The sequence below is a fragment of the Tursiops truncatus genome, chromosome 1, assembly GCF_011762595.2.
Source record: "Tursiops truncatus isolate mTurTru1 chromosome 1, mTurTru1.mat.Y, whole genome shotgun sequence".
Lineage (NCBI taxonomy): Eukaryota > Metazoa > Chordata > Mammalia > Artiodactyla > Delphinidae > Tursiops > Tursiops truncatus.
Genome location: NC_047034.1, coordinates 71038107 through 71253198, shown reverse-complemented (window position 1 = coordinate 71253198; position 215092 = coordinate 71038107). Strand labels below are relative to the sequence as shown.

Here is a 215092-nt window from a genome sequence, read left to right as displayed (position 1 = left end):
TGGAAGTTTGGGACTCCTATTGGGAGATGCAGGGTCTGAGCGAGGCTGGGCCTCCTTCTTCGCCGTGCAGAAATGAGAATATCTCTTGAACTTGTTCGCAGCACCAAAGTTCCAGGTAGGGGAGGCTGGGGATCCCAGCTGGCATTAGTCTGGGCAACACCTGCAGATTTGACCTAGCTCTGGAGGCCCTCGCTAGAGCTTTCTCTCCCTTCCCCCACCCCGTGCGCCTTGAACCGCGAACCCTGCACCCCCAACCCGGGTTCCATCTCCGGGTGTCTGGAGAGCCGGGGTCACAGGGAGAAAAATCATTCTCCAAGCAAGGTTTCAGGTTGCGGGCTTTCCCGACCCCGTTCCCCATGTGGCCGGGAGAATCAGAAGCGAATAATGCCGTGTCCCAACTCCCGGTGGCACACGTTGGTCCGCAGGCGGGATCCGGATTCTCCAAGGCTGGCGGAGCCCTCTGAGATCGAGCTGCGGACCCCCATTTGAGCCGCTGTGACTGACAGGGAGCAGTCCTATTTCCTGGTGCCGAGTTACCCCATCCCTCCACCCACTCTCCTCTGGGCCCCTTTTCTAAAAAATCCTATGACTTGGACATCGGGAGCCGGTCCCTCTGCCTAATATGGGTTGGGTCCTATCACCAGGGATCCTACAGCAACAGGGGTGCACTGGGTTTGGCCCAGTGTTTGGCCATCAGACGCAGCCAGGTGGTTTTATCTGCCCCAGGGTCCTGCCTCTGCATAGTCTAAGACAAAGCCCAGCCTGAATGCTATTTGCCTTGGTTAGATGCAAGCCCTGCCAGTGGGTTTCATCTGGTGCTCCCCTCAAAAACTGGAAAATGTATGAATAATTGCTGCATGGTTGTGAGGTGGGGGACACTTTGAAATAGGATAAAGCCCAGGGCCCTGCGTTTCCCCACCACAGTGACAGGAGGGAGCTGAAGCAGATGCCCTGATTTCCCCAGGTCTCAGGGCAGTGCTTGGCACACCTTTTACGCCTCTGTCAGCCTCCATAGGGTCTCAAGGCCTCTACCCAAGGGAAAGGCTCTCTAGAAACTTCCACAGTGTCAATTCTTCACCCTCCCAGAACTGACAGCACACCAACCAGTGGTGGGGTATAGCTGCAGAAAAGCAGAGCCCTCCCCACTCTCACAGGTAGACATACCCTACTGGTGTGCTGCTAGATGCATTCCCTACATACATCCCCCATGCCAGGCCCCAGAGAAACTATACGCCTCTTCATGCCTACAGACCTCCTCAAATATTTCTCAGTGTACCACCTCACACCCCTTTATAGGATACCCCATATCCTCTAGACATTCCAGCAATCCTAAATAGGGCCTACACTTCTCCGAACATACCACCAACTTCCCCTACAAGTATCTCTCCATTTGCCCTTCCACGACATCCCTTAAAAGCACCCTAAACAAACCTTTCTGCTCCTCCATCCTACCCTCACCCAGCTCCTGGAGGCTGGGGCCAGCATGTGGGAAAGAGGCTGTCTTGCTAGCTAGCACACTCCCCTTTCTCCTCTGTAATAATTTCCAACCAAGTTCCCTGCCCTCTGTGGGGCCCAAGCTTATCTCCACAATTCCTTGCCCTGGCCTGGGCCATCCAGACAGCTTAGCAAGAAGCAGGAACCACCCTTCCCCTTCAGCCACTGCTGTATTTTTGTTGGGGAGGAAGGAGGACAGAAACAGTTTTTTGTCCAACAGAAACCCCTCAACCACACCTTTATTGCCCAAATTCAGACTCAACTGGAATTCCTGAAAAACCAAGGTCAGGACAGAAGTGGGTACATATCTAAATTTCCCCAAATAGTTAGACAAAGAACTAGATCCCCTTGCGCCTTACTATGGCTTTGGCTCCTACAGAGGTACCTCAGTCTAAACAGAGTGTCCAAATATAAGGGGGGGGGGGCCCACAAAAGAAAATGGAGATTATTCTAAGTTGTCCTGGTACTATCTACTTGGAATCCCCCTCTCTGCCTAGATTCCTGATGAAGTAATTTTTTGTTTAGTTTTGTCTGGGTGGAGTTGACAACCTGATCTCCCACAGCTCCTGCTCAGGGATGACGATGAGTGGGGCACCGTCTTTATTCTAATGGAGATGGAACTGCAAGCCATGAAAGAAGCAGAAAACTCCCCACCATCATATTAACTGGAATTGGTTTGTATACCAAGCCATGTTGCTCCAGTTTCAAAAAAGAAACTAATTCAAGGGTAGCAAATGAGACAGCCCCTCAAGGGCAGAGGCGATTTCATACATTTTTGACTCTATGGTATCTAACACCACGCTTAAAACAAAGTGGGTACCCAGTAACTGATGAATTAATTTATTTTAATTTTTATTTTATATTGGAGTATAGTTGATTAACAATGTTGTATTAGTTTCAGGTGTACAGCAAAGTGATTCAGTTATACATATTCATGTATTTATTCTTTTTCAAATTCTTTTCCCATTTAGGTTATTACAGAATACTGAGCAGAGTCCCCTGTGCTATACAGTAGGTCCTTCAGTAACTGATGAATTAATAAAAGAATGTGTGTCTCTGTGAGTGTGTCTGCAAGTCTGAGTTTGTCTTCATGTGGATTGAGCCCATTGTGGATGCAGAGGGTGGGCATTGACAAAAGGTGTGTCCTGTGGGATCTGCGTATGGGGATGAGAGAGGAGTGTGGGGAGTTGTATGTTAGTGACTATTCCGCAGTTCCTTTGACCGGAAGGGACCCTTCTACTGCGGAGAATTGGATACAGCAGACCTGAGAGAAGCTAACAGCTGGAGTAAAGTGGGTGCATTCGATCCCCCTTGCGCTTGGCTAACCAGCCTCAGTCTCTCTAGGAAGGCCTCAGTGGGAGCAGAGCCCTCTGCTTCCAGCACACAGCAGATTCCGCTGCAGTGTTCTTAGAGCGATGGTCTGCAGACCCCACCCAAGTCCTTCAAGGGAAATTCTGGCAGACTGTGGAGAGAGCACACCAAATCCCTGGTGCTGATCTCAGTCTGTAAGTGTCTCAGATAGCCAAGGAGCATACATTCTTTGCCAGTGCCTGTCCCCACCCCCATCCCTACAGCCCTGATGCCCACCCATTGTCTGTGTCCCTGAAGAGGTCCATGTATAAAAAAACATGGCCTGAATTACGCTCTCTGGACGCAGCTTCTGGATGGATCTTTATAATTTGGGTCCCAAAATGTATTTTGGCATCAAGCAACTCTCTTGAAATATTTAGGTAATTAAATAAAAGGCGTATTTGTTCTTTGTTTCAATTATCAGGTTAATTTGCCTTGAAGATACAGATGAAAGCTGCATTTGGAAGAGGGTGGGTTCAGATATTTATTTCTGTCTTATAAGTGCATCATTATTGTGAACATTATCATACATTATTCTTTTGCTGTAGAATATTTGCATTTTCTATGGGATAGCGACAAATAAAGCAAGAATTTGCAGTAAAAAAAAACATGGGGAAGCTGTGAAAAAAAAAATCTCTATATGGGCAGATAGTTTAAAGGGCGTGGAGACGTAATCTGGAAGATTTCATCCCTGGGGACACCACCCTTCGCTCCCCACAAAGTGTTTTTCTCCCCTTGAGAGGCCGGCCTGAAAATTCCTCGGGTCTATCTAAGCACTGCCTCCCTGCCTGCTCCCAATTCTGTCCTTGAACTCACACACCGCTCACTTGCTTGAGAGCCCTGTGGAGTTGGAAAGGTGAGAACAAGGTGACAGAGGTGGTAGAGGGTTAGCCATCGGCAAATGGTCTCTTTGAGAGGCAAAAGCATGAGTGTGTAAGGGTGCTGTGTACGCACACATGCACGCGCACACACACAAACCTATCAACTAAGACAAATGCAATGACATATCTACAGATATTCCCAGCAGTGCCACCTCCCAATGCTTACACACCCTGGCACACACACCCACTCACAGCTGTTTAAGCTCTGCAGGTCCCCCTTCACCACAACCCACACTCCTTTCCTTTCTCACCTCTATCACCCATGTGCAGATATCTCTGCTCCTCTGCAACCCACCACCGCCCCCTGTGTCAACTGGCCTCCATCTCTGCCCTCAGCAGCCTATGAGAGAGGGGGAAAAGAGTCTCCCGGAATCCTCAGTGCCTCTCTTCTCCCTCACGGAACTGGGTGCAGGGTGGCCTTCATTCCTAAGTCTCCATGTTCCATTCCCATTATCAATGACTATACAAGTCTTACAACAATCAGAATAGACCGAAATCGGGGGCTGAAAGCTAGAAGAGACAGGGCATGGGGTAGAGAGGTGTAGGGAACAGGAGAAAACCCAGATGATTGCAGAGCCAGCTTCTTTCTCCATCCTCACCCCCAACACCACCATCAAAAGCAAACAAATAAGAAAATAAATACCCCCAAAGCCAAAGGGGGACACCTACGATGACACCAGAAACAAAGGAGGCTGCTTCTTCTCGGATGCCCAGTTCCTGTCAAGGAGGAGAATACAAAGGTTAAAGTCTTTTGAGTGGCTCCAGTCTTCTCTCACTAACACCTCTGTCTCCCTGACACTCTCTCACCAACTCCTTTTCTCCTAGCCTTATGTTTTTAAGACCTAGACAGCCTAGGTTCTCCTCTTCTGCCAGAGCTCTGGGCTGCACAGGGAGATAGCTAAAAGAGAAAAGCCTAGACATGCAGGGAAGGCAGGGCCCCTGGCCTGAGCTTCTCCGGCTCCATCTTGCCTGGACGACTCTAACCCAGGCCCATCTTCACAACCTCCTTCCACCTCCCTCCAAAACCTTACCGGCCCAGGGGTTTGAACTGAGCCTGTGGAGATGTTGTGGCCCTTCTGACTTAAAACTAGAGGAGTAATTCCCTGCCCAATGGCTACCATCCCCTCACAGATTCCTGTTGCTCATGGTGTACGAGAAAGCATGCTCAAGATAGAATGAAGGATCTGGGGTCAGACATACATTTTTGTCTCTCTAGCTGTAACTACATTGTAAACTGTAAAGTGCTACGCACTTGAGATACTGTCAATCATATTGTGTCTCTAGCTTTCTTCCCCCTTCTCATCATTACCTATCTACCTATCATCTACCCATGCATATCACTAAGGATCCATAAAGACATCTCCTGTAGCTATCAATTTCTCCCTCTCTCCTTCTCCTTCTCTTTCTCACATACAAAAAAGGTGTGAATACAAAGCAGTTTTTTAAAACAATTTTAATGTTGGGTATGAAACCCAGTCTCAATATTTTATAGTCTTACTTTCCCAGTATTTGCTTCAGGCTAAATTATGATTTTGAGGAATGACATGTGTACCACAGGTAACCCAGCTCCTAAAATACTAAGAGAAGTGTATTTGTGTGTGTGTGTGTGTTGGGGTAATTTGGTGATTCCTTCTACATCAAACTCAATTCCGCAACGAATTCTTCCTCTTCTTTTTTTTTTTTTTTTTAAGTCAGGAAGATAACCTACCTAAATGCAGAGGAAATCAGGAAAAAAAAGGAAGGCTGGGGAGCAGAGATAAGCCTTAAATCCAAGGCTGATTTCTAGGAGGGGTGTTTTGAATGCCCCCCTCCCCACTTCTAACACCCATGAATACCCACTTAACTCCCAGCCTCAGCTCTGCCAGCCCATCCATTTCATAAAGGGGTGTCTCAGTCTGGAATTATCTTCAGACCAAAGAGGGGGCCAACTCCAATCCCCAACTTGATAGAAAATAAGCACAGGGACAGTTGGGGAGCCTAAGGCTCCTTCTCCCACCCTAATCAAAAAGCGTCATGGGGTCCCTGGAGCAGCTGTACCTCTCTTTGCTGACCTCTGCCCTGCACCCCACCCTACACCCCCACCCCCACACACAATGTCCAGGGGGACGTGGTGACAAGGACCACACCCCAGGAGGCATGGAACAGGTGTGTGCTTGTTTGGTGGCGGCAGCCTCAGCCTCTCCCACAAACCTGGCCCCTGGGGTACCAGAAATAGCCTGCCGGCCTCTAGCCTCTACTACCCCACAATGGTCCCAGCCTCTCTCCCAGAAAGCACCATGTGGGTGGGGACTGGGGATAAGAATAGTGTTTTCTTTCTGTCTCCTCTGGCCCTTCTTAAAAAACAAGAAATTAAAAAAACCACCATCAGATGGGTCGCATAAGGGCTGGAGCAGGGTTCTCTCCCCTTTTGAACCTAGGCATCTGCCCCCAATACCTCGCTTGCCTTTAAGCTTTCCCACCTCCCAGCTCACGAGAAAAGCAAAGAAAAAGGGGAATAAAATTAATCTAAATGCTATCGCTGTTTTTTCCTAATTCTGGTCTCCACCTTTTTGGAGATGTGGCTCCTTCCCCAACCCCCAATCACCCCAGTCCCTCAGACTTTGTCCGCCCCTAAAACCTGAAGTCTTTGGGGCAGAGGGGAATAAGAGTCAGAGCGAGGGAAGAAGGTCAGGAGTCCAAATACAGAACCATTTTTCCTCTTCCCTCCCATCTCCACTACAATCTGCCTTCCTGCCTCTCCTCTGGTGCAAGCATTAAGATGTTGGCCCTGTCTGGTGGAGAGAAGGGAGGGGCGGATTAATAGGATCAGTAGCACCGTGACCCTAAAGCCCCCCTGAATCCCATTGACAAACTTAGTAAGCTGTCTCCCGGTTGGCCTGGGCTGGGGGAAGGAGGGGGACCAAGAGGCGCTCTGGGACGGCTGGGCAGGGGCCTGCCTCAGCCCACCTCGCTAGATAGATGGGGGAAGCAAGAGGTGAAATCCCACTCTGCCAACTACTGCTCACACACACGCCTCACCCCTTTTGGTCACCCCTAAATCTTTTATCAGCCTTTCTTTTCTGTGATTATTGCACCCGCCTCCATTAGCCAGTGGGCAAAGTAGGAAGGTAGGGCGCCCCGACTGATTTGAGGGGATCCCTTCCCACCCCCAGCTCAGATGTCTGAGGCGCTAGGACCCTCCCGAAAGAATGGCCACTTACCCGGCTGCTGTGAGGAGGACATCCTGCTCGGGTGGCCCCTGCCGCTGGACTGCCTCTTTCTCCCGGCTCCTAGCCTCTTGTGGAGTGGAGGATGCAGCTCCGATGACGTAGCGTGTGTCTATCCATTCAGGAATTTCGCTTGCCTCTCTCTTTCTTTCTCTTGCTGCGCTCCCTGGAAAGGCAGCAAAAAGGGGGTGCTGCCCCTGTCTGGAGACACCATCACCACCAGAATAACAACCCACTCTGATGAAGCCCCTCCTTCTCCCATCTAATGCCTGTCTGGGAAGGGGTCTTTGTCATCTTCACTCTTTCCCACCTCCTCCTACTGCCTTTTCTAACCTGAGGCAGGAAGAAGGGGCTAAGGAAAGCTATTGTTCCTCCAGGCCACCCTTATCCCCAAAGGAAGCAAGAGAAAGTGTGTGACAGAAATACCCTGTCCCCAGTCTCCTTCCCCTTCTAATTCACCTTCGAACTTGAGAGCGTGATTCAATGACGTGTGTCTAGGGTGGGGAGTGGAGTTGATACGGAGTGATAGAAAGAGGACACAGTTTGCCATTTGGAGGTTCAAAGTATTCCGGTCTCCCCTTCCCAAACCTCCCCCAGCTCTCTGTCCCTGTCAGCTCAACTAATCACAAATCCAGATCTTAGCTGTAAAAGAGAAAGTGACAGTCAGAAGATGAAGGCTGAGAGCTGGAGGGGTGACCAAGATGGGGGGGCAGTGAAGGCCAGCACTTAGAAGCCTAGACAAGAGAAGAGGAGGGGTGCGACCACAGATCCAAAGTGGGAGATAAATTATCTTGTTCTTAGAGGAGGGAGAGTGAGTTGGGGGTTGGTTTCCAGGGCTGGGGTCCCGATATCTGGTGGAAGCTGGGGCCCAGAATGGTACAATGGTCGGGTCTCTTTTCTCTCCCTCACCCCCACCCTCAGCCCCTCCCTCTTCTCCCTCCCTCTCTTCCTGGCCTGCATGGGAACTCAGTCTGAGCTCGACGTGACAGACAGCAGGCCTGCATGCTAATGAAGTTTGTCTCAAGTTCATTGTCAAAGCCCCCCCTTCCCCAAGGCCCCCTCCCCTCTTCTCTCATACACAAATCTCCCTCCAACTTTTGTCCCACAGACCTGGAGGCCACTTGAGTCTCTGCTGGCTCCCCTCTCTCACCCTCCCCCACTGCTTTCAGTCTCCCCTCTCCTCACCACCTCCCTCAGCTGGGGTGGGGGGCTCTCTTCTCCCTGGTGCCTTCCCAGCCACCTTCTGGCCTGGCCATCCCTAAGCTCTGAAAGGGGGATTCTGAGGGCAAAGGTCAGAGTCTATAGACCGGGTCCTTCTTTGCCTACCCCAAAGTAGGCAGACTTTGGGGAGGTAGGAGAAGGTAACAGACTGCCCCCAATCAAGGCTACCTGCCCCCCAATTCTCAGCCCTGTTCTGGCCCAGTCCCCCCATTCCAGCCTCAGCTTCCCCCTCCCCTCATTCCTCCCATTATGATTATTTTGCTCTCCCCTTGATTACATCTGCTTCACTAGCTCAGAAATAAAGATCCTTTGAGACTAATTTTGCACCCCCCGCCCCCAGCTCCCCACCCCTTCCCTCCTCCTTCCCTCTGGACCAGGGCTCCCTTTAGCTCCTTTCTCACCGGCTGAAGACATTGAGTTCCTTGTCTAGGGAGCTGGGGGGTTGATGGGAGGGGGTGCCAGTGGAATGGAGGGGGGGTCTCTCCAACTCTGGGACGTGTCCAGCAATCCAAACCTGTCCTTCCTTTGTTCCTACAAATCTCTTCATACTGTCACCACCCTCTGGAGTCTGCCTTTCTCCCAGTAACCAAGGGATTGGGGAGGAAGGGGAGGAGGACCCTGAACTCACTCCACCCCTCAATTCCAGAGAAAGGAGGGAGGGGGAGAAAGGCAGAAAAAAATTTAATCCCCCCCTCATTAGCCAGAAAGGAAGCTAAAGGGGATAATTATAATTAAAAGCAGACAGCTGTGGATTGCGTCTTTTATGTTCCTCCAGGCTTCCTCCCCACTTCTGCCACTATCACCCAAAAATCTGCACAACTCCATGAGCATCTTCCCCTTGGTTTCCTGAGAGTGGGAGTGTGCTAAGAGAGTGAGGCATGGGGGCAGATTCGGGGAAGAGGACTGCACTTCCTCTCCCACAGACAGCACTTTCTTAAACATCTCAAAAGGCCTAGGACATGGAGATATCTCTTCCTATCCCCCAACCTGTACCCCAAAGCATGGGCCTGTAGGAGGGGGGCATTCAGGAGATTAATTCAATAATTTGGGGAAATCTTTGATTTTCCTAATAAAATAGTAATAACTTATTCATAATGATACTAATTCTAAGAATTTAAATATAACCTAGAATGTTTTCTCATTCAGGCTTCTCTTTCCTCCTCCCTTGGAGTGGCCTTAAAACATAGGAGGGGTAACTAAAAGCCGGAAGAGCTAGGATCTGTAAGGGAGTGTGTTATATCAAAGAAAGGCTCATAGATCTAGAGTACACAGAAATGCGCACAGATACATACGTATGCTCGATAATTTTCAGGGTGGTGTGGCTAGGCCTAGCTCTGCTATCCTATGTATTTATAGAACTTGATCATAGGCCAGAACAGCAGGGTAATTATAACAATATTAGCATATATGCAAATCAGGTAACCTATATACACTGAATGGAAGCAGATTATTATTTATTTCTCTCCCCCCCCACCCCCCGCTCCTTCCCTGGTATCAGCTCTGGCTTCTCAGAGCTGCACACCAGCAATTATCTGACATTATAAGAGGGGGTTGTAGCCCTGGAGGAGGGGGTTGAGGGGAGTAGGACAAGAAAAAAAAAACCTACAGGCGGGTTTTATCTCATTTTACTCAATGTTATTCTGGGAAGCCTAGGGAGGGGCTCAGTGAGAACCCTTTGAATTAACAAAGGGAGGGGGTACGGAGAGACAGAGACCTGAGAACAGAGACAGATGAAGTCAGAAAAGCTGCGAAGCAGTGACAGAAATGGAGAGAGACAGATCCGCAGTTCAAGGGAGTAAAGAAGCCAGAAACAGAGTCGAGAGGCACGAAGAATCCAGATCTGGAGAGAAAACAAGGATCTGGAGGCGGGAGGGATGAGCTTTCCAGGTTCACTCGGGATGGCCTTGGGGCAGCCCGAGGACCGAGGCCTTCCCCAGTCCTCTGCTGGCTCCAGAGCCCAACCCACATTACCAAGCCCTTTGCCCTCTTTCCACCACCTGGTAAATGGTCAAGGGACCCCCGCCGAGGCTCTTGGCGCGTCATTTATTCTAACAACCACAGGATAAGCATAAATCGCTTGAAGCAAGTCCGACTCTCCAACTTCCTTTCTCCCACCAGGGCTGGGCCGGGACCCCCTCCTCTCCTCTCAGGGGCTGTCTCACTCTCTGGTTCCCCAGCTAGATCTCCACGGGGTGCATCGGTCTCTAAGGAGTCAGCCATACCACTCCCTCCCTTTTCCTGTTCTATCCTCCTTTTACTCAGACACTATTTGTACCAGATCCAAGATTGGGAAGTGGGACCTTGACAGTTTTCATTGCTTTTCCATCATATTGTGCCCAGCGCTTGCCCTCATAAGTTGGGTACCTCTTCCTCTGCCTTGCGGGGTGGGATTCTGCTGGCCCATGGCAGCCATGGACCAGTGACTGGGATTTCAGAGCCTCGCCTATATCCTTCCCTCCACTCCACTCAGAAGAAGCCTCCAGCCCCAGGTGAATTAAGGAAGTATCTCTGTTTGGCCCCAAAACCCTTTTTATGTCCCTAGATATTCTTGTATCTCCATCATGTTTCAAATGTCTTTCTCCAGGTACCACTTGCAATATGGCAATCTAACTGTCTGTTTCAAAAAAAAAAAACCTTTGCCCACCTGAAGCAAACTTCGAAGAAGGCGATATAGGGAAGGGGGGATTACCAAAACTGTGGCAGGGTCCAAGGGCCAAAATGCCTGCTCTTAAGTGATATAATGAAGAAGAGGAAGGGTCCCTGAGAGAAACGAGACAGAGACAGACACCCAAAGAGAGCGCAGCCAAAAGACTGAAAGGAAACAAAATTTCAAGGTTCTACTTAGATTTTTACACAAAAATGAAAATGTGTTGTCACAGAAATCTATACAGACCAGCAAGACGAATAGGCTTTATCACCAATGACCTCTGCGTCTACGACATGAATTTGTTTTTGTATGTGCTCTTGGACCTGGCTGTGTTTCTCTGTGGCCATGTAATACAGAATAGTAAAAGAATTGAAGAGGCAGTGAGAGAAACACAGACAAACGGAGCAGAGAGAGAAACTGAGAGAGGCAGAGACCGACCCAGAGACAGCGACCTGCAAGAGTGAAAGAAAAAGGTACTAAGAGGCACCAGAAAGCCAGTTAAGGATCAGGGCAGATCCAGAGACTGACAGCCAGCCAGCCCCAAGGGCCACGCTTTCCATTCTCTAACCCACGTTAGAGACATGGGACGTGGCCCTCAATTCTGCGTGTTTCTCCCCCAGGCTCAGCCCAGAAATTGGTGAGTAGATTTGCAGCTTCATCAGGCACATCCCTCTGCGTGCATCTGGAGTCGTTTGGACAATGGATCTAATCCCTCCCGGGGCTGCCCCTTAGACACCCATCTCCATGCAGCCTGGCGTTCTACGATGGGGACTCACCTGCCTGTGTTTCTCTTTTGCGCTAGGCACTTTCCTGCTGCTGTGGCTCTCCTGTTACAATAACTGAGCTCCAAAACTATAGAGCTCCCTGTGTGCACCTAAATATCTCTTATCTTCTCTCCTACAAAATTAATTTCTCTGGCAATCCAATTGGACATCTGTAACCGCACATTGCCTGGTGTGGTTCTCAGAGCTGTCCGTGTGTAGAGAGGGTTTGTGTATGGCATGAACAGGTTTATGTTTTTATCCAGCACAGTCTATGTGTACCGGCACCTACCTGCAGTCAGGCTCCACCATCGGCCAGGCATGTCTGGCCATCCCTGATGCTGCTACAGCCCAGGGCACCTTTCAAACCCGGGACTTCTGGGGTGCAATTCAGACAGTTTTTTACCCCAAAGTTGCCCCCTAAAGCTGCCAAAATCTCCCCTTCTGCTGGGTTGATAATATGTCAGATACATCTGATTCTCCCACAAACCAGTCTTTCACCAAAGAGCTCCCATGGCACCAAATAATCACGGCCGCCCTGGAAAGGAGACAGACCTTGCCACAGAGGCTTGGTCTAGCATGCCAGCTTGATAATGATACCAGTGAGCTAGAGAGAGATTTTCTACTTGACATCTCCCTAGTTGTGTATTGGTACCTATATTTGTGTACATATGTTACTTTTATTCTTGGAACCATATACATCTCTTCTGCTTGTTTTCACAAAAATAATGGTCTCCATGTGGGCACCTGGCCAAACACCGGCACTGTGTGGGATACATGTGGCACGGAATACATACTGGCACACATATCGCATGCCTGCTTTATACGCTAACACAGTGCTATTTTCTTGGTGCAGTGCCTGCTTCTGTCAGCTTCACAGAGGGTTCTTTAGGTCCGATGCTCATTTCTGGGGCTCAGGCTCTGGGGTCTGGGCTGGATCCCTCAGCTAAAAATGCAGCCAGTATTCCCCACCTTCGGAGCCCCTACAGCCTTAGTGCAAGCAGAGCTACTGAACTCTGGGTGGCTGTGTATATGGCTACGGCTGTGCCTGCTGGTGAGACCAGGCAGGTTCCCTCCCCGCTGCCGGGAGCTCTCCCCAGGGTCACCACTGTGATGGGTTGAGTAGTCAGCACTGAAACCCCCCTGAGCAGCAGTGTGTGCGCAAGTAGGTTTGTGTGTCTCTGCCTCATGTCTATATGCAGTGCGCAGTCATGTGTGTGCTGGTTGGTGTATGTGTACTATGATCACATATATGTCCATATGACCATATGACACTCTGTGACTGGTGTGTGTGTGTAGTTTGGGGCTATATGTGTGACATTTGTTGATCTCGGTGTTTGTGTTTGTCGCCGTGCGCTGTGCTTGCGCAGCGCACGCCCTTCAGTTGGCTGTGAGCCTCGGTGTCTTTGTGGCTCGTGGACCATGGTCTGCGGGGCCCTGAATCCCAGTGTGTGTGGACCTGTGGCTTCTATGTGTGAACTGCGGGTGCCCGGGCGCGGCCAAAGCCAGGGAGGAGCACGCCCGTGCGGCCCCAGCCGGCGCCCCTGCCTCTTCTCCGCGCTTTCGCGGGCAGCAGCGGTTCCGGCTCCCGCTTGCGACAAAGTCCAAGCTCCGCAGCGGCACGGGACGCGGACCCGCCGGGCGGCGCCGAGGGGGCTCCGGGTGCGAAGGGCGAGGCGTGGGGGACACTCGCTTCTTCCCCAGGGCGGGACGACCGCGGACGCCTCCGACGCGAGAGCCGCAGGGCTGCGGGCGCCCAGGAGAGGAAATGAAAGCACGAGAAGAGCCGAGGAGAGAAGTGAGCAGAAGAAAACAGAGAATCGGAAAGAGAGAAAAGGGAAAAACAAAATCTATTTGAAAAGAAATAACGCGTTAAAACAAACGAGATAAAATAACACTAAATGAAATGAAAAGGAAACATACCAAAGGCATTTAAAATGTTAAACTAAATTATAGAAACAAAGGAACAAAATGGAGAAGAAACGACTCCAAGGCGCCCGAGGGGAAAGGGAGCCTAGACGGGGCGAGTCGGCGTTTCAGAGCTTCGGGGATCCGGGCGGCTGCGCTCGGCCCAAGCCAAGCCCCCCGGGGCCTCCTCTGCTCGTCCGCCCGCTCCCCGGACCCGGGTCCGGCGAAAAGCTCCGCTGGAGGGTCTGTTAGTCCCGACTCGCCCCGCCAGCAGCGATGGCACAGAGGACCACCTCTGCCCCCCACCTCCGCTACTGAACTCACCCCCGGGGAAAATAAAACCAAGAATGACCCTCCTATCCCCGCCCCCACATCCCCCGACTGTCAGGGTCAGTTCCCCCCAGGGTTCGTGTTCTTGGCCGCGAGGCCCTTGTAGGCGCTTCTCTGGGTTCGTGGCGCCAAGCGGAGCCACGGGAAAACCGGCCTGTTGACAGCGTGGGGTTTGGGCGACGCGGCGGCGCCCACTCCCTGCCGGCAGCTCAGGGCCCCAACCCCAGCCAGGAAGTCCCGGACTGTGGTGCGGGGCCAGGGGGGTGAATAATTAACAACCAGGAGCAGCTAGGGTGTCAGGGGAGCCTGGCAAGATGAGGAGAAGGAAGATGAGAGAGACAGAGGAGAAAAGACGGGGCCAAGAACGGGACGGATAAGAGAGGAAGAAATGCTGGAGAAAAGGAAACATAGAGATAAAGGGGAAAAGGGAGACGGAGAAAGGTGGTGGAAGGGCAGCCGAGACCCTCGAGGAGTTTGGCCGGAGGCGCTGATATCCTCTCTCCCTGAAGCACCGCTGGGGGCCCTTGACCTTATCTTCCAAAGCTGCTGAATTCTGCCCTGAGACCCTGGGCTTCCAGTAGCGGATGGGGAGACCATAACATGGTAGCCTGCAACAGGCTTCAGAGAATTAGGAACGTGCAGACTCCGCTGAACACGTCGGTGGCTCTCAGAAGCAGAGAAAGGTGATAGAGAGAGTGTGAGGTGATGGGGAAGCTGTAACATCTTAGGGCACAGAGAAGGTGCCTAAGAGGTGCACCCAGCAAGCTGAAGTTCTCCAGATAAAGGTGCAGAGTCATTTCTGGAATCACAGCCACCAAGAGGCTTGGCTGAGTTCAGAGCTCACGCATAAGCTCCAGCTGACTCCGTGGCCATTTTACTCTCAGAACACCTGAAAAAATACCTACCGTAGTCTCTCTCCTGGCCCTCGTATCCACGGACCGGTGGGGAACAGGCTGCTAGGACCAACTATGTGGCCTTGGCCAAGTTATTCCTCCTTTATAAAAGGAGAGTCTGGGGCTAGGAGTCACCAGTCCTTCCAGTGGAAAGATGATCAGAGCCAGGAAGGAATGAGACCAACCCAGGTTTGGCGAGTCAGTCAGTCTCACCCCAGAACATTCTGGACTTCATCAGTAAACATACTGTGTATTAATTTTCAGCAGGGTGCGGGCCGACCTGAGAGAAAGGCACCAGCTGTGGGGAGCAAGAGGACTTCCCAGGAGGGTGAATAACCAGGCAGGGTGCTCTGGGCAGAGGATGACATAAGGGCCAGACAGCTTGATGGGAGAGCAAGGTGCTGGGAAGAGCACAGTCTGCAATGGCAGCCCTGCCACTTAGCTGGCTGTGTGACTCTACGCCAGTTACCTAAACTCTCTGAGCCTCTGTTCGGAAGAGGTAAAATGCAGGAGAGGAAACATAGTTCCTTGGGTTGTGAACTCAGTGCATTAATGCACCCAGTGTGTACCTGTTTGGCCCCTCATAGACACTCAAGAAATAGTACGTTTCTTCCAGTCCAGGATTGTTATGTCAACTGTTTGATTTTCATATTTGCTGGGGGGGAGGGGGGCTTGGGAGGTGAGGAATGGCTGTAACTTGCTGCCTTCTTGTTTTAACCAGTCTACACATCCTTGTGTCAGCCTCAAATTATCTCAACTAAACAAATACACACATAACAAAATGTCACCCTTTTAAAAAATGATACTAAAATAAAATAAAACATACCTCAGAACATTGAAATAGCCTGAAACAAAATGCTGTACAAGTGGAATTCCTCCTGGAACCCTCACCAGTCAACTGTTACATCTCTTAGAGTTTAATGTACTCAAAAGTGTTAGAATTTTTACTTGGAACTCAATAATTTGTGCTGCCTTTCTATCTGCCCCTCCCCACCACCAACTTTCCTTATTTACATACTTATTTTCAGAGAATTGTGGAGATTCTATGTATGGAAAAATGCATATTTGACTATTTGTGTTTTGGTTTTTAATCCCCCAAGTTAAATCTATAAATCTGATACAATTCCAAGCAGATGTCTGTTCAAGACTGATTGTAACAATAAAGTTTTGGAAATTACTTCAATACTGAAATAAATCAATAAAATGTTGTGCAGTAGTTAAAATAAAAATCTAGACCTCTATATCAACACGAGTAGATCTCACAATATAATGAAAGCAAGTTTCAGTTCTAGTTCTGTCACTTACTGAAGTGGGTGACCTTAGGCTTTCCAGTGTTTCGATTTCAATTTTCCTCACTTAGTTGTGAGGAACTACAAATAACTTACACACTACACACTACAAATAACTTATATGACCCTACCTACTGCACCACACCTCACACTGAATGCATCTCCCATACGCCTCCAGCTCAGAGGCCCAGAGTCTCCAGATGGAGGGGATCCTAAGTCTGGAGGCACTTGGGCTCTGGGGGGATTGAGGTGAGTTAAAAGGATGAAGGGTTGGGCAGAGTGGCTCATTAGCACCTTACCTCCCCTTTCACATTTCTCCCCCCTCCCCAATCCCTGCCCTTTCCCCCTGTCCTGGCTCTTTCTCTGCCTGGCTTTCAAGTCTGTGGAGAGTGGAGGGAGTCCCAGTGGAGGGAGTGGGAAATGGACTGAGATTCCACTGGGAGGGTTATCATTTGGATTCTAAGAAGAATTTTCTGACCTCCCAAGGCAGGCGACCCAATATCTTTCCCCAAAGAAGAGTTCCTGGGAATGGAAAGTGTTGGAGGCAGAGGACGTTAGTGAAGACACCCCAGCACACCCAGGAGAGGGAGGAGGGAAAGGAAGAAAAAGGAGGCTCTGAGAGGGCACTGGGAGAATTCTTATTTCTGTGCTCTCTCAAGTGGAGAGGGGCTTCCATCGCCCAGCTAACGAACTTCTTCCCAAATTCTCTGTGCAAGATTCGGCTGCTCCCGGAGGGGGGTCCTTTCTAACAAGGTGCCCCCGGGCTCTGCCCCTCCCTCCCCAGGAGCTGAAGCCGCCAAAGGTTCCTGGAATATAATGGATCATTTTCCAATTTACCAGGGTCTTAGAGATTACGCCGCTAATCCCATCAAAGACCATCTGCTTACATTGTCCCTCCTGAGCCAAAATAAATAGATCCTTTACTCTCTCCACTTCAGCTCCTCTGGGGTATTGTAGCGGGAGAAAGTTCGACAAGGCCCATCCCATTTCCCCCTCCCTCCTGCTGCGGGCTGGACAGAAAAGGAGAAAACAAACTTAGCTTGTCTGAGGTGTGAAAGGTCACTTATGCTCCTGACCTGCATTCTTCTCGGGAGCCTGCGACGATGGGAATCGGGGAGAGGGGCGGGCCCGGGGCTCTGGGGGTCTCTGAGGATCAGCCCCCTGTGGAGGTGTGGGACAGCCTGTTCTGTGCCCCACTGGCCTGCTGTCTCAGCTCTGAGGCCACCTTGCCCCAGCCCACTTTTGGTCTCTCTTTCTCTCTAGTCTCTTCAAGTTTCTCCCACCTGTGACTGTTGGGAAATAATTATTGAAATCTAACTTTCATCCCTCCCTTGGCAGAACTGTGGGGAAGAGGACACGGAAATCCGCAGAAGCACTAATTTAATTCCATCTGAAAGTCATTTCTTCTATAGGCTTTTCACATTTATTCTCTTCTTTGTTATTACTCTGTTGTCAAAAGGGGCTTCATAAATGGTGGAGGGAGAGGCTTAGAGGAGCCTCACGGGAAGTTTATTTATGGCTGAACCAGGAGGACTATGTATGTGCAAATCGGTTCCAGGATTTAGATCATGCAAGTTATTTATTAAAAGGTGATAAGTGCCATAGAAAATAAATGAAATATAAAACAGGGTAAGGGAGTGAGGGATGGGGCCTCACTGAGAAGGTGGCATTTGAACAAAGACTTGCAGAAGATGAGAGAATTATTCAAGAGGAAATCAGGAGAGAGTTCCACACACAAAGAATAGCCGGTCTCTTCCCATCGTTTCCTGTGTCTTGGCCACATCTAACCCATTCTGTCTCTCAACCATTATTTTTAGCTGTTTTCTGACCTGCTCAAGAACCTAAAGGGGCTCCCAGCAGCCTGCTTTATCATCTCCAGGACAATCTGCAGAGGCAGGTCTCCCCAGCTCGGCCAACAACCAACTGCCTGTTTGGAGCGACTGCCCCAAACACACTTGGTCTCCAGAAGGGGCACATGTTTTATTTTAGAAAAGCAGCATAGTGACAGAAATAACACAGACATTGGAGTCAGGACGATCTCAGCTTGAATCATTCCAGCTCTGCTGCTTACTAGCTAGGTGATCTTGGGTCTGGATCCTCAACTCTCTGACTCTCCATTTTCCTCATTTGTAAAACAGAGATAATGCCAACCTCACAGGACTGCTGTGAAAAATCAATGAGGTAATACACAGTTCCTGGCGGGTGTTCTATACAAAACACTGTGCAAGACAGAGCAGGGACTGTGCCCCAACACCACAGAGAAGTTTGAAAGCCTTTGCTCAAGAAATTTAACAGCAGTGTGTAAAGCATTTGCACATTTAGGGACACAATGCTAATTTCCCAGTTATAAGATTTGTTCATTTGGCAAACGTGGCTGGATACTTCTATCTAAGAGACACAAAAGGGAATGAGGCGTATGCCCTGGTTAAAGAGTGAAGACAAGGACACAGATTACTGACGTACATAGCAGGACATGATATGTGCTCAGAAAAGGAGATAGAAATTCTAAGGGGAGAGCAAGAGGTCCTTTTTAAAAATTTATTTTATTTATTTATTTTTGGCTGTGTTGGGTCTACGTTGTTGCATGCGGGCTTTCTCTAGTTGCAGCGAGCGGGGGCTACTCTTCCTTGCAGTGCGTGCGCGGGGTTCCCATTGCAGTGGCTTCTCTTGTTGCGGAGCACGGGCTTTAGGCATGCGGGCTTCAGTAGTTGTGGCGCATGGGCTCAGTAGTTGTGCTCGTGGGCTCTAGAGTGCAGGCTCAGTAGCTGTGGTGCATGGGCTTAGTTGCTCCGTGGCATGTGGGATCTTCCCAGACCAGGGCTCAAACCCGTGTCCCCTGCATTGGCAGGCGGATTCTTAACCACTGTGCCACAAGTGAAGCCCAAGAGATAATATTCAGTTGGCATAATGTGGAATCAGGAAGATTTCGTTAAGGGGGTGGCATGAGCTGGGTGGGCCTTGAAGGATGAATAGGACCTGAACATGCAGAATGTAGGGAAAGGAGAGAATGGGAGAGACCATGCTTCACGATGATGCCTATCAATAAGACTTGAACATTTAGGTAATCGTAAGCTCATTATGAACCGATACCATCATGTAACTGGTAAAGGCTAACGTGGTCTTTGGCTTTATGAGGGGAAGAATCACATCCAGATCAAGAAAGATGAAGAATGTTACTGCTCTTTGAACTGGCTTCATCTGAAGTGAGATACTAACATATAAGATAGCACTGAGAAGAGGATTAGCTAAAAACAGGGGGCTCTGTGATATATAAGAGGTATGACCGTGGGCGGGTTACTTCACCTGTCTTGTCTTCAGTTTCCTTATTAGTAAGTAAGGTGAGAATGACATTGGCTGCACAGTAAGTGAGGATTAAATGAGATCATATGAAAACACCCACTAAAGTGACTGGCACATGGAAAACACAAGACATGATATCTGTTTTTAACTTTTAACTTTCAATGGGCCATCATGTAGAAGAGGGGCAGACTAGGGATTGACATATATACACTAATATGTATAACTAATAAGAACCCGCTGTATAGCACAGGGAACTCCACTTCGCTATACAGTAGAAACTAACAAAACATTGTAAAACAACTGTACCCCAATAAAAAAAAAGAAAAGAAAGAAAAGGGACAGACTAATAGTGCAGGAGAAAAACAAATACCACATGCTAACGCACATATATGGAATCTAAAAAAATGGTACTGATGAACCTAGTGGCAGGGCAGGAATAAAGACGCAGACGTGCGCAATGTACTTGAGGACACGATGTGTGTGGGGGGAGAAGGGGAAGCTGGGGCGAAGTGAGAGAGTAGCGCTGACATATATACACCACCAAATGTAAAATGGATGGCTAGTGGGAAGCTGCTGCAGAGCACAGGGAGCAGCTGGGTGCTTTGTGATGACCTAGAGGGTGGGATAGGGAGGGTGGGAGGGAGGCTCAAGAGGGAGGGGATATGGGGATATATGTATACGTATAGCTGATTCACTTTGTTGTACAGCAGAAACTAAACAACATTGTAAAGCAATTATACTCCAATAAAGATATTTAAAAAAATAGTGTAGGAGAAGAATCGGTGAATGGGAATAAGGAAGCAGATTAGGGTTGGCATGAAGAAGGATGTATAAATGGCCAGAAAAGACCAAATATAGAGAATGTTTTGTTAATAATGGCCACCCTTCAAAGACATAGAGGAAGGAATTTCTGATTTGGGTAAGGGATAGAACTAGTTGTTTCAAACATTCCTTCCAATGCCAAGATTCTGACACAAAGCAGTGGATGTGTCAGCTTAAATTGAAAACTATAAGCTTCCTTGAAAGTTCCATGAAGGCAGGAATCATGCCCGTTTGGTTCATTTCTCTATCAAGTGCCCAGAAGAGTATAACAGGCATTTGATAAATAATTCGTTGAATGAATGAATAACTGAGTGTTCTGTTTCAAGTGCTTTATACGCATTATTACAAAGACAGTAAATGTTACAGTTCAAAGGAAAAGCATGGGAAGAAGTGAGGTCTGGAAGAAACAGGGAGAATCAAGGAGTCATAGCCCAGAGACAGAGAAAACAGGATCAGATGGTGGTATTTGTTGTACTGTGCTAAAGGAAATTTGGGGCGTCACTGGGCTGCACATCCACGGATGGCTGCTAAGATAGGATGTTGGACAGAGCAACAGGAGAAATGGAAATCATATAGAAAGGGGAATTTTGTCTTAGAGTTACAAAACCAAGCAGAGTGAAACTAAGGAGAAGGCAACATATTTCCACTGCGGTGACGTTCACGACACAGAAGACTTGCGTTATGGTGGCAAAGCTGGCATGAGCAACTCCCTGCTTTGTACCACAGTAGCTTTTCAGGATTTCATGGCTGAGATGGGGGTTTACTCGATGGCCCCCAGCTTTGGGCAGAGCCTTCTTTCCTGTAGCAAAGAACCAATACTTGATGGGAGGATAAAATGAAGAGTCTCCGTTAACTACACTCCTGATCTCTGCTTTGCTTTTGCTTTGCTGAGAAATGCTATGGGCTTTCTGTCTATGGAGAAATTGGAGGAGACATGTCCTTGGTGTCCTGAGGCAGGAATGGGTGAGGCACTCACTTCCTCAGAGTACCATTATTTGATTTTAAAAAAAGAAAAAAAAAAAGATTCCTGCCACAGTTCTTTTCCCAATCAGTCTAGATTGGGAGTCCTATCTGAATGCCTCCTTACCCTGATCCAGATTTCTCATGCAGTGTTCTGAATTTTCCTTTTTCTTTTTATGCCCTTTTGAAAGCTGGAACACTCTAACCCCAGGGGCTATTTGAAAACGACCCTAGGAAACATGCATTTGGTTCCCCTCAGATTTTCTCTTCCCTGTCTGCATCTTTACCATTAGAGAGTGTCATCCTTTGAAAGAATGTAGGTAGAGAAAGGGAAAAGGTGCTTAAAGTCAGAGGAATACAGATGAGGTGCTCCGTCTCGTCTCTTGGTTTCTTGCCTTGTGCTGCCACCTAGTGTCCCAAAACCTTAAATATCTTACCGTAGGGAGGGACCACAGTTCATTCATTCGTGCAGATTCATTTATACATTCATTCTCTCTTTGTTTGTTTTCGGGTTTTTGTTGTTGTTGTTTGTTTTTGTTTTTGGCTGCACCGCGTGTCTTGCGGGATCCTAATTCCCCAACCAGGGATAGAACCTGGGACCCCAGCAGCTGGAAGCACAGAGTCCTAACCTCTGGACCGCCAGGGAAGTCCCAATACATTCATTCTTTTTTTTTTTAACTTTAAAATTTTATTTATTTATGTTTGGCTGCATTGGGTCTTCGTTGCTGCGTGCGGGCTTTCTCTAGTTGCGGAGATCTGGGGCTACTCTTTGTTGCGGTGCGCGGGCTTCTCATTGTGGTGGCTTCTCTTGTTGCGGAGCACGGGCTCTAGGCACGCGGGCTTCAGTAGTTGTGGCACGTGGGCTCAGTAGCTGTGGCTCGCGGGCTCTAGATCACAGGCTCAGTAGTTGTGCACGGGCTTAGTTGCTCCGCAGCACGTGGGATCTTCCCGGACCAGGGCTTGAACCCGTGTCCCCTGCATTGGCAGATGGATTCTTAACCACTGCGTCACCAGGGAAGTCCTACATTCATTCTTTTATTCACTGATGCCCTTAATCTTTTAGCAAAAATACGCTAAGCCTTCCCTCTGGCCAATTATGGAGCAAGTCACCCCATCCCTCTGTTTGTTTCTAGGTATCCCTGCTTTCATGTTGCTCTAGACAGTTCCCTCTCTGCCCTTTTCTCCCTGTTAAAAAAAGAGGCTCCAGCCTTTCAACCTCTTGCTATGGTTGAAACTCATTCCTTTTTGTTAGCAGAGGTAGAGAAGCTGTGCTCTGTATTCCCTTCCTGACCATGAGTTTCCAACTTGAGGCACAGGGTTGATGGGAATGAAGAGCATAGACTGCAAAGACAGTGGAAGGGAGCAATGACACTGTATGAGATTAGACAAAGGTATAACCTTTGTGGCATGTTATAGTTAATAAATAGTGTCAACATGTCAGGATATTTAAGATTTATAGCAACCTAGTGAGGCTCACAGGGCAGGTATTAGTATCATTATTTCACAGGTGAGGAAACGGATGCTAAAGAAAGTCAAGCAGTTAGCTAATCAGTGGCAAAGCTGGGTAAGTCACAGGTCTCCTGGCTCTCACCCAGGGTTCATTCCTTTAGAACAGGCTGTCTGAAAGAAGAGAATGGAAATGTAGAACTAGAGAGCCCCATGTATGCCTGGAGGAGGAGGGGACAGGGAGATGGAAGTGGTGGCATCGCAAAATAGCACACTACCGAGCAACATGCCCTAGAGGGGAGCGTATGAGGCCAGGAGACTCAAGCTGACTTTTTCCTACGGGAGAGTTGGAACTCCTCCTTTGGCACAAATGCTCCTCCTGGTGGCCATGCAAGGCTATGGCAATATCCTCCTCCACACAGGAGGAGAGTGAGGAGAGAGGAAGGAGAGGGGCTGGAAGGGCTGACCTGGGAAGAGAAGCTGGGAAGTAGAGTCATTTAATCTACACTGATGTGGATTTCCAGAAAGGCAGGCACATTCATACTAAAGTATAAATAGATAAAACCCATTTTGGGGCTTCCCTGGTGGCGCAGTGGCTGAGAGTCTGCCTGCCGATGCAGGGGACACGGGTTCGTGCCCCAGTCCGGGAGGATCCCGCGTGCCGCGGAGCGGCTGGGCCCGTGAGCCATGGCCGCGGAGCCTGCGCGTCCGGAGCCTGTGCTCCGCAACGGGAGAGGCCACAACAGTGAGAGGCCCGCATACCAAAAAAAAAAAACAACAAAAAACCCCAACCCATTTTGAATGTATTTTATAATTTCTACTGTTACTATAACATCTAAAATTTATTAAACACTTAATCTTTGCTAGGCACTATTCTAAGTGCTTTACTTGCATTATATTGACTCCTCACAACTCTACGAGGTAAGTACTCACAGACAGTCCAAGAGGTTAAGCAATATGTTCTGAGTCATACTAGTAAGTGGTGGGACGTGGGCTGACTCCAAAGCCTGGAACACTGCTTCCCTCTACCTAACACTTGGAATAGAACTGACTGTGTAAAAGTAGGTAAAATTTATTTATGTAGGAATCCAATGGGAGAAAATAATCTCTCTTCCTAGGGGTATCTCTGATCTATTCCAGTTTCCAGGAATGACTCCCTCCTACAAGGCCACTCAGTCTAGAAACACAGCACAACAGCTCACCTGACAGAGCCTGAAATGTGGAAGTTGAAGGATTAACAAGAATGGACCAAATGTTTATTTGATTGGTTCAAATCAGCCAAACTAAAATTTAACACACAGCACATGACTGCTTTGAACACTGCCCAGTGGGGGGCGGGGGGAGGGATGCGCAGGGGCGGGGTTAAGGTGAGAGGAGCAAAGATAGCTAAGAAACAGTCCATATCCTTTGAGAATATAAGAGACTAGTTGGGAAGACATACATTTACAAAAATCTGAGACAAGGAAAAATATGACAAAGAAAAGCAGAAAATACTAAGAGTGGGGGTTGGAAGAGGTAGAACTGAAATGTCCCTTAGAGGATTTGAAGGGGTTTTAGGTAGGAGGTGGCATCTGAATTGGGCTTTAAGTGTGGGTAGGATTTCAACAGACACATATTGGTGGGGGGGAGGGTTAGATAAGGAAGAAAAGGAATTAAAGAGGGAAGCAATAGCAAGAACAAACACTGGGTTAGGAGTGCGGGGCATGTTGAAGCCTCATGTTTTGGCTAGGTGGAATATAAGTCCACAAAGGGCACTTGCAGGATGAAAGGCTGGCATTAGAGGGTGGAGAGCCTTGGAGGCCAAGCTAAAGGGTTAGAACTTCATTCAGCACCAAGAGCAATTTCGGATTTTTAACCTACAAGGAGTGATATGTTTAAAACTATGCTTTAGAATGAAATCTGTCAGTGATCGTTGAAGAGGGTTTGCTAATTTCTAGGCAAAAAGAACAAAGGCTGACTGAAGGAGGTGGTGGGCAGATAAAGAAGGGGCAGATGTACAGTGAACATGCAGAGATTCAGGGGACCTGGAAACTGGCTGGATATGGTAGAGGAGCAGGAAGAAATTATGTGGTGAAATACCACACAGAGGCTTTACCAATAACTAGACTTGTGAATACCACCGCTTTCTAGTAGTTTCCTCATCTATAACAATGGGAATAGTAAATCAACTTTACACAATTATTGTAAGAGGATTGGATTTGACAGTGTATGGAAAGAACCTGGCATATAGCAGGTACTCAATACCTGGTAACTATTAGATTATGGTTGTTTTTTTTTTTGTTTTTTTTTTTTTTTTTTTCAGTAAGCCGGCCTCTCACTGTTGTGGCCTCTCCCGTTGCGGAGCACGGGCTCCGGACGCGCAGGCTCAGCGGCCATGGCTCACGGGCCCAGCCGCTCCGCGGCACGTGGGATCCTCCCGGACCGGGGCACGAACCCGTGTCCCCTGCATCAGCAGGCGGACTCTCAACCACTGCACCACCAGGGAAGCCCTAGATTATGATTTTGAACGTGACCATTAAAAGTATGGTGACAGCATTAACTGAAATGGGAAACATGGTGGGAGAGCAGATTTTTCTATGTGGGGAGGGGAAGGGGTTGTTGGCTCAGGAATTCAATACGGGACTTGTGGAATCTGAGGAGTTACATCCAGGTAGAGCTGTCTAACAGGTAACTATCTCATTTGGGTCTGGAATTCAAGAGAGAGGCTGTGAGTCATCAACGTAAAGAAGATCACTGAAGCCACAGAAGTAGGTGAGAAAACCCAAAGAGAGAGGGGGGAGAGAGAGAAGAGATGAGGGTGGAGGCACACAAACACTTAGAGGGCATGAAGAATTACAGACGTTCTCTTGAGAGGAGAACCGGGAGAAGGCAGAGCCACACAGCCAGAGAAGATGGCCTCAGGATGGAGGTCATGGTTCTGCGTCACAAGCTACTAAGACGTGAAGGAGGACAACAGAGACCAAGATTTTCAGTATGGCTTTGAGACTGTTTGGGACCTTGAAGACTACAATTTCAGGAGAGAAAAGGGGCTGGAACACGTAATTCAAGGGGTGAGAGGTAAATGAGACTCAATAGACACTTCTTGATCACTGTTTAGAAAAGTTTGATGATGAAAAATAGGAGAGTTTGAGAAGGTACAAGTTTGAGAAGGTAAAAAAGGTGATGGAACTCTTTTCTTGTATAGGAGAGATTTAACTATATTTGCTGGAAGAGGAAGGACATTAATACTCTATTAATGGAAGATACTGCTCAAATAAGGCAAAGGTTCTAGGGGAGGAGGGAAGGGCAGGAGTGCTTCGGAAGGGTCAACCTTCAAGGAGGGAGAAGAAACGACTTTTCAGAGACAGGAATTTAGGAAAAGAGGGAGATAAGAGAAAATACTAAAGAGTCACCAAAAACATATTTTGGAAGCTCATATAGAATAGTCTAGAAACCACTGCGCAGGAAAGCAGCAAAAATCGGGCCAGAGGCTTAAAGAAAGGGCAGAAGATTGAGAACTATCTCTATGGGAAATTTGGTGTAACTTTCCCCTCGGCCTTTCAAGTGAGTTGTGTATCCCGGGGGAGTTGTGAGAAACAAAGGATAAAGGATTTTGGGGAAAGGCAGGGGCTGAGAGTTGGAGGGCCAAATATAATCTATCATATCAGCAAAAATTAAAGGTGTTAACATCCAATGTTGGCAGAAGTACAGGCAAATGAATGCTACCCATATACTTCTAGTACAATTTTTCTGGAAGGCCAACTTGGCAATACGTGTTAAAAGCTTTTCACATGTGCATACTCTTTGGCCTTCCACTTTCAGTTCTAAGTACTCAGTCTAAGGAAATAAAATACGTACATGTATGTTCAGTGCTATTTATAATAGAAAAAAAGGAAGCAAACAGAATTTTCATCAGGGCAGTAGAATATAGTACATGTGTAGGAGATAATACTATGCAGACATTAAAAATATAGACAATCATTTACTGACATGATAAAATGATTATGACATTAGTAAGTGAAAAAGAAAACATAATACACAAAATATAAGTGTGTTCCCAGTCTTTTAAATGCCTATCTACCTACGCACACATTTGGAGAAAGAGAGAGAAGGAGAGGGAGAGAGAAAAAGAGAGAGCGAGATGAAGACATGTATCTGGCTTGGGCAACAGAGAAAGTATTGTGACCATTAGCTGTGATAAACAATTTAGGAGAAATTAACAGTTTCAGTCCTGGAGATACTGAGTTTTTGTTCAGTTTAATCCGTAAGATACCCTGGGGATATGTTATATATATAGGTAGATGGATACATAGATCTGAAGCTCAAGAGAGAGATTTAAGCTACTGACATAGATTGGGAGTCATCAGCATTTACGTGCTTGCTTAAACCTCAGGACTAGATGACACTTCCCTGAAAAGGAGTAAAGAAGAAAGGGCAGCAAATACAGAACCCCCGGGAAACAATACACAGTAAGCAAAAGGAGTATAGCCAGTAAAGAATAATGTCTCCTAGATCACCAGCAATCTATAGTTCTTGTACACCACCCCATTACTGGAGACATGTAACCTTGCTTCCATCTAACTGAAAAAATCCACAGGAGCTCTCCTACACCACCTTTCCTACCTCAAGGGTCTGTATATAATTATGACTTGTGCCTTTAACCCTGCTGCCTACTTCAGAGGAGGAGACTTCTCACTTCCTTGCAAAAGCCAACCAGTCTCTTCAACTGGCTGATTTCTCAACTCCCTCCCATCCCCTCTGATGATGCATGTTCCCTTTCTCGAGCATTTTCAGTATCTCCTATGCTGCTGGTTTTGTCCCCTTTACCTACAAACATGCCATGATTTTCTCAATCTTAGGAACTCCAACTGGCATTATTTCTCCAGTATTTCCTGCTTGATTTTTCTTCCCTGTAGTGCCAAACTTCTCTGCATGATTTATATCCTCTGTCATGACTTCACAACTGCTTTCTTTATAAACCACAGCAATATGTTTACCAACTCCCTCTGTTGAAACTACCCCTCTCAAAAGTTACCAACAATCTCCTTATCTTAAAATCTAATGGGTTTTATTTGGCCAACACAGTCTTTGATCTTTTCGCAGGTTTGATGATGCTGACCATCCTTCTTTCTTGAAAACACTTTCCAGTTTGTTTTAATAAACTTTGATGGAACACCTCTTACTTAGGTGCAAAGGATAATACTTGATCTCTGAGGAGTTTAGCCCAGTTGGAGCAGTTCAGTGAATTTAGCAACAGAGACCTTTGCCCCGGTCAGAAAGGCTTCAGTGGAATGGTGAAGGCTGACCTTAGACTACAGTGAGTTGAAGAGTAAAGCCAACTTATAATGGGAAAAGATAGAGTAGAAATAGCAAATGCAATTAATTCTGTTATGAAATTTGTTGGAGAAGGGAAAAAGAGAGAAAACTTTCTAGAAAGTACCTAGAAGGGATTATAGGACAGTGGAGCAGTGGAGAGACTTAAACATGTTCTTACACTGCAGGAAAGATGCAAGTAGAAAGGGAAAAGTTGAAAACAGAGGAGGGGGACTTCCCCGGTGGCACAGTGGTTAAGAATCCGCCTGCCAATGCAGGGGACACAGGTTCGATCCCTGGTCCAGGAAGATCCCACATGCTGCGGAGCAACTAAGCTTGTGTGCCACAACTACTGAGCCTGCGCTCTAGAGCCCGCGAGCCACAACTACTGAAGCCCGTGTGACGAGAGCACATGCTCTGTAACAAGAGAAGCCCACGCACCGCAAGGAAGAGTAGCCCCTGCTCACCACAACTAGAAAAAGCCCATGCGCAGCATAAATAAGAAAAGAAAAAGAGGAAGAGAAGGGTATAACTGATGGGGCAAAGCCCTGGAAGTACCAAGAGGGTTGGGATTGATGTTATAGAACTGCTATGAACAGAAACAGGAACCTCTTCCACTAAAATTATACTTAAGCACATATGATTTGAGGGTGGGAAAAGAGTTCCTCTTTGCTACTATACTAGAGAGGCTAAAGACTGTGGCCCAACAAATCTGACCTATAGATTGTATGTGTGTGTGTGTGTGTGTGTGTGTGTGTGTGTGTGTGTGTGTGTGTTTACCTGCATAGAGCATCAAAAGAATCTTAATTGGTTGCCCACATTTAAAAGTCATGAGATTTCAAACAAAAATCTGGATTTACAGCTTCATCTTAAAAACTAGAAGATGTGGCAACACAAGCTTTGGTAATCAGAGACTGCTGACTTCTTCAGATGGGCTGTGGCCTCTCCAGTCTCCACTGCTCCCTCATACTTACTACATGACCACTTCATTTATTTATGTTATCTGCCTGGCTCCTCTAGGCATCTGAATTTGTCACCCCTCCTATTATTATCTTTCCTACTTTTTTTTTTTTTTTTTGGCCATGCTGTGCAGCATGCTGGGATCTTAGTTCCCCAACCAGGGATTGAACCCATGCCCCCTGCATTGGGAATGCAGAGTCTTAACCACTGGACCGACAGGGAAGTCTCTCTTACTTCTGAGACTGATTTTTATGTCACTTTCAATGGCTTCTCTTTCTTGTATCGGATAACTGGATGTTGCTTCTGTTCTCAATCTTCTTCTTCTACACGTTTTCCCTTCAAGAACTTGTTCAAGTTCAATCTATCACTTCTGTGCAGATTACTTGTAACTCAATATTATAAAATCTTTGAATATTGGAGTTGGAAAAGGAATTTAGAGATTGGATAGTTCAATCTTCCCAATCCATAGAACATAGCTGGATAACAGACTTCTATAATTCAAAAGAACTTTAAAGATGAACTAGCTTAATCTACAAATAAGGACATTTAGGTCTCACAGAGATTAAACATTGCTCTCTACTTAACCACACAATTCTGCGCGATTCAAGACACATCTACTACTTTGTGCAAGACACCTTGGGGGAATATAAACTTGAATTAGATAGGGCTCCTTCTCTCAAGGAACTCACTTCTAGCACAAGCACACGAAATAAAATGTGGTTAAGTCCTATAATGGAGAAAGAACATGACATTAGTGGACAACCAAGGACAGCAAAGTTCCAATGATGGATACCTGCATATGTAACTATATGAGTAGATTTAACTAGATCTTGAGAAAGGGGTAGGGCACATTCTTCTTTTTATAGTTCTTGCTGTGTGTATATGTTCCTTAATATCTGAGAATATAAACTCAGATGGATTAAGTAACTTGTCCAAGGCGACTCTGTCAATTACAGGCAAGGCCAGGTCTAGAAATCAGGTCTCCTAACTCAAACTCCAGTGTTCTTTCTCTTACATCTCACTGTGTCTTCAGCCCTTATTTCTCCTGAGCACTATCCTGTATTATCAACTGTCTGCTAGGCATTTCTAAAAGAAGGCCTACTTCCTTGTTTTACTTGGTAGCACAACCATTCATCCAGTTGGGATGTGTCAACATCCTGTAGCTACCTACAACAATACACATAACAACAACTACAACACACCTCACACTTATTCTGGCAAAAGGTCCTATTAATTTGTCCTTCAAAATGTCTCCTTTGTCCAGGCATTTCTTTAGTGACCACTTCCACTTCCCCAGTGGAAATATTATCTTCATATGGTTTTGCCTTCAGCCCCTGATAAACTCATAGAGCCTTAGAGTTGAGAAGAATCTTAGAGGTTATCTACATCCAACCTCCACCCAGAGAGAGAATCACTTCTGTAGTACTCCTGATCCTGACAATGGTCAGCCAGCTGTTGTGCAGGGTATTCAACTGCTTCTAGGGCAGCTCATTTCACCACTAGACACCCAAGTAATTAGAAAATTCAGCCACTCGCTCACTCAACAAATGTTTACTGATCACGTTCTCTGTTCAGGCATCGTGCTTGGCGCACTGGAGGTTTAGCTGTACAGGGCTCCCCGCAGGCCTTCTGCATTTCCGCCTTTCCTGTCTTTGTTCACTGGCCTCCAGTAACTTTCAGTTGAGTTTCTTCTTCTCTAACATGGAGATAATAAAACCTACCTCGAAGGGTTTTTGTGAGGATCCACTGATATAACATGTGTAGAAATGCTCTGGAAACCAAGTGTAATATAGCTAAGGCTTTCCCCTCATCTCTCCAACTGTGTATTATATTTGGGGGTGGTGGTGGTGGAGATGATTCCACTGTCATCTTTTAGATATTTTATACATACAAAAGAATAGTTGTTATATGTGTGTTATAAGATATAATGGATACCCACAAATCTACCATTTAACCCAATAACTAGAACATTACCAAGAGCATCCACTTTTCTTCCCCATCCCATCCCCAAACTCTCTCCAAAGTAACTACTAATAAATTTTGTGTTTATCATTCCTCTGCTTTTCAAAACATTTTATCATATATACCCAAACAATATATTGTTTAATTTTGCTTGTTTCTGAGATTTATGAAAATGGTTTCAAATACTTGCAGTGTTCTGGGATTTCTTTTATCATTCAACAGTATGTTCCTAAGATTTAGTCAATCCAATTATACATACTTTGAAGCTTCATCTCCTTGACGTAGCCTCTTCAGATCACAAGAGCACAAAGCAATCCTTCCCGCTATGAACGCCTCTAGCAGTCAGTCTATTTTTAAAATGAGCTGAAATTGTAGCTTCACTTTTCCTATATCTTAAGTGGCATCACCCTAACTAGACGTAAACTCCTTGGAAGGCAGGGAGGTGGCTTATCGTGGTAGGAGAGCACTGAATGGGTGGCCTGGGTTCCAATTCCGGTGTCACCCTCACAGGCAGTGTCCTCGGCCTGGCTCCTTCCCCTTTCTGAGCCTCCCACTTCTTTCTTTACTTTAACAGGAGGGTTTTTGCGAGGAACTCCTGAAACAGCGGATACAACGCGCTTCGTAAACTGAGAATTAATATTCACGTCACCGTTGGGCCCACAGTTTCCAGAGGGGCCTCTGCAAACAGGGCCAGGCCAGTGGCGCTCTGGCTGTGTTTGGGGACGGCCGTGTCACCCGCGAGGGCAGGGACCTGGATTCTTCCTTTCTTCGGGATACTCCAGGCAGCTCCATGGCTGGCCATACTCTTAATGGAGGCTAAACTTCTGTGAAAACTGCCAGCAGGCGGGAGGGCGTTCCCTCCCCCTCGAATTGGGCAGGGCGCGAGGCAGTTGTATTCACGCATGCGCATCTCCTCCTCGAGGCCCTGGTGAGACCCAGCCAAAATTGGTTCGCTCCGCTCGTGTTTTTTCCATACAGGGGCTAAAATCTCTTCTGTACGCACGCGTCTTGTGTAGGCTGCGGTTGGCTGATGGTCCCATCCGTCATCGGATGAGCCAATGAAGTGAGCCTCAAGATCCACTTCCCGCCCTCCGGTGGGGAGCCCTAGGAGTGGATTTGGGTCTTTGTCCGTACTCATGCCCGTGCGGACCAAGAGGTTGGGAAGTTAGCCTGGGAGCGTGCAGGAAGCTTGGCTCACCCGCTGGCGACCGACTGCCTTATTTGCTGTCATAGCGGGGAGGGTGAATGAGAGAGTGAAGGGGTCGGTGTAAAGGGTGACGGGGTCCCCAGGGGTCGTTGCTAGTCAATCATTTGTTGAGCACCCACTGTATGCCAGACGCTGCCCTAGGCAGGCGCTTTGGAACGGTGATGTCTGCTTCCATGGGGGCTTACAGCCTAGTGGGACAGGTTAAACAAGTGCTTTTATTGCCTTACACCTCCCTTCTTCCCCTTCGCCTTAGATGGAGATTCTCCTCTTCGCGAATACTAAACCAATTCATGGTCCCCACCCGGCACTGGGTGGCAGCGCTGGGATTGGACACCAAGGCGCCGAGGCCAGCCTCCGCTCCCAGCCGAGGGCGGTGTCTGGGGGTGAGGACTGGCGCTGCGGTCACGTAGGGGCGGGGTTTGGCGGGCGCGTGACCTCCGTGTAGGCGGGGCCCTTCCCCTTCCTCTTCCCTTTCCCCTTCCCTCTTGGGCCCTCGGCGTCGTCGCCAGCTTTTATTGGACACATGGCGGCTGATGCGCAGTAAATGGGAGTGATTCTGGGCGGCCACACTGCGAAGGCGGGGATCTCAAGCCAAACGAAGTGCCCAAATGAGGCCTAAGAGCTGTAAACAGGTGGAAACGGGGGCAAAGCAAAGGGGGGTGGGGTGGGTAAATGCAAGTCAATCCAACTGGAAGCAATAAAGCCTAGGCTCAAATGAACTATACCTATTTGGGAACTGCGCTGTGGAAAGAACCTGAGAGCCACCTTTTCTTTTTGGGCCTAGGGTTTACCAACTGAAATAGAGCAGGGCACTGGACGTGCCCCTTAGCCGGGCAATGACACTGAATGATTTAAGTTTGCAATCAGAAACAAGCAGTCTGTACTGGCTCAGTAGGAGCCACTTTGGAGCCTGGGGTGGGGTCGCCTTATGTCCCTTTCACATCCGCTTGCTGTTCCTGAAACAAGTTTCCACAATCACAAGGCTGGAAAAGTTAGCCCATGGGACTGAGGGGTGAGTCACAAGAACATGAGCTACAGGGAACTGCTTGGCCTCCTTGGCTGGAACAATCAGATACCACCCTTTGTTTCCCACCTCCCAAGAGTCACCTCTTTGGGGATAGGCGCCCACTGGGTGCTAATTCTTCAGTGGAGGGATAACTAGAAGAAACTGGACTCCACGCTTCTCAGCCCCATTGGATCTGGTGCTGGAAAGTAGAGAAGCTGCAGAAAGTTACCACGCCCATGAGGGGAAAAAAAACCCTTTGTAGATTGTAGCGCTCAGTTTATGAACTGCACTTTGACATGCATTATCTCATTTTAGTCTGACTGAACACGTACTGTGTGCCAGGCACTGAGCCAGACACAAAAATGGGTGAGGCAGTGAATTTTTAAGAAGAGCTTTCAGTCCAGTTGTACAGAATAAATAGAAACTAGTACCTACAGTTTCAGGTAGAATGAGGTAGGAGCTATAAAAAGGGCAGATTCCTAAGACACTTCATAAGAGAAGAATATCATAGCCAGCTGGGTAGGATGGGGGAAATCAGGAAAAGTTTAATGGAGGTAAAGTTGTAGGAGTAAAAGCTTGAATGATAGGAAAGTTTTCAAAGAAACAGGCATGTAGAGCCCTATTTTTTGCCCATAGAACCTCTTCTTACCCACGTAAGTTAATCTATTTTCATGTCTTTGACAAGTAGCAGTAATAAAAATAATAACACTGATTGAGCACTTATGGATCAGGAATGGTTTCAAGTGATTAATATGTAACGTTTATTTAAATCTCACAGCAACCCATTTTACACATGAAGTGACTGAGTCATGAAGAAGTTAAGGTTCTCTCTAGGCTGATGTCTCACAAGCCTTCTCTTGCCTCTGGCCTACGCATTGTCCTGAGCCCCAGCTTCATTCATCCAGCTGCCTACCAGGTAGTTCCTCCGGAATATCCTCCAGGTATCGAGTAAAGAAGTGTTCTCTCTCCTTATCGAAGGAAAACCAGTGACCTCTAGGGTTGCACCAGGTCCACCACACCTGACCCTGCAGTTACCCCTGGGGAGCAAAACACTCCTCCCTACCTTCGATGCCCCAAAGAATGCATCAGTGAATTTTCCCTTTTTCAAGGTTAGCACAAGCCTAATGAGTCAAGGGACTTCCCTGGTGGTCCAGTGATTAAGACTCCGCACTTCCACTGCAGGGGGCATGAGTTCGATCCCTAGTCGTGGAACTAAGATCCCGGATGCGGTGCGGCCAAAAAAAAGACTAATGAGTCAAGCAGGCCTTTAGTGAAGTTAGGAGATCACAGATAAGAAATACACTTCTGGTTCTTCTGATCTCTACAACTCAAACTCTTATGCAGCTTGGGGCCCTCCATGAGTCTCTCCTTGCCCCGCCCTCCAGCCTTTTTCCTTGGTCCTTGGAGTTCCCATGTCCCAAGGACGACGACGACTTCACAGGTGACCAACACTATGAATGGCTTCCCTCTTCATAAAAACCTCTCTACCCATGGGGTGACCTCACCCTGCCGGCCTTCCACGTACACCTCAACTCAGTTCATCTGAAACGAAACTCATCTCCTTCGGACGTACCTGGTGGCCTTGTCTGGCGCCACAGCACCACCATCCAGTCAGTAGTCCAAGCACGAGTTTGAGAGTCGTTGACTCGCCTCCCTTTCCTTCGTCCTCTACCCTCATCAGGCAGTTTCCGAGTCCTGTTAATTCTACCTCTTAAGTATTTACTAAATTCATCCTCACACTTGCAAAGGACCCCGACTGGACCTCAATTCTGCCTGCCTTCCAACTGGTTCTCAGCATTACTGTCTGAGGGAGCTTATACTGGCAGGAAGCTTTCTGAAGTGCAAATCTGATCAAGTCCCTCCTCTATTTAAAATCCTTTGATGACCAAATATCTCCTGCAGAATAAAATCCAAATTACGGCCATCAAGGCCCTCCTTCACAGTGAGGTTTCCGCCTACCTCTTCAGCTTTCTCTGCTGTACCTTTGACCCATACCACAGTATTAGATTTCCTGAATGCACCATTTTCTCTCCATACTTTACACGCTATTCCGGCTACCAGGAATGCCTTCCCTGCCCTCATTTGTACATGTCTTCCAAATCCAGCTCAAATACCTCCCCTAAGTAGCCTCCCCTGATCTGTACTGGCTCGGATGTCGGTGTGCCTCCTCCTCTGATCCCACAGCCCACTTACAGCCTTCCTACCTGTCATTTAATGCAGCCTGCTGACTCAAGTGTTAACTGTTGGTTCACCTGTCTTTTGTCCCCGCTTAACTGTGAGTTGAGAGGCAGGAGCTGTCTTGTTCCTCTCTGTGTCTCCAATGCCTAACAAAGAGTTTCACACACAGCAGGTGCTTAATAAATGTTTGTTGCATTTAAGACAGGAGGATGGCATGACTGAAGACTCAAAGGGTCTGTCAAGGAATGGACTGTACTGCCTGGTTGCCCTAGTGGCCAAGGGATGTGCAGTGGAGTTGCATGGACTACGCCTGGAAAAGAGGTTGTGTCAGTTCTTTGAAGGCCCTGGGAACCCTGCCCAGGAGTTTGGGCTTATTTGGTGGGCAGTAGAGAACGATGAGGTGCTGGATGATCAGTGCTGTGCCAAAGATGGGAGGATGGATTAGAGAAGGCGAAGGCTTGGGTTAGAGAAAACGGGTAGCTATTAGTTCTGTCTTCCAGTTGATGAAACAGTGGCTTGGGCAAATGGTGACTACCCGAGGCCACACAGCTGGTAAGCAACAGAACTAGGAGTTGAACAAGTTCTGGACTATGCCAAGTCCAGAGATCTTTGTACCACACCACAGCGGGTATGCAGTAGAGGGGGCTTCAAGGTTGTCCCAGTGTGAATGGATACTCCATTCATCAGGATAGGATAGGTTATGTTGCAGACACAATTCTGAAATCTCCGTGGCCTAACATAGCACACTTATTTTCCATTCACACAAAGTCCACTGTGGCGCTGGACATCACCTTAAGGCAGCTTAGCCATCCAGGCTGCTTCGACATGCTTCCACAGTTGCCACGACAGGGAAAGAGCACTTGGAGAATCACATACCAGCTTGATTTTGGAAGTGACACACATTACTTCCAGTACGGTCCACTGGCCAGAACTAGTCTGATGACCTCACTTGACTACACAGGGACTGGGAAATACAGTCTTCTATGTGTCCAGGAAGCAGAAGAGGGCAGGAAATATTTGTGGGCTATAGTAATGCCTACCCAGGACATCAGGGGCCGATGTCTATAGAGAAGGAGGGGTGAGGCCAAACAGTCTGAGTGTATGAGATGTGCAAAGGAGAGAGGTTTTGCTCGGGATTTGTGTTAGGTCAAGGCTGTTCTAGTCACAGGCAGCCAGCAGGGGAACCTCATCCGGGGGAGAGTACCTTCTTAACCCTTTCCTGCTCAGCATCTTTCACCTCTGCTCCAGCTGAGGGAGAAGTGAAGCAAAATCTGTAATGACCCTGAGAGGGAGGCAGGACTGGTACAGACGACCGCAGTTTTCAGATGAGGAATCCAAGGAATGAAGACATTCTGTGATGTGCCTGCCTATGCAGCAACCAAAGCATTAAAACCACGGTTTGTGGATTTTAGGCATTTGCAGGCCTGTCGCCACCATCGTATGTGGGCCCTTCATACTCCATCTTTGCCGCTGCAGCACCTAGCATGGGCCTAGTACAGAAGAGTGGCCAAACCCTGTTAGTAGTGAGCCAGGCCCTCCCTGTGCACTTCCCTCCAGAGCCCCTGCATCTGCCCTACAGCACAGCTGTGCAGGGCACACGGCTTCGGGCGCAAGAGCCACCAGCCCCTGCCAGCCTCTGCAGAAAGGCACCAGGTGGGGAAGCCCTTTGGGGTATGTGAGGAGGGCAGGGAGAGGCTCCTGGCACTGTTAAAGGGCGCTTCAAAAGGGAGGGGTAGGGCAGCTGCCCCTTCGGGAGGGAACTCTGTGGGGGCCGTGAAGGTGGAATCCATCTGTGCCTAACAGAGTGCCTGGGCAACTTTCTGCCGTGGAAAAGTTTTCCGTAGCTGAAGGTCCTCTATCACACTCCTCCTCCACGCACATTCCATCTGTTCCTGACCCAGCCTTGAGTGCTATTTGTTTTTCTTGTGTCCCAGGATCCCTCCTCTGGCTTCTAACCAGACAACCCTCCTGAGTCCTGGGGCTGCTTCTGCTTCTGACCAGAGCACCTGGAAGAAATTCTCACCTGAAAACCCCACCTCAGACGTCGTGAGTGTCCGCCCGGCAGGCTAACCGCCCTTCTTCCCTGCTGAGGTGGAGCTCTGGACTCCCACCCTGGCAGGGCCACACGATCCTTCCCGCACCAAAGAAACCAGAACCCAGGCCAAAGTATCAGAAACGTGTATTCTTTTTCTTTTAATAGTAAACCTCTTTACAACAAATATAGTGAAAGAGTTTTCAAACAAAACTCATAAGAATCTCGAGGACTTTGTCTTTTCTTATTGTGTAGAATACTAAGAAAGCATCACCATACAGCACAAAAAGAAATATTGAAAACAAATCAACAGTCACACACTTGGACTCGCCCTCCCCAGGACCCAGGATGAGCCCTAGGAGTGTGGGTGATTGTCGGGTTTGAGGGTGGGGCACCTCGGGGCCTGTCTCCCCTCCCTCTCCCTCCCCCCTTCCCTCTGGGACTTGAATGGGGAAGACAGAGAATCCAGATTCTCCGTATGACACTCCAAGCCCCCCTCCCCCGCTACAAATCCCATTCCTTCTACCAACTGCTTAGGGGATGGAGAGGTGGCAAGAGGGGAGATGAAGCGTTCCCAGGCTCCATGTCTCCTCCCCTCCGTGAAAGCCTAATTTCACCCCCCATCCCACCCCAGGGGATTCCAAAGAGTCAGTTAAAAATATATAGATATAGATATTTCTAGATACACTTTTACATCATTTCTGTCTCTCCAAACAAATAAATAATCAGCAAGAGAAGGTGCATTACTTCCTTCCTGTCCAAGGTGGGAAGGGCTGGATAAGGGTCAGGGGTCAGTCTCTCTGCATTGAGTGTACTGCTGGGGGGAGGGGAAATGGTGTGTTCCACTGGGGGAGGGGTGTATGTGTGGGAGGTCCTCTTGCCCACTATCCCTGAAAGCTGTGGGAAACCTGGGGAGGGGAGGGGCATTGGATGACTCCAGTGATTACTTTGGCAAATGCCCAGTTCTTCGGAGGAAGGAGTGGGTGGAGGCAAATTTGGCTTGTGAGAGGAAGAAGAAATGAAGTCCCCACTTGAGGTCTGGGTTCCCAGCGACCCATTCATCAGGCCGGCCAGGGGCCCCTAACCCCGAGAGAAACCTCGGGATACTGAATTGCAGAAATGTCACATATTCATTCACAGATCACCCCCTGCCCCCAGGGATAGAGAGAAAAGGACACGCACACATCCACACATGGTAATCAAAAGCCAGGTTTGCCATTACAAGGCAGAGGGCAAAACTGGTGAATATTGCACCGTGAACTGCAGGGGCCCTCACCCCGACCCCATGTTTAATGGTGGCCAAGCCCAGCCTAGAAAGGTGGGCAGACTGATGGCGGGAATAGCCTGAGAAGGGAAGGCCAGTCATTCAACGTTTATTGAGCACCTATCATTCACCTTTCACCCAATCAGCATTTGTTGAGCGCTGGCTATGTGCCAGGCACTGGGCAAGGCTCTGGGAATGCATGCACGCATGCACAAGACTACACCCTGGCTTCTTTCAAGGTCCTGATCAAGTCTCATCTACTGACACTCCCTCTAGGAACGTGCAGGAAGACTGGGCATGCTGTGTGCCCAATCAGCAGTTGGGGGGGTAAAAGCTGTAAGGAAGGACCACAGCACAGGTGAGCAAAAAGCTGCCGAGAGGAAGAGGAACTTGAGTATCATCCTGAAAGCAGGGGGGGGTGTGGGGGGAAGAGGGTACTCCAAGAAAGGGAGCTGGGTATAAAGGCCTGGGGACTGGGTGAACAATTGTGCGTGGAGCTGCGGGAGAGGTAGGGCTACAGGGAGAAGCAAAGAGGCCAAGTGCCAGATCCCCAAGTGAAGTATAAACATATCAGAGCTGAGGGTGAGAACAGGGGCTGCAGCAGGGAAGAGAGTGGGGCTCAGGAAGGAGGGTCACAGAGCTGGAAGCCAGGGCTGTGTGGCTGCAAGAAGAGCCATCTGTCCCTCTGTAAACACACACTCAGGCACGCACACACACACACACACACACACACACACACACACACACACACACCCTCAGAGCTCAGTTCACACAGATTCACACACACATGCCCAGACGGGCTCAGAGCCACATAAAGGTACACCCATGCAACCACACACACACACACACACACACATAAATACAAGGGTACACTCAGACACATAAATACCAGATGCCCTCATCAACACACTCGGGTACCTGTGCGGTCACACGCACCCCTCTGCTCTGGGTTCCTTCCCTGCATCAAGTATCGGAATACTGCAAGCGGCTGGATCGTAGAGGCAGGCAGTGTCGCCTACCACAAAACCGGGCCTTGTCTAACTCTACTTTCCCACCAGGATGAAACCCCAAGGGAGCACTGCACCCCTTGGGCAGAGGGGCTGGGCTTCTTATGTGAAGGAGTGGGGCAGGCCCCAGTCTGCCTGCCCACGTCACCCCAGGACAGGCCCCTTAGGGCAGGGAGTAGTGGTGGACTGCGGGCCGGGGGCCTGCCCCCTCCAGTTTGATCTGTGATCCAGCCTGGGGTCTCAGGACCCCACGCTTTGGCTGCCCCCACTGGGGAGGCAGTAGAGAGGGCGGACTTGGGGGGGGGAGGGGAGGGGAGCAAGAACAACAGCAGAAGAATCTCGTCTGTACAGTACGGGCCGTTTGAGTCATTATTATTACAATATACTTTGACAAAAATAGAATCTCATTTCATATCAATACAACAACAACAAAAAAAAAACAGTTTCCTGGACTGTTACACTGCTAACGTTTTCCAAAGGTTGCTATTTACAATTACAGTAGCCAAGACAGAAGGTGGGATGCGGCCTGGGGGTGGTGGGACAGGAGGTAGCGAGACAATGAGGGCGCCAAGAGCAGGGAGGTGGGGTCAGGAGCGGAAGGAGCTGGGAGGAGGGCTGGGGAGAGGGGCCGAGGAGGAAAGAAGGGAGGCAGGCCTTTTGCGGACCTCCTCCATCCCCTCTCCCACCCTCACACACCACCCCAATGTCCACTCCTCTGGGGATGTGTACGTGCAAGGAAGAGCAAGTCCCCTCACTCACGCTAGTCCCTGGATGCAAGGGTTTCCAGTCCTCAGGCACCCCGGGGTGCCTGAGGCCACCTCCTGCTGAGCCACTTCACTCTCCCCAGTTCTCCCTGCGCTTCGTGGCCGGCTTTACAGGGCTGGTGTCAACTGAGGGACGGGGAGCTATTGCACTGTGTATCTTAGAGAAAGTGCTGGGGAAGGGAGGGGGCCCCCAATTCACCCCCTGCCCCAGCCCTTCTGCCCCTCCTCAGCCCTCTCCTCATGGCTCTGTCTTTCTCTCCAACTGTGCTTCATAGGGGCCCCACCTCAAGCCCCTTCCCTCCAGCCTCGATTCCCAGGCAGCCTTCCCAGCCCCAAACCTCGGCCAGCACCCGCACACCTTGGAGGTGCAGATCACATGAGAATCAGTTGAGAGTGTGTGGTGTGTGTGCAGGGGCCTCTGGGGCCCAGGCTTGGGTATTCTGCCCCATGTGCCTGTGGCCATAGGAACAGCCGAGAAGCAGAGACTTTCTTCAGAACCTCTGCCTCACTTTCCCCCTGAAACACAAAACCACCCATGAGGCCGACTTTGGGGTTTCAGTCTATTGTAAGGGGTTTTTGTTGTTTGGTAGTTTTTGGTTATTTCCCTCTGTCTGGGGGATGGGGTGGGAGGGCCCCGCATGCAGGGCTCGGCACCTGTCCTTTCCCAAGGCCTATCGGGCCCCCCACCCCCTCCTGCAGCATATGTGTACAACGTGCAAAGTGTCCCCCCCTTCCCGCAAAAAAGAGCCCCCCAGCCAGTGAAACTGGTGGGGGGTGCAGAAAGAGGGGATGGGAGCATCCCCCTCTCCAAAGCGAGAATCCAAATTAAAAAAAATATAATAATAATAATAATAATATAATAATTATACACAAATGTAACCGTCAACAGGACACGGAGCACAAGAAAGGAAGTGGGGGTCGAGCGGGAGGAGCCCAGAACAGGGAGGGGTGGGCGGTGAGATTGTCAACTCTTCATCAGGGAGGCTGAGAGGAAGGGAGTGGGAACCGTCACTTTAATGTCTGTGAAAAGAGGAGATGGAGAAGGGGGTGTGAGGGCGTGGCCCAGGCTACGGGGTATGTGCCCCCCACGTCCCTCTCCCAGTAGGGCCAGGATTCTAGTGGCAGGGCCAGCTCTGAGGGGAGGAAGTCATCGAGCAGAAGGACTGATACTGGAGGGAGGGGAGATGGGCCTTTGGCAGGGGTGAAAGGGTGTCCGTGCTGCCCCATAAGGGCTGATGGAAGGGCTAGCTGGCCACCTCTTAGGTGGGAGATGAGACAGGCTGGGGGCATATGGGCCAGTCCCTGGGTGCAGCAGACAATGGCAGACCGGAGGGGCGATGCTACAGTACCCAAGTATCGAGCCGCATCCTCTTCACAGCTGAGCCCTCAGCCTCAGGCTCTGGGGCTGGGCGCAGCAGGCCCAGTGTGGGCCCGAAGTCTCCCCGTCCATCATCCCGGTCCCCCGTCTCATAGGAGGCCCCAGCCGGGCTGCTGAGACTGTCGCCAGGCTCAGGGCGGGTAGCCGGAAACACAGCTGGAGGGGGAGGCGCAGGGCTGCGCTCACGGCTTGGGGACACTGGTTCCGACTTGATGCTGATGTGGGGGTGGGTGGTGACCGTGAGGGCAGCACCCACGTGGGGCAAGGGGCTGCCGGGGCTGGAGACAGGCAGTGGGCATGGAGTACAGGGGACAGAAATAGAGGAGGTGAGGGACAGAAAAAGTGATGGGAGGTCACACGATGGAGTGAGAGAGGACAGAAAGTGAGAGGATGGGGGTTGGGGGTGGGGTGAGGCAAGTGGATGGAGACAGAGGCAGCAGGAGAGAGAGGGCCAAGTGAAGGGAAAAGAAGGAAAAGAAGTCAGGTGAGTTGTCTTTCCATCCCATGTCATCTTCTGCAGAGCCAGGAGGGCCCCGCACCCCACCCCAAGCCCGGGCTGGCTGGGGGAAAGGCTCAGGATGGCTCTCCCAGGCCTTGGCAGGGGACTCCAGGGCTGCCACTTAGTGGCTTACGTGCTGTCCACTGATGACAGACAACCTCAAAGGGATCTCAGCTCTCATGAGGCCCCTCCTCTTCCCACCCCTCAGCTCCCCCTTCCCCAACACTGGTGGGCATCCCCTGGGACTCACATTAGGTTGCTGAGGGACACGGGGACCAGGTGGGGCTGCTGCTGAGGTGGCGGCTGGGGCTGCTGGGGAGGCTGGGGCTGCGGCTGCGGCTGGGGCTGCGGCGGCTGCTGCGGCTGCGGCGGCTGCTGCCAGGCGGTGACACTGCCTAGCGACAGCCCCCCAGGCGAACTGAAGGCCGGTAAGGAGGAGAGCTCTGCACTGGTCAACTGGTAATCTGCATGGGGTGGGGAAGAAAGTGCGGGTGAGCTTCTTGCAGTGGGAGAGAGGACCGAGGCTCCCGTGGGGGAGCCGCCTCCAGGACTATCAGGGTGGGGGGAGTTGTTAACGACAGATGTGAATAATCAACTAAGCCCGTACAAATTCAGTGAAGATGGCACTCAAAGAAACGCAAATCTTGATAACCACGAGGTGCTGTTTTTTAACAGGATGCAAAGAGAGGTGGTTTTTTAAAATAGTGTTTAACTTTTTTTTTTTTTTTTAACCGTGTGTAGGTATCACTTTTAGAATGTCAATTTTAAAAAAGAAGGCGAGGGACTTCCCTGGTGGCGCAGTGGTTAAGAATCCGCCTGCCAAGGCAGGGGACACAGGTTCCAGCCCTGGTCCGGGAAGATCCCACATGTCGCGGAGCAGCTAAGCCCGTGCACCACAACTACTGAGCCCACGCGCCACAACTACTGAAGCCCACGCGCCTAGAGCCCATGCTCCACAACAAGAGAAGCCACCGCAATGAGAAGCCCGTGCACCGCAACGAAGAGTAGCCCCTGCTCACCACAACTAGAGAAAGCCCGCTCGCGGCAGCGAAGACCCAAAGCAGGCAAAATTAAAAATATAAATAAATAAATTTTAAAAAAATAAAAAAGAAGGGGAAAAAAGGTAGGTAAGAAAGGTCTAATATATGTCTAATTGTCATCTCTTCAAATGCCAAGTCTTCAAGAGCCTTTCTGAGATTAGAGGGGAATGGTGGGAAATGCTAGGTGAATGGCGCATCTGAAGCAAATGACTGTAACTACCATTCCACCTTCCTCAAAGTCCCTTAGTCTCCTGAAGACTGTCAACACATAAAACAGGTAGGAATAGGTAGCAGCAAGCGTTCGGGCTGCTGTGCCCACAAACACAGAGGACGCACATCTGCCGCCCAGAAGGGCCTACAAGAGCAGAGGGGCTGTGAGCGAAACAGGCCTGCGGTGCAACTGGCCAAGGTTCTGGCGGATTTCCCCATGAGGTGGCACTTGTTGTTTTCAAAATTTCTGTCTTAATGAAGAAACTGTGATGTTTGCACTGAACAAACAGAACCATGAAATGTTTCACAATTTACACAGCTCTGTTATGTTTCATGCCGCAGCCTGTTTGGGACACTTTAGAAAATGCCTTCCCTGAGGAACACAGGCTGACTGCACCGTAGCGTGATGAGGAGGGCACACCCGCCAGTCCTCCCAATGCTACACCACGTGCTCCTACTTGAGGGGCCATCTGCTCCAGCCCTCTGTCTTTACGCAGGGAAGACAGGATTATCTGTGCAGCAGAACGGTAAGGTGAAGGGCATGAGCGATGGGGTCAAACTTCCTAGCCACCTCCACTTACAGTCCATGCGACCTTCGGCGAGTTACTTAGTCTGTCCATAAACTGGAGGCAATAATCCTGCCTGCATCACTCAGCTGCTATGAGGACTGAGCGCATTAATACACACGAAGTATGTAGAACGGTGTCTGGCACATGATAAATAATCAAAAGATTTACCTGCTGTTATTATTAATTTACAAAGGAGGTGACTGCAGCCTCAAGTTTGAGGAACTCTCCCCAGGTCACAGAGAAAGCCAATGGCAGAGCTAAGACACGACCCCAGGCTTCTTTTATTACCTTTAAATCTCACTCTACAGATGGTCCACGCTTGCCTCTGGTCTCATAACAATGTTAATTAACCAGGAGTTTTGAGATGCTTACATTTAAAAAGCAGACCAAGGGCAGACAGGGGCCCCTAGGACCAACTATTTACAACATTCATTTTACAAACAAGGAAACCAACCCTGAACAGTGCAGTGTTGCCCAATGTCCCCCAGCCAGTGAATGGTAGGGACTCAAACCCCAGTCTTGCACTTTCCCACCACACTCCAGCCCTGTCTACCTGGAGATCTGGCTCCCCAGCAGGCCTCTTGGTCTCCTCCTAGAGCGACCAAGCCAGACCTCTGCAGCCAGTGTCAACAAGGGGCCAGGTGCGTCCCTTATCCATGATATTACCACAGGCAGATCACCCCCAGCTGGAACTTGGACTGGGGCCAGGCACTGTAAATAGTGAACAACTAAACAGCAATGTGTTCATTGGGGATTTGTTTATATACGTAGGGTCACCTGAAAACACCTGCTGTTTAAACCGAGGTCTGCTTAACTACTCCTGCAGCAAGAGGAACTGGAGCCCTTGGTTTCTGAGAGGATGTGAGAAAGCCCAAACACTTCCCAGCAGGGCTCCAACGGCAGGCCCAGGGTCAGAATCTGCTTTCACACCAGACTGACAAATAGAGTCTAAAGTCTGGCCTTGCTGAGCGCCTGTCACAGGTTCACTGACACCCACTAACCTGCCTCCTGCTTCACAGAGACTGGTGGAGGACCCGAGAAGATGGCAGGAAACCACCACCATGGGATGCCCAAATAAACAGCAGCTCCTGAAAAGTGGCCTGTACTGCCCTCTACCAACCGCCCCCACTGGTAGGGCTAGAAGGGCCTCAGAGACCTCCTGTCCACCCACAACTCACAGATGAGAACTCCTACTGGCCCCCGAAGGTGCGGCCATCTGAAGCAGTCCTCTCTGAAGCTGCCCAAGGACATGATAACTTGGGAGTGGGTACACACATGGGAGCACACACAAGGGACGAGGGACTTCACAAGACACCCAGGTGATAAAATCTGGACACAGACCCACATGCCAGGGTCTGGCCTCTCAACACGAGGCAGTCCCTCCAGCTCTCTTACCTGCCCCGAAGGGCTTTCCCACACACAGGGTTGGGTTCTGGATTTTTACACACAGGGAAGAGGTGGGATTTTGTGGGTATTTGTACTGGTGTCTGGGACCCTACCTAGCATGGTTCAACTCTGGAATGTAGGCTTGGGGAGTGGCTAGAAGTTTAGGGGTCTTTTGGTCTAGTCTGATCTCACCACAGAACAGCCCTGATGCAAGCCATTCACAGGTGAGAAAAGCTGGGGAACATCAGAAGCCTCTTCAGTGGGAGAAACAGACCAGGTTCCCAGCCACACTGATACTTTGAAACAAGGTGACAAGGCATTTCCGCACTGGGAAGTCCTTCCTGACACAGCAGCTTGGAATGCAGGCAAGGATGGCTGAAAATGTCACAGACTGTTCCTGGGAGGGTGTGAGTGGGTGACAGAGGCCAGGACAGCCCTGGGGACCCAGGACGGCCCAAGCACTGGGTGTCCTTTCTGAATTTTTCTACCCAGAGGTCTCTCCCATGTCTCCAAGTGACTCTTCAACCTTCAGATCCCCTCCCCCACTTTCATCAGACCTCCTCCTCCCTTTCCCCCTCATCATTCCACCAAGCCGACATCAGGGTGAGAGACCCCCTTCTTCCTCCTCCGCCCCGCCCTGGAGTCCCTACTTGGCTTTCCCAGGAAGCTGGATAAATCTTCCTGACCATGCTTCCTCTCGGGTCTCCTCAGCCTCCCTGTCTCTCTCATTCCTTCATTCTTCTCCTCCAGGAAGCCTTGCTGAACTCGGCATGCTCCCCTCCCCACTCCCCGACCCTGGTCAGCGCGAGTCACCCAGCTGCTCAACCCACCTCAGATGAGAGCTCCCCAAGGACAGGGCTTTCCCTCTCCATTAGGTCCTATTTAAAAATAAGGGATACTCATACCCACTTAAATTTGATTTGCAGACAAAACAATGAATAATTTTTGCACAAGTATGTCTTTGAGACAGTTCCAATAACACCATCACCATATGAATGGCATCCGATGTTACTATTTGCTAAATCTGGCAACCTTAATTAGGTAGGGGCTACCCCAAATCAACGGCCCTCCTCAGATGGGGGCATCCCCCAGAGAATACCTCGTGTTCCTTCTCTGGTCCCTCCTGTGCCCCAAGGCCAAGTGCACACAGCTACATGTCACATGAACACTCACCTGTGTTGTAGGCGGTGGGCATGGAAGAGAAGGGGAGGCCCTGGCTGAGTAAACTCGGTGTTGCCACGGAAACCACTGGGGTGGTGAGCGAGTGGGTAGACTGGGAGACCCCAAGGCGCTGGGCATTGTTCTGCAGGAGAAAAGAGTCTGTCAAGAGGTGGCAAATGGGAGGGCTGCTTTATCCAGGCCCCCCATTCCAAGGACAAGCTGGGGTCCCTGAATCTCAAGGCCCAGGAGGAATGCCTCAGCATGAAGACACCGCAGACACACAAACACTGGTGCATTCACAGAGACACTGAGATCCATGGAGAGAGACATGCACACACAGATTCACTGACGCCTACACACATGTGAAAAGGAAAGTACATATGCTGGCCCTGGGGCCCCAACACCAGCCATGGGCCCTGTCTCCATTCTTCTCCTGGTTAGTCCCCCTAGAGTCTACCCTCCATCTGTCACACTGCAGCACACGCCCTGCTAGAAGTGTGCTGGCATCTGTGAGAGGAATGCAGGGCCTGGCGTGGCGTGTGCCTGCGTGTACGCACACACGTGTGTGGGGCTGTCAGCTCCATCTGCCGCTGAGTCACTTGTTTATTCCAATTCCACGCTGGGGCCGTAACTGCCGCCGTGTTGGCCGCCAAAGCCTGCCTGCCTTTTCCAGCCTCTCTGGCCTCCCGTCAGGGAGTTCGGGAGGGAGGAGCCCCCGCCCCACTCCTGGCTGAGGGTGAGGATGTAAGCGTGTATATGTGTGACAGAGGAAGAGTGCTGCGTATGCCTCTGAGTGTCTGTAAGACAGGCTGCGTGCAGGAGGGAGCACCAGGAGAGAGGGAAGCAGGGAAGCCCCTGACCAAGGACAACTCTGGCCTTGCCTTGGGCCTCAGCTTTCCCTAGAAAACCGATTTTCCTGTCCAGCTGGCATCCCTCCTAAGGAGGTCCCTGTCCTGGGTGGGCATGAATAGAGTCAGAGGGCAAGCGCAAGGGCCTAATCCAGGCACCCAGGGATACACTGAGATGGGACCTCTGAGGCCTGAGGCAGGCCCACTCCACTGGTGCACGTGCATGCGTGCACACACACACACACACACACACACACACACACACAGGTGTGTCTGCATGAATGCAACATCCCATGAAAACATCCACGGACACTCAGGTACACACACATGCGTTGAACTCCTCGCTCCCACCCCGTTCATCTCTGCATCCCACTTGGCACTAAGCATAGCTCTTGGCAAATAACCAGATAAACAAACACCACACACTACACACACAGGCGAAAGGACAAAGGCACACACATACTCCATGCTGGGGGACCGCAGAGCAATGGGCTAACCCAGAATTTAAAGCCACAGCAAACATCTCATAGCCTCACTTACCAGATCTAAATGGTCCTCAGTCTGGGAGCAGAAATAAAACCAAGGGGATGGTTCAGTCTCTGACCCCTGCCCCCCCCTCACGCCCCTGCCCCCACAGCCATGCCGTCTACCTCTTTGCATCGGAGCAGGATGGCTCTCCAGCCTAGGAGGGCAGAGCTCGTCACTGTCCTGATTTCCAGAAGATGCTATATCCCAATGCCCACCAGTTAGGAACCCCTCACAGCCTAATCCTCATCCCTCTGATCACCCTCCTATTACCATCAGGGAACCTTCTCTCCCACCTCCTGTCCCTTTTTACTGCCCTTGAGACTGGTACTTCTGTGCTCCAACCTCTTGGAAGGCCCTTCGGGAAGGAAGAGGTCATAAAAAGCCACGATTCCACGATCTCTCTAGGGAAGTCCTAACTGCTGGTTCTCTCTCCTGCTAGAGGTCGGCTCTGTCCTCCCACCCTACTGCTCCCCACTCTCCCATTCCCCAGCCCCTGGCCCTCGGTCCAGACACCCCACTCACCAAATGATGCATTAACCCCTTTCCTCCCTGGGAAGTGATGACCCTCAGGTCAGGCTTGCGGCTGGGGGCTCCAAGCTGGGCGCTGTGGGTGGGTGGGGGCGGAGACTTGGCAGGGATGACCTTGTTTAGGCTGTTGCCGTTGGCCATGGGGAGGAGGCCAGGGGAAGCCCGGGCACTGACGTAGCCATTCCCTGGAAAGGTGAAGAGATGAGGGTAAAAGGAAAAATGTGGACCCACCACTTAGCCCTGTTAACTGCTCCCAAACCAATACTCCTGTCACCCAGAACTTCTCAAAGCCATGTTCAAACTTTGAGTGGCTACTAAGTTCTCTCATTTTCCCCTAAAACCACCCTGGTCTTGGGAGTAAGGGGAGAACACTCCTTACTCCTCAATCGTCGGGTTCATCCCCCTGCCTCTAAGCTACATGTGATGGGACTGGGTAGTAGGAGCTGGTCTCCAACGACAGGACGTCCAGTACCTGCCCCCAACTGGGCCCATAATGACGCAGGTTGGAGAAGGGGGGCAGCCTGGAAGTTGAGACTCAGTGTGGATCCCGGTCACAAGGGCAAGTCAACCACTCAGACTGCTCCCCTTGCCTTGAGCTCGGGATGCTGTGATGTGGATAAGCACGTGACAAAATGCCTGTAGCTCTGGGAAAAAGACGAGCCATTCACTTGCAGTGCTGGTGTTACTGGAACTGGGGGACTGATGACATAGCTGCCACCAAAATTAGACTGGTAATAACAAGCAGAATAACCATCTTTTACATTTGTTCCACACTCCATAACCAACACAGGGCCTTCACACACGTATCAGCGTATTTAATCCTCACACTAACCCTGCAAGATGGACAGGACATGTATCGTTAGCCCTATTTACAGACGAGGAAACACCTGCCAACCGCTGGTTGGGAGAGGTGCGATGACTTCTCCAGGGCCACACAACCACTTTGTACGTGTTGCGCTCGAGGGCCTAGAAGTATCACCGTTCCCTTAAGGTCTGCAGGCACCTCACGGGACATTTCCTTGGAGAGGGAGGGGTATTCAGCCATTCCCCCCATTTCCTGCCCCCGTACACAACTGCTGCTAAGGAGGTAGTACGTGGTTCCTGGGGCCAAGCTGGGGAACTCTAAAACCCAGAGATGTGGGGGTGACCAACGCCAGAAGTATCACCTTGCCCTCTGCTCTGAAAGCACACTGCTTCCCTGGAAGTGTGTGGCTGCCTCCATCCCAATTCCCGGATCACTCCGGGAATGGCAGGAATGTTGGGGTGACGTCAATGGTGACATTCGAAGTCACAGTCACCAGCCGGACAACGGCACAGGGCAGGAGGGGCTGTCAGCTGCTGGGGGGGTGGGGTGGCATGGGGCGAGCAGCCTTTCTTCTGTGGTTCATAGACGTGTGCTTACAAGTGCACATCTAATGTCTGGATATTTCCATAAGGGTGAGAAAGTGTCCGTACGTGTGTAAGTGCGTGTGAGTCTGTGCCTCTTTATCTGTTGCCAATGTCAGATATTCGTATCTTCCAGATCCCAACCAGACGCACCCCCCTACTGAACTGGAAAAATCTGGAATCTCTCTTCCAACTAGAAATGTTGGTCAGTTCTCAGAGTTTTCCCAGAATTCCGAGCCTACATCTCTGCCAATCATCCACACCAATCACTGCTACAGACAAAAAAATCCAGGGGCTTAGAAATCCTCAGATACTACAACCAGCTCAGGCCCTGGGATCTTCCTCTCCCCTAATCTAGGCCACTCTCGGTCCCTGGAACACCTGAGGCCACCGAGCAGGCAGACCCTGGCCCTCCCCCAGGCAGAAGGGCAGCTTTACTCACCGACAGGGCTGGGGCAGGCTCCGTTAGCACTGTTGAGGTCTCCCCCCAGCATGGCCCCTGGAGGAAAAAGAGAACCATAAGCCGACAGGACAGCCTCTTCCAGAGTGAGTCCTGGGAGAGTGCTGTGGTGGGTGAAGGGAAATAGTCACCGTGGAAAATGGAATCCCGAAGTCTCACCACACCTCACTGCCACGTCACCTACCCACCTGTCAGATCACTTACCTGCGCTGGCTGGCCGCTGGGGCAGGCCGGGAGACACACTGTTCCTCTGTAGTGCTGGCTGCTGGGGGGACAGGAGCCGTGGGTCCGTGAGGGATGACGTCACCAGGGAAGGGGTGACCAGGGAGCCGCTGGGATTGCTGAACTGCAGTGAGCTCTGATTGGACACGGGCACCGTGACGGGCATGGCAAAGTTGGGGGCCGGGACAGCTGACTAGACAGAAGATGGAGAGGCAGGGTCAGGCCGGGGTGATCCCTTACCCTGGACTCACTTTGCCTGGGAGGGCAGGCCAGGGTTCCTCTAGCCTCTGGGCTGTGGGTCCTTGGGCCAGTAGCTCCAGCTCTCTGCTCTGGAACCCCCTGGAGTCATGCCTGCCACTCCCACCAAGGAAGTATGCTGGTTGGAGTGCTTTGGGATCCAGCTCTGGCCCAGAGGATGAGAAGAAGGCTCTGCGCACTGCAGAGAGACCCGGGGACACCTGGAACCCCCCTAGCGGAGGTGGGTTAGTCCTCAGCCAGGCAGGACACACAGAGAGCAGGTTAGAGGCCCTGAGTACAGACCCAAACTCACACACACAGCTGTTAAGGATGAGCGCGTGGGTCGGGGCGTCACCTCACTTTGTCGCCTCTCATCCGTCTGCCTGCTGCAGAGGGCGTTCACCCACCTCACTGCCTTCCCCTTCAGCAGGAGTCTCTGCCTCCCCTTGACAGTGCTATTGAGTATCTTGGGCTGGGGGTGTCAGAGCAGGCCCAAAGGGGCCTCTCCCCAGAACAAATCTGGGCAAAGAGCACATTCTCTACTTTCCTGTCATCTAAGGATCTCAGGTCATCTACACACTTCTTGCTGGTGAGGGGGACACTCCAGGCCTCTCCCGGCTTATGCTCCATCCAAGATGAGTCTCAGCAAGGGTCACGGGTTTATCACGACCAACGTCAGAGGTTCCTCAGTGGTCACCAATAGCCCCAGCATGGCTCAGAGCAGAACATCCATCAGAGGCAGCCGAGGGCCGGGGCGGGGCGCGAAGCCACACCATGCACCACAGGGAGGCTCTCCTCCATGCGACTACTCACGGCCAGTCTATAACTCTGCATCATTTTATCAAACTCCTCGTCTATCTTTTTATATTTCTCCTCCGTCTGGGGGGTCAGGGCAAACACCTCGTCCACCTCAGGGCTCTCACATTCCCTGTGCTTCTTGTGCAGCGCCTGGGGGGGAAGGGGCCGGAAGGGGGGCCAACAGAGAGAGAGTGAGTGGGGCTCACCCCATAGCGCCGGAAGAGCCCGTCGAGCTCCTCGCTGGCGCGCCGGTACTTGTCCTCCAGCAGGGGGCTCTGTTCCAGCGAGTCCTCCCCGTCGGGCTCCGGGCTGTCGCAGCCGTTGAAGCCCTTCTTCCTCAGGGTCTGTAACCGCACCACTACCGTCAGCAGGGGTGAGGGTCCTCCCAGCTCCGACCACCCCCCGCCTCCCTGGCGTTCCTTCCAGCCCTTCCCTAAGACTCTCCTACTAGGGCACTGTGTGACTGTGTGGTTGGTGGGGGAGGCGTCAGAACACAGGGTCACGTGAAAGGTGGGCCTAACCCAGGGACTGCAGCCGGCACAGGGACATGTGCTTCCAAGGTGACAGGTGGGGTGGGGGGTTTCTGGGGGATGAGCTGAGGGGCTGGTACCCTGTCTACCCTTAGGTGAGCCCCAGCCAGAAGGCACAGAGCGCTCTCCAGCGCAAGGCAGTCAGGGCTGTCTTTGCCCGGCTCAATTCCTGGGCTCTGCTTAAAAGAAGAAGGGGAAAGAGAAATCGAAATGGAGACAGAGAGGTAGAAGAATAAGAGAGAGAAAGACAAAACATTTCTTTGCATTTACTGAGTTCCTACCATGTACCACCTTGTACGCTGTCCTCGAGCAAAGGCCACAGCTTCTCCCATGCACCCACACAAAGTAGGGGATGCACACCTGGTGGTGTGGAGGAGACCCCAAAGCTGACCTCTCCATGCTCAAAACATCTTCACAGATGCTTGTTTTGTCTTGAAAATGAATGTGAATTTCACATTCTAGTCTAGAGTAAATCTGTTTTCTCTAATATAAAAATAAAAGAATTTCTTCCACATCTGTGGAGTGGAAGTCTCGCTCCAGGAAGGCAGGCCTGTGGCTTCCCAGGCACCCTTCTTCATCGGCACAGGTCCCGTACCCTCAGTGTGAGAAGCAGGAACTGGGCTGTCTCATTCAATTCACACAACACCCTTCAAAGCAGGCACTGGCCCCATTTCGTGGAGGTGGGCACCAAGGCTCTGGGAAGCGAAACCACCTGCCCAAGGCCACACAGCCAGTAAAGGCCAGAGCTGGATTCCAAAGCCCACGTCCTTTAATGGTTTACAATGTCAGCTCTCTTTGAAACAGAAAATAGAGCCACAGGGACCCACAAAGGGACAGAGACAGAGCATCAGAGATGGAAACAAAGAGGGAGACAGAGAAAGGAAGAGTCAGATGCAGGAGCGTATCAAAAGATGGAGAAGGAAGGAAAGAGAGAGAGAGAGAATTTGAGAGCAGACAGAGCAGAGATGTCATGTTGTGCCTGACAGACATGAAGAAAGCAGCTCAGAGAGGGCTGGGGTGGGACTGGGCTGGGTGGGCAGCCCCATCTGACATCTACCTCACTGCCCTCCCTCCTTCTCGGGCCCGGGGTTTGTAGAAGAGGATGTGGGTTTGTATGTGTCTGTGCACAGGTGAGGGGGCTTCAAGGGGCAGGTGTGCATGTGTGCGTGCACGGGGAGGTCCAAGCGTGCATGCTGCATGGCACGTGGCGTGCAGTTGCAGGCGGGGGTGGGGTCCGCGTGCGTGGGCCTACCTCGATGATGTCGGCGTTGGTGCGGCTCTCGTGCGGCTCGTTGTACTCCGTGTACTTGAGCAGCACCTTGTCCATGTCCGTGCTGGCGTACTGGAACAGCTTGTTGGAGTGGTTGAAGATGATGAGCGCGATCTCGCAGTCACAGAGCACGCTCAGCTCGTACGCCTTCTTCATCAGCCCGAACTTCCTCTTGGTGAATGTCACCTGTAGGTGGGCGTGTGGGCGGCCAGGCCTGGCTCAGTCAAGGTCTGCCCAGGAGTTCCACCTACAGGAAGCTGGACATAGCCAGCCCCTGCCTCAGGGTAACCCTGTTCTCAGGAGCCCCTGGTCTGGGCAAGGAACAGGCCAGCACCCCTCTGCCAACACATGGCCAAGGCACAGCCCAGGGCCAATTCACTGAAGGCAGACATTCAGATGGACAGAACTCCACACCTCTGTGCTGGGGGCTATAAAGAGGTTGGGGAGGGAGAACAGAAGAGCTTCCAGGCTCTTCCCTTGGGGTAGGAGGAGGGGAAGGATTCATCTCGGGAAAGGGGAAGTGCCTGGGTGCGGCCTGAGGTTTGCATATTGCATATTGTAGGGGCTCAGGTCTGCCTGGTTGCAGCAGCAGATAAGTCTTGGGGTTCTAGGACACAGGGTCCTAAGAGCTGCAGGGAGGTGGGGATTCCTCTTCTCCCAACTCAGCCCTTGCCCTTCCATTAACAGACTCCAGAGCCCCCTTCTTCCAGGAAGCCTTCTTGGAGTGGCTGGAAGTGGAGTGGAGGCAGAGGCCAGCTCCCTGCCCTCATCCACTCCGTGAAGCTCCCGGATCCCCTCACCTGTCGGTTCCGCTCATCGGTGATTCGCTGGATCTGAATCTTTTTCCTCCCCATCTTTTCCGGGGATCTTCACTGCCGGGGAGGGGAGGGGATAGCTGGGTGGTGGGTCTCGGCACACCTTACACTGTGCTCATGAACAGTCTCGGACCAGCACTCAGTTCATGGTCTGCGGGACACCTTCTGCACAGCCTCCTGGGTGGGGAGGGTCACAAGAGGACTGTCAGCCCTGGCAACCCTCAGGCCTGCTCCTTTGGCACACGGGCCAGCCTCACAGCACCCCTGTGAGAGGCTGGCAGCATCTGAGCCCCATCCACAAACTAAGGAAATGTTGGCGACCTGAGGTGATGGCATGCCACAGCCAGGCACAAGCCGGAATTCACTCAGGGCCCAGGACTCTGCTCCAGGCTCCTTCCACACCATCACTGCTGCCCTCAGGTTCTAGGTCAGACAGCACACAATCAGGGAGCTCCCTGGCTCCTAAGGGTCTGAGTCTTAGAGAATGTCCGACCCCCTCACTTCTCCCCAGAGCCCACCAGGAGCAGAGACACCTGGGCTTGCCAGCTGCCCCACTGGCCTAGGATGGTGGTTCCCATACGGAGCCCGGTGCAGAGAACGTGCCGAGTGAACACCCGCCGAGGCTGTGAACAGCTAGCCCGGTGTACCCGCTGCCAGAATGGGAGTGTGTTTGCACCCCTGGCTCAAGAATATACCAGAGCAGGTCTGGAGCAGTGGTCCTCATACCAGACTCATGGAACCCTGGAGCCTGGAGTCCCAAAGTAGGGCTTGGGCTGCAGAACCCCTATCTCCTTTTAACCAGGGCTCCTCTACACCAATCTGTTTTACTCAGTGGGCCTTGGCCTAAATTTCTGCTTTGAAGAATGGATTCTGCTGCTTTAAATAAACAAACAAACCAACCAACCACCCCTCTACACCAGAGGTCAGTAAATTTTTTCTTTAAAAAGCCAAATAGGGGGCTTCCCTGGTGGCGCAGTGGTTGGGAGTCCGCCTGCCAATGCAGGGGACGCGGGTTTGTGCCCCGGTCCGGGAAGATCCCACATGCCGCGGAGCGGCTGGGCCCCATGAGCCATGGCCGCTGAGCCTGCACGTCCGGAGCCTGTGCTCCGCAACGGGAGAGGCCACAACAGTGAGAGAACCGTGTACCACAAAAAAAAAAAGAAAAAGAAAAGCCAAATAGGGACCTCCCTGGCGGTCCAGTGGTAAAGAATCTGCCTTCCAATTCAGGGGACGTGGGTTTGATCCCTGGTTGGGGAACTAAGATCCCACATGCTGCAGGGCAACTAAGCCCTCGCGCCACAACTACTGAGCTCGCGCACCTCAACTAGAGAGCCCGTGTGCCGCAATGAAGAGCCCACGTGCTCTGGAGCCCACGCGCCACAACGAAAGATCCCACGTGCCGCAACTAAGACCCATTGCAGCAAAAAAAAAAAAAAAAAAATAGGTAAATAAATATTTTAAAAAAAAGAAGCCAAATAGTAAGTAGTTCAGGTTTTGCAGGCCATACCGTCTCTGTTGTAACTATTCAACTCTGCCATTGCAGCATGAAAGCAGCTGTAGACAACACATTTAAAAGAACGAGTGTGGCTGTGCCCCCAATAACACTAGATTTATAAGGACAGGCATGGCCAGATTTGGCCCATGGGTCACAGTTTGCCAACTCCTGCTCTAGAGGAGTGGGGCATGCCTAGAACCCAAGCTCAGTCTAAGAGCACTGCCTCCCAACCTTGCTCAACTCAAAGCATGTAGAGAAAATATAGAACCAGTGCCAGACAGGAAAGAGGCTGCTGGCAGCCAGGGGGACACAGGCACCAGGTGGAAGGATCCTTGTTTCAGTACACCTATAAACCCATCATGGCCCACTGGTCGAAGAGCTCCAATTAAAGGGCCAGGAGGGAAAACGGAGGCCCTGCACTGTACAGCGTGAGGTACCACAGGATGGAAGGAGGCACAGGGATGGCAGCCCAGCCTGAGCCAGACAAGGTGCATGCTCTCAGGTGTGGGTAGCACCTAAACAGGCTGGGTGAGCCCCCGGGGACTGGAAGGGCCCAGGATGGAGGCACAAGATGACCCCAGGGCCCTTCTGGCTCTGTGATTCCAGAGATGGAATAGTGGGAGATGGTGGAAAGGGGCAGTAGGCATGGGACCCACGCTTTCTAAAGCCACTCTGATAGGGTCCTGGAAGGAGCCCAGACCACAGAAGCCCAGTCCTCCTTTCCAGAGTTCCCCTTCCAGAGTCCCTGCCAGAGGGCCCACTACAGAGTCCAGGAAGGTGGGCTCTCACCTCCCCACAACCAACCTGGGCAGAGGGTGGGTGTTTGACGACAGAGACACCTGTAATTAGGAACCCTCTCCCCAGCCCCCATTTCCAGTGGCTGCTGAGGTCCTCTAGCCTTTACGTATCCACTCAACCGTGGGTCCCAAGGTTCCACAGTAGATGCCAAAGTTCAGCCTTGGCATCTTGGCCACAGAGGGAAGGAGAGAGGGAAGGCAGGGAATCTATGGCCTTGGGAGGAGCCAGGAATATCCCTCCCCACCCTTTCCCATGACCAGGACTTTCCCTCAGGCGTTCCCTAGCCCAGCTGGAAAGAGAGCTTCTGCTCTGTCCAGGTAGCTTCAGAAAACAATGCAGCCCCCTCCCCACTCCTAGAAGGCCCCTCCACACCTCCCTCTCTCTCCCCAGGGAGAAATCTTCAAACCCTCTTCCCTTTTTCCTTATCCTCAAGGTGCTCCATGGGCCTTGGGCCTCCTACTGTCCACCCTCACACATGCCCTAGGACATCACCATCACCAGCCCAGCCAACCCTGAGTCGGCTGAACAGATATCTGGACCCAGAACTAGCTCCAGCCACCCCATCCCTCGCCTGTGACCCCGATCTCTGCCAAACACGCCACTGCAAAGGCTCCAGCCCCCCGATCTCTGCCAAACACGCCACTGCAAAGGCTCCAGCCCGAGGAGTTCGGCTGCCCCGCCTCCCAGTGCAATCCAAAGGCTGTATTTTCCAGAGTTGCAGTGGTACGGGTTTGGCAGAGAACGGGGCGGGGAGGGCACACTGAGGGCAAGGGAGGGCTAAGAAGAGGGCTTTTTAAAATTTTTCAAGAAGGCGGCTTTTTAAAGGGGATTCTCTGGCCTGGCCTTGAAAACCCCAATCTAGACTGGTAAATGCAGTCACCATCACCCTCCTCTGGCTCACAGTATCCACCTTTCATCCCTCTCCCATTTTACTATCTCCTTCTCGCCACCTTTTGCTCATCAGCAAATTTTTGCTGAGAGGTAACCTCTACCAGTTTCTGGCCAATGCTGTCTCTTCCCTGAAGTTGGGAGAGATCCCTCTCTTTGCTCTCACGATCCTCAGAAAAGTCATTCCTACAATCTAACTTCATTCCTTTGGTTCTCCCCAAGATTATTGACTCTCAGGGTATTTTGTTCTTTTCTTTCTAGCACTTATCATGATTGTAAATAATTACAATTCTGTGCTTCTATTTAATGCCTGGCTCCCCTATGAGACTGAAGCTTCATGAGGGCAGGAACCACATCTGTATCCTTCACCACTCTATCCCGTGTAAGGAGGAGTTTGGGAAATGTCTGTTGACAGGAAGAAAGGATTGTTTCATCGCTGTGACCCTGTGAGAAGTCCTTCTTCTGGTCTAACTTCTGTTGCAGGACCAGCTCCTCCCACTCTATCCTCTGAGGAGACAGAACTCTTCCTCTCCCAGCTGCGCCGGCAGCTTGTCTGTTTGGACGCCCCCTACCCTCCAACTACCCCTGCTACTCCAGTCCTCAACCCTCCCTACCCTCAGGTTGGTTGGTACAGACGGTGAGACTCTAAAGTCTTCTAAGGAGCAGCCCTGAGTACATGGAGATGGAGAGGACTAGGTTGCTTAGGCAACTGTCACCTGGCAACCAGCTCCCTGGCTGATCTCCTACACCACCACCCCCACCCCCGCCTCATGCTGGGGGAGCTGGGATGCTAGAGGGATCAGGGCTGAGAAGACAGGGAAGCCACAGAGACCCACTGAGCATCCTCTGATAGAGCAAAGTCAGGGTTAAAAAGACCAGGCCTCATCTATACCCAGTAGCCCAAAGCACTTTTTATGATGCCATGTTCCCATGGCGCCCTCCCCATTGCCACTCCTACCTCTGTGCCAACACTGCCAGAGGAGGAGATGCCCCTACCTTGGGCAGTCCTTCCTCCTATCTAACCAGGAACCTTCCTACAAGGCAGGGTCAGTCTGTACTCATCTCTTTCCCCTTCTGCTATCCATTCTACACTGTTGCAGTCTTGGAAAGCTTGGGGGCAAGAACAGTAAGGGCAAGAACTCAGCCCTTACTTTGGAAAAAGGGGTGGCTGGGGCCTGGGTGGGCACAATGAACCCTAAACTGACCCTATCCAAGGTATGGAGGCCTATCTTGACCAAGCTTCCCTCCTATCCAATTAGGGAGATTTTAATGAACACCTGGACCTCCTTAATTAGCTCTCTTCCTAATTACCTAACCAACTGCCAGGAGCCAGAGGCCTGGGCATGTTATCCAGATGTGAGCCTTTTCTTCTTTGCCTGGGCCGGCCCCATTCCTCTTCCCCTTTCCAGCCCGCTCCTCCTCTAGGAGGCCCTCCCAGATGACCTGGCTTTTGGCTGCTTCTCCTGGAGGCCAAAGGCTTGGGAGGGCTTAGGGCTGCCACAGAGATGGGGTTATCCAGGATGGCCTTCCCGCTCTGATGGCCCCAGGGCCCACCCAATCCTGACCTCAGGCCACAGCTGTGACTCCTTGGGCTGGCAGCATCTCTGTCACCAAAGTACCCCCTCGAAGACTCCAGCTGCTTCTGATTCTGATTCACCTACTCGGAGTAGTGCTGGCAGGACAGGATTGGGCAGGGTGGACCTCCTGGGGAGTAAGTGGGAGCAGACAGAGATAGGGCCTCCCCCAACAGAGACAGAAGGAGCAAAGCGGGAGGAGGATGGCAGCTGGGCTGAGTCCCAGGGAGGCAGGCGCAGACCCACCGTCTGTGGAGAAGGGTGGCTGCAGAGAAGCCTTTGCAAATGAGACAGGACACAGGGCAGGAGGCTCATCTGACAACACGCTTGACAAGGAGTAGAGGCTGAGCGAGGGGACCAGAAACGGTGGGGGTCCCAGAAGGACCCCACGGACAAACGGTTTCCTCAGCTGGGCTACAGACCCAATAGGAACATGTGGGTTGTACTGACATGCAAATAAGATGCAAATAACATATAAAATGTACCCTAAAGGGGATCTTGGTTTGGAGGGGTCATGGGAGAAGTAACAGGCTCCTGCCTCCCCCAGTGTAACACCACTTGGTACCTGAGCAATATTCAAACCATTCTCAGGTTTCAGAATGATGCTATCTCAGTTCCTGTGTGAGGGTGGCCTGGGGCCAGCGGGAGGAGTTGGGGCAAGCGGTCAGGGCAGCCTCCTGAAGCTGCAGTTGCAGCAGGGCTGCCCTTCCTGGGGGAGCTGCAGAAGTGCCTTCCAGGGGCTAGCCTCCACCTCCCCTCTCCTGCTGTCGTCAGGGGACTACCTAGCTCCCCTTCTCCCCTGCACCCTTCCACCCATATCCACCCTCTGTCCCAGCGGCCCAGAAGTTCAGAGGAACTGCAGAGCATCTGCTTTCAGCGCTGCCATACCAGCGCAAGTCAAAATGGAGCAGCTGCCCAGAGAGGCTGAGTGAGCAGCCCCCGTCACAGAGCATCGGGCTTCAAACCCTGCTCTTCCACATAGTGAGAAACTCTCATTAAGCAGGCCCTTCATCCCTTCCTCCCAGGCTGCTCAGGGCTGTGGACTGGAGGGGAAGGCAGGAGGTGCTGGAGACAGCTGTCATCCCTCCTCCCGCCCCTTCCCTGTAGCTGGGCTGCAGGGCATGAAATAAGCAGCAGGCGCTGGGGGAGGGGGTGACAATCCAATCCACCTGTCACCCCCACAGTCAGGCGGCCTCAAACAGCCTGCTCACTAACGAGGGAGGAGACGTGGGTGAGGCAGACACAGAGGGGGGTGGCAGAGGGGGACAGACACACAGACAGGAAAAGAGACAGAGAAAAAGTGGCAGAGAGTCCAAGAGGAAGGCAGAGTGAGGGGCAGAGGCAGACAAGGAGAGGGCCAGAGGACAGAGGGAGAGGCAGGAGACTAGACAGAGACAGAGGTTGAGAGAGAAGCAGGTAGAGAACAAGAAACTGCTTGCACGACGCTGATGCTAGGCCGAGCACGTGGGCGAAACTCGACAGGACTCCAACCCTGTCCTCTGAAATCCTGCAGTCCTGCCAAGAGACAGACAAGGGAAGGGCAGGGCCCACCTAGGGCAGGGCAGGGAGAGGCAAGGAGGCCCTCAGGGGCCAGGACTGAGCCCAGACCTGGCCGGGGATGGAGCATCTTGGCTCTTGAGGCTCTGGCTAGGTCCAGGCTCCAGGGCAAGCAGGCCCTGAGAGTGGGCAGAGGTGGGCACAAGGCCCAGTGGCCCTCTAAACGCCCGGGGTACTGCCTCCATTCCTGCCTCACCCCAGGGCTCACAAACCTTCCAAGCCACTCTCTCTGAACCGCAGCCCTCTACGCAGAGACACATGCTGAGGAGCTCTGGAAGATGGGTGGGAAGGTAAACTCAGTGACCACCAAGAGATGGGGCCCAGGCAAGAGAGCCCTGGGGTTCGCAGCCTCTGGAATCTACACAGACAGCCCTTCCTTCACAAACACTGTACTAGCCCCGAAGTGGGGGGCATCACCCTCCCCTCGAAGTCTGGGCAAAGGCAGTGCTGGGGTCTCACGCTGCCCCTCTCCCCCACCTGCGCACAGTCCAATTCTCGCACCCCCGCCTGCTCCCCACCCACTGCTCCCTGGCTCCTCCCTGTTCTCCAATCTCTCTGCCCCCTCTCTGCTCCCCCTCCCACAAGGCAGCCTCCTTTCATTCGCCCCGAAGTTCTTCTAGGGTCTGCTCTCAAAGGCACAGGCAGGTACCCATCCCCATCCTCCTCCTCCCTTCAAAGTTCTGTTTGGCAGGCTCACTCCCCAAACCCCTGGTTCCCACCATCCTCCCCTCCCTCGGGGACTCCCCTCCCCCAGCCCAACAGCCTCAGGGTTGGGCAGGGGCTATTTTTAGTCTGGGCACTGAGCTAATTTTAACTCACCGACAAGGGACCTGGGGGCGGACTGTTGGGCTGTGGGGAGGGAGAGAGGGCCAGTCCAAGAAAGCTGGACCTGGGGCGGGGGTGGTCTCAGGTCCCAGGCACCCTAAGAACACAAGCGGAGGTCGGCACTGAAGCCTTCGCTTAAGGGGCTTAAGGGACAGGAATCGACTTGCCAAGAGGAGCACCCAGTGTGGGCAGCAGGGCTAGGAGCCCTCCCTCCAGTTTCCGCTGGACAACTCTCCCGCGCCCCACCCTAGGCTTTCCGCCCTCTTCTCCTTGGCAAATCTCCTGGGATGGGGCCAGCCTGTTCTCTGCCCAGGAGATGGCTCTCCAGTGAGGGGCTGTCTCCCGAGCCGCCTCCACTGCTTCCCCACCCCAGCTTGTCCTTCCTGTAGTCTAGCTCTCATCCTTCCTGTAGCATCACTGAGGCTGTATGGCCCCCTACAGAGGCAGCAGCCACCGCCCCCCCCCCCGACCTCCAGCACTTCCCACCCCAGCTCTGGCCTTGCCCTGGTGGCCTCTAGGCTGGCTCCTAGGAACCACCCTGCGCCCACAAGTTCCCAGAGCCACCCCGCTGACCTCAGGAAGAATCTGGGGGCAACAGGAGACTGAGTCCTAGTAGAAAAGGGGTAGGTGAGGTAGGGTAATGAACAGCCCAGGGAAATACGGGGACTATGGGTAGGGATTCTGGATGCCTGGGTTCTAGTCCCTGCCCTGGCCCTAACTCACTGTGTGAACTTGAATATGGCACTGCCCCCGCCAGAGTTCACCCCACTGGCCAGTATAATGGGTAGGTGGAGTGGACTAGGTACCCAAGTGCCCTTCCAGCCTAGACATTCTGTTCCTATGCTCTTTATAGCGGCTCAAAAGGAAGGGAGGTCAGGACTGTGTGATTCCATGGAGAGATAACAGAAGAGTTGGTCCAGTTAGGTCCCCTGTCCTCCAGCTTAGGAGGGGAGGGCAATGTGGAGGCCAGAAGAGTGGAGGAACAGGCCTGATGAAGACGGAGGTGCTTTCGGAACGATAACCTCCACAACAGATGGCCAAGGGTTGGCAGAGGCTCATGGTCAGCCAGGGCAGGTGCCAGGCAGGGTGCACAGGCCCTGGCAGCAGAGGTTCTGCCAAGCCAATCCCCTCACACACCTGGAGTGCCTATCAGACCCAGGGCTTGGGATCCTGCTTCTGGTTAGAGTAGTGACTGGCCCAAGGTCACTGTCATGGTCATTAGTGGGGCCAGCTCTGGAACCTGAGCCTGAGCCTTGCCTCATGCTCCACCCAGCAGGCCAATCAGTAATGACTCACTACTGCTCATTTGCATGGGGATTTGCATAGTGTCTCTGACCTTATTCCATCAAGTTCTACTTCCCATTCTAGGACCTGGGACACCCCCACCCAGCATCCCTAGGCAGTTAGGGACCCCACATGGAGTTCTTGGCACCTCAGGTCTCCAGTCTCATCCTTCTGCAGAAAACATTTCTGAATTGATCTAGTGGTACTGTCTAGAGCTCTCAATCCAACTGGGTCCTCCACTCTTGTCCAGGTCCCCTGTCCAGGAAGGGATCTGAGGGGAGGAGGTGTAATTATGAGGAACAAGTAAGCACTACAGCTAGAGGAATTGGATAAGGTTCATGGGGTAAAGTGTGATGGCTCCAAAGCTGCCTGGGGGCTCCTCAGGAGAAAAACCCTATTCCCCTCTTTAGTGCCAAGGCTGGGGCAGCAGTAGGACACGAGCGGACTGTCCTTACTTCCACCTCTATCCCCACTTCTAAATTCCATTCCCCAAAGTGCAAAACGAGAGGAAATAGCCTAGTACAGCAGGCGACATAGATGTAAGACTACAGAGAGGACTTCCCAGGCTGAGTCTTTGAACTCAAAGTAGTCTCTGGGGCTAAAATTTGCTTTGTTAGAAGTTACCTGACTAAGCATGGGCAGCTGGTAACACTTGGGAGGGCACTGCAGCCCCAGCATTGTAGTCCAACTAATGGGAGCTAGAAGACAGCCAATCCCCTGCCTACCTTGAAGAGGTCAAATGACCTGTTTGTCCAGTTATAATACCTATGCTTCTAGCTGTACCCTCTGAAACAATGAAGCCAAGCAGGCAGTGGTCTCCTATCCCAGGAAGTCCTTCCTGCTATCTAACCACCATTCCTCCCACTGCAGCCAACCCTTCCCCTGCAACCTAAGCCCATTCCACTCATCTAGCTGAGAGTGGCGGACAGGGGCCCCTGGCCATCTGAAGCCTCAGCTGAGGAGAGGTGGGGCGGTTGGGACGGTTAGTGGGTCACCTTCCACCTCCCCACCCAACTTCCCTCTGGGGTCTCAGGAGACAGAAGTGAAAGTGGCAGCTGGGGCCTTGGGGGCGGGTCAGCTTGAGAGCCGTTGGGGTGAGCATAATGCCACCAGTGCTGGGTCTGGGCTGCCTGCCACTGCAGCAGGAGGGCTGATGGTTAGATCAGGAGAGGGACTGCCCATGGAAATGAGGGCTTGGGAAAACTATGGAGCATGGGCCCCTGGCCTAAGGAAGAACAAGCTGAAGAGGAAAAAGTGGAGAAAAACAGGCAGTAGACAGTCTCAGAAGGGCACTGTATTCCAGGGCAGTGGTCTGTCCCCTTGTTTAAAGCAGCAAGATCCTTCTTTCCCATCCAGAGAACAGGGGCAAGGCTGCTTTAGCTGAAGTAGATGAAGGGGGTCCAGGTCCTGATTGCTGGAACGTGAGAGCAAGGAGAGAAGGGAGGAGGCCTGAGGCCTGGGCCCTCAGACTGGACAGCACCAATTCCGATGGAAGGGAAGGTGGAGGATGAGAATGTGAAGTGTTCACCTACAATTGCAGACAGCACTGCCCCCCACAAAGAGGCCAATCCAATCACGGAAAGCAAATCCTCCTAGAGACATCGTGACCTCGGGAAGCCACCGGGGATTTAAAGGGGCCGCTCAGGGTGGCAGCTGGATCTCCTTCTGACTGGAAGGACAGTCCTCTAAGCCCCTGGCAAGGGAGGGCCGGCAGTGCGGCTCCGTGGGCCTGCTGAGGCGGCCAGCCAGGCAGCTCTTATAGGATTAGCTTGCTGCTTTCAGGAAAGGTGCCAGGTGAGGCTAAGATGCCCAGCCAGATGGAGCTGCCCCGACCCCGCCACACTAGCAGGCAGCACGGGGGGGAGTACCTACATACACCTAGTCAAATACTTGCCCCCAGACTTGATCCATGTCCCTCACCAATATCCAGTCTCTCCCTTTCAAGAAGATATTGTGCAAAGACCCCTCTGATTTCTGACAGCTAGGATCCCTATGTACTCAGCATTCTCTGCCATTCCTATGGTCAGGATTTATCCTTCCTCTGAGTGGGAAGTCCTGCCTATTGTCTACTCTCAATCCCTCTGCTACATTTTATAACCAGGGCCCCACCCCAGGGAGCAGGTGAGGAGGCCAAGGGGTTCCTCATCTCTGCTCCCTGTCAGCTCTCCACCCTCTGGGCTGACAGGTGGGGGAGACAAGAGGGAACAGCTGGGCCAGGACACCTGTCCCCACCCAGTCAGCCTGGGCCCCACAGGCCTGCCATGGGGTATGCATAGGGGAGTCAGCAGAGAGGCAGGCAGCTGTGGGGGATGGAGAAAAGGGGCTCAGAGGTCAAAGAGAGATGTGCCTGGGGAGGCCTGAGGCAACCCTTTCAAGATCAGCCCTTCCTCCTGGTCTACCCCCAACCATTAACACACGCATGCTTTAAAGGTTTGAGGTCACCTGCTCCATCCCCTTGCCTCCGTGTTACTCGATCCAACTGGAGTGGGAAGACTCCACAAAGAGACCAACCCTCCTCTCCCCATCCACACCCACTCCCGCCCGTATGTCTTCCCTTGAGATTTGAGGATGAGCTCTCTTATTCCTTATTCTCCCAACCCTCAATCCCAAGTATTTGCTGGCAGGGGTGGGGGCAGGGAGATCATGAGAGATAAGTAAGCACTCAGCCAGAGGGATCTGGTAAGACTCTGGGGTGAAATGTGGAGTGGGCAGGTTCTGAGACAAGGAGGCAGCTGGTTGGGGAGGGCAGAGCTGGGCTCAGCTTCCCAAGCCCGTCCCAGGGTCCCCTCAGGGCCTCCTAAGTCCCCCTCACATCCAGTCCCTACCCAGGACACTGCGTGCCTCCACCCCACCTTCTGGACCGCTGCCTTAGCAGGCAAGTCCAGGGCCAGGTTGGAGCTGATGTCTGGAAGAAAGGATGCAGCCACTTTCCAAGCACCCACTCTGCTGAGTACCACACGTTTTCCCATGGAACCTCCTTCCTCTTCCAGGGGAGGCATCTCTGTTTCACAGAAATGGAAACCAACTCAGAATGTGCAGGGACATGCCCAAGGTCACCAGGAATTAGTGGCAGAGGAGGGCTGACTGCTGAGCACAGCGCTTCCCCGCACAACTTGGACAGAGAGCAGGCAGGTTCTCCCTCCCAGGAGTAACAGCACATTCCTTCCAGGGCAGATTCCCTAATATCTGGGCCTGGGAGGCTCAAGTCAGCCATGCCTCTTGCCTTTGACAAGCCCAGGACTCTTGTGGCTCAAGTCTTTCCTGATCTAGTCTCTCTCCTCATCCATCTCATATGGCAGCTTTAGGGGGTACTCACTGGTACCCAGGAAGGGTCTCTGAGTGTCACTTGTTCCTGCCTACATACCCCTGCTTTGGCTTCCTCCCATGGCACTCAATCAGAAGACAATACCTTCTCAGGGAACCAAAGCATGTCCCCCTGCCCCCCCATCTTGCCACCAGACCCTAATCCTCTGCACTCCTGCCAGGGAATCCTACTGGGTTCGTTCTTCCCTTCAATGTATCCTCCTCCTCTTCCCAGGTCTCCCTGGGCCTCCTTTTCCACTGCCCCTCCTGCAGGGCAGGATCCTTCCCTCAACCTTAGACAAAAGCCCTGAACACCTCCTAACTGGGAAAGCTTGAGCAAGTCACTTAAATCTCTGACTCAGTCTCCTCAATTACAAAAAACAATGTGGAGAAAAATAAATGAGTCTTCCTATGTTTCCAGCACAGAGCTTGGCACACAGGGACACAACAAATGGAAGTTTCCTTTCTCCAATCCCCAGGGATCTCAAAAGTTTTAGTTTTTGGTCTCCAAAGTATATTGGAAAATAGGGTGAGTGGGGTACTGCCCTTGGGTAAAAGTGCTCATGACCAGGGGGCAAAAAATGTTCCTTCTCTATATGCTTCCCTGGTCTCTCCAACTCCTAGGGGAGTGGCCAGAGCACCCAGCCAGAGGCACCAAGCCAAGGTCAGTGAGCAGGCCTAGAGCCTGAAGCCTCCTGGGAGGGTGAGTTTAAATGAGTAAATATGGTCCCACCTGGCTGAGGCCAGCAACAGGCCAGAGCTCCATACAAGTCCTTCCCTTCCCAGCCTACAACAGAGGGGAGAGAGATCAGACAATAGGCACAGCTGCCACCCCTCAACCCCAGGCTATCAGGGTCCTGTGCAGAGTGAGTGAATGCATCCCCCTGTCTCCACACCAGGCAGGACCAGCCAGAGAAGCATGGCTAGGCTCCCAGGAAGGAGAGGTTGTGGCTACAGCCTCAAGAAAAGGAAAAATCAAATGCAAAGGGTCTTGGGGGTCACCCAGGCCAGGAGTTGGCCCCCAAATGCTTGAGGGCTCAGATGTAACCTTGATACCTCAGAATGGCCTTGCTTATCTGGATGAGTGGGGAGGGCAAAAGAGACCAGTGACAAACCACCAAAACACCCAGGTGCTCTGCTCACCACAAGGCTAAGTGAAACTCCTGCACATCTGGAAAGCAGACTTACCCAAGGACATACGGTTCGAGTGAGGGGCTGAGGCAGGCTGAGCCAGGGGCACAGAGAGGGAAAAATGGTGGCGGGGGTGGAGTGCTGCAAGGGGCAGTGAGGGAAGTCAGCCAGGGCTCCCCAACTCACACGCTATGCTCTAGGTCTAAACTCAATCCCTCTTGCTCGAGTCAACACTCCTCTCTTCAGAGTTGTGCATGCCTCTGCCTTCTTGCCTCCAGTCCCCTCACCCTGTCCCCAGTCTCCAATCTTTCAATTATCTTTGCCTTTCGCTACCCCCACCCGCTACAGGGAGCAGCTGCTTCATGGGTGTCTACACGCTCGTGTGTGTGTGCTGCACACCTCCATGCGTGTGTGCCACTAAACGCTGTGGAGCTGCCAGGTGCATCTGGGCATGCCAGTCTGCACGAGACCCCCACCCCGCCCCCTTCAGGGGAAAGGAGCCCAAAGGCCAGCCATCCCACAGCTCTCAGGACAAACTCTCCTCAGGATACTTTCAGTCCCAGGCATGGGGGAAGAAGAGAAAATAAATATTACAGGAGCCAAACAGCACCATCCCCACTAGGCCAAAGTTCAAGGCCTTTCAGCAGAGCCACCAAGAGCCACTGGCGAAGAAAGTATTTTGAGATCCCATCCTTCCCAAGCCAAGTTAGAGCTCTCTCTCTCTCTCCCATCTATCTCCACTGATAAGTTCTTCCTGAAGTCTAAGCTCCATTCTGCCTGCTGCAGTTGTGGACAGACAGGGGAACATCAACCACAGAAAGGTTTTCAGCTCCCAGAACAGAACTACTAGCACCTAACACCTCCCCCTCACCCCATGAGTAAGTCACCAAACTGGGACAGAAGGACAGACGGTTGGCCGGACTCCGGCCCCATGACTGGCTCATAAAAGTCACCAGAGATTACAGTGATGCTGAGGCTATGCTGGCCCTGCCACCATCTCCTCCTTCCCTCTAAAAGGGAGATAATTGCCTCAAACCAGTTGGCCTCAGAGAGCCTGGAGAGTCCCAGCTATGATCGCAAGGGGTGGGGAGAACCCACCACCACAGTGCCACAAGACCCATAGGCTGACCCTTGAGGATGGATGCTAGGCCCATGTCTGATCCTCTTACCCACTTCCAGGACCCAGCCGAACACCAACTATGACTTGTTCCCAAGAGGTCGAGGCCTCTATTACACATCCCCCACTGACTCCCCTTCTCCAGTAAGGCCACCACCCTCTGGACTAGAGGGGCAGAGAAGCAGGGATCCTGGCTTTAAATACAACTAGGGAAATGCTGGACCCACCCATTTGTTCCATTTGACTCCTCTTGCCCCCACAGAGGTACAGAAGTGGGTGGCAAAGTGTCCAACACAGGGCCCTCCCATACCAGGCCAGGGTAAGCATTGAGATTCTGGACCAAAGCCAACTGGGGAGGGCAAGGGGCCCAGCTGGCCAGAAGAAGAAGGTTGACAGGATGAGCAGAGGGGCAGGCTTCTCTGGGGGCACAAGGCCCAGGGATACCCACAGCAGGGAGACCTTCCCAGGGCAGGGTCGGGGAGGAGGGTGGGAGAGGCTAGGTCACAATCAATGAGGGCCTAAACCCAAGGTGTCCTCTTTCCTGTCCCCCTCAGAGGCCAGGAGGCCTCTCCCAGCTTCCTTGCTACTGGTCCTCCAGCCCCAACCTGGGGAGTCTACCCTCTGCCTTCTCCCCTCATCACACCTCCCAGAAAAGACCCAGGAAAGATTAAAAAAAAAAAAAAAAATCTTCTGGCGAGATTATGTAACAGCAGCCAGAAAGACTATCATATCTCCGAGCCTATGAGAAGAACCAGGAGCCAAGAGGGGCAGAGCTGGGAAGCCCAGGCTCCTCCAGTCCAGGGACAGCAGGTACAGAGTGGTGTAGACAATGGGCAGTCCCCACCACCCTCTCATGTCCTCCACTACTCTATTCCAGGCACTGGGCACAGCAGACAGAATCCAGCCCAACCTCTCATGCCCATCCCCCAACACAAGGGTCCTGCTTCTCCACTTGGACCAGGGCCTCCAAGGGGAAGGACTGTGTCTTCTTTCCTATGGTCTCTCCCTGCTATGAAGCCATGCCTGAAAGAGTGGTGGTTGGACTAAAGCTCTGACACAGATTTGCTGTGTGACCTCAGATTAAAAAAAACAACCTCTCTGGCCTCTAAAGGTATGTAAGTGAAAGCTCCCCCTTCTCCCAGAGAAACCAGAGACCCTGCCCTTTACAAATGCACACGCATATACATACATATACACACAAATACACTAACACACACAGGCTGTGTTGGGGGAGGGGTGGCAGGGAAGTTACAACAAAGAGAATATGACCACTGAGACCCAAGGGTCCAAATGTCTGCTGGGCAAAGTGGAGAAAGAGCTACACATAAGCTCTTGTGAACCCCCAATCACTCCATATAAATGGGTCTTCAGCCACCCTCACACTGATCCCACCCCACCCCCATCTCCTGCCCAACACACTGGGAAACCACAGGAAGGAAATTCATTCCCAGGCAGGCCGTGGGAGCTGGGACAGCCAGGCTAAGTCCTGGGGCGGGTGTGACCCGGCGGCCACAGGCGGGTAGACGTCTGTGAACACTGACATGTGCCTTTTTCAATGCTCTCCTTGACTACTAAGACTTCTCTGTTGGGGGTTTGGAGGGGAGCGGGAGGTGGACAGCTCCCTAACTTCAAAATACCCAATGTTCTGCTGGCCAGGGCTCCCCTGCTATCTCGAGGCCAGAGCAGCCCAAGGTCACCGCCCCAGACGGTAAACTTCCCATAGTCCAGGCTGGCCCCTGAATTGCCTAGGACACCCACTGAGGGGATGGGGGAAGGGGCAGCAGAGGGCCACTCCCCCAAACCAAAGAAACCAGGCCTACAAGGAAATCTCAAAAGGGGGCTGAGCACTGAGAAGGGGGACACAGGATCCACCCACTGTACCCTCCCCCAACCCATCAACAATGGGCTGCTTAAGCGAAGGCAGAGAGAGTCCCCCACTCAAAGGACAAACCTGGGATAACCGAGTCAGTGGTTCCAAAGGTGCCCACACTCAGGAGCCCTCCTTTCATTGGGGAGAGACCTCAGGAGGCCACTGAGAGATGAGCTTCAATCACTAGGGGAAGGGAGGCCCTGTAAGACCAAAACTGATAGGAAAGGGGCTAGCACTGGGGTGAGAGACTAGATGCATCTTAGCCTCTTTGGCCCTCCCTCCCCAAAAGCCCCCCAACACTCACTAGACCCCCACTCCCAGCCCAGTTCAGCCAGCCATAGGTGGAGAGAGGGACTGGAGAACTCTTGCCCAGATGCTGAACAGCTGCAAACTTCTGGCCGGGGGTTCTCCGGCTGGGGCTGCTGACAAACCAGATCAGGGGTCTCGGGAGCGGGCTAGGAGGTCCCAAGGAAGGGTCCTGCGTGCCCACCTCCGTGGTGACTCCGCGTCCCAGCTCCACAGGCGCCGGGCAAACCCGGGCCCCGGACACACACACACTCACACACCTCAACCCACCACCCTGGTGTCATCTGAACAACATTCCCCCTCCCTCCCCCGCTTCCCAAACAGCTGCGGCTCCCCCCGCCCCCACCCTCCCGCCGCCCTCCCAGGCCCCCTTCTGCACCATTTCGGGCCAAGGAGGAGGGAACAGGCGGCGCGAGGAGGGAGAGGGAGGGAGGGCCGGCTGTTAAAATGTCAGTCGCTCCCGGCTGTCACCAGAGACCCCCTCTGAGGATGGCGCCCCTTCCCAGACCACTTGGGGATCGCCCTAAACCCCCGGACACCAACAGACCGGCGCGCCCCCAAGCCCCCGGTCCCCACCCCGACCCCAACACCCAAGGGAATTACAGCCCACTCCACTTGTCCCCACAGCCGACTCCCTCACCCAAACAGTCCCCCATATAATCTCCCACCAACGCCACACGAAAACAGCCCGCTCCGCGAGTTCCTCCCAGTCCAGAAGGCCACCCCATTCCACCCCTCAGGGGGACGGTCTAGACCACCCTCCACCCCAACCCCAGGACGGGGTGGGGGAGGGGGCCTCTTAAAGCGGCAGGCTCATTATTTTTCTATACTCACCGGCCCCACTGGGGGAAGGGGGGTGTCACGGCTGGGAGGGGGGTAGCCCTCGCCCCTGGTCCGGGGGATCTTCAGCACCTGGAAGCCGCAGCTCCGGGCGGGGGGAATAATAAATGAGGCCGGCGTCCGCGCGGGCCCTGGGCGGCGCCGGGGGGCCTAGGCCCCCGTCCTGGGCGCGGGGGCGGGCAGGCAGGCGGGGGACCCGGGCCGAGCGTCCGAGTCGCCTCGGCTGTTGTTGATATTTTCCTTCCTTCCTCCTTTCGGGCTCCAAAGGTAACTCCTCCAGCCCCCAAGAGTCAAGGCCGACGTAGGCACAGCTCAGCCTAGCTTGAGGGGTGGGGGGAACAGGGGTGATGGACAGGCGGGGAGCCAATGGGAGGAACCCGTGGGGGCGTGGGGGCGGGGCCGGAGTAAAGGCGGTCCCAGGGACGCGGCCCCGCCCCTCGCTTTCCTCGGGCCGGCCAGGCCGGGCCGGGTCGGCCCCCACCCCACCGCCCTTCCAAGCTAGGCTGCGGCGCCGGGAGCGGCAGATCCCTCCGCCAGCCGGGAGGGAGGGAGACAGCGACGGACCGACGCAAAGTAGGCACGCGAGACCCAGAGGCCCCTAAAGGGATCGGCCCGCGCCCGTGGTGCCCCCGCTTCGAGCTGGCCGGACGGCCGCCTAGCACTGCTGCCACCGTGCGCTCGAGGAGGTCCTTTCCCGGGAGCTTCCTCGGACTGCGTGCACACTCTCTCATACACACACACACTCTACCTCGACAGCTCCCCCCATCCCCCAAGCCCCAGGAGATTTGGGAGGTGGGAGTCTAAGTAGATAAATTAACGGTAGACGCTAAGTGTTGAAAAGATTCCATCTTCCTCGCTTAGGGTGTGCCGAAGCTCCACTTAAAGGGACACGTTCATTTCTGGGGGGTTACCTGGAGAGCTCGCTTGCTCCCTCTACCTGAGACAGGCCCCCTCCCCTCCCGGAGCCCGGCTCGGCAGACGCCCATCAATTTAAAGCGACAGCTCATAGTTCGTGGGTGACCTAATCCCCAGTGCCTGCGGCCCCAGAACACTTACAGCTGAGGGGGGCAATTTAAAGGGGTGTGACCCTAATTTCCCCCAGCACAGGAAACGCCCCAAAGCATCTTATTAAAGAAGCAGTAGTAGCTGTTTTAAAAAGTTTTTAATTCCTGTTTGCTCCAGGGTGTGGTGAATCTTCTCGTGCCCTGCAACAGGAGTGTGGGTGCCATGCCTACTGGACAACTGACCCATCAGACTTCCTCTCCCAGCATCCCTGTTACTCCAACGTCTGCTTCCTACCTTGAGCTTGAGGAAATGATGGAATCTGGCTTAGATCTCAAAGAACCTTGGAGAACAGAAGGGCACTCAGTTCTTCACACACCCTGATTTCTATCTGGCTGGGTCTGATTTACTGGACAAAGACTCAATTCTAGGTTAAGGGCTGAAGAGACGAATATATCCCGAAAGAGGCAGCATGTTATGGTGATAAGAGGCATCAACTTTGGAGTAGTCAAGCTACCTTGGTTCAAATCCTTATTCCACCATTTATTAACTGGGAACAGAGGCACGTTACTTAACTTCCCTGTACCTCATGATCCTCATGGGTAAAATAGAGATTTTGATAATAGTACCTAACTCATAAATTGGTGTGAAGATTAAATTAGTTCATACAAGTAGATTGCTTTGAACAGTACCTCATGCTGCATTATAATAATTCAAGGGCTGGACTGTCAAGACCCCCTTTAGGCCCATTATCTCATACAAGCATTAGCGGAGGCAAGTTCAGTGGAATTGCTTTGCAAATAGGTTGGAGGCTTATCTTGTATGCTTTAAGACAGGAAGCCAGCAAGCTCCTATTTCCTTGGCCTCAGTTTCCAACTCTTCCACTTGGCCCCTCCTTCAGGAAACCTGATTTAGAGTGTTCCACTTTGTCCCCAAACATAGCTTCTTAGTTCCCCATTAGATTTGAGAGATGGGGCCCCAGCACCAGAAGATGTCAGTCTTCCCTACCAGGCAGGGCTAGCTTGCCTGAAGGACCTCAGTGTAGGCAGGGGGAGCCCATCTGCCCTGTCCCCAAGGACTCCGAGAAGAACAGAGTCTTGTGCCAGGCCTGGGGCTGTGGCAATAGCAGGATGGGAAAGTGCCCCCCCCTCCCTCAAGTGGGGAACCTCCCCTCACTTGTGGCCTCTATTTTTAGTGCTTCCCCAGGCTCTAGCTGGAGAAACCGTTTAGTCATCAGGGTGTTTATTTTCCGGCTGTTTCCGACGTCGGGAAAGCAGAATGTTGAGACTGGAGAGATCCAGGGCTGCTGGAAAAGACTTCTTAGGAACAGGCCTGGGAACTCAGCCTTCAGACCACTGGGTCCCAGATCACAGGAAAAAAAAGTGGGCAGGGGGGCAGCCAAGCCCCCAGGACGCTGAGAAAGCTGGGTTCTCAGCCTGCCTCCAGTTTTGAGGCTCTCAAGCTAGAGACCCTCTGGCCCCAGCTCTATTGGAAGGATTCTCTTCAAAACCATTAGCAGCCCCAGAACAAATTATTTCCCAGGGCTGATTCCCAGAAACCCCCTCCCCAACATCCTACAGATCTGAGTGGTGAGCCTCCCGCCAACCACAGCTCCAGCCAATCTCAAGCCCGAGGTAGGTTTGCCAGGGCTGTGATTGGCCACCTGGTCCTCCCTGCCTTGGAATGTTGGGTCCTAAATAAAGGAATGAGGAAGGAAGGTAGGTGAGTCACCTAGGAGGGTGTTAAAGGGCCAGGAAGAGCAGGGGGGAGAAAGGAGGGCAGGGAAAAGCTCAGTGGGGGAGATGGAGTGTCCTGGACCCTGAGTTGCTGAAATGATAATCCACTAGAAAACAGAGTAGGAAAGAGCAGGAGAGGCTGACATTACAAGTAGAATAGAATTTACATATACATGTATTTATAGAGAGAACTTCATAGGAAAGGAAAAGTAACAAACATGAGGTCTTGATTTCCATGGAGAACTAAGAAAGGATCTAGGGAGTGTTGCTGGAAGTTAGATTATAATAAAGACTTCCTGAAAATGACTCACTACATCTTTTTCTTCTAGCCCCTGGACTACCCATCCCAGGATGTGCTAGGTGGAAAATGCCTAGGCAGGCTCAGATGGCTGGGTCTCATTTTTCCTTCTCTCCCTCTGACTACCAACTCAATCTTTCTTAGAGAAAAGTCAACTAACGTTGCTATAAAATCCCCTGTGAGTCGGACAGATGCCCACCAAAGTCCTAAAAAGTGTGTGTAAACTCCTCAGTACAGTATCATCTTCATCAATTTATATGGCAAAGGGACATCAATAGCTTCCTTTAGTCACACCTCCCCAAGCATCCCTATCCAACTTAATTTGGAAAGGTCTTCCTCATCCACAAGGGCTGCTTCTCTCCTGACTGTTGTTTCATAACTATGGGAAGCCATTACCGCTGTTTCAGCCTCTAACTGGCTGCTTGGTTAACGCTCTTGCCTTCTCCACAGTCATTTGGACAATCTCCATCCTCACCTCCATCCATGTCATACTTTCCATTGGGCTGATCATTCTTCCTCCCAGTTTTCCAGTAATCCCAGCAAAGGCTCCCAATCTTTCCCATCTTCCACCTCACTTGTGAGGGGAAGGGCCATCAGCATGGGTAATATACTGGTGATCCTTCGACTTGTGTGTCTTCCTGTACCTCTGATTCTGTATAGTGTTCTCCACTCTGTGTATCTACCTCATCAGTACACACTGCATTGTACTGACATTTTTGGTTTCTAATTTACTCTCCTTCACTAGATTTTGAACTCCTTGAGGGCAGCAGTTTAACTCAACTTTGAGTCTTCAGGGCTTTTCAGGGCCTGGCATGGAATGTGCTCAGCAAAAGTCTGTTTCATGAATCTGTATATGTGTTTGTAGCTGTGTATCTGAGTTAAGACTATAAAAACGTTATTGAACACTTCTAATTGTCTATTGATAACTGTGCTAGTCCAGGGATGGGGCTCTGATCTGGGACCGAACAAGTCCCGCTTTGGGCGGGGGCAGGGTGCGGGGCGGAGTTGGGCAGAGAGGTGTCCAAGACTGTGTTGGCAGAACTGTGCCCCAAGCTCAGTGCCAGGGTGCCTGGGGCCAGGCCCAGGGCAAAGGGCAGACGCCCCACCCTGGAACTGAAAGAGGTAGGGAAGGGGTGCCTAACCTGTGTCCTGGGTGAGTGCCCCCCCCCCCCCACGAGTTCCCTGCCCCCGGCTGGGCAGGATGTGGTGGCAGCTGCAGGAGGGTGGGCAGGATGTGGGGGTGGGGGCAGCTGAAACGAAGCCTGACAGTCGTCTCCCCAGCTCCTCCCTTCTTCCCTCTCCCCACCCCCCACCGCCCCCTCCAAGTCACGTGGTTCCAGCCCGGGCACCGACGGACTATTTCCCCCTTCCCGCGGAAGGACATAATTGACATTGCAAACTTGAGTCACCACCGACTTTAGCTATACCACGCCTTTTTCTTGCCCCATAGTGCAAGACGGAAAGTTTTCCAAATACACATTTCTTTAAAGCCTTGATCGCTAACCCTGGAGTGGACCCTTTAAATGCAAATGAACCGCCCTCTCGCTTTTGCCCCCCCACCCCCACCCCATCTTCGCTCCCCGTGCCCAGACTCCGCCAGCTGCCATTGACGTCACGCGTGCGTCAGCGTCGCCAGCCCAACCAGACGGCACGTGGGGGGAAGAAGGTGGCCTTAAAGGGCCAGACGCTCTCGGACTGCCGGGTTAGTGCTGTGAGATTTGGCCTTGAAAAAGAGGAATGAAATGGGAGGTGGGGAACTCTGTTGGAACAGAAAGAAATGCAGGATAGACGTTAGGAAGGACTTCCCAGAGTAGGACGGACAGGCCTTTTCTCTAGATTCCCCAGAAGTTTGGGTATTTGCTTCTGGGAGAGAAACCCAGGAGGAGCAGAACAACTCTGAGGGTAAAGGAAACTTGGCATTTACGACTCGCGCAATTATAATTTCGGCCTTTCCTCTATCCCTGCCCAGCATGTCCACAGCGCAAGGACTTCGGTCACTTCGGGATCCTCAGCACCAACAACAAGGGCGTAGTAGATACTCAATTTAAGTATTTGTAGAATGAATTGAGTACGATGCAAAGCCACCTCTTTTAGGAGGCTTTCCCTGATTGCCCCACCCAGCCACGCGTAGCACATACCCGAAGCTAAAGGCAATCTCACTCTCTTTTGAACACCCACCGCGTTAATGAATTTACATCTTCCTTCCAGGCATTAGCGACCACAAGGGCAGTGGTTAAGAGCCCGAACTTGGAATCACATAAACGTAGGTTCCAGTTCCATTTATATAGTTTACAAGCTGAGTGACTTTGGACAAATCTCTTCATCTTGGTTCTAATAACTGTCAAATGGGGCTAATGCCACTTAGACCACAGATTTGTTATGAGGATTAAATGGGACAATTTTTGTGAAGTTCCTATATGGTATCGAATGCATAGTAAGCACTCAATAATGGTGGAGAGCAGGTTTTAAGATGGCCATCTCCCCCACTAAACTTCAGGCCTCTTGAGAACTTCAAGCCTCTTCAAGCTTGCCATACTAATTTATTCCCAGCACCAACACAATGCAAGGCTTATAGTTGGTGCTTTTAAAATGTTTGTTGAATGAATAAACATGAATGAATGAGTATTTCAGTATTTCCTGAAATCTGACCTCCAAACCCACCCCTGAAGTTGTTACCAAAGAGAGAAAACATTACAAGTGCCCCCTCTGGCCCCAGGTTTTAAGCTCTGTGGTAGAGCCTCAAGGTAGAGTTGGGGTGAGGCCCTAATCTCTGTGGTTGAACCAAAAGTATTATGCAAACAAGCCTCAAATTATTGGTCTGCAATGGAGACCTGAAGGGGCCCTCCTCACCTCTCCCCATCCCCAGCTGCTAGAACCCTGTCCCAGCAAACCCAGGCTGGGCATCTGCCAGGAACACAGGACACTAGGGAGCTAGAAGAGAGCTTCTTGCCCCTTCAGAGTTTCTCAGCCCCAACACTAATCCATCTTTGGCCTTTTCTTCCCTGGAGCCTAGTCTGTCCCCCCATCAATTCATCTCCCCAGCTCTGCCTCCCATCCCCCATTCCAACCCTCATTCCCTCCACAGCTTTCCAACAGTTATAGTGGAGGGCGAGGGGGACACAAGACCTCCTATCACCTGATTCCAGCTCCTTGGCCAGAGGAGCAGTAGCCACCTCGTCCTGGTTCAGCCTGTCTTGAAGCTGCTTATCGATCTGATTTTCAATATCTGTCACCATCTCTGAAGTAGAAGGGCTGACAGACAACAGAAGGGACTTCCTGCCAGGGGAGGAGCTATGAGCAGAAGGCAGTGAGAGCCCTCTCCTTCCTTGAAGACCAGGAAGATGTGGTGAGACCCTCCTCTGGCTGAGAGCAAACCTGTCAACCCAAGGAACCCTGGGGGGTGCGGGTGGGTTTCCCCCACAGGAATCTCCCATCGGCCTTCATGCTGGCTCCACCCCCTGCGGGGGTAGGGTGCCGCCCAGGAGCACTCTGTGTTCCAGAAAACCCCAAAATAACCCGCCTTAGCTGTCCGGCTACTATTTCTGTCCATCTTGTTTAATTATTCAAACCCAAGTTGGGGAGTGAACTATAAAAAGCTCTCCTACTTGGGGACCCAGGAGAGCTGGGAGACTCGCCAGGTTGCAAAAGCAGCAGACCACAGGGTTTGGGTGAGGTCACTCAGTCCAGCCTCCTGCCTGAAAGTTCCATCTGCTGTTTGCTGGCTTCCTCTGCTAGAAGAGGAGAATCCAGGTCTCCCTCCCTAAATCTCCCTCATGCTCTCATTTCAGCATCCCTCCAACCCTGCCGTGCCTGGGCTCCACCCGGTCTCCCTTTACTCAAAGTATTTCCTCTCAGCCATCTCTTTGCTGACTGCTCCCTAGTCCTGGTTCTTAACCCACAGGTAATATTGTCAAACCCAAGCCTAAGGGATTGAGGGAGGTGGGGTGGCAGGGAGTGTAGGTAAAGAGGTCAGGTCAGGTGGAAACAGACAGGGGGGTGGACACCATGCCCTGGGAGGGCACTCTATCAGCTGGGGGCTGGGCAGCACTGTTCTGGGTGGGGCAGGTTCCTGCCCACTGCAGGCGCTGAGTCTCTTCAGGAGCTTCTCTTGGGGACTCTGACATTGTAGCTGATCGGATGGAGGGAAGGCAGCAGGGAGGACTTTCTTTCTTTTCTGGACCCGGTCTTCTTCTAGTTGGCCAGAAGTCCAGTGTCAGTTTCCATTGAAACTGAAGCCCAGAGCAGGCTGAGTGCAGAAAGCAGGATTCCCCTGGGGGCCATTTCGGTGAAGCCCCTCCCGCCACAGACCTTTCCTGGAAAGGTGGTAACAAGGGATGTGGTCATGGTTGCTGGGGCAACATGGGGTCATCCCAGTGACCAGTCTTTGGAGGTTGGGAGTGAGGGGATTGGTGTTAGTGAAGGGGAGACAGGCAGTTACTCAGTCTGAGCAGGAGGGGCTGAAAGAGAGCCTAAGACAGCCACTGAGACCCCAGAGACAAACACATGTGGATGTGGAGTTATAGGATGACAAAGGACAAGGGGCCTTGCGCCTCAAGAGGGGAACAGACCACATGGGGAAGATCCAGAGACCCAGGGCAGAGAAAGCACAGCAGCGGGGTGAGATGTCCAGTGTGGGAGGGGGAACCAGCAGCCTGGCAGAAGCTAGGGACAGGGGAGGGTGGCAGGACTTTCCAAGAGTCAGTGTGGGACCTGTGTGTTAAGAAAGAACCTTGGGTTTCACACCTGGGCCTATCTGGGGGCTTGTTCCCACACATTCCCTTTCAGCAGCAGCAGCAACTCCTGGCAGGTCCAGCCTGGCTCTCCCTGCTGTGGCTGCTACTAGAGCTACAAGGGGAGGTTGCTGAGGTAGGGGGAAGAGGCACGCCGTTGCTAAGCAACCAGAGGCTGTACCTGTGTGGCGGCATAGGAGGGGGCCCTGGCACCGTTTGTAGGGGGCAGGGGAGGCAAGGAGACAGTAAAGGAACAAAGTGGACAAAGCTCAAGGCTCCCTCTCGCATCCTCCTCATGATGGTTACAGAGGAGAGGTGTACTTGTCACTCCACGTGTTAATGAGTGTGTGTATGGTCCTTCTCCAGGATGCTATGATTGTTTGTGTGGGCTTGCCTGTGAGGTACTCATCAGACTATCTCTTTTTAAAAATTAAGTAATTAATTAATTTATTTTTGGCTGTGTTGGGTCTTCGTTGCTGCGCACGGGCTTTCTCTAGCTGCGACGAGCGGAAGCTACTCTTCGTTGCGTTGCGCGGGCTTCTCATTACAGTGGCTTCTCCTGTTGCAGAGCACAGGCTCTAGGTGCGCGGGCTTCAGTAGTTGTGGCTCCCAGGCTCTAGAGCGCAGGCTCAGTAGTTGTGGCGCGCGGGCTTAGTTGCTCCACGGCATGTAGGATCTTCCCGGACCAGGGCTCGAACCCGTGTCCCCTGCATTGGTAGGTGGATTCTTAACCACTGCGCCACCAGGGAAGCTCCAGACTATCTGTTGAGGGCTGTTGGGAGTGGGGACGGGAGGTAGGGGACAAAAGACCAGGTCAAGCATTTTTTCATCGGGTGATAGAAGGGGTCAAGGATTTGCCCCATCCACTAAAAGGTAGGAGCTTCTGCAGAACTGCAAAGGCCGGAGGGTAGAAGCTTGGCAGGAGCTGGAATGGGAGGAGAGGCTGGCTGGAACCTGCACTGGCCTCCCAGTCAGACAGAGGCTCTGCAGAGGAGAGGCAGCCTGGCAGCAGGATCCCTCTCTCATCCTGGAAGTCTCAGTGTTCTCAAAGCTGAAGTTCCCCACAGTATTTCACTATTTTTATTCTATTACTTTAAATTTATTTTCAAGTTGGCTGGAGTTTGACAGTGGTAACCATCAAAAGGAACGACTCTATTGTTTCTCCTTTGAGCCCTGTCACCCACCCAACCAAACCTCTAACAGGTCTATCAGGAAGCAGCTCAGGCCTTCATGCAGTGTCGACACAGGGCCATCACCATTCTTCTATCGCTTCCCCCATTGGCTCAGCCCCTATCCCCAAAGAGCATCTTCGTTCAACAAGTTTTACTGAGCACCTGTGATAGGGAGCTGGGGAAGTGACGAGGGGTGGGCACCGTGATGGTCCATACCCAGCTCCCCGTGTGGAGTGCCAGCCTGCCAGCTGGTGTCTCGCCAAATTCTGGTTCTCCCATCGCTCTCCACTCACACATGTTGCACATACTGGTTAATAACTGCTTGCGGTCTGTCCTGGCACGGTCCCCAAATTCCACAGGGAACGGGGTGTGCTTCAGCCCCCTCCTGCTCTCAGTAAGAGCTAGGAAATTGCTCCATCTCACACACTCCTGACTTGCCCCTGGAGGGCTGTGTTGCTGCGAAGACGCAGGGGCCAATGAGAGGCCACCTTAGTCCTGATCCATGAGAAAGTTTAAAAATTGAGGATAAAAAAGGTACAAGCTTGTTTTGTTTTCGTTCCTGCTGGATGCCAAGCACTCTGAAAGGCATTAGAGGCACTATTCTCATCCTCCAATAGCCCATCTGACATAGAGTTATCATCCTCATGTTACACATGATGAAACTGAAGCTCAGAGAGGTTAAGGAACGTGTTTGTATTCATACAACAGGTGGCTGTGGGATTCCAACCCAGGCCTGTGTGTGCCCAGTCAGGTCAGGGACAAAATGGTCTCACTGTTGCCAAATAAGAGAACCCTGACTACGTGGTTACAGGAACGCTGGAGGGGCCCAGGACTCCACACGGAGGGGAGACCCCAGGGCGTAGTTGGGACTGTATCCTCATGAATTCAGGACTGAAAGTGCCAATGAGGGAGAAAAGGGCACTCAGAGACCCAGCATGGTCACACAGGGACCTCAGCATTGCTCAGGTTTAGAGAAAGCCTGGGCAAAATGCTGAGTCAGGCAGGTCTGAGATCCAATCCCAGCTCAGTCATTTCTAGCGGTGTGACCTTAGGTGAGTCACTGACCCTTTCTGAGCCTCAATTTCCTCAGTGATAACGTGAGGGTGATACTCATAAAGTACTGCAGAGATTACAGTAGTTAATGTAAATGACGTATGTATGGTGCCTTGCTACAAAGGCCTTCTCCTTCCATCCCCTACAGAAGGAGAGGGTCACATGTAGCCAAGGCCAGATTCCAGAGTGGTGCAAATCTGTTGGTATAGTACCAGGATGCTCAAAGCCCGGTGGAGGTTTGTGGACCATCTTAGAGGTTTCTCTCTTTCTCTCATGGCAGGGGGTGGGGGAAGGTCATGTCTGGAGCAAAAGTGTTGAGAAAGGGCCAAAAAAGGGTCGTCTGCTGGAGCAGGCTGAGTAATGGTGACAGATGACAGAGGGAACACAATTCCCAACTCCAGTTTTCTACCCGTTTCTCTCCTAAAACAGATATTTAAAGTGGAAATGAGAGAACTGAAGTTCTGGAAAGGTGAGAATCAAGTCTACAGCCCATTCGTTCAGCAACTTCCTGTTTCCACCCCGTGAAGTTCAGCAGCGCAGCAGCGCAGAGGGAATTTGCACAGATGGTTGTGGTGGCATGGCCCCCGATCTGTGAGGAATTCTGGAGTTCTGGAGAATAGACGGGGAGCCAAAGACTGGAGGTGAAAATAGGAGCTTCCAATCTTTAGGGAAGGACTTCCTTGGTGGTCCAGTGGTTAAGACTCCGCGCTCCCACTGCAGGGGGCGCAGGTTCGATCCCTGGTTGGGAAACTAAGACCCCACATGCCTCACAGCCAAAATAAATAAATAATAATAATAAGGAGGAGGGAAAGATAACCCCCACCACCATTTTGGTAGGTGAGAGAGGAAAGCAGGGGTCATCAGGAGCTAGCTGGGCTTTGCTAATCCCTGACCACTCAAGTGGGCACAGGCATCACCTGGGAGACGGTAAAAACTGCTGAGAATCTCGACCCACTCCAGACCTACTCATCACAACTTGCATTTTTTTTTTTTACCTTTTTTTTTTGGCCCCGCTGTGCGGCATGCGGGGTCTTAGTTCTCCAACCAGGGATCGAACCCATGCCCCCTCCATTGGGAGCGTGGGGTCTTAACCACCGGACCACCAGGGAAGTCCCACAACTTGCATTTAACAAGATTCAGAGGTGATTCGAATGTACATTCAAGACTGAGACGCGCTTATCACAAGAAAAAAAAATTGGAACTATGTGTGGTGATGGATTGTGCTGGTCATTTCACAATATATACAAATATAGAATCATCATTATGTTGTACAACTGAACCTAACATAATGTTATATGCCAATTATACCTTAAAAAAAGAGAAAGAGAATAAAAAACAGACAAGAAGCACTGCTGTGACCTACTGTTGGACCCTCTATGAGGTGAGTGAATTTTTTTTTTTTTGGCCATGCAAGGGCAGCTTGTGGGATCTTAATTCCCCCACCAGGGATCGAACCAGTGCCCCCTGCAGTGGAAGGGTGGAGTCTTAACCCCTGGACTGCCAGGGAAGTCCCAAGGTGAGTGATTTTTAAATGTGTCGTCAAAAGCTAGGAGTTCTTTCAAGGACGGGTCCCTCCCTCCGTGGAGTGTAGTGAGGAGAGGCTCTGTCTGGGCCCCAGTGGCTTGTTTCACTTGTTTTAAACAGTGGGCTTCCAAGAATACTTTTCCTTTGAAGAGGCAGGCCCCAGCTAAAAGATGTTTGAAAATCTTCTATGCCTTGTTATGGAATATCTATGCTATGGAATGCTGCACAGCCTTACAAAACATGGAGTGGATCTGAGCCCACTGACACACATCAGTCTCGGAAATTGCTCAGTGAAAAAAGCAAGTCTCAGAGCAATCTATATAATAGTAGGTCATTTATGCAAGTAAGCATAATATACATAGGTATATGTATATTAATCAATTAGCTAATGGTTAGTGGCTTTTTCATTCAGGGTCTCACACTGTCACACTCTGATAGGGGTTAAGGTGAAAGCTTCCTCACATGTCTGGCACATGGGGTGGGAACACTCAAGCAGGGGTCCAGAAAAGCTATGATCTATTCCCTCTGTAGTCTATCTTTGTGGTCTCTCCAGCATGGGGGCTTCAGGGTAGCCAGACTTCTTACAATGTGGCTTATGGCTCTAGAAGTATGTGTCCTAACACAGACAGCCAAGGGGAATCAATATTGCTTCTTATGACAAGACTTGGGTGTCACCTAGCACCACTTTTGTCACACCTTAGTGAGACAGGCCCAGGCTGTGGGGTAGAGGACAGAGCCCCCACCTGAGGGAGTGTGGTAACGTTTTGGAAGAGCATGTGGGATGGGAAATGGTGTCATGGCCATTTTTGGAAAATACATTCTGCCACAAAAAGTTCATATACATAAATGCAAATAATATATATAAAGAAGGGCTGGAGGGATCCATACCAAACTATCAATAAACCTTCCCTCTGGGGAAAATAGGTAGCAGATGTTTTAGCTTACCTTCGTATCTATTCCTTGAGTCTTTGACATTGAGATACAATATACATTATTTTATTTGTTTAATGAAAAGGAAACTGAAGAGAAGGAAAAAGTAAAACTTTGCTGTAAGCCTTTTATAATAAAATTATTTAATAGATTGGTATTTCTGGGGAATGTTGTATAATGCATCTGAAATTCATGAAACCATTTAATTAGGTTGATTATAATATATTTAAACAAGATGCAGAAATGTGGACAGCATTAATATTTTATTTTATTTATTTATTTTTATTGGGGTATAGTTTTACAATGTGTTAGTTTGGACAGCATTATTATTATTTTTCTGTCTTTATTAAGATATAATTGACATATAACATTGTATAAATTTAAGGTGTACAATGTGATGATTTAATACATGTATGTATTGCAAAATGATTACCACAACAGGGTTAGTTAACACCTCCATAAACCTCACATAATTATCGTGTGTGTGTGTGTGTGTGTGTGTGTGTGTGGTGAGAACATTTAAGATCTACTCTCCTAGCAACTTTCACGTATAGAATACAGTATTGTTAACTGTAGTCACCATGCTGTACATTAGATCCCAGAATTTATTCCTCTTATAACTAGAGGTCTGTACCCTTTGACCAACATCTCCCATCTCCCCACCCCCCATGGATAGGATCATTCATTCATTTAACAACTATTTATTGAATACCTACGTGTGTTAACTGAACAGCTATTCCCAGAACATTTTTGTTCTGAGTCCATTTTGAGGGACATCTCTGGTAGTTCCATCCATTGTCTCACCCTTTTTCACATATTTATCTGGAAAGAGAAAAGCCAGGCTTGGTAAGGAGTGGCATGTTGGTGTAAAAAGACTTCAATATATTAGGTAAGAATAGTGAAAATATTCAGCCTCACTCTTCCAGTTATCTATTGCTATGTAACAAACCACCCTACAACTTAGTGGCTTAGGGGACTTCCCTGGTGGTGCAGTGGTTAAGAATCCGCCTGCCAATGCAGGGGACATGGGTTTGAGCCCTGGTCCGGGAAGCTCCCACATGCCACAGAGCAACTAAGCCCGTGCGCCACAACTACTGAGCCTGTGCTCTAGAGCCCATGAGCCACAACTAGTGAGCCTGCATGCCACAACTGCTGAAGCCCATGTGCCTAGAGCCCGTGCTCCGCAACAAGGGAAGCCACTGCAATGAGAAGCCAGCGCACCGCAACGAAGAGTAGCCCCTGCTCGCTGCAACTAGAGAAAGCCCAGACAAAAAAGACCCAACGCAGCCAAAAATAAATAAAATAAATAAATTTATAAAAAAACAACAAAAAACGTAGTGGCTTAAAACATCATCATCATCACCATCATCATCATCATCACAATCATCACCTTCATCACCATCATCGTTATCATTATGGTTCTGGGCTTGCCTGAGCTCAGCCAAGCAGTTCTGTCTTAGGGTCACTCATGGAGTTGCAGACAGACAATGGCTGGAGTCTTCCCAAAGGCTTCCTCACATGTTTAGTTGTCAGCTAGGACCTCAGCTGGGAACGTCAACTGGAACCTACACTTGGCTCCTCTGTGTCAGCTTAGCTTCCTCACAGCATGGCTGTAGGCTACCAAGAACAAATGTTCCAACAGGACTGGGCAGAAGCCATATCATTTGTGACTTACGTTTAGAGGTCCCAGAGCCTCACTTTCAGTGTAGTTCTAGGCCTGCCCAGATTCAAGGGAAGGGAACATAAAGGCCAACTCTCAATGGGAGGAGGGCCGATGCCATGATAAGGAGAGCATGGGGGCTGGGAGAGTTTGTTATGGCCATCTTAGAAAATATAATCTATTTCAGTCATTATCAAAAAATGAAAACTAAACAATCACGCTTGTAGTTTTCAAACGAACAATGGATTCGGTTAACAGAGAGTCAAAGCCAAGTCCTTCTGTGTCAGGCCAGATGGGCTAAGTTGTGCTGCGGTGATGACCACCCCCCAAATCTCAGTAGCTGAAGATAGTAAGTCTCAGTGCCAGACAGTGCCTGGCTGTCTTTCCAGGGTGCCACCCGCTGGTGACTCAGCTCATGACACTTGTCACACATAGGATAGTAGGGGGAAGTTCTGCTCCAGGTAGCCACTCGGTAGTGACCCAGGCCGATGGAGGCTCTACCATCTTGTAGCTGCACTCTCTGGACCACAGATACCGATGAGGGAAAGAAAGACCAGAAAATCACATGTGGGATTTTTGTCGCCTGTGAGCCTGGAAGTGACACACTACACCTCCTCTCACATTTCATTGGTCCAAACTGTTCATATAGACCTGTCTAGCTGCAAGGGGCTGGGGAATGTAGCAGAGTAATTGGGGTTTGGGGTGAGCATTTAGTGGTCTCTGCCACATCTCGTGTGACCCCAACAAGGCCATACACGATCGGTCCTTCCACCTTATCTCTCAAACCTTTTCTCCAGATATCCACATGGCTTACCTCTTCACCTCCTTCAAGTCATTGCCGAGATGCCTCCTCCTCAGTGAAGCCTCCTGATCACCCTACTGAAAATCGTAACCCACCCTTTATTCCTCCCCTTCACCCGTGCTGTCCCTTATTCTGATTTTTCCAAAGTACTTATTACTTCTTTTTTTTTCTTTAAATTTCTTTATTTTTGGCTGCGTTGGGTCTTCCTTGCTGCGCACAGGCTTTCTCTAGTTGTGGTGAGCAGGGGCTACTTTTAGTTGCAGTGTGTGGGCTTCTCATTGCGGTGGCTTCTCTTGTTGCAGAGCACGGGCTCTAGGTGTGCGGGGTTCAGCAGTTGTGGCACACGGGCTCAGTATTTGTGGTGCACAGGCTTAGTTGCTCTGTGACATGTGAGATCTTCCCAGACCAGGGCTCGAACCTGTGTCCCCTGCATTGGCAGGCGGATTCTTAACCACTGCGCCACCACGGAAGTTCCTACTTCTTTTCTTTTCAATTGAAGTATAGTTGATTTACAATATTGTGTTAGTTTCAGGTGTACAGCAAAGTGACTCGGTTATATATGTATAGATCTATATCCTTTTTTCAATTCTTTTCCATTATACTTTATTAAAAGCTATTGAATATAGTTCCTTGTGCTATACAGTAAATCCTTGTTGTTCAAAGCGCTTGTTACTTCTAACATACTAAAGTATCTGTCTTTCTTTACAATGTCAACAACATGAGGGCATCAATCTATGTCTGCTTTGTTTAACGACGGATCCCAAGTACCTAGGATAGTGCCTGGCACAGAGACGGCACTTAATAAATATTTGCTGAAGGACTGAATTTTTAAAAATACTTGCTGTTGGCAAGGTCGTGGTAAGACTAACACTTCTATGCCCTCTTAGTGGGACTATAAATTGGTGTAATAGAGTTTTAAATAAACTTTTAATTTTGGAATAGTTTTCAATTTACAGAGAAGTTGCAAAAACAGTACAGAGAGTTCCTGTATATCCCTAAGGTTAACATCTTACATTGTTGTGGTACATTTGTCAAAACTAAGAAACCAATATTAGCATATTATTATTAACTAAACTCTAGACTTTATTCATTTTCACCAGTTTTCCCATTGGTGTCCTTTTTTCTGTCCCAAGATTCAGTCCAGGGTACCACATAGCATTTGGCAATCTGTATTTTTAAAATGTGTGTTCCTTGCCGAGGAAGGGGCCTTCTTATGCTACACTGGGAGTGGTAGGAAGGCAACTGAGAGGTTTCGCAAGCCCCACGAGGGCAGATTTGTGTTGATTTGCAAGAGTCAGGCTGGGCTTCATTCTGGATCAAGGAGTACTGGCCCCATAGGGTGTACCGGTTTTCTCTCACCTTCTGTGCCCTCTTTCTTTGTTAATTGATACAGATTTTCTGGAGGACATTAGGTCACATGCAAAAAGTGCCTTTAAAAGGTGCCTACCCTTTGACACAGCAACTTCCCTTCTAGGAGTATAATCCAAGGAAATAAACCCAGGCACAAAGATTTAGGTAGAAAGATGAATCAGGAAGGAATCTTTGTAAATAATAAAACATGGCGCTGAGGAATTTCAGCAAGCAGGGATCTGTCAGGAGACGCTGATAGCACTCAGGGTTGTAAGGAGTGAGATGACTTGACCTGGGAAAGATGACACGCTGACCCCTCTAGGGATCTCAGTGTCAGAAACTGCTGGCTGTCTCTCCAGGGTGCTGCCAGCTGGTGACTCAGCTTCAACTGGCTTTCCTTCCTGGGTGTCACCCTCAGAATTCAAATTCTGATTGCAGAAGGGAAGGGAGTCTGTGTCTATTCTATAGCCTTGAGCCCAGTGTCCTGGTCAGGGGGAGGCAGATTCTGCTAACCATTAATCCCACCAGTCATTTGGAGGAAGAGAGAATCAGTACCCTAAAGGAAAAGACTCAGGACTTCCCTGGCAGTCCAGTGGTTAAGACTCTGGCTTCCCCTGCAGGGGGCACAGGTTCGCTCCCTGGTCAGGGAACTAAGATCCCGTGTGCCGCATGGCATGGCCCAAAAAAAAAAAAAAAAAAAAAGACCCAGAGAGAACAATGCCAACAGAGCCCCCTACAAGGGATTTGCAACATAACATTCTTCTATATATCAAAACTTAACCCTCTAGACGGTTATTTTATAGTGGATGGATTAAGTATATATGGTTATTTTATAGTGGATGGATTAAGTAAATTATGGTATATCCCATTTAATATGGTGAATTTTTTACAGTGTTAAATGGAAAAAGCAGGTTACAAAATAAGATGCATAGTGTGATTCTAATTACAAATATGATTAGAAGAAAATACATCAAAATATTACAAGTAGCTACCATTTGGTGATGGTATCATGAATTATTTTAACCTTTTTTTGCTTTTTAAATATTTTCTAAATTTTCTACAATGAATATGTGTTATAATCTGGAAAAACCTAATTTTTTAAAATTTCATGCTCTTTGATCTAGTAATTTCTGTCCTAGCATTCTAAGGAGATAATTAGAAATGTAAATAAAGATCTTATACCCAAGGATATCCATTGCAGAATTATATAAATTAATGAAAATGGAAAACTGTCCAATATTATGGGAATGTTAAATATATGAACTATATGGGTTATGTTATAGACATTAATAACGTTTTTGAAGAATTTTTTTTGTTTTTAATTAATTAATTTTATTTTTGGCTGTGTTGGGTCTTCGTTGCTGTGCGTGGGCTTTCTCTAGTTGCAGTGAGCGGGGGCTACTCTTCGTTGCGGTGTGTGGGCCTCTCATTGCGGTGGCCTCTCCTGTTGCGGAGCACGGGCGCTAGGCGCGCGGGCTTCAGTAGTGGTGGTACGCAGGCTCAGTAGTTGTGGCTCGTGGGCTCTAGAGCACAGGCTCAGTAGTTGTGGCGCACGGGCTTAGTTGCTCCGCGGCATGTGGGATCTTCCCGGCCCAGGGCTCGAACCTGTGTCCCCTGCTTTGGCAGGCGGCTTCTTAACCACTGCACCACCAGGAAAGCCCTGAAGAAATTTTTAAGACATAGAGAATGTTTTTCACAGCTAAATGAATAAAGCAGACTCTAAAATTGCATATATAGTGTGATCTCAGCTACTCCATTCAGTCCCTCTGGTTTAATTCAACAGTACCAATGTGGGACTTCCCTGGTGACTCAGTGGTTAAGACTCTGGGCTCCCAATGCAGGGGGACTGGGTTTGATCCCTGCTCAGGGTATTAGATCCCACATGCATGCTGCAACTAAGAGTTCGCATGCCACAACTAAGGAGCCCACAAGCCGCAACTGAGGAGCCTGACCGCCAAAGCTAAGACCTGGAGCAACCAAATAAATAAATAAATAAATATTTTTAAAAAAACCCCAGAAACCCCAGTGCTAATGCACTTTTTAAAAAAAAAAATAAATTTATTTATTTATTTTTGTCTGCGTTGGGTCTCCCTTTCATTAATTATGTAAATTAATGAAAATGGAAAACTGTCCAATATTATGGGAATGTTAAATATATGAACTATATGGGTTATGTTATAGACATTAATAACGTTTTTGAAGAATTCTTTTTGTTTTTAATTAATTAATTTTATTTTTGGCTGTGTTGGGTCTTTGTTGCTGTGCGCGGGCTTTCTCTAGTTGCGGCAAGCGAGAGCTACTCTGTTGCGGTGTGTGGTCTTCTCATTGTGGTGGCTTCTCTTGTTGTGGAGCACAGGCTCTAGGCGTGCGGGCTTCAGTAATTGTGGTGCGCGGGCTCAGTAGTTGTGGCTCATGGGCTCTAGCGCGCAGGCTCAGTAGTTATGGCGCACAGGCTTAGTTGCTCCACAGCATGTGGGCTCTTCCCGGACCAGGGCTCGAACCCGTGTCCCCTGCATTGGCAGGCAGATTCTTAACCACTGTGCCACCAGGGAAGTCCCTGCTGATGCATTCTTATGTCACATGACTAAAAGTATTCCCTGTAGAACAGTTCTTCTCAAGCTGTCTGTAATGAAGGGTGACATCTTAAAATTTCCCATCTGTTATGGACTGATATTTTCGTGAAATACAATAAAAACTAGTTATTAGAAAAATGAAATGAAAAGACTTATAAAATATAAACTCAATCTTTTATTAGATTCAGGGGTGAAACTGCTGGCTGTGAGTTTCTAAATGCTTGTTCTCAATTTCGGCATGTGTCCCAGTAGCGGACCAGGAACAGCTTGTGGTGCCTAATCCCAGCAGCACTGCTGTAGAACAAGGGACACGCCACTCCTCCGTGATGTTCACACCTCAGTTCTAGAGCCATAGCGTGCGTTGGCTTTCCTTTTCATAAGACTAGTATAAGCTCACTGTAAGAACAGCACAGAAAGATACTTCCTCCTCCCCAAAGGTGACCACTGCCACGTTTCTTGTGTATCTTTCCAAACAACATGTACCATTGGCAGCTTGTCACATCATTGCACTCAGATCTAGCTCATCATTTCTATTGGCTGCATAATGTACCGTTGTGTGGCTGCCTTTCTAAGATCATCACCATTACAAATAATACTGCAACAAACGCTCCGGAGCTCTTTGCTCCCTTATCCAGGTGTCTCCACAGGAAAAATTCCTTACTGGGTATGTATGCTTACGTTAAAAAAAATAAGTATAATTCACATACCATAAAATTCACCCTTTTAAGGTGTACAATCAGGTGGTTTTTTACTATATTCACAGAGCTGTGCAGCCATCCCCACTATTTAATTAATATTTTCAACATCCCCCAAAGAAACCCCATATCCATGAGAAGCCACTTTCCATTCTCCCCTTTCCCCAGGCCCCGGCAACCACTAATCTACTTTCTGTTCCGGACATTTCATATAAATGAAATCATACAATATATGACCTTTTGTGTTTGGCTTTCACTTAGCATAATGTTTTCAAGGTTCTTCCATGTCGTAGCATATATCAGTACTTCCTTTTGATGGCTGAATAATATTCCATGGTATGGATAGATCACCTTTTGTTTATCTATTCATCAGTTGATGAACATTTGGATTATTTCCACTTTTTGGCTACTATGAATCATGATGCTATGAACATTTATGTACAGATTTTTGTGTGGACGTATGCTTTCAATTTTCTTGGGTATATACCTAGGAGTGAAATTGCTGGCTCATATGGTAACTCTATGTTTAAAATGCTGAGGAACTGCCAAATTGTTTTCCAAAGTGGCTCCCCTATTGTACAAGCTCCCTCGCAATATATGACTTGTAATTTCTCCGCATCCTCACCACTTGTTATTATTTAGCCATCCTAGTGGGGGTGAAGTGGTATCTCATGATTTTGACTTGCATTTTGTTAATGACTAATGATGTTGAGCATCATTTCATGTGCTTATTAGCCATCTGTATATCTTCTTTGGAGAAATGGCTTTTCAAATTCTTTGCCCATTTAGTTGGGCTTTTTATTTTTGAGTTGTAAGAGTTTCGTTTTTTTTTTTTTTTAATTTCTTCCTCCCTCCCTCTCTCCCTCCCTTTCTGTGTTGGGTTTTTGTTACCGTGCATGGGCTTTCTCTAGTTGCAGCGAGCGGGGGGCTACTCTTCGTTGCGGTGCGCGGGCTTCTCATTGTGGTGGCTTCTCTCATTGCGTAACATGGGCTCTAGGCGTGCGGGCTTCAGTAGTTGTGGCTCGCGGGGTTAGTTGCTCCGCGGCATGCGGGATCTTCCCGGACCAGGGCTCGAACCCGCGTCCCCTGCACTGGCAGGAGGATTCTTAACCACTGTGCCACCAGGGAAGCCCCATAAGAGTTCTTTATACATTGTAGATATAAATCCCTTGTCAGATATATAGTTTGAAAATATCTTCTCCCATTTTGTGGGTTGTCTTTTTATTTTCTTGAAAGTGTCCTTTGAAGCACAAGTTTTGAATTTTGATGAAGTTCAATTTATCTATCAATACTTTTTCTTTTGTGGCTTATGCTTTCAGTGTCTAAAGAAACCATTGCTTAATCCAAAGTCATGAAAATTTATGTGTTTCTTCTAAGAGTTTTATAGTTTTAGCTCTTATGTCTAGGTTTATGATGTTTTAACTTTTGTTTATGGTGTGAGGTAGGGGTCCAACTTCATTCTTTTGTATGTGGATATCCAGTTGTCCCAGCACCATTTGTTGAAAAGACTACTCTTCCCCCCATTGCATTGTCCTGGCACCCTGCACTTATATTTCTGATGTTGCCAAATTGTCCTCCGAGGAGGTTGCACTGGTGTATAGCCCCAACCATTGGAGCTAAGTGTCTGTATCTCAGATTGGGCATCAACAGTTAGGAGAAGACTTGATGAACTGAAGCTCATCAGGGACCATCACTAGGGTCGAGTCAGGTGAGCCTGGAAGAAGAGAGTGGCATGAGAGTGTGGGGTGAAGGAAGTGGAAATGCTTCAGAGAAGAGAAAAATGCAAGGGAATATAATGTGAGCAGATGGGCCCGAGTTTAAAGACTTTTTGCCCCTTACCAGCTGTGTAGCGTTGGGTAGTTATCTAATCCTCTGAATCAGTTTCATCATCTGTTAAACAAAAATGGTGACTGCTTACCTTTGTAGAGTTGTTGTGAGGAATAAGTGTATGTAAATATCCCAGCAATAACGGTAGCTGTTGTGACTTTTCTACATGCGGTGCCTGCAGCTGAGATCATGTGATTGTGGGGGGGCATCACAGTGGGGTAGTGTTGGAGCCATTTGGTGAGTGTGAGACTTTTAATGATGACTGATCATGTACAGAAACTTGGATCCACTGGTACGTGTCACTGTCACCCAGAGCGAGGCGGTACTTGAAGTTTTTGCTGTGACATGTTAAGGGGGGGAGAGGATGTGACTGAGATTGAATGTGACAGCAAGACAGATCCTGAGTGACAGAATGGAACGGAGTGCAGGGAGATGGGCTGCACTGGGCAAACTTGTGTGCACCCGCCCAGTAGGAGCTGCTTGGGAGTTCTGAAGTCAGGACGGGTGTCTGTATAGACTGTCCCCTCCTCCAGACTCCCCTCCGTGCTTCCTGAAACCTGGGAGGAAAGGAGGGCGGCTTTCCTCATGGACATGGGATTTTTGTGTTTTTTTTTTTTTTTGGACATGGGATTTTGATCATAGTGTAGAACCCACGATACTAAGGAGCTGTGGCTCAAGCACCTTTGGTGTCATCACCCAAGGCTCAGGAAAAGAATTTGCAGCAAATGTGTGCAAAACGGATGAAGTAGAAGCTGGACTGGTTTCTTCTCCTCTTGGCTTTAGTCTTCAGAGTGGCTGATAAAAGCAGAATCAAAACCTAAGCATTTCTTCCTACTCTCTGTCCCCTGGGGGAGGGAAGAGAGGAATAAACGCCACATCTCATTAAGCATTGATGAGCTCAGGCAGGCAGAGTGGGCCCACAGCCGAGGCAGGCAGGAGGCTGGGGGAGGCTGCAGGAAGGACTCCCCAGCTCACCAGGGAACATCTGTCCCAGAACTTGGAGGCCTGCGCGGGAAGTGAAATAAGGGGTTAACAACAGATGTGGGGGTAACAGCTGCTTTTATTAAAATGAAATCAGAAGGGCCACAGGGACAGGAAGCTGGGTAGATGTGGGGACAAGAGAGAGACAGTGGCTGAGACAAGATGGCAGATCTATGGAAACTGCCTGGAAGAGTCAGCTCTAAGGTGCAAGAATCCTGAGCGTGAGAGAGAAAAGGGGAAGACTGCTTTTTGTACCGTATGAAGCTGAAGTAATGAGATCTTAAACACGAGTGATCCAAGGTGACTTTATATACAAGGTATAAAAGATTGGCATGAATATTAGTTTGAACAGGGAAATGGGAACTCTTTCTCTGAGCTCAAAAAGAAAGCAAGCCATGATTAAGGCTGCACAGAGTATAGGGGTAGGAGAGAATAAATACCCTAGTGACCCGCATGTAAAACAGACTGTAAACAAGGGAATGCGATTTGAGGTTAACGGAGGGTCATCTTGCCTAGGCCGCCTTGGATGGCAACCGTGTCACAATGCCACATGGGCATTCACGAGCGCCGTCCACCCGGTGTGAGGGTGACGGGCTGGAGGGTGTGAGGCGTCACAGAGTGGCCTGGGCTTCAGCAGGGCAGGAACACACACTGCTGATGAAGTGGGAGTGGGGACAGGGACCCTCTGGCTTTGGGGTCTGCGAAGGGAAGGGAGGCAGCAGGAAATCAGGCTGCTGGGGCAGTGCTCACGGTATTGGGAGGGCAGCAGCAGACGCAAGAGCAATAGCTTTCTCAGGTCAAAGGGCAGGCCCTAGGTTCATTCCCTACCATCCGGCTGGAAAACCGTGGGGTTCTGGGACTTCAAAGCCACACAGCCAGACTCAGAGACAGGGTTCGCTTGAGCCAATTAGAGTCCCTGCCTGTGGCCAGGTAGACAAACTCCTCCCAGCTGGGGAAAGGGTGAGACTCCTCGAGCCCTGCCCAGTCCTGAGCTCTGGGTGTCTGCAGGGAAGTGGAATAGTGTATTAGTGTTAAGAAAAGCATCCAGCGAGGTAAGAAAGGCTTGGGTAGCACCCACTGCCTCTGTCACTTCCGCAAGAATTTCTTGTTGAGGAGGAAGATGAGAAGGTTGACGTTGACCTTGGCCTTGTTGAAGAGTTTCATGACAGCCACACCCTCGTACTGGAGCTGCAGGAGGTCCTAGGAGGGAGGGAAGGGGCAGGGAAGCAAGTTTGAGGGTTTCTCACGGTGGCCCATACAGCTAGTCTATAAAACACTAACATCTTGGAGACTTACACAGTCATCCAGTGGCACTGGCCACTGAAGTGGGCATTGAAACCCCCTTCACAGATGAGGAAACCGAGGCCAAGAGACAAGTACAGTGACTTGACCAAATGTCAATTCAAGCAGAGCCAGGGCTTGAAATCATTTAAAAGACAAAACAGCAGAGCAAAAAGATTTGGATTTAAAATCACTGCTTCCCTGAACACTGGCTTATGACTTAGGCCGGCTTCTTAACCTTTTAGTCTCAGAGCCTATAAAATAGGGATAATGCTTGAGAGTTTCGGAGAGGATTAAATGAGGTAATGTGTAAAGTCCCTGACATGTGATAGGGCTTCAAATACTAATCCTGCTCTGACATCACCAGCCCACTCCACTCTCCTGATGCTTGGCAGTGGGGTCTGTGTCAGGGCACGGGGACAGAGAGGCTTGGGCTACACAGACCATCACCCTTCTCTTCAGGAATAGACGATACGGATTGGGTGGGGAACAGAGCTGATGTCATCCGCGGCCCAGGGAAGCCAGGCGAGGCTGCCATCTTTAGGCTAGCACCGAAAGCCCATCGGGTGTCTTGAGGGCTCATGGGAGCGTCCCCTCACCTGATAGTGAAGCTGAAATCGCTCCATGTCCACACCCAGGAACTTGGCATTTACTTCGAACTTTCCTGCCTCATCTCCAGGGGTGATGTCAAAGATCACATTTCTGAAGCTATCAAGAACAGGATTCAAAACAGGGACCCACTGCGTCTTTCCAGGGCCACAGCCGCACTCTTCCACCCACTGCTGCTCATCCCAGGCAGTGCTGTGAGTCACCCAGAGCCAGGCTTCCCCTCTATCACTCTCTTTCTCCTCCCACTTTTACCTCTGCTTACACCTCAGCTCTTCTCTCTGCCCAGCCCTAATCAACTGTTCTCTCCTCCAGGACACCTTCCCAGCATCTTCTGCCTTGGGGTGTCTAGAACTGTGCCAGACCACACCCACTGCCCTTAACTCTGTCTGGAAATGTCGTGTCTTCCCCATTCTTCTAGCAGCTCCTTCAAGGCAGGGACCATGCCTCTCCTTCCCTCCCACCTGGTGCCCAGCCCAGAGCCCCACCCCCAGGTTAGGACATGGGAGAGGTCTGACATTCTGCCCTCCAAAGACACATACTGAGAGGTGGGAAGATCTTCAATTTCCACCAAGACACCCTTCTCCAGGAGCTGGGCAGCAGTGTAATGGAGAGATGGCTGCTTCTTCCCTTTCCCAGAACTCCTGAGGAAGAAAAGGCCCCAGAGAATTCATCTAACAAACCCTTCAACACCAAAGACACTAGTTCTCTCTGTGGCTGGTAGGAAGGAAATTAGACCCCGAGGAAGACTTCTCACTGGTGGAAGACAAGAGGAGGGGGCTGCACTTGAACCCAAGACTTTGCGAGTGAAACTCAAAGACCAGAGTCAGGAAGGGACCATGCTGTTCTGGGGTGAGATGTCCCTATCAAAGCTGGGAAAGAGTGGGGCAAAGGTCGACATGGGCAGGAGGAGAGGTCACAGGCAAGCTTCAAAGTGTAGGAAGGGAGCACCTACTTGGAGCTGGGGGCCAGGTGGTCCAGGCAGGCCCGGATGTACTGGCTGTAGTAGTCGCCCTGCTCCTCATAAAAGGTGGCCTTAGTGCTCAGGGCCTGGAACGTGGCCTGGAGCTTCACCAGCTCTGCCTTCCGCCGCTGCCGGTGCCTGCGCTGGTTGCAGATGTCCTGGGGTTGGGGGCACCAGGGGAGGGGTGAGTTGACCCTTCCTGGCAGGAGAATCTCAGGGTCTGATTCAGGCCCGAGAACAACTCACTGTAAGGATCTTTAGGAAGAGCAGGAAGAGGAAGATTTCAAGGTTGTTTTCCCTAGGAGGAGGGCAATCTCAAGGACCCTATCCCAAACCCTTGAAGGAAGTTTTCAGGGCCTCTCCCCCATTGAGGAGTAACTGTTCCACGGCTCCTTGTTTTTTAGTGAAAGAGAGTTTCAAGAATACTCCCTTCCCTGACGAATTTTGAGACCTTTCCTTCAAAAAGGACCCTTGGAGATCGCTTGGCCTTCCCCTGGCTGGTGACAATTTTGGGTAGGCACTCACCAGGGAGAGGCCTGCCCTTCAGGTGCCAGCACTATGGACATGCGCGCACACACACACACACACACGCACACACGCGCGCGCACACACACACACACACACACACACACTCTCTCTCACTCCCTCTCTCTCTCTCTCTTTCTCGCCCTTCCGCTCCCTCCAGGCCCAGGCCGTTACCTTGGCCAGTTCGTCTACCAGCCCCTGGTAGCCGTCGCTGGCGCTGACCAAAGCCAGGCCCTCGAGTCGGCGCAGGTTCCGCAGGACACGCTGTTGCTTCTCTGCCAGCGGCAGGAGGGAGTGAGCTGTCAGCGAGCGGTGTCGTCGCAGCGACACTGGGGTCTGGGCTTCACAGGCCTGGCGTCGGCACATCAGCCGCTTGTGGGCTGCTTCCTGGGGGGCAGAGATGCGGAGGGGTCTAGCAGGCCCTACCATTCTGCCCCCAGGCCATGGTCCAGGGGGGAGGGGCGGGGGGAGGTGGCTTGTGAAGAACATCAAAGTGTACAGCCTCGCAGATGCTGAAGGGCCTCGCGGGTCACCTGAGAGGAAGAGCGGCCAAGGGGGCCCCACTAGGAGTACAGCATAAAGGATTCCGGGAGACACTGGCTGCGACTCCCAACGACGGAGCTTTGTGATGGCTCCAGGGTATCTGGGCTTCTCTCCCTCCTTCTGTCCTGCGTTGTGGGACAGGCCTCTACTGGTTGTCCCCACCTGTTCTCTGGGAAGCCCCTGGCTGAGTCTGTACTCCAGCTGGCCCAACTTGCCCCTGGCCACCCACCACTCAGCACCTTCTCCTGCCTCCAGGCCCTCAAGCAGCCCACTCCCTACGCTGAGCACCGGCCCTTCGGTGCTCTTCAAGGGAGCCTGCCCAGACTGCCTCTCTGCACCCCCAGCAACTCCTAGCACTGATAGCAGGGGCTGGGGTCCCTGCAGGGCTCACTCTTATTTCAATGGGGAGTAGGGAGGGAGGTGGAGTCTTGGCACTCTGCAGCCTGAGGGTCTCTGGGGGTCAAGGGCAGAGGCCTCGGCCCCCCAGAGCTCACATTACTGGTGAGCACAGCTGTCTTCCCGGGAAAGGCATCAGCCATGCTGGTGGGGGGTGAACGAGACAGTACCTGTGGGCCAGCCTGCCGCTCACCTGCTCTCTGGAGGCCGAGAGGGACAGGATCTCCTTGAGGGAATCCCCAGAGTGGAACTGCATGATTTCAGCCAGCATCTGCTTGGTGCTGCAGGAGGGGAGCGAGGGGGGAGAGGTGAGGGACAGGGGGAGGGTCTGGACATGGGGCTGGTTAGGGAGCTGAGAGTAAGTGGACCTTGCCCCGCATCACGGCTGCCAGGGATGCTTGGGTGGTAAGGAGAGAGGGTGCGATGGGGGTAGGTGTTGTGAGGAGAACATAACCAGGAGGAAGACCCAGGAGGTGGGGTGATGGGTCTGTGATACAGAACTACCATGGTTCCGAACACACTGTGCTCTCTTACACCTCTGTGTCCTCTGCCTACAATGCCTCCCACAAATGGTCTTCCTTTGAGTCCTTTGGCTGAAGGACACACTTCCTCCTCTGTGAGACCTTTTCTACCTAGGTGTCCCTCTGAGCACTCATGCACCTGACACCCACCTCCCTCTTGGCGGCCCTCTGATGTGTACTCACCCCTAGCCTCGCCCTACTGTAAGGGCTTTGATGGCAGGACAGAGCTGAACACCCTGCTCACTGGTTTACCAGGTGAATGGGTGAGCAGAGGGACTGCCTTGCTGGCAGGGGGATCAAAGTGGCGACCTGGCTCCTCTTCTGCCTGGATGACCAGCCCAGCCCTGCTGGGGGTCCTCCCTCACTTTTGCAGAACTGGGGTTGAAAAGCTCCATGCCCATCTCCTGACCATCACTCGTAAGGACAGGGAATTAGAACACGAGTTCCCCCACCGACCGGCTGTGGGACTATAGGCAAGTCACTTAACCCAAGTTTCTTTCTTCCACTGGAAGGCAGGGAAACCATCATCTACCTCACCATTTGTCCCTTAGGTTAAATGATGTGTAAGAAAGCATTTGGTAAACAGCACAACAATATGCGAACAACCGTGTTGCCAATGTCCTAACTATTCCTTTGCCTTCAGCCACAAGACAGCGCAAAAAGCTGAGGCCCCCAGAAGGGAAACAGCTGAGACTGCAGCAAGGGGAAGGCCAATTCGGCTTCAAGGAGAACTTTGTGAAGGATAAGAGAGCCCAGGAAGAAGGTGGGATGGCCACTCCACAGTAGCCATCTTACTGGCCTGGGGAGGCTCAGGGGGCCGAGGCTGCTCTCCCACCTCAGAAGCAGGCTCCGGGCATTGGTGTCGTCAGCATCTGTCTCTAGCCCTTCAAACTTGTTGGTCAGTGTCAGGGACACTTCTAGCTTGCTCAGATCCACGTTCCCGTCCGCAGCTACGTTCTCCCCTGAGGCAGGTGAGGAAGGAGAGAGACTAGCACACTTACGCACAGATGGGGCCATGGTAAATAAATACATTGCTCCATGAGCCCCCCTTCCAGGAAGCTTTCCCACACTGCTCTGCGGCACCACCCTGTACCCTCAGCCCTGAGCACCAGCGGAAGGGCTGTTACCCACAGAGCTCACCCTTGCGTTACTGGGGCTGTGCCTCCCCAAGCCTGGAGCTCCTGGCTGTCTCCCATCTGTCACCACCTCCACCCTGCCCTTCCACGCCTGTAAGCCAGCTTCCTTTCATTCCCCAGCTCCTGAAATCCCCCCTCATCAGAGACACGTTTTAAGACCCAAGACAGGCCCTATGCCTCCATGGCTCTCTCGCATGATTGAACTGGCCATTTACATGACGGTACGGGGTCCCCTACTGTCTGTCCACCTTCTCCATATCAGTCTGTCCATCCCAGGACCAGAGGGAGAGAGGGAGAGCGTGTAACCAGCTTCCTGGCACACGTCCCCGACTGAACAAAAACTCGAGGGGGCACGTTCCCACGCCCTGCTCACCTGACTGCCCGCCCCCGCCGCCCGCCCCAGCTGTCAAGGATGGTACGTACCGATGAGGTCAGAGACGGTGGGCAGCTCCCCAAGGTCCTCCAGGAGCTCGTGCAGGGGGTCGCGGTGATCAGGGGCGATCCAGTCCTGGTGTTCCAGCAACAGCTATAGGATGGAGGGAGAAAAAGAGATGCAGAGTTTGAACCAGGCCTTCCAGGGCCAGCCCACCTACCCAGCGCCCCCAGGTTGCCGCCTCTCACCCTGTGCGTGTTGACCAGCTCCCCCACGGTGATGTACACCACAGGTTTGGCCACAGCCACCATGTCTGAGTACTCATCCATCGCAAAGCGCTCTTCTGGCTCTGGCACGTGGCAGGCTCGGCAGATGAACCTCCTACCTCCAGAGGAAGATCATGTGAGAGGGCGGGGCGGGCCGGCACCCGCCACATTTCTGTTCCCATCAGCCTTCCGCCGGCCCTCCCCAGTGACCGCTCAAGCCAACTGTGACTCTCCAGTCTCGACTCCGGCCCTTCTGTGCTGCTCTACCTTCTCTCCCGGTGGTCCCCTCAAGCCAACTTCCTTCAACAGTCCTCTTTTCTCTCCACTGGGGAGTCCTTCCAACAATCTATCCTCCAACCCACTAACTATACTCTTCACCTCTATGCCTCTCCTCTTCATGGAGTTGAGAGGGGAAGTGGTACGTGAAAGAAGATGGGAAAAGGAGGAGGGGACAGGAGGAATAGGATGCCAGGACCCAAGACCTGAACTTGAGGTGTGTCTCCTCCAGATAGTCGTTCAAGACCCGCAGGTGCTGGTTCTCCCTGGAGAAGGCCTTGCCAGCGGCAGCATGCTGCAGGAGTTGAGCCACAGCCCCCAGGGCGTGGCGCTGGGGGGTGGCCAGGGCGCCGCCTGCTGCCATGGCCACGATGTCGAAGGCGTCGGGGGCCACTACAGCCGGGTTCAGGAAGCGGTAGTACAGGAGGTTCCCTACGACCTGCGGGCACAGGATCGTAGAAGCACCTGGGGTCCGCCTCCACAGCCCCAGCCCCGCTCTCCCAGCTCACCTGGCTGGAAGGACCACCTGCGTCAACCCTGTTATGGTACAGAAGAGTAAACAGACCCAGAGCAGGCCGGGAACTTGCTCAAGGTCACGCAGCAAACTTGAGCAATAGCTGGGACCGGAACCCAGATCTGACAAGTCCAGGGTTGGCCACTGTTAACTCATGTCCTGGGTGTCTTTCCTTCTGCTACCTGAGCCCTGCTGGTGAGCCAGGCTCGACTGACAGGGTGGAGAATATTTTCCTTCTTGGATTTTTACAGCATAGGGTTTTCTGTCCTTTTGCATCAGTCTGGGGGTTCACAGGCACCATCGGGGCAAAGGAGAGCGCAAGAGGTGGGGGATGGGAGACAACACTTGCCTTATAGACCTCATTCTCTGTGGCGTCGGGGAACTTCTCTGCCAGAGTTGTCTTCAGGACCTTGGCCACATATCGCATCCCATACCTGGGGGCAAAGCAATAGGTGCGCTATGGCCCTACCCACCCACCCCAGATTGTGGGCCTGAGTGCCTGCTTCTCCTTCCCCAGGCTCAGCCACCCGAGAGCTGAGCTCAAGCACTGGCCCTCCCCTATCCACAGCCAGCTCCCTGCTGCCTTCCTCCAAACATCTCTGGGCCTTGTCCCTCCCTCCTGCCCTTATGTCAGCACCAAGGACCAGGGCCCAGTCAGCCACTAAGCTCTCACGCAGCCTCCAACCTGGCCTGAGAGCCTCTTCTTTGGTCCCCTTTAGTCTCCCCTGGGAAACACCCCAGATCCCAATATTCATCCCGCACTCCCCACAGAGGCACCTTTAGCCTGTACCTTAGGTGTCTGACACCCACAGCCAGAATCCCATCCCAGGACAGCCTGGGAGGCTCTGAGGCTGTTATCACAGAGCATCTGTGAAGGGCCTGGTCAGGGCTAGAGGCAGGGGCCGAGGAGCACAATGAACTGGAGTAGAAGCATCCAGTCCTGATTCCACCACTAACCAGAGATGTCAGCTTAGGCTGTTGTGCTCCACTTATAAGTTTGTTCCCTCATCTGGAAAATGGGAATGTTCATTCTTGCCCTCTCTATCTCATAGTGTTTTTATGAGGATCAAGTGAAACTACATCTGTGAAAGTAACGGTAGTGCTATTCGAACATGCTAGACTTAATTATTATTCCTACTATGGGTGTGCCACCTACAAATTTAATTAAATACCTTTAAAAGCGATTTCCACCTCCTAGGGTGTCAGGGACAGAAGTTTACAGCTCACTGTGTACTTTCCTTTATTAGTCCTAGGACAACCTTTTCTGAATCCTAATTTTAAATCCTTAATCCAGTCCTCCAGGTTTGGAAAGCAGGGTACTGAACTCTGTGGGCTCCCCTCTGCAGCATCCCCACCTTGCCCCGTGCACTACTGAGCACCAGAAAGGCTGGCTGGCTGAGTGATGATCTAGATGAGGCCCACCTTCTCACCGTTTTCAATCATCTGTTTTCCAAACAATAATTATTGACTAAATTTTAAGAAAGGAAAGGACCTTTATCAAGTGTTTACTGGTTTGAAGTTTTCTTATTTTTGACTTTGTGGACTGAAGAGTTTTATATTGTCCACCACTTACACTCAGACAATAATATGTCCCCATAATCACTTGAGGTTCCCTTCTCTGGCCCAGTGATGTCCTGACTGCCCACACAGACCTGCGTGCTGTATTCCAGCGCAAGTCTCTAGCCGGGGCTTTGGGCATTCTCCACCCATCTCCTGAAGCCCTTGAGCACCTTGAGACCAGTTTCCCTTCCTGCTTCCATCCTTCAGTATTGCTCTGCTCTCCCCATCATGGCCTGGCCCTCTTGAGATCCTGTGCCTAGGCTGGTGTGCGGCTGTTGCACATACGGAATTTGGTCCGCAGATGAGATGATGGCTGCAAGGAACTTATCGGTCATGGCAAGGAGGTTGCGGAGGGAGATGTCCAGTCGTCTCTGGACCTCGGGGTGGCTCAAGGCCTGCTCTGGGGTGATGTCATAGGGGAGGTGGCTATGGGCAGAGAGAGACAAGTTATCAGCCAGAAGCCCCTCCCATGGCCTCCCCTCCCTAAGGCTCTACCCCCTAAATTCATCTAACAACAAGATCTCATACATACACGCTGAGGGCAGCCCAGCATATGCTTAAGGGGATTAGGCCAGAATAAGAGAAAGGACTCGGAGAGGACTAGACTGATGTGGGTGGAAGAAGAAAGAGATGGAGCACCCAGGGGGAGGTGGAAGAGTGTAGGAGGAAATGGAGGACCTGGAGTCTGTGGAAAGATCCTAAGGGGAACCAGAGGAGACCAGGGCCACCCTGCATATCTTTGGTAGTTGTGGTGGTGGGGAAGGCTGGGCCACCCCCAAACTATACGCCCGCGTGCCACCCAGAGAAGCCACCAGCACTGCCTACTCTCCTTAGCGGCTCCATTTCCCTAGTACCTATGCACCTGAGTTAATGCCTCCAATCTATAAGGCCAACTTATTTCTCCCCCTATCTCATTTGCCTATTCATCTATAAATTTGAATATTCAACTATACCCCTATCAATAAGGAGTCCATATCCCAACTCCCAGTAAATCTGACCTATCATTTGCAAGCACTGACATGGCAATTAAACACATTTGCACATTCATCTGTGCTCATTCTATGTTAAGCACACCAGGTCTGGTGTCATTTACAGCAGTTCCATGTTAATTACCAGAGGGGGTCTAAAGGCTACCAGATTTCATCCTATAGGGCTGGTGTCATATTTGCATAAATCAGCATGCTCATTTATATGCCACCTTCAAAGCACGCTCAAGCTTCCCCAGTGAGGCCCAAGACTGAGCTGATCAGAGAGCTCTCTTTCTGCCCGTCGGCTCACCTGCGCTGCCCTGTCTGGGCCTCGGTCTGGTTGATCCAGCTCTTGTAGAGGTGGACAGGGTCTGTGTGGATGCTGAGCGTCTTGTCCTCCAGCACATCCTGGATCACCTTGCCCAGGATCTCCCGCAGGGCACTTTGCCCCCGCCCGTTACGATAGAATCTCACCACCAGCCTCACCACCGTTGGGTTGCCTGTCACCATGTCCTGGGGCTGCTCCACCTTCGACCTATGGGTCAAGAGGCAATTGAACCTGGTCTCCTGCCTCTGTGTAAAATAGCTGCTTTTCCTTTTGAGATTTTTGGCTCTTTAAAGCCTGCTCTGGTATCCCTCCTGTTAAGGAATGTCTTGTTATCTCTGTCTCGGCCTTTGTGCTAACATTCTGTCTCGGCCTTTGTGCTAACATGTCACCGCATGTCCTCCCTGCATGCTGTCCCAGGAGATGGCTTGTCTCCATAGGAAGCAGAGAAAAGAGGTCTTCTGATTCCATTTCTACCTTCAAACCTCAATAAATTGTCACCTTGTGAAGGAGCTAATAGTGGCATCTCTTCACCCATTCTCTTCCCATTCCTTTGCATCTGGAAAACCTACTTGATTTCCTCCTGGAGTGCCGTCTTGAACAGCTGGAGCAGGAGATAGGCCTCTCGGCGGTTGGAGGCATAGTTGTATAGACTGAAAATCACTGATTCCATGAACTTGGTGGTTTTGTTCTGCGGCATCTGAAAGATCAGCTTGGCCAGGTAGATGGGTTGAGTCTGTACGCAATGGGGGAGATAAGAATAGCTGATAACGCACCTTGAGGACTAGTGATCAGATAAAGCAAGGTTTTGCTGATTGGAACTTGGAATAGAGAACACTGTCACACTTTCTGGGGGGTACTGGGAACATTCCAGACAAATGAACAGAGGTAGTTTCCTTCCCTGGGTACAAGGCATTAGGACTGTGGGAAAGAACACCTTACTTGCAGGTAAAGGCACAGACATGAAGGCCTCAAGGTCTCAGACCCTCAGGAGATAGTGGAGATATCTCCTTCCAAAGTCCTCTGCTCACCTGGAGCAGGTAGAAGAGGTGTTGGTAAGCTTCTAGTTTCTGCCGTTTCTCTTTGCTCAGCGACTTTAATCCCTTCTGCTTGTCCAGAACCATCATATCTGACAGCTGTTCCTTATTCTTCTTGGTCAGCTTCTTGCAGTGGGAGACCACTTCCTGCAGGGGCGGGGGAGCGGGTGATACAACCGACCCAGGCCAGCACAGAGCACAGAACATATGGTCTAGAATCAGTGCCTTGAAGAGCCAGGGCTTTCTGCTGTTCAAGGTATTCAAGGAATGAGCCAAGGGAGATAAACAGTTCTAGGGTGAGAAAGGGCCTCCTACTGCCCCGAGACTCCATCTGGCACCTCTGCTGTCACAGGATGAGTCCCCAGAGAGAAGTGGGTTACCAGACTGAGGCACCATGTCTATTCGTTTCTGCTATTATTTCTTATTAGACTGTTGTACAGATTTGAGGTGGAGATATCACTATATCACTTCCACCCCGTCACTGCATATTTGTATGGTAATTTACAGTTTAAGGAGCTTTCATATCTATTTTTACATTTGGCCTGGTGAGGTAGGCACTCTCATTATTCCCACTTTACTAATGAGGAAACAGACCTAGAGGTTAAAAGACCAGCCCGCAGTCCCATCACTAGGAATCAGCAGAGCCAGCCATTCCAATTTTATGTCCGGTGTTCTTCCTGCTATATCATGTGCCCCAACAAATTGCTAGAAGGGCAGAGGACCACTGCACAAGGACCTGAGGCACGTGATAAAATCCAGACATTTAAAAAATATTTGATTAGCAACCAGAGAATGGCCAGCATCACCTCTCCAGAGGCAGCTAGATTTGGGAGAAGGGTGGGCCAGTGGGCCCCTCACCTGCAGGGTGATCCGATTCTTCACCAGCAGGCCAATCTTGATGTCCATGAGATTGAGGTCCTGCTCCAGCTGCTGATTGGACCGGATCTTCCTGACCACCTCTTCCTGGAGCTTCAGCAGCTCTGCCTCAGCCAAGAAGTCCTGGTGGCTTTGATTCAAGAGGTGGGCGAATCTGCATACCACGCTGAGAGGGGGATGGGGCACGTGGACTGGCAGGAGGGGCAGAGGCGCCAGAATTAGACATGCCTTCACTAGAGGCTTCCTCTCCAGCCCCCTTCCCCAGTAATCCCTCCCTCAGTGTCCATTCTGCTTGAGGCTAGCAGGTCCCCAACCCCAGCCCTCTTCTAATTAGTTCTGCCTGCAGTTGGAGGGCAGTGGGCAGCCTCCCAGCCAGTCCTGTCCCCGAGCTCCTTATCTTATAACTAGGGATGACACAAGAGCTGTCCTTCCCCTGCCTGGATTCACCCCCAACCTGGGCCTATCTCGGTGACCTCCCACACCAAAGTCAGAGCCCTAGCATCCTCTGATGATCCGTTTAGGCTCCCCTATTCTGATTCACTCCCCACTCCTGCTGGGCCAACTTACTCATCCTTCATTCCAAGTTCACTTCCACCTATCAGCCTCCACTCAGCCCTGCCTGACCCTCACACGACCCTCCTCTGTCAGGAGTGTCTGCGTCAGGGGACGCACACAGATAGAAGGAATGTTCAATGGGTTTTATAATATAGGGAGGTCAGAGTTAGATGGATTCTCCTTGAATCTCTTTTGGAATGATATTTGAGCAAAGAGAAGCCTGTGAGCTAAGCTACAGGGAATAACAACAAAATATCAACTAAGACATATAATGTTCACTATGGAACAGAAACTGTTCTAAGTGCTTTAACATACTTAAAACAACCCTGTGAGGTCAGCACACTGTAACTTACTGAGGAAATCACTCCGGCACAGAAAGGGTAAGTAACTTGCCCTAGGTTACACAGCTAGTAAGAAATGAAGGAGTCAGATTTGGAGGATAAACAAAACCAGGCCTGGTCCTTAAAGGCAGTCCAGTAAGGGAAGCAGACAAATAAACCACAATTCACTACAGTGTGGTTAGTGCTCTGAGAGGGGCAAGCATGGGGACCTTTGGGAAAGTGAAAGCGGGCCACCAAAGGCTACCTGCGGAGTGAAGAAAGGCTTCCGGGAGGAGGTGAGACCCAACCTGATGTCTGTGAAAAGGAGGTGAGAGGGAGTGCACTTGGCTGTTTTAGGAAGTGCTAGAAGTCCATAATGCCTGTAACACAGTGTGGAGGGTGCAGGTGCTGAGGGACAGGGCTGGAGGTCAGTGAGGTCACAGGTGCAGGGAGAGGTTGGATCAGAGAGTTTTGGAAGCTGTGTTTAGGAGACTGGACTTTATCCCCAGGGCAATGGGGTGTCCCTGACAGGTTTCAAGAAGGAGAGTGACAAGATCACGAGGTTTAATTTATCACGCTGGCTACTGTGTGGAAGACAGATCTTTGAGGAGTGAAGAATGGATAAACCAATGGAAGACAGCTGATGGCATCTTGGATTCAACGAGATATAGCACCTTAACTCATTTAATCCTCACAACAACCATACCTGATCATTATCTCCATTTTACAAAGGAGAAAATGGAGGCAATAAAGAAGTTTAGTAACTTGCCTAGGGCCACACGGCTAGTAAGTGGCAGTGCCCTGAGTGGAGCTGGGGCTAATGAAATTGGGAGACAGACCTGGGAAAAACAAGTTCTTCCAGAAAAACTATAAACTAAAGAGAAGAAAAAGAGATCAAGGATGGTCAGGGTAGTGGTATTAATGCAACAGCAAGAGAAAAAACAGAAAGGGCCAGGCTGGGGAGAGGTAAGGAGGGAAAAGCAGCTAGCTGCCCGGAAGCAGATGGACCGAGTGTCTGTGGCTAGATAGGGGCAGATGGTACCCCTGCCGGCAGGACAGGGTGGGAAGATGGACTAAGGAGGTAAGGGAGATGATTCCTGAACAGTGTACTCAACCTTGAAGCCCACAGGTATGGCCTCAGGCCCAGGAAGAAAAGGGGCCTACCTCTTCGGAAACCCACGGGCTGGAGGCAAACCTGGAGATAGACCACTAGTCCACTTCACTGAAAGGAGGGGGACCTCCAAGGCTGGGTTTCTGGGCTTTAAGAACAGGAGCCAAGAGCAGCCTAGAAGGACCTCTTTAAGGCTTTAGATGTATGCCCAACTACTGGGAACCATGGGGCACGAAGATGGAGCTCCCTCAAGAGCTCCTCCTCAAGTTTCCTAGCACTGCAGAGAGGACCCCAGGTACCTCGCCTGGCTTCCTGTATGTTGGGCCACAGAGGGCGGGAAGTGGAGGAATCATGGGTCAGGGAAGAGGGCAAAGTTGAGGAAGGCTGGAACTCTAGGGAGAGGAGAAAAGTCCTTTTCTTTCTTTCTTTCTTTTTTTTTTGCTTGTGTGGTAGCAACAGGAAGATAATCTAAGACTGGTACAGAGGTACAGACAGAACCTTGTTAGAGGGGCTTTTCCTGTGATGAGGCTATCTCTTACTGGGGTGGGGCAGGGGGCTTTTGTTACCACCTCTGTTCCACATTCCTGCACAGACAACTTGTACCTTCCCCTTACCCGCTATGTGGCCCCAGGAGGGATATCTGGACCTCCCTTCCTATCCCTCCCATCAAACCGGGGTATCTGCAAAGGCAGGAGCACATCTCCTCATTCCTCCACCCACCCTGGGTCCTGAGGCATGCTCAGGGTTGGGAACATCAGCTGTTGGTGAGAGAAAAAGGCTTAAGAAGGCCAGACAACTTTTCTAAGGTCCCAGTTTGTGAGCTGTGGGGTCGTGTGACTTTCTACCTTGCTAACTGCTGAAAGCCAGGAAACTCGCAAAGACAGACACTTGCACAGACAGAGGAGGGAACCCAGGCAGTTTACCTAACATCCTGTAGTCATCCCGGGCTTTCCTGGCTCGGAAAAATGCCTGGATCTTCACGATGGAGTTAACCTGCCAGGAACACAGATGGGAAAAGGGTTGCCGGCTGCCTGTGCTCTGGTCTCATGGATAAAGGTTGGATATGGGGACAGGGGGAGTGGGATGACACTCACATTCTTCTGGAAGTAGCCCAGACGCCTCCGGTATCGCCTCCGAGCTGCCCACATCCGGGCCCAAGCCTGGATCTGGGGGCAGAGACACACTGCCTCAGAGCTCCAGGGTCAGGGCCCACTCTCCAGGCCAATCCAGCCATCTCTAGAGGTCATAGGTGAGGGGACTAAAAACTGTTCTCAGAGAGTCCTTCAAGAAAGACAGGAACCCACCCCAATCATGATAGCTACCTTGATTATAGCATTCGTGTTTGCTTTTAAATACTGCAACCGTTCCAGGTAAATCTTCCGCTGTCTGTAACCCCGCCAATGAGCCTGAGATCAGAAGGGAAAAAGCGGTAACCACAGCTGGTCCCTGTTGGCCTGAGAAGCCTGTGGGAAAAGCCTCGTCCTGGGATCTCCAGGGAAGGGGCAGGGGGTGGGGGGAGGCAGGAAAGTAGAGGGGGAAGGAAGGGGAAACTGGCCCTGTTCTCAAAGAACTTCCAACTTCATGGGGAAGACCAAATGTCTGCATGTAGCCAATCATACCCTCTGCCACACTCCCTGGTCCCCCCCCACCCCACACTCACGCTTGCACCATGCAATCAAACATACACACTCATGCTAAGCAACACCTCCTCATAGAAACAACTGTTAAGATACAAGCGTAAAAGATATTAATAAAGCATACATCTACTCACCAGCTTCACCACAGCATGTACCATAACCCCCCCAACACGCTCATCCGCCCACACAAAGACTACCCACACTCTGTCACACACTCCATGGTCTGCAGAGGCACATGGGGGCACAGGTGGAAAGTGTATGCAGGCACAGAGCTGTGTGCCCACCATCTCTGCCAATGGCCATCTGGGCAGCAGGTCATTCATGCTCTCATAACTCACCCTTCTCTTTACAACTCTACCATTCAGCTCTGAATTCCAGCTCTCAGCAAATCTTCCCTCTAAGGCCCCCAGTAATTCAGCTGTCAGGCTGATGCCCCTCCCCACTGCTAGTCTGCTGCAAAGGGTCTATATGACCATCTCCTCCATAAATCACATCCCCTTTGGTCCCTAAGACACAAATCTCATGGCTCCCTTCTGTTTTGGTCTCCTTCCTAGGAGCCTCTTCCCTTTCACCCCAAGCTTGTGTGAGATTAATTTTCCTAAAGTACCACTTAGACCATGTTTCTTCCAGCCCCCAAATTTCCAGAAGTTCTCAACCATCTGACCCCACACTCCTATCTGTCTACGGATCCCTACTTCCTTAAGGATTTTAACCACCTCAGACATTTCACTTTCTTCTAAACATGACTTATGATCTTCTGCCCCTGAACCTTTGTCTGTGCCCACCCTCACCCCAGCCCTGTCTCTACCCACTGAAATCCTGTCTTTTAGGGAACACATTAAACATCTCCTGAGAGCTCAGGCCCTGGAGAACTCTCTGCCGCTGACACTGCCATGGCTTGGTGTGTTAAGAGCATCCCCTTTCAGACAGCTGGCTCTCCCAGCCCCTTCTAAAGCCAGCTCTCTTGGCCAGGCTTTCCCCTAAGACTTACACCGTCCTTCTGTTGGGAAAGGATATAAAAGAGACAGCTTGGCTCCATGATACCAGCTGTCCATCTTGGAGCCTAGAGGCCAGGAAGCCCCAAGTCTGTGCGTTTCCTCAGCACTCTTTCCCCTCCTACTCCAGGTACTGCCTGACATATTGTCAGTTGCTGTGGGGAAAGGCAGAGGGGTCTCCTCTCTGCTCTTACCACCTACCCACCCCCACATGGCTGCTCCTTAAAGAGAAGGCCTCCAAAGCTGGATTGGTCAGAATTCAGGACCCTGACTGGGGTCCTGGCCAGGGTCAGACCTCTCAGGAGAGATTACAGCCTCAGCACACCCAAGCTGCTTCGTTTCTCAGTCTCACACCTGCTAGCTAGAGAGCAGGTAGCCTGGGGCTCTGGGCCCCCTCTCCCTTTCTCTGTCTCCCAGGACCCAGGCCAGAGCTGGCACACGTCCAGGCTCAGTAGCAAACTTGCCTTCGGACGTTGTGCCCTCTCCCACTGCTGGTATGGCTCTTCTGCTCCTTAGAGTTGCTGTGAGGTGCCAGGCTGTGCTCAGGAGGGAGGAATTCCTATGATTTAGACCACTAAATGCTGATTATTAAGGTTCTGTTTTGAATTCTGGGACCAATGCCCCGAAATGTACATCTCGTAATGGCTCCCACCAATAGAGGACGTACTGCACTAAGTGCTACATGTAATTTTCCTACTTTACCCTCACAATCAACATGAGGCGAGTACCACCGTTATGCATGAGGAAACTGAGTGCTGGAGAGGCTTAAGTAAGGTGCCCAGACGTAGTAGGACCAAGAGGCAAACTGTAGCCTCTGACTCCAAAGCCTGAGTTCTCAGTGACCACCACATGTCCCAGATCATAATCAAGGGCCATTGGCCAGTCTCAGTCTGTGCTTCTGTCTCCCTTGGGGTTCTCTGGTATTATCTCTGCGTCCCTACTATCACAATATCTCACATCCACTGTATTCCAGTTCCTGCGATGGGAGAGATGTGATCACTCACCTGTGTCTCTCACACCCATCTCTCACCCTTGCCCAGTGCCAAGGGGCATCCTTCGCAGATACTGGGCATTTGGAGGTGTTCATTAAATAAAGTCTCTTTTACACTGCCAACATTGCCACGAGGCCCTCCAGGTCACGTCTGCCTGAGGAGGTCTCTGTTTGCTCAGCTCCCACTGTTCCTGGCTTGTAAAGTGCCTGGGCCCGAGGCCTATCTTCCCAGTTGGCCTCGTGCCCCAGTTACTTGGGGGTTGGTCTCAGAGGCCACACTGGACCATCCACAGGTTGGGAGAATAAAAATGGAAAGGCTGGCTGGAGAGAAAAGGTAGAGTTCTTTCCATAAGGGATTCCACTCCTTTTCTGTTTGACCACCACCACCTCTTCACTACTCCTTTTCTAGGCAGGAAGTCCTCCTGGTGTCTAAACCCTGATGTCTCACTAGATCTTCTACTCTCCCCCTGGAGAAGCTCAAAAGCAGCTCTCATACCCTCTGGAGGGTGATGATGATGACAGTAACTAGCATTTATACCATGCTCTTGCCTATCTGCCAGGTACTGTTTAGATGTACTTTAGATATTACCTCAGAACGACCCTATAAGGTGGGTGCTACAATTTCCAGATTCCTCGTTTTCAGATGAGGAAACTGGGAGAGAGTAAATAACTTGTTGAGGCCATGCAGCTAACCTGGTGGAACAGGGATTCAAACCCAAGTAGTCTGGGCTCCAGAATCCACGCTCTTAATCACTACTGTTCAGAGGCCAAAAGATCGTCCCAACTCCACTCAGCAAGAAGTAAGTAGGGAGAAAACCCTGAAGCTCAGGTATGTCCAGGCCCTGAAGCCTCAGATGGCCAGAGCCTGCTACCTGGATTTTGATGATTGCTGGGAGCCAGCTCCTCAGAAAGTGGGAACGCTCAGCAAACTTCTGCCGAACCAGGAAGCTGCGGAGGCGGGCCTGGAGCCGGATAATGAAGCCCACATTGGCCTTCCAGAGCTGTTGGCGGTCGTGGGCAGCGGTGATCTTGGTGATGGCCAACTGCGGAAGTAGGAGAGAGAGCCTTTGGTGTCCTGGTGGTTGGGAGCCCCTCCCGCAGGAAACTTCCCATCCATGAGCCCCCTCCTTTGCAGGGGCCCGCCAACCTGGATCTCCTCCCGAGTCAGGTGGGAGGTGTTGAGGCGGCAGCCGGGGGGTCGCTCCCAGGTCCCCTGGAAGGTCTGCAGATGGAAGTAGTAGGCGGTACCATCCTTCATGTCATGTTGAACCCAGAGCGCTGTATCCCCTAAGCAGAAACCAAGTAAGCAGAGAAGGCTCAGAGGAGGCTAGAGATGGCTGAGGCATGCAGAGAACAGAGGGACATGGTAAGGCCACTACCTGGGCGCCGCTTCTTTGCCATGGCATCTTCCAGGACTTGCTGGTAGCCGTCAGCACAGTCAGGAACCACCCCTCGGAGGCCCACGGAGGGGTTCCTTAACACCCGTTCTGTCTGGGCTGCCTTGCCCTCCTTGATGGCCTGATTGATGGCGGCCACACCAAGAGCCACTAATAGGGGCATTGGGAGGAAGTGGTCAATCTTTCTGAGCCCCTCCCAGAGGCCCTGTCCTGTCTGTTGGGAAGGGATCCAGAGAAGAAGGATACAAAACCACTCTGCCTGATGGAAGGGACAAGGACATCCCAGGATGGACACAGATGAAAAGAAGCAGCATGCAGCTGTGCTTGGAGGAAAAGCTAGCAATCAAGGAAGGCTTCCTGGAGGAAGGCTGTGTAGGGCTGGGCTGGGGCTTGGTAAAAGGAAAGTCAGCTTGTACAGAAGCTCCAGGGCAGGATATGGTCAGAAAGCCTCAAGACAGTCTTTTAGGAGGAGAATAAAGTCCAAGAAGTGGAGGGAGTTGATGCAGCCCCTGCCTTCCAGTCACTCACAGACAGACAGATGGACAGATGGACTCCAGACACTGAAAACTAACACCATCAGCACCCCACACCAGAAATAACACCAGTGTCTATTTGTACTGACCTTGCCTAGTTTTCCTCAAAGCCAACCCCTCTTCGCCAACTTCAAGACTAAACATTCTCTAACCAGAGATGATTGTTGGAACCCAGACTCAAGCTACCAGTAGAAAACGGGATGGGTTTTTGACCCCCATGTGGTTTCACATGCTCACATTGTAGGAGGAAAGTGTACACAGGAAGGCACAGAAGGAGGCAGTGGGTGGACTATGGGCTCTCGACTCCTGAGGATTTCCTGCCCAGCTGACTGCTAGGAAATCCATCCTACGGTCGAAACAGCAGCCCTGTTCTCATTCTGGCCTGCCTCCCCAAAGAGGTTGAAATGGAGAAGGAGGTGACTGGGGAGGCTCCCGCTGAGCCCACGTCTCCTTGCCTCCCCCAACCCCTCTCCCCCCACTCCTGCCCCCACTGCCGCCCATTTACTCCTCTGAACTGTGTTTGTGTCCTGGTTGGCTCTAACCACTTCCTGGCGGATCTCTTCCAGCCATAGCGCAGCTCCAGGATCCCCTGTCACCTGGTAAATTGAGAGAGATGAGACAAGATGAGAGCCCAGGCTGGTCTCCCCAAGCCCAGCTGCCCAGGGGAGCCAAACTGCAGGCCCACTTTGGGAGCCACAGGGTAGCAGTCTCCACTCCCCTCTGCCTACCCTGCGTGGGCATGGCCTTATGGCTCCCTTGGACTGCTGCCAGGTTCACAAGGTTCTTTCCTACCCTGCTTTCAGGCCAAGCATCAGCTCAGATTGGCCACAGCACCCCCAGAACCCTCTTAAACCCTCAGCATCCGCCATCCTCTCAACAGCTCACCTCCCTGCCCTTGTGCCTGAGCCATGTCCAGGGAGAGCCCACGCCGGAGGCCACACTTACCTGCCCCTCCTCCCCATTCCCCTACGCCTCAACTCACAGCTTCTTGGGCCCATCTGACCCTGACCTCCACCCTCTCCTTCCCATTCCTCTCCATGGTCCTCTGCCGCACAAGGCAGTGGGAAGATTGCATGTGACCACGGGGCAAGTGAGCCTGTGCCTGCCACGCTGTAAGGCTTGTTCCCTCCCTTGCTTTAGCCAACCCCAACCTCAGACTCTACTCCCTCCCAGCTCTCTTCATTAATAGAGTGAACGTTCTAAACTAACATTTTATCGAGCACTGTGTTCCAGGCAGTGTTCTAAAGCACTTTCTTATGAACTGAAACTTGCAAAGCACATAAGACAATGCTCGGGAACAGAGTTAGAACTCCATCAACCTTAGCTAGTACTGCTGTCATATTACCTCACTTAAACCCTATAACTGAGACAAGTTCACTATTATCACAAGCTTGTAGGTGAGGGAACTGAGGCCCAGAGAGGGTAAGTAACACGTGCAGGGTCAGGTGCCAGGATGCAACCTGGAGTTGGATGCAACCCGGACAAGGATGCAGGAGTCCTTGTCCTCAGCCACTCTCTACGCTGCCGCCTGCTCTGGATGTTACAGGTTTTAAACCCTGCCACATTCTTCAACTCACTTGGTTTTTACCCTCATTCCAGTAGGTAGGTAGGACCAGGGCATGTGGTATTTTACAGGTGTATAAGGAGAGCTCAGGGATGTTAGGGAATTGCTATAAGTCACATGGTCACTGAGTGTCAGAGCAGGGAATCCAGTCTGGGTTTTCTGGCTCCCAGACCTGTGCTCTTCCCACGCACAAGGCCCCCACCATTCGCTCTGTGCTGACGACCAGAACTCTGCCCTTCTTCCCCATGGTCAGATCAGAACCCCCGCTGCCTCGCATCCCCAGAAGGGACAGTGTCCATCAGACTGGCTTTCCCAGGGTGCATACTGGGCACAGCTCTACCCATAGGGGATATTCTTCCTGCTCTGGTGACCAACCCAGCCAGCCCAAGCCTCACCTGGGCCTTCTGCTTTTTGGCCGCCACGAGGAGGAGATGGTACCGCGGGGCGACAGGAAGGCTGACATCGTCCAGGCCAGCCGCAGGAAGCAGAAGGGAGGAGAGGGTCTTTTCAGGGTTGTTCTGTTCCAGAGCCTCATTGATGAGGCTGACTGCAAGGACCTCTGGGAAAGAGAGATATAGGTGGGCAGAGGGCCCAGACTTATGGCTAAGGGATGGGGCTGTCCGCATTGGGCCATCTTCCCCCAGTCCTGGACTCCACTCACGATTGGTCTCTTCCTGGACCTGGGCGTTGACCTGACTCACAGTGGCCTGAAGATCATTCCAGCTCAGGAAGGTCCCATCCATTCCATGCACCTGTTGCAGCTTCACCAGAGTATCAAAGTACCTGGTAGCCAGGTGAGTGAGAACGAGGCGGGTAGTATGTGCACCATGAGCCAGAGGTCAGGGGACTACTTTCCTCACTTGACCTCCAGGACGTCACATTCTCCTGGTTCTCGTCTCGCCTTACAGCTTGTCCTTCTAAGTCTCCTCTGCTGGTTCCTCCCTCACTTCTAAATGTTGGAGCATCCCAAGACTCAGTCTTCAGGCCTCTCCTCTCTCCGTGCTCACACCCTAAGTGATCTCACCTAATCTCATGGCTCGAAACACCATATTCTAATGACTCCAAAAAGTACACCAATAGCCCATTCATAAATGCCAGCTGCCTGCTCGGCATCTCCACGTGAACGCCAAAATTCACCGCAAGCCCAGCAGCAAACATCTGAACTCCCGATCCCCCCCATTCAACCTGCGTTTCCCACAGTCTTTCCCATCTTGGTAATTGTTTACTCCAACTTCTCAGGCCAAAAATCTTGGGAGTCATACCCGTCTCCAGTCTCTCTCACACCCCATATCCACCACATAACCAAATCCTGTCAGTTCAGCTATCAGAATATACCCCAAATCTGGCTCCTTTTCACCACCTCCACTGCTACCACACTAGGCCAAGCCTCCATCAACTCTCGCCCAGGTTACTCCAACAGACATTTAACAGGTTTCCCTGCTTCTTCCCTTCTAAACCGGTAGTCGATTCCCGGCACAGCAGCCAAAGCGATCCTGTTAAAAGTAGGTCAGATAATCTCCCTCCTCGCTTAAACCCCCCCACCGTGGCTTCCTTCCTCACTCAGAGTAAAAGCCAGAGGCCTACATGGTCCAGCCTCTGCAACTTCTTCTCCCATTATTTTCCCTCCCTCCCTCCACTCCGCCTCGTGGCTTCCTGGTGTTCTTTGAACACATCAAAGACACTTCTTTTTCAGGGTCTGTGCCCCAGATAGCTCATGGCCATCACTTATGCCTTTTAGGTCTCACTCCAAATGACCCCCCTACCAAAGAAGGCTTCCATAACCATACTATGTAGCAGAGACAAACTGCCCTTACCATGTCCCCACCCTTTATCTGCTTTGCCCTGTATTTTTAATCACCATAGCTCTTCTAATAATTTGACATGTTTGTTTTTTGTCTGTCTCCCTCTACTAGCACATAAGTTAGAGAGCAGGGAACTGTGTTTTGTTCACTGTTGTTTCCCAGCACCTAGAATAGTACCTGGCAGGACTTACCTGGTGGAGCAGTGGTTAAGACTCCGAGCTCCCAATGCAGGGGGACTGGGTTCAATCCCTGGTCAGGGAACTAGATCCCATATGCATGCTGCAACTAAGAGTTGGCATGCCACAACTAAGGAGACTGCTGGCTGCAACTAAGGAGCATATGTGCCACAACTAAGGAGCCTGCGAGCCACAACTAAGACCCGGTACAACTAAATAAATAAATAAATAATTGAAAAATAAAAAGTATCTGGCACATGAGTGGGTACTCAAACCTTTGTGATAAAAGATTAAATAAATGGAGGAAAGGGGAATGACTGTGAACCCACCAACTCCCAGGAGAAACACAGGCCAGGGAACTGCAAATAGACCCAGAGGGTTGGCCTGTGCCGGAGAACAGGGCATCATGCAGAAGGCTAGTCTCCGAGCACAAGAACTTGGACTCTTGACTACATTCCCTCCATCACCCACCCATCCCCTCTCTCAACATGCAGCTAAACCTTAACCTTTCTCACCGTTGAGCATTCTCTCCTTCCACCTCGGCCAGCCCTGTGGCGGGGTTCACCAGACTGCTCCAGAAGCTGCTGGCATCCCTGGCCTCCAGAGCTCGGTTGATCAGGACCACGGCTGAGAGCATCTCCACGGCCACGAAGAGCTCCTCCTGGCCAAGCTCCTACAACAGAGGGAGGGCTGATTCCCTAGTGGGCTGGTGAAGGGCCTCGGGGGTCTGCCTGCCATCCTGCCCCCAAGACTCTCCCACATCCCAGAGTCTCTGTCTCAAAACACCTATGGCCTAATCCATTCACTAATAATTAATCATACTTAATACTTGAGAGTGCTTACTATGTGCTCAATGTATAAGTACTCTGTGCACATTATCAGTTAATTTTCATAACAAGCCAAAGAGGTAATAGGTAAGTATCCCTATTTCACAGATGAACCCATAGTCAAGTAATATAAGTTAAAGCTAACTGCCGGATACCAGAGCCCACATTCAACCAGTGAGCTCTACCTGCTCCTTTCTGGTCCCTACCACACACCAAGAACTGCACTAGGCCCTGGGCACACTGAGAACAAGATAAAGTGGGCTCCTCAGCGCTGTGCTACACACCCAAGGGCCCCTTCCCTGCCCAGTCTTCTCATCCTTCTCAAATATCTGCTTGTGCTGTTCCCTGTCTGGAGCACCCTTCTTGTCCTCTACAAATAGAATGCTGCAAATAATAATAATAATAATAATGATGATGATGATGATGATGGCGGCTAAAAATTTCACGCCAGGCTCACTTCTAAGCACATATGTTAACTCATTTAATCCTTATAACAATCCTATGAAATAAATATATTATTGTTCCCATTTTATATATGAATTGAGGGGCAGAAGAGGTAAATAGTTTGCCCAAGGTCACATAGCTAGGAAGCAGTAGAGCTGAAATTTAACTCAAGGATTCTGGCTCTAAAGTCCACATTAGTCGCTATGCTTTACTTCTTAGGACTTATTTTATGCTTCCTTGTACTATAGTCTCATACATTGAGACCATGAGCTTCCTGAGTGTCGTGCCTGGAGTCGATGCTCTATAGGTGCCTGCTATGGTTAGGATTCTTTTTTTTTTTTTTTTTTGCGGTACGCGGGCCTCTCACTGCTGTGGCCTCTCCTGTTGCGGAGCACAGGCTCCGGACGCACAGGCCCAGCGGCCATGGCTCACGGGCCCAGCCACTCCGCGGCATGTGGGATCCTCCCGGACCAGGGCACGAACACATGTCCCCTGCATCGGCAGGCAGACTCCCAACCACTGCGCCACCAGGGAAGCCCAGGATTCTTTATTGAGTCTCCTCTCTTCCAAGAAGGCTTCCCAGACTTAGCCTGAGTTCTGCCCCTTCCATTTCCCTAGTATGAAGTCATCTCCCATTTACATCATCTACTCCTCCCTGTGTCTCTGCCTGGGCCCTCGGGTGTGTTCTAACTCCTCCAACAGGCTGGGAAGTCCCTACAGGAGGGCCCTATCACCTCACCATCAGAGAAGCTGTATGGACAGGGGGAGGTGGGACAGCAGAGTGGTTAAAAACATAGGCTTCAAGTATATTCAGCTTTGCATGCACTCCCAGCACTGCCAGCCACAGCTGTTTTGGGCAAGTTACTTAACTTCTGTATCTGTTTCCTCATCTCTAAAATGGAAATAATAATACTTATCTCATAGGGTTCTTTTAGGATTAAATGAGTGTTTAAAGCAGTGTTTTCTCAAAGGTATTTGCTATTATAATACACTCAGGATGGCAAGGATGGTAGCCCACCTCCCACCCCTAATCTCTTGCCAGAATCTAAGGGTGCCCTCATGGGTGCTCTGGACTGACTGCTCTGATTCCTCCAGCTCCTTGGGAACCCAAGAGCTGGATCCTCATTTCTAGGGCTTACCCCCTGCTGCTGCCGCTGGAGCACTGCCAGCTCCTGCTGGTACACAGCTGATGCAAAGGGGTACACTGGAGGCAGCTGGGCTTCTGGGCACATCAGCTCCTTCACGGTGTCAGCTGCCACTCCCCTCCGGATGGCTTTGTTGATCCTCTGCACAGCCTGGAGCACTGCAGGGGAGGAGGGAGAGGCTGTACAGGCTGGGCATCCAGTGCCATTTCCACTCTCCTGGCTAACTAGGTTCTGCTGGCGATCTCTGAGGGGAAATGGCTTTGAACCTCTGTGAGGTTCAAAATGCGTTTCTAAATGTTCAGGAGGGAAAGGGGTTGGGTCGCTTTAAGAAGAGGCTCCGGAAGAAGCAATTTGTCAGGCCTAGAAGTTGAGTAGCTCAGCAGGTGGCTGTCATAGCAGAGGTGAATTCCTAGGGTGGTGAGCGTAAGATTGACAGGAGGCTATGTAGCACAACTAAGATGAAGTTAGTCAAGGGGCTCCAGGGACCAAATCTTGATGACAGCGCAGAAGAATAGGGAACTAGCTCCAAGGTGGAGCCATTTGGGCTGCAAAGGGCGAGAGAAAGCTAAAAAGGGGCCCTGGTGTATCTATGTAGTTTTAGTTTTCAAATGCTGGGGCTTATAAAATGCCAAGCAGATATGGGCATTGACATCAAGGAGCACAAAATCCACTGGGGAAAAATAAGGATACAAAATTACCTACATTGCATTGCTGCCACCGCTATGTGAGAGGTACTTCCCCTCCCTGCAAATCCACTGGCAGCGTGGGGGAGGAGGGATGCTAGGGGGAGAGAGTAGGAAGATTTCACAGAGGAGGAGGCATTTGAGGCAGCTCTGCAGGATATTTTCATCTGCTTTCCACTGGTGAAAACGTGGGAGAACTGTAATCCAGAGGACCAGAGGCCTGGCAGTGGGCAAAGCTGTGGGCAGTCAAGGAAGAACAGGTCATCTGACTCAACTGGGCTGGTGGGATGTGAAGAGAAGGGTTGGGGGAGACATTTGGAAGGTCTCACCTACCATGCTGAGGAGATGGGACTAAAGTCTAGGAGAAATATGGAAGGAGCCATGACGGTCTGAAGATGTTCAACAAAGAAGCTAAGATCAGATCTGTGCTTGAGCGATTATTCTGGCAACAGCAAGGAACTGAGCGATAAGCAGGCAGTTAGCCAGGAGCGGCCTGGGGGCTCCATGAGGTAGCCACAGAGAGCCCTGCCAGACAAAGGTGAAGGGTGACTGAGCAAGTCCAGTCGGAGGCAAGCATTCGTGCCAGGTGTGGTTGTCCACAGGCTGCTGCGTGGCGCCTCGGCACTCTATTTCTCTTCACGCCTGCTACCCAGATTGAGCCCCTTGGAGGGAGACAATCGCTAACCCACATTCTTTTAATAAAGAATTATATTTGTATATCATGTTTTTAAGGGAAACTGAGCTGGATCATGAGTTTCTCTCTCATCTGGGCCATCACTATATTTCAGAAGCCAAAGGAACTCAACCAAGTTGAAACGGTCAAAATACAGGGGAGGTGCCTAGAAGGAAACTGCCTGTCCTAGAAGTCCAGCCTGGTGCAGTACTGACTGTTATTATCTCCAGGGCCTTGATGAACTTACCTGTAGCATCCCCCCAGGCGGCCAGGAATAGGGCACACTAGGTGGGGAGCTGGAAAATCGGGCAGCAGTCTACCTTGCTCTACACAGAAGCTGGCAAAGGAGTTACATGCTCTCCCAAGAGCCAGTGACACACCCAGACCAGGTCTCAGTCTGGAGATGACTTACTGGCTTGTTCCTGATCACCCTTTATGTTGGCTGCAGCCACACCAGCTTGGACCTCCTCCTTTTCCAGAAGCTCCACCAGGCCCAGCTCCTGGAAGAGGGAAGAGATGCAGTAGAAGAGAGTCCTCCTGGGACCATGAACATATTTCAGGAGCTGCCAGCATGAGCCCCAGGTCCACCCAGTCACCCACCCTCAACCCCACCTCTCCCCTTTAGGCAGACTAGCCTGGCCCACCCATCCCTCAGAACTCATCTCTAACCTCTGGCTCTTTCTTACCCAGCAAGCACCTGAAATAACAACACAGGCAACACAAATATAGTGTCAGGGAGAAAGTCAACAGCATTGAAAATAAGATTGCTAACTTGAGGCCTCAATTCAGCAATGGGGGAGCATATCACTGCCTACTGGACTGCCCCTGGGTCCCCCCCGGTCAGTATGAGAGATTCTCAGAAGGCAGAAGCTGATCAGCGTGGGCCGTTAGGCTTTGGGGTAATTTAACCATTTAAACATATAGTCAGTACTTACTGAATACAAAGAATTGACAGTGGTGAGGCCCTCCCCCATCCTATAGTCAGATAGAGGAGGTAGCAGGTCATAGACAGAGCCTGACCTGTGCTTTCTGCTCTCTGTCTGAGCTCAGCTGTTCCAGGTACCAGTCTGCAAAGTCTCTCCTCACTCCTTGCAGGGCCAGGACAGGGTCTTGAAGGGCCTCAAGCAAGGCCTCAGGGCTCTGTCTTTCCAAGGCATCATCAACAACTTCTAGAGCCCCATGGACTGAAAAGACCAAGACTCCATAATGGATAGTGTGAGAAAGCCCACCCCTTAATATCCCCAGTTCAGCCCTCTTCCTGCCTGCCCAGGGTTACCCTCACCCCTGCCCCCTGGGCTCCTAGGGCCCAGCCCAAATTCTTCAGCTTGATCTTCACAGCCTTCCCATCTCACTACCCCATACCCTGAGGATATCCTGACCTAAAAAGGTAGAGGCACGCTCCATCCTGGGCTTTCAAGCAGCCTCTCCTGCCCTGATCTCCTACCCCCATCCACTCTCCAAACTCTCTTCTTGAAGGACCCCAGACCAACTGCCCCCATGACCAAGAGCTGAAAAGCCTGCCCCTTTGCCTCTGTCCACTCTATGGATGTCCATTCAAACAGAAGCCTCCTTGACAGCAACCACTTCTCCAGATGTTAACAGACATAAAACAGAGCACACACAGCCTTGACTTTGAACTTCCCTTGAAATAAGTGTTGGCCCAAGTGAGGTCATGGGTCTTCTGGCCTGAGAGAAGCCAACCCCATAACTCCCTAGGCGGGGGCTTACCCTTCAAACCCCTCCTGGCCTTTCTCTCTTACCATTGACATGGTTGATGTTGCCCTGGATTTCAGCCTGAGTTAGGTAGCAGTCATAGATGTCCTGGCTTTCTCCATCATTCTGCAAAAACTACATTGAGAGGGGAACCTGGGAAAACCAATTCAAGCTTTCTTACCCCTCCCTCCCTGTCTATAACTATTTCTTCTTCTGGGGGGTCTTCCAAAGGCCAAAGGTCAGTCTGGTTGGAAGGAATCTGGGGAAATTGTGGGATCTAATCCCCTGGCACTGACACAGTTAAGTTGAACTACCCTTTGGAATCTCCAGTCTAATCTCATCCAGTTCTACATTCCAGTCTCTCAGCCCTGCCCGAGAACATTTTCCCCTATCTTCTCTTTTGAATTCCCATTATTCTCCTGAGTTCCTCTCCTGTTTCTCAAAAATAACTGACAAGTTAGTTTCTCTAGGCAACTTTGGATTCCGGAGACAGGACAAATAGGAGTCCTGGTTTCACTCGAGATTTTCCAGGCCACCCAGCTTTTCGGCCCCGCCATCCAAGGCTCCTTACGCGGTTCCTGGCATTGGCGGCCTTCTCCATCTTGGCCTGGGCCAGCAGCTCCTGGTAGATGGCTGCCAGAGGCTCTCGAAGATTCCCCAGCAGAGCACTGGGATTCTGCAAGGCAGCCAGGGTGTCCTTGACCACTCCTCGCTCCACTGCCTCATTGATGGCAAGAACAGCTGCATGGACTAGGAGGGGACATGAAGACAAGGTCAGGATGCCAGAGCAAACCCCAGTCCAGCTACAGCGTAACCAGCTGCAGACCCCACTCTGACGTCATCCCCTTTTTCCATCCACAGGGGCCAGACAAGCCAGGTAGGCTGTTGGCCCTGCCTATGATGAGAAGTATCCAGGATTTATGCAGGGGCTATAAGGTTCAGAGTCCTCCCATACTCACTGAGCTACCCCAGCAGGGGAGCCTGGTCCCTACCTGCAGCCTCATCCACCGAGAGTTCATTGGCCAGGATGCCCCCGATCTTGCTGAAGGCAGGCAGCTGGAGGCCATATTTAGCTAGTTCAGAGGCCATGTTGCTGAGTTCCTCAGCTGCAATGATAGCACAGATGCCCTTCATCAGGCCCAGAACCCCCAAGACCTGCCCAGACTGTGGTAGCTGGGGAAGGAGCTGGGCTTACCTGTGAATTTCACTTTCCCATATAGATCATGTATCTGAGGGGCCAATCCCAGCCGGAAGAGGAAGAGACTAGGAAACAATGGAAGGCATTGGGGTCTATTCATTTTCACATGCTGACTATAATAGGTTTGCAGGAGATACTATGGGGACTTGGAGATGAAGACCATACAGCACCTGCCCACAAGTCATCCCCCATTCACAGGGAGAGAGGTTATTGTAAGTCAGCACAAGGCAATGCCATAGCAGAAAAATAAGATGCTGTAGGAGCTCTGGAGGGATTGCGAAGGCTTCACAGAGAAGGACACATTTCAGTGGCAGGTCACTGGATGGAGATGGAGGATGGAAAGGGCATAGCAAGCAGAGACCCACTAAGCTAAGGCACAGAGTCCTCAAAGGATGTGGGAAATGAAGTCAGGAAGAGATGACACGATGGACATAGGAACTGGTCAATTACTTTCTATGCTTTAGCCAACTGGTTGCTGATGGCCGGCTGCGAGTAGGACTAAATAGCCTTCTCCATTCACGCTGACGGCATGTGACACTCCAGATGCATCCTAATCTGACTTCCTTGCACCCCGGTCACAAGCTGAACACTCTTCCCTGCCTGCTCTTTCCCTTCATCCACACAGATCACACATAAATGTGCCCTCCAGCATGTACATAAGTCTAAACAAAACTATGTAGATCAAAAATGTCCCTCTGAGAAGTGTTCCCTGTGGTCTATCTTCCATCCTCCCTGCTGCAATGTTTGTTGCTGTTGACTGTTGGTTGCATCCACCTAGAGGAACTTGGATGACAAAAGTCTCGGTCTCTCACCTGAGTGCATGGATGCAGTAGACCACCCGGGGCATATTCTTCTTGTCATAAATGTCCGTGGTCTCTGGCAAGAAGGTCTAGAGGGGAAACCAGCCAATTACTGCCATTGAAGACTTGGAAGCAGCACCAGATATGGAGAGAGGGGCTGAGGAATGGGTTTCTTCTCTGACCTGGGGCTTCTGGGTCAATCTCCCCACTCTTTACAGTCAGCACTGCATCCACACACTCAGTGTAAAAGAAAGGCCTTGGGGACACATGCTAAGCCAAGACCCAGCCACGGACACACAGCCCCAGATTAACCAAACGCCAGACAAGGCTATCAAGGCTACAGGACGCAGGCCACATGCTCCAGGAGAAACAGGCCCCCTTTTCATCCTACAGACACAGCCAGCCTGTGCCCCTCACCTTGGACTCTTGCCAGAAAGGTGGCATGCTGGGAGCTGGCCATGACTCCACAAGGGGCCTAATGAAACACACACTGCCAAGGACTGCAAAGGGTCAGGGCATGCCACCCCTGTCTTCAAGCCAAAGGTCTCTGATCAGTGGGGGCCCCTCTAAGAACTGAGTAACCCCAGGCATGATTTCTCATGCCACCTGGCGACTGTAATGAGGTTTAACCTCAATACCTCTTGGTTACCTTAGATACATAAGAAAAGACCAAATCTAGAGACTTAAAAGTGTTCTAGCCTCACTGAGAACACATGGCCTCTATTGATCTGCCTCTCACCAAAGCATCTGTCTTAACTGTTATTTCCTTGTCTTATAATTGCCTTCTACAGTGAAGAAAAACACTACAGAATCTTATGTCTTAATTTGTATAGTTCTTTATAATTCACAAAAGGAATTCACACAGATCATGTGATCTTCCTGACAACCTTATAAGGAAGACAGGGGAGGGATTACTATCCCCACTTTACAGATGAGAAACAAACTGAGAGTCAAAGAGTGAGAGGACATGCAGCATGTGTCCAGTTGGGGTCCTGGCCTAGGCTTCCAAGTCTACCGCCTTGGGATGTGGTGTGTCCTTGCTTCACACTACGCAATTCTGGTGGAAAGATGGCTGGCCAACATGAGGCCCACCTCCTGCGTTATATAGGGGCCTCACTGACTAATGGGAACAATGGCAACAATGCATCCTGGGCCAGGTTGCCTTCACCTCCCTTCACTTCCCTTACCCACAAGGAAGTGAAGACAGAGACCAAGTAACATGGTTCAAAGACATACAGCCTCAGGGAACTTAAACTCTTAGATTAAGTTCATTTAGAAGACACATGGAGATGAGCACTAAAGAGTGCCAGGGAGATAAAGCATGTGTGTGGTGGAGGTGCGAGTACTGGTGAAGAGCAAAGATGAACCCCAATCCTGAGACCCAATGTTACCGAAGGCAGACCGATGTGGGCTACTGCAGACAGCCAAAAGTTGATGTTGTCTGTGTGACGGAAATGCAAGCCAGTTGCCTAAAAGGGAAGGAAAGAGAAGAGAATCTATTTCCACAGTTCTCAGGGTTCCCTCTGGGTAGAGCCCAGACCACAGCTTGAAGATCAAGGGGTGGGGGCAGAGGACCCTGTGCTATGGATTCCCCATCCCCCCAGGACAGAGACACAAAAACAGAGAGAAACCACCAGGGATGGATGACCCAGTGGGTCATTTGGGAAGGATGGCACAGGGATGGGATTAGCAAGCTAGTAAGGCTTCCTGGAAAAGGGGAGTCCGGAGCTGGGATGGGAAGGAGAGGTGGGTTGGGTTGACTAGAGCAGCATGTCCTGGAAGTAACTTAAGGTGGCAAAGCTCACAAGCCTCTGAGTGTAGACTGTGGGTAGAAAAGTCTGCTTGGAAGTTCTCATATCAGAGGCATCTTGAAGCCCACCTAGCAAATGCCCCTTGCTGCTAAGCATAGTACACACCGCCTAGCTGCAAGGCACCAATTGAAACCCGTTGTTCCAGTGCAATGATTACTAGCACCCATTTTATCCTCAATAGTACCCAGGTTTGGACAATAAATTATATGGTCACCCCACTCTCACAACTTTGAGAACAGATAGTTTGAGAGGAAGAAGGTAGAAAGTAGAGACCTCTGCTCCCCACCTGGTACCGTAGCTGCTCCACGTCATAGATCTTCTTCAAGGGAACCATAGAGGGTGCAAAACAGTGGCCCAGCTTGGCCAGCAGCACTCCGTTCCGGAGGCTCTCTTCCAGCTCCACCGGGGAAGGAAGCTCCTCCTTCAGGCAGGCCTCCATCCAGCTGAGAGCACGAGAGAAGCTTCTCACCCCCTCTGGCAAGCCACAGCACTTCATTCCAACCACAAGACCTTCCCTCCCTCCCTCTCTCCCCCTAGGCAGCCTCTCACTCTCTCCTGCCTCCTGTTCCTGCCCTACTCCCAACTCCGCTCTCTGCCCATTGCCTGGCTGTTCCCACCTTCTCCCAAGCTGCCGCAAACACCTGGATTGGCCTATCCTCAGCCCCCACCCACCCTATACATCTTCCCTGACAGATACTGAAGCTGCCCATCTTCAGTGAGGCTTAAACAGGCTCTTACCTGTTACATGATATAACCTCTCACTCAGTCTGGTTATGCATTTGACTGTTGAACCAAATTGTACCTGCTCACTTCTCTTATTCTGCAAGTTCTGAGAACCCAGGTATACAAAAGTCATGTCTACACAGCACATAACCCAGCTTTGATGATGATGAGGGGAGTAGGGAAGCCCCAGGGTTGAAGCGAGGGGAGCAGCACAAAGGGACAGAAAGGTCACAGCCCTTTGAAGCAGAAGACCTGCTTTCCATGCCATCTCCCTCACTTCACCTCTCTGGGCCTCAGCTGTATAATCTGCAAAATGAAGATATCACCTGTACCTCCTGCTTCAGTGGGCAGCTGCCAGGATTAAATGACGTAATGAATGTGAAAACACTTTGAATATAAATGTAAAGTATTATTATGGCTGATGATTGTATGAGGGAGAGAATAAGGGCTTCTCTGCATATTGGGGCCTATAGGAAAGATCTGTTTTCAAAGAGAGAGCCAGTCACACCTCCCTTCATGCCTTCCCTGACAGAAACACCCTGGTTTTCTATCTACCCCATCCTACCTACTTTCTTTGGAGAACATTAAAAATATGCTATTGATTAAAAGGAAAGAATTAAGCATTTATCCTGTCTTTAGAGCCAACATCCATTCACAGGAAATATGGGATACAGAAGAACAAGTTGAGGGACACAGGAAGTGAATAGACAAAGCCAGAATGTAGGATGTTCTACAGGACAAATGACCCGGTTTCTTCATCAAGTCAATGACATAAAGAACTGTTTATGTCAGTTCCAGATGAAAGAAGACTTAGTAGTACATAACAACCAAATGTAAAATGTGAACTCTTTCAGATCCTTAACTGAATAAGCCAACTGTAAAAATAGATGATTTTTTCAGACAATCAGGAAAATTTGAAGATGGCCTGGGTGTTGATCCAAGGATTAATGGATAACTTAGGTGGGTATTATAATGGTATTGTGGTTATGTAACCAAGTGTCCATATATAGAGATATGTATTAAAGTATGTAAGGGGATAAAAGGATGTGATGTCTTTGTTCACAGATGGCATGACTGTCTTTGTAGAAAATCTGAAAGCATGATACCAGAAAACTTGTGGCGTTTATAAGTGATTATAGCAAGGTTGCAAAAGACAAGGTTAATATATAAAAGTCAATTGTGGGACTTCCCTGGTGGTGCAGTGGTTAAGACTCTGTGCTCCCAATGCAGGGGGCCTGGGTTTGATCCCTGGTCAGGGAACTAGATCCCACATGCATGCCACAACTAAGGAGCCCGTGAGCCACAACTACGAAGCCCGCCAGCCACAACTAAGGAGCCCACCGGCCACGACAAAGGAGCACATGTGCTACAACTAAGAAGCCGGCAAGCTGCAGCTAGGAAGCCTGCAAGCTGCAACTAAGGAGCCCACCTGCTGCAACTAAGACCTGGTGCCACCAAGTAAATAAATTAAATAAATATAAAAATAATAAAATAAAATATTATAAAGCAGAAACTAACACACCATTGTAAAGCAATTATACTCCAATAAAGATATTTAATAAATAAATAAACAAATAAAATAAAAGTCAACTGCTTTCCAATTCACCAGCAACAAACAAGTGGAATTTGAATTAAACACAATACCATTTACATTAGCACTCCCCAAAATGAAATACTTAGGTATAAATCTAACAAAATATGTACAAGATCTACATGAGGAAAGCTACAAAACTCTGATGAATGAAATCAAAGAACTAAATAAATGGAGAGATAGTCCATACTCATGGATAGGAAGACTCAATATTGTCAAAATGTTAGTTCTTCCCAACCTGAGCTATAGATTCAATGCAGTCCTAATCAAAACCCCAGCAAGTTGTTTTGTGGATCTCCACACACTGATTCTAAAGTTTACATGGGGGCTTCCCTGGTGGCGCAGTGGTTGGGAATCCGCCTGCCAATGCAGAAGACACAGGTTCGGGCCCTGGTCCAGGAGGATCCCACATGCCGCGGAGCAGCTAGGCCTGTGCGCCATAGCTGCTGAGCCTGCGCTCTGGAGTCCGCGATCCACAACTACTGAAGACCTCGCACCTGGAGCCCGTGCTCTGCAACGGGGGAGGCCACCGCAATGAGAAGCCCGCGCACCACGGTGAAGAGTGGCTCCCGCTCGCGGCAACTAGAGAGAGCCTGCGCAGAGCAACGAAAACCCAACTCAGCCAAAAATAAATTTAAAAAATAATAATAATAAATAAAAATAAAGTTTACATGGAGGCACACCCAGCTAACTCAGTCGGTGGAGCATGAGACTCTTAAAATTTACATGGAGAGACAAAATACCCAGAGTAGCCAACATGATATTGAAGGAGAAGAGCAAAGCTGGTACGCTAACACTACCTGACTTAGCCACAGTAATCAAGACAGTGTGGTACTGGTGAAAGAATAGGCAAATAGATCAGTGGAACAGAACAGAGACCCATATAAATATAGTCAATTGATCTTTGACAAAGGAGCAAAGGCAGTACAATGGAGCAAAGATAGTCTCCTCAGCAAATGGTGCTGGAATAACTAGACATCGACATGCAAAAAAATGAACCTAGACCTAGACCTTACACCCTTCATAAAAATCAACTCAAAATGGAGCATCAACTTCCAAGTAAAACGCAAAACTGTAAAACTCCTAGAAGGCAACAGGGAAACCTAGATGACCTTGGGTATGGCAATGACTTTTTAGATACAACACCAAAGGCACAATCCTTGAAAGAAATAATTAATAAGCTAGATTTCACTAAAATTAAAACTTCTGCTCTACAAAAGGCAATGTCAAGAAAATAATAAGACAAGCCACAGACTGGGCGAACATATTTGCAAAAGAAAATATTTGCAAAATACACATCTGAGGGAATTCCCTGACGGTCCAGTGGTTAGGACTCGGCACTTTCACTGCCAGGGACCAGGTTCAATCCCTGGTCAGAGAACTAAGATCCCACAAGCCACATGGCATGGCCAAAAATAAATAAATAAAATAATTATTTAAAAAAAGACACATCTGGGCTTCCCTGGTGGCGCAGTGGTTGAGAGTCCGCCTGCCGACGCAGGGGACACGGGTTCGTGCCCTGGTCTGGGAAGATCCCACATGCCGCGGAGCGGCTGGGCCCGCGAGCCATGGCCGCTGAGCCTGCGCGTCCAGAGCCTGTGCTCCGCAACGGGAGAGGCCACAAGAGTGAGAGGCCCGCGTACCGCAAAAAAAAAAAAAAAAAAAAAAAGACACATCTGATAAAAGATTGTTACCCAAGATATCCAAAGAACTCTTAAAACTCAACAGTAAGAAAACAAACAGTCTGATTAAAAAATGGGACAAAGACCTTAACAGACACCTCACCAAAGAAAGATATACAAAGAAGATATACAGATGGCAAAGAAGCATCTGAAAAGATGCTTCACATCATATGTCATCAGGGAAATGTGAATTAAAACAATGGTGAGATACCAATATACACCTATTAGAATTGTCAAAATCTGGAACACCGATAACACCAAATGCTGCTGAGGATGTGGAGCAACAGGAATTCTCATTCGTTGCTGGTGGGAATGCAAAATTGTACAGCCACTTTGGAAAGCCGTTTGGTGGTTTCTTACAAAACTAAACATACTCTTACCATATGATCCAGCAGTTGTGCTCTTTGGTATTTAGCCAAAGGAGTAGAAAACTTACATCTACATAAAAACCTGCACAAGGATGTTTATAGCAGCTCTATTCATAACTGCCCAAACTTGGAAGCAACCAAGATGATCCTCAATAGGTGAATGGATTAATAAACTGTGGTACATCTAGACAATGGAATATTATTCAGCACTAGTAAAAAATGAGCTAGGGAGCAATGAAAAGACATGGAGAAAATTTAAATGCATATTACTAAGTAAAAGAAGCCCATCTGAAAAGCCTACATATTGTATTATTCCAGGTATGTGAAATTCTGGAAAAGGCAAAACTATGGAGACAGTAAAAAGATGAGTGGTTGCCAGGAGTTGGGGGTGGGGGTGGGGGTGCGGCAGAGGGAATGAATAAATGAAACAGAGACTTTTTAGGGTAGTGAAACTACTCTATGATACTATAATGATGGATGGCTATGTCATTATACATTTGTCCAAACTCATAGACTACAGTCTACAACATGAAGAGTGAACTCTAAGGCAAACTATGGATTTTGGAGGATTATGTGTCCAAGTAGGTTCACCAATTGTAACAAACATACCACTCTTGTGGGGGCTGTTGATAATGGGGGAGGCTATGTATGTTTGTGAGGAGGAGGCATGCGGAAAATCCCTGTATCTTTCTCTTAATTTTGCTGCGAACCTAAAACTGCTCTAAAAAATAGTCTGAAAGAAAGAAAAAAAAAGATGCTATTTCAACTTTCCCTTTCCCATAGAATGGACTCTTGTCTTTTTGTATTTGCTTTGGGGGCAGGTGCCTGGGGTGGGCAGGGTGGGAAAGGGAGACCAGAAAGAGGCGGTCGCTCTGCTCACCGCTTGGCTTCCTCCAGCCGGCACAGGTACTCATAGGCGACGTTCTGCCGCCTCTGCTCATCCATTTCCTCAGCTGTGAGGCGTTCATCTGAGGAACCAAGGAGGGGAGCATTAGACAGAGGGCTGTAGCAAGCTTCTTCTTAACAGACTTTCTAAGGCAACTCTGCTCGGAAACCGGAGGCATCTCCCACATGTCTGTCCCCCTAGTCCCAGGACACTGGCTCCAATCTTCTCTCCCATCCAGTAAAGCTTTCCTAGTCAGCACCCTGTTAAAGGGAGGCCTCCCCACCCTTTAAGAGGGGATCCTTCCTGTATTGGAGGCATTCCTTCCCTTTCCCCTCTAGTCATCTTCCTGACCGCCCCCCTTCCAAAACCTACTTCACTGCGCTTCCCTCAGTACCTCCTAGTAGGAATGTCCAGATCCCTCCTTGGCTGGGAACTTAGCTCCTCATTTTATCCCTAATTAGATTCTGAGTTCTCCAAGAACTGTACTTGTGTCATCCTCCTCAGGTACTCTCCCAGAGGCTAGGTTAACAGGACTAACTAGAACTCATCATTCAGCAGCCATTCATTCATTCAATACCTCCTATATGTCAGGCACTGGACTAGTGGACCCCTACTCTCAAGAAGTACAAAGATTATTATTAGAAGAGAAAAACATGTAAGTAAAAAACTTCAACCTGATGTGAGAAGTGCGATCATAGCTCATGAATAGTCTATGGACGTAGACATAGAGAACGGACATGTGGACACAGGGCGGGAAGGGGAAGGTGGGACAAACTGGGAGAGTACGATGGACATATATACACTACCATGTGTAAAATAGATAGCTAGTGGGGACAAGGTATAAAGCACAGGAAGCTCAGCTCGGTGCTCTGTGATGACCTAGATGGGTGGGATGTCGGGGGTCGGGGGAGGTCCAAGAGGGAGGGGATATAGGTATACATATAGCTGATTCATTTCATCGTACAGCAGAAACTAACACAACATTGTAAAGCAATTATACTCCAATAAATAAATAAAAATAGTCTATGGAAGCAGCAGAGGAAGCAAAGGATTCTACCTGTGAGTAGAATCTTAAAGAATGAACAGGCAGAAAGGGAGAAAAGGCAGTTCAACAGAGGGAACCACGTGAAAAAAAGCCACTCACTTGGGTTTAAGTGGAAGGACAGAGAATTTTAAAAGATCACAAAGGTGCATTTACTCTCCCTTTTGGTATAGGTCACCTGAGGAGTAAAATAGTCTCCAAGCTAAATAAAATGCAGACAATCTCTGACTCCCAAACTCAAGAACAGGAAATCCCTGAAATGAGACAGCATTCATATTCTGTCTTAGCCACAGCCTCCTTTTATCCTTTACCCCCCCTTCTCCCTTATCTCTCTAGTCTCCTTAGGGAAGACAATACAAAAGCCGACAAAATGAGAGAAAGCTACACACATACACCAAGAAAATAAAGTCAGAGAGCTTGAAAACAGAGACAGAGCTTAGCAAATGTCTTTGACTCAGCACTTAATGTTGTTCCAACTCTTTCTCTCTTTTCATTATGTTGCATATCCTGCAATATGATTGGGGCAGGGGCAGGGCTTCTTTGAATTGTCAGTTAAGCAAGTTAAAACACACACACAAACACGCACACACACCCCTCCATGTTCAAATTGGAAAGCACTGGCCAATCGCAGGAAATCCATCAGTTCTTCTGAGGGGGGTGTACAAGAAACAAGTTTTGGTTGCTAAGCATGGAAAATAAACCAGTAAGTGAGTGACATCACTTCAGAGTTATGAATTGAGGACTGTGAGAGATGGGCGGGACTTTGTACATACACACAGAGTCTTAAAAAAAAAAAATCAGTTTTCCTGTCCTTTTCAGATCTGGAACTAGCTTTCCTTCAACAGATAGGTGGACGTGGACTTCGCTTTTTGAATCCTAATGGAGAGCAAGGGAAAGGAGTAGATTTTGCTTTTCTTTCAGAAGGTCAGATGGAAACCTTTCCGCGGTCCCATTTTTTGGACCCCAGTCTCTCTTTCTAAAGCAGTGTTTTTGAAAGTGTGGTACTTGGACTACCCGCATCACAATTATGTGGGGTGACGGAAGAAGCACAGCGGTGCTTGTTATAAATGCAGATTATGGGCCCAAGTCGAGACCTATAGTTGCTAAAGCTCTGGGATAGGATTCAGGAATCTGCATTTTAAATTAGCTCCCCGGGTAATTCCGACACCGTAAAGTTTGAGAGGCATTGTCTCAAAGAAGCATCAAAAAGTCAAGGAAGCCCCCGCAGGCCTTTTTAGGCGTCCCGTCCCCCGGTAGCGCTTAGCAAGTATGGTAGCCAAGAGTAACTGCCGAATTTTTAAGGGGCCATCCAGACCACCTACATTCTCCCAGCCCAGGAGCCTCAGAATTTGGGAATAAGTGAGAAAACTCTTTGTAAGCTTTGAAGCGCGACACAGAAGTCGGAGCGTTTCGCAGCTCACAGGTTTACTCCCGCCCGCAGGAGTCCGGACCGAATGCTCCCTCCCCACTGAGCACAGTTCGGCCGCCCCTTGCTTGGTTGGCCCTGCGCCCAACCCCAGCCCCAACCTCTCCCAGGACCCCCGAGTCCCCGACCAGTGGCATCACTGCCGGACCCTTCTCGGCCCCTTCTGGCACTCACAGGTCGCCCGGGACGGGCCCGTTCCTCTCCCCTCCATGTTTCTCCTTCTTCCAGGTTTGAATCTCCCGCCGCCCGGCCACCGCCCCTCATCGTAGCCACAGGCAGACAGGACACGTCCTGTCTGTGCCGCAGGGGCCTCTGGGATTTGTAGTTCCAGGCTTGGGAGGTGCGCCGCCAGATGGGACGAAGGGTACTGTCCAAGACGGGGAGGGGCGCTCCCGGAGGGGAACTCCCGTTCCTGTGGTATTTTGGGTCGCTATTTCTCCAGGGCTCCTTCGCTGTTAAACCGTCTTATTTGAAGTAGTCCCTGCGCCTACCCCTGCCTCAATCATTTTCCCCTGGTATCCCCATTAACCCCCCCCACACACTCTTCCTATAGTGTTCTTTGGTCCCTTTAACTTGAGGGCCTACTATATATATATATATATATATATATATATATATATAATGGAATATTAGCCATAAAAAGGAATAAAATATTGCCATTTGTAGCAATGTGGATGGACCTAGAGAATATTATGCTTAGTGAAACCAGACAGAGAAAGGCAAATACTATATGGTATCACTTATACGTGGAATCTAAAAAATAATACAACTGAATGTATATACAAAACAGAAACAGACTCACAGACATAGAAAACAAACTTGTGGTTACCAAAGGGGAGAGGGAGGCAGAGAGGGACAAATTAGGGGTATGAGCTGAACAAACTACATAAAATAGAGAAGCAATGAGGATTTACTGTATAGTGCAGGGAATTATACCCAATATCTTGTAATAACCTGTAATAGGATATAATCTGCAAAAGCACTGCATCACTATGCTGTACACCTGAAACTAACACAATATTGTAAATCAACGATACTCAATTAAAAAAAAATTCAAAGGACTGGATGAAGTTTTTGAGGAAGAGCTTGTAAAATAAGAAATGAGCAAAGGGCAGAGTGTTGGGGAACACTAGCATTTAAGAGGTGGACAGAGGGCAAGCAAAGGAGATGGAGAAGGAGTTGTCAGCACAGGAGAAGGACAGCCAGGACACAGTGGGTCATGGAACCAAGTGAGGAGAGAGTTGCAAGGATATATCAGATACAGCAGGGAATCAAACAAGAAAAATGATTCAGAAATGATCACTAGATCATTGAGAGGTCATTGGAACCTTGGTGAGAACGGTTTCAGTCCCTGCTCCCTCCCCAAATCCTCCTTTCCCCTTAAGAGAGGCTACTCAGTGAACAACAGACTGAGCTGCATATTTGGTTCTGGCTATGCTGTGGTAGCATCCTGAAGGCCCAGCCCATGGGCAGAAGCCGCAGGCTGCTAGGAGAGCCGGTCTCGGGCGTGGGCACCATCTGTGGCACGCAGCACCAGGCCTGCACGCAGCAGGCACTCAGCAGAGGCTGCCTGGCAAATGCAGGTGAGCCCAAGTACTTCCTTATAATTTTGTTTCTGGCCATGGCCTCTACTTAAAAGAGGCCTTTCTCCCAGATAAATGAGGACATTTGCTTTCTGATGCAGGCCACCCTTGGTGAGTTAGGGCAGTAGGTGCCTGTTGTCCTGGGGCCTGCTGTCCTCTCATTAAGCAGAACCTGGAGGTTGCAGATCAGTGGAGCTGGAAAAAGGAGTTCCGGGGGCAGAGAGGCTCTTCTGATCTCCAGGCCCTTCCTGACCATCAACCTTTCACCCTGTTTCCAAATGTGAAACTACCACACAGAAGCACAGTGTATAAGAGTGCGTGTGTGTTCGTGTGTGTATGTGTGAAAGGGTTCACTTCTGGGACAACCCAAGCCTCATTAAAGCTCGCAATTACGGTTAGTGGAAGGGACCTTAGGCTAATTAGCCCAGAATCAGAAAACCTGGGCTCTAATCCTAGCTACATGAGTGCTCTGTGACCTCAGGCAAGTTACATCTGCTCTTCTGAGGTCCCTTCCTCTGTGAAATGAGGGAATGGGAGAGACGATCTTTGAAGCTGTGACTAGTAAGAAGCCCTTGATGCTTTGATTCTTGCCTGAAGTGAAGGATTGATGCGTGTGTCTGCAAGGGTGGGGAGAGGTGGGGCAGGAAGGGCAATGGAATTCAGGTATCTGTGCCCAAGCACCAGCAGGGTTCAGCACTAAGATAGGGCATTTGAGCTGTCAATCAAAGAATTCCCTAGGAGTGGAGGGCGGTACCTGGTTGTCTAGGAACCCCAGGGGCTCTGAGCTAAGAGATAAGGGAGGTAACCCTAGCCTGAGGGACCATTCCAGAAAGCCAGCTACAGAGGAGATCGAGGGAGGTAAGGCGTTTTGTGTCTGGGGCCCCAAGACCTTGTGGGGGCAGCCGGGAATGCCTCAGGAATGCTCAAAGAGACAGGATTCCTGGCTGTTCTTAGGAACAGGGGGAGTTTCTTTGAAAAGAATATGTATCACCTCTGCCTGTTTCTCCTAAAGAAAAAAAAAGGGGAGAAGAAGAAGCAAATGGGAGGGGCTGAGAGCTCAGCTACTGGATCTTTTCCACTCCTTTTCCTGTCTCTTGGGAGGAGAGTTCATGAAAAGACTTTGCCTTTTTGGGGGAGAGATACTAATGGGAAACACATGCTGATGAGAGAAATGTATTTGGGTTTAAGAGTGCCCTGGAGACCAGAGCAGGATGTTGGGGGACTGAAACTAGCAAGCAGACAGAAAGCCAAGGAGGTAGGGGAGAAAGAGGTTCCCCTCGAGATAGGGAGTAAGCAGTAAATGGACAGACAGTAGCCCTGCCCCTGGAAGTTGGCTCCTTGCCAATTCCATGGCCTATGCCGCTTTGTGGCACCAGTGCCTTGTGTGGCTCCCTCCCGGCACACAGCAGGAGCTCACTGTTTGGTGAGCTGACTTGAACTATACCTTGAGATTAGACAGCAGGAGAACCTAGATATGAGTGGGTGTCTTTGGAGGCACAGGGTGAAGGAGATGGTGGAGAAGAGGCCCTGTGTGTGCTCTGTTCGTTCATCCATTCATTTATTCATTCAATAAACCTTTTTTATTGTGGTAAAATCTCTCTATATAATAATAATCTAATGATCTATAAAACTTTTTCATCTCATTCAATAAGCATATATTGAGAATCTATGTGCCAGACCCTTCAAGTTGCTCCAAATCTAGTAGGGGAGATAGACAAGAAAGTCAATAACCCTAAACCCAGTGTGATAAATGCCGTAAAGGACATAAGGTACTATGGGGGTACAGAAGAGGGACCCAGTTGGTTGAGGGGAGGGGCTTTCTGAAGGAAGCTTGAAGTGAGTCTTGGAGGACGAAAAACCAGTCTGGACATTAGAGTGAGAGTTAATATGGTGTTCACCGGGTTAGATGAAGCAAAGTGAGATGTCAGAGAGAAATCCTTGACACCCTGAGGGTCACACCAGGGCAGAGGTAGAGCTGAATTGCCTAGAGGGATAGTGCTTTGGAGGAAGCCAAGGATGACATACTGACCCCTCTGCTCCCTATCGTCAGCACTATGTCTTCCCTCAACACTGAGGATACCCTGCAAGAGCCCTCGCCCTCGCCTTCAAGCTCCAAGAAGAAAAAGAAGAAAAGAAAGTGGCCACTGCAAGAGGCCAGAATCCAAGCCCTCACCAGGGCTGGCCACAGGGCCCTACTGGCTGGTCAGAATCATGAGGCCTTGACCAGCTTCCAGAGGGCCTTCCTCCTGGCTTCCAAGTCACCACAAACCAGGGACACCCCTGTTCTCCGGGCCTGTGCCTTCAACCTGGGGGCTGCCTACGTGGAGACTGGGGACCCAGCCAGAGGGCTTGAGCTGCTCCTACGAGCTCAACCTCAAGAGACAGCCCAGGGCGGGTGTCATGGCGACCAGTGTTTCAACGTGGCTTTGGCTTACCACGCCCTGGGCGACCTGCCTCAGGCTTTGGCCTGGTATCACAAGGCCCTGGGCCACTACCAGCCACTAGGTGACCAGGGGCAAGCCCAGGCAAAAATGGGAGCCTGCTACCAGGCTCTGGGACAGCCTGAGCTAGCAGCCCACTGCCTGCAGGAAGCGAGCCGGGCCTACGCCCAAGCAGGGCAACCCAGGGCTGCAGCCCTGACACTGGGGGCTGCAGCGGGCTGTATGCTGAAGAGCGGGCAGCATGGGGTGGGTGATGTGCTGCAGGTGCTGGAGGAGAGCCGGAGGCTTGCTGAGAGGAGCACTGAGCAAGGACTGCTGGGTGAGGCCTTTGGGCAGAGAAGGTGCGGGATCTGGGGAGATTAAGACTTGGTGATACTCTGAGAAGTGGGGTGGAAGCAGAGGCAATTCTGAGGACTGGGGGAACCCTGGGAGAGTGGGGCAGAGGTTGCAGCGGTACAGCTTCAGCTGCATCTGACCTGGCTACCACTGACCGTGGCCATGCCCTCTAGGGCAACTCTATAACGACCTAGGCGTGGGCTATTCCCAGCTCCAGCTGTTCCCGCTAGCAGCAGAGGCCTTCCAGCAAGCCCTGCCCCTGTGCCGGGGGCCAGGAGAGGAGGCCACGGTGCTAAGAAACCTTGGGATGGCCCACAATGCCCTCGGCAACTATCAGGAAGCCCGGGAGTTTCACCAGAAGGCTGCTGACACACACGGTGGGTACCAGGGGCTGGGGAATGGGATTGGGGCCAAGGGACTAAGAAGGGGTTCCAGCTGGGGCCCGGAGGCTGAAGAGTAGATGGACGTTTAGAACTAATTATGGGACTGGGAAGTCCAGAACAGGGGAGTGAGGGTGTGCAGGGGGTGCAGGAGATGGGATAGCCAGACAGGACAGAGGGTCATGGGCCCAGAGGCTGAGGCCTGGGGTTGGGAAGGCAGCAATGGGCAGAGGGAAGAGCCCTGGCTGGTAGAGGAGGCCTGAAGTGGAGCCAGTGCTTGCTCTAAATGATTGTGTGACGTTTAGCGAGTCATTTTTGCTTTCTGAGCTTCAGGTTCTACGTGTATAAAAACGGAGCTGTTAATACATGCCTTGCCTGACGCCCTGGATTTATACGTGGCTCAAACTAGCATGGGGGAGGCATTCAGGCCAAAGCTCAGGACTGAGGAGAGGCTGGGTTTCAAGCGTTCAGGCCTCTGTGGTGCATCTGGAGGTGTGCCAGGGTTGAGCACAAGGACTCCTGGCAACCCTCCCTTTGTCTTTGGGGGTGGGGTCCTGATGCCCCAGCAGCCAAAGTCCTCTCTTCATATGGGGCGGGCTCTATCACCAGGCTCTGTGGGGCAGCGGTGGGAGCAGGGCCGGAGCTTTGGAAGCCTGGCATTTGCACTGAGCCAGCTGGGAGACCACAAGGCTGCCAGAGACAACTATCTACATGCTCTGCAGGCTGCCCGGGACACTGGTGAGGGTGAGGGGGTTTGCAGGTGGCTTGGGGTGGGACAAAGGCTGAGAATCCTTGGGGCTGGTGGGGAGGCAGATAGGGGGACTGGGGGTGGGGAGTACCTCTGGAGGTGTAGGGAGCTGTGGGAGGACCTCTCAGGCTGTCTTCCCCAGGGGACGTGAAGGGGCAATGGCAGGCCTGTGAGGGTCTGGGGGCTGCTGCAGCCAGACTGGGGCAGCATGACCAGGCTTTGAAGTACTATAAGGAAGCGCTGGCCCGGTGTCAGGTGAGACCCTCCATCCCAGAATCTAACTCTTCCCCAATATCCCTCCAGCTGCTCTCCTGCTATCCTTTCTCTGGCTGATATTCCTGCCTTCTCCCCACCATTCATTCACTCGTCCAACGTGCATTGAGCACATTGTGTGTTAGGTCCTGGGACACTCTTGAGAGGAAGAGTCCATCTCTGTCCACAATTCTGGGCAGGCGGTGGCAGGACCCTGGCAAAGGCATGGGGATGGGCTAGAAAAGAGGGGAGACCAAGTCCCCTTCCCTCCCCCTTCCCTGTTTCTTTCTTCCCCAATCCCCAGAGGACCACAAAGCCCAGGCTTCCTCCATTACTCCATTATCCACTCTCTCCCCAGAAGGAGCCAGATTCTGTGCGAGAGCGGCTGGTGGCCAAGCTGACAGACGCCATAAGGACCCATTTGGCCCGGGGTGGGCTGCTCCCAACCCACACCCTGGTGAGATGACACCTGAGACAAGGAGCGGGGGGTGGGGAGAGGTTACCCAGAGAAAGGGGTGGTGGTGAGCAGAGCTGATGTCCTCAGGGCTGCTGCTGCACTTGACTGCTCATCTGTGTTCATCTGCCCTGGGGCCTGCATATGGGACATATATCACTTTCCAGAGGCCACCTGGGGATGGGGAGGTGGGCGGGGGATTGTGGCACGTCTCCAACACTAGGGCTGTGCCAGGGCCTTGGCTGAGTGGTAACTAGCTCAGTGGGTGAAAGCCAAGGTGTGCCTTCAAAGATACTGAGCAAAAAATCTGTGAGCAGGTGGAAAGGTTTGTCCTTGGCTGCAGTTCCCCAAAGGGCCACAGGATGGCAGTAGTGCTCCAAGGACGTTGCTCTCTCCCCTCCCTCCTTCGCTGGGGGCATTTCTCTGTGGGTCTCTAGCCGTGCCCCTCCTTCTCTGACCCCTCCTCCCCCTCTCGCTACCTCCCAGCCTCTCTCAACAGGTCAGCGTCTCTTCAGCTGCCTCCTCCCTCACACTCTGAGATTTCTCAGGCAACCTCCTACGCCAGGAATTGAAATTATACTTTACTATTTGTTATATTTATTTACTAGGTTTTATGTTCTGTCTTATTTGAAAGACTAGGACACCATATTTATAATTTGCAAGTAAAATTAAATTAGCCTGGTATAAGCAGAGGACTGGATTGGGGGTCAGAAGACCTGGGTTCCATCTGAAGTTGGCCACCGACTTTGTGTGACTTTGTCCCGGAGGCCCCAGGCAGGATGAGGTGGTCATTAAGCTCTGGCCAGTTCTGACAGTCCATGAGCCCGAGTTCTAACTTGAGAGTTACTAGCAGGGACCTTAACACAACAAAGGGCCTTGCCCTGTAATTTCATCCTCAGACACAAGGCACAGCCCAGCAGTCTCTAGCACTTCTCTGTCCCTCTGGGGCCATTGTGTGTGGAGAGAACATACATGCACACCACAACCACTGCTGGGGTGGCCATTTTTCTCAAACTGATTCCCTTTACTCTCCTTCATTCCCAGACCTCAGCTCCAGGGGGGCCCCAGGCTCCAGGTGGGGCCTGCCCCGTGGTGGGGACCCCAGCCAGGGTGGGAAAAGGCACAGCAGGAGTGCGGCACAGGTGAGTGAGTAGGGCAGGCAGGAACAGAGCTTCAGGTGTGGGTATGGCCTCTGGAGGGTATTGGGAGGTGTCATAGCCTAGCCGTGGCCGGTGGGATCTGGGGAGGGGGGGATCTGGCCGGAGTGCCACTCTGCCCCCTGTTCCCTGCCCGTACAGATTTTCCGATAGGTGGGAAGATGAGTTAGAGGAGGGCCACAAGGGGAAAGAGGAAGAGTCGGCGAATGTTCTCACGACGGCTTGGACACCAAGACTGGAGCGTGAGTCTAAGTAGGCTGTTTCCAGCTGTGCATCGCCTTCCCCCAAATGGGAGACTCTCATTTCCTTTATCCCCACGCCCCACTCTGTCACTTCCCTGCCTCAGGTCTGATACTGAGGCCGCACCCCACACACATTATATTCCCAACCCCAGGACCAGCCCTCCCCACTTTCTGCTTGTCTCTCAAGGCCCTGGCCCATTTCCCCTAAACCCTTTCCTGAATCGCCTCTTCCTCCCTGCTTCCGAGGCTTCCCTAACATCTAGAACATTGTATCTTGGGGCACCAAGGCTTTCACACCTACTACATGCCAGGCACTGGATGCTTTTCTTACCTTAGCTTACTGTTTACTAGTCTCTTCCCCCAAAGTCTTGGCACTCTGAGGACAGAGTTCCTTGCTACTTGGTGACTTGAATTCACTGATGTCTTCTTTTCAGTGTGTTTTCTTCCAGGCATCAGTGACACTGGTGAATCATCCCCAACTTTAGTCGGCCCAGGTTTGCCAAGCACCTGCCCTGTACAGGTGTCTCCTCTGTGTACAGTGACCAATACATCCCCTGATACCCACCCTCCTTGTTCTTCTCCCAAAGATGTCTCGTTCCCACCATGATGGTTCTTGGTGCAGAGAGGCCTGTGATGAATGTGTTTGGTCCTCTCCATTCAGGTCCAAGACCCAGGGCCAATCTCTCATTTGGAGGCCAAGGCCCCCTCAGAATGGAGAATCCTGGCCTTCTGGTCACCAACGGCCCCCACAGCAAGAGGTGGGTCCCTGCGGGAAGGGAAGAGGCCTGGAGAATGGATAAAAGAAGTAGGAGAGGGTGTGGCTTTGGATGACTTTAATGGAACATGAAGTTGGGGGAAGATGTGGTCTGGTGCTCAGGGATATGGTGCTTTGAGCCTCTTTGTCTTTGCCCTTTAGCAATCGGAACAACCCTCACCCGGCTCTGGAGGCCCAGGGTGTCCCCTGCCTCCTGCATAGCCTGAGTGCAGCCCTCAGCGAAAGGGAGAGTCCTGCTGAACTGGGGGACAGGCGGCTTAAGCCTACTCCCTCCTGCCCTGGAGCCTGCGAGCAGAGGTAAGGGTCAGAGAGGGTAACAGAAACGGGGGAGCCAGGGCGAGCTGCCTTCTGTTTGCTCCCTAGTTACTCCCATTGGCAAGCCCCTCTCTGCCTCCTTCAGGTCATCCAAACAGCCCAGGGAACCCCCCAGCAGGAACCCTCAGAGGAGATCCACTGAGTCTGGCTTCTGCATGATCATGTGACCCTCCCCTGCTGGCCACAGCATGGCCCCTGCAGTACCTCCTCAACATACACACTTCAGGGGCTTCTGGGGCTGAGCCCCTTCCCAGTCATTCCCAGTGAGCACTGTATGGACACAGAATACAATGTCAGAAAGTGGGATCCGGAGCAGGCTGGACAAAGGCTTTGCAGTCTCAGCACTGAGGAGGTCTGTGTGCTCCTCGTTGGGATTTTTGGACTCAATAAGCAAAAGAAAAATGGAAAACGGATGGTGAATTTCCCCCCTTTCCTTCTGGATTCAAACCTCACAACTGCTAAGGCCCCTGCCAGTTCTTAAAACCATGACATCTTGGTTAAGAGGCTTTGGAGTCACTGACTCCATTTTCTCACATGAGAAATGGCGATCTAATGCTACAGAAGATACGCCTTAACCAACCAATGGATGCATTCCTCTTCCTCCAAGAAACATAGCAGATCCTGGATACAGGCCCCTCAGGCCTGTAGCAAAACTGCTGCCAGCAGCTGCAACAACAGTATTATGTAACACTGATCACTTAGCACATGCCACACACTGTTCCAAGTGCTTCACAAGTGTCTTCTCCTTTAATCCTCACAGCAGATGAATCCCCTTTCACAGATGAGGAAAACAAGGCACAAAAGTTAACTGGTTTGCCACCCAGGTCACACAACTAGTAAGTGAAGCTGCGATTCAAACCTGGCAGTGAGAAGCTTCTAGAATGCTGTGCAGTCAGTTCAACTCCCCCAGTTAAGCCATTGCTTACCGAGTTGGTTGTGTTTGATACCAAATGTGTTTATTCCAGTTGTGTTATTGTAATATGTAATTTAATTAAATTGATAAACTAAGAGTGTGAAAATAAGCAGTTTCTATGAAAACTAAATTGAATCCTTAGAAGACGTGATTCAGGTGACTCACCTTAAAAACTGCTGTTGAATTAGATGTAAGCAGAGAGACTATTACAAATTGGGGGAAAATCATAAAAATCTAGATGAATTTTGCACTCAGTTTGCTTCAAATATACAATAAATTTTTTTCCACCTTAAGGACACAGACTGCAAATTGCAGGTGATATGTAAGTGGTGAAGTTTATGAGATAAAGAAGATGGAGAACTACGATCTTTGGCCCTGTCCTCAGAGACAAGACCCTGGTCACACTTTGACAGATGGCAAATGAATGGGTTTTTTTGGCCACGCCATGCGGCTTGTGGGATCTTAGTTCCCCCACCAGGGATTGAACCCTGGCCCTCGGCAGGGAAAGCGTGGAGTCCTAACCACTGGACCGCTGGTGAATTCCCTGTATTTTTTGTTTTAAGTTGAAATAAGATCATCTACTCCCAGTCATGTCAGATAAGAGCATGTACTGTACTGTGAATTACTTCACAATGAAATTTTGAGGATGCATTAACATATTTGTAGAGGACCTACTATGTTCCAGGCACAGAACTAGGTGCAGGGGACACAGCTGTTAATCTTCCTTATCTAAATGGAGCTTATTATCTTGTCAGGCATTCAAGATGTCTTGACTGGGATGCAGATTCACTGACTGTAACAAAAACCAATATAACATTGCCTTTAAATAGAGAAGAATGGATTTCGAGGGACAAGTAGCAGCATCTGTCACACGAGAGTATTGCTACTGGGTCAGGCCAACCCAATATCAACCATCATTGGTTCTACCATTTCATAGCTATATTATCTTAGGAAAATTACTTGACTTCTCTCTGCTACTCAATTTCTCATCTCTAACATGAGGATAAAAATACATCATAGGATGGACAGGATTAAATTAGATAATATATGTAAAGCATCTGGAACTCAGTAGGTGCTCAATCCACATGCCCTTCTTGAACTGGTTTTGAAGACATTTCCCAAAGAAAACTCCAGAATCTGAAAGGCAGCAAGGTGGACTAGGGCACTTGGGCACTGCCTTCCTGAGGATAGCCCTCATTTGGCTGTTTCATAAATTGTGAGTGTGTGTGTCATAATTTTATAGTTACGTCTCATCAGAATGAAGTCAGCAATTGACAACCCTTTAGTTACATAGTTCTGCATTTGGAGAGGCATTTCAGCATAGAATAATGCTTAAGACTACATACCCTAGGGGCTTCCCTGGTGGCGCAGTGGTTAAGAATCCGCCTGCCAATGCAGGGGACACGGGTTCGAGCCCTGGTCCGGGAAGATCCCACATGCCTGCCGCGGAACAACTAAGCCTGTGTGTCACAACTACTGAGCCTGTGCTCTAGAGCCCACGAGCCACAACTACTGAGCCCAGGCGCCACAACTACTGAAGCCCGTGCACCTGGAGCCCATGCTCTGCAACAAGAGAAGCCAATGCAATGAGAAGCCCGTGCACCGCAACGAAGAGTAGTCCCCGCGCGCCGCAACTAGAGAAAGCCCACACACAGCAACGAAGACCCAACGCAGCCAAAAATACATAAGTTCATTAATTTAAAAAATAAATAAAAATAAAAACACTGAAGAGCACTGCATACACAGCAGCCCTTAAAAAAAAAAAGACTACATACTCTAGGTCAAGCTGCTTGGATCCTAGCTCCACTGACAGCTATCACTGTATCATTGGACATGTCATTCAACATCTTTGAGCCTCAGTTTTCTCATCTGTAAAATGGGGATAATAACAGAGTTGTGAGGATGAAGTGAGATGATTCATGTCAGCACTGGGCACATAAACTCAAAATGTTATCTATGTCAAAGAAGCATGCTTCACATTGTGTTTTAGAAATGAATCTTCAGAATTACCAAATTAATTTTCTCAAGTAGGCCTGTAGGGAGTCTTGACTAATATATAAAAGTGAAACTACTTATATACCGGTGAAGTTATAAACAAAGTTAATGAGGTCTTGAATAAGATTATCCAATTGTAATGTAAACCCTACATTTCAATTTAGATGAGTAAACTCTATGAGTAAACCACAAACAAAGTCTAACAAAAACAATTTTCCACTGCAATCACAGTCTGATACATTCAATTTCCCACAACAAACATGTAAAACAAACATAGATGAAGGCCAAGGGTACAACCCATAGGAGATGTTAAACCTCTTATAATTAAAAAGGAGACTATCAGAGGAGTAGTTAAAAGCAGGAGGGGTTCTTGTTTTCTCAGTGAACTAGCCGGAAATGGAATTCACGATACAGAAAAAGAATATACTAGCATAAAAACAAGACCTTCAATCCTGTAATAAACCATAAAGGAAAACGGAAAAAACAAACAAACACAAAAACCCAAGACCTTCATTCCACCTGGATAATTATCTTTATCTTAATGCCTTAATGTAACTGGTCTGTTATTCCCCATACTTCTCTCTTAACCCGGCAGGAGTGTGTTTGCATTCTTAAAAGCTCTTGGGTTACAAGTTTAGTCTTCCTCTCCAGGTTTTTCTTGAAATATTATCGTGACCTGGAGTCTAGGGTTTCAACTACATTTTTAATCTTGGCATACTCAACCTATTTAAGGTTTATACTTTTCTATTTCCACAGCTATTACCCGATGAAGAGGGATAAGTATTATGTATGATCAGGGAAGTACAGCGTGCTCTCCTGGTAAACAGAGATAGGGGAAGCTAATTTGGTGGGGAGAGGGGTACTAAGTTATATAAAATGCTTAGCAGTGTGAATAAGAACATTAATTTATTGAGCCCTATGTACCAGGCGCTGTCGACGACTTTGCATGGATTACCACCCGATGAAGTATGTACTCGTATCCCCATTTTATAGACAGGAGACTGAAACCTGGAGAGCCAAGTTCACTCAGCCACTAAGTGGTAGGGGAGGAACCCGGGCTAACTGCTATGCTATACAGCTTCCTGAAAGAGCTACGAAAAACAAGAATTATCATCAAAGGGCGGTTGGAAGCAAAGCACTTCGGTCATCTGTGAGGCAATATGAAAATGCTCCCGCGAAGGGCTGGCATCTAGACAAGGCGCCCGGACGACGTGCGGCCGGGGCGGGAGGGCGCTGTCGCGCATACCAACACACGGAGGAGCGGTGGAGTCCAACTACCAGTCCCTCCAGCTCCAGGACCACCTCCTTCAGGGGCGCGCGCGGCCCCGGCCTCTCGGGGGCGGGACGAGGGGCCGCGCATGCGCCGGGCGGGGCGAGGCGGGGCGGGGCCGCGCGCTCTGAGAGCTGAATGTCCGGGCTGCGGGCGCTCCTGGGGCTCGGGCTGCTGGTTGCGGGCCCGCGCCTATCGCTCCTCAGAGTCCAGGCCGGCGCCTGTCGCGCGGGAGCCACCTGGTGGGGGCCGCAGCGGCTGATCTCGGGTGGCCGCGGGGACTCAGAGGTCATGGCGAGCTCAGCAGTGAAGTACCTGAGGTTGGACGGGCACGTGCTCTCTGGGCGGGCACGCTGGGAGCGGGACTTGGGTGGAAGCCCCCCCCCCAGGGGCGGGACCTGGGCCGCGCCGCCTGCGCGACGGAACACCTGGGGGAAGGGGACTCAGGCTGTGGGTTTCCTCAGCCAGGAGGAGGCCCAGGCCGTGGACCAGGAGCTGTTTAACGAGTACCAGTTCAGCGTGGACCAACTTATGGAGCTGGCCGGGCTGAGCTGTGCCACAGCCATTGCCAAGGTCAGTGGCACAACTCTCCACCTAAGGGGCAGTCACTGTGCAAGCCACCTGGCCTAGGCACAATGAAGTGGGAGGGACGGCCAGGCCGAGACTGGGCTGTCACTGCCCGAAGCCCTTCTGAATCCCCTTTGACTCTGCCTTCAGGCATATACCCCCACGTCCTTGTCCAGGAGCCCCCCTACTGTCCTGGTCATCTGTGGTCCCGGGAATAATGGAGGAGATGGCCTGGTCTGTGCTCGACATCTCAAACTCTTTGTGAGTATGTGGGGAAGGGCTGTCGGGGAGAGTGAGGTTTCCAGGACCTGGGCTTGAATCACCCCTTTCCTTTCCTCATAGGGCTACCAGCCAACCATCTATTATCCTAAAAGGCCTAACAAGCCACTCTTCACTGCACTGGTGACCCAGTGCCAGAAAATGGACATCCCTTTCCTTGGTGAAATGCCCCCAGAGGTAGGTGGTTCCAGTTCACTGCCCTCAATACTGCTGCCTGTGTTCTGCTCTTCCCTCACCTTTCCAGACTGAGCTCATTTGCTTATCTTCCTCTCTAGAGGATTAACTCTTAGAGGGCAGGGATAGTGCCTGACACAGAAGATGCCTAAAGCATGCTATCTGAATGGAAGTGGTGTAAGAGCCTTCTCCATAAGGCGTGCTCCATGAGTTCCCAACACTACCTTCTCTTCAGCTTCATTTCCCCTTAATTTCCCCTTGTCACTTTTTTAAAAAATTAATTAATTCATTTACTTTTGGCTGCATTGGGTCTTCGTTGCCGTGCGCAGGCTTTCTCTAGTTGCGGCGAGCGGGGGCTACTCTGTTGCAGTGCGCGGGCTTCCCGTTGCAGAGCACGGGTTCTAGGCGCGCGGGCTTCAGTAGTTGTGGCTCGTGGACTCTAGAGCGCAGGCTCAGTAGTTGTGGGGCACGGGCTTAGTTGCTCCACGGCATGTGGGATCTTCCCGGACCAGGGCTCAAACCCGTGTCCCCTGCATTGGCAGGCGGATTCTTAACCACTGCGCCACCAGGGAAGCCCCACTCCTGTAACTCTGCAGCCAGTTCCTCTTCGCCTAGCTTGCAGTAAACACATCATCTGCATCTCTTGGGAGCTGAGGTGACTGCCTCATCCTAAACCCTTTCTTCAGATGCTTCAGATCTTGGATTTAGGAGTGGAAAATTTGAGAACTTCTTTTTAAAATTCCTTAACACATTTTACAGATGAAGAGACTGAGATGCAAGAGAAGGGAAGTGATTTGTGCAAAGTCACAGAACCAGATCATGGCAGAGCCAAGACCAGAACCTGTCCCTCCTGACTCCAAGTCTCAGGCTGTCCTACACTGTAGCCTCCCCAATGGTTGGCAGGCACTCAGAACAGAAAATGCGACTGGACTCAGCTTGGCCTCAATCAGTGACCCACTTGCACTTAACTCTAGGCCTCAGAGTGCCATCTGAACGAGATAAAATTATATTTGTAAAAAAAAAAAAAAAAAATTATATTTGTGCCTATGTGAATGGTCTGTGGGTACAAAGGACAGCCCTCTCCTGTTAAGGGTTCTTTGTGCAGCTGCCGGCTCTGACATCCTTTCCTTTTTGTGCTCTACCACAGCCCACGCTGATTGATGAACTATACGAGCTGGTGGTGGATGCCATCTTTGGCTTCAGCTTCAAGGGTGATGTTCGGGAGCCATTCCGCAGCATCCTGAGTGTCCTGAATGGACTCACTGTGCCCATTGCCAGCATCGACATTCCCTCAGGTGCTGGGTCCAAGGAGGTTGGGGGGATTGGGGCCCTACCCTGCCTTGAGGTAGGTACTAGGAGTCCTGGTTCTTGACTCAAGGTTCAGACCAAGTATAGAGGCGCATACCACAGCCAGAGTAGGGCTGGGGAGCAAAGTTCAGGAATGCCCTTTGCAGTGACTGTCAGAGACCACAGCCCAGGAGTACATGGACACGATTTCCTCGGGTGGGGACCCAGGGGGCTTCCCACTCTTTTAGGACTAGAGTAGAGCAAGGTGTGGAAGGGGACTGGACATCTGGTCTTTTCCGCTCTTTCTGAATACCACCTTCTTTTCAGGATGGGATGTGGAGAAGGGAAACTCTGGAGGGATCCAGCCAGACTTGCTCATCTCCCTGACAGCACCCAAAAAGTCTGCAAGCCAGTTTACTGGTCGCTACCACTACCTGGGGGGTCGTTTCGTGCCTCCTGCTCTGGAAAAGAAGTACCAGCTGAACCTGCCACCCTACCCTGACACCGAGTGTGTCTATCGTCTGCAGTGAGGGAAGGCGGGCGGGCATTCTTCCCAATAGATTTAGTTCCTCTCTCCCAGAACTGTGGAGTCCTGGGAGCTCTTCTGGCAATAAAGGTTAAGAGATGGCAGGAGCCAGAGAGCAACACTGGAGATGTGGTGCCCTCTCTCTGGGGGAACAATATGCAAGAGGGGTTGCTATGACATTTGGGGGCAATAACAATTCACTTTCAGATGCTAAAAAAGGCTCCCAAGTGAGGTGTGCTGTCCTTTACACACACACAATTCTTATCAAGGATGCAGACAGGGAGCTGGGTGAGGTTCTCTGAACTTTCTCCTTCCACTTAACAGCACAGCAAGACTACAGGAAGTTAACAGAAGGAATTTCTTCAGAGGCCTCCAAGGAAACTAACTTGTATTCAGGACCTTCTCAGGCTGAGAATGGAGATGATGGTCAGGACTTATATATAGGCTTGGAGACCAAGCTGATGTTTATTCAATTTGGTATAGTTAGAAACTGGCAACCTATGGGCTGAATTTGCATGTCTTTCTTAGCCTTCACAAAATTAAAAAATCAGTACATTTTCCATAGGTCTACATTTTCAACTTCTTTTAGCCAAGATGCCCCTTCAGAGGCTGTCTGCGTTCCCGTTCCCATAGCCCCCAGCATCCTTGTCCCTTAGCTGCCCGGGCCTTGCAGGTGCTTGAGTTCAGCCTCTCTGGGTTAGATGCTGTAAGGGGGAATGTGCCTGCTCCCTCAAGTCAGACACGGCACTACCGCTCTCCTCTCAGCGGACTACTGTTCCAGAGCTGTTTCCTCTTTGGGAGGGACTCCTCACTGAGAGGGTACACAAGACCTGCACCAACTCAGGTCCCTGAGGCTTCAGCTCCTGAAGAGGAATCGATCGGGCTGCATCTTGACCTGGCCTTCAGTTTCTCTTCTGTTTCTTCTTTTTTGCTCTCTGGTCAGTGTGGACTCCAGGTCTTTCCTCCTCTGGTTGCTTCTGCCTCTTCTTACCTTTGCCACTTGAGCCCGTGTATGCCTTGCTCTCTGCTGTCCTAGCCCTGCCACCTTCCTCCTCTCCTTCATCCCCTACATGCAAGACGTCCTCCTCCTCCTGATGCCGCTGTCTTTTCTTCTTGCTTCTCCTACTTTTCCGATCACTGCATGATCTGCTTTCTGCTTCTCTGTTCCCACCATCTACAACAGCCTCCTCCATGTTGAAGTCTTCTTCCTCACACTGCCTCCTCTTCTTCTTCCTTTTCCTGAGGGACTGATCAGTTTGTTCTCTGTTTTTAAATTCCCCAAGCCCACTTGTTCCTGTGGTCTCTTCTTCCTCATGCCTTACAGCTGTTCCCTCTCTCTCATCTGTGACACTTTCTTCTTGATGCCGCCTTTTCTTCTTCTTGCTTTTCCTGACACTCTGGTCAGTGTGTTCTGGGTACTCTTCTGCATTCCTTTCAGTTGCCGTGGCCTCTTCCTCCTCTTTCTGCTTCCTTTTCTTTTTCTTTTTTTGTGGGGGCTTGCTCTCAGACTGCAGTTGAAGGACCCCAGGGTCCTGGCCTTTGAGACGAGCCAGGAAGGCCTGCTCCTGGGCCTCTAACCGAGCAAGCTTAGCCTTCATCGTGATCCCAAGACGGGCAGCCCTGAAATAGATGGGGCCCAAGTCAGAGGGAGGGTATTGGGGAAAATAGGCCTAATCTCTGAGACTGCAGGGAAAGTTCATAAGGGAGGAGCTGCTTGTCTTCAGGCAGCTTCAGAAATGGGCAGAGAATAGGAATCACTTTCTCTGGGGTGAAAAGAGTGGCACAGGGGTGGGCCTGTGATGGGGAGAAAAGAAGGGAGCCCAAGAAGCTAACCGCTACTTACTTGTGTGCTGTTCGCCCCTCACAGGCTTGGAGCATCATCTCATCAGTCAGACTGTTGGGGAAGGGCAGGAATCAGGAGTTACAAACAGATCTGGTGGAAAGGCTTGACCTCTCCTCCCCTCTAAAACATTCCTTCAGCACTGAGTTCCTATTCAGGACCTGGCACTTTTCTAGGTGTAGGGGATACAAAGATGAGTACAACACATTTCCACTCTGATGAAGCCCACAGTCAAGCATTACACTTGGTCCTTTCTTTTGAGATTGGAAGGCATCTCCTCCCACATGCCCCTGGCACTAAAAAGAAGTCTCACATCTTTGGAGGCTTGGACCCCTGGCTGTCGTCATCACTGCAGCTTTCCAAGTCCTTGTCTGGCTTCTCCCCACTTGAAGTCAGTGTGGCCGTCTAGAAGGAGGAATCATGGGGGTGGACAAGGCCCACTCAGCACCACCACCATTGCTCTTCCCTCCTGGAAAGGGAAGAGCAGTGGTGCCACTGCCACCCTGAACAGCCACTGGCACAAATCTGTCAGCCCCCAACATCGCTCCTTGCAGCCCCACACGAGAGGTGCCAAACTGCATACATCAACTTGGGCAGGAGGTGGGCTGCAGTTGGGGGCGGGTGGGGTGGGGGCAGTCCTGGCCTCCCTGGCTCACAGCCAGCTAGTGGGCAGAACAGGAAGGGAGGAAGAAGTGCTCTGGGTCATCAGGTCTTCACAGTGGGACAAGTGCCCCCTGGCGGTCATCCCATGGTGCCAGTAATGTACAATAAAGATGCTACTTTTCATGCCCCCTCCCCCTATACCTATGCACAGTACTTTAACCAGGTTAAGAACCTACTTTGGGCTAAGAGGTTGGGGATAGAGTGGAATAAGGACGAGATGGTTCCAGCCCAGATGGAATCTACATGGTTGGAGGGTAAAGGAATATGGCAGAACATAGAAAATGATGATGAAAGTGTTGTCTGTGCTAGAGGAAGGGTACCCTACTCAGGCTTCAGGGTTTGGGGAATAGTTTCTACAAGGAGCTGAGCCCTGGAAGACAAGAAAAAGGTCAGCAGGTAAAGGGGCAAAGGAAGCAGAATGTCCCAGGCAGAGGGAATAGCATGTGCAAAAACTTGAAAGTGAAAAAACATGGTACCTTGAAAAGATTCAGATTCCATCTGGCTAAAGTGTAGAGGTCCTGAGAGGTGGCGAGAGACAGGCTAAGAAAGAAGGCAGGGACAAGGCATGAAGGGCCATGTGAGCCAGTCTGACACATCTGGACTGTGTCATCCGAGGTCAAGGAGGAGGCAGTGACAGAATGAAATCTGTGTTTTTCAGAGAACACTGGATCCTTTGTGGAGGATGAACTAATCGCGGTGGGGATTGAGACTAGAGTGAGGAGTCTAGTTATGAGGCTGTGAAAGAAATGAGGCAGGAGAGGACGATGGTCTGAACTGGGACAGAAGATGGCCACAGAGATGAATGGGAAGGATTTGCTAGATAATACATAGAGCCCTTAAGGACATAATAGAGGATCGTTAAATGTTAGCTCCCTTCTGTTGGCGGGCTAGAAAAGGGGAGTCTGAACACCTGGGTTCTAGTCCTGTCTGCCATTACTAGCCAACTGTGGGCTCTTCAGCGAGCCACTTTCCCCCCTTTTGGCCACATCTGCAAAATAAGGACAATGGGTCAGATGATCCCGCAGGTCTCCTCTGACTTTTAAGTCCTCTGAATTAGACATCCCCTCCCTGCCCTGCTCTGACAGCTCCTGACTGTGCCCCACCCCCCACTCCCCATTGCTGCCCCCTCAGCAGATGGCAGGGATCCATTCAACCTGAAGATTTCAATTCTTGCTGAGGGTCTGGGCAGTCTAGGTAAGCAACAGCGAGGTTGGTCACAGGATCCCACTGTTAGGACAGTCCTGAGAATAGGTAGGGCATACAAGGCAATTGTTCAGGCCCCAGGGGAGACCAGGGAAGGAAAAAAGGATGGGCCCTCTCACCCCCAGCCTCTAATACCTTCACAAACTTCTGATACAGCAAGTTGGGCTTGGAAGGATCATGACGGGTGGTCTCCTTAGACAGGCACCTTATCTGTACGCCATCCTGTGGGGGAGTATCCGTGAGTGGGTGACATGCCATGTCTCCCTCACCCCCACATGCCCCAGGCCCTCATGGTTCATGTGCCTACTATTAGAGCTTATACCTGCCCAGTTTTCACTACCAAGCTGGCCGCAGTCTTGTTGAAGAGATCATTCCACCAGTGGTTTGTGAACTCTTTGGCAGGGTCGTGTCCCACCTGCCAGAGGAAGAAGTGTGAACTCGGGACCCGTCATTCCCCTTCCTCCCCCTATCCTCAAGGCCCCCCTGTCCCATCCACACTGACCTCCCTCAGCCTGCCCAGTCTTACCCCATGAGTGTCCTGCTTCAGCGTTATCCTGAGGGCCTGGGTGATGCCATTCTCCTTCCGGCCCAGGCCTTTGCCTGCAAACACAGTGAATGATTTGGCTTATTCCACTCCTGCCCCAAGCCCTCACAAGGCACACCCAGCACATGCCACTCCTTGCCATTCCACATACCTAACTTTGGGCATGCTCTGTCCATCTTGGAAGCCCTCCCAGTTGCACTGTTTCTAGCACCTCTCCATGCAGTCCTCCCATCTTTGAGCCCAAACTATCTTTCCTTCATAATTCTCTCAGGACAGAAGTCGTGTCTCTTCCTCCCCCTCCCAGTCCTCCGAACCACTTCTTTCTCACTATCCACCATCATATTTCTTCCCTTCTTCCCTTTTCTGGAAATGTCAGCAATTTTCTTCTGCAAATTTCCCTTTAAACTAACTTTCCTCCTTCAGTTGAATGGACTACATAGGGGTTAATCCAGGATGATGCCTCTTCCCTGGGCAGAGGGTAGTGAGGGAGTTGGGGGGATGTGAAAAGGGCCCCATGGGAATCACCTCGAGTCCATCCATGCTTTAGCAGCTGCTCCTCAGCAAACTTCATCCCACGACTCTTGACCTCTGGGGTGACGCTCATGGTGAGAAAAGAGTCACTGTCCTCAGGCCCTCACCAGAGAAGAGAAGGGGTCACTATCTTCCCTTTAAGAGGAAAAAAAAGAAAGTGCCCAAATCATCCATCAAATCCATCCTGCCTGCTCCTGTAAGAATTCTTCCCTGAAGCTGGAGCAGAGACAGAGGAAAGAGGCCTGGTGCCTGGGGAGCTCCCTGTCCGACCACTGAGAGGTCAATGTCAACATGCTGAAGGCCAAGGAAACCTGGTATTAATAATAATACCCAAATGTATGGAGAACTCCCTACATGCCAGGCTGTGCTAAGATTTTACATGGATCATTTTGCGTACTCTTCCCAGCCCGGGAAGATTTCCTGAACTTTACATTCAGGAAAGTATTATATCCCTGTTTTACAAACGAGGAAACTAAAGCCTAGAGAGGTTAGGTGACTTGCTCAAGGTCACACAGCTGATACATACTGAACTCAAACCCAGGCAGCTTGTCTGCAGAGTCCCCACTCTTTACCACTACCTGATAACATCTCCCACGATTTATTACCACGTAAAAACAAAGCAAGGAGGTGCTTGTTAACCCGACAACAGTACTTAACAGAGCCCATATCCTATACCTGTGCCCCAGCATTTACACTGTCCTCTCAATGTGAAGGCTACATGCCTCTTCCCCACTGTCTTTCAGTCTTGTTGGAGCACCCCTTTTGAAACTGTCCAGCTTAGGAAGGGCGCTCTTATTGAGCATTTAAAGCGTAACAGAGGGGTTACACATATTGCTATACGGTCTCATTTAATCCTGACAGTCCTGTGAGATACACCTTATCCTTATTTTACAAAGGGTTTTTTGCTTGGGGTTACACAGCTGTTAAGAGATGGAGCTGGAATATGAGCTCAGGTTGCCTGACTCCACAGTGGCCCACTTTCTATCACATTCCCAACTACAGTCATCCCTCAGTATCAGCGGGGGATTTGTTCCAGGACCTGCTGTGGATAGCAAAACCCATGGATGCTCAAGTCCCATACTTAGCCTTCCGCATCCCAGGATTCAACTAACCACTGATTATGTAGTACTGTAATATTTATTGAAAAAAATCCACATGTAAGTGGACCCATGCAGTTCAAATCTGTGTTGTTTGTCACAGCTGTAGTTGCATTTGTTTAGAGTTGTTCGGGTGTTCCTCATTTTGGACTCCACAATGGCACTGTCCAACTTATATACCAAATTTGCCTCTGGAACGGTTAAGATGGCTTATTGCACAAGACATTCAAAACTAAGACTATCACTGCTGACTTGAGTCACTAAAGTTAACTTGTACTAAGATCACTTATTACAGGCATTGCAGACCATTTTAAAAGCTGATTAATGGCACTCCTGGAGTAACCCTCTGGCCTCCCCAAGTGACAACTCCAAAGGCTAAAACTTTCAGTTGTGTTTAAGAATGTCTAGTGAGTATGCTAATAAAAAAGAAAAAAGTCAGACACATCAAGTCACCCCTCCTAAACATTACATATTAGGCTTAACAACGATGACCAGTCTGGTTAGGTATGAAGAGTAGCAAATTTAGGATGAATCACACTTCTGTTCACATTTCTACTGTGAAGGATGATTATTTGAAAACCTAACTGACACCTTGAGAGTCTCAAAAGAAAAGCACTGAGTGAAGAAATGGCCCTATCTTGCTTCTTGATAATGCAACAGAAGTAAAATTCAAACACTGAGGCCTTTGAGGCCACCTCAAACCTCTGCTTCTTCTCACAAGTTATTTCTAATCTACTAGCCTCCAGATTTCAATAACAACAACAACCAACACATGCATTTACTCAATGCCAGCCTGCTGCTAATTGCTGAACACACATTATCTCATTTAATCCTCCCAACAACCCTATTAGGAGTTGTTGGGGTTTTTTTTTTTTTTGTAATTGACAAATGGCCCTGAGAAGTTCAGTTACTTGTCCAAATCAAACAGCTGGCAAGTAGCGGATCCAGGATCTCAGGCATTCCAGAACTGGTGTTCTTAATCACTACATTGCTCAATCTCATAGACGTCTGTACTTTACGCTGTAAAACCTACCATTGCCTGTCCCCTGTCGCAGTAATTCTGAAACTATACGCCCTGGTTTTATTACCCAACCCCGGTGTACTTAATGCAACTCCAAGAATCGAGAATGCGTTCAGTCGTCATTCGTTGAACTGAGTGACACAGATGGTAATTGCTTTAACCGACCTAGAATGGATAACTGGACAGAAGCAACTAGATCCCAGGCTGTGGTCTTTATAAACTTATAGCACATTTTCAGGAACTGTTTTCTTTCCAGTCAACCTGAGTTTTCTGGAGAAGGGGCCCTGGGCCACCTTTCTTACAGCGATTCCAAAGAACCGGCAACCCTTTCCCTAGGCCTCCTTCCTCTTGAGGTCTAAACTCCAGCCCTCCTCCCGCAGTTTCACTTGGGTAAAACTACTCTCCTGCTCTCACATTTGCTCCTGAGCCCGGGCTCTGACAGCCACCGTTCGGGGTACTGTAGGCTCTTACCGTTAGTGTAAGGTCCTCTCCGCAGAAGCATGTGCCAGACGCGATCCGTGCGCCGCCATCTTCCCGGAAGTGCCGTTTCGGTCGTTCTAGGCTGTCGAAACCATAGAGACGCACGCCGGAACCGAACTCTTGGTCGTCCCCGGAGGAACTGTGTTGTGCACGTTTCAGAAGATCCGGAAAGTGTTCTATTTTCTTCCTCCCTGCAGGTCTGAACGGCCGTGGGACTTCAGTCCTATCCGGCTCTATTGGGATGCCGAGAACAGCTTTGGGTCCGACACTGACTAGTTCCAGGCACAAATATGAGGAAGGAAAACTTTAGGGGAAACCATCGAGAGTGGCCTGAGAGATTCGTGGAGGCAGAGAAGGAGGTAGCACCACTGAGGTGATTTGCGGGGATGAATACTCAACCAGCAGGGACAGTTATTTATAAAATCCTAGAGATAAGAGGTTTCAGTAGGTTCATCAAACACTATTTTTTTTTTCTTTTTTTTGCGGTACGCGGGCCTCTCACTATTGTAGCCTCTCCCGTTGCGGAGCACAGGCTCCAGACGCGCAGGCTCAACGGCCATGGCTCACGGGCCCAGCCGCTCCGCGGCATGTGGGATCCTCCCGGACCGGGGCACGAACCCGTGTCCTCTGCATCGGCAGGCGGACTCTCAACCACTGCGCCACCAGGGAAGCCCATCAAACACTTTTTGACTCACCACGCTGTGCCAAGACCTGCCCCTTCTGGTACTGGTGATACAAAGATGCATAAGAGAGAGCCCTGACTTCGGGGTGCACCTAGTCTAGCCCAGGGAAAATCGGGACCTCGAGTGGGACTGGAGAGAGAGGGAGGATCCCGGAATCCATGCCAGGTTGAGGAGTTTGGACTTGCCTTTTAAGTATTAGGGTCCATTGAGCAGGGGAGGGAAAGAACATATTGCAAACAAATCAACAAGAGAGGCTGCACGTGCTCTCATCCCCACAAACTGTTCCTAGGCTTCACGGAGCCATCCAAGAACTAAAACCTGAAAAAAAAAAAAAAAAAAAATCCCTTGTTTGCGTCCCTGTATCAGGATTTACGGTAACTTAGAGGCCGACCCACCCCCACCCCCACCCCCAAGGAACTTCAAAAAGAAAAACTGCTGTTTCATAGTAAAGTTTTGTCATAATTGCTCAGTATGTCATACTCCCTCATCCCCATATGATTTCTTTTTTTACATAAAATTAATTTTACTTTTACAATATGCTACCTGGGAAGGAAAAATAAAGGGGGAATTCCCTGGCGGTCCAGCGGTTAGGATTCTGAGCTTTCACTGCCAGGGGTCCGGTTCGATCCCTGGTCGGGAAACTAAGATGCAGCAAGCCAGAGCAGCGCAGCAAAAAAAAAAAAAGAGAGAGAAAATTCCATAGATAGGTCTTCAGTTTCCACCATTTTCCCACTCCATCTCCCCTATCTATCTATCTATCTATCTATTATACTGTGGGCATAAAAGAGGTTTGAAAACTCCTGAATAGGGCAACCTCAAGGGCCCTTTCCAGCCTGCAATTTCTGTGTGGCATGCTTTGCCAGCCACTCCAAAAACCTAATGGCCATAATTCCTTGACTCAAGAGTCTTCCTCTGGCCTAGGACCTTGAACTCCTGTTCTGCCTGATTCACTCATTTGATAAACATTTATTAAGGGTCTTCTGTAGGCCAAGGGCTAGGGGTCCAGCCCTTGTCCTGTTGGACCTCACCGTCTTGTGGGAGTGTAACAAGTTACCAGGCATTTATATGAGTGAGTGATGAGAGCTGTGGCAAGGTCAGGACACAGTGCCACAGGGGTAAGAGGAGAAGCCAGGGCCCCTGAGGGCTTCCTGAAGGAGTCTCTCCCAGCCTGTAAGCCTGTCCCTGGGGGCTATGTGGGACTGCAAAAGAAGAAATGGGCCTTCAGGAGTTCCAAGTTTCATGGGGTCTCACACTCCTCACAAGAGTTGTGAGAAATAAAATCCATTGTAAGAACAAGAATACATGGCTATTATAAAGTGAGCTGAGGGTCTTTCTACGCCGCCATCTTGGCTGCTTTCAGTTCTGCATGCTGGGAAGTCCAAGATCAAGGGACTGGGACGATCACCTTCTGGTGAGGTCCCTCTTCCTGATTCATATCCGGCACTTTATTGCTGTGTTCTCTCATGGAGGAAGGGGCCATGACTACTTATAAGGAAATAATCTAAAATGCAGACATAGCAAGATCAATAGAAATATTTATTACAGGAATATTTATAAAATGGAAAAATTGTAAAGAACCTAAATATCCCACAACAGGAGAATTGCTAAATAAATTATAGTGTAACCGTACAATGCACTAATATGTAGCTTTAAAAGGAGTCTTAATAACTTGGGGGAAATGTCTATGATATGATGGAAATGAAAAAAGCAGGTACAAACTGGTTCCTGCATAGTAAGAGCCCATCTATGTTAAAAATACATAGGCAGGGCTTCCCTGGTGGCGCAGTGGTTGAGAGTCCGCCTGCCGCTGCAGAGGACACGGGTTCGTGCCCCGGTCCGGGAAGATCCCACATGCCGCGGAGCGGCTGGGCCCGTGAGCCATGGCCGCTGAGCCTGCGCGTCTGGAGCCTGTGCTCCGCGGCGGGAGAGGCCACAACAGTGAGAGGCCTGCGTACCGCAAAAAAAAAAAAAAAAAAAAAAAATTCATAGGCAATGGCCTCAAAAGGAATAAAGCACTTAGGAATTTAACACAATATAACAGAAGAAGAGCAAGAGTTGTACACTGAAAATTACAAAATGTCATTGAAAGAAACTAAAGAAGAGCTACGTAAATGGAAAGATACATGTGTTCATGGGTTGGCAGACTTAAGAAGATCACAATATTCTCCAAATTGGTCTACAGATTCAACGCAATCTCTATCAAAATCCTAGCTGGCTTTTTTTGCATCAGTTGACAAGCTGTTTGGAAATTCAAATGGTAATGCAAGGAGTCCTTTTTCTCAAAAAAGAACAAAGTTGAACGACTAACACTTCTCAATTTCCAAACTTACCACAAAGCTATAGTAATCAAGACTGTGGTTCTGGCATAGGCTAGATATAAAATCAATAGAATAGAAATGAGAGTCCAGAAATAAACCCAGACATTTATGGGCAATTAATTTTCAACAAGAATGCCAAGACAATGCAATGAGGAGAGAATAGTCTTTTCAACAAATTATGCTAAGACAACTGGATAGGCACATGCAAAAAAAAAAAAAAAAATGAAGTTGGACCCCTACCTCGCATCATATGCAAAAATTAACTCAAGATGAATCAAAAACCTAAATGTAAGAGCAAAACCTCTAAAGCTCTTAAAAGAAAACATAGATGTAAACTTTCATAACCTTGTATTAAACAAGGTTTATTAGCTATGAGTCCAAATGTACAAGCAACCAAAGGAAAAAAACATAAATTGGGCTTCATCAAAATTAAAACGTTTGTGCTCCAAAGGACACCATCAAGAAATAAAAAGAGGGACTTCACCGGTGGCACAGTGCATAAGAGTCTGCCTGCCAGTGCAGAGGACACGGGTTCGAGCCCTGGTCTGGGAGGATCCCACATGCCACGGAGCAACTAAGCCTGTGCGCCACAACTACTGAGCCTGCGCTCTAGAGCCCAAGAGCCACAACTACTGAAGCCCGCGTGCCTAGAGCCCGTGCACTGAAACAAAGAAAAGCCACTGCAATGAGAAGCGCGCGCACCACAACGAAGAGTAGCCCCCGCTCGCCGCAACTAGAGAAAGCCCGTGTGCAGTAACGAAGACTCAACGCAGCCAAAGATAAATAAATATATTTATTTTTTTAAAAAAAAAGAAGTAAAAAGACAATTACAGAATGGAAGAAAATATTTGCAATCATATTTCTGGTAAGGTTCTAATATCCAAAAAATACATGAAGAACTCTTACAGGGACTTCCCTGGTGGTGCAGTGGTTGAGAGTCCGCCTGCCGATGCAGGGGACACGGGTTCGTGCCCCGGTCCGGGAAGATCCCACATGCCGCGCAGCGGCTGGGCCCATAAGCCATGGCTGCGGAGCAACGGGAGAGGCCACAACAGTGAGAGGCCCGCATACTGCAAAAAAAAAAAAAGAAAAAAAAAAGAATCCGCCTGCCAATGCAGGGGACACGTGTTCAATCCCTGGTACGGGAAGATCCCACAGGCCGCAGAGCAACTAAGCCCATGCGCCACACCTGCTGAACCTGCGCTCTAGAGCCCGTGAGCCACAACTACTGAACCCGCGTGCCACAACTACTGAAGCCTGCGCACCTAGAGCCCGTGCTCCGCAGCAAAAGCCACCACAATGAGAAGCCCACGCACCGCAATGAAGAGTAGCCCCCGTTCACCGCAGCTAGAGAAAGCCCTTGTGCAGCAACAAAGACCCAATGCAGCCAAATATAAATAAATAAATAAAATTTTAAAAAAGAACACTTACAACTCAATAATAAAAAGACAACACAGGGCTTCCCTGGTGGCGCAGTAGTTGGGAGTCCGCCTGCCAATGCAGGGGACACGGGTTCGTGCCCCGGTCCGGGAAGATCCCACATGCCGCGGAGCGGCCGGACCCGTGGGCCATGGCCACTGAGCCTGCGCGACCCGAGCCTGTGCTCCGCAACGGGAGAGGCCACAACAGTGAGAGGCCCGCGTACTGAAAAAAAAAAAAAAAAAAAAAAAAAGAAAACACAATTTTAAAATGGGTAAAAGATTTGGATTGACATTTCTCCAAAGAAGATATACAAATGGCTAATAAGCACATGAAAAGATGCCCAACATCATTAGTCATCAGGGAAATGCAAGTGAAAACCACAATACAATATCATTTCACACCTTCTAGGATAACTATTATTTAAAAAATGAGCAATAACAAGTGTTGGTGAGGATGTGGAGAAATGAGAACCCTCATACATTGCTGGTGGGAAGGTAAAATAGTGTGGCTGCCTTGGAAAACAGTATGAAAAATTCCTCAGAAAGTTAAGCATAGAATTACTATATGAACCAACAATTCCACTCCTAGGTATATACCCAAGAGAATTGGAACTATATGTCTGTACAAAAACTTGTACACAAAATTTCATAGAAGCACTATGTATAGTAATAGCTAAAAAGTGGAAACAATCCAAGTGTCCATCAGCTAATGAATGGATAAACAAAACATGGTAGATCCACAATGGAATATGATTAGGTCATCAGAGGAAATGTGGTATTGATACATTCTACAACATGGATAAACTTTGAAAATATGTTAAGTGAAAGAAACCAGACACAAAGGGCCACATACTGTATGATTCTATTTACGTGCAATGTCCAGAGTAGGCAAACCCATTGACATAGTTCAGTTGGGAAGAGGAAAATGGAGAGTGGCTACTAATGGGTGGGTGGAGGGTTTCTTTTTGAGTTGATGACATGTTCTGGAATCAGTGGTGTTGATTGAACTTGTGAACATACTAATACCCACTGAATTGTACACTTTAAAAGGGTGAATTTTATGGTAGGTGAATTGTATCTCAAAAAAACCAAAAGAACAAAAAACCACAGGCACAGTAAAAGAACAAGAGAACACTAACATGTTACAGGCAGTCATTCTGAGATGAAGGAATTCTGAGTAAGTGCATACCCTTCTTTATACATTTTCTCTGAATTTTAGTTTTTTCTACAATTAACATACTTTGTCAGGAAAAATAACTTTAAAACAGCAAATGAATACAAATCAGAGTTCCTCAGTGCTGAGGAACTTGGTGCAGAAATGAGGAGAAATATGATTGGCAACAGGGAGATCTTCAGGAGGTGGTGAATGTGGCACTAAGATGACCAACTCTTTTTTTTTTTAACTTTGTTTTTAATACATTTATTTGTTATTTATTTTTGGCTGCGTTGGGTCTTTGTTGCTGCGCACGGGCTTTCTCTAGTTGCGGCAACTGGGGGCTACTCTTCGTTGCAGTGCTCGGTCTTCTCATTGTGGTGGCTTCTCTTGTTGCGGAGCACGGGCTCTAGGCGCGCTGGCTTCAGTTGTTGTGGCATAGGGGCTCAGTAGTTGTGGCTTGTGAGCTCTAGAGCTCAGGCTCCGTACTTGTGGCACACGGGCTTAGTTGCTCTGCAGCATGTGGGATCTTCCCGCACCAAGGCTCAAACCTGTGTCCCCTGCATTGGCAGGCGGATTCTTAACCACTGCACCACCAGGGAAGTCCGAGATGACCAACTCTTGAATTCCTTTCTAAATTTCTGGAGCAGAATGAAATCCTAAAAATTAGGTACTGGGTTATCTTTCTATACTCTAAGTCCACACACGGTATCATAAAAATCATACTACGCTAACAAATCCCTCTGGTGCATAAACTTGTGTAACATTTTCCTCCACCTCTTCTCAGTTGTTTGTTCATGTATTTATTCTATTACTGAAATCTGAGAATGAGGGAAGAGAAAAGAGCTTGTGGTTGCAACTTTTTTTTTTTTTTTTTTGCCACACCATGTGGTATGCGGGATCTTAGTTCCCTGACCAGGGCTCCACCCCATGTCCCCTGCAATGGAAGCATGGAATCTTAACCACTGGACCACCAGGGAAGTACCAAATGTTGGGATTTTTGAAAGCTTATATCACAAATATTGGCAATGTTTACCTAATATAATGTTATTTTTCTTTCTGTTGGGAAAAAAAAAAAAGGTGCGCCTATGTGTCTTAGGGTTTTTTCTTAGACTGATATTATTTCTTAATCCTCAGGCCTAGGCAGTTTGTAATTTTCCTACTTCATTAACTATTTAAGTTCATAACAACAAAAATATTACAATCCCTTGTGCAGAGTGCTTTGCTATTTAAAAATAGTGGGTTTTGGGGACTTCCCTGGTGGTCCAATGGCTAAGACTCCATGCTCCCAATGCAGGGGGCCCGAGTTCGACCCCTGGTCAGGGAACTAGATCCCACATGTACGCCGCAACTAAGAAGTCGGTATGTTTAAAACAAAACAAAACAAACAAACAAAAAACAATTACCTCAAACATTTTTAAAAAGTTTAATTGAAAAAAAGAAGAAGTCGGTATGCTGACAGCAAAGATCCCGCGTGCCACAAATAAGACCCGGAGCAGCCTAAACAAATAAGTGAATAAAAATGACTCAAAAAATTAAAATAGTGGGTTTTATTTAAAACAGTGGTTCACAGTTTAAAATATCATTTTCACAAACATCATTTTATTTGATTCTCAGCCTAATCCCAAATTGTATATAATATTCCCTATTTGTAGATAAGTAACCTGAGGGCCAGTCAGCACAGAAACCAGAAATGAAATGGTCTCAGCCACAGACGGCTGTTCTTTGATGCAATCTGGTGTGGGTTTCTGCTTAACAAACCCTTTGAAGCATCATTGCCATCTGCCCCTTGGTACCACGCTTCTCTCCAGTTTGGGTCAAGACCTGTCTCTGAGCTCTGCATCACTGTCCCTCTAGTTCTTGTCTCTGTCTTTCCCTGGCCTCAGTGTGTCCTTCTGTGAAGGGGCTTGGAAACCCCAGTGTGTGTACATGCTGGTTGTGGTGGTGGGGTGGTGAGAATGGATGAGGGAGGGAACTGCAAAAGGGGCCCTCTTTCCTCTGTAGTGCTTGCTGCCACTTCTAGAGTCAGCCTAGAGAAGTGAAGTTTTCAAGGCAGCAGACATTTCCAGTTGGCTTGTTTTTTATATTTTAAAAAATAAAATACTTCCAGGGACTTCCCTGGTGGTCCAGTGGTTAAGAATCGGTCTTGCAACGCAGGGGACGCCGGTTCCAAACCCTGGCGGGGGAACTAAGATCCCACATGCCCAGGGCAACTAAGCTGGGCGCCGCAACTAGAGAGCCCACATGCCCCAACTACAGAGCCCACGCGCTGTGGAGCCCTCGTGCCACAACTAGAGAAGCCCGCGCACCACAATGAAGAGCCCGCGCACCACAGTGAAAGATCCCGCGTGCGACAACTAAGACCTCATGCAGCCAATCGATCAATCAATATTTTTTTAATGAAATATTTCCAGATACATCAGTAAAAATGCCATGGAAAAATTTCTGAACGGGGGCAGTATGAAAGACACCAATATGAGTGGAAGTAGAGGTGGGAAAAAGGACCCTGCTGGAAAGAAAAGCAGCAGGGTATCCCACCTCATTCTTTCTCTTGGCACTGCTGCCACAAATACGAAGGAAAACGCTTTGAGATATTGGGACTCTCTCCCTCTGAACTGAAGCTCAGCTCAGCCTTGTCAAAGCGAGTCTGAAGGGCGCTCTGAGTCTGGAGGACGCCCCCAAAACTTTCAGGTCTCTGCTATAGCATTCCCATCTCTGAACATCGTCCGCAGTAAACAAGCGGTGATCCTCCAGCAGTGCACAGGACTCGAGCTGTATGCGGAGCCCAGCACTCTGCAGGGCCCGTCAGCGCCGGTAACGCCGCCTTCTTGAGCCACCTGCTGGCTATCAGATGTATTGCATATTAAATCATGAAAAAATTCATACACATAATAAATACATAAATACCTTGAAAGTTTGGAAGGACAGACAACAAAATGTTAAAATTTATTTTCTCTGTGTGGTAGGATTAAGTTTCATTTTTAAAAAATACTTGCTTATTTATTTGGTTGCGCTGGGTCTTTAGTTGTGGCTCTTGGGCTCCTTAGTTGCGGCAGGTAAACTCTTAGTTGCGGCATGCATGCGGGATCTCATTCCCTGACCAGGGATCAAACCCGGGCTCCCTTCATTGAGAGCGCGGAGTCTTAACCACTGAGCCACCAGGGAAGTCCTGCGATTTTCATTTTTTAATGTTTTTATGTTTGTTAAACTCTCTACAATTAAATGCATCATTGTGGAATCAGTTTTTAAGAAAGCAATAAAAGTTGCCCTCCAATTTAAAAATTATTATTCTATGACTCATTCTGGCTTCATTTTTACATTTAAATGTTTGAGCTTCCAGGAATTTATTTAGTTTAAGGAATGAATGATGGATCATATTTTTTTCCCAAGATGGCTAACTGGTTGTCCAACCTCTAGCAGTCTCCAACAGTAGACATCTCGTTAAATAAATTATGCTACAGCCACCCACTGGAATACTATGCAGACATGGAAAAGAATGAAGAAACTTTATGTCATGTGCTGATAGGACTGATGTTCACAACATATTATTAGGTTAAAAAAAAAAGTAGGGAGCAGTTTGTATATGATCTTAATTAGATTAAAAAATAGAATATATGCATGATGTATGTTTCTATTTATGTGAATTCTTGTAGATTCTTAAAACCTTTGTGGGCAGGTACAGAAGAAGCTTAACAATGGTTTAATTGTTCCAGGAGGAAGTAAGAAGAAGGAAGGAAGAAAAGAAGGAAGGATTTTACTTTTCATTTTATCCCTTTGTTAGTGGTTTAATTCTTTTTCATTATGTTCATGTATTAATTTTGTTATGTTTTGTGATAAATAAAAATAAGTGGGACATTGATTTGTATGTGTTCATGGTTTTTAAAAATCACGTGATCCCTTAGGATCAATCAGTCAGTATCTGTGTTTTGATTGATTCTGTTCCCTTTGACACTGCTTCCCCTCACCAACAGTAAGGACTAAAATATATTGAGTGCATTCTATGAGTCCGGCACAGTTCTAATTACTGATGTCATTATCCTCATTTTCAGAGGAAAACAATGAAGTAAAGAGAAGGCTAATGTTATCCAGTTAGTAGGTTGCCTGAGATTTATCTCCAGACACTCAAATTCCAGAGCCTGTGGAACTTAGCCATTATGCCCTGCCCTTTGGTTAAGCTTGCAGAAATTAAAGAAAGAAAGAAAATGTCAAATTTATTTATTTATTCAGTAAACATTTTCTGAATGCTAGTATATGCCAGGTGAGAAAACTGTTGAATTGTTTCTTGGGAGGCTTCCTTGAGGAAGAACAATGGATGCAATTTAAAGTCTCTGATGTAGCTAATGAAATTGAGTTGCTGTAACAATGGTGGCCCATTGGAGCAGCAGCCTTCGTAGCCTTAACTACAAGAAGGCACTGTAGAGGACTCTTGCTGAGAATGGCCACTTCCTCCTAGTGCCATTGCTGGTTCTCTGCGGGCTGGAGATACAAAGTATCCTCCCCTCAAGGAGGTTCAGTCTCTCAGGGCACTCATGTGTTAGTTCTACAAGTGGATCTGCTATTCCAGGGAAGCAGAAAGCACTAGGATGTTGCTTTCAATATAGGGAAGTTGAGAAGTGGAAAAACAATTCTCAAAGTTATTTTTTAACTCACGTCAAAGATTTATTTAACTCATTAATGGCAGAACTAGGAAGAAGACAAAGGAGCTGCTTTGAAGAGCATTTGAGAAACAGGGATTTATATAGTCAGTAAAAAAAGGAATGCCGAAATAAGATTGCTAATTTAGATATGACTGGTCAAGTTTCCAGGACAATAAAACCAAAACACCTTTGTGGTTAACTTCTCTGTTGGGCAATAAAACCCTATCATTTTATCAACTTCTCCAAGTTAACCACTAACCATACAGACTGTAAATGTTTCATCTTTTTTTGGTTGTAGATTATTTATCAAATATACTATAACAACAAAGTTACATTCTCCAGGAGAGTCAGTTGAGTGTCAAGCAAGCTTTTAGACAATGCTCTAGAGCGACACCAAACCAAACCAAACCCCCCCCCCAAAACAAAACGCCCAATAACCAACAAAAAAAAGCAATTCTCATTTTACCTTTTCTAAGTTTGGAGGAATTATTCTTCCACAGAAGGGAAGAACTCATCTAGCTTCGGAGATGAGCTCCCTGGGTTACTCACTAACAATTAACTTTCTCTAGACATCAGTTTCTTTGTCCATAAAATGGGAATGTTAATACTGTGAGAGTATTTATGTTTCCCATGTGAGAGAATGTAGAGCTATAAGTTAGGGCTCACTTTTTTAAATTATTCACATTCTGGCCTGAGAACGGTTGATTAATACTTGCAAATCTTCTTACTTCTGGGCTTAAGTTTGACTAACGTGTGACTGGGAGTGAGAGTCTGTACAAAGTAAAGTCAGATCCAACTTAGACTGCCTTGAACGAGAACAGAAGCAGGGATTTGAGAGAGCAAGCCTTGAGGCCTGGGAGTGTGAGAAGGGCTGATAAAATGAGGACTCGGGAATCTCAAGGTATTTGCAGAGGTAGAGGAACAAAAACACAATTTTATCTTTTAAAATTGATTTTATTGAAGTATAGTTGATTTGCTGTGCTGTGTTAGTTTCTGCTGTACAGCAAAGTGATACAGTTATACATATATATGCATTCTTTTTCATATTTTTATATGGTTTATCACAGGATATTGAATATAGTTCCCTGTGCTATACAGTAGGACCTTGCTGTTTATCCATCCTATATATAATAGTTTGCATCTGCTAATCCCAAACTCCCAATCCTTCTCTCCCCAACCGTCCTCCACCTTGGCAATCACAAGTTTGTTTTCTATGTCTGTGAGTCTGTTTCTGTTTCATAGATAAGTTCATTTGTGTCATGTTTTAGATTCCACATATAAGTGATATCATATGGTATTTGTCTTTCTCTGTCTGACTTACTTCACTTAGTATGATAATCTCTAGGTCCATCCATGTTGCTGCAAATGGCATTATTTCATTCTTTTTTATGGCTGAGTAGTATTCCATTATATACATGTACCACATGTTCTTAATCCATTCATCTGTAAATGGACATTGAGGTTGCTTCTTTGTCTTGGCTATTGTGAATGGTGCTGTTATGAACATAGGAGTGCAGGTATCTTTTCGAATTATAGTTTCCTCCAGATATTTGCCCAGAAGTGGGATTGCTGGATCATATGGCAACTCTATTTTTAGTTTTTTGAGGAACGTCCATCCTGTTTTCCACAGTAGCTGCACCCCAAAAGTACAATTTAAATGGCCTACTTGAATATAGCCATGAACTGACTGTGACAAACAGAGACATGATTAGTAATATGTAAAATATAATTGTTAGATCTTAGTAACCATGAAAACAACTTCTAGACATTTGTCTTTTACTGTTCTCTGCACTTTCCAACATTTTATTTTACCCTCATCTACCTCTGTGATAGGACAGGTGTTATCCCACTAGCCTGAGCACTTCGTAAGGTCAAGACCTTCCTAAGTTCATTTACTGCATTTGCTCACACAGTCCTCTACACCCTGAGGCCCTTCAGAAAAGGGGGAATTCAGAAAAAGCACTACCCTGGCCGCACCCCTTAGCCACCACGCCCTCAGGATAGAGATGGTTGAGGAACCTGAACATTTGCCAGGTTGAGATGAGGACAACCAGATATCCCCACTGTTGTCTTTCAAGACCTTTCAGAGCCAGGAAGACGCTGCCCATAGAGGATGCCTCTGGACACCTTTGCTTCTAGTTTCTAGGTTCTGATCAGTACTGAAGTGGGCACTGTGGGTCCCACTTCTCAAGAGCCCCAAATCAAGGGGCTGGAGTGACGACCAGGGAACTGAGTTCTGTCAGGACTCCTGGGCTGGGCGGGGCAGCTTGAGATGGGGCACGGTCAGGGCTCCACGTGGCATCTTAGGCATGGGTGGTGACATCCCCCTGTTCTCCACAGAGATGGAAATACAGAGAGGGACACCCTCACTGTTTAGAAAGAGACCCCAGCCCCATGAGGGGCCCCCACTGTTCTTGGAGGGTGTGGCTAGTTCAAGGATGTTCACGGATGAGGGGGTGTAACAGATCTCAGCTCTTTCCCATCTCATTCTCCCCTTCTCTAGCAGTTTTCCAATTTGAACCAACCATTATAACAGTGAACCTCATTCACAGCGTGCTTTTCACTGGGTAGAAGTCTGCTCCATCACCCTCACACCAGCCAGTCCCGTTGGGCAGATGTGGTGCCCATTCGATAATTAGAGAGACTGAAGTTCCCGGAGGTTGGTGTAGAGTCTCCTAGGAAGTCAGCATCTTGCTGGAACGGGATTCCTGATTCATGGTCCAGTGTTCTTCCCATTAGCCCATGTGGCCTCATGCCCCCTCCAGACTGGCAGCCCACCCCCCACCCAAGGGCATGGGCCACATCTTCCCCTTCCTTCCCACCCTTGACTCTGTCTACAGGACAAAGGCTGTTCAGGGTACAGTGAGGCATCCTGAGCGGAAAACATGTCTTTCCACAAGGCTGACTCCCCCAGGCTCACCCCGCACATGGTCCTGCAGTGCAGCCAGGATGCAGCCCCACAAAAGGCCTGAGCCTGGGTTAGAAGCAAGAGGAAGCCTGGGGGCTCCCAGGGAGGAGGAGAAAGGTGAGACCCAGCAGAGGAGGAGCGAGAGAGGGCCCTGCAGCGTCTGCTGGAGACTCTGCGGCGGCCGGCCGAGGCAGGTGGGGGTGAACACAAATTTCACTGGAAGGAGAGGGAAGCCCCCCCCCCACCCCCCCAACCCCGGCACACCTGGCCCTTCCCTGCTATGCGCCCTAAAGTACCATTTTGCCGACTTTCCCAGTCCTTCATGCAACAATCCCGTAGTAAACTGGGCCCATGCTTGCCGTCACCAAAGATCCAGAAAATTAGTCTGCTGAACATGCCTGGAGGGTGGAGGCTGAGTCTGGGGTGTCAGGGAAAGAGGTGTCAGGACTCCATGTTCCTCCTAGATGATTCCACCTCACCCTGGTTGGTAGGCAGCAGGAGTGGCAAAGGCTTCTCCTCAGAAGGTGCCAGAAAAGATGCCAACTCAAGCTTGAGCAGTCTTACCTCATTCCTGTCTCGTAGTGTCTTCGGGAAGAACTGAGAATGAATGTGACCTGAGCAGACTGAACAGTTTGGTTATTCACGCTGTATTTATCCTTGGTCTGTTCCTTTCTCATTCCATCCTCAAGGGGTTCTCTTTGCATCTATCGCATAGCTCTAGGCCTTCCTCCCTGCCAAACTCAGCCTTTTACGGATTTATACACCAGAGACTTCCAAACCGCAACTCAGAAGTGGTCTGGGGAGAAAGGAGCAGCGAGGGGTGAGCCTGGGAATCAGGGTGCGACCGGTCAGGCCATGGAGGCTTTATACCTCCCCCTCCGCGTAAGACTGTTTGTTTGTATTGGGCGGAAGCCAATCAGATGCGCGGGATCAGGGTGTCCTGGCAGAGGAGACAGGCGGCTATTTGTCTGTTCTCGTTTGTCCTTCTCTCTGGGAGGAAGAGGGAAGGGTTTAGGAAAGGATGGAGCAGACGGGAAAAAGTCAATCCAATCCTTAAAGAGCACCGTCGGGGTGGGCTCCATGCTGTCAAATATGGCCCCAGTGAAGACCCTGCTACTCCGGGGCTGACTCGGAGGGTCGAGGAGAGGAATGGAAGAGGGATTAGCCGGAAAAGCAGAACATTCTAGGCTTGACTCAACAACTGCCTTCTGTGTGGTCTTGGACAAGTCACTTTCCCTTCCCTCTGGTAAATGAGGAAGCTAAGGATCCTGAAAGTGTAGGATTTAGTAACGTGAAGCCACTGATGTTGGGTTGCAGAGAGAAAAGAAGGGCAAGAGGCGATTTGAAGCTCGAAACATTTCTAAATGTCTGTTTATGGAGGGAAGTGCTCCCTTTGCATTGACAGCAAACAAAAAAGAAATGCACTTATTCTGGGTGTTGGAAACCTTCTATATCTTAATCTGGGGCTGGGTAGTTACAGGGTGTGTACACATGTCAAAATTTATTGAGCTGTACCCTTAGGATCTGCACTTTGTTGTATGTAAATTATATCTCAATAGAAAGGTTTAAAGAATGAGCTTAGGACTTCCCTGGTGGCGCAGTGGTTGGGAGTCCGCCTGCTGATGCAGGGGACATGGGTTCGTGCCCCAGTCCGGAAAGATCCCACATGCCACGGAGCGGCTGGGCCCGTGAGCCATGGCCGCTGAGCCTGCGCACCCAGAGCCTGTGCTCCGCAACGGGAGAGGCCACAACAGTGAGAGGGAGAGGCCACAACAGTGAGAGGCCCACATACCTCTTATAAATAAATAAAATTTAAAAAAAAAAACAAAAAATGAGCTTAAACTCCAGTAGGAGTTTAGATTTCCAAAAGAACTTCCTAATAAGAGGGATTTTAGAGAAGTGAACCTTCACTCGGGGAGGTTAAGGATCTCCTTTCTCTTGAGAACTTTAAGATTATCCATCTGCTGAAGGAGGCGATGGGGAACTAGGGAACAAATAAGATGCCCTCTCTCGGAGAACTTTCCAAAATCCTTCCATCCTCAGAAATTCCCATATCCTTCCCAGACACAGCAAAATCCTCTGTGCTATCTAATTTCCATCTCTCCCCATGCAATGCTGACTTCTCACTCTGCTCTCCATGGAGTTCAGCCATTTCCCCGGCCTTACACAAAATCTCTTTAGAGCCGTGAAACTTGAATATTGAGGGAGACCTCATTTCAACCTTCTCACAGAACTTCTCTCTCCCTCTCCCCATTTTCTCCTCCTTGGGGATGTCAGTTCCTGTTCTGAGCCCGCCTCCACCCAGGCCCTTTTTCCGGTGGCATGTGCCAGCCGGTCCTGCATCCCACATCCCCAGCTGTTGACATTTCATTGCCATTACCCACAGGATAAAGAAAGGGCCCCTGTTATTCAACAATAGGGGAAAAGAAGGAGACAATGGGAAATTGTGCTTCCGATGGGGTGGAGACAGAGAAGGAAAGGACAGACAGATGACAGACAGGGGAGGTGGACAGAAGGGGTCAGGGTTTTTGAAGCAACTGGAGGTCCTGGAAGTCTGATTCCCACCTTGAGAGCCTCTTCCCATAGGCAATGCGCACCCAGGCACCGGAGGGCAGAGGTGAGGGCTTTGTTGGGGGAGGTGGAGTGGTGCTATGTAGAGTAGGCCCGTATGGAAAAGCGGAGGCAGCTGGAACTTGACACTTATGGATCTTTGAGCCTCATTTGTAGTTCACTCCATGTCCATCAGTCCAACATCCTTATACCCACCCATTAATCCATCCTTTCTCTGGTCTAAGAGCATCTAGAAGAAACGAGGCACCCCATTCTCCACAATATTCCAGGTAATTATTCCTGGGTTGCCTCCTTTACTCCATCCCTCTTCATGGGTTCCCATGCCTCTTCCTAAGCCGTGTCTTCCCCTGGGCCCAGGACAGTGAGTGCCACAGACACAGTGCCCGGCCACAGAGCTGGACCCTAGTCACTTAGCCTGGCTTAGTGGAGTGATGAGTGGGGGAGTTTTTGGTACCTTGATTTCTTTGAACTCAGGGCAGAAGCCTTTCCTCAAAGGTGTGAAAGGAGAGAGTACGATGATCAGGGGTCCAAGTCCTGGGGCTCTTAGATGCTTGGACCTCCCAGGGGCCCAGGCAACTCCTTCACCTGGAACCTCTTCCTCCAGCAGGACAAAAAGCTGCTAGTCACTGCTCCCTCCATCTCTGTGAAGAGGCCCACTTCTAACAGGTCAGTGTCAAAATATCTTACACAGTACTGTTGATCAGAATGTTCATAAAATAATTATCAGTGAAATAATTTTATTCTATACCTAAAAGTGTCTCACAAAAATTATGAATATTTAGCTTAAATAAAACTTTATAAGTGGAAAAAAAAAAGGTGGGGGGAGGCACTGGAGCTGTTAGCCGCGCTCTCATTCTCTGTAAAGGGTATGAAGAAGACGTGTGTGCGCCTGCTTTGAGAAACAGAAAGACAGATCCGTGACTAACAGCTTGAACCTCACGTCAAGTCTGGATTCAAGTCCCAGCAAACCCCTTCTCTTACTAGCTGTGTGACCTCACTCAAGTATCCTGACATGTGAGCACCTTTGAGCATGTAAAAATGGGATCCAGTTGTTCCTACCTCATAGGATTGCTAAGGGGAGTAGATATAAAAGTGTACATGTAAAGTGCCTAGAGCAGTTTCAGGCACATTAAACTTTAAACATGTTGGTGCTGGCTGTCATTACTATGGGTCCCTCAATCGGTCTCAGTTCCCACTATCACTGTGCTCACCAGGTTCTCCTGTACAGGAGATGTGTTCTCTCGCTCAGGTCCCTGTCCCAGATGCTTTCCTTTTTAACCATTGGGAAGTCCTTTCTGCACCTAAACCCTGTCTCTTCTGCATGCTCAGCTCTGGCCTTCATCTGCAAGAAGACGGAGTCCAGCTCCTTAGCTTTCCGACTCCTCCTCAATCTTGCCTTCCTCTTGCCGTGTCCCTGCTCTCCTTCCCAGAAGTCCTTAATGTGAGCTCATTCATTAACACACATATTTATTTAGCACCTACTGTGTGCCAGAAACTATGCCGGGAGCTGCAGATAACAGCTAACATATACATAGCCCTTACTAGATATCAGGACCTATTTAAGCATTTTACATACATTCTTCTAATCCCCACAACTGCTCAGTGAGGTAGGTGTGCTGCTATTCACCACATTTTACTGATGAGGACATTGAGGCAGAGAGAGGTTAAGCAACTTGTTCAAAGTCATGCGATTAGGAAGTGGAGGAATCAGATCTCAGAAAGGAATAAAACTAGGTTAAGGGGTCTTTAATTTTTTTAAAAAATGGCCAAGGTGATAAAGAATAAAGAATAGAATAAAGAAGGGGGGAAAATCAACTACTGAAATAGACAATTGTGTTTGAAATCTTTTCTTTTCTTTTCTTTTCTTTTTTTTTTTTTTTTTTTGCGGTACGCGGGCCTCTCACTGTTGTGGCCTCTCCCGTTATGGAGCACAGGCTCCGGACGCGCAGGCTCAGCGGCCATGGCTCACGGGCCCAGCCGCTCCGCGTCATGTGGGATCTTCCCGGACGGGGGCACGAACCTGTGTCCCCTGCATCGGCAGGCGGACTCTCAACCACTGCGCCACCAGGGAAGCCCTGAAATCATTTTTAATAGCCTTATAATTTTATACTTGATAATTACTGGAAAGCTCACTGACATAGTCTACATATGCATATGTATTACTTTCAGATCCACACTGCTAATTTCGCTGTTAATAGAACTACTTCTAAGAAAACAAGTCCCCAGTCCAAGGCAGTAGGGGAACCAGAGGAGTAGATCACAGTGCACTACAGCGTGATGAAGTGGAGGGGAGGGGAAAGGTTTCCCAGAGGAGGTGAGGCCCAAATTGATTGCCTGTAAGAAGAAGGTGAGGGTGAACTTGGACTGTGTTGGAGCCAGAACATGTCTGGAGCACAGCGCAGAGGGCACAGGTAGTGAGGGGTAGGGTGGGGGGGGGGCAATGCTGGAGGTGCTGGGAGAAGCTGGATCACAGAGAGCCTTGGAAGTTGGGTTCGGACACTGGATTTGATCCTCACGGCAATGGGGAGTCACTGTTTAAAGCAGGAGAATGACAAGACCACATTTACTCTGGCTTCAGATGAAGAATGGGTATTGGGAGAGGACAGAGACCACAGCTGGCCATCCAGAAGGCGAGACTTGGGAAGTACAACTGGTGCTGAGAATGGATAGGTAGAGGAGGTGCTCAGTTAGGACCTGCTGACTGAAGGGATGTGAGAGAGGAGGCGGGATGGGCTCAGGAGGCCTGGCAGGGAGTGGAGCTAGTTACTGCCCCTCCCCCATTACCTTCCTTTTGCTAACAACTTCAGCCCCTTTTTCTGCCCTCATGGCTTCCAGCTGGACAGTTCCCTCTCAGGAATCCCTGATGGGAGATCTACCCTGTTCCCTCCACCCCATTCCCTTAGTCCTAAGGAATGCCCACCCTTTGTGCCCTGCAGACTGTGCTGGGCTGACTCCCCATCATGCAAGGCAGGATCAGTCTCCCCACTCTCTGCCACTTCCTTCTCCCTTGGGCCTTCACCACCTTCCACAGAGCCCTGGGGGACTCAGGTAAGACCTTAGCTCTGCCCAGAATCTGGGGAACAGTGGTGGGGAAAGTGGAAAGGGCAGCTGTTGGAGATACTCTGGGGCTGAGAGTCATTGCTGAGTGAGCAATGGAGCAGAGGGTTGGGGGAGCCTGGGGTAAGGGGATCTGGGTATGCACTTGGGGCATTGAGGGTCGGGGGTTCCTGCCACTGTGGCCCCCTCTGCTCAGCGCCCCACCCTGGCCCCCACTACCTCCTGCCCCCCATCCACGAGGTCATTCACTCTCGTCGTGGGGCCACGACCACGCTGCCCTGCGTCCTGGGCGCCCCGCCTCCCAGCTACAAGGTGCGCTGGAGCAAAGTGGAGCCGGGGGAACTCCAGGAAACGCCCATCCTCATCACCAACGGACTGCACGCCCGGGGCTACGGGCCCCTGGGGGGGCGTGCCAGGATGCGAAGGGGGCATCGGCTAGACGCCTCCCTGGTCATTGCGGGCGTGCGCCTGGAGGACGAGGGCCGGTACCGCTGTGAGCTCATCAATGGCATTGAGGACGAGAGTGTGGCGCTGACCCTTCGCCTGGAGGGTGAGGCCCTTCGGTTACTGCCCCGCTCCTCTCCAGGGGTGGCTCGGCTGTCTCATCTCAGGCCTCCCAGGGGTCCTCCCCAGCCTCTCCCCCGCCTGCTCCCGGGGTCCCCCTAGCCCTTTTTCCTAGGCTGCACCGCCCTTCCTTCCCCCTCTCCTTCTGCCTGCCCTCCCCAGGCTGTCTGCCACTCCCCAGGTGTGGTGTTTCCGTACCAGCCCAGCCGGGGCAGGTACCAGTTCAATTACTACGAGGCGAAGCAGGCGTGCGAGGAGCAAGACGGACGCCTGGCCACCTACGCCCAGCTGTACCAGGGTGAGCGGCCGAACCCCGGCACAGCCCAGGCGCCCTCCGGGCTGTCACGTGGGCCCCAGTGGAGGCGAACTCCGGGTCTGCTCCCGCCTGTGACGCCTCTAATCGCCCTACACAACCCTCCCCCCCAGCGTGGACCGAGGGTCTGGACTGGTGTAACGCGGGCTGGCTGCTCGAGGGTTCCGTGCGCTACCCTGTGCTCACGGCGCGCGCTCCGTGCGGTGGCCCAGGTCGGCCCGGGATCCGCAGCTACGGGCCCCGCGACCGGAAGCGCGACCGCTACGACGCCTTCTGCTTTACCTCTGAGCTGTCAGGTAAGGGGGCGGGGCTAGCCAGCCTCAGCACCGGAGGGGGCGTGGCCTGACCGGCTGCGAAGGAGGAGGATTCAGCCTGTGAATGAGGCGAGGCGGGGCTGGGCGAGCGGGGCCAGGACCCGGACCTGAAGGATGGGGCCGGGAAGGTAGAAGGCAAGTGGCTTGAGATCCCGGGCCAGCTCCATGGTCTCTTGAAGGCCTCGCCCCTCCGTCACTCCGCCCACTCAGGCTCCAGCCTGTCTCCCGCAACCTCACCCGCACCCCCAGTCTCGTTACTCCCACTCCTCCTACCCAAGCTCGGACCCACCCGACCACACATGCCCCCCCGACTCTGCTCCCTGGGAGTCTGAATCCCGCTGCGCCCCGGCTGGCCCTTCTCTGGATCAGTCGGTGACCCGCTTCGGTCCCCAGGCCAAGTGTTCTTCGTGCCGGGGCGGCTGACGCTGTCTGAAGCCCACGCGGCGTGCCGGCGGCGCGGGGCCGTGGTGGCCAAGGTCGGGCACCTCTATGCAGCCTGGAAGTTCTCCGGGCTGGACCAATGCGACGGCGGCTGGCTGGCGGATGGCAGCGTGCGCTTCCCCATCACCACGCCTCGGCCGCGCTGCGGGGGCCTCCCGGATCCCGGAGTGCGCAGCTTCGGCTTCCCCAGACCCCAGCAGGCGGCCTACGGGACCTACTGCTACTCCGAATAGGGGCCCACAGCGCCCCTCCAGCGCGCGCGACAAAGCCTGGGAGTCGTGTCAGGGGTCTCTCGCCGCCCCTTTCCCGCGAGCCTCCCCTTCCATCAGACGAGGAGCAGTCCCTCCTGACCCGCCTTCTCGGCCGAGGGCTGCAGGCCGAGGATCCCGACTGGCCCGGCGTCGGGGAGGGGAAGTGGTGGCGCACCCGGTGGCGGTGCGCGGCTACGACCCTCGGACCCGCGGCGATTCGCGCGCCCCGGCAGACGAGGCAGCCACTGCTAGGTGACGGAAGGGGAGTCGAGGGGGCATTAACTGACTTCTATATACAGCAATAAAATAACTCGAGGACTTTTTGTGTTGGGTGAAGCTGTAAGCGCCGCGGCGAGGCGTGGGGGGATGAGGGGGATGGCCTTGGACCCAGCGTGCTGACAGCGCGCCTAGGAAGACAGAGTAAGAGCAGAGGCTACTGCCCCTGAGGGGTGAACCTGCAAGAGAGTAGGGATTGCGAGGAGAGGGCACCAAAAGTCCAGAAGAGGGTTGGATTCACCGTGGACGGCCTGGTCACGGATAGGAGCAAGTGAATCCAGGGTGGTGTTGTACCAGGCACCACGAGGGGGCGCCACACACCCACTTAAGATTACTCTAGTTCAAATCTGCCAGGAGCGCTCCAACCCCCGAGGCCTAGCCCCTGGGCACCACAGAACAAATATAAGGTGGACCTGAACATATTTCAAAATGTGTTTGTATCCTGCCAGTCTCCCAGAAGGGTTTACATGATTGCTATTAAAGGAAGGAAAGTCATTCCGCTGTTAACAGCTGATGGGAAATTAAGCCCTCAGAAGGAGGAGGAGGTTAACGGACACAATAAGGTTCTCGCAGGGCTGATACTGCAGGGTGGTTATGTGCATTGGGTTTAGCGTTCACCACCATCACGACTGCCAGGGCAAAAGTGGCAACTGGACCAGGGGCATTCTTAACAACTGGCTAAAAGAAACATACCAGTAACTCAAGAGACAAACTCCAATGTCATTAATTCATTTTCCTTAATATATATTATATTCTATACATTTTATTTGTATGTTTGTTTGTTTATTACTGTTCAAGCAATCTAACTACACCACAGAAAGCCTGGGCTAGAGAATAGTCATGACTGGAGCAAAGGGTATGAACTTCCTAATGACACTTCATACATGTTGTAAAATTGCCTTCCAAGAGGATTCTTGCGATCATTGTCAAATGAATTCATCCCATGGGACTTTATATAAGGGACAGAGGATGACTGAATGAACATCATCTTCAATAATCCTCATATAGCAAATGAAATATTTGTTCCAGTTCTTAAGCTTTGGTTTTTTCATCTTGGTCATGGGATAATAAGATCTGCCTCCCAAGTTTGCTGTGAACAGTAATTGAGACAATGCATCGACTGCATAGTACATGCCTGGTACACATAAGAGGCACTCAGTAAGTGGTACCTATAATAATTAATGAGTAATAATGAGAGTAACAGAACAAAAATAATCATTCCTATTCAGGTTCTTACTAGGCAGCCTGTAGTATCCGTTGTTGTATGACACTGATTAGTCAGGATAAGCTAAATTATGCTGTGATAACAAAAAAACCCCAAATCTCAGTGGCTTAAAACATAAAGGTTTATTTCTCACTCTAGCTACATGTATTGTGGTCAATAATGGGGCTCTTCTCATTTTAGTTATTCAGGGACCCCGGGTGACAGAGCAGCCACCATCTCATATGCCATCAATCACCATGCCAGAAGGAAAAAATAAAAAGAGCTCTGGAGGGTCTTATACAAGCAGTTAATAGCTACAGGCGCCAGGGACAACTTTTTCCACAACTCAATTCTCCAAAACTAATTACATGACCCCACTCAACCAGAAGGGGGCAGCAAAGAGCAATCTTACTTTGACCTAGAAGTAGAATTGGAACTATTTGGTGAACAGCACCAGCACAAATGTTGACCACCAACAGCAAGGAGGGCAGTCTAAATTCTGGGATATATTGGACATATTGGTAGTCACCCACTCCCCCAATCTTCTGGGTTTTCTAATGTTTGATTCTCTTAATATTTGATTAATGTTCAATTCTCTTCCATTTGTCTTAGACAGGTGCTATGGAGTGAATGTTTGTGTCCCCCCACTCCTATTATGGAGTCAGAACCCCAGGAAGCCAAGATCTAAGGCCTTGCAGCTCAGCCTGTAGGAAGATGGCTTGTCTTCAGTATAATGCCTTCAGCATTTGTCAAGAGACCATATGAGAAACGGTCATGGGAGGAGATTTTCATTTGCTGCAAAGCTTTGTTTCTTTGCCCATAGAAACATATGACCACAAGTTCTTACAACTACTCTTCATATTGCTATTACTATTATTTTTTCGTTATAGAGAATTTAAAAGGTACTCAAAAAATAGAGGGAACAGAATAACAAATCCTCCAGCTTGACGATTTCAAAATTATCCTTGTTTCTTGAATCCTCTCATTTGTGTTTTTTTTTGCTGGAGTATTTTAAAACAAATCTCAAATAGCCTATCATTTCACCTGTAAATACTCAGTATGTATTTCTCATATATAGTGACTTAAAAATAACCATAATTCTGGGAATTCCCTGGCAGTTCAGTGGTTAGGACTCCATGCTGTCTCTGCCAAGCGCCCAGGTTCAATCCCTCGTTGGGGAACTAAGTTACCACAAGCCACCCAGTGTGGCAAAAAAAAAACTTTTTTTTAAACAAACAAGCATAATTTACTATCACACTCCTCCAACAAAATTAATGTTATCTAACATTTAGTTCATGATCAATTTCTCCTGAATGTCTAAAAATATAACTTTATAATGAGTTTATTTGCTCAAACCAGGATCCAACTAAGGTCTACACATTGCATTTGATTAGTTGTTTTGGGTTAATTTAAGTATCTTTTTTTTTTAACTTTTTTTGGGGGGGGCTGCATTGGGTCTTTGTTGCTGTGCACAGGCTTTCTTCGAGTTGCGGCGAGCGGGGGCTGCTCTTCATTGCGGCGCGCGGGCATCTCATTGTGGTGGCTTCTCTTGCTGTGGAGCACGGGCTCTAGGTGCGTGGGCTTCAGTAGTTGCAGCGCGTGGGCTCGGTAGTTGTGGCTTGCGGGCTCTAGAGCCCACGCTCAGTAGTTGTGGCTCACGGGCTTAGTTGCTCCGCGGCATGTGGGATCTTCCCAGACCAGGGCTCGAACCCGTGTCCCCCGCATTGGCAGGCAGACTCCTAACCACTGCGCCACCAGGGAAGCCCCTTTAAGTATCTTTTAAGCCATAATACTTCCCCTTCATTTTATCTATGCCATCTTGTTTGTTTATGTAACTCGGTCTTTTTCCTATCAGGTTTCCCACAGTCTTGATTTAGCTGAGTGTATCCTCAAAGTGTCATTTAATATATTCCTCCATCCCCTGTAATTATATTTACAAGTTTGATTAAATTAACATTCACTTTTTTTTCCCCCAGGAGTATTTAATAAGTGATACTGCATACTTCCTCCTTCATCACATCAAAAGGCACATGGTGTCTGATTATTGGGCTAAAATAGTGATGCTAAGGTTGATCAGTGAATTCAGGTAGTGTAAGTCTGATCCGCTCATTATAAAGTTCTTCACTGTATTAGTTTCCTACGGCTGCTGTAACAAACTGCCACAAACTTGGTGGCTTAAGACAACAGAAATGTATTCTCTTACAGCTCTGGAGGCCAGAAGTCCAAACTCAAGGTGTCGGCAGTGTCACCCTCCCTCTGGAGACTCTGAGGAGAATTGTTTCTTGCCTCTTATAACTTCTGGTGTCTGGTGGTGTTCTTGGGCTCCTTAGGCTGCATCACTGCAATCCCCACCTCCTCCTTTTCATGTGCCTGTGTCTTTTCTTCTGTCTCTTGTAAGGACACTTGTCACTGGATTTGCCTCACCTGGCTAATCCAGGAAGATCTCATCTCAAAACCATTAACTGAATTCCAGGAATGAATTCATGTAATAAATGACATCCACAAAGACCCTTTTCCAAGCGAGTTAACATTTGCAGATTTCAGGGATTAGGACGTGGATATATCTGTGGCCAACTGTCAACTCACTACACTCATCAACTTTCTAATCTAATGGCTACTGATGATCACTGTCTAGATCCATTATTTCATTAGAAGTGCGAAATGGAGATGTTCTAATTTTGTCATTTCTCCTTCATTTATTAGCTGTGAATTGTCTATGAGGAAAAATTTCTCTTTATCCACTATTTTGTTACCCTGACATATAACCGATTCCGGAAGGTAGGATTAATGTTTGATTCTCTTCCATTTGTCTCAGATAGGTGCTATGGAGTGAATGTTTGTGTCCCCCCACTCCTCAAAATTCATATGTTAAAACCTTAATCCCTAATGTGCTGGTATTTGGAGGTGGGGTCTTTGGGAGGTAATGAGGTCATAAGGGTGGAGCCCTCATGATGAAATTAATGCCCTTATAAGAAGAGACTTCGGAGAGCTTACTTTCTCTCTCTGCTCTCCACCATGTGAGAATACAACGAGAAGACAGTCATCTGAGAACCAGGAAGTGGACCCTCACCAGACACCAGATCTGCTGGCCTCCAGTACTGTGAGAAATAAATGTTGTTTAAGTCACCCTGACTATGGTAATTTGTTATAGCAGCCTAAACTGACTAAGACAACAGGGTTCCCTAAAAGCAGATGTGAGTCAAGACTTTGAGTGCAAGGAGTTTATCTGGGAGGTCATGCTAAGGAACACTGGTATAGAAGTGGAGAAGTGAGACAGGAAAGGGGAGGAAGCTAATGAAACGTTGTGATAGAGCAGGTGGAGCAACTGGGGCTCAGTCCTGCTGGGGAATTCTAGAAGGCAGTGTAGAACCTGTCTCAGGAAATCCCACCTGAGGGGCAAAGAAACTAAAATATTATTGGTCAACTTCCTGTCTGAAAGTTGAGGGCTGCGTCTGGAAGCATTAACCCTCTACCATTCCTGGCTAGCCCTGAGCACAAATATGCTCCCACAGCCAGAAAAAAAACGTCCCCAGGCAGAGTCACAGATGTTCTCCCAGAAGCCTTCCCCTTGCAGAGGTGAATGCAAAGGATAGGGGTCGCAGCTATGCTAAACCCTTTGCACTGTCACCCATTTGTGCCTCCATGATAAGATCACTTTGTCCCCTCACCGATTCTTCAAGGTCATGGCTGATCGCAATTTCTAATTCATTACAAAGAAAGTCTTGGGCTTCCCTGGTGGTGCAGTGGTTGAGAGTCCGCCTGCCGATGCAGGGGACAGGGGTTCGTGCCCCGGTCCGGGAAGATCCCACATGCCGCAGAGCAGCGGGGCCCGTGGGCCATGGCCACTGAGCCTGCGTGTCCGGAGCCTGTGCTCCGCGACGGGAGAGGCCGCAGCGGTGAGAGGCCCGCGTTCCGGAAAAAAAACAAAAACAAAAACAAACAATAAAAGAAAGTCTTGGGAATTCCCTGGCTGTCCAGTGGTTAGGACTCCGTGCTTTCACTGCCTAGGGCCCGGGTTCAATTCCTGGTCAGGCAACTAAGATCCCACAAGCTCCATGGTACAGTCAAAAAAAAGAAAAAAGCATCTTATAACAATAAGGTTAGTGGAGCAAACAGTTGCTGCAGTTGGTTCCAAGGCCGTAATCAATATTCAACATCTCCCTCCTCTACAGTTCATTCTGTTGGTCTATGAGTCTTTCACAATGGAAAAACGCTGACCTTCATCCCTGAAGGCCTCAGCCTTTCATTACCATGCCCTTAACAGGCCAACATTGCTGTACCTGCCTGTTCATGATTACCACCGGACATGGGATAATCAAGTTCAAACATCTTGGCCAGTATAATTCTTTTCTTTGTTTACTGGTCAGTTGGCATGAGGTGCCCAAATGACCCAGAAGTTGCTATAGTCTTAGGTTTAGTGATACCCTTACTGTGACACCTGGTGGATGCATCTCCCACTCCAGGAACTATGGCTTCTAATCCTGCAGAGCCTAAATGTATAGGTACAGGAAGCACAAATTCCCGAAGTGGGTCACTGGTGAGAGGGGTATTGCTTCTTCCATATCCTGGTTCCTGTACCCATGATTTTTACCCATGGGATACAGCACCATGGAATGGCCATTGGTTCAAATACATATATATATATACTGTGTTTTGAAGGCCAGTACCTCAATCCTAGGGGATGTTTTCCCCAAGCTGGTATTTAGATGTGGTGTGAAGAGGCCATACTAACGTACTATCCGGTTGGCAGTTTCAAGGAGATATGGTGCATTGTAGGGCCGATGGATCCTGTGGTCATGTGCCCACGGTCACATTTCCTTCACTATAAAGTTGATCTCCTTGGTTAGAGGTGATACTATATGGGATCTCATAAGGATAAACCATTTCCTTCATGTCCTTGGTTATAGATATTGGTGATGGCCAAAGCACTGGGGCAGGAAAGGGAAATCCATATCCGGAATATGCATTAATCCCAGTAAGGAGTTACTGCTCCACCCTCCAAACTGAAAGAGGTACATTGTCATCAACAGGCTTCCCAGTGGCCGGTTGATCTCTTTGAGGGAGGGTACCATGTTGAGGCTTTAGCATCTGTCTCTGCTGTTGACAGGCCGAACATCCAGCATTGGCAGTAGCTCGATCAGCCTTGGTGAGAGGGAGCCCATGCTGGTGAGCCCTTATATAGTCCCCATATTCACTGCCACAACTACTCCATTCATGGGCACATTGTGCAAGCCCTGGCACCGCGGAGGACAAAGCCTGGCTGTTATCCACTGGAGTCCTTCTGTTCCCCTAGCTGTTCAATGTCTCCTCTGCAGTGAATGCTCTCAAACGGTACTGCCATCAGACACAATGTCCACTCCTGTGAGTCCATCCATATAGCTCTTCCCTAGACTTCTTATCTCCAGCCTTCCAGTTGTGCCCTTTCTGGCCTGACCAACCAAGCCATTTGCCACTGCTCAAGAGTCCATGTACATACTTCCTTCAAGTCACCTCTCTCACTGCAAAGTAGATGAGCTGTGTACTGCTTGAAACATCCTCCTGGGAGGATCTTCCCTCACCACTGTCTTTCAGGGCCACCCCTTTGGGGACGGCAGTGTGGTAACAGCCCATGTTCAGCTCACATCAACATGTCGCAGTGATTCATCTACGGACCAGGTGTGGGCTTTGTCCTCCTCTGCATCCTAATCACAGACGAGCCCCACAAGGCTACAGGGTGAGCTGGGAGAGAGGCAAGGGTGCAGCAGAGATAGGTAATGTGGGAATCTGGGCCTACTGCTCACGTGGTTTACTCATGCCTCTGTATGTGTTCACACCCAGTCACAAATATACCACTGAGGATGGCCACCGTGCTCACCCACGTGTGCTCATGACTTAGCAGGTCTGAAAATTCCCGGATCTTGATAGGAAAGGGAAACAGGGAAGGAAAGGAATCCAATAAGTAATTAAGTAAATAATCCAAATAATTGGGCAGGTAATGGCTCTGGGCAGCTGGAGCTCAAAGCTGCTGGGAGCTCTGAGAGGAACTTGCCTCAGAGCGTTCCCTCCTGAGAGGCGAGGGGCTGGGATTTTAGGCTATCAAGTCCCATTCTGCCACTGATTGAGGGCCGTTTCCAGGGGCATTCTGACTTACCATGCACTTAGGCCAAGTGTACCTCCACATCAGAAATGAAGCCTTATCAAGGGACAGGGACACCAACACGATCTGCTATATACCCCATTCATTTTCAAAATTGTGAGTTGATGTCCTGTCAACGTCCAGAGGTGACCACTGATCTTATTTTTTAGTATCATTATGAAACCATGGACTTTTTATCCATTCGACGTGTTTCAATCTCTTCCAGTCATTACTCATCTTAATGCTGATGTTTCATCTTTGGCCAGTGGGAGTCTTCTCAAGTTGGCTACTGGGTCCTTTTGACATGAACCTGACCTAAGTCTCATAACTTCCTTATTCTCAAGTATGACAAACTATCCTGCCCCAGACCTGGAATCTCTCCAAAGAGTTCCATTTAGTGAAAAGTACTATTTAGAGACCTCAATCTGGATACAAGGGGTATGCACTGTTATTGGTTTGTCATTGCTTCTAAGCCTTTTCAGGAGACGGAAAATAAATATGCAAATCTTGAGTTCACGCTGCTACTTCCAATGCAGATTTAAGATTAGCAGTTTTTGCTTAACTTTCCTTTTCTTACACTGAAAATCTTAGTTCCTAACACCATTACTATAATTACTTATTTGCTTTATCACCATAAATAACCCTTTTCAAAATAATAATGCCAGCAGTAACATAACTCCATGGTTCTCGTTGTTCTTAGGGTTCTATAGTCAAAATGCTGAGTTTTATAATCACTTGAAAGAAAATTCTTCTATGTGGCTTTGCCTCCAACTTTATATATAATTAGGTGCATGAGTTTCATTTTGTTTTAAAATTTTAGGGATTGCATCACTTTTCCTCTGTTTAAATTAATCTAAAATTAATTCCTTCCAGTTTAATTTTTTGTTTTAATTATATTATTCCAACATCCAAACCATAAAATAAAGTGTTATTACCATTTTACAGGTGAAGAAACTGAGACTCAGAGAGCACCTGCCCCAGCATCACAGAAAAGTGAGTGGTCTTTCCCCATCAGGGGGCGGGAGAAGGGCTGCAGGGAGTCTGCAGATGGGACAGACTTTTTCTCAGGAAGTAGATTTGGATGTACTCAGGGTTGAGCCTTCCAGTCCCTCAGCTGTTCTTTTTGGAAAAGGCTGGTGGTCTTCTCTGAACACATGAGTTTGCAGCCCTCAAAGTGAGGGTCTGTCAGGTCAGGGGGGACAGTTGGCTCCTCCTCATGCAGCAGAGGCTCTCCCACAACGTTGGTCAGTCTGTAGGTCCCCCCACTGTCCCTCCACCACCCTACTCCCCTCCCACCCCCAGCCCATGGTCAGCTGCAGGAGCCCTCAGAGCTACACCCAGCCATTCCTGGGCCCTCCCTCCCCTGGGCTGGGGTCCCAAGCTTCCTGGCCCCTTTCAGAAGCTATCAAAGCCCCTATTCTCGAAACACAGCTGTGCCAGCCTTCAGCGCCATGTCCATCCCCCCTCTTCAGCCCCACTCTCACGTCCCCATGGCATAGGATCCAGGTGCCTGTGTGATGTGCATGGCCTCAGAGAGCAATCAAGCTGCTTGGGCGCCCACCCCCAAGTCTGAGAAAGTGGAGACAGGTGTTCAAGAAGCTGTAGAGACAGGCTCTGCCAGTGGCCACTGTGATTGGGAGTCCAGTGGGGGGGTGGGTTGGGATGCTAGAACTTGGAGGGTTGATTCTGCTTCCTGAACTTGGGTCATGACCTCAGCTTTGTCTTGGATGGAGGATATTGGGGGTGGGCAGTGGGTTGGAGATCGTTCTCATCTGGAGAAACTGGAAAATTCTCCACAGCCCAGGAGGCTGGGAGACGGCCAGCTGGGTTGCACATGGAAGCGGGAGGAGAGCTGGACCCACCTCCTTCCTTCTCTCTTCTTTCCACCTCTCCCATTTTCTCTCCCCTGAGAGAGACAGCTGTGGGCCCTGGCAAGAACCCGGGCCTGGGAGTTGGGAGACCTGGGTTTTGGTCATGTCAGTTACATGCCATGTGACCCTAGATGGTCACTTCACCACTTGGGTCTCAGTTTCCTCGTCCAGAAGATACGTAAGGTTACCTGAGACATTCTCCTCCTGTTACTGGGGCAGGAAGTTCTACTTAAAATCTGACTTTCATTCTTCCTGCTTCCATTGATCCTGTTTGCTTTCAGCCAGTCCCTGAGGATCTCTTTCTGAATCCTAGAGGGGAAGGCCTTAGATCTCATCTCTTCTCAAAAAGAGGATGGAAATGGAGAGTGGGGGAGATTGTCACATGGCCATGGGTCAAGATGCAAGTAACGAAAGTCCCTGATCAGAAATTGGCAGATCAAGTGCAGGTTAGACTTCAGTATGAATTTTCACAGCTGGAAATACTGGAAAGTCTTGGGGAGGTGCTCATTTCCTCCCCTGGGAAATCCTTGGGAAAGGACTCCTCTCTCAAATAATGAGCACTCTATCCCATTCACAGGGGAGTGGCCCACTGACCTCCTGGCCAAGAGATCTGGTGCAGATTAGGGTGTGTGTGTATGACTACTAAAGGAAAAGAATTAGATTTTGTTGCTGTACACCTGAAACTAACACAATATTGTAAATCAACTTTACTTCAAGTAAAAAAAAAATAAAATAAAAAATAATTAGATTTGACTGAGCCTAAGCCATGGGCCACGTGCCTCCTCTACCCAGCCCAAGTGCAGTACATGTTACCCAGTGCAGCAGATACTCTTCAGCCTGTTGTACAGAAGAAACCGTTCCAGAGAAACAAAGACCTTCCCAAGGTTTTGCCACTGCAAATGGCAGAACAGGAGTTTGACCTCAGTGCGCATGACTCCAGAGTCCTGTTCTCATCAAGATCTTCACAGCAGCAGTTCGCTGTTCTCTCACCAGGTCTGGTTTCCCACCAGGGGTCTGCCCCTTGGAACAGACTGTCTGGTACCAGCCCTTGTCCAGACGCAGGTGCTGCTGGAGGATGGATTCCTCCAGGGCACCAAAATGTGTGCCCACATTTCTAGTCACATGGGTAGGTGGCAAGGAAAGTCATTTTCTCTGTCTTTTCTGGTCACAGCCAGGTTTCCCCGAGGCAAGAATTGTCGTTACATGTGAGCCACGGCTGGGACTGAATTTCAGCCACTCAGTTGCATGGCTCTGCCTGGCTGGGCTCAAGCCCCATCCAGCCCATGTAGAGACAAGCCTAAGTGGGGGTTAGGATGGATTCAGGCACCGATGCTGAGACTGTCTCTCAGCTTGGGGATGCAAGGTCTGAGGAAAGCAAAGGGAGGTCCTAGGTCTGCCCAGGCGTTGCCTAGATCTGTCCCCAGAGGCATTCTCAGATCCCTCACCCCCACTAAGGAACGTGGGACAGCATTCCCAAGGCCTAAAATAGTGCCTGATCCATAGCGGACATTCAGTTAGTATTTGTTTAATGAAATGAATAAACTGAGGTCTCTTTCTCCCCAAACTCCCCAGACATCTTGCCCTGTCCCCTTCAGTCTTGCATCCCTGCCTGGGGCATGTCTCTTACTGAGGGACCTTACCACCCACTTCCCCCAGGTCTTCTTGTCCCGTCTCTCCAATAGATGGGTCTGTGCGGAGGGGCCCGAATTCTACCTTTTAGGTCCTCAAGAATTTGGGGAGGAGGGTTTTTGTTTGTGGGGGAGGGTTTGTTTTTGTGTGTGTGTGTGTGTGAGAGCTTTTCAAGTCCTTCGGAACCAAGTTCACAGCACTGTGAGTGGAAGCCCAGGCAGTGGAAGCCTAGGCAGTGGTGAGTGGGGCAGTTGGGGCATCCACTAGAGGGCAGTCCAGAATTTCCATACAAGACGGACTTGGGTAAATCTAGATGGATGGACATGGACCTGCCTTGAGGCTGCATTTGCATTGCAGGCACCCCACTTTACTTGGGATATTTTGGAGGTGCTGTTAGAGATTGTGTAGATCAAAGCCCCTGACAAGCTATCCTTGATGCCATCACTGGTATCCAGGGGAGAGAATCCAGGCGTCTGGCTGTCCTGCCCACAGTCTGTGCCATGGCCCTTGCCTGGAATCCCAGGAGGGAGGAGGGAGAGGGAAAGAGAGCCTGGGAAAGAAGAAGCAAGCTGAGGCCCTGGAGCTGTGGGGGGGGGGGGGGGGTGTCATTGGTATTCTGGGCTCTGAGGAGTCCCCAGCGGCTGGGCAGCGCTCAAGGCCCACCCCCTGGCACCAGGCTGTGCATTCATCAGCGACAGCTCTGGCCAGTGGGCCCTCTGGGCTCCCAGCAACGCCTGCATTTTGCACATTGGTTTGCATGACCAGTAATGACCGTTCACAGTGCCACATTCCCCCCTCCATGTCTAGAGAGTTCCTTGTTTTGCTTAACCCATGAATCTGCTGCCTAACCTCCATCCCTCCAGCTGCAAAGTCAGCTCCTCCTCTGTGCAGGGAGTGGGAGCACCACAGAAGACAAAACCCAATCAGAGCTTCCTCCAGGGGGGTGGCTAAGGTCATTTGCACCTGATCCTGCCTCCAAAAAAGAGACTCCCTCCCCCATTTATACGTGCGTGTGATGTCTCTCCAGGAGCAAAGCCTCCCTCCCATTCTCCCTTCATCCTTTTCCCTACTGTCTGAGTCCCTCCTCCTCTCCTCTTGACCAACGGGAAGTCCTTCCGACTGTCTAACTTCCATCCCTCCGGCTGCAACATCATCCTCTAGCTCGGCGAGCGCTCCCTGCCCGCCCCTTCTGCCCTCCCTCCCTCCCTACTCCAAGTCATCGGCTTCTTATCCCCAGGACGCTGTCCTACTTCTCTCGTCCTTGCTCTCGCGGCTGCCGCCGCCGGGAACCGACGCAGAGAAGGCAGCGGGTCCCGTGATCTTCCCGAGCCCCCCGCGTTCCCAGCCCGAGGGCGGGGGCAGACTCGAGGAAGGGCGGGGCGGGGGCGGGGGTAAAGAAAGGGGGTTTTGTGCGGCGCCCGGCCGCCCGGCGCCCTCTTTCGAGCGTCCTGCGGGCCCAGCCTCTGCTCGCGCCCGCGCAGTCCCCGCCGCAGTCTCGGCTGCAGCTGCGGGACCGAGCCGTGGACGCGGAGGAGACCCCCGGAGGAAGCAGCAAACTTCGCGGTACCGCACCCCCACCCCAGTCCTCCGCCTCCCGCCGGTAGGTGAGTGCGACCGCATCCCAGCCGCCCAGACCTGGGAGGGAGAGAGAAGGGAGCGACCCCCGGCTGCCCTGTGGTCCGCGTCCCCGACCCCTCAGGCCTTGCCTCGCGTGGCTCCGGCACACCCAACCCGCCGACCCCTGACACCTCGGCGAGGTCCGCTGTTGGCCAGCCCGGAGCGCCTACGGCCCCTGCTGCCGTCCTGCCATCTCCAGCTCTGCCTCCCAGCTCTGCCGCTGGCACCCCCATTGCTGTTTGCAGCCTGACCCGCAACCCCCTTGAGTCCGCGGGCTAATGGAAACGCCCCTCTGGGTCCTTGCGTCTTCCCTGCTGCGGGCTCCAGTCCCAGCACCACCGCCCGAGATTTGCGACCTTGTCCTGGTCAGGGCGGCAGCGGTTCGAGTCAGCCCCCGACTCTGTACCCACGGTGCAGGCAGCACCGCGGGAAGAGCCGCGGCCGGCCACCCTAGGGGTACCTTCCCGGAGCCCGCAGGACAGCAAACAGGAGCCGCTGTTGTGGGTGGTGCCGGCGCCGACTGGAGCTGGAATCCCAACTCTGCCACTTACTTGCTGTGTGACCTTGGGCAAGTTAGTTCACCTCCCTGAACCTCGGATTCCTCATCGATGTAATGTCTAATCTGTATTTTTCTCAAAGTTGAGGTTATACATGGGAAGCATTTAGTAAGAGGCCTGGCTCAAGTAGATGGTCAGGAACTGTCAGCTGGAATTCCAGTTACCGCTCCTGCTTTCCTTCCTAGCACTGCTGTTGGGCCAGGAACCCCTCTCCCCCCAGGTACTTCCATATCCCCTTCCTATCAGAATAGCTCTGCCCACTTGGTTCTAACAGGACAAAGATTTGCCATTAGTTTTGTTAGCACCATTCATATCTGCATTACTTCTATTCCAGATAATACCAGTGAGATCAAGGGACAATGACCTAACCCATAGACCCACTCCCAGTATTACCAGTGCCTGTGTTGTCATGGCTAACTTTGCTGTTGATAACAGCATCATCCACATTTCAGGTTTCATACTAGGAGGAGTTACAATAGCTCAGCTGACGATGTTGCTAATCATATTGTTAGTTGTGCTTCCAATAAATAGGACTATTTATACGGTTACCGCAATTACTCCTGCAGGCCCTGCTAAGGCCTCACTGATATTGTGTAGGTTCCTGTTGCCCCTCACACAGCCACTAAGGGGGTAGCTGAAAGCTTCCCTCCTGCTGTGACTGAAGCTCTGGCCTGTTGTGCATCCCTGCTCACCCTGCTGAGTGAGGGAGCTCAGTTCCCGTGGAGCAGACCTTGAACCGCCAGCTGGTGGGCATTCAGCATAGAGATGGTGGGCATTGGGTATGTGTGCCTAAGTGCACGCACATGCATGCGTGCGCGCACACACGCACACACGCACACACACACACAGCTTGGTCTTGATTCTCTGTGCACTGGGTTTTTGAAGGCTGTGAGGGGATAGACATCCATGGTCAGACAGGAATGATAATGTAACGAGAGGGAAGTTTCCTGAACAGCTGGGAAAACTCAAGACAAGGGGAGAAATCCAGAGGCTGTAGCAGAGGGATGGTGTGGCATCAGGGAAAGGGACAGGAAGACTGCTGAGCTCTTGAGGATAGAGATGAAGTGGTGGTGTGTCCTGCTCTGGAGGATGAGAAGATGTAGTGGAGGTGGGTGGGTGTGTGCTATGGAGACCAAGCCTTGGATCCTTGAGTCTGAGTCTGGTACCAGAGGAGGGGATGCCTAAGTTTTCTCAGGACTCCTAGCTCTACCAGGAAGGGGCTGAGGCCCAAGCTTGGTGTGATTGGTGTGGGGTTGGGAGGTGTGCAGAACTCTCTGACTGAGAACCACACAATCAGGGCCACTCTCTTGGCTCCTCTGGTCAGTGACTCCAAATCTTGGAGGTGAGGGTGGGATACCCCCTATGATTCAAGGCATCCAGGTCCTCATCAGACTCAGACTTTCTCCCTTCATTCCCCCACTTATGTAACAGAGGTGAAAGGCGGGGTCTAGGGTGTTGGTCCCAGAGTGGCTCCAACTATATGGGTTTCTGGGCCGCCCATCAGAGAGCTCTGGGTAGCTCCAGCTCCAGCCCAGGGTGAGGGGAGGGAAGGCGCCAGAAAGGGGTCCAGCTTAGGACCTGGCACAGCTCAAATGCATGGCAAACAGTCTCTCAAGCACCCGGCAGGCACTGGCTGTTCATACCAAATGGTCCCCACTCCAACCCCAGAAAGCAGTCCTCTCAAGGGCCCCCATGCCCAGAGTTGGTCTCACACCCTCTGATTGGGCCCCATCAAGAACCTCCTCCCTCTCAAAGGTCGAAGAGAGGCCCTGGGCATCTGGCTTCTGCCATTCCTCCCCCACCTCTGACCTTGAGGTCAGAGCCACAGAGCCACAGAGCCCTTGATGCCCAGCCACGATGGGGGAAATGGATGTTACCGTGGTGGGGAGGCATCCTTAGGAGGATCTGGGATCCTTCAGAGGATCTGGGAGAAGAGGGAAACTTCCCATCAGCTCAGGCTCAGAAAAGGGCGGACATGTATGAAGACAGAGCCTGAGTGGTCAGGGAAGATAGAAGTGGAACAATGGGCCTGAAGTGGGAATGAGTAGACAGTAGGAATAAGCCTGATGTCTAGGAAGCCTTGCCTGCAGTCTAACCTTCATCTCTCTTGCCGTATCACTGGCCTATTCCATGGCAGCCTTGGCTCTCCGTGCTCTTTTGAGTCTAAGCCAACCATTAAAGATGACGTTGGCTCTGCAGCCTTCCTTCCTGGGGGCACACTGGCCTGGTGCCTGACTTGGTTTCACTGGGGACTCAGGTTCAATCCCTCTCTGGGCCCATTTCTCAATGTCCCACCCCCATCCCTCCATTATGAGAGTGTAAGAGCTTTGAGATCTTCAGAAGAATAGTTCAAGCTCTCAGAGCTTCTGATAGCCAAGGGCAGGAGGGAAATGGTCCCTTTCATTTATTCTCACACACCCCCCTTAGCCCACCCCCCAGCCTGGGGCTGGGGTGGAGGAAGGGAGAGGCTGGATGGAGGCCAGACTGGCAGAGACAGGGGCTTTGTCCCAGCTGGTTTCTGAGCCAGGAGATCCTGTGGGAAAGCCCGTGCCAGGCAGAAAGGAAAGGCTGGGAGGAAGGAGGGAGAAGGCAGCCAAGGATGAGGGGGTGGAGGATGCTGGGGGGTAAAGAGAAGAGTTTCCTTATAAGTAATGGTGCAGTGGGGGAAGGTCAATGAGGGGTTGGGCTGGAGAGGTGTTGTTCATTGCCCGGGTTTAGTCTAGAAAGCCTTCCCAGAGGAGGCTAGGTGGGTATGGTACTCAGGGAGGAAGGGACAGGAAGGAAAGGTTGGAGGGGTACTGTGGGAGGAGGAAGGTTCAAAGAAGTCTGGTACTGGGAGGGGCAGAGGAGACTCAAGCATAATGGCACCCACAATTCATGCTATATGCTGTAAGCATTTATTGAGCTCTTACTGTGTGCAGGGTGCTATACATTTGTACAGGTTTTTTTGTTTGTTTTGTTTGTTTTTTGTTTTTGTTTTGTTTTGTTTTAGGATAAAAAGCACTCTCAAAGCCCATAGCCTCATGACAACCTGTAAGGTGGTAGTAATGGTGCTCCTTTACAAGTAAGAAAACAAAGGCTTAAAGAGGGTAAGGAACTTGCCTTAAGTCACACGGTGAGTTGATGAGGACCCAGGTCTCAGTTCTGAATAAGAATCCCTTGGTGGGGGGGACTTCCCTGGTGGCCGCAGTGGTTAAGAATCCTCCTGCCAGTGCAGGGGGCACGGGTTCGAGCCCTGGTCCGGGGAGATCCCACATGCTGCGGAGCAACTAAGCCTGTGCGCCACAACTACTGAGCCTGCGCTCTAGAGGCTGTGCTCCACAGCAAGAGAAGCCACCGCAATGAGAAGCCCGTGCACCGCAACCAAGAGTAGCCCCCACTCGCCACAACTAGAGAAAGCCCACGCGCAGCAACAGAGACCCAATGCAGCCAAACATAAATAAATAAGAATCCCTTGTGGGGAGACAGAAACAGTGTTAATTAATAGTGAGGTGGGGGCAGTGGGCTTCTGGAGTCAGGATATGTGTGATCCATGTGGACGTGGGAGGGAGTCAGAAGTCCATCCTGAGGTCTAACCCCATCTTTCCTCCTCCATTCCCCCCCCCTCATCCTGCAGCATGGCCCTACCATCTCTGCCGCTGCTGGCAACCCTGGCTCTGGCCTGGGTCCCTGCGGCCTTAGCTGATGCTCTGGAAGGAGACAGCTCAGGTAAGCAACCCCACTCAGGGTCACTGTCAGTCTCCTGCATCTCCCCTGTGGTAGGAAGGAGCCTCTTGTTCAGCCCTAACCAACGTCTGTCAGCCTTGAGGGACCCAGGGAGGAGACAGAATTGGGAGCACTGTGGGGGAAGATCAGGGCAGGGACACTTGAAAATAAGGGATGATTTGTGGGCCGCTGGTCGGGTGGCGGAATCTTGGGAGTAGGGCTGGGGAGGGGCACTAGGTGCATGGCTGCCAGTCTCCAGGGTGGAGGATGGGAGACCCTTGGGGCACAATGAATGGGGCTGGGAGGCAGAACAGAGGTGGAATTGGGAGAAATCGTGAAAGTGACTGAAGGGAACAGACTGGGAAACTTTGGGGACAAGGCTGCAGGACCCAGGGGGTGAGGTTAGAAGACCCTGGGGTGGGGGCCAGGAATCCTGGGGTGGTACTGGGAGACTTTGGGGGTGAATTTGACTGGGAGACTTTGTGGATCGGTCTGTAGACCGTGGGAGGTGGGCCTGGGGGACCTAGAGGTGGGTTTGCAGGACTCAGCGGGCCCGAGCCCAGGTTCCTGGGGGCGGGGTTACGAAAACCCCCGGGCAAGGCCCGGGAATCCTAGGGCGGGGCGTCGGGATCCTGGGGCGGGGCTCGGAAACCCTGGGGCGGGTCGTGGCAGATCCACAGCACGAAGTTCCAGCCGGCCCCGCCCGCCCACAGAGGACCGGGCTTTCCGCGTGCGCATAGCGGGTGACGCGCCGCTGCAGGGCGTGCTGGGCGGCGCCCTCACCATCCCGTGCCACGTTCACTACCTGCGGCCGCCGCCAAGCCGCCGGGCCGCGCAGGGCTCCCCCCGGGTCAAGTGGACCTTCCTGTCCGGCGGCCGGGAGGCCGAGGTGCTAGTGGCGCGGGGGCTACGCGTCAAGGTGAGCGAGGCCTACCGGTTCCGCGTGGCACTGCCTGCCTACCCAGCGTCACTCACCGATGTCTCCCTGGTGCTGAGCGAGCTGCGGCCCAACGACTCGGGCATCTACCGCTGCGAGGTCCAGCATGGCATCGACGACAGCAGCGACGCTGTGGAGGTCAAGGTCAAAGGTGAGAGGGCAAAGATGGAGAGAGGTTCCCGGAGAGAGGGAGGGGAGCCCACAGTCTGAAGCAGAAGCAAACACCTAGAAGGCACAGACTGAGTTGGAAAAGGAGTGGGTAGCTACAGGCCTCTGTTACCTCCTTTCTCTCTTCAGGTGGACGAAATTCTACCCACAGTCTCACTGAAGCCCCTCATGCTGTAGAGGGGGCGCAATTTGGACTTTACCCTTTGTATACAGGGGGTTGACAAGGAGGGGAAGGGGAAGTCAGTGTGCTGGGTGATCCTGCCTCAGGATCCTCTCTGCCCCGCAGGGGTCGTCTTTCTCTACCGGGAGGGCTCTGCCCGCTATGCTTTCTCCTTCGCTGGGGCCCAGGAGGCCTGTGCCCGCATCGGAGCCCGAATCGCCACTCCGGAGCAGCTCTATGCCGCCTATCTTGGGGGCTATGAACAGTGTGATGCTGGCTGGTTGTCCGACCAGACCGTGAGGTGGGCTGGGGCTGGGGCCCTGGAGCTTCTAGCTGTTTCTGAGGTGGGCTGTGGCCTCTGGTTCTGCCAGGGGCTGCCTCAGGCTGGCCATATAGGGCTCCCTGCCTCTGGCGGATGAAGCTGGTCTTTGGAGGGTGGGTTAGGACCCCGCCTTGGTGGGGGGTGTGCATTTCTGCAGAGCTAGGAGGACAATTGGCTGCACTGAAAAGCAATGGGATTCAGGAGGGTCACCGTGGGATGGCTCCCTGGTGAAGGCATTTGTACCCCTTCCCCAGGTATCCCATCCAGACTCCACGAGAGGCCTGTTATGGAGACATGGATGGCTTCCCTGGGGTCCGGAACTATGGAGTGGTAGACCCGGATGACCTCTATGATGTCTACTGTTATGCGGAAGAACTAAATGGTGATTGGGGGTAGGGAGTTCCCAGGGGAAGAGCCCCCTCTCCAGTGCTGCCCATAGGTCCTCCTGGGCCTCTGCTGGACCTTATCATCCTTTATCATCCTGTATTTAAGTGGGCAGCCAGCGGTAAGGAAACAGTCAGTGTCCCTCCCTCCAAACACTGTCATAGAGACAAGTTCATGGCCAAAGCCTCAGACAGGTGGTAGGAGACTGAGTTTGACTCTGCTGTTACCTGTTGTGCATCTCTCTATGTTTCAGTATCTCTGAGCCTCAGTTTCCTTCTTGGCAGAATTAGGAAGTTGGGCCAGTTTCCTTCGAGCAATATGATCGATCCTAAGGTTCTATCTAGACTTCGATCCTATAAAGTAGTGTGATGGACTGCATGTCGCAGATGAGGAGACTGAGGCCCAGAGAAGCTTGCCCAGAGTCTCTGTGGGAGCCCAGGGTGGAAGGAGCTCCCTTCTTGGTAACCCAGCCTCTTCTTCTCCCCAGGAGAGCTGTTCCTGGGTGCCCCTGCAGACAAGCTGACATTGGAGGAGGCACGGGCGTACTGCCAGGAGCGGGGTGCTAAGATTGCAACCACGGGCCAGCTGTATGCAGCCTGGGATGGTGGCCTGGACCGCTGCAGCCCAGGCTGGCTGGCTGATGGCAGTGTGCGCTACCCCATTGTCACACCCAGCCAGCGCTGTGGTGGGGGCCTCCCTGGTGTCAAGACTCTCTTCCTCTTCCCCAACCAGACCGGCTTCCCCAACAAGCACAGCCGCTTCAATGTCTACTGCTTCCGAGGTGAGCCCACCTCCCTGCAGAGGCTGCGACCAACCTCAGGGAGACGGAGTCGAGGCCGTCGCTCTTACCCCAGCCCCGACCAGTTTCTCTTGGATCTTTGCCATTTGCCTCAAGGAGCTTTGGGTGGTGCTCAGCTTGTCACTTAGGGTTCTAATTCTGGTTGTGCCCTCTGACTTGGTCTTTGTGGCCTCAAGGAGGGCTCACCTCACTGCATCTCCTCACCTGCCTCCACACCAGTAGTCCCTGCCTTGTCTCTTCCTGTTGCAAAGCTGCCTCTCCCTTATTGGGCTGCCAAATATGTCTCCATCTCTGGTCAGCTCATGAGCAGACCAGAGATGACTGACATTCTCTGAATCCAATGAATGATCTGCTCCAGTTAACTAAATACGCTTCAGAGGGGTTTCCAGAACCTTCAGCTTGAAGGTATCAGATTTTTACCACCAAATATTGAGGGACAGACATAATTCCCCCCACAGGGAGCAGGTCCTTAAAGACAGCTGGGTGTAGAGATGGCTTCCTGCCCACATCTTATATTGGGAGCTGGAGGGGAGGCAGTGCCTGCGACCCCCAGAGGCACAGGGCCCAGGCCAAGGATGACTGACAATCAGGGAGGCATTGCCATGGAGCATTGGAGTCCCTGCCCCAACTGTGAGCCTGCAATACTGGTACAAGGGCTGGAGGCAGAAATGGAAAGAGAAGACACAGGCTACTAGGAGCCCTTAGTCTGAAGGAGGAAGACACAGTTTCTGCCATGGGAGCCCCCAGTCTGACCAGAGACGAAATGCTTCACTCCCAGCACAAGGAAAGACTGAGAGAAAAGCATTACTTCCCCTGGGACAGATCTCCAGGTGGCTTTGGCCCGAGGCTGGGAGGGATGGGGAAGGGAAGTCCACAGGAAGACAGGTCCATCTGGAAAGACTTACTTGAACACAGATAATGGGGATGATGATGATGATAATTATAACAATAGTAGTTAACACGTCTAGCACTGATTATAATTATGTCCCAAGCACTGCTATGGAAAGAAATTGAAGGAGGAACTGTATCAGGAGAAGAGGGGAAGGAAGAGGACGACTATGGCTGGGAGCAGGTGGAGGGCAGAGGCGGGCAAGGGCACAGGTTTGCTTGTCTGCTGTGAGCAAGGCTCACTGAAGCAGGTGACGCAGGCAGGATGTGCTGTCCTGTCTTGTCTGGCTGAACACAGCTGGCCCTCAGGGCTTTTCTTAGCCCAATTCCACCTTTGCTTCACTGGCTTTCTGCTCTTGGTTCCCTTCCCCTGGGACAAGGTAATTCATTCTAAAACTCTGGTTATTTGAAGAGAGCAGATCCTGGAAGGATGGGGTGGCCACTTGCCCTCTTGCCCCAACACCGAGATCATCAGGTGGTGATGGTTGAATGTCCTTCCTGTACCCTACCCTTCAGCTCTCCTGTGGTGATGGCAGCCTGTCCCCTTCCATTTCTAGAGTCTTAGGATGACTGGGATTCCCTCACACCTTACCCTAAAACCAGGGTCCCAAGGTGCTGAGGCCATTCTGTCCATCCTTCTGCCTCCATCTCCTTACTCAAGGGATGACCTCTTTCCTGAGCCTTCCTTTACCATTCTATCTAAAGTAGCACTTCCCATCTCCTTACTAAACTTAATTGTTCTTTATATGGTAACATTATATGTTTATTTGTTTGTCTGTATCTAGAACATAAATTCCCTTGAGGGCAGGAAGCTTGCTGTTCTGCTGTGCACTGTATCCTCAGTGCCCAGGAGAATGCTCGGGTACTTGATTAATGCTTGAGGAATGAGTGATGAAGCCCCGGGGTGCTCTCTGGGCCCCATGGGTGCTCCATAGGGAAGACGAGAGACAATTAAGAGAATTCCATGGTCTCTGAGTCTAAGCCAGAACCCTCACATGCAGGCCTGTGAGGGCAGAGGCACCTCCTTAACCTCCCATCGGCACTTTCCTCCTGCCACAGACTCTGGCCAGCCCTCTGCCATCCCTGAGGCCTCTGACCTGGCCTCTGATGCACTGGAAGCCATTGTCACAGTGACAGAGACCCTGGAGGAACTGCAGCTGCCTCGGGAAGCTGTGGAGAGCGAGTCCCGGGGAGCCATCTACTCCATTCCCATTATGGAGGATGGAACAGGTGGAAGCTCCACTCCAGAAGACCCAGCAGAGGCCCCTAGGACCCTCCTAGGTAACTCAAATGTCTTATCCTGGGGATATCCACACCTGGGAGAAGTTGGGGCAGAAAGGGCAAGCCCAGGCTGAGGCCGGGGTTGTCGCTGCCGTGATTCTACCCTGTCCTCTCTCAGCAGCACAGTCGTGCAAGGCACCTCTCCTGTTCCTCTCCCAACCTTTGCCTTTCCAGCAAATCCCACTCCCAGATAGCTGGGTCTGGAGATGCTTGGACTAAGGAGCTGCCCTCTGGGAAGGAGGGATCTCCTTTCTTTGGTCTCTCCTCCCCCTCACCTACCCAAAATAAACAGAGAATTTTAACAGACTGGGAGAGGGAGATGCAACCACCAGGTCTTCCTGGGCTAATGACAGCTCATAGAGCCTTCTCAAGTGTTGCCTCACTATTGCAGCTCCAGTGGAAATTCTTCTGGTGTGGAGCAAAGGCAGTTCCTCCCCAGGGCAGGCTCTTCCCTCTCCCTGAGGGCTCACCCTCCCCAGCCCCACCTTTCTCCCCTTCCCCTTCCTTCTTCCTGTCCTCTGGTGGGTGCTGTCCCTGGTGCTGAACCATCTGTGCTTTGCCTAGAATTTGAAACCCAATCCATTGTACCTCCCCTGGGGTCCTCAGAAGAGGAAGGCAAGGTGTTGGAGGAAGAAGAGACATACAAGGATGAAGAAGAGAAAGAAGAGGAAGAAGAAGAAGAGGAGGAGGTGGAGGACGAGGCCCTGTGGGCCTGGCCCAGTGAGCTCAGCAGCCTGGACCCAGAGGCCCCTCTCCCCACGGAGCCGGCTCCAGAGGAGTCACTCTCCCGGGCATCCCCACCAGTGAGGGCGGTCCTGAAGCCTGATGCATCACCACCTCCCTACGGAGAGCCAGAGGCTCCCAGGCCTCCAACGGTCCTTGGACCACCCACGGAGGCCCTGCCCTCTCCCAGGGAAGGGAACCTGGCATCCCCATCACCTTCCGCTCCGGTTGGGGCAAGAGAGATAGGGAAGGAGACTGGGGGTCCTGAGCTGTCTGGGGTCCCTCGAGGAGAGAGTGAGGAGACAGGGAGCTCCGAGGATGCCCCTTCCCTGCTTCCAGCCACACGGGCCCCTGAGGGTACCAGGGACCTGGAGACCCCTTCTGAAGAGAATTCTGGAAGAACTGTCCCAGCAGGGACTTCAGTGCATGCCCAGCCGGTGCTGCCCACTGACAGTGCCAGCCATGGTGGAGTGGCCGTGGCCCCCTCATCAGGTAACTTTGCCCAAGGCTCAACCTCCCTCTTTATCCTCGTCCTCTTTCCCCCCCTGCAGCTCTGGATCACCTGACCTATAGTCCTTTAACCCACCACTGCCCCAGACTCTCTTGTCCTTTGCCTTCATTCTCCTACCCACCTCTACCTGTGGGCTTCCAATCTTGGATACCCCACCTTGTGACTTCCATTCCAGCTCTCTGAGTCCTCACCCTGTAACCTCCCAACTCCATGACTCCCACCCTGTGACCCTGTCCCTGTTTCTGAAATCCACACTGTGACCCCCAGCCCTACCACCAAACACCTGGAACTTTTTCCTACCCTCGGCTCTCTACCTGTGACTCACATCTCACTGGCCCCACAGAGGACCCTCATGCCTTGTTCAGTGGGTGCCCTCATTGCCTTTTGCGTTCTTCAAGGCCCAGGCCCATCCTCCACTGCTCCCTCCCCCTCCTGTGTGCCACCTCCCTTCAGCTGCCTCCCACTGGTATCAGGGAAGCCTGGGGTCCCATGCCCACCCCTCAACCTTTCGGGTCCAGGAGAGCCCTATCCCCACAGAGCCTTAAGCAACTACTTCTGTGAAGTACTTTTTTCGACTGTTTCATGGAAACAAGCCTTGGAAATAAATCTCTATTAAACCGCTTTATAACCAAAACTCTGGCACCCTCTGTCTCCACCCCCAGCTGTTTGCCCCTCTCATTCCATGGAGTTGTGTCCTGGGTAGCTCTTTGATGGTTCTTTTGGTGCCATCTCTCCCTCTGTGTCTCTCTGTCTCTCTCTTTCTCCCCCTGGGTCTTTGGTGTCTTTGTGCCTCTTCCGTCTCCATCTTCAGCCTGCACCCTTTCCTGTCCTAGCAGTCTAACAGCCCCTGCCGTTCCCTTGTCCTCTCCTCAGGCCTGTCTCCGCCTTCCTTCCTGACTGCTGAGATCCCAAATCTGACTGTACACTTTACCCCAGAGAAGTCTTTGTCTGTCAGTCTGCGGGAGTGCTGGGAGTTGTAGTCCCTCACTCCTGTTGGAGAGAAACCTCTGCTGGCCAGAGTGTGTGTGTGTGTGTGTGTGTGTGTGTACACGTGTCCCTTTCTGATCCATCTTGATGGCTCCCATCTAGAGCCATACATACAGAGGACTGACAGAGAAAGCCCCTCTTAGCATGAAGGCCATTCCCTGGTGTCCAGGTGCCCCAAGGCTCTGTTCCCCTCCCCCACATATCAGCAGGGGAATGGTATCTCGCTTTCATCCCACTGCCCATGGCCTCCCCCTCCTCCACTAACTCCTGCACTAATGACCACCCTCACCCACTATTTCACCCTTCCTGAACCCAAAGGATCTCAAAGTTCCTATTGCTGGAGAAGAAACAAATCAGGAGGGGAGGATAGAGAGTGTGGAGGGAGGGGGAATGGGGAATTAGGTTCTGGGGTCTGAGAGAAAGAAGCCCTATCTATTCAGTGAAGGTTGAGCTTCCAAATGGAGATCTCTGGAGAAGGCTGGGACCCTCCTAGTACCAGGGCCATTCTCCTAGGTGGCCCAGGGTGGGCTAGGGGGCTCTACATCACACCTAGGCTCACTCATTTCAACTACTGTCTCCCTGCCCAGCTGGCCTTGGAGTTCAGTGCTGTGGGGTGAGGAGGGCCTTTGGTGGGAGAGGATCACCATTGGAAGTATCTGCGGTGTCTTAGTTACCCCACCTGGGGGATGAGTGAGAGGTCCTCCAGCCTGCTATTGCAGCAGGAAGGAAGAACTTTCTGATTGTGTATAGTAGTTGATCCAGAAGGGGGGAGGCGGAAGACCAGAAAGTCTCAAGAGGAGTTCCTTCACCGCCAACACCCGCCCCCCACCATCCTGGTTCAGGTTCTGCCACCCACAGCCAGGGGGAGGGACCTGTGGCTTGGGTACGGCCCCAGGGACCAAGTTTGAGAGTCTTTGGCCCCCAGGGTTAGGGGGTTGGACAGAGAGGAGCAGAGAGGATCACGGGAGGAGCAGGAAAGTGTGAGGAAAGGAAGGGGGCTCAGGACTCCTACCCTCTGTAGGACCTGGTCCTTAAAGGGTTAAATAAAACACTTCCCCTTCTTGCTTTGCCCTAGGAGGTAGCAGTACCAGCTTGAAAGAAACTATTGGCAGAAGGGGTGATGACAGGGGGAGTGGTGTTGGAATAGCTGATTCATTTTACCCAAAACAGCTAGGTCATCCCAGCAAAATTCTTTGAATCACCGCCAGCTTCTCCTCCCCCCACCTCTGCTCTGATCCCCACCAGGCAGTGGGATCTTGGGCCAGAGTAAATCACTGTGGGCGTGGGCCTTGGCTGCTAGGAGTGGATGGCTTGGTCTGAGGGGTCCTGCCCAGGGCTGGGCCGAGAACACTGACCTGCTCTGTCAGTCTGTGGGGCCATCATCTCCAGGTCATCCGGATCAGAAAGGAGTAGAATCTGACAGCCCCTTCAGCACCTAGGCCCAGTCTAAGGGCAGCCACCCAAGATCATGAGAGAGAGTCCAGAAGAGAAGGCAGATGGCCTAGCCAGACGGAGCTGGATGTAGACAACAGATTGCAGGCCTTCAGAGTAGTGTGTTAGTCCAAGAAGACTGCCTGGAGGAGAGGGGCCAGAAGGAAGGAACAAAATGGACTGAAGGGGTTTCTAGGCTGGGGAACCTGCAGGAGGCCCCAAGTGGAGGGGGAAAGGGGAGCCTGGTAACGGGGTGGGGGGAGAGTCCTGGGAGATAAGAAGGGGAGGCAAAGAGGTTGGGTGATGTTGAGAGAGTGTGTGGAGCCAGTGCTACAGGACAGGGGGAGCTGCTGCAGCTCCATTCATGGGAAGGGTTGGGGGGGGGGCGAGGGAGTAGGGCATAGAGTGAGGGAAGTGCATTGGATCTTCACTAAGAGCTTCTGGGCCTGGCTCTGCCCAGTGGACAGCAGGAGGAATGGTTAGCTCCCTCCTAGACCACCCCAGTGTCAGATCCCAGAAGCAGTAAATGGCAGGCCACACCTCACTGTTGCTATGGTGACTCTCCTCTCCTTCAGTTCCACCCAGCCCACCTAGACTACACAGAACTGTGCTAGGACCTGGCACAATGACAAGGGGTGGGGGACTAAACTCTAGGCCTAGAGAGGTAAAGTGACTGGCTCAATGTACCCAGCAGATCCAGGAGCTAGGTAAGAGTCCAGGACGCATGACTGACAGCCCAGTATCTTTCCCCTTAGTGGGATTAAACCCTGAAGGCCTTCCTGGACACTCCTCTCGGCCCCTGTTAGACGTGGCCCACACTGGTGGGCATGACAATGACCAGCACTGGGCTGAGCCAGTGCTGAAGTGGGGGGCAGTGAGGAGGGGAAAAAACCCAGAACTCAGGTCTGGGCTGTGACCAGAGGCAGGCTCCAGGGAGAACATTTAGGGTGCTGTGATAGCCCCCAGGACAAGCGGGTCAGGGCTGGGACCCCTGAACCCTGTGCTGCAGAGCTGTGCTCCCCTGGCCCCCCACCTCACACCTCTCTCCCTCTCAGGTTACTGTGTCCCCAGCCCCTGCCACAATGGTGGGACGTGCTTGGAGGAGGAGGAGGGGGTCCGCTGCCTATGTTTGCCTGGCTATGGGGGGGACCTGTGCGATGTTGGTGAGTGTGCTGAGGGGCTGCGGTGGGGGGAGAGCTGAAGCCTAGACCCTGCCACAACGCGCTAGTTCCAGGGGGTGGGACGGGACACTGGTTTGGGCCTTGCCATTAATGAATTTCCATTTGTTGTTGTTGTTGGAGGCACCCCGCACTTTGCGGGATCTTAGTTCCCTGACCAGGGATTGAACCTGGGCCTCCTGCAGTGGAAGCGCGGGAAAAGAATCCCCATTTCAGACAAATCACATAACTTCTCTGAGCCCTCCCCTCAATTTCCTCATCTGTTAAGTGGAATCAAAAAGGACTCTCTCAGGGAATCTATGCTCCTGAAATTTGGCAGGCAGGCAGTACTTGTCGGTTTCCATTCTCCTAGGAAGAGAGGAGGGTTCAGCTCTTCTTTAGGAAGGAGGATTGCAGAGACCCAGGCCGGGACTCCAGCCTCACCCTGGTCTGTGTCGCTCAAGAGAAGGAAGGCATCAAGGCCCCCCTCCAACCAGGGCCCTTCCAGCTCCTAGCTGCTCCTTTTCTACTCTCTCTTTGGCACCGCCCTCCTACACTTAGCCCGCCCCCTCGGTCTGAGGTGGTGGGAGGAGCCCAGTCCCTGTCTGGGGACCCAGCCTCTCAGAGTTTCGGCGTTCTCCCGCCTAAGGTGCCTGCCCTTCTGTGTCCTAGGCCTCCACTTCTGCAGCCCCGGCTGGGACGCCTTCCAGGGCGCCTGCTACAAGCACTTTTCTACACGAAGGAGCTGGGAGGAGGCGGAGAACAAGTGCCGGATGTACGGCGCGCACCTGGCCAGCGTCAGCACGCCGGAGGAACAGGACTTCATCAACAGTGGGCTGGGGACAGGGCGGGAGGCGACCCTCATCACCTGTTCTCTCACACACTCACTCATCAATCAATCAATCAATCAATGAGTGTGTTAATTAACCCCCTTATACATTAATTCAGGTACTCATTACTTGGTTTACCTCATTCATTCATTCATTCACTTTTCTTTCCTCTCTCCCTCCGTCCCACTCCACACGTGGGTAGTGGGGCTTCAGGCAGGGGAGGGCTGAGATTCGCGCAGGAAATACACCTGCATCAGCCTGGCGGTTGCTTGGGGGCTTATCTTTAGTCGCTCCCCACCTCCCTGGCTCTCCTGCCTCCCTCTACTCTCCCCGACTCTGACCTTGCTGAGAGTTTTCACTTTTTCCAGAGTTTCCCTTTTCTAGCCCTGGTGATATTTTTCTTCTTCCCTCACGCCCCACGCCCCTGCCTTCCATCCCGCCCTTGTGCAGATGTTGGAGGGATAAGGATACCGGGAAGCGCGGATTTGGGGTTGCGGGAAGGACTTCCCCCCGCGAGCACCCACAGACAGCCCGATGACAGGGAATGGCCGCCATCTGCTGGCAGCGAAGCTCACTGAACACCTTCGTCTCCCCTGCGGTTCTTCCCCAGATCGATACCGGGAGTACCAGTGGATCGGGCTCAATGACAGGACCATTGAAGGCGATTTCCTGTGGTCAGATGGCGTCTCCCTGGTGAGAGGTTCTGGCCGCCCCTCACGCTGTCTAGGTCGCTTCTTCGAAGCATTTCTGCCCTCTACTCCCAATAACCCCCATCCCTCCCTCTCCTTTTACTGGCCCCTTACCTTTTCCTCTTCCTGGCCCTCCTGCATTCCTTGTGTCCCCTTCTCTTCTCTTCTGGTTCCCATTATCCTTCCCCCCAAAGCCCCTGACATCTTCTTTTTCCTTCTGGGTCCCCTACTCCCCATCCCTCTAGCCTTCCCTCTCCTGGTGCCCCTCCCCCACCCCCTTCTCCTCAGGTCCTCCAGGTCCATTCCTCCCAGTGCTCCTGGGGCTGGAGCTCCTCACCACCTCCTCCATCCTCCCCCCACCCTCCCAGCTCTATGAGAACTGGAACCCTGGGCAGCCAGACAGCTACTTCCTGTCCGGAGAGAACTGCGTGGTTATGGTGTGGCACGATCAGGGACAATGGAGTGATGTGCCCTGCAACTACCACCTGTCCTACACCTGCAAGATGGGGCTGGGTGAGGGCGGGCGAGGGGGAGGAGGGGTGGGGGCTAGAGAATCCTGGAACTGATGTGTGTGCAGAAGGAGGGTGCAAAGCTACACAGAGAAATCAGAAATGCGTCCCAGGCCGTGGGCATGGGCGGGATAACAAATTAGACGGGTCCATTTGGAACCCCTACTCTTTATTATTTATTTATTTGGTTGCACCGGCTCTTAGTTGCGGCCGGTGGGCTCCTTTGTTGTGGCATGCAATCTCTTAGTTGCAGCATGCATGTGGGATCTAGTTCCCTGACCAGGAATTGAACCTGGGCCCCCTGCATTGGGAGCTCGGAGTCCCAACCACTGCGCCACCAGGGAAGTCCCTGGAACCCCTACTTTTTTGTGTGTGTCAGGTTATGGCCTACTCCTCTCCTCCTTCATCCCAATTCTGGGAACTGTTACCCCCAGAGCCCAGCTCCCAGTTCCTGACTGTGTCCCCCCTGCAGTGTCCTGTGGCCCCCCACCAGAGCTGCCACTGGCTCGAGTATTTGGCCGTCCACGGCTGCGCTATGAAGTAGACACAGTGCTTCGTTACCGGTGCCTGGAGGGCCTGGCCCAGCGCAACCTACCACTGATCCGCTGCCAGGAGAATGGTCGCTGGGAGCCCCCCCAGATCTCCTGTGTGCCCCGCAGGCCTGTGAGTGCCAGGAGGAGGCAGGTGGGGGGCACTAGCCAACACAACCCTGGGCTCCAGTCCTAGCTCTGTCCATCACTGGCTGTGTAATCTTGGAGTTATCACTACCCCTCTCTGGGGCAAAGAGGAGGTGGGCTGAATGCTCCGGGGTCCCCTTCAGTGTTGCTGTCTGAGAATATGCAGCCACAGTCTGGGCTCTTAAGGGCTGAGCCAGGCAAAGTGTTTTGTTGAGGTCAGAGGTCAAGGAGCAAGAACCCAGAGGGCAGGCTCTGAGAAGAGAGAGAAGGAGGAGGAGCCCAAGGGTGGAGGGTGAGTGTGTGTGTCTTTCCCAGGCTCGAGCTCTGCGCCCAATAAAAGCCCCAGAAGGACATCAGAGGAGGCTCCTGGGGAGCTGGAAGGCACGGTTGACACCCCCTCCCAATCCCGCTCCAGGTCCCTAAGGGTCAAGGCCCCCAGCACTGCGCTCTGCCCCCAACCCTCCCTCCAACCCATGCTTTTCCCATCACAGGGAGTGACAACGAGAGGGGTGGAGCTGAAGTCCAGGTGATAGTGCCTGGAGGGGCTTCTGTGAAATACCTGGGTAGCTCCAGCCCTGCCTTAGGCTCTCTCACCCCTACCCTGGGCATCAGGTTTTTCCCTCAGGGCCTTGAGTAGGTCCCTAAGTGCCTCAACTGCCCTCTCCTTGCCAGCCATCCTGTCCTCTCCATTCCCCTGGGGGGCTTTGTGCCCACTCATTCTCGGTTTTCCAAGAGAATGGGTTCGCAGGGTGGAATACCTGTAAAACCAGCAGGAAATAAAGCTGCATTTGAGCCCAAACAAGTTTGATGCCTCTGTGTGTGAGAGAGAAAAGTGGAGTTGGGCCGGGCCTCACAGGATGAATAGACCTTCTGTGTTTATTAGCTTCTGAAGATCAGAGAAATCCTCAAGATGTCAGTGCCCGATAGGAATGCCCGGCACAGAATAGCTGCCCTGTAAGTATTTATGGAATGAAGAAGCCCACGGGGGTTGGGGAACAGCATGAGGATATTTGGAAGAAGCTAGAGTGCCCAGAGTGTCCAGTCAAGCCGACCTGGAGTTCAGTCTGGGGAGGTAGAGGGGCTGAGGGCCCGGAGAGGAAGGCAGAGAGGTGGGTGCTTTGGTGTCCCCATTCCGAGGTCCCAGAAGGGGATTCTCCCAGGGGGTGTGAGGGTGAAGGGAACGCAGAGGGTTAGGCTTCAAGAAGGCTTACTTTCAGCAGAAGCAGCAGAGATGCAGGAACGGGGAAACAAGGGCGGGCAGGGATCTGGGGAACGACCTGTGAGGCCCATAGGCTGTGGTCAGCAGAGGGCGCTGCGGCTGCAGACACGTCAGCCTGAGAGTGCCGTGTGCGCGTGCGTGAGTGGAGCCGAACTGGAGGAGTCCCAGGATACCGCCAGGGAGCGCTGGGGTCTGTCTTTCTGAGGAGCCCAGGGAAGGGAAGCGGGTTGCGGGCTGTGGGGCGGGAGGAAGGTAGGACTTCCGGCCAGGCTGAGCTGGCCCTGGGGTCTGTGAGTCAGCGGAGATTGGGATGATGAGGTCACTCTCTGAATAGTGGAGAGAGAATGATCAGCTGCGTGTGTGTGTGTGTGTGTGTGTGTGTGTGTGTGTGTGTGTGTGTGTACCTCATCGCAGTCCACTGAATTGTGCCTTCTTGTGCCTCCTGGTAAAGTGTTTTGTCAGCATGCTGTCTTCTTGATGGGGATGAATCTTACTGCTGCAGAGCCTCACACTTAACCACACTGGTTCACACACATGCACACACGTGTGCACACTGTCATGTGTACACATTTCTGCTTGTGCCCACGGTTACACCACATTCACGCACATGGGCAGTTCTTACTCCTTTTCGCAGAAGTCTGTAAAACCTGATAAACCTAAGGGATAGGGAGACAGATCCAGAGCAGCAAAAAGCTTAGAGAGGGCAACATGAAGAGACCCAGACAAGTGAGACAGGCCAGAGAAAGACAGGTGATTGCTGGGGGGAGCTGGGGGCTCTCCCAGGTCATCCCTGCCCAGGCCCATCCTGGGCCTTCTCCAGGTATGTAAACCCCAACCAGCTGGTCTCTGAGACACCAACACTGACCTCCCAGACCCAGCTCCCAACCAATCACCAACCACCACATTCCTCTCTTCGCCCCAGGCTCTCCTGTCCCACCTTCTGTCCCGCCCACACTCCACACCTCCACAGGACACAGCCTAGCATGGCTAGGGAGTGGGACTGTTTTTTAAGCAGCTGCAAAGAAGAAGATGATCCTGGGGCCAGAGCAGAACCCCACTTTATCCTGTATGACCCTGCAATTACACACTCATTGCACTTTTAGGGATGTCAGAGCATTAAGCTGGAATTGTAAGTGGATCAAGACCAAAGTGGGCCTTTGAAGGTGGGGTCTGAAGAGGAGAAGGCTGAGGAGGGGGCAGTGTCTGTCCTTGGGTTTTTATTTTTTATTATTATTTATTTTTGGTTGCATTGGGTCTGTATTGTGCGCGGGCTTTTCTCTAGCTGCGGTGAGCGGGGGCTGCTCTTCCTTGCGGTGCGTGGGCTTCTCATTGCGGTGGCTTCTCTTGCTGTGGAGCACGGGTTCTAGGTGTGTGGGCTTCAGTAGTTGTGGCACATGGGCTCAGTAGTTGTGACTCACGGGCTCTAGAGCGCAGGCTCAGTAGTTGTGGCACACGGGCATAGTTGCTCCACAGCATGTGGGATCTTCCTGGAGTAGGGCTTGAGCCCGTGTCCCCTGCATTGGCAGGCGGCTTTTTAACCACTGTGCCACCAGGGAAGCCCTGTCCTTGGGTTCTTAAGGGAGGTTGTCTGAGAAACATATCCTCACAGAGATGGAGTTTAGGTAGCAGGTTGGATTTCCTGGGGAGACTCTGGTGCTAAGCTGGAAGGGGCTTTGGTTTCCCAGCCTTGTCATCAGCTTTCTCACTGAATCTCCCGGCAGCAGTAGGCAGGGATCTACCATCATTGATCTGTGGATGAGGAGAGTTCCAGAAGAACTAGAATCCCCCCTGTTCCCCTGACACCTGCTGAGCTGCTTGGGCAGGGCTGCCGGAAACGGAAGCCTTCTCCTGGCTTTGTTGGACTTCCTGGGGAAGGGAGAGCTGGTCCAGGGATGACTCAGCACCCTGCACAGAATCTAACCCCTGGACCAGTGTGTGTGTGGGGGGGGGGGGGGCCTCTCTTGGTCTGGATAGGGAGAATCGGCCCCTCATGGAGTGTCATCCCTATCTCTTTGGACAGCTGGAGTAGGGGCACAGCTGTATCTACCTCTGCCTCCAGGACACAGCAGAGTGCCCTGGGTATACGGTTAAGTTACCAGCCTCCTTCCCACATATCTAGAATGGGGGTTCCCTCCCCCTCTATGTAGAGAGAGGAGGCCCAGCTTGGGTTAGGGGCTTGGGCATTGAAAAGGGGCCTGAGAGCCCAGGGAGATGGGCCTTCCAGAGGTCCTCCACCTGCCAGGGTTCCCAGTTTTTCCCAGGCTGCTCTTACCCACATCCCACCTCCCCATTCCTCCCCCACTCCCCACCCCCCCACCCATAACTCCCACACACTGCCCTGACCTCACTGAAGCCTTTGTCCTAGCCTGTCTGTGGGCCTGTCTCCTGGGCAGGGAGAGAAAGGGCCCCATTGTCCTGGCTGCCTTCTGCGACACAGTAGCTCCCAAAGACTTCCAAAAATGCTCAGCCTGTCAGACCCCCGTGGGTGGGAGGGCTTTCCGTAGGGGCTGCAGTCAGATCCCGCATGGAGTGAGGATCCAGGTGCTGTCTCTCCCGGCGGTATAAAGGTTCCTCTGTTCCCCAGGCTGAAGGTCCTTCCTGAGATCTAACTTCCCGTCTGCCTCCTGCAAAGCAGCCTTCTTCCTCCTGGGAAGGGAGAACTGAAAGATTCAGGGACAGAGCAGGAGAAAAGGATTGGGAAGGAGAGGAGAGAAAAGAAAAGAGGAAAATGGAAGAAAAATGTGAGGAAATTCCCCAACTGAAAGACTCTAGACTCTCGTTAATCGTCTGAGTGTGTAGATCCTGTGGCCTCTGTGTTTATTTCCTGATGATTCTTCCTTGGTCTTTAGAAGTTGTTAACAGAGGGAAGGCTATTGGTTGACCACTTTGGACTTGAGCCCTTAAGAGAAACAGCCCACAGACCGCTGGCCCATGTTCTATGGACCCCAAGTGGCATCTAAGGATTCTTAGTATCGTTGGCAAGAATGTCTGTCTGTGCCTTTATCCCCATCAAGGTGAACTGGAGTTCTCTTTTGACACAGAATTTCCTGGCAAACGAGGTGAATAGAAAAAGAGGGAATCCAGGAGAGATCAAGGGATTCAGGACTTGGGAAGGGGCCAGGGAGGAGGGAAGAAAGGAAGTGGAAGAGTGGAAGACAGAGGAGAGGTGAGAAGGGGGAGACGAGGAAGGAGAGTGGGTCTGTGAGTGGTGAGTGAGGCTGACAGGGAGGGGGTGTCTCTCCTTAGCAGGGAGGATGGAGGAGGGAGCCAGAGCCAGCGAGACGTCTCCCCACCCCCAAAATTGAACTCTCCAAGCCACCCCTCCTGGGACCCTGGGGCTCCACTTGTCAGCAGGAGCCCACAGCTGCTGGGAGGTGCTTCCTCGACAGTGGCCCCCTGGCACCTGCCTCGGTTTATTTCTGGTGCCACAGCTGAGTCATGGGGTGGGGAGAGTGAATAAAGGCTGGGGGAAGGGGAGCTTATGACTGGAAGAGGAGAAAGCTGAAGGAGGCTCTAGGACCTGGGACTCTGGGGCCCAGGTCTGCCCCTTTGGGAAAGAGGGTCAGAGGCGACAGCACGAGAAACAGGAGTTAGGTTACAGGAGGGATGTCCACATTGGAGACCCTGGATTAATGGGGCTGGGGAAAGAGTGGGGAGTGGGAGGCAGAGTCTACTGCTTCTGAATTGTTGGAGAAGAGACATGATCTAGGTGTGCCAGTGCTGTATTAGAAAGAGAGGGGAGAGGGGCCCCCAGGGTGGATGGAGACGTGGATATGGAATCTTCAGATCATGAGAGTGGAAACAGAGAGGGCCGTGTTTTCCTCTGCTTCTGGTCGCAGACTCCGTGGACCCTCACCTGAGGCCACTCTGTCCCTCTTCCTGCCCCTGAGCCAAAAAGTCCCTTCCCTGGTGGCTCACTTGAGACTCTCCTTTGTCTTTTTAAGGTGGGCCTGAGGACTCGGGAGCGGGTCCCTGGGTCTTTTCTTTATCTACTGGAGCTGCATTCACGTGACACCTTCTCTTTTCCCACCTCCTAGGAAGACCCTCATGTCTAACTTCCATCCATCCTGCTGCAGCACTGTCCTGGAACTTACCATCCCCTGTGGGCTGGGGTGGCCTCACAGGGACCCAGGGGCCTGTCGCCAAGCCCAGAGCCCTCTTGGGTTTCTTGGGCTTAGGTGGGCTTAGTCTCCATTCCCTCCCCTTTCTAGGGGCAGCCCCAGAGGGCACATTCCAGCTGAAATTAAATCACATTCCTCCATCCCTGCCTGACAAGGATGGCATTTCTGACAGCAGCTGTGACACCACAGGGTCAAGTGGCAGCAGCTGGTCCCCCAAGGAGGGGCCGAGAGGGGGAAACTAGGGGAGCTGAGAGACCAGGGCCTTTGGAAGCAATGAATGAACTCTGAGCCTTTGATCTCAAGAGGCCAGAGCAAGAAGCATAGACCCTGCAGTGGGAGGGATACAGGTTAGACGGCAGCATCTCCTAGCTGCATGGAGCAGCAGGGAATGATCCAGTCCGAGCAGTATTGTGCAGATGGGAAAACCGAGGCCCCCAGCATCACCTTCTGAGAGGACCCTGGAAGAACACCCCCTCCCACCCCTGGGCTGGGCTCCTGCATAGACGTGAGGCTGAGGGGGCCCTTTAAGAGGCCACACTCTGAGCTCCTTGGCCAGAACCCAAAGCCAAGGCCTTTGATTTCCTCTGAGCCTCTGGCGGCAGCAGCAGCAACGGGGACAGCATCAGGCTGGGCTGAATGGAGAGCTCAGCCCCTGACCTCACCCTCCCAGGCGCCTCGGCCTGCACAGCCTTATAAGGAAGTGCCCCAAGCAAACTGAGGAAGTCACCTCCAGCCCCCCCATCCTACCCCCACCCTGTTCAGAGGCTATATTTACCCAGAGGAGGCCCCAGAATAACCTCCCACTTGTCCTCATGCTGGGATGGGGGGGATGTGGCGGGTGCTGCCTCCTCATTCCCTCCCCTGGGACTCCACCCTCCCAAGTGCTTCCTGTCGTCTGATCTCATCACAGTCGTTCATTCATTCATTTATTCATGTATTCAGTCCGTGTTTACTGAGCACCCTTGGGCCCCCAGACCCCTCCAATTCTCTTCTCCAACCTGGTCCTCTCTCCTGGGCTCCACAAACCCACCCTCTCCCAGGGCAGCTCCTCCTAGAGGTCACAATTTCCTGCTGGATTCTCCAGCTCAGAAGATGGGACCACCGACTCCCAGCTGCCCCTACTGCCACACTCCCACTCCATCTCCCACAGTGGGTCACCAAGGCCTGAGACTGTGCTTCCCTTACCTGCCTCCTCTCCTTCCCACTGCCACCCTTGTCCCCCACCTGGACCGCTGCAGTAGCCTCCCTGAAGCCCACCTACCTACCCCAATCCACTCTCACACAGCAGCCAGAGGTTCTATTTAAAATGCAAACCTGGTCGTGTCATCTCACTACTTACAACCCTTCGAAGCTCCTCATTTCCCTTAGGATGAAATCCATATTGCTTGGCTGCTTGGCTAGGCCTTGGCCCACTGGCCCCCAGCTCCTCTCTAGTCTTATTGTGGACACTTTACCCCTCATTCTCCGCCTTCTGGCCACACAAGCCTACATTCTGTTCCTCAAATGCCCAGACTTCTCTTCCTGCCCCAGGATTTTGCGCCTGCTGTTCCCTCTGACTAGAATCCTTTCCTCCGCCTCTTCTTCCCTCCTCCTCCCTCCTCCTCCCTCCTCCTCCCTCCTCTTCTCTCCTCCTCCCTCCTCCTCCCTCCTCTTCAACACGCAGGTCAGCTCCTGCTCATGCTTCAGGTTCCCAGGGCAGCCATCCCTGACCTCCTCCTCCTCCCAGCCTTCCCCAGCCCAGATCAGGTGGGGCCCCTGCTCTATGCTCCCATAACCTCCTGCCCTTCTCTGTTTTCAAATATGATTTCCACTCAGAAGCCCTTGTTCGGTTAGAAGGTAGAGCTCTCGGGGCCAGGAACCTTGGACTCCCAGCACCTGCATGGTCCATGGCGCATAGGAGATGCCCTGTAGACATCTGACAGTCCCTGTTACTGTCCAACCCTCATTTCTCTTGCTGCACAGATGGACTACCATTGCCAAAGAGAACACACCACCCACCGTATACGTCTTTCAGAAAGGCTTCACTTCTGTCTAACTGATGTCCCTCCACCTGTTTGGGACTGTTGGCAGAAATGGCTAGTTTGGGTAATTCTGCAGGGGACCAGGGATCTTGGTGTGGGGGTCAGGATGGGCACCAGACACAGGGAAGGACTGCTTGGCTTGGCCTCTGTCCTTGGTCCCCCGTCCAGGTGGGGGTGCCCGAGGGCCTGGGGAGATCAAGCACAGGTCTCCTCTGTCCCATTAGAGGAGCAGGGAGTGGGCCTTATTTGCTCGGGCCAGTGTGCTGGCCCACAGCCTGGCGGGAGCAGACATGGCCTTGTTAGCAGTGAGTACAGGAAGGATCGTGGAAGCTTGGGCTGCCAGGAGGGCTGCCAGCATCCTGGACCCCAAGGGCAGAGGAGGGGGCCTGGGTACCTAATGCAAAGACCCTTAGGTGGAGGAGAAAGGCATGGGCAGAGAAACAGACAGTGAGGTTCTGTCAGGGGGCCTCTGTCCACCCCTCCTTGTCCAGAGGATGAGTTGAGGTCAGAGGGCTTGAGACTTCATCTTCTCATCTTCCCCTGCCCTCAGCCTTGGGCCCGAGGAAAGGAAGGGCCTGCCTCTGGCCTTGGGATTGTCCCCAGACATGGAACATTTGTCTGTCAGCCCCTGCCCCACCCCCACCCAGGATATTTAGAGGTGTCGCCGGCTCTTCCTTCCCTGCAGAGCTGAGCTGGGGAGTGGTTTCTATTTGGGTATCCTGACTTCAAGTCCTTCAAGCCCCGCCTAATCCAGGAACCCCTGGGAAGGGGGGTGTCACCCTGCCCTACACAGGGACCCAGAGAACTCCTAGGAAGGGGGGTACTCTTGGGAAGAAGCTGTGGCCGGGTGGACCCCCGATCTAACCCGTTATCAGCACACCCCCTCGCTCTTTTGTTTCACCCCTGACAGCTTCAGTCTATCCCGGCCTCACCTCCACTTTCCTGTCTTCTCTGTCTCCTGCTTTAGCATGGAA

General features: G+C 50.9%; 7 protein-coding genes and 3 long non-coding RNA genes across 13 annotated transcripts; 7 read left to right on the top strand and 3 right to left on the bottom strand.

Annotated features, from left to right (window-relative positions):
* Positions 1–31790: 31790 nt before the first annotated feature.
* On the top strand, positions 31791–37368 carry LOC109549649 (uncharacterized). Its single transcript, XR_002175997.3, has 4 exons — positions 31791–31878; positions 32183–32312; positions 33714–36510; positions 37048–37368. It is a non-coding gene; the product is annotated as an uncharacterized lncRNA (long non-coding RNA).
* Positions 37369–39762: 2394 nt separating this feature from the next.
* MEF2D (myocyte enhancer factor 2D) lies at positions 39763–71381 on the bottom strand. Of its 2 annotated transcripts, XM_073806121.1 has the most exons (12): positions 71028–71381; positions 54031–54222; positions 53213–53416; positions 51637–51774; positions 50378–50588; positions 50156–50212; positions 48322–48512; positions 47812–47832; positions 46436–46565; positions 42308–42521; positions 41530–41836; positions 39763–41200 (listed from the first exon to the last, which is right to left on the bottom strand). In XM_073806121.1, exons 2-12 carry the CDS (start codon positions 54082–54084, stop codon positions 41189–41191), a joined length of 1539 nt encoding a protein of 512 aa, XP_073662222.1. In that variant the 5' UTR covers positions 54085–54222; positions 71028–71381; the 3' UTR covers positions 39763–41188. The 2 variants fall into 2 exon arrangements, with proteins under 2 accessions (XP_073662222.1, XP_033713035.1); XM_033857144.2 differs by lacking the exon at positions 47812–47832 and having other exon boundaries at positions 71028–71378.
* A 90-nt stretch (positions 71382–71471) lies between these two features.
* Positions 71472–74981, top strand: LOC117312422 (uncharacterized). Its single transcript, XR_004526703.2, has 2 exons — positions 71472–71606; positions 72216–74981. It is a non-coding gene; the product is annotated as an uncharacterized lncRNA (long non-coding RNA).
* A 1811-nt stretch (positions 74982–76792) lies between these two features.
* Positions 76793–82373, top strand: LOC109549847 (uncharacterized). The gene is made up of 3 exons (XR_002176217.3): positions 76793–77415; positions 77858–77970; positions 81454–82373. It is a non-coding gene; the product is annotated as an uncharacterized lncRNA (long non-coding RNA).
* An 11054-nt stretch (positions 82374–93427) lies between these two features.
* On the bottom strand, positions 93428–133880 carry IQGAP3 (IQ motif containing GTPase activating protein 3). Of its 3 annotated transcripts, none has more exons than XM_033857135.1 (38): positions 133801–133880; positions 131153–131240; positions 126195–126351; positions 125489–125566; positions 124110–124186; positions 123295–123362; positions 123092–123205; positions 122671–122849; positions 122147–122234; positions 121407–121570; positions 120799–120886; positions 119025–119188; positions 117130–117287; positions 115298–115419; positions 115032–115195; positions 113578–113668; positions 112522–112689; positions 112290–112429; positions 112015–112185; positions 108842–108925; positions 108614–108685; positions 108443–108512; positions 105516–105724; positions 104652–104804; positions 104193–104356; positions 103606–103830; positions 102613–102753; positions 101117–101201; positions 100460–100692; positions 99960–100092; positions 99762–99864; positions 99038–99164; positions 97875–97962; positions 96917–97129; positions 96209–96375; positions 95796–95897; positions 95247–95355; positions 93428–94566 (listed from the first exon to the last, which is right to left on the bottom strand). In XM_033857135.1, exons 1-38 carry the CDS (start codon positions 133835–133837, stop codon positions 94453–94455), a joined length of 4908 nt encoding a protein of 1635 aa, XP_033713026.1. In that variant the 5' UTR covers positions 133838–133880; the 3' UTR covers positions 93428–94452. The 3 variants fall into 3 exon arrangements, with proteins under 3 accessions (XP_033713026.1, XP_033713030.1, XP_033713034.1); XM_033857139.1 differs by having other exon boundaries at positions 122147–122225; XM_033857143.2 differs by lacking the exons at positions 124110–124186; positions 131153–131240; positions 133801–133880 and having other exon boundaries at positions 126195–126229.
* A 3383-nt stretch (positions 133881–137263) lies between these two features.
* Positions 137264–146497, top strand: TTC24 (tetratricopeptide repeat domain 24). Its single transcript, XM_019933184.3, has 10 exons — positions 137264–137969; positions 138160–138363; positions 138976–139104; positions 139257–139369; positions 139725–139823; positions 140865–140962; positions 141119–141219; positions 141881–141977; positions 142136–142291; positions 142395–146497. The coding sequence occupies exons 1-10, from the start codon at positions 137264–137266 to the stop codon at positions 142474–142476; spliced, it is 1785 nt and encodes a 594-aa protein (XP_019788743.2). The 3' UTR covers positions 142477–146497.
* A 98-nt stretch (positions 146498–146595) lies between these two features.
* NAXE (NAD(P)HX epimerase) lies at positions 146596–149880 on the top strand. The gene is made up of 6 exons (XM_004311873.4): positions 146596–146807; positions 146952–147060; positions 147205–147315; positions 147397–147510; positions 148655–148802; positions 149122–149880. The coding sequence occupies exons 1-6, from the start codon at positions 146626–146628 to the stop codon at positions 149322–149324; spliced, it is 867 nt and encodes a 288-aa protein (XP_004311921.3). The 5' UTR covers positions 146596–146625; the 3' UTR covers positions 149325–149880.
* GPATCH4 (G-patch domain containing 4) lies at positions 149755–156820 on the bottom strand. Its single transcript, XM_004311875.4, has 8 exons — positions 156691–156820; positions 154096–154236; positions 153553–153626; positions 153349–153441; positions 153162–153248; positions 151474–151565; positions 151164–151214; positions 149755–150940 (listed from the first exon to the last, which is right to left on the bottom strand). Exons 2-8 carry the CDS (start codon positions 154172–154174, stop codon positions 150223–150225), a joined length of 1194 nt encoding a protein of 397 aa, XP_004311923.3. The 5' UTR covers positions 154175–154236; positions 156691–156820; the 3' UTR covers positions 149755–150222.
* Positions 156821–175336: 18516 nt separating this feature from the next.
* Positions 175337–177641, top strand: HAPLN2 (hyaluronan and proteoglycan link protein 2). The gene is made up of 5 exons (XM_033848061.2): positions 175337–175438; positions 175644–175997; positions 176193–176309; positions 176438–176620; positions 177032–177641. Exons 1-5 carry the CDS (start codon positions 175351–175353, stop codon positions 177310–177312), a joined length of 1023 nt encoding a protein of 340 aa, XP_033703952.1. The 5' UTR covers positions 175337–175350; the 3' UTR covers positions 177313–177641.
* A 15832-nt stretch (positions 177642–193473) lies between these two features.
* Positions 193474–207549, top strand: BCAN (brevican). Its single transcript, XM_033848054.2, has 14 exons — positions 193474–193688; positions 194216–194307; positions 195018–195392; positions 195696–195870; positions 196146–196273; positions 196763–197056; positions 199022–199243; positions 199808–200458; positions 203951–204058; positions 204725–204883; positions 205493–205575; positions 205940–206084; positions 206553–206743; positions 207073–207549. The coding sequence occupies exons 2-14, from the start codon at positions 194217–194219 to the stop codon at positions 207178–207180; spliced, it is 2730 nt and encodes a 909-aa protein (XP_033703945.1). The 5' UTR covers positions 193474–193688; position 194216; the 3' UTR covers positions 207181–207549.
* The last annotated feature ends 7543 nt before the right edge of the window (positions 207550–215092 follow it).

Coding starts and splice junctions, on each gene's coding strand:
- MEF2D (XM_073806121.1), bottom strand. CDS start 54,084: ATGGGGAGGAAAAAGATTCAGATCCAGCGAATCACCGATGAGCGGAAC. Junction 53,417..54,030: donor CCGATGAGCGGAACCGACAG/GTGAGGGGATCC, acceptor GCCCACCTACAG/GTGACATTCACCAAGAGGAA. Junction 47,833..48,321: donor AGGGGTTAATGCATCATTTG/GTGAGTGGGGTG, acceptor TTCTGCTCCCAG/ACTGAGGACCATTTAGATCT.
- IQGAP3 (XM_033857135.1), bottom strand. CDS start 133,837: ATGGAGGGGAGAGGAACGGGCCCGTCCCGGGCGACCT. Junction 124,187..125,488: donor CCCACATCGGTCTGCCTTCG/GTAACATTGGGT, acceptor TTTCCCCTCTAG/ACCTTCTTGCCAGAGACCAC. Junction 108,686..108,841: donor ACACGAATGCTATAATCAAG/GTAGCTATCATG, acceptor CTCTGCCCCCAG/ATCCAGGCTTGGGCCCGGAT.
- TTC24 (XM_019933184.3), top strand. CDS start 137,264: ATGTCTTCCCTCAACACTGAGGATACCCTGCAAGAGCCCTCGCCCTCG. Junction 138,364..138,975: donor GAAGGCTGCTGACACACACG/GTGGGTACCAGG, acceptor CTCTATCACCAG/GCTCTGTGGGGCAGCGGTGG. Junction 141,978..142,135: donor AACGGCCCCCACAGCAAGAG/GTGGGTCCCTGC, acceptor TTTGCCCTTTAG/CAATCGGAACAACCCTCACC.
- NAXE (XM_004311873.4), top strand. CDS start 146,626: ATGTCCGGGCTGCGGGCGCTCCTGGGGCTCGGGCTGCTGGTTGCGGGC. Junction 146,808..146,951: donor TCAGCAGTGAAGTACCTGAG/GTTGGACGGGCA, acceptor GGGTTTCCTCAG/CCAGGAGGAGGCCCAGGCCG. Junction 147,316..147,396: donor CTCGACATCTCAAACTCTTT/GTGAGTATGTGG, acceptor CTTTCCTCATAG/GGCTACCAGCCAACCATCTA.
- GPATCH4 (XM_004311875.4), bottom strand. CDS start 154,174: ATGAGCGTCACCCCAGAGGTCAAGAGTCGTGGGATGAAGTTTGCTGAG. Junction 153,627..154,095: donor AAAGCATGGATGGACTCGAG/GTGATTCCCATG, acceptor CTGTGTTTGCAG/GCAAAGGCCTGGGCCGGAAG. Junction 153,249..153,348: donor TGGTAGTGAAAACTGGGCAG/GTATAAGCTCTA, acceptor ACTCCCCCACAG/GATGGCGTACAGATAAGGTG.
- HAPLN2 (XM_033848061.2), top strand. CDS start 175,351: ATGCAAGGCAGGATCAGTCTCCCCACTCTCTGCCACTTCCTTCTCCCT. Junction 175,439..175,643: donor CAGAGCCCTGGGGGACTCAG/GTAAGACCTTAG, acceptor CCCTCTGCTCAG/CGCCCCACCCTGGCCCCCAC. Junction 176,621..177,031: donor CTTTACCTCTGAGCTGTCAG/GTAAGGGGGCGG, acceptor TTCGGTCCCCAG/GCCAAGTGTTCTTCGTGCCG.
- BCAN (XM_033848054.2), top strand. CDS start 194,217: ATGGCCCTACCATCTCTGCCGCTGCTGGCAACCCTGGCTCTGGCCTGG. Junction 195,393..195,695: donor TGTGGAGGTCAAGGTCAAAG/GTGAGAGGGCAA, acceptor TCTGCCCCGCAG/GGGTCGTCTTTCTCTACCGG. Junction 204,059..204,724: donor GGGGGACCTGTGCGATGTTG/GTGAGTGTGCTG, acceptor TCTGTGTCCTAG/GCCTCCACTTCTGCAGCCCC.